Source organism: Plectropomus leopardus, chromosome 13 (assembly GCF_026936395.1).
Source record: "Plectropomus leopardus strain MGB_pleo_1.0 chromosome 13, ASM2693639v1, whole genome shotgun sequence".
Taxonomy (NCBI): Eukaryota; Metazoa; Chordata; class Actinopteri; order Perciformes; family Serranidae; genus Plectropomus; species Plectropomus leopardus.
In genome coordinates, this window is record NC_142188.1 from 11724322 (window position 1) to 12010139 (window position 285818).

The 285818-nt window shown below is 39.1% G+C and overlaps 12 protein-coding genes across 25 annotated transcripts; 9 read left to right on the top strand and 3 right to left on the bottom strand.

The window, feature by feature from the left end:
* Positions 1-3024: 3024 nt before the first annotated feature.
* ccser2a (coiled-coil serine-rich protein 2a) lies at positions 3025-79529 on the bottom strand. 6 transcript variants are annotated; one of them, XM_088086264.1, is made up of 12 exons: positions 78912-79529; positions 58910-60411; positions 58614-58825; positions 40298-40391; positions 35872-35977; positions 35568-35748; positions 32888-32953; positions 32660-32779; positions 26811-26957; positions 17061-17145; positions 15505-15544; positions 10819-11027 (listed from the first exon to the last, which is right to left on the bottom strand). In XM_088086264.1, exons 2-12 carry the CDS (start codon positions 60366-60368, stop codon positions 10967-10969), a joined length of 2571 nt encoding a protein of 856 aa, XP_087942390.1. In that variant the 5' UTR covers positions 60369-60411; positions 78912-79529; the 3' UTR covers positions 10819-10966. The 6 variants fall into 6 exon arrangements, with proteins under 6 accessions (XP_042357548.2, XP_087942389.1, XP_042357547.2 ...); XM_042501614.2 differs by lacking the exons at positions 15505-15544; positions 17061-17145 and adding an exon at positions 64449-64582 and having other exon boundaries at positions 3025-11027; XM_088086263.1 differs by lacking the exons at positions 15505-15544; positions 17061-17145; positions 78912-79529 and adding exons at positions 64449-64582; positions 67543-67686 and having other exon boundaries at positions 3025-11027.
* Positions 79530-81791: 2262 nt separating this feature from the next.
* On the top strand, positions 81792-90228 carry sparcl2 (SPARC-like 2). Its single transcript, XM_088086842.1, has 9 exons — positions 81792-82009; positions 82490-82591; positions 84264-84336; positions 84944-85055; positions 85282-85400; positions 85543-85697; positions 86770-86882; positions 88471-88565; positions 89936-90228. Exons 2-9 carry the CDS (start codon positions 82502-82504, stop codon positions 89989-89991), a joined length of 813 nt encoding a protein of 270 aa, XP_087942968.1. The 5' UTR covers positions 81792-82009; positions 82490-82501; the 3' UTR covers positions 89992-90228.
* Positions 90229-95599: 5371 nt separating this feature from the next.
* ndnfl (neuron-derived neurotrophic factor, like) lies at positions 95600-109768 on the top strand. The gene is made up of 4 exons (XM_042502721.2): positions 95600-96156; positions 98571-98817; positions 101725-101849; positions 107463-109768. The coding sequence occupies exons 2-4, from the start codon at positions 98639-98641 to the stop codon at positions 108902-108904; spliced, it is 1746 nt and encodes a 581-aa protein (XP_042358655.2). The 5' UTR covers positions 95600-96156; positions 98571-98638; the 3' UTR covers positions 108905-109768.
* A 746-nt stretch (positions 109769-110514) lies between these two features.
* On the top strand, positions 110515-112980 carry dnajc9 (DnaJ (Hsp40) homolog, subfamily C, member 9). Its single transcript, XM_042502576.2, has 6 exons — positions 110515-110613; positions 110721-110902; positions 111630-111770; positions 112079-112333; positions 112472-112558; positions 112656-112980. The coding sequence occupies exons 1-6, from the start codon at positions 110559-110561 to the stop codon at positions 112764-112766; spliced, it is 831 nt and encodes a 276-aa protein (XP_042358510.2). The 5' UTR covers positions 110515-110558; the 3' UTR covers positions 112767-112980.
* On the bottom strand, positions 111982-124867 carry fam149b1 (family with sequence similarity 149 member B1). 2 transcript variants are annotated; one of them, XM_042502573.2, is made up of 16 exons: positions 124374-124867; positions 123547-123663; positions 122834-122978; positions 121952-122100; positions 121651-121794; positions 120703-120864; positions 120433-120614; positions 120184-120326; positions 119131-119199; positions 117736-117848; positions 117244-117468; positions 116093-116216; positions 115697-115822; positions 114903-114984; positions 114129-114266; positions 111982-113959 (listed from the first exon to the last, which is right to left on the bottom strand). In XM_042502573.2, exons 1-16 carry the CDS (start codon positions 124418-124420, stop codon positions 113877-113879), a joined length of 2049 nt encoding a protein of 682 aa, XP_042358507.1. In that variant the 5' UTR covers positions 124421-124867; the 3' UTR covers positions 111982-113876. The 2 variants fall into 2 exon arrangements, with proteins under 2 accessions (XP_042358507.1, XP_042358508.1); XM_042502574.2 differs by lacking the exon at positions 119131-119199.
* Positions 124868-125047: 180 nt separating this feature from the next.
* Positions 125048-132883, top strand: ecd (ecdysoneless homolog (Drosophila)). Its single transcript, XM_042502750.2, has 14 exons — positions 125048-125350; positions 125451-125696; positions 125930-126047; positions 126165-126252; positions 127070-127248; positions 127690-127882; positions 128155-128283; positions 128414-128539; positions 128692-128777; positions 128891-128994; positions 129492-129750; positions 130295-130362; positions 130446-130654; positions 131491-132883. Exons 2-14 carry the CDS (start codon positions 125492-125494, stop codon positions 131725-131727), a joined length of 2001 nt encoding a protein of 666 aa, XP_042358684.2. The 5' UTR covers positions 125048-125350; positions 125451-125491; the 3' UTR covers positions 131728-132883.
* Positions 132881-139472, bottom strand: LOC121954982 (uncharacterized). Of its 5 annotated transcripts, none has more exons than XM_088086644.1 (6): positions 139315-139472; positions 138258-138307; positions 137440-137641; positions 135693-135806; positions 134612-134912; positions 132881-134298 (listed from the first exon to the last, which is right to left on the bottom strand). In XM_088086644.1, the coding sequence occupies exons 1-6, from the start codon at positions 139315-139317 to the stop codon at positions 133892-133894; spliced, it is 1077 nt and encodes a 358-aa protein (XP_087942770.1). In that variant the 5' UTR covers positions 139318-139472; the 3' UTR covers positions 132881-133891. The 5 variants fall into 5 exon arrangements, with proteins under 5 accessions (XP_087942770.1, XP_087942772.1, XP_042358685.2 ...); XM_088086646.1 differs by having other exon boundaries at positions 138258-138300; positions 139315-139423; XM_042502751.2 differs by lacking the exon at positions 135693-135806 and having other exon boundaries at positions 139315-139471.
* Positions 139473-139777: 305 nt separating this feature from the next.
* LOC148187673 (serine/threonine/tyrosine-interacting-like protein 1) lies at positions 139778-146064 on the top strand. Of its 2 annotated transcripts, none has more exons than XM_088086642.1 (6): positions 139778-140132; positions 141652-141734; positions 141872-142002; positions 142098-142269; positions 143262-143398; positions 144584-146064. In XM_088086642.1, the coding sequence occupies exons 1-6, from the start codon at positions 140100-140102 to the stop codon at positions 145234-145236; spliced, it is 1209 nt and encodes a 402-aa protein (XP_087942768.1). In that variant the 5' UTR covers positions 139778-140099; the 3' UTR covers positions 145237-146064. The 2 variants fall into 2 exon arrangements, with proteins under 2 accessions (XP_087942768.1, XP_087942769.1); XM_088086643.1 differs by having other exon boundaries at positions 139782-140132; positions 142101-142269; positions 144584-146063.
* Positions 146065-146870: 806 nt separating this feature from the next.
* Positions 146871-164667, top strand: p4ha1b (prolyl 4-hydroxylase, alpha polypeptide I b). Of its 2 annotated transcripts, none has more exons than XM_042502060.2 (15): positions 146871-147132; positions 152556-152638; positions 153066-153162; positions 153305-153456; positions 154601-154738; positions 155128-155367; positions 155857-156074; positions 156176-156352; positions 158108-158178; positions 159895-159994; positions 160156-160209; positions 160307-160372; positions 161450-161518; positions 162639-162735; positions 162951-164667. In XM_042502060.2, the coding sequence occupies exons 1-15, from the start codon at positions 147119-147121 to the stop codon at positions 163019-163021; spliced, it is 1647 nt and encodes a 548-aa protein (XP_042357994.2). In that variant the 5' UTR covers positions 146871-147118; the 3' UTR covers positions 163022-164667. The 2 variants fall into 2 exon arrangements, with proteins under 2 accessions (XP_042357994.2, XP_042357993.2); XM_042502059.2 differs by lacking the exon at positions 158108-158178 and adding an exon at positions 157090-157160 and having other exon boundaries at positions 146872-147132.
* A 106-nt stretch (positions 164668-164773) lies between these two features.
* actn2b (actinin, alpha 2b) lies at positions 164774-190950 on the top strand. The gene is made up of 21 exons (XM_042502057.2): positions 164774-165123; positions 171149-171263; positions 171465-171584; positions 171691-171777; positions 171918-172005; positions 172260-172338; positions 175523-175604; positions 175869-175954; positions 176201-176293; positions 176605-176835; positions 177842-177989; positions 178379-178529; positions 183008-183116; positions 184758-184898; positions 185611-185793; positions 187458-187592; positions 187935-188114; positions 188332-188478; positions 189428-189493; positions 190023-190181; positions 190393-190950. The coding sequence occupies exons 1-21, from the start codon at positions 164992-164994 to the stop codon at positions 190549-190551; spliced, it is 2691 nt and encodes an 896-aa protein (XP_042357991.2). The 5' UTR covers positions 164774-164991; the 3' UTR covers positions 190552-190950.
* LOC121954515 (uncharacterized) lies at positions 180374-181719 on the top strand. The gene is made up of 3 exons (XM_042502061.2): positions 180374-180510; positions 180608-180666; positions 180779-181719. Exons 1-3 carry the CDS (start codon positions 180488-180490, stop codon positions 181582-181584), a joined length of 888 nt encoding a protein of 295 aa, XP_042357995.2. The 5' UTR covers positions 180374-180487; the 3' UTR covers positions 181585-181719.
* Positions 190951-193821: 2871 nt separating the features above from the next.
* ryr2b (ryanodine receptor 2b (cardiac)) lies at positions 193822-281460 on the top strand. Of its 2 annotated transcripts, none has more exons than XM_088086955.1 (104): positions 193822-194026; positions 197072-197191; positions 198130-198234; positions 199465-199539; positions 199676-199754; positions 199899-200011; positions 200454-200575; positions 201332-201430; positions 201520-201594; positions 202069-202225; positions 202361-202525; positions 202637-202758; positions 204443-204626; positions 204704-204839; positions 205594-205689; positions 205849-205967; positions 206963-207096; positions 209847-210088; positions 210897-211089; positions 211285-211504; positions 211749-211853; positions 212044-212147; positions 213343-213426; positions 214028-214187; positions 214424-214571; positions 214865-215073; positions 215988-216162; positions 216951-217159; positions 217323-217509; positions 218389-218521; positions 218857-218971; positions 219264-219424; positions 220458-220617; positions 220840-220926; positions 221214-221440; positions 221713-221926; positions 222565-223191; positions 223294-223494; positions 224320-224431; positions 224569-224709; positions 224992-225268; positions 225574-225688; positions 225920-226052; positions 226407-226510; positions 226763-226898; positions 228121-228307; positions 229345-229453; positions 230989-231109; positions 231378-231547; positions 232376-232596; positions 233227-233317; positions 233754-233894; positions 235291-235454; positions 235803-235881; positions 237075-237164; positions 237418-237555; positions 238526-238603; positions 241068-241143; positions 241251-241374; positions 241593-241708; positions 243311-243387; positions 245257-245378; positions 245597-245646; positions 245812-245872; positions 246554-246801; positions 248107-248188; positions 248841-248971; positions 249533-249853; positions 249962-250199; positions 251693-251780; positions 251887-251973; positions 252135-252296; positions 253523-253585; positions 254607-254735; positions 255497-255609; positions 255932-256028; positions 258045-258175; positions 259192-259243; positions 259387-259440; positions 259687-259786; positions 260055-260134; positions 261292-261368; positions 261501-261574; positions 261856-261936; positions 262163-262251; positions 262347-262475; positions 263820-263924; positions 264500-264581; positions 264681-265969; positions 266078-266148; positions 266734-266878; positions 267039-267125; positions 268072-268284; positions 268528-268658; positions 268875-268917; positions 270380-270516; positions 272194-272254; positions 272627-272773; positions 272971-273105; positions 274194-274350; positions 274663-274727; positions 277170-277270; positions 278189-278240; positions 279237-281460. In XM_088086955.1, exons 1-104 carry the CDS (start codon positions 193979-193981, stop codon positions 279330-279332), a joined length of 14886 nt encoding a protein of 4961 aa, XP_087943081.1. In that variant the 5' UTR covers positions 193822-193978; the 3' UTR covers positions 279333-281460. The 2 variants fall into 2 exon arrangements, with proteins under 2 accessions (XP_087943081.1, XP_087943082.1); XM_088086956.1 differs by having other exon boundaries at positions 224320-224428.
* The last annotated feature ends 4358 nt before the right edge of the window (positions 281461-285818 follow it).

Below are 285818 nucleotides of genomic sequence, written 5' to 3' on the forward strand. Positions count from 1 at the left end.
GCCCCTTAAAGGTAATCTCCACCAAGCCAAAGTTTGAATCTACTATTAAATTTAAAACACGTCTATCAAACCTGCAAAATTTGTTTTATTTAAGTAGGAACATATGTTTAATTAAAGGATGTTTAAGCTAAGGGTGGCAGATAATGCCATGACATTTTTGAGGCAGTGATAAGTACATGAACAGACAGTGCAGTGAATAGACTGAAAGCTTAATGCTGGCAAAGAGTGCAGCAGGAGTAAATAGAAAGCAGGAGCTCAGCGCAGAAATGTAATTATGATATGAAGAAGAGCAAAGCAAGCTGTGACATTAAACCCTTTGATTTCAGCAGATCTTTTTTTCTTGTGCACGACAAAAAGCCCCATTGATAATATATCATATATTAATATTAGTGAGAAATAACCATGCCATTGAGCTGTGTGCAGGACAACAATAATATTTACACATCTAAAGGCAATTTACATAATCATTTCAAGCCAAGTTTACAGTGAGCCTGGAGAAAATCCCCCAAAACAACAACAACAACAACAACAACAATCCAATCAAGGGGTAAAAATGCCTGAAAACAGACTCAGCCCAGAACACTTAGCCCATAATGCTCAAATCGCAAAAGAAGTAAATAAACAACATGAAAGCGTCAAAACAAAATACACACGCCAAACAACAACCAAGGAGGAAATCAGCCAGTGCAAGATAATTCACGTGTCAACATATCAACACAAACACTGCACACAGGGGCCAACAACTCGCAATATGCAGCTTAGCTTAAAACAGCAAGCCTACCTTGAAGAAGTGAAGGGTGATTTCGGACTTGGTCAGCGCCCAAACTGCAGACGTAGCGGTGAGGAAACTCTGCTTCCGGTTTGAAGTCCTGTTTGAGGCCGCAGCTGCTGTGGTTAAAGCTGACCAGCAGATCCAACTTCATCAGAAGAGGCTCCATGTTGGCGGGCGAGCGTATTCACATCCATGCGCGTGAACTGGAGCAGCAGCTGTCTGCAGAGAGGGCACAGTTAGCGGGGGCGCACAGCTGGCAGAGCAGGGCGAGGGCACAATTGGTGGACTAACGTACCGCCATTTTTTGAAAACGGTGCTTCGGACAGTGGAGTGGTTCAGGTGCAGACACGTGACATCACCACGCACACCTGATTTGCCGCTCAGGCACATCTAACGCTGCATTCACGTGGTGTCGAAATAATCGGAATAACAAGCTTCAGAGTGGGAAAATTAACGTGAACGCCCCCTCGAGTCAGAATAAGCATTAAGTATTAATGTCAGATATTATATTAATTTATGTATTAATATTTCAATAGCTGTAAGGATGCAGCAACAAGTCTGGCACAAAATCACTTTGGAATATCCTATAGGCCTCAAACTGTTTGTTTGTTTTGTTGTTTTTGTTGTTATTGCTTGTTTTGTTTTAACTATTATTTTATGTTAGTTTTTAGAACAGGCAAGTTATACACAAAGACATTATGACATGACAGTATAACACAAGGGAAGACTTAAAAAAAACATTTGGGAAAAAAAAAGAATTAACCAAAAGTTCAATATAGTCCCACTTTTCACTAGAGCAAGTCTTCTTCCTTGTCATGTAATGTTGTGCTGCTTTGTGATTGTTTTTCACAATGATTTTTTCCAGAAGAAATTTACTTCAAACTGTATTTTCCAGGAATCTTAGATTGGAATTTGTTCTTGATTGAGCTTTAAATCTAGATGTTTTACATAACAGTATAATTGCATTTATTATCCGGGCCAATTTTCATTCTGAATCCCCAACATTATGTTGAAAGCAGTAAATTTCAGTCTATGGAGACACCTTTTACTTACAAATGTTATTTATTAGATTTAGTCGAGTAAAGCAATATTTTAATTGTTTAAGGGGATGCACTGATTCAACAACAGGTCTGGGACAATATCACTTTGTAATATAAATATAAAGCTGTAATATAATCACTCACAATATAAAGCTTCAAACTAATATCAAAGTGTTATTTACATACTCTGAGCAATGAAATACTGCATATCTTTTTTTGTGGCATCCTTGTTGTTTCCACATTATGACATAAAGCTCATGAATACGCCAAAGTAGGAAGAAGAATTTCTCAACTGGGAGAATGAGAACCTCCAAAGAGTACAGCAATTGTTGTTGTTTTTTTTACCACATCCAATATGTTGTTTTAAATATTTAGAGTATTTACTCACAATATAGTGTGTTTTTAATTTTTTTCTTTCTTTTGATTCATCTTATATATATATATATATATATGTGTGTGTGTGTGTGTGTGCGTGTAATATTTATTTTTCAAAAAAGTTGGTTAAAATATTATGAATATTTGACTAACAGCTGGAACATACAGAATATAAAGTGAAAACTAGATGTGAAGGGTTTTACCACCCTGCTGTTAGAGTGCTCACAATAAAACTGCATAATTGAAGAGCACCAATCGTAAAATTTTATATAGTTTCCATGTCACACCAGAACGTGCACTTTCCTCAATATTATACATAAAATGACTCCACCAAACCTGTATTCTCTGAGTAGCAACCTGCAGCACTTGAACACAGTGAAAATCTTCTAACACATATTTGACAGTTTATGATAAAAGAGCCTGGCTTCCTTTCAAGAGAAAACCTTTTGCACTCCATCTCCCACTTTTCTAAGTTAATGACAGTGTCACACTACTCCTTGCGCTTGGCAGGCTGTTATCGACCCATCGTCTCTGAAGCGTGTAACCTCATTAGTAAGTGGACTATATGCAAGGTGTACAGAGGCTGCATAGTTTGTAATGAATAGAGATGAGTTATGCTACTTAGTTTCATTTATTTGACAAGAAAGGAAATGCCTTTTGCTTTAAGCCCTAAAAGCAGCCTCTCGGGTGCCTGAACATTGCTTAAATTTCTGTAAAAGTGCCCCTGTGACACCACGCTAGGGCTTTGTGTCTGCCTTTGATGTCTGCTGAAATTAATAGGAAAAAAAGGGTGGTAATTATTCCAGAAAAAACAACAAAACATCAGACAAAACCACATTAGTTTCACAATCATACTTTATTTCCATAGAAATACAACCTGTAGACAGCGAAAACAAGGAAAAGAAACTGAGAATGAGGTTTCTCTTTCATCTTGAACTGAGGTCAATGGCTTTATGTTGGCGCGTGTAAGCGTTGGCGAGGGTCTGTGATCCAGATCAATGAACAGAGTTGGCTCCCAAAGCGATTCTTTCCATCATAGGACCATGGATTTCACCTATGGCCTCTCACTGATAGCACAACACCAACTACTGCTCTGATGTTTGACATTTTGCCACTGACCTACAGCTAAGAATTTAGGGTAAACACGTCTGAAGTTATTGGTCTACATGCAAGCAATTTGAATGAAAACGACATATTAAAGTGTGACAAAGTTCCGTTTGACACTGACAGAAGATTAGCTGTAACACCCTCATCAGAACTTTTTGGTTCACCCTTTATTGCTTTCTCACATGGCTTCCTAGAAAAATATGATTACCTTTGCAAACAGAGACACACTGGGAAAGAAGAAAGAATAAAATAAATCAAAAGGTATTGTTAAAGTAAGTAGCTTTTAAATCCAGTTTAATGTTCATTCAGCATTAAAAACTAATGTCATTTAAAGTGCTTCAGATAAGAATTTTCAGAAAGCTTTATTTGCTTTTTGCATTTGCATAAAAGGTTGCTTTAGTGTAGCGTTCCCTCATGTTTTTGCTTCAAACAATATTGCACAGTATACTGGAGACAGTGCTTAACAGCCAAAAGCAGCTGATGCTTAAGATTATGTAGTGATAACTACAGTGACCTTGCATATTATGGGAAGAAAATATGTAACAATATATAACAGCTACACTATGGTATGTGCTTTATCTGTTTACACTTAAAGTGGAAATTCAGCTATGATGAAAATGACAACTGCAACTCTTGAAAGTGATGTAAAAGTACATCAATGGACTCTACGTACTGTGTCTGCAGCTGCTTTGACAACAAATATACTTAACAACAAGTCAAGTATAAGAATAGAGTTACTCTGAAAACAGACAAAGGCATATTTACAAGCTTAGGATTTTTCACTTTAAAACCATCATCAGAAGCAGGTAGTGGCTAAGGAAACGTCAGCTTCTCATGAAGGTTTTAACCCTGCATGAACTATTTTTTTGGCCACTTGGAAGCAGCAGAAAGCAGGGATACACCACAACAGATTATCACCTCATAAAGTTTATATGGGGAATGTCTTAACAAGCAGTCATTTAGCAGATATGTTACATTTGCTAAAAGTCATATTTGTGTCCACCTGTCAAGTATTTATTTTCCTTTTAGCTCTGTTTTGAAATCATCTTTATTTATTTCTTTGCAGTATGACACTGGGCAAGTGGTATAAATTGGTTTATTTATGGGCAGATTATGATGTAATGGGCCCCTAGGCTCAGATGCTTAAGAGGTCCCTTATACTCCTAGGGCAGGTGCAACATTGTGTTGATTCTCCCTACAGAAATGAAGGGCCCAAATTGCAAAGTACTCAGTGAATCTTTAGCAAAGTTCTGTAGATAAACTGAGGGGAAAGAGAAACTCTTAAAATGTACTATGATGATTTCTTGCCTGTGACATCTTCAAAGTGAATATTTAGGCTATTCCCTCAGCTTTTCTTTATTTTAGGACTTTTGGGGCTCTGTTATCAACATGATGTGAAGCCGTTTGACAAGAAATGTAAAGTTAAAAACAGCAAATTCACACAGAGGCTCTGGCTTAGGGCCCCTGAGTCCTTGGGCCCAGTAGGCCTGTTCGATAATACACCCACAAAGTTATCAGAGTTTTTTTTTTTTTGCTTTTCCTTTTCTTTTGCTGAAAGCAACTGCCTGCTGCATCCGGAAATTACATTACTGCGAGTGAACCAGAACAGTAAAGTTGTGGGCTGGAAAACAGGCCCCCAGGAGGTCAGCCAGGTTTTGAAGCCAATTTTTGTAGTGGCCAAACAGTGGATCTGCAACTCCCCGGTCTGGTCACTTCATGTCAGTGGGCCCAAAAAGTCTTTTTCTTATTGACTGACATTGGTAAGGAGACATCTGTAAATCTGTGGATACATTTAGTAAGCATAACAACTGCCTCCAAAATGAGTCGTTCCACTATGAAGATTTAATTAATTTGTTTTGATAACATTAGAAAAGTCTAGAGGAGCTGTATGGATAAGTACTGTTATCCCAATTCAAATTAGTGGAGCACTAAACCGGACGTAGCCAACCTCTGTTGTGCCTATGGGCCCAATGATACAGAAGCAACATCAATCATCTGGATAATTTCATACCGTGGAAATAGAGCTTTTTTGGCTTCATGTGCCACTAAGCAACTTTCAGATAAATGAACAGGGTCCTGCCTTCAACGCTGTATCCATTCTCTTAATACATCCATACTGTAAAACCAAAACCCCAAAACTGTTGCATGTCTAAAAATAGATACGACCTCACATTATGTCAATCACCTTTCACACTGACTCTGAAACTTGAATCTATCATTATAGTTTACAAAACTTTGATTTGATTTTCTGCATTTTTGGTATCTATCAAAAGCCTTTAGAGAGTGGTTTGACCAAGAATGTGGAAAGAAGAAAATGTGGCAGCTGGACACATCAGTGATAGGAGAGGGGAGCACAGTATCATTTTATAACTTAGATGGCTCACTTTTAACAGTTCAGACTGTGATGTTCAGGTGGATGATGATGACATGGAGGTTGATGAGGACCTCACACAGACACACAGACAGAAAGCGAAAGTGAGGCCACCAAGACGAGGACAGCTCAGTCCCTTCGTGCAACTGCAGTGCCAAATACAAGATGCAGGTAGAGAGTGGAAGCAGCCAGGGAGGTAGCTCACCTCCAGTGGGGAGAAGTAAGGGAGCAAATTTGTCTCGTATTGCGAATTTTCACAACAAATAGAGCAATAATACCCATCAGACACAGTGTGCAAGGTTTCTGTGCAAAACAGTTTGGTTTTGGTTTTTTTTATAACAGATTAAAAATATGTGTCAGAGAAAAATGGCGTTAATGTGAAAATGCCCTTACAGTGGGTAATGATTATCTGTGTTTTTCACTATGAGCATTTTCTTTTGTACAGAAATAGTCATTTGATACATATAAAAGTATAGATTATAGCAGCTTTAAATTAAAACCAAAAGCTTGAAACCACAAATATGCCTCTGTTTGCTTGTTTTTTTGGGGGTTTTTTTTGCAGTAACTCTACTACACATTATAAATATAAGTGGATTTCTGAGTTACAAGTCAAATAATGTGTCTCAATTGATGTGCATCTTCATTACATTGCATAAAAACATCTTTACAAATAAATAATGTGTGTTGAAATGCAGTCCTGCACCGTTCAGAGTAATAATATAGAGCGACCTGGCCCCTTTTCCTGTTGCTCAATGCAGCTTAATAATTTGTGAGTCTTATCGCAAAACAAAGTGAATCAAGATCCTGCATTAGAATTGATCTGAGCTACTACAGAGAGCCCAGTTGTGGTTTTGTTATAGCATAGCTAGCAAGACTGATTGGCTTGACTGCTAAACTGAGCAGGGGACATTGATTTGGAGATAGGGAATAGAGCGTGGGGAGAGAAGGATGTCACTGCCCTGCTTTCCCTGGCATGGGTTTGCCTTTGGCCTGTGGGCAGATACATCTCCCTTTCTCTCTCTCACACACACACACTTCCAAGGGAGAAACACTGGCAGCCAGAGGTGTCTGGAGACGCACATATGCACACACACAAACACATACAGCGGGCAACATTGATTTCCTGTTTGGCATTACTAAGCAGTGAGTGCCACAGCTGAGGGGATTGGGCTATTCACCGGACCTCAGCGCACACAAACAACTTTGCTGTGTAGTGTGTGTCCTTCTCTCTTATACACACTTACCCAACATTTTATAGACAAACATTCACAAGCAGAAACCAGAAACAGCTCATCCTGATCATAGTGCTGTCACTATTTCATCTCTATGTCTATTATTCGTTGCTCTATCTCCTCCCGCTCCCTTCTTCTTGTCTCTCACCGTGCATCTTTCTCATCCTCTGTATCTGCCCGTCTCTGTATTCATTAAAAGAATGGGCTTTTCTTGGCTTTGTATCGCGGTGTTGACTGCTTAGCTGGTTTGGCACAATGTTGAACCATCCAACAGGTAAACACGTCTCATCAGCCACATGGATCCACATTTACACACACTTCCAAGGTAATCTAGGGATGGCCATATTTTCTTTTTGGGCTGCAGTGGACAGATGGATCAATGTGTACTTGGAGAGCTCATTTTGTAGGAGCTACCAAAACAACGCAAATGTACTTTTAAGCACTTTGCTACAGAATTTAAAGTGTGTGTATGTAGGTGTACTGAGAGGCGTGATCTGATGTGTGTGTGTGTTCCCTCTGAGCTTCTTGTCTCTTTGAGTTTTGTCAGAGTTCCTGTGCTCTGCCTCTATGTAACTTGTGTGTCCAGATGTGTGTGTGTGTGTGTGTGTGTGTGTGTCTCTCTCTCTCTCTCTCTCTCTCTCTCTCTCCCTCTGTCTCACTCTGTCTATGTAGGGTGCATTATTGGACGCAGTAGACCGGACAGTGCCGGAGGCGTACACCAAGTGGTCACGCGGCGTGACAGAGAAGAGAGCAGAGTTGCTGTCAGAAGGCCTTTTTAACACACTGCTGCTCTCCGTTCGGGGACATTTCGGGAGCGTTTGACTGCAAAAGGGCTCCGCAAAGGAGAGATAAACACAATTCTCAAAAACTCCCTCAGAAACACCACTAAAGCCCTGAAGGCTCCCTACCTGAAAATACTGCACTAATACCTTTGATGTTCCCAAAGAGCTGTGCAGCAGAAGAGCGAGAGGAGGAGACGGGGGGGGGGGACTGCTCAGACACTCAAACATACATACACACACATGCGCGCGCACACACACCAGGCAGCAACTTCACACACCTAATGAGTCCCTGTAAGCTGATGTTTCCATGTGTGGGTCATTGAGGGAGGCAGTTCAAGGAAGACGTTTTTAATTGTCTCAAAGTTTTTTAATTGACTCCCAAATTCCTTTACTTTAATGGCATTTTTCTCAACCTGACTTTAATTTTCTTCCATCAAATAATAATTTCTTCAAATTAGGTTTTTTTTTTCTTTTAAAATGTTCACAACACATTTGTTAGCACTAGAAACAAGTGACACTTACTTTTTTCACTGGCAGATTTCTTTGTGTTGTGTCTGTCTGTTAATTACAAATTACAAGACTGTACGATATTAAAGCAGCAGTGTATAAGATTTTGGAGGATTTAGTGGCATCTGGTGGTGAGAATTGCATATTGCAACAAGCTGAAATTTCTTTTGGTGAGAATTCCCTCTGTGTTAACAGTTCAGGAAGTTTATACATGGAGCCGAAATCTTCTCAGAGGTCTCTTCCTCTCCAAACAAACAGACACAGTGATTAGAACTGATAAAAACATTGTCACATGTCAGAGACAGGCCGCTAGGCTAGCAAATGTGTGCTTACTTGTTTGCTCTGATAACATCAATCTTTATACAGATGTTATAAAAACAAATTTCAAGGACTTGTGCTTTTTAAGCACTATTTTTCTTTTTCAATGACTTTACTTGAAGTAACTCATTAATTTTCAAATATATATATTTTTAAATTAAATATAAATAAATGATGTGATCAATGTCTCTCTTTTCAGTGAAGGGTGATAACGGGTTCAGACTTCATGATATCAGTGCGATTATAGCCTGACACAGCTTTCCAAAAATATCAGTTTGGGTCATAAATGCCAATGAATGCCATGTTGGACAATCAATCATTTTATCCAATATAGTGTGTCATAGCAGACAACAACCGCCGCTGCTTCTAGGACACTTTGGTCAAAATATAAGAGAGCATTAATGCAACATGAATGCAGCAGTTTTATGTTAAAAAATCTGTGTTTTTCGGACACAGCTCATTGCAGAGGGGCTGCTAACTATGGTGGCCAACATTAAAACGGCTCTGTCTAGAGCCAGTGCTTGGTTTGTCCATTCTGGGCTACTATAGAAACGGTAACATAAACTCTAGTTGTATTTTCAGCAGATTATAAACTCAAGAAAACATACTTATCATATTATATTCTATTTCTGCCCATATATCCCCGAACTCTTACAATCTAGACCTTAAAATTAGCTTTGCTGTTTCCTCACTCTCATAATGCATCATACCTCCTGTTACTCTTCACTGTTTCCTCCCTGTAAATGGACAAAATAGTCCTGAAATAACAGACACATGGAAACATGAGTGAGCCTACACTGTACCTGAGCAAAGTTTGTGAGTGCTTTATTACGCTGCTCTTTTCTGCTACATTATGAAAGCTGATTCCTCACTTGCACACTTTCTCCTAATCATATCTCCAACCCCAGCATAGTGTTACTTTTTAGAAGCCAATATTTTCGTCTGAGCTGTATATACACCAGAGGTCAGAGACCCTATTTGCTAATACGTGCAGGTTCATGATGTAAGCAGAGCAAACTGAACTAGAAACATGTATGGACCTCACCTCTGTGTCTCTCGCCTCTCACTTTCATACACAAACACGTATTTTCATTCTGGGAGTGACAGCTGTGGAGCACTTTGACGCATTTGTTTTTTAAGTCTGCCACCCCATTCCACTTTTGCTGTTATTTTATTCTTTTTTTCTTTCTTTACCACTTTTTGTTTTTGCCTCCATCTTCCCCCTGGCCTTCTATTACACTGCAAAGGTCACATTTATGCCACCTCCATGTTTAAAACCAAATGCACCTGGGTGTCAGAGGGCACAGCTGTGTGAGGACAAGTGAACTTAAGACTTTTGAATCTGTTAACAGCCAGCGGGTCTTACAAAACAGAACTAAAGCTAACTTCTCTGAATGTTAACACATACTTTTTTCCCATCAGCAGCATTCATGTGCACGTGCAAGGCCTGTAACCTGGACAATTCTTCTTCCATAGATTCTAATCAATCTGAAAACTGTCATATGGATTGTTACGTAGATAAGATCCTGCTACATACTACATATCAATTAGTCAGTCAGGCTGGAGTTGTAGATGCTAATTTAGAAACAATACAGCAGTCACAATACCAATGTCAGCGACACAGGCAGTCCCTGAATTGTCCATATTGGTTAATGAGCTCAGTGTATGTTCCTTTGACACTCACAAATTAAAAAAATCACACTGTTATTATGGCAGGGTAGAGAAGGGGATGGATATAAATGTCAGAGTCATTCCAGTTTTAAGTTTTGATGGGTGGGAATAAGCTCCTCAGGGAATCTTTGGCTTGGGGAGGCATGAGCGACTCAGAGGGATCAGGAACTTGGTTGACCCTGGGTCTTTGGGGGTCCCCCGGTCGGGCTGCTCCAGGCTTGAGTTGGAGCACCGTGGATCCCTGCAAGGCTCCGGTGCTCTGTGATGCTCAAGCAGTGAAGTGCGACACACACTCGGAGCCTGACCCTGGGGTTCAACATTAAAGCAGGGAAGGCCTCTAGATGGAGGGGGCAGCTGCTTGGCTCGGTTAGCCAGAGGCCCTAAGAAACAGCCCGGCTTCAGAGAGGCAAAGCCACCAGTGCCCCCTGGCTTGAGTGCAGGGAGAGACACACGCTTGTGAAGGCGAGGAGGCTGCAGCATGCGAGGGCTAGTCGAACCAGCACATTTAGGAGTGACAGAACTCTGTGGTGTTGCAGCAGGAGATCTCCGGTCATGCTGTGCTGCAGACTGAGCTGCTGATGTTGGACTGTCTCTGGCAGTTACCTTCTGTGGAGCCCTGGGGCCTGGGCGACGCAGGTGGGTGCCGAGGAGATGATTCAGCTTGTCGGGGTTCGCTGGCCCAGACACATCTGCAATAAGGTCTTCAAGAGCACGATCAGTGTCTATGTGAGTTCCTTCCTCTGATCTGCTTCTTCTGAGTTCACTGTGGCCCTCGGTGGGGGGAGTTTTTGCTAGTCTTTCCTTGTGGAGGTGCTCTTTGAGGCAGGGGTTGAAAGGCTGTAGTATTTGAGGCTGCAGAGAAGAGAAAAGATGTATCAATAAGATGGAGCAGTCCGTGTATAATGAGGTACAACTCTATTTTTTTTTTCGTGTTCCAGAAATGGCTGGATTTAAAAATTCCCCAGTTTTTAGCGTCTTTGATCCCTGTGGGATTCAAGCTTTTGAATATTTTACTGCTGCAACGGAAATTTTTCAAAAAGCAAACTGGAAATTGTGCCTTTCTTTGACTTGTTTATTTACTCTTTAATGTCATAGCCCGTTTCCACTGCCAGTCTCTGAACTATTCCTAGAATGGGAGCAGCAAAGTCACAGAGGAAGCCCTGATTCAGCACTTAAAAACAAGCAGAGGAGAATAACCTTGCCGTGTGAGAGCCTGGGATCTACTGAAGTCTTTGACTCCTTTTGTGATTGCTGCTGCAGAGTGGCTTCAAAACACTCAAACTGAGAGTTACGATGCCAGCTGCCTATGCAGGAACGTGCTGAGCTCTTAACCACATGAAATTTAGACCAACCGTGGTGTTGTCCTCCACCAGCGGACATACAGGGTAAAAACACAAAATCATGAACACCTGTACGATGCAATGCAATTCAATAGCAACCCTACAACAATTACTGTCTTGGTGAAGCTTATTGTGATCAATATTTGTTGTGTTAGAGAGCTGCTAATTATCTAGCACAACGAAAAACAACAAACTACAGCTTCAAAAGAGTCGAGTTAACATCTCTCTAACACAGACACATAATAAAAGTCATTGTGATTCAACAGTTAGCATTCATCTCAAAACTCTTGTATTGAATTGATTTCTGTTGTATAAGTGGTCATGATTTATCTGTCCACTCAATACACATAATGTATTTGTTTTAGATTGAAAAATTCATAAATACTTGTATAGTGCCAACACATTCTCACTCCCTACTCAAATATGACAGCTTGGTCAGTGGCCCTATGCTTAAAACTATAATGCTCTCGGTACCCCTCCAGCATCAGTTCTGGAAGTGCCAGTTTCTGTTTGTAATATGTTACAGCATCTTTCAAAACGAACTCAAAACGAGCTTATCACAGAAAATGCAGGTTTCACCTACAAAAGGTTTTGGCAATGAAACAACTTGGTTAGGTTTGAAAAACAGTCATGGTTTGGGTTCAAATATTGTTTTAAGTACAATACATTAGGTCTATGTTCTGTGACAACTATAACCTGTTTTCTTCCAAAATTAGTGTATGTATGCAGGCTTTTGAAACATGGGAACACCTACTAGAAAAAGGCCTGGACCACTTTCCCATTGCCAGTAGATTAAACTCAAGCTGACGTTTGGTTTCTGATGGAATAAGAACTCTTACCTAACTCGTAAGGACCACTGACCAGGCTGCTGTATTTGACTCTCTGGGAATAAGACTAGGTTGAGGGACTTAAGATTTAACCTTGTTTACAGCAACTACTCTGGACCACACTTTCAGATAAGCAGCAGAATACAAGGCCAGCAGTTTTTATTAGTCCATACAACAACCAGCAGAGTTGCTCAGATCAGATAGAAAGTCGATATTGAAGGATATGTGAATATCTTACAAAGTACATGAGTACATTTCTTGAATAGCTTATGACTTCAACATTTATAAGTCCTTTCTACCAGTTCTTATGTTAGCCTTCTTAGTTTGAGGCTGAATCTGTAAGGCATTGCTGTCAGTTTTTACCTCAAGAAATCAGAGGACTGGCCTTTTTTCAATCTACGTCCTTTGAGCAGAACTTAAAGAATCTAAATCCACCTGGACACATCTAAAGCTGCTGAAAAGCATGAACTCAGTTTTAGCAGAAACATGCCCTCTGCGAGTTGAAAGTAAAGAGATCTCAGAGGATGTGAATATATAGCTGTGCAGGTCAAGCTGCTCTGTCTGCTTCCACTATCAGTCATTTATACTGTGAGTGGGAGTGGATGTCCGAGGCCACAGCTCCATCTCCTGGTCCCCTGCCACAATGCGTCCTCTAGCCTGCCACAAAGCCCTTGTCCACCTCTCAGTGTCAGTGTGTTGCTTCATGTTTTTCAAGCAATGGCATGCTGTTTTTGATGTCAAATTATGAAATTTAAGGAAGGCAATACAAAGGAATGTTCTTGCTTCTTTTTTTTAATAGCTCTGATTGGCCTGTTTTTCAAATCACGACTATATTATTAGCTTTGACATATAGTACAGCACTTATTTTCCGATTTACAAGAGTTCAGAACAACATAAAAGGCCTCTTTCAAAAAAATCACAGGTGTTACAAGAGTAAATCAACTCATACATTGTAGCCTTGCCTTATTTTCAGTTTGAGGTTCACCGTTAAAAATACTAACTGAAATGTTCATTTTTCACAAGACTGCTGTTAATATTTGATATGTTTGATTGTGAGGTTTATATTGAGTGCACGCATTCATTTATTGGCTCATCTGGAAGACGCCTCAGACAGCAATGGCAACATGCAGCCTCTATAGGTCACAGTCAATAATTATTGGCAGCTACAGCTGTCTGCGACAGATCCTAATAATTAGCAGCAATCATTCTGAGCTTTTCGCTGCACTGCCAAAAAGCAAATATCTCAGTTCACTAATGATAGCTATCACATGAATAGACATTTGCTTTCCTACCAAGAAAGATGCCAATTTGAAGCACCTGGAAGATGTCAGGCCCCACCATAACCAATCTGTTCTCCAGCCTCTCTCACCGTGAAAAATGGCTACGGGATTAGAAAAGCAACATGCAAGAATTTGAATAAGGATGTATAAATGAGCCACATTATGTCTGCCAGAAGACAATGTGATTGCAGTGCATAAGCAGATCAGAGTGGCAATATGGTGGCACTCCATTTCAAAGCTAGATTAGACTTTGTAGAATCATTTAATATAGTTGGTTGTGAAAACGGTGATTTGGATCGTGTTTAAGCGGTGTGAGAGCAGAGGATTTGTGATTGCTTTGATTTGTCTTTTGCTTGCTGTGCTTAACTGCTTTGATAGTGGAGTTAGACTGAAGGCGATTGCTCAGGATAGCAGTAACACACATTCACGTCCCATAACACAGGGGGATTCTCAAATGTTATTCCTTTCAATACACCCCAACCAAATCCTTCAAGGTGAACACCTAGAATAATAAAGCTCCCGTTCAATGAATTAAATACAAAGAAACAAATCCACATAGAGAGATTTACCCATGCATGCCCGACAGTTCTTACAGTCTTATTTCCATAGGATGGAAAAAATTAAAGGTATACTACACATGAATTGTCAGTTACTGTTTGTAAACAGTATCACCAGAGAAAGGGAAACCCCAGATTCATTTTGAAACACATTTTCTCATTTTTTTGTGGCTTCCTCTTTAGGGCCGGGAATCTTTCAAAAAAAAAAAACAGTACCATATCAATTATCCTTAAAGTGATACCAATACCAATTGAGTGAGTCATTCGTCACCCTATATGTCAACAGAGTGACATGTAGTGGACTTTCTAATGTTTTGATGGCATCTCGGCATGTTGCACTGCAATCTCTGTTAAATAAACTGTGCCCAACTTCACCACACCACAGACTTTTTGGATGGAAAATTAAGCTGCTGCTGCGGGATTATGCGCTCCACACCATATAGTCCACCCAGCCACACAGACACAGTGACAGGGCTAACTGTTAGCCATTGTTATTTAATGGTTATCAAAGTGTTTAACGGCAGAGTCGATACATTTTAGTGTGGGTATCTTTGTTGGGACCATTTAATGGCTCAGAGTTGAATGTTAGACCCCGCTGCTATGTTAGGTTGTGCTGACTAGGCAGATGTTGAACGTTTTGCTGGGAGGAGAGCAGCTCTTGAGACAGCAGCAACAGAAAGTATACTGAGTATACTGTAGTATACTGAGTTACTGAGTATACTGAGTTGGAGCGCTACAGGATGAGACTGCAGGTGCAAAAAGAATCGACTTAACCGCTTGACTGGAGATGCTTCAATACTATTTGGTACTGGGCTATTTTGGTTGATGCATGATGCTTACAGTCTGACACCTGGTCACTACCTTTTTACAAGTACTGTTCACACCCACTGTGCCAAAGAGAAAAGAAAATACAGGCAGAGTTTAGTGTCTCTGTAGATAAATACACCACCACACCCTTCAAATGGGTCTTAAGCAATGATTGACAGGATTTATTTTAGTATGAGTTTATAGATTGTATCTCAGGGAAATCCTGCACAGTATACCTTTAAAAACACCAAAGAAACAGATAAATGAAATATTAATAAAAGAATAATAAAAATGACCACCATTAAAATGTGTCACAATTAAAAAGACCAGACCAATCTTCCAAGCACAAATACACAAGACCAAAACTCAAAACCATCTGAAAATCCAAAGCAAAGCATGCACACGCAGATGTAGAAGGGCATGCTTCAGTCATGCCTCATGACACCAAACCACAGCCCAGCGTGCAGGAGGTGGTGGGGCAGCATGTATACTGCATGTTAAAACAAATGTTACTGTACCACGCTGTGTCAGTGAAGTACTGCACTAGATGCTCCACTCCTTGTCAAAGGCATTATGTGTGGGGAGACAAAGGTAGAAGAGAGAGAATATGGGAGATTCAATTTTATTTATTGAGTGAGGGAAAGCAGGGATGAGGAGAAAAAAAGAGTTAAAAGGTAGAGAGTGAGGCTGGAGTTAGATGTAGAAGAGACAGAGTTGTTTTGCTTATGAAATATTAAATCCAGAATCAACACTAAGCTCATGCTTGCGAGAAAAGGTCACATATTAGCTCAACAAACAACACATTTCAATGCAAAACATAATTACTTTATCCTTCATTTAGCGCAACCTGTGTAAAGAGTTCAATTTCTTAACTGATTGCAGAGCCAGCAATTTCTATTTTCTATTCTAAAGACATTCATTACTGACAAGAACTCTTTGCTAGTTTGTTCCCAGTCAGAGTTCCCAGTGGGAGGTCAGAGCAGTCAAATCTGTTGTTTATCATCATATATCTAAATAAAACTGACTATATTCTACTAGTATCACTACTTCTTTCCTCCAAATGTTTTTCTTCTACTGTACAGATGTTCTTCTGTGTTTTCCTTAATGAGATCATACAATCTACTGGTGAAAGGAAATGCACTGAATATTTGGCTCATATTCTGTCAAAATAGTACACCTGTGCCACATTTTTTATCACCTTCCCTCTCGCCATAAAGCTGAGCCCCACCGGGGATCAAAGGAGCACAGCGTGTGCTCTTCTCTTTGTTACTGCCTTTTTTTCCTGCTCTTCGCTCTCTCACATATGTGTATTTTCTGAAGTCTATTTACCCATTGTCTTTCCCTGCCTCCCATTCTTTCTACCTCATCAGCACAGCATAAAACAAAAGCTTTGTTGGGGGATTCACTGTTGTGACTGCATTATCATTGTTTCTGCAGGTCTGTATTTTATCAATAAAGTACAGCTGTTTTTGCTGTTTACAGAAAAAAATAGTGCTGATTTCATTTACATATCCAAAGCAAAGATCATGTTATGGCCAAATGTAGTATTTGTTCAAGAACAGGAGATACATACTCTGTTGGAACAATTATATCATTCATTCCTGTTGCTAATTTGTGCAGATACATAATTTTTTTACAAACAGCGCAGGGGATTAAAGTTAGGGTTAGAAAAGCAGGCATCTGCTGGTTTTGGAAAGCAGATAAAGTGGGCTATAGTTTCTGAGTGATCACAGCTAATAAAGGAGAACTGAAGCTATAAATGAGCAGTACAGGGAGAGGGACACCAGAAAATGAATTGCAAAGAACAAGAAGTCAGACTGTGTTTAGCAACAAACAACTGTTTTGCATGTTACTAATCTTATTCCAAATTAATCTTAAACTAGACATACAAAACAAATCCTCCCGTAATTGCACGGTGGAAAAAAAGAAAGTCTATACTACCTGGGAAAAAGATGTGTCAGTGGTTTAGAGAGTTTAAAATGGAGATAAAGTGATTTTTCAGGCTATTTAAAGACCTATGGATAAATTGTGAGAATAGATGGAGAAGAGGCTGCAAAGGATGTTAGTGACTCACTCTGTCTGCGCTGGGGCATGCTGGTACGGGTCAAGCCCTGGTGCTGTGCCTGCCACGGGGACAGCAAGGGGGCGGTCAGCACACCCTACACAGAGAAAAACACAAAGGACAAAAGGCATGACGCACTAGAACACACACACACACACACACACACACACACACACACACACACACACACACACACACACAAACATGCTCACATAGAAAACAAACACTCACAGGCATAAACACAAAGTTAATTAGTATGGATAGCGCAATTTACACAGCACAGAAAACACACACACAGGCAGGCATTCATACTTAACATTAAGTTTAGTGATCTTATCCCACGCTGTCTGACAGTATCATAAATATTCTGCATCAACTTGTTTCAACTATTCACTAAAGCTACATACATATATATGATGTTTACACTGAGTGAATTATTCAACTCAGGATCCATTCTCACTGTGGCAGCGCTATTCCCTCAAACAGAAATATTCAATATGAAGGTCTTTATTTTTTTATTTTGACTTCAAATGAAGTTTTTGGGTCTACAATTACTGCAAACCATACATTTAGATGCATGAATAATGCAAAAAAAATTAAATGAGGACTTTTGTTATTGTTTTTACGTTTATACAAGTGAAGAATTATATAATTTTTTGTCCAATATTTATTATTTGGTAGGAGTTTTGTATTTACCATACATGAGTGGTAAAAACTGTGATTCAATGGAATTTAATATATTTCTAAAAACATTTTTAAACATTTATTAAGAGCCAGTGGTATTAGAACACTGAATAACAACATACATTGTTTAAGATGTATATGGAGCTGTGTTACATCACTTTTTATAGCATAAAAGCATAGTGTTCTCTGCAGTGGACAGATACAGTATACTCTTTGTTGCATCATGCCCAGTAGAGTGAACATATGTACTTTCACTCCCAGAAATTAAAAAAATATTATTAATCTCTTGTACATGTTTTTTTCTAATGTCTTATTCATTATTCTTTTTTTTTTTTTCTATTTTTGCATATCTTGGTTTTTGAGAATACAATATTGAAGAATAGAAACAGTTTTGAGAATAGAAACAGTTTTTTCTTGGGTACTCAAAATGACAAAGATATACAAAGATAATACTCAGTAAGTATTTTATCAAATCTTTGATGGTCTATAACCTGGTCTTTGTGACATCCTACTACAGCTTACCTCCTATACCACCCGCCATTATATTTTGTATATCTGCTAATTCATAATTTAAAAAACCCAGGAGACATTCTTTCACATAATTTGACACAATATTAAACTCATTATCCTATAAAACATTCACTATCTGGAGACCTCTAGTTGTCTTAATATTGTTTCTCTCCAGGCCAGCTGAATACCAGTTTTCCTCCTGCTGTATGATTGTTTTTACATAAATATAGTCAAATCCATTATCAGCCATTCTTAGTGCCAAAAGCCTACAATCCTTCATAGAAGAGCACTCCATCACAGCAGTGCAAAAGACAAGGTGACACTGAAAAGGACACCTTTTTCAACCATCACTCTCAAAGTCGACAGGATCACTAGTTGTGAATTTGATATATGTTAACTGAATATGCTGAAGATATTTTTTTAGTCTCTTCAGCACATCTGTCTTGGGTTGCACAGACAATTTTCCAACACTTACAGTGTAATTAGTTACAGAGGGTGACATAGGTATTTATCCCCTAGGATAACAACAGCATCTAACTAAGGCACAATGTAACAGCTGGAATCACTGTAAGTGTGGCTCGTGCATTTCTACATAAATAGTGCCTTTCAGCCCATTTTCTGTCCATGTCTGCTGTCTATATGTTCATTCACCATTGTCACATTTTGTTTGACCAGCATCTGTACCTCAGTGCACAAAGATGCACCTGAATGAACACAAGCCCTTAAATTGATACCAAGCCGATCTTCAGGTTAAGTAATTCAAAGATCCCTGGCCCCCATCGGGAGAAGAAAAGTGAAGAGGCAGCAGGGCCATCATGTTAAGCAGACAGACAGACTAAAACCTTATCAAATACTACTTTTTCCCTCAGTTGTGGAGAGGGCCACTGCTCAAAAAGCACTCTAATATATAAGAGAGAAGCAGTGAATCTGTCTGAGGGAAGAACAGATAGCGAGAGATAGAAGACGAGAAGGGAAGGTAGCAACTTCCCAGCAGGACCAACCCAAGCTATTTCAGAGCCCTCCTAGTGTGTTTGCTAGAGGGGCTAAGAATGAGTTCCCCTTAGCTGTTCTCGACCATGTCCTTCCCAGAAAACCAACAACTGCTTCAGCGGGAGGTCTTGGCAGAAGCCTCCCGTCGAGGCTTCATTTGCAGAAAAGAAAACCTTTGGCAATGAGAACAAGAGACTATGTTGAAGGGCTCTCGAACGATTCTGACAGTGTCTGGCAGCTTTATTAGACCTCTGTAGCAGCTTAGCCCGTCAATTTTTTACAGTTTTCCATTGCCGTAAAGACTCTTCAGTGAAGGTCTGACAGAGATTTACAAGAGAAGGGAGACAGAAATTGTTAAAATATAAAAGTTTTTCATATTCTGTCAGTTTCATCAAAACTTCTTTCATTGCTCGCCCACCAGTACAGAGTGATATTTCTCTTCTTATCTGTGGCACATGCAACCCCTTCTTGAGGGTTGAACTATGGCCCTTGCACTGAGCAACAGCCGAAACCACCCACACATTACACCCTCCTGGCAAAGCCTCCGAGGTAGCGGAAGAAGCCCCTTTGGGACAACAGTGGAGTTAGCAGTGACAAGATCTGCAGTGCATGTGGAAATCTGAGGAAAACAAATGCAAAAAAAAAAAATTGAAAATATATACTATATATTCAGCTCTTTAAATGGAATACTGCACTCCCCACATGCCTCCAAATTAACCTTTCAAAACGCCAAAGTACCACAATAACTCTAACAAATGAACTGATCAAGGCATCGGCAGATCAACAGCTCCTTTGTTCAGCGAGTTAAAGTTACTGTTTTGAAGAGAGCATAAATTAAGTTTCACTTTCAGTTCAGTTGCCCATTGGAAAACTCTTTCTGTTTGGGTATTACTGAGCCTACAACTGGATAAATGGAACTTGGATTATATTGCATGAATCGTGTGAGAGTTTGTGAACAGATGTTTTGATATAGTTTTGCTGTTGTTAAACCCGGTCACCAGTGACTCCAATTCATTGAGAATTTTTTTAGTTTTTGGATTCCTTCTTTACCGTGGAGACATGTGGGGGAAAAAAAATAAACGTGTATTGTTCCCAAATTTAATGTGACACAGGATGAGTAATTGATAAACAAATGGTAATGGGGAGTGAAGTATTCCAGGTTTTGTATTCCTTAAACAAGCAGTATCCATACTGTATTGTAAGTCCTTAAGCTCACAAACTATATATTTAAAAGAACAACGCCTTGTGATTTGTAACAGTAATGCAAAAAAAAATGGGAGAATAACCATGTGTTTGTGGTTCCCTCTGTTTTAGGAATTAGTTTAGACTCCCTCCTTTCTGACTTAAACATATAGTTACTACTCAGAAAACACCTGGATCATTTGTGTAACTAAATAGGGATTAAAAGTATACTACGCAGGCTGGTTGGTTAATGTGTGTTAACAGTATTGCCAGCAAAAGTAAAAGTAAGCCAAACCCATTTTTTCTCATTTGCTATATTTGCATTTTTCTTCTGCAGTGTCTGTGACTTTTGCAGCTTCCTCATGGATGTGCGCTGCTTACGATCTGGCTTCTGCTCACTGCCTTTTTCTAAAGTCATGACTTCACTTTCATGCTGTGTCCAAGAATGTCCCAAATACAGCAAAACAAGAAGAAAATATAAAACATAGCAGAGGGCAGATTCTCTGTAGACACATACAACACCAAACTCATATAATGAGTCAGAAGGAATGATTGATGTAGATTAACTTCTACATTAGTCTATGTTATTTTGTCAGGAAATTCCTTCATAATATACTTTTAATAATAAGAATCATTTTTCTTTCGGTATGCCATTTTCAAGCTTGTGCATAAAAAAGTATGCCATTAAAAAAAACTTTGAGCCCTGATGACATTTAGCTGACAATATAAAAAGACCTAAAGGGACAGAACAATAATAAATGACACATAAAATAGAGCAGCTGTTTTTTGAAATATCATTCGCCTTGACAGAAATAATGACACAGACGTAGCATTAGTCGAGGCTCCTCTGATAGTGATTTGTTAAGCTACTTTGTCTGTGCAGACTCCCAAAGCAGATGGCAAAACTTGGCAAAGTAGGACAAGAATTTGAAAGTCAAGTAAAAGTTGTTCTTTGTGATCCTACAACCTTTTCATCAAATCACAACAGTAATTCAAAGAAACCATGATGCTAATCCCCTAATCCACTACACAGAGTTCCTCATGGCTTGCTATGACTAATACTTCAGGTTTGGCCACAATGTCTCACTTCACAGACTTTGGCAATTAAATCCTTACCTGCCTGGGATGATTCTGCTGCGTATTGTTTATTAATGAGTATGTGTTTATGATGGCGAGTGTTTGATGCAAGGGGGCAGACACAGGGAATGTGGGCGAAGAGGTAAAATCTGACTCTGAGAGGAGAAAAATTGTTCTTTCAACCTATAGTTTAACACTGATTACTAACCATGTTCAGCCCGCCAGCCTCTCCCTTCTCTGATCTCTCTCTCTCTCTCTTTCTCTCCCTATCATAGCAAACTGATCTGATCTGATTATATCTAAGCTAAGAAGTAGAGAGGTGACGTCGTGGAAAGAATGACAGAGACAAAAACACACAGAAAGAAAAGAAATCACTGAAGCACAATGGAAAGAAAGAAAATAACGCAGTGAGAGAGCAGGGGTGATAAAAGACATGAAGGGAGGTGTGAGAGGATAGGAAGGTGAAGAAGACGATGTTTAAAAGGCACAGAGGGAGTAGGAGGGTAGCTGTAATTATCTCCTCTATCTGCCGCTGATGAAACACTGCCTATTGTGTTGCCATTGTTTCACTGCTGCCGCTCATCTGCGTGTTTGTTTATCTGGGTTATTAACAAGGTCGGCTCCCCGGTCCTCAGTCTGCTGAACTCATTGTGAAGTCACACTGAGTGTCCCCCGCACTTGAGTACAAGGGATACATGTGCCACATCCCACTGACACACAAAGAAAACACACACACACACACACACACACACACACACACACACACACATATGCAGACAATCAGTGTAGTTTTCTATTGTGCTTCATCTGAAATCATACTGCTCATGTTTTATTTTTTGCGAAAGCAGAGACAGCAAAGAAAACATTTCTGCTGCTATGATAGCTCTAGGGAGCTATTCAAAAGGGTTATTTTTCTACAAATGACATTTAAGTAGTTTCTACTGTCACACTGCATGTGTGTCTTGCTGCGACAAGTGCATCCACTGTTTCTCTGTGTCTTGTGCATTGACAGACATACAGTATACTCATGCCATATTGTAAGATTTTGTTTTCTTTTCTTTTTTTCCGAAGCATGCTTTGGACCCAAAATTGGTTTGTAAGAAGATTAAAATGGGAAGCTGCAGGAGCTGGTGCCTAAAGCAGTTGGTTAGGATATGATGCCAAAGCCTCCCTACAGACTGAGAAGAAGTTAGATGAGTTCATCACTAATGGTGAAATTGGTTAAAGGAACAGTGTGTAAGATTTAGAAGGGCTCAGTAGCATCTAATGGTGGTCTGCAGGTTGCAACAAGCTGAAACTTCGCGATGAAGAAGATTAATTACCTACACGGGTCTTTTGCTCTCAAAAACAGAGAGTTTAGGTGATTTAAACTGGTAAAAACATTAAACTAAGTCGTTTCTCATAATAATTCAGTGTAATGCTTATGCTCTTTAGCTCATTGGAGACAGGCTGCTGGCCTAGCACCTGCTAATGAAAGCTCATCTTTTTTCTCTAGTAACTTAAGATCCCGACATGAGGAGGTTTTTACTAGAATCCGAATCATCTGCAGAGGTCTCTCTCTCTCCAAAACAAACAAGCTCACTGATTTAAGATGTTAAAAACACTCAACACTCTTGGCGGGATGGGCCTGCATAAAATGTAAAAAATTGAATGGCCCTATCTAGAGCCAGTATTTGGTTTTTCCATTCTGGGCTACTCTAGAAACATGGCGGTGCAACATGTGGGACTTTGTAGACAAGGACCCGCTCCCCGCTATGTAGATATAAACAGCTCATTCTAAGTTAAGAAAAACATGGTGATTCTTATTTTCAGGTTATTTGACACCTTTATATGTATATATATATATATATATATATATATATATATATATATATGTATGTATATGTGTGTGTGTGTGTGTGTATATATATGTATATGTGTGTGTGTGTGTGTGTATATATATATATATGTATATATATGTATATATACTTTTACATCATATTCCATTTTTGCCAATATATCCCCCTAGATCCTTCACACTGGACCTTTAAACTTGCCTACAAAGTAATAGACCACAATTTTTTGGTTCTTAATGAAATACAATAGGAATGAGGAGAATTTATCAATTACCTGAAGATGCTCCGTGCAGAATTAACTGTGCACCAAAAAGAAAATGTCCTTAAACAGCTATGTCCATGGATCTTTGGCCCCAAGCTTTCTTCTAATCTGAGCACAAAGCACAGCAAGATTTCTCCTAAATCCATGTTCGAGTGCTGAAAAGACAGCCAAGAACGCAACTCTAGACCTCTCACCATAAGGGTGTATGTTTTACCCCGTGGAGCACTGATAAAGCAACAAGATATCAGCATTAAAGTTATATAAAGATTATAGCCACTGGCCTTTGACACCAGAATTATTCTTGGTTGATCCTTCTAGCTGAGCACTCAAAAAATACTATCAGAGGGCAAGAGCTACTCCAGTGCTCTGATACAGCGGCACTTTAAATGTCAGAGGAGCAGAAAATCAACAGGAAAGGGCATTTCAGAGAGCCAAAAAAACGATACCAGATTATGAATTGTGTGCGTGTTGGAAAAGTATTGAAAAGTGAAACAAAGACTCGATGAATGCGCGTGATGGGAAAAAGAATAAAATATTTGTGTAAAAAAAGAAAAATGGCAAGGGTTAGAAAGAGAATAGCCAGAAAGAGACTTGGAATAACACGTCGAAAGATTGTGTGAAAAACATGAGAGGTGAAAGGGAGGCATTGTTTGAGGAACACTGTGAACCCGGGCTCGCTGAAGGTGCTAAACCTGTCAGCGCGAAACCAAGAGCTTTGATACCATCTCAAAGTAAGAATAATAGAGAAAGCAACATCCCTTTCTCTCTGTTATTTGTTTACTCTGTGCTCTCTTTTCTTGTTGCCTTGTCAAAAAAAATGCAACAAAAGAAATCGCAGCTAACCTTTTGGAGCAATTGCATGCTCTGAGAAGTAAAATGCCACTAACATAATGTGTTTGTCCCCACAGTGCTGCAAAACACAGTGGGGGAAATGGTCTCCACTCTGGTAATGACACAGCAATGTAGATTAAAGGGAGAAAAAAGGGAGGGTGGTGACAAAAAAATCTAAAGCCAGGAGTAGACAGAATAGAGAGAAGAGCATAAACTCAATCTGACCATGTTTCAGTGTGTTAATATACACCAGGCTCTTCAGGTCACAGGTAGACGGTCTCCTCATTGAGATGCTTCCCATAGAGCACAGCTAGCCCTGCTTTGATGGTTGCCATAGCAACTGTTAAACCATATGCTATAATGGTAAGCTGGGACCTACTGTAGTTACTGGGCTTGCTTGTTTTTTCCTTTATTTTTTTCCTCTATATTTCATGTGTTCTACACTCAAATAAAATGCACTTTTAAAGAACAACCTTGGTATTTTTCAACCTTTACTATTTTCCAATGTTTTTGTTTCTAAGTGAAAAATAGGTACAACAATTGGTCCAGTATTGAGAGAGAGTGCTGCACTTGGCATCTGTGAAACAGCCTGTAATGTCACCATTTGGTGCATTTGTGCACCATCAGTTTACTTCATTTAAAAGTTTTTGTTTGACACTGACAGGCTCAGGATGTTATTGCCAGTGTCTGTCTTTATGAAGAGGATCCCTACAGAGATTAACCTCTTTTTGTTTGAGTAAGATCATTTAAGTTTTACCAGAAACATCCCTGAAATTGTCAAACTCAACAGACTCCATTTAAATAAACTGTGATTTTCACCTTTTCATCATCTTCACCTTTAAAGTTGACATAAATAGAATAAAACCCAAAAGAAGCATCCTGATTCATCTTTTCACAGGTCCAAATATCAGCAACTCTTGTTTGGCTTAACTAGACCCTTAATTCATTCAGTTAGAAGTGAAAATATGCTGGCTCAATACATGCTTAAACTACCGATTATTTAACCCTTTGAAACATGAACAATCGGCTTGATTTCAAAAGCATGGGAAGAAGGCAACGGCAACAAAAGGCAACAAAAAAAATTTTAAAGGGGGGGGGCAAACGAAAATAAAAGTAAAAAATATACAAGACAAACAAGATTTGCAAGAGGTACCTAAAATTATATTAATTCTGTAACATAATTTAAAATATATAATTATGATAATTATATTTATACTTTTTCCTTCTTTTTTTTCCTGGACATTTTTCCCTAGCTTTTTGAAAAATAAATTTTAAATCTACTAACTTCTTGCAATTTGTGAAATATTTATTACCAAATTGTGCGTTGCCTTTTTACCATGTTTTTGAAATAAATCACTCAGGATTTAAAGGTACAAATACTTGTGAAAGGCATCTGAAAGCAGCACAAAAAAAGTGATTTTGCTCCAGATTTCAAAGGGTTAAATGGAGTCTGGTGGCTTTGCCATTGGTGATTTCAGGGCTATTTCTAGATTAACAAAAAGGTCTATCTCTGTAGAAATCCTTTCCATCATGTTGTCAGAATAACAATCTGAGCCTGTGAGTGGCAAAAACAAGCACTTTTATTGGACCCAAATTAATGGTGCACAATTGCCCCTAGTGGTTACCTTGTCACCTGTTTCACGGCTACTGCACCAACAAAATATTTGACCTCCATTAGGCACTTGCTGGCACAGGGTCCAGGTTGAAAATACTTTATAGTCTGCCTTTTTTTGTGAGTGAGTGTGTGTCACACACACAGACGAGAGCAGGTCAATTAGGGGAGTGTTTACTAGGCACCCTGCCTGTGGCACTCTTGCTATTGAATCGATACTTGGCTGCCACACAGTGTGCAATTGTGCCATGATACTGAACACATTGATATCTATCCATCTTAAACTGCTCTCTCTTGATTCCTCTCATGAATCGGTCTCTCTTTTCCTCCCACCCTCCAACTGTTCATCCTCTCTGAGTCACTTGAACATTAACACCAGCCCCACAACTCCCTGTTCAGTGCGAGATCTGGGTATTAAGGGTGTGAGACAGAGTGACAAGCCCACTGACAACATAATAAATTGTATTCCATAGAGGGGACATGGTGTAGTCATCGAACAATTCAGACAGGGCTGGCTGGAGGGAGTCAGTAGATAAATGAGAAACTGGCTGAGTGAATTAGGAAGAGTGACTCAGCAACATACTGCACACATGCACTTGGTCATCAGTGAATCCCAGTGTGAGTGTGAAACTGAGATGTGCACCACTGCACCAGGCAGGGAAACACATATTAACTTGCCTTTACTTGATCATGAACTCACTTTCAAAAATCCTGCTCTGCAAAACAAATGTGGGCACTTCAGAAATGCTGTAATGGGTGCTGTGAATGTTTGGACTTACAGCATGGCTCGGTGGTCTCCAGTACGTCTGTGTGGCCTTGTCATAGTGATGCTGCATCCGTTTGTCCATCTGTCTGTCGCCCTGTCGTAGTGAAGAGGGAGCCCTCTGGTGGTGGCACTGACACCTGACCGGCCGCCCCTGAGCAGGCTGAGGGGGCAAGATTGAATGAATCAGTAAAAGAAAGCTTACTACACAATAAATAACTAACTATTGTCATAATAATGTTGTCTTTGTCCTAGGCCTCCTTTTCCTGTGTGTCCATTCATGCTGGTAACAAGCTAGTCAGTCTGTAAAGCAGTCAAATCACAGTCCAATTAGAACCAACTCAATGTAAGCATAAATGGCTTGAAATAAAAAAAAGTGTCCTTAGCAGATACCTGCTCATATACCTCAAAGAGTATGAAAACAAGGAGAATTCATTGTTGGATTTAATATCTCACATTTTGCTTTGCCAGATGTCAAAATACACAACCTATGCAATAGTAGGAAAACCACCCACATAGTTATATAATATCTAAAATAATAATACCAATAAACAGAGAAAAAAAGACTACAATTGATTTTTTTGAGACAGTATCAATATCAATGCAATATCTTCTGCATGTCGCTGCTTTTAGATTCAGAAAAAAAACCTGATGGCTTTTTTTTTTTTTTAAATCAATGAATATTTTTATGCCGAGGTAATGAAACATTGTTATGTATCTCATGCTTCTCCACTTCAGCAGATTATTGTGCAGTTTTGATTAGACTTGACGGAAATGATGACCGAATCAGGGAAAATCAAGCTCACACTGTAAATGGACAGAATCCCCTTTCAATGGTATCCTGCAGTAAATTCAGCTCACTGACATTTGCCTTATCCACATCACGTTCAGAGAAAATTACTTTCTTTCTCATCTGTTAGAACCACTTTGACCTCCTGATGGGCGTGATAGACAACTCAATCCAATAATGGAATAAACGTCAGAGCAACTAATGCACACAGAAACATTTTGTAAGAATCTGTTCAAGGAAGAGAATGTGAGACTTAGAAGGATTTAGTGCTTCTTCTTGTTAGGATTCCTTCAAAGTTCATTGTTCAGGAGGTTTTTACAATGAGCCATGTTATTCCCAGAGGACTCTTCCTCTCCAAAACAAACGGACCAGGTGATTAAAATCAGTAAAATCAGTGAATAAAGCAGTTTCACCTTTCAAATCAGTGTTTGTCCGATGCTGCTCACCATGTCAGCGACGGGCTAAAAGTGCTACCATGATAAAAATGTACATATCGGTCAATATTTATAATTATTGTGCTAATTATTGTGTTTGAAAGCTGATTTTAGACCCTCAGTCACAGTTGAAGAAACCAGAGGGTAAATAGTGGTACAAACTATTATTTATTGTCAGATTATGACGATCATTTGTCAAACAGCAGAGCATTTCCCAAGTCAGAGATCAATTCAAAACAACTATAATAAAATAATGTCAATAACTTAAACAATAAATAGACAAAGAAAGGACAGTTCTGGTCAGCAGAATGTCAACCTCTTTGTGCAGACTGTTTAAAACACGAAATGTAAGACAATATCTAGTCTCATATTACGATACTGATATATAATACAAAGACATTGCCCAGCCCTACCAGCACCTGCTAATGTGTGCGCACCTTTTTTTTTTTATCTGACAACTTAAGAGCCAGACATTTAGGAGGTTTTCACAAGGAACCGAATTTTCCGCAGAGGTCTATTCCTCTAGAAAACAAATGGACCAGGAGATTGAAAGCAGTAAAAAGTTTTTTATCTAAAAAACATTGTTTTTTTATGCTCTCGTCACTGGGCGGCTGCTAACTATGGTGGCCAATGTGAAAATGGGAAACCAGGAAAACACGAAAATGTGAATACACCGACCTAAAGCCAGGGTTTGGTTTGTAGGAACATAGCGGTGTCACAGATCTCTATCTGCATATAAATGGCTCATTCTAAGGTAACAAAAAACAATTCTTACTTTCAGGTGATTATACCCCCCAAAAAATATATATCCCTCTAAATCCTACACACTGTACGAAATCTCACATCGTTTTTCTTCTACGTGAATAAATAACAAGAGCAACTTGTAGTGAGGCTGCGGCAAAATCTGACAGAAATCACTATTTTTTTCCAGCTTTGGTGAAAACCTCAATGCAGCTCAAACAAGAGGAGCGAATAATCATGAGCAGCTTGCCTCAGCAGCGGTGGAAGCAGCATCGAAAACTGCATTCTGTCAAGTCAGACTGAGAAATCGGTTTTCTGTCTTTGATAGCTTCAGTTTTCTCTCTCCCATTATTTCATTTTCTCTCCTCTCAGCCCTGCACGCACGCACGCACGCACGCACGCACGCACGCACGCACACACACACACACACACACACACACACACACACTATATATGTACTGCAACAGACTTTCTCCCTGCCACACACAGCTACTCTATTGTTTTCTTATTACTCCATTATGTTCAATTCAGTCAACTGTTCCCCCCTTCTGTCTCTCAGCAGTTTCTCTGTAACACTTCAGCTGCTTCTGTATACCTGACTCTTAACCAACTGTAATATTGTCTCTTAACCAATTTCAAGGACAGACAGCAGGTCCAGTAGCCTTTGACTTTCTAATTCTAGATATCATGTGAACCAGATGACTGGCAATCTCTACAGACTCTCAACCAGTGTTGCTCTAATTGGTAATTTCTCACAAAGAAAAAATTCAGAGCACACTGAAGCGATCCAAGCCTGATGCGTTTGTTTTTTTGGCTTCATCGTTGTTCAGTCCTGTCCTGCAGGGACATCAGAGGCCATGAGAACACAAACCATCTGCAGCATCTCTCTCTAACCTAACTTTGGGTGCCTACATAGTGCTTCCAGAGTAAATATCTCTGTGTCGCTCTTATCTTCTTTCTTCTCTCCCCAACATCCTCACTTTTTCAGCCTCTGCTCTCATTAAAGTCAAAGATGCAAAGATCTGAAAATATGTCCTAGCTCTTCCTCAATCTCCTTGCTTGCTGTTGGTGAGGGTGCAACCATATTGTGCTCGGCTGAAGGAACTGAAGTGGGCGGGTGCTAATTCTAATTGGAGGGATAGTATGCAGCAGGGCTGGTGGCCAGGCCTTGCTTTGACATTTTGATATTTTTCGATACGGCGGGGATTTGAATAATGTCAGACAAGCATACGTGTGTTTGGCTAACAAGCGAGCCTGGTCAAGACACTAATGAATGTTAGAGTGGAGATGGAGCCAGCTAAAAGCAAACAGAACAGAGGTTATTGGTAGGCAGTTGTAACCATGCAAGAACACGCACTAGAGTGCATGTGGGAGTCCAGAAATATACTCAGCAGACTGAACTCTCACCTTTGATAAAGGGTACTACAGTATGTCTTCAGTGATCACTAGAGAGCTGAACAATGAATGCATCATGTGCCGTCCACACTGTGCTTTTATCAACGCCTTTCTGTCTTCAGTATGCTGCAAAGCATGTTATCATATGTTTACAGAAAATTATTTTTCCTTTCCTTGTTCGCTCTATTCCTTCTTTTAACGCTTTGTCTTTATGAAACCTGATAAATCTTGTATTGGTGTAAACAAAAGATAATGGAAACCTGCACCCAGACATGCTTAACCATCTCAGATCTGTGAAGAGAATTGGTGTCACAGAGGTGAACTATCAGAAGAGAAGCAACATGCACATAAAAGAAACATGACAGTAATCAACAAACAAGCGCACTGAAGCTATTATAGCCCTTCCTATACATGCTTAAGGGTATACATGCCTGGATACTGTAATACTCAACTGAATATGAACCTGTATTGATATTCTACATGTTGTTGTGCCATCCACAGTGTAGGAACCTTGATCATTTACTTGCCAGAGATAAGCATCTCTGTGGATGTCATTTGTAGGTACTTTGTGTAGAATGTTTACACGTATACAATATTTGAACATTAAGAGCAGTTGCATAAAGAGGATGCTGCTTTTTTTCCCCTTCGCTTGCGCTCCTTTATAATAGCCTTTTACAACAGCAAATATGCATTCTTTCAAGGCAACATTAAGTCCTTTCATTTGTGTCTATTTTCCATAAGTTTGTACCAGGTAGGAACCTCCAGAACAGACAGAACAACAGAAATAGGTTTCATTTGTCCCTATGTGACATATGAACAGGGGGTGAATATTTATAAAGCTCACACATTTGCAGTTTAGTTAGGCTTAAAGTTATGTATAATTAAGACCATGGTCACTTTGAGTGACAGGTGGATTCAGTCTGTTGACAAGTTGCTATCACCTCAACAACGTTGGTTAGTAGTTATGTTAAACACAGGGTAACCCTAGATTCGAAAAGTATAGGTGAAGCTATAACTATTTCAGTGTGTTTTCACCTAATTCAAGTTAAATGAACATTTTGATCACCTAAAAAATCTTTCAGATCAGTCAGATGTTCAGTTTTTCCAGTACATACAGTTTTTCACTAGCAAAGCCTAAAATTAGAATTATCATTATCACAGCTTACCATGGCCTGTAAATGGACTGCACTCACCACTTGTCACTAGCATTACGGTTAGTTTAACGTTTTAGGCTTCCTAACGAGAGACCACATTCAAAAGCGTGACATCATGGTGACTACGGCCATAGTTTTTATACAGTTTTTGGTTTGCACCATAGATTGTATAAATAATGGATGTGGCTGAAGTGGCGACAGCCATTGGTTTGTGGACTCCATTTTGAAGCCTTGAGTTCGGCATTTCGGCTGTCTCGATGTTGGTTTTTTGGAGCCAGAAGTGACCACATCGAACCGCAAGGGGTGGATCTGACCTAGAAGCCAGTAGATTATCTGCAGACAGCCTGTAAATTATGCAGCCTGCTCTTACATATGCCTAACTTTGGGCCTTAATAAAATACAGACATATGAGTTATAAAAAAGTGAATCCCCTGTACAAGTGTCATGAATGTTGAAATTAGCTACAGAGATCAAAATTGTTTTTTGTACCAGGCTTTAAACATGTTTATTTTTATTCTAAGTTATACTTTTTAAACTGGAGACTACGGGGATTCTTTTTTGGAGCCAGTCTCAAGTGGCAATTTGTTGAATTACACCATTTTTGAACTTCCACATTAACTTCACTCTCTGGCCTTGGAGGTTGACACTTGGTATCTAATATTGTCATTTAGTTTCTCCATTTTTGTTCTTTCTGTCTGCTCTGTAGACTTATATTCAACACTAATTGTATGCTACAAAGAGCAATACTTGCTCTTTTGCTCCTCCTCAAGTTTTTGTTTTTCCTTATCCAAGTCAAAGGTGTAAGAATGAAGGATGCCATCTGTTGTCCTTTAAGGTAACTTTGTGATTTACACAAGCAAGTACTCCTCTCAGTGATGATCTTGTCTGTCTCATTCAAGACTCATTTTTACAACACTAAATACAATTTAAGTATCAAACATTAACAGCAGAAATAACACATACTGTACCTTATGAAAAGAGTAAAAGTCAGACACTGTACTGTTTGCTCCCAACAAATGTAATTTAACAGAGCACATTTACATTTTACATTACACTGTAATAGAGATCTTTGTCAGGTAGTGTCAAATCTATTTGTTTGCAAAAATCAGAACAATGTGCAGATCTTTTCTCAGACTTTGGCCTTCAGTCTGTTTTTTAAACCAGCATCCTCAAAGTTGTTTGGATGTGTGTGTCCTACACTCTGTTTTAATGTCTGTTACAGTCCCAAAGAGAAGACAGGGGATCATATATTCCTAAAATTGAATACACTCCAACTAAATTTTCCACCATATGGTTTACAGTCCCCTTTTCAGACTTTTTACTCGTATCGCTCCTGTTAACAACATCTCACCATTTGTTCGCGCTGATGTTGTTGTAGCTGCTGACACTGCAGTGTGAGCTGAGCAATGGTCTTGTCTCGACTCCTCAGCTCCTCTCTGAGCACCTGCACTTCCTTAATCAGCTCCTCCAACTGAGAACACACACACATACAGTATAAGGTAGAGGTAGCGCACTACCATATATATTCAGCATATCCAATCAATCACTGCTGTAAACCCGCCAAGGTGAAGCTTCTTACCTGTGATGCAGTTGTATTGTTTTCAATCTCTTCAGGAACATCTGCTGGAGAATCGGTATCCTCAAGCTGGAAACAAACAGGCACACAAAAGCACAACCGCAGGCACCCACGCACGCACACACACACACATACATGCGCGCGCACACACACACACACACACACACACACACACACACACACACAAAGTATACAGTGAGCTAGATCAATGAAAATCGCCTTAGGCATGCCTCAAGAGCAATATTCCGCTCCGGTAGAATATCTTTACTCTTTAGCACATATACTCCACTGACCCTGAACACATATACTCTGCTGACCCTGAACCGGTATGTTAGATACCTGAGGCAGAGCTGAGAGTGTTTGTGAAAATTCAATACATTTATTTCATCAGGCGTAAAAAAAAAAAAAAATGTCCAGGGAGGCTGCTTAAATACGTACTGTGCAGCACCTGTGTAAGTTTTTCTCCCAAGTAGACCCAGATCTCATCTTGTATAGAAGGAATATTGGTGTGACACCTCGATTACTGTGTGATTAAGTTTTTACTGATAAATCACAGGTTATATCAGAGCCTAAAAATTACATCTGGCCAAGAGGAACACAAAATGTGTTCAATTTCTAATTACAGTTATCTGAAATGGAAAAAAAGGAAAGATTTCACATTTGAAAAGATGTATTCAGCAAATGTTTGGAAGTTTAACATGATAATATTAATTAAATTGCTGTTTTATGGAAAACTATCAAATTGTTGTTGACAAATATTCAGTCAAGTACTTAAAAAAATATGTCATTTCAACACCTCAGCTCCCCACCTGCTCCCCATTCAGGTCAGGTAAATTACTTCAGTTAGAGCCAGTATGCCTGGCTGTCTGACTGTTTGCACAATAAAGCAAAGATCAATTAGGATTCAGCAAGGCTGGAGGCTCATTTTACATTTGGTGCCTTGAGCTCAACATCATACTAAAAAAAAAGAAAATGCAATTAAAAACGAGTTACTAATGGGCTGACAGAAATATTTTCCCTCTTGAGGCAATACAGCCACAGCATTTGACTAATTGCAGTGAGCACAATGAACACATCTGAAGGAGACATTTGGTATAAATGCAAACGCAAATATCACTTTTTATGAGGGTAAATTGAGTCGAGGCATTCAAGATAATTTCATTTCGCACAGTGTTCAGTGTGAAGTGCTTCTGCCTCTGTGCATTTGGGCGATTTTCAAGATGGGCTTGTGCGGTTGTAAGAGTGTGGCTTTTTGTGTGTTCATCTCATATGCAAGAGCGCGTATATAGCAAACATCTTTTTATTTGTCTCCCCTCCTTCTCTTTCACCCTGTCTTCTTCATTTTAAATGTATTTCGCATAGTGATGGATGGACAGAATAAGATCTATTAAGCAATCAGTTCAACACAAGCACGGATATGTATACATTCATATTAGCCTATGTGTGCAAACATGCAATCACAAATGCACAACACAAATTACATACTGTGCATTTAAAGAAAAAGAGGCCCACAGAGCATCTAATAAAAAACAAAAAGAAACCTGCTGTTACACTGCTACAGAACATTCACACCATTTGCAAGGACCTCCCTGTCTACCTTGATTCATCTGTCTTAACATCTTTCTTTGTTTACATACAGTATCTGTGTGCATAGCAGCAGCACTGTGTGATGACAGGACTTATTTAACTGATGTAATTAAACATTTAAAAATATTTTAATGCTTAAAGTGGAACCATATTAAAAATTAAAACTAACTTAGTCCAGTTTTGTTAGAAAATACTTTTCATGCCACTCACGCAGAACACCTGAGGACAGAGATGCTGTGTACTCCTGGCAAACTTAAAAAGACTATTCAAACTAACCCCTCCAGCAAACTAATATAAAACTACATCTAATGGAAACAACAGCAGCTAAAATGGAACATAAAATCCAGACAGTTTACAGTATGTGGCCTACTTTCAAGACAAAATAAATGCTTGAGATTGGAGACATGGTGTGCATGTGATTTGTGCATGACATATTCCAAGAGTGATGCAACAGCATTAGAACAATGGCAAACACACAAAGTCAGAGTTTTGTGTCACTCATCTCAGTCTCAGACAAATACGACTCTAGGTGTTATTTAAAGACCACGGCTACAGTGATATCCCCAAAGAGCCTGTGCAGTGTCTGACTTTTCTTAGTGAACATCATTACTGTCATTGGATGTAAAACTTCCTGCTTCAAGAAGATGTATAAAGACAGAATAATTAGACTATATGATGTTGTCAGGTAGAATATGTCCCCTTGTTGAAGGTTACTTATTGCATATGGCTCCTGATTCTTCTCCTATTTTTCTTATTTCTTTCTGGGTTTACTGTAAGCTTTGTTTGTTAAATTCCTGTAATTGACAGACTATCCTTTTCTTTTGTTTATATGTGTTTTGAAAAAGGGCAGGTAAAATAAGATTATTTTCTTCTCCCTGCTCCTTTTCAGTCATGAAATGTGTATTAGACTTGTTTTGAGTGTAAATTTGATTGTTGTGCATTAACATGAGTGGAACAAATAAGAATTAATTGAAATGTGTGTGTTGCTGTTCTCTAGTACTGTATGCATGCATGCATATGTGCAAGAGTGTGCATGTTTTGTTACATGCAAGTGTTTGTGTTCATTGATTCATCTTTGTGCAGATGTGGGTCTTACCTGTAGTAACGTCTTGAGCCTGAGCAGCTGTTTCTTGAGCGAGCTGCAGTCCTGAGTCATGTGTTCGAGTGTGAGATTATCCAGCATTGCCATGTAGCCATGCTGCCTGCCCTCAGGGGGGATGGGCCGCGATGTGATCCTTGAAGCCTTGAGACCATCGTAGTGCTGCACAGCATGGGCCCTAAGAAACAGTCACAGAGCGTCAGGTAGTCAGAAAAAGTGAATGATGCTGGCTTTGTGTTTTTTCATTTCTATTTTTATTTCTTTTCTAGCAACATGTTTAAAACTTTCAGGCCTAATTAACCTGTCATTGTAGAAGTGATCAGGTCCGCTCCAGCGATGGTGTCTACGCCGCTGACCCTGCCGACCGGCCCTCTCTGAGCGCTCAAAGTGGGACATCCTATCAGCGTCTGTGTAAGAAAAAATTCAAAGCACAGTTAGCAAGTTAGCAAGTTAGTCAAAGAAGTGTATGTCTGAAACAATAAGAGATAAAACATCATAAGCACTGTGCTATCTGACTAGAAATGTATCAAACCAGTGTTTTGGATGGGCTGTAGATGCAAAGGATAAAAGTTCTCTTACTTGTGGAAGTGAAAACTAGGGTATGTTTGTGGTTGCAGATAAGCAGCATTTTGCAAAGGTTAGAATTTGTTTTTCTCTATTTTCTCTGCCAGTCTCTGTATTTTTGCTGCCACCACACAGCTACACACACACACAAAAAAATGTAAGACTCTGAGTCAATTCTTCATACCTTGTGGTGATAAATACTGCTGCGTATATACTCTATTCTAGAATATCTGCATAAAAATCACGATCTGATCCAACTCATTCTCTATTTCTGCCAACTGTCCCCACCACCAAATGCAAACACGTGCTCACACACAGTGACAGGCCATTTCATTTTCGAGGAGGTAAAAGGACACAGTATTTGATAACACTCAATAGCATACAGCTGTGAAATGAACCGTGACCACAACAAAATTGACAACTAACAGAGCGTGACCCCCAGGAAATCAAAAGGACCTTTGACTTTCTATATTCCAGATAGTCTTTAGGTTGAGGGCAAAGAGAGAAAGAAAAAAGAGAGACAGAGAAATACTGGCAGATTGGAAAACCCAATCCTAGGAAGCAGCCATGGTGGTTAAAATACTTTACCCTGAGTGTCACCACATAGCACAGGAGCAGACAGCCTGTTTCATTCTTCACTGTTACATTCCTGGAAACTTCAGCACTCCTTAAAGCTCGAAAAAAAAAAAAAAAAAAAACTTGAACGAAAAAGTAATGCAACAGGAATATATTCCAACTTGGGGGGATAATCCACAAAGGCAGAGAAACTCAGACGGAGAGCAGAGAGAAATGACTCCTTGTCCAGTCAGCTGGTGAGCAGTTAAAGGGCCAGATAGAGAAAGTCGCCCCAGCTCCCTCCCTGCCTGTCTTTGTTGACAGCCTTGTTTTTCTGGGAACTCCCTAGGAACTGGAGCTAGGGAGAAATGACTGTGGTGGTGTTGGTGAGAGAGCAGCTGAGGTGGCTGGTTCGTGTCCAAGCTCGACAGTCACCAGCTGAAGCAGGCTAGGGAGAAAAGCCAGGGCCTCGATCCTCAAAATATAACATGAGGCCCCTTCTACCCTTGTCCTTTCCCTGTTCTGTTGCAGAGTCAGGGTGTCTTTAGGAGGGAGGAAACACCCTTTCCTATTCCATGTCTCAGGCCTGCCCCGTGTGCTGAGTCTAACTGGACTCTTCAGCTTGTCTTGCTTTCACTCTGACTCTCAGGACACTAGTCCCAGTCATGACATAGTGCGCTATAAATATGGCTGCTTCCTGAAAAGGAGTAGGAAGGGACGACACTCCAATTCACATTCCTCTGGAGTGAACACTCCCCTCCCTCTGTCTTTCTCCGACTCCTTCTCTCAAAAACAAGGAGATGACTGTTTACAAACTTCAGAATGACATCAGGGGTGTACAGCTGCCTCACTAATGTATACAGGGTTCGCGAACATTTTAATGGACACAATTTCAAAACTTTTTCATGACTTTTAAAGGACCCATAATCAGTGCTGGATGAAGTAACAGACAGCCACACTTGAGTAAAAGTACAGATATATTACCAGAATATGACTTGGGTAGAAGTTAAAGTCACCTATGAGAATATTACTTGAGTAAAAGTCTTTAAGTATCTGATATCTAATGTACTTAAGAATCAAAACTGATATTATTATGATATTAATTGTACTTAAGTATTGAAGGTAACAGCACAAGTAAATGCTGGTAGTAAAAAAGCAAGTGTGCAAAACTGTAACGAAGTATTATTACTTTGTTACATTACACCACTACCCATAATAAAATTTTGTAAAACCATGCCATTGACTGCACTCCTACCCACACACAAACACACACACAGGAGAATCTCACTACCCAAAACACATACCCACATATACACATAAACGGTCTTAACCCTTTGAAACCTGGATTGACATCACTTTACTTGTGCTGCACTCAGACTTTACTCAGTACTTGAACTTTGAACTCTAAGCAAAATAGTTTGACTTCTTTCCAAAACATGGGGGAAGAGGCAATGAGAAACTGAGAAAAAAAGTGCTGCAAATTGCATGAAATTAGTAGATTTTGATAATTATTTTAAATAAGCTAGGGACAAATGTATAGAATACTGTATTTATAAAATATTTTATTATATATATAGAAAATTATTCCACAGATTATTATTATTATTATTATTATTATTATTATTATTATTATTATTATTATTATTATTATCATTATTATTAATTTAAAGCACTTTTAAAAGTCATTTCCTTTTCTTTTACTTCACTTTTCTTTTTCTTTTTTTGTGCTAATTTTCTTGTATTTTATACCCATTTCTTGATAATTTTGGGGGTATTTCTCCTAAAAAAGGAAGGCTTGGCCGATATATGTCATGGAAAATATGTGATATACGTCATGGAAAGTAAGAGCCATGCGAGTTTTCCATTTGTATCAAGCAGAAAATGAGTTGTTAAAGATAATTTGCCTTATCTGACATGGCACGTCCTTTGATGAATAAAAAGATATATCATGCAGCCCTATGTTGATGCATATTAGTGCTACGTTTTGTTAACAGCTCATTCAAATAAAATAATTTTGCAGTTCTGTTACATTATGTGGTAGGTCATCTCCGGATGAGTACTATAACAATTAACAGAATTACATACAAAATTCCAGATTTTTCCCAAACTTTCAATAATTTCACTTATTCCATGACTTTTCCAAGCAAGGAAAATTAGATTTTGACTGACTCCAGGTTTTCCATGACTGTGCGAACCCTGTGTTTGCCAAGTTGAAAGTTTATTAGGCACACCTATAGCTAAAATAAATGCAGTCAAATACAAAAGCCCTGCAATAGATCCTACCCCCATGAAGGTTGTAACGTTCAGTTTTTGTTGAATCTGTGTTAGAGCGGCACTGATCTACCTTTATGGTCATTTTCAAGGTTGTAATTTATATCAATGACAGTAAACTAAATAATAGAAAAACCTCTCAGTGTAACAGAATTCAATAGCGACACAATCTACAGCCTCCAATATGACCATAAAGTTGAATCCACACCTCTCTAAAACACTTTCAACAAATGCTGAACATTATGGCTTTAATAAAGGTAGGATTTACTGCAAAGCTGTTGCAGTGTAAAGGGTACCTAATGTACTGTCAACTGTATTTGTGCATGGGTCCTTGTGACTGTGGCTGTCCATGTACTTGTATGTGCACATGGAAGTACACATGCCTTATGTATCATATCAGTTATTTCACGTTATAGTGCTAGTGCATTAAAAGGAAAATTAGCTTCCTAGAATCCATTATGTTTCACGACAGGTGAAGCCAATATCCCTCAACCTTTTGCTCCCTCTCCCATTCTCCTCTCATGTATGTGACACACCATCTGGTTGATCCATAATAATGTTAACACTATTATTATGTAGTAATAATGTGACCTGATTACCTCTGACACCAACAGAGATTTTACTCAGTTCCAAAGAGATTAGCTATTGATCAGGTTTACAAATTGAAAACAGAGATAGATATGATATCAAGATAGGAGTGGGTGATGTTACATGAAATAGTTAGCTATTACACTAATCAAGTCACACCACACTGCTGTTGTCAAGGTAATCAAATAAACTCTGCCCTTGCTAAGCCTGTGTATGTGCACTGTTGAAGTGCTGGTACCATGTGTGCATCTGTTCAACAGAGCCTGACAGTTGCCTAAATGCTGCTCCCAGTAAGCTGCCTACCTGTCACTCAAGGCCAGTTTTGTGGCAGTATTGGAGTCGTAATTAAATAACTCTTCAGCAAGTAAATAATACAAGAATAATAGCACATAATAGACAACAAGGTGTCCATTAAAAAGATTTTTAATGGATGTTGCAGAGGCAACTCTTCACCCAAGGCAAGGCAGGATTCAATTTATTCAAGCCATTATATGCCATAAAAGAATATTGCTGGAAATGGAATGCTCAGACCTTGGTAATGCATTAATTTACAATTATGATCAGAACTGTTTTGCTGGAGGTGTCCACTTATACAAAAATAATGGACAACCTCCAGCCAATGAAAGTGAAGCATTTGCCATGGCCTTAGAATAACCTCACAAATTTAAATCCCGTGTTAGATACACGCAATTTGTATATGTGTGTGTGTGTGTGTGTTTGTGTGTGTGTGTGTATGTGTGTGTGCTGACCATGCAAGCCATCCTCCGGGAGGTCCACATCCAGCATGAGGTCATCATCGTCCAACTCTCCACTTCCTGGAGGGTCAAGGTTGTTCAGGATATCCTGAAAACCACGAAAATCACAGGTACCAATCTCTTCATTGTTAAGGCATTAGATGACATTACAGGCATATTATAGGCACACTGTGAGTGCATTAGAGTCATTATATCATTTTGCCTCCGGGCAGAAAGGTATTTGTTCTGTAAGAATAACTGCTGAGGGGGAAATATCGAGACACCAGGGGCTAAATTTATGTAACTCTATTGATTCAGAGAGAGAAAAAATGCATAATGCACAAAACCACAAACATACAGATGCAGTATTTTCCTGCTATTAATAAAGCCTTGCACGCATATCAATGTCACACATCATTTTGAAATTGTGTGTATGCACATAACCCTAAGTCCCAATCCTCCAATTAGCCAGAAATAAATGTTCAAAAAACTCATGCACTGTTTGTATGTATACCTCCGAAAAGTATTGCACCAGAATTCCAATATACTGTAACCCGGTGTCAGCATGAGCCAGTAGTTTATATATAAACCATGTGATTAGGCATGCTGCAATTGTGATGAATGTGCTCATGTGAGTAAAGAAGGAAGTAGTTTATAGAGCGAAAGTCTAAGGGAAGGGCGTGGTGGATGGGTCAATCACACACAGGACTTTGCCCCAGGAGACCAGTGTTTGTGTCTCATGTAAAACCAGGTGAACTTTGAGTTATTTAAGATATGGTGTCACATTACATTAAATATGTAACTCTGCAGTAAGTACGTAATATGACAATGTACAACTAGGGCTGCCCCTTGAAAGTCGGAAATTATCAGTCAACTGAGATTGCCTCAAGTCGAGCAGTCGTTTTGTTTTTTGCTCGTCAGGCCAGCATGTTGTGCAGTGTACCACTGGGGACAATTTGGTTCCCAGATTTTTTTGCCGAGTGAGTACTCTTGGCTTTCATGCTACTTTTTGTTCTGTGTGATGCTCATCAGTTAAAATCTTTCTAAAAAATCTTTAAGCTTAAAATCTTTAATTTTATCCACATGCCTGAATTGAAAAATGATGTTTTTCTAATACATAAAAAAATTAAAATCTGCCTCTGATATCATAACTGTTCCCTTACTCAACAGCTAAAAATTAACATTTTTATTTCTTTGCTTCTTTTTAGGAGGAAAGAGATCAGACCTTCTGCTTAATAGTGGTACATTTACAACGCATGGCAACTTAATACAACACTCTCTGGCTTTTGTTCGATATTTAGAGTCAGCAAAAGATGTTTGACCCCTTGAAGACCCCTTGTTAGCGCTATTAGCTTGTTTACCGTATTACATTAATGCTGCTGTCACACTGCACATACCAAGGAGCCCAATCAAACTTTAAAACTTGTATGGAAAACAAAACAAATCATTGAATACTCAAATTGATTTGACTGGCATAACTGTCAGTCAGGTACAGCCCTATGCTCGACCATGTTTTAAGTTAAAGGAAAACAGCAATGAAGCTACATTTGTGCATTATTTTTTTATGTTATTTATTTATTCCTTTTTTCATTCACTGTTTTGATTAATTTAGTCATTAATAACAACAATTTATGTAGCACCATCAATTAGTTTTTTTCTGTGATATTGTTTCACATGATTTTCTCTCTCCAACCACTTGCATTATTCCATACATCAAGAGATAACAGATGCAGATAACAGAACAGGCTTCTGGAAAAATATCACTCAATTATGAATGATAATACAGAGCGCTTTGAAAAGCCAAAAAAATGCTTCTCATTACAGCCTTAGAATATATGCAGTTAGTCTGACTGCAGCGCTGCTCTCTACCAAATAATTCAAAGCATACCCAACAGCAAAGGACTGAATCAATAGTTCAAAGCTTTATTTTTCAAGGCAATTTTGTGCTTCATGAAACTAAATTGACAGGGCTTTGACTAAAAGACACAAGCATAAAATTACTCATTATGGGAAATCTCATGTGTTGCACGATAACTGGCTGGTACTCAGTGTTTCAGACTTAATGAAGAGGGAATAATGAAGGAAACAGAATAAACAAAACATACTTATGCAGTCCTCTGAATACTGTCAGCCAGGATGTGGGTGAAATCTTTGTTGTTTGAAATGCCTGTGAACAAATCAACCTGTCTAATCTGTTTTATTCTCCTTCACTTCCTCTGTCCTCAGATTTATGTCTCTCCTCCACCCTGTTGCTTACTTCTCCCTAACCTCAAATCTCCCACCTTCTGAATGTAAGCAATAAATCATGGTACATTTTTAAAAAAAACATCTATTTAACCACAGTGGATTTAGAAGAATGCTTGTTTTTTTAGAAACAGCCTACACTTGCACAGTTCTGGTGAAATGTTAGTGATATCCTGACACCAGAATTGCGACCCTGTGATACAGTACTGAGGTGTAAGTACATTTTTTCCTCTGCTCCAGACATTTTAACTGCTTCTTTTCAGCTGCCTGACAGCTCACCTGTGTGTTTGTTTGTGTGTGTGTGTGTGTGTGTGTGTGTGTGTGTGTGTGTGTGTGTGTGTGTGTGTGTGTGTGTGTGTTAAAAAGACTTGCACCCTCTATACAGTGCACCAGCCACACAACAAAAGCAGCAAAAAAGAAGCAAAAAATCACCAGCTGCGAGTCCTCCATCAGTGTCTCTGCTGTATTTTTCCAGTCACTGTGAGGTGTCTGACAGAACTCTCTGCTCAGTACAAAATCATACACTTAGGCGTGTAAGTGGAAAAACACTATAAAGACTCTACAGGCTAGAGTAGAGAGCTGCAGTGTTAAAATTAAATTATATCAGTTCCGTCTGAGGGATGATACCCAAACGCATCCAGTGCTGACAGCTTCTCAGACTGTTGGTGCATTATTACACATAATTTCATCACACTTGTCTGTAAAATGTGGCAAAACTTTAAATAAGGCACTAAATAAATGTAGTGTGATAAATCACAGAGTTTGAGAACAAATCGTGCCTTTTCAGGGGTTATTTATATGGTTGCAAAGTAATGCATCATCGTCATCACATTACATTTGTCTGTAACAAAGTAATGTAGCTAAATCATCACCGTTCTAAATGCAGTAATCACTTAATAGCTTGTAAGTAAACAATTATGTTGTTGCTGTGTTACAGTCCTGCATTTTCTGAATGATGGGCAGATAGAAAAATAAAATTCTCCTCCAAATATTTCAGTGCACCTGTGGAGAGGCTCGTCAGCCTGGGCTGTCTTGTGCGGACTCCGAGGAGGTAAAGGTTGTCTGACAGACAATTTGAGACTCATGAGGTATAACTGCTGGTTTAGTGATACAGAACATGTCAAAAAAGTTGGACAAGCCAACTATAAAGCCACTCACAGTTCCACCATACAGTTCATATGTCATATAAACATGTTTTCTTTCCTTTTAAGTCTATCATCATCTAATGGTTGTTCGAAGGCCAGTCTTTTTTAATTTTGCCTATTTGATTTATTATTATTATCAGGCAACTTATATTTGTTCCAGGTGTCATTAAGGGTTAACCTGTTTCACATTGTCTTATATGGTGACATCATTTTATTTTGAGGCAGTTGTAGCCTGCTGTAGTGCTATCTTGATTCTCCTGATTGTTTTTGGTTGCTGTTACGTTGCTTTATGTAAGGTGTTAAGTTGCATTGTTTACTTTTTCAGCTAAGTGACAATGCATCGCAGGCAGAGTCGTCACTTTTTTGAGTGACGACCCCAACGCTGATCATAAACGATTGCCAAAAACAGGCAATCTTGTGGGGTAATGCACAAGTTATGGTAGATAGATCTGCATTTGTATAGCATCATTCCAGTCTTCCCACCACTAAAAATGACACATGATGACACATTACATTTCATATTCATCCATTCACACACATCTATACACTGGTAGCCAAGGCGACTATAAAAGGCAGTAATGTGCAACACAGCTAACCACCCACATTCTGGAGTTTGGTATCTCTCCAAGTATACTTCGACATGCCGACTGGAGGAACATAAATTTGAATTGCTGATCATCAAATGACTTTCGGCAGTGTAATATAGTAATGCAATATTGTTTTAAAAAAGTAACAAGTAATGTGCAATTCATTATTTTTGAGTAACTACCCTAACACTGATCATGTTCCCAACTTATTGCAGAATCATCTATATCATTATACCATCATTATTGTGGGAAATGTATTGTGATAGTGTATCGTGAGTTACATTAAAGGTTTGATTGCTTTTTTTTTAACTTACATTCTTTTAACATACTGTGCACATATGTGCCTTGCTTGAGGATCCTTCAACATGTGAGCAGGAGGATCCAAGGACTGCACCACCAACCCACACCATCATCTAAGCTACAGCCAACCTGTACTCTATAAAAGAAGCACCAAATGACCATATTTTTTTCCTTTTTTTCATTCTCATCCTCACAACATTCACAACTTGCTCTGTGTCCTAGCCTTTCATTGACTGTCTTTGTGTCTTAGTGTAGCTTCAGAGGAAATGACATTTCACACAGTCTGAGGTAGTCATTTAGCAGAGCAAACCACACAACAGGAAGGACCTGTACTGAGGTTAATTATTGAAATTGCATAGCAGCAAATGTTAAGTAAGGCTGTGCTCTGTGCTATTTTGCTCTGCTTTTTTGTTCTCTTATTGTGTGACCCTACACTCTAACCTCTTCCATGGAGAGGGAGAGAAAAACAATTCTGCCACACATCAGTCCATCATATTGTTGTGGAGTAAGTCAGTAACTTAAATTCATCCTTTTATGACGAGTGTAAGGACTATTTTGTTTAATAATAAAATCCCAATAACTGCCTGAGTCGTGGACACTCTGATTCATCTGCAAAGTCAATATCTGTTATGAAGCGTTATTTAAATGCATTTGCGGCAACTTGGAGCCAATTAAATTGCAGCTGTTGTGCTTACTCCTGCTGAGAGAATAATGATTTGACTTGTAGGAGTATATGAGTTTGACACATGACATGCTCATGTTCGATTCGTCTAAGACACCCAGGGGTGCTGCATCAATCCAAAGCCTCCAGCATTAACAGCACTCAGAATCATAACAGCGGAGGAAAGGTCTTCCAACTTACCCACTTTCATATCATACACTCTGCTCCCACCGTAACATCAGATGAATTTTCAAACAAACACGGCTGGATCAAACACTGATTAAAACCTTCAAAATCACAAGGAAAGTTTTGAGGCTAAACTTCTCTCTCTTTGACAGTTTGCCCTCAGACAACCTGGGTGTCTGCATGACAGACTTGCAGAGAGAAATAAAAGCTCATTATAGGAACCCTAATTCTTTTCATTGCTTCCTGGAAAGTATCTATTTGGGATATCTGGTAGACATTTGGCTTTCGTGAGCTGAATATGGATTAGCATCATGGCATAGAATCAACCAAAAAGGCAAAGTCAGTAACTCATTTTCAATTCAAACTTCTTCAGAAAAGCTACAAACTTTGGCGTTAGGTAAGGGTGTCAAATCAATAGTACCAGGGAGAAATCTTTAGACTGACTGTACTTGTTCCCCTCAGACGTCTGTCTTTCTTGTCTATTTTGTCTCTCAAGAATTAAGCCATCTTTTCAACCCTTTTTATTAGTTTGCAATGAAATCTCAGTTGAGCTATTCTATCAAAGGGGAGGTCTAGAAAACAGCACAGATATAAAACAGATATTTTTTGCAGGATCATTACTTATTTGAAGGTCAAATACTTTCTAAAATTTCCTAAGAAATACTGAAATACTGCGAGAAAGCTTATGCATTGTCTTCACATAGGAATGGACTCTGTTTGGGGGTGATGTGCTCAGCTGCTGTTGCTGTATGTCTCTTGTGTGACATTAGCACCCCTACTTACCCCTACACTAACAGTGTAATTTGTAATACTCTATATCTTGGGACTCACTGGTGGTTTTGATGGAGGATATGTCCTCTATCCCAGTCATTTTCAGATGCAAATGTAATCCATTTACCCGACTCATTTGCAGCTCTTGAACTAAGACCGTTTTTCAACAAAAAGTCTATTTTCATTGTCTGTCTTAATGAATATAACTATTGTGAGATGTGTGAAATGTAGGATAATCCGGGACAACCACTCTAAAAGCTTTATTGGTCTTATTGGCTTTTACAGGAATAATTAGGTGTCCGCTGTGAGTGTAAGAGAAATTCATGAGTGCTGGGAGTCCAAGCATCCAAATAATGATACCAAACTAGAAAAGAAAATCTTGAAGAAACAAAAAACCAAAAAGATGAATACCAGAAAATCTTTATAAAAAAAGAGAATATCTATTTTTCATATTGAATTCTTTCTCCTTTCAACTTTGGCTAAAATAAGCTTCCTGTCAAGGTGTACTGCAGTAGAGAGAACAGTAAAATAGTATACCACATGCTGTCAAAAATACTGGTACTGGCAAGGTCTCAAAAACTGAAACAAATACTGACCTATTTAGAAAAGCTGGAGGAAAACATGGAGGAAAAAAATACAGCATAACTCATACTCCTTTGGAACAGATTGTGTGTTAAATTTGCCAATTTTCCATTAGTTATTCTGATACCACTACCAACACTGGAGATGCCTATGAAACTGTCTAAAAAGCTGGACCTGGTATCAGCAAGTATGTGAGTCTACGCACCAATCCACAACCTCTAAAACTTGAAAACAGTTTAACATACAAATAAAACGACAGTTTTTCCAAATATCATTTCCTTTCATTGTCAGTCACTGCAAGTTGTGCCTTGCAGCACCTGGCAACTACTGTTTTAGAGTGGTGATGGAAAACTGATTACCAGTAAAGAGCATTATATCAGCTGTAGTAAAATGTCAAATTTCATATTATGTACTTGTACAGGTTTTACAAAGGGTTTAACCTGAGCAACGCCATGTAACAATGATTGCAATCATTTCACATCCATACAGGGTTATAAGGAGACAGCATTTTTTTTTTAATGTAATGGTATCCAATTAGTACTTGGTATCAGCTGAAACGGAAGTTCAAATATCCTAATCAGTATCGGGAAGGACAAAATGGTAAGGGAACTTTTCTATTTAGTACAACATGCTGTAATTTCATGTGTCTTTTAATAAAAGAAAAAAAAACAAGATAGATTAATAAATTATACTTTTTTCTTTCTAAATGTTACAGATAATGACACTCAACATTTGTTTTACAGTAAAAGCTATTCAGGGATGGGAAGATACTAGATTACTGTATACCCCCTGTTCTGCCAGGTAACTTAAAATATAGATCTCATGGAGAAAATGTTTGTGTCTTACTAAAATGTGATAAAGTAAGGGAAATTCAAAATAAGAGCTAGTCTATAATTATAACTGCCTAAAATAATAGTAACGTATCTCTTCAATTGATGTGAATGAAAGTTTTTGTTATAGAATTAAAGTAAAGGGTCATAATTGCCCAAATTGACTTTATTTCACTGAGTGGCCCCAATGTTGCTGCTGGTACTAAAGTTTTAGATTGTATTGTTGTTATGCAAAAAAGTTTGATAACTTCCTCCTTCACATCTGACTAGAAATACCCAGAAAAATATTTATACACATGGCAATATCCTTTCCATTAATGGTTCATTTCTGTTGTGTTATTCTATGCACAGGCAAACATTCAGAGAAAAAAACAGACAATGCCGAGGAGGCAAGCTGAGAGAAATTGTTTTAATGAATGATGGCAGCAGCAGAACTGAGCAAAATAGAGTCGGGTAACCCTCAAATCAGCAGTGTGATTTTCTCCGCTTTATCTTTTTCCTATTTCGTTTAGTGCATAAGATGTGCATATCTTTGAAAAGGGGACAACAGTGTGCCTCCTGTGCCACAGTGTTTATACTTCAGACATAAAACCACACACTGTCAACATTGGAGTCCTGCTGCCTTCAATGCTAAACTAGAAGTCACCTAAGGTGTCTGTGCTGTTTACACACTGCAGTATTTTATAAGATGATAACAGTCTGAAAAGGGTTTGTTTCTTGAGTTTAAGGTGTAGTTACAATTATCAGAAATTTAAGTAGTTCAGTATACAATTAGTAATTTGTTCAGTTTAATTAAAGTCCTGTCCTTTGAGAGAGTGAGTTATTGCAATCTGTATGCTTGATTCAAGATTCAAGAAGGTTTACTGTCATTCCAAAACAGGAAAGTCATGAAAGAGAATGAAACTAGGTACTGAGGTCCCAGTAAGCGACAATAAAATAGTACACTCAAATCTACAACCAGCAGAAACAACAAATAAATACAATGAAATAAAACTATAGTCTCAAAACAGTAGAAATTTAAAGGTGCAAATGCATTATTAAATATAGGTATATATATTCAAGTGTTACTGATATACTATATAGAGTTTTTTTTTTAATTTCCTCATCTATAAATCATGAAATGCATCACAAAATTTTTTTTTAACTGTTTATAGACTAACTGTTTGCCAATAATGTAATCCAAATGATTTCTAAAAAAGCCACTGAAAAACCAAAGCTGTCTAGAAATAGGAGATTGTTGTGCAAAAATCTAAAGAATATTTTCTTTCTTTTTCAATCCCTCTGTATATATTTGGCTGTTAACTAAATTAAACATTCTCTCCAGAAAGATATGGTTACAGGAGTTATACTTTTACACAAGCCTTAGTGACTAAACTGACTAATACAGATACCAAACTACATCCGCCAATTAAATCACCATGCAAATAGAAGTGTGCATCTTCTGTTAACTCACCTAGCTTCACTGAGCTAGATAATGTTACAGCTCAACCGACGAGGATGTAATTAATGTTTACATCTTGTGCTGTGACAAACACGAGCCTCTTCCTACTGCATGGTGATACAGCTGGCGGGTGTAGTTTGGTAGAAAGAACATAGTTCCTACTTGAAACCTCTCACAACAAGGTCTGTGGATTATCTTAAATAACTGGGCCCTGTTTTCTGGAAAAAGTCATTGCTGTTTAGTTTTTCAAATGTTTTTTTTTTTTTTTTTTTTTTGTGCTTTGGACACTACAAGCTGAGTGCCATCTGGTTCAATTATATTCCGGAGAAGGCAGACATATGGCTGACATCTCCGTTTGCCAATTTACACCAAAACTAGATGATAAATAGCACAACCTGTAAGCAGAAAAATACATATTTTTTTTAATTTGGGCTGAACTGCTCCTTTAAGTTGTGGTATAATGCACAATGCTCCATGTATTATGCACTAGAAAGCAAAAACTGAATGAGTATTACTGAGTAATAAATAATTCAATGTGTCACTTTTCCCAGTAATTAATTGTCTGGCGGTAGTGATGCTCGTCTGTTTTGACATAGTTCAAACAGTCTCTAATGACAAACAAGAAAAAGTTAAATCTGCTGTCTTTGTTTCTGTGTTTATTTGCTTCCTTTTAATCATTTAGTAGCAGATTCCAGGATGCTAATCCACAACCTGGATAATTAATTTTTGTAAATCACGTCTAAAATGAAACTTTTGTTTGAAATAATACTGTAAAATATTCAGTGTCATGACTAATCATGTAACTGCAAATAAAATACAGTCAATAAACTGATTATGCTTAATCAGCCAAATCTTGCCAGCGAAAATATTCTGCTTTTATGTTGTCAATCAGCTAACATGTTATTGCCTTTATCTCTCATCGGGGACCAATAAGCAGCCAATTTAAGATTTACAATTTGTGAGGGCCAGTTGAGAGACAAACTGGTTATAAAAGGAAGCTCGGTAATGATCTGTAGGAAAATAATCATCTCGACTGTGGTCGGAAACTAAAGGGACTCATGATGGATAATGATGGAAGCATAGGCTGTAATTTAGGGAATGACTCAGCAGCAGTCATCACAAGCAAAAGCTTGTATCTTGCCTGTGTGAGACAGTCTCTATTGAACACACTGGATGCACCAAAAGAGGTACAGAAAAAACACTGTTTACCTGAAAGGGCCTCTGCAGTCAATTTAAAATCAAGACAAACAAAAGCAGGTAAGCTATAAGCCTCATTAATGCAACAGCATAGCCGGTTCACTGGCAGCATGTTCCATAAATGGCTAAGCACTCTGCAGACAAAAGGCTTAAGCACCTCACTCATTTAACACTAATGAATTGACCTGCCTCAACCTGGCTCCACAAAAGCCTAAAATTAGAGGAAAAATAAATAAACCAGGGATAAGAGGCAGCAGTAACTCTGCAGTTTTGGGGAAGCAAAGGGAGAAACCAAATTATAGAACCAACAGGAGTTTGGTTGGAAAATAGAAAGAGAAAAGTGGGGGTGAGAGAAGGCCAAATGGATATAGCATCCACAGAAGATACAAAAAAATGCATAAGTAAAGAAAATGGCACAAAACCATTCAGTTATCCAACAGCAGAACGGATAAGAAATGACAGAACTGTAAGAGGCAAAAGGGAAACATTCAGGCGTTTTCCAAGCAAGGTTTCATGCTGTGAGGAGGGACACTGTCTGCCAGTAACTGAGCTGTAGTGTAAAGGGAGATTTTTCTTCTAATGAGAGACACTCCAAGACACATGGATAATGAAATCAACAGAACAGTTCTTAAGGAGACAGGACCTCCCAAACCATAAACTTTTACTAAGCTTATTCTTACATTTACTTATCCATTTAAAGAAACAGTGTGAATGATTTAGTGGCCTTCAGCAGCGAGGAATTGTAGATTTCAACCAACTGAAGAATTCCTTCAGTCTTTAATGTTTAGGAGGTTTTTACCAGGAGCAGAATTAGCCGCAGAGGTCTTTACCTCTCCAAAACAGACAGACAAGATGTCCAAAATGGTAAAAATACTAAATAAAGCACTTTAAGACTACAAATCTGTTTCTCCGACACCGTTCCAGTCATTGCAGATGTCCTGCTAGCCCAGCACCTGTTACCGTGCGCTCACTTTTGTTCTCTGATAACTTCAGATGCAGACATTGAGGAGGTTTTAACCAGGGGCAGAACTGTCCCCAGAGGTCTCCTGCTATCCAAAATAAACAGACCCCATGATTTAAACTGATAAAAAAAATTGAAAAGTAGTTTCACGTTTAAAAAAACTGAACGCTGCTTATTGCAGAGGGGCTGCTAACTACAGTAACTGATGAGAAAATATTAACAGCCCTAACTAGAGCCAGTTAGTCATTTGTCCATTCTGGGCTACTGCAATGTAAATAAAAACAGCTGATTCTAAGATGACGAAAACATGACAACTCTTATTTCCAGGTGATTATACACTAAAGAAAACATACTTATTATGTTATATTCCATTTCAGCCAATATATCCCTCTAAATTATACACACTGTTCCTTTAAATTTCTGACTTCATGTAAAAATGAAGCATAGCATTTGACACTACATGTAATGCAATAAAATATAACAACTCTGCATGCAAACTGTTTATGTAGTTGATGATAATGTGGTAGAAATGTGTTGATTCTTGTCATATTGTTGACCTGGTAAATGTTTTATCTTAGGATGACTAGTGTTTGGTAACTCCTTGTGTTGAGAGGTAAATACTGAGAGGAAGGCAAAACATTACCTGTACTTAACAATTAAGCATGGGAATCAAGAAGCTGTTCCAAATTGTCTGATCCATAAGAATTGTTTGCCCCAGAGCTTTTCAGTTCCTTTCATTGACGCCTGCACGTTTTCTGACAGTTGCACACAGCAAAACAATGACATCAAACTTTTGCTCCTATGCTGCTGGAATCTTGCAACAACAAGGAGTCATGGCGAAGAGGAAAAAATAGTCCAAGGAGTGCCTTCCTTTTAAAAATAAAGATGAAAACAAAGCGCTGCTTATAAATCTATAAAGTAATATTGTCACATAAGGTTGGAACACCAACACATGCTGAAACAACTTTCTACACTATATGAGTTTAAATTATAGGAATACCATGTAACTGACACTCTTCGTGCCACTGCTTTCCAAACCGAGCAGCACGTTCGTTACAGAGGGTAAACATCCTGTTAAAATAACATTAGTGCCACACAGGCTGGCTTAGCATATTTTTCTCTGACTAAGTAATCGAAATGAAAACAAATTTTGTAAAAATGTAATTTCATCAACTGTGTTCAGACTCAGAGATAAGTAAACAGTTGCATCGGTGCTGATAACATGTGTTAGCCTACTTTTTTCCCCACATGGAAAATTGATCAGGAATCAACAACTGGATAAACTGAGATCAGACCAAATGGATAATGGCATTGGTGTCAATAAACTGCTAACTCCATCCCTCTGACACAGTTCAAACCCAAATTATACATCATATGCTTACACAGGTCGTATGCATTGTACCGCAGTGTAGCCCACTGCACAGGTGTTGCTATTATTGTGTCCACCCTTATGTAAATAGCAGAAAGCATCTATCTCACTATTTCAGCTTCAGCTCTTCTCCTTATCCTGTGCATTTAAGAAAGCTTGTGAGTTGCCACCCCAAATGAAAGTAATCTGAAATTCTCCAAAATACTTCAACCATTTAAATATAAATTGCGCCCAGATCTCCTGATGCTATTGATGAATTGCGCGGAGGCCCGGGAAACATTAACAGTCACTGAGAGAAGTGGCCCTCCATTTCACAATGCCAATTTTGTAAAGCTGGTACTGTACCGAGCTGCATGGTGCATCATGGGAATGTTATTATCAGCTCAGGTAGCCCACTCCTTGATTTTGCACAGAGGCATAAGAATGCAGATAGAGCCATATATAGCCAGAAAAATACTGGGACACACAAACTAGGAGCACTAGTGAGCACATGCACATGGTAATGTCTAAAGGATGCACAGTGCCTCCAAGTGGACTGAGGACACCACTGCAGTGTGGCAAACTAAGCCTGCTTGGAGCTGAATATCTCATCCATTCTTTCTTACAGAGAAGAAACAAACACACAGTTTTGCTTACATAAATGCTATAAACACTAGCATCTTTTCTAAATAGAAGTTTATTTATCTTTTTTTTTTGCTTAGAGTCACAATTGCAAGCCTTGCCTTTTTTTATACATCATGGGCCTAATTACCCTGCATTTCTTTTTCTCTGGCATCAGATTCAGAACGGGAGGCTTTTCAGACGCTGTAAAGCCTGGCATTTCACTCAGCTGCAAAGAAACTATGATGTACATTGTTTAATGCTTTGTCATCACTAACCACACAGATTAGGATAAATCCAAAGGAATTACAAATCATTTTTTGGATGGAGATAATGCTTTGTCTTTCAGGATTATATTCATGGTTTTCTGTTCATTAAGAGGAAGTATTTACTCTGTGAACAAGGGGGGAATGAATAAGAGAGAGAGCGAGAGACAAACAGATGGAATGAAAATAGGAGGAAAAGGGGTGGGACAGAGAGAGAGCTCAGTGCATCCAATTACAGTAAGTGGGCTCATTTCCTCTAATCAAATAGCTCGGTTAAACATCTCAAAGGCAGATTCCCCATGGAGCTGATCTTCACACATCAACAATCAGTCACTAAGTCTCTCCCATTTTCCTGCTGGTTCTATCCTTTTCCTCTTCACTCCTATTTTCCTCTCTTGCTCCCACTCACACATCAGACCTTCACTTCTCTTACAGCAAGGACTGCCAACATTCCCTTCTTTTTGTTTTCACCTCTCTAAGAGATGCTATTTCTCCTCTCATTAAGGTAATGGGAAGAATTTCTTTCCAAATGTTTCATAGAAAGGTTATACACAAGCTGCATTCATTCATTTCTCCACGGATTTCTAGTGGTGTTGGGTTTCTGTTGCATTGGCCTCAGGCAGAAATGATGGTTGCTACTGAAGTTATAAGCCTCCAGTTAAAATCACAGGGGACACACTTCCTCCAGTTAAACATGAACTAGTAGCCCTGTGGCTGTTTCATCCTGGTAGAGTAGAAAAGGATTGATTTTTTGGCTTTATATCTTTCCAATCACCCACTTTTGGCACAATAATTTCAATTACATGATTGTGTGATGAAATCATGTACAATAATAATAGCCTAATCTTGTGTAGAACTGCAGTCAAATCATGTGGAGAGTATCTTTTACTTTTGAACTGCTTGTTGTCTGATTTGGCACAATCAGTAGAGGATGCTTCTAGGACTGAGGAGGGCACTGCCATCAGGGAGTCCTGTCTGGGTGGGTGTTGCACATCAAGTGACATCAACATGAATGCCAGGATCCAAGGTTTCCCAGCAGAGCACTGCATTGTAATGAGGTGATCAGAGTTATCCAATTCACCTGTCAGTAGTTTTAATGTTTTGGCTGATCAATGTATTTAGGATACATTTTAAAATTATTTTAGTTATTTTTAATTCCCTAAGTGCTTTAGCTTTCTGTTGTTATGTACCAAAGGTTAAGACGAGCAACTTACTTCATTTTCGTTTCTAAGAAAGCTAGAAAATATATATATTTTTATGATCTTGCTTTTATTTTATTTCACCTTTTTCAAACATCGTCATTACTTTTTGATATTTCTTATATTCTTCTTACGTGTCTTTATTTTTATTTATTGCTTGTTTATAGCACTACTTTATTGCGAGTACTATTCTTTTTTATTAACTCTGTTGGATTCTATTGTTGTATTGTTTTTACTAATTGTGTCTCCTATTTTTAAATAATAGTGACATTGATTTATTTGTTTCTCTTGTTCAACACTTTGAGCTTTTTTTCGTTATGAAAAGTGCTACTTAAAAGTTAAGCATAACTATTATTATTATTATTATTATTATCATTATTATTATTATCATTATTATTATTATTATTATTATTATTATTATTATTATTATTATTATTATTATTATTGTTATTATTATTATTATTTTTATTATCTAGAATATTGTGTACACATTTAGTGAAGTACACAGATTTGGGTGGACTGTGCAATGGGGTAATACACAAGCTATGGTCTGAGTTATTGTCTCCCGTCTGCTATTGTGGAAAGTCAGTCACACTTTGCCTTTTCAAAACATCAAACACGTCTACCACATGATGACAGTTCAACTAATCTGCTACACACACACATGCACGTGTACACACACACAAACTTCTTAAGACATGGTGAATGACTCTTAATCAGATACACATGGCTAAAGCACGTGTGCTTGCACTGACAGCACCAAAGAACACATACAGACAGAGCATGCACACACACATACACACACACACACACGGCTGTGTCCTCCTTTTCATGTTGCTTTGGCATGCTCTTTGGATCGATTTTATCATGAGATAAATGTTCAGTGACTTGAAGCTTGTTAAACTCACATGGAAAAAGCCATAAACACACAAAGCATATTATATCATTTCTAATCCAGCTCATTTTAAGCTCTTTACACATTCCTGAGATCAGGTGCTGTGCTTGAGGGATACGGACAGCCAAAGCGAAGGCCAGCGATGCTATTAACACACAGTTGGTGGCCAGGTCAGCATTTCTCTCGGGGAGCAAGAGGCCTTGGCATGAAACCAGCAGCTGGACGAAACCTCCCGACAGTTTTGCTTTCCTTTTCAACCTTGGTTCTGCCCGTTTAATCCCTAATTATAAAAGGAAGGAGGAATCATTTAAAAGTGGAACTGATTACTGAACTAAACTACAGTGTGTGTGTCACGCTGAAAAGGCCTGAAGTTGTAACCAGGAGGCTAGCCTAAAGTGGACAAGTACACTTTATGTGCTTGATAATGGCCTCAAAGTATATTAGCTGAACAAAGTCAATGACCTATTAAGGGAAATTAAACCTGACATAACAAATAAGGCCTGCACTACTTTACATGGCATGTCAAACACTTTGACAGAAGATGTTTAGCCTTTCTAATCACAAACCAAAGAATGACCATTTTTTACAGATAAAAGTACCATAAATGTATATAAAATAGGATAATATTGATATGGGGCATGCAAACATAAGTTTTATCACACCCACAGAAATCATTTAGAGTAAACATATTCAGTCAGTTTACAGTGTGATTAAGTGTAATCTAGGTTTGGCTCCTGAAGCTAACATAAGTACATTATGGTTTTAGAAATGTATATTGCAGGCCTACATTTTGAGTCTTTTGATGCTTAGACTCTCATCTGTAGTATCCATGGAAATGTTACAGGAAGTCAATTTGTATAATGCACATCAGACCACTCTTGCGATGTCACGCCCTTTACATTTATTTCAACCCTCTCCCTTTTTAAAACAACTGTACTCGGAAGTGGATCCACTTACTCACAAAAGCCTATTATTTGCCAACTAGAAATCAGTTTAAGCTGCAACAGCTCAAAGTGTCCTCTGAAGTTTTTAGCCTTAGTAACCGTATCATCGCTAAAGCGTTTTGGCTGCTCTCCACCCTTTTCCCGTTTCTGAAATATGCTACAGAGCAATCTGCCAGTTGACATTAAGTGAAAAGGAGCGAAGAGCATGAGGGGCTTGTTGGCAGATGCTACAACAAGAGTGCTTACTTTCCTATCAGCTTTAATATAAATGACTGAGATGTTATACTTAGAAACATATCAGAGCTGAAACTATTATGTTCACATTACAAGCAAATATGGCCTAAATCCAGTTTTTTTGCTCTCATATGACACAGATGTGATTTTTTTCAGAGCAGTGTGGGCACAGACATACCATTTTTTTCACCAATCAGATTTTCATGGACAAAATTCCAAAACTTTTCCATGGCTTTTCAAGAACCCATAATACGCATGTGATGGTAAACAAACGTCATATATCAACACATATTAAGTTACGTTGACCACTTTAGAAAATAACTTTCCCATTATGTTACATTCCATGAAAGGCTATCCACAAAAGATTACTGTAACAATTTATTTACACATGACAAAATTCCATGGCTTTTCCCAAACTTTAAATGATTTTTTTTTTTTTTTTACTAATTCCATGACTATTCCAGGCCTGAAAAATGTAACAGCGAAATTCCATTACTTTTCTCAGTTTTCCATAACCATGGGAACCCTGAGGGTTTATCGATGTCATACTTCACTGTGCAGGTGCAGATCACTCACCAGTGTCAGAAGGGTCTGTTCAAACTACAGAGTACAGGGACAGTTTTGCCTACATGCTGTGACAGTGTTGTAGTGAGGCGCCTACAGAGATACGGGAATGTAGCCCTGGAAATCCTGAGGTTTGGGAAGAACTGTTCCTCCATGAGACCCTCCACATCACAGCCCTAGCACTCCTGACTCCTCGCACAGCTGCACCCACACCTTTCTCTCCACTGAGCTACCAGGTATAGCCCGTTATTCCAAAAACAAATGCACATTGCCCTAAAAGGCTGTTTCTCTGAGTATACATTACTCACTGCCCCAAAAAGAAGCCAAAGGCTAATTGTTGTTAATATTGACATTATCCAACCTTCCTGCAATGGCAGTTTTCAGGATATAAAGCTTGCACCACTATGTCATTCATTTTTGCTGAAATGCTTATTTTGTAAATGTGTTTTTTGTTGTTCCAATGTGTGTGTGTGTGTGTGTGTGTGTGTGTGTGTGTGTGTGTGTGTGTGACATTATTGGTTGCATGTGAGGAGTTTCGCAGGAGAGATCCGTTCGCACTGATGTCAGATATGGGTCACTTGATGACTGAACAGCCTAGGCAATACGATCGGAGAGGAAATAATGGGAACAGAGCATTAAGCCCTGTAATGTGACTACAGATTTAATCAATTTACTATCAAATAGTCAGTTTAAAGAACAATCAAGCAATATTTATCACTGTAGCTAGTTAATATCAGATATAGTTTGTATTACCTTTTCCCAAAATGTTTTGATTTCTGGGCAGCTCAAAAGACAGTGGAATAATGTGCCTTCTTCTAGGTCACATTTAATACACAGATCAAAATTTTTATTATCAAAGCAATGTAACAGAGAGGGGGTTATATATGTACGCATAATCCAATTTGCATCAACTTAAATTGGGTATTAATAAATATGGGGGCAATTTATTTAGTTTCTTGAACATCACCTACCAAGATATATGGACAAATGAGACCATGAAGTAATGCATTCAAGCAATGCAATATTACTTAACATAACTGCTACCAAAGAATCATATGAGATGTGTGTGTCTTTAATTTTTGTTTTAATCTGTTTAGTTTTCCTGCCTTGGTTGCGTTTTCGTTTATGCAAATTTTGCTTGTATGTGTATTTGTTGTATTACATTTTCCTAAAAAAATACAATAAATATAACTGGGGGGAAAAGAAGTGCAATTGTCATGATTATTTTTTTTCCCCGACAGCTTCAAATACTTTGAACGAAGACCCGATTTTAGGACCAACATTTAGCAAAGGTAATGTTTTTTACATTGTACCCATTTATATTAAAATCATCAAAGTTGGAAACTGAGACTCACCATGCTGTTGAGCTCCGAATCATCATAGCTGTCACATGGATGTGTCCCAGGGCCCCCAAGTGGCTCAAGACCATCCTCATCCCACATGTATGTCCCACCAGAGCTATTGGAGGGTGACATCTCCACAGACGAAGCCTGAAGGACGTCACCTTGCTCTGAAGACAACACCAGTGGTCCCTGGGAGTCCTGCATCGGGCTCTCTTCTTTATGCCCTGAGGAGGATATATACACTGAACAACTGACACAAATGCAACACAAAAACTTTGTTGAATTTCCTTTCAGTTCAGTTATTTTACCTGCCAGATCCATAGTGTCCCAGTCAAGGGTCTCGTTGAGAAAGCTGTGTAGGCGCGTTTGAGTACTGCTGCCAGTTTTTCTGTTGTCAGGCAGGTCCCCATCACTGAACACATCTCCCACACAGTCAAAGTCATCGAGAAACTCCTCACTGGTGTCGCCTCTGTCTAGAGATGAGGCAGAAGATACTGACATGTCCTCCAGAGTCTCTCCTGCTGTCTGGCCAGAGCTCTTTCCAAGCAACCCACTCCCTCCTCCTTTTCCTCCTCCAGAGCTCACATCACTGTCACTGTGTGAGTCCGCTTTGTCAGCCTCAACAGTCTGCTCAGAGTCTGCTGCCATCCCTAACAGCCCTCTGCATTCAGGGGCAGTTGAAGGTCTGATATCCCCCTTGACTCTACCTGGAAAAAGAGGCTTCTGCTGCTTGGCCTGCCCAGATCGAGCAAGTCTGGAAACCAGAGCTCCCCCACTGCTGCCCAGTGATTTGTTAAGCACACAACTGGGGAGCAGAGGCTTCCTCAGAGTGCTGGGAGTAGAGGGTGCTGGAGGGATTGAGAGGGCAGGCAGAGATGAGGCAGCTGAAGGAGTTTTACTGTACTCAAGTCCTTTAAGTCCTCCACTGAGACCTCCTGAACTTCCAAGGCTGCCATTTAGCCCTCCGAGTCCTAAACCCACTCTTCCATTGCTCAGCTGAGGGGGTTTGAGAAAACTACTTCGAGGAGGTCGGAGCTGAGTGTTTGCTAAAGGCTTGGCAAGCTCCACAGCGCGGTTAAAGGAGAAGGAGCGTGTCATAGGCTGGCTGGTGGGCGAGGGAATCTGCTTGAAGTGAGTGAAGCTGTTCGAACGCACCATGTTGTCCACTGTCAAGGTCTTCAGGCTGTCACTGGACTGGGACAGGCTGTCTTGAGAGCTGCTTCTGGGAGAGCTTGAGCCTAACCTTGGTCGCAAAAGGCGGGACTCTGAGCCTGTTCGAGCCGGAATGCTGGAGCCATTATTGCCAATTTTAGGACCACCATTCAGTGGGCTTTGGCCTAGCTTGGTCCCCACTTTGGGGCTCATTTTGACAGATTGCTTGGGGATCGCCTTGGGACTGGAGACAGCCACCATCAAAGCACCTGACCTCCGCATCTTGGGTGTCGCTGGAGCACCATTCTTCGCCTCCTTTGTTAGCAAGGGAAGCTGTGTCTGAGCCTTGTCTTCAACTACATCCCCAGGGCTGGTGGGGGTGGTGGGGCTCAGAGGGGTCGTCCCTTCGTCTCTCTTCCATTTCAGGGAAAAAGGAGAGGTGCGGATTATGCCATTTGGGCGTGTTCCTGGGGGAGTGGTCTTACCGTCCTGGGTAGGGGTGGTTGGCTGTGTAGAACCATTGGACAAGGGGCTAGCGCCACCAGTCGAGGAGCGTCCGCCGAACTTAGGCAGTCTAGATACCATGGCAGACCTGACAGGTGCTTTTTCTTCCATTAGATGCCAAGAAAGGCATGGAGGAACGTGGAATTATACACAACTGGGGAGAGAATACACACAGAAAGACAATACAAGAGATTATTAGATTTAAGTAAATATGATTTCACTTGGGACACTTATAAACAGCCTTGTGTTTTACGTTGAATGGTAAATACAGAACAGTTGTTCGTTTGTTTTTTTTGACAAAAAACTACAACTAAGTCTACTATAACAAGCTCCATAACAGAAAGAAGAAAGTAAATGTAAAGAGGAACACATATAAGCAAATGAAGCCAGACACACAAACACTCACATTTGTGAACAGCCCTTATGTGTAATGGTATAATAAATACCTATAAAGATAAACACTAATAACACTAACGGTAGTCCTGTCCACTGGGCACAGTGGCTGCATGTCTGCCCTTTTAAAAGATCGGTGACTGTGAGGAGCATTAGGGATTAATCTGGCGAGCTTACAGGGTGACTTGAGACTTTGTCACGGCAGGTCTGGCTTGATGTATTCACGAGGTCATGTGAGAGAAACAAAGGCTATATTAATCTCTTTCTTTATAGAACTGATACTCAGCCATAAATTTCAATCACTCTTGGTGAATCTGATGTCTCCTAAAAAACATTACCCTCTGTTATCCATTTTTGGAAAAAATGGATATGATTTAAAATTACTTACACGAAGGTGTTTCTCTGAAAAAAGAAAAAGCTTCTTAAAAAGTTTGTTATGGTCTGTTTAAAACCATGTAATTGTTACATAAAATCTCCTGAAACTTACGGGTGAAAAAAAGGAACAGACAGCACATTCCTAAAGTGAAATTAATAGACTTGTGAACTGTTTTCAAACAGTTTCACACATGACCTGACCTGCAACTGGCACCGGTTTTGGACGATATGGCGCCAACACGCCTGGCCAACAAGAGAATGGGCAAACAGATAGACAACGCCTGGGGGACAAGGGAAAACCAATGCTGGGAAGGTGGCCAGCACACTGTGAGTGGTGAATGGAGGACGTACAGCGTGTAAAGCCAATGGAGGGAGAGCACAGGGCCGTTTCCTGTTACTCATTGTTAAATTCATTCAGTTCCAATCGGCCATGTGACAAGTGTACATGTGTTGGTGGTGCACCTGCGTGTTGCATCCATCTGGCTAGTGCTGGAAGATTATGAATAGGAAAGTTACTGAGATCCAGATGGCTGGTGCAGTTAGCAGAAAGTGATCCATCTGCACGAGGGAGCAAAGCAGTTCCTAAAAACTGTCTGTGGACCGTTGCCCCGACAGAAAATAAATGAATGTTGCATCAAATACTCACAAACACTAATTAAGAAATGCCTGCTGTACTATTGATCCACAGTAGATCAAGCAGTTTCTCCAGTGAGAGTGGATCTTTTGACAAACAGAAGGATATAAAGATATAAAGGCAGATACTGGGGCAATAATCCACTCAACTTCTGAATGGGTGGGGGAGGGGTGTTGTGTTACAATGTGGGTCTCCTATCCTGGAAAAAAAAAAGCGCTGTACCACACTGCCCCACATTCCCATGCACAGACACACGTGTCTACAATCAAAGAGATTCACTCATCACTACGGCCACAGAAGTCTGGCTGTGCCACCATCCTAATCTGCTTAATAAACACACATGGGCACAAACACAAAAAAACTCACAGTTACACACACAAAATCAGGTCAGCATGTGCAGGCAGGGCAACCAAAGCCTCTTTGCCCCGGGGAGGGGGTGGTGACTGTGTGTGTCTATGTGTATTTAATGGGTAGCAATTAGATTAGGGGCTGTCGTCACTGTGAATGGCCCCAGAACCTCTCAAGTTTCATTCATATCCAGCGTGGCAGATCACTACTACAAAGCAGCAAATCCACACGCTGCTGTGGCAAGTGTTTACTCATCTGGGTCATCTCACTCATCACCAGGCCACTGGACGATATCTGTCTGCAGTGCTGGTGTTTTATTTGATGTTTTTTTTTTTACTAATATTTCCATAAAGAAATCTCACATCCACAGCTTCTATTCTTGCCACATTCTAGTTTGTTTTTAGAAATACTGGGCTGCTGCATATATACAGAGGTGCATGCAATGAAAAGTTCTAGTCTAATGTTGAGGTCTCAACTCTGCCCCTTCCTGAGCGTTCTTATTTTTTCTTATTTTGCTGTGTTTGAAGCATTATTAGGCACAGTGTCCTATGAGGTCAGGACTTCACAAAATCATAGCTATGAAAATCCCAGACACAATTCTAAAAAACACAAATATAGTGAGGCAAAACCGAAAACGGACAAAGTGATTTAACCTAGACTACAGACAGTGAAAATCTGAAAGAGCAAGACACACCAACCAATCACAGCAGATTGGGATTTTTCGAGAGGGTGTCTTAAAGAGATAAGCCCTCAAACAGAGTGTTTCAGAGAGAGGCTGATTACAGGTATATTCATGCAGACAATATGAGAAAAATAATGTTTTTTAACATTAGAGTATCCAAACATGTTCAAGTAGAAACCCAAAATACAAGAATGAACCTGAAAATAAGTATAATGTGGGACCTTTAAAGATCCAAGATTTAGAGGGTATATTGGCAAAAATGGAATATTACATGACCTGAAACTAAGAATTGTGGCTCTTTCTTTACCTCAGAAAAAGTCTTTAATATTTGTGTATGGAGTGGCTACTTTTCCACAGAGTCCACCATGTTGTTATACAGTAGCCTAGAACGGACAGACATAACAATGGTTCTAGATAAGGCCATTTGCCCTTTCGCGTTGGCCACTTTGGTTGCTGCTACATGCTTGCCACACAGAAGACGTTTTAAATGGATGCAGCGTTGCAACATTATCAATGGATGCCACTAAATGCTTCTCACAAGACCTTAAACAGCAAATGTCATACCATCTTTCTCACGGCACTTAAGAGCTTCTCTCTATAATGTCTATGTAGCTGTCTATGTTTTGTTGTTGTCCCGTCTCTGTTGATTTTTTTCTGTTTTATGAATGACTTGTCTTGTAATGTGTTTTTGTGTTGCTAAACAAGAGCCTGCTGAAAACCACTTTTAAACAGGTCAGGCCAGTTTTAACTGCAACACTTTTGATGTTACTTTTTATCCTTTTTCTGTATACATTTTTTAAAAATTAAATGAAAAACATCCACACAAGCACTTTGCCCAAATGAACACCTTTTCCCACAAAAATATTACTTGAATCAGTAAATATTTTGACAAAAATTAGAAAGCAAGACAAAGCATCTGATCAAATCTGGTTCTGTTACTCATTATTACAGACACAGTATGGTTGATCCCAAGCCCTGTATTCCTAATACTGCACCACAAATAAACAACAAGATCCTCACTGACTGACACACATTCAGAGGTAGGGCAGTAAACCGTGCAGGCCATCTGTCAAACGCTCATATCTGCAGGCCTGCCCCTCCCCCCAGAGAACAGTACTGTAAATAAATATCCCAGAGCTTCACTAACATCCAGCACAAGGCTTGGACTAGCTCCTTACAATGGCCAGAAATGTGCCTCTTGTGGCTTTGCACTGCATAGGAAACAAAACATAAAACCTTGACAGTGTAAAGGGATGAATAATTTAAAGAACGAAAACTGACGTCCAAGTTATAACCATAATTGCATACAGTGAAAACATAATGTTACAGTGAAAGTAAATTATGTGCACGGCAATAAGAAACCCTCTAACAAGCTTTGTTGATGTTATTTTAACCTGGTTTGACGTCAAGGTCTACAGAGATAGTTTAAATAATTGAGTTCATCTTTGTTTTGTGGTCTAAATTCTTAACTACACTGAGAATTGTTGAAAAGAGTTTTAACTAAAGTCCCAAATCTCAATGCAGAGAGACTGAGGATACAAACAAAAGAAAGGGAAGACAGCAAACGGACAGGGAGTGAAAGGGATTACAAAGAGACAGACAGATACTGTTAAATAGTCAGTATGGGAGAGAAAGTGAGACAAGACTTCAGGCAGACTTTTCCCACAGAGAAATCTTCTGCTAGACCTGCAACTTAGCATCTCAGCAGTAATCGCTGTGTGTGAAATGAGCAGGAAAGTAAGATGACATCTTTTCTTACTCTCTGTCGTACAGGGAATGGGAGCTCTCTGTCTGTCTGCCAGTGAGGCTATTTGGCCTTTCTTCATTTCCGACTCAGAGGACAGCCAGATGGAAAGCACCTGGCAGAGATGCAGGAAGACTGAAAAATCGGATCTGCAAGAATAAGGCCGTTCATTACTCTTCTGGCAAAGCTTTTACTTTTGAACTGCACACACACACTACAGAGATGCATTCTTCAGGAGTAACAGGATGGATGCAGATAGGATGCGACAGGCCGAGGGCTATGATCTATTGGGTCATTGGGGCTACGCATGAATGGAGGTGCTCTAATACGCACAGTAAATCCCCCATCCTACTGTGTATCCCCACAGCCGGTCTGTCCCCATCTCCCAGTGCTCATAGCTCCCTATCACTACAAAGTCTCAACACCATCTCTCAGTAGCAGAATGCCAGGCGACGTCTATCTTTCCTCTCTCACCTTTCCTTCACTCAATTCTGAAAGATTGTCAAGAGGACAATTTTTTGGACTTTATTAAGACTGTGGAAATCCCAGAGGGGATATGGAGTAGGGCATGCTTTATATCAAAACAATACCCCTTTTAATTGTATTTCAAAAAGAAAACAGTAACTAAAAAAACTGTGGGAAACAACATGAGTCCTTTACTGGTAGCAGTGAATACTAGCTGTTGATGACTTGTATAGGCTACTGCATATTATTACTATATAATATAAAACATTACTATACATTACTGCCCAATATTTTATCAAGCATTGCATCTCATTTTATCTTGTTAAAGCATTTTGCTAGAGGAGGTAGAGTGGGCACCCCATGTAGCAAGGCTACACCATTGCTGCAGTGGCCGCAGGTTCAATTCCGGCCCTGGCCCTTTGCTGCATGTCATCCTCCCTCTCTCCCCCCTTTCACACTAATATCTGTCTTATCAAATCAAGTCAAAAAGCCCAAAAATAATCTTAATAAATTATAACCTCCACCAATCATGTTAAGGTTTTTAGTTTGTTTTGTCTATTTGTCAGCAGCTTTATAGAAAAACTATTAGCAATTTAATGAAACTTGGTAGAAGTGTCTAGCATAGGCCAAGGGAGAACCCTTTGAAGCTAAACCAAACCACGCGGTGAATACAATTTTTTTTTTTGTCAAAGTTGGTATATACAGCTGTACCAGGATTGCCTGCACACAGCTCTCACCACAGATGTCATAAGCAAACACGGAGGGGACTAAGCAAAGTTAACATACTAACAACTGCAACAGTGCTGACAGAGCTAACAGTGTTTATTGGTGTTAGCTCACACTCACCAGGGCAGCCTGGATGGGAAGTGTGGGCGTATGCTTCTCTAATGATGTTGTCCTGCCATCATGGGTCATGTTGGAGCAGGGGGCTCAAAATCACTAATGCGCATATGCAAAAATAGTTGTTTGCCTGTATATTAATGCTCTGAATATTGTATATTTCACCTTCAACATTTGGAGATAAGGCACTTGGCCTTGGTGGAGGTCTACAGTCTCTAAGAGCCCTTCAACTTAAGATGTATTCTCATGCAAGATTAAAACAAACTTTGACGTAATTGGTCACTAAGATTTTGTTAAAGTTATTGTGTTATAGCTATTATGTTATGGATAATGTAGTTTAAAGAAACAGATAGGTTTGAAACATTGTTTAGAAGCAGAGGTGGACCACCTCTGTTAACATCATAAAAAGGGAACACACTTACAAAGGAAAACATTAACATCAAGCTAAAATGAGCAGTGCTATTTCACACAGTACATGCCATTTATCAATGTTCCTATTGTTTAGAACGTCATATACAAACTATTTCCTGGGGGAAACCCTTAATGAGAAGATATTTTTCTTAGTTTCCTGCAAAAAAACCCTCATAGTATCAGTACTGTGAGGTACTTTTGAGGTTTCTTCATTTACTATAAGGTGAAGGGGCTGAAAGCAGCAAACAGACTGAACCATGTTTAATTTGTCTCATGAAAAAATTAAAATTAAAAAAAAACTTTATCAAAGACGATGATTACTTTTTCTCTGTGGTGGCTTTGTTGTAGCTAATATTTTCTCTGTGTGGCTTAATTGGTATCTAAAAAGCAAAGTCTTCAAAACCACTTCCCAAACACAACAGCAGTGTTTGTAACTGTAGAGGCAAACAAAAAGTAGCTTCAGCAAGACTTAATAAGCAAAGCTTCTCTTTTGAATAAGAAACAGCAATTCAAGTACATGCACTGTGATTAAGCTACATAAGGAAGAGATCTATGGAAAGGGAGAGACAGTAGGGAGACCATTAAGGGGGAGATGTGGGATGTGAGATGTGGAAGGCAGCTCCAACTGCAACTTCAATCTTTCTTTCTATATCATTCTGTCCATCTCTGTAAGTCTGTCTTTCATAGAGTTGTGACAAACAATTATATGGATCAATAGTTATTAACCCCTTTCCGAGGAGCCCAATATGTCATCCAGCTGGCTCCTCTATGAGATATTTTTTATAGGACCTCCCCAGACACACACGTAACCACTATCTCAGTCCCTGTTGTCTCAGTCAGTGTGGACTCCAAACTAATCCAAAGGTTTCTTTTAACCAATCATGTTACAGATCAGTTTAAAAAAATATCCTACTGAATCTATGTGCCACTTCATTTACATATATTGACAGAGTCCAGTGTCCCAGTAGAGTAATAACTAGGCCAGTCATCTGGACAGAGTGGTACTGAGCCACAGCTCTGTCCCTGAAGAGATTAACAGAGTGCCATTAGAGCAGGCTAATAGAATGAGACAGGGATGAAAGCAACACTGACGCTAGGCTAATGTGTATTGAGTGAAAGCAAAACCGGGCTGAGCTGCACTGATGCCTACAGATGCTAATCCAATGAGACGACATAGTGGGGTTTGGTAATGCTGTATACTAACTGTGGTAGATCACATGGCAAAGATCAACTGAGGAAACAGACAGAAAGTGGAGAAAGTTAAGGTGTGGCAACATGCTATAGTAAGTCCAACAGTATGGACACATAGCTTGGACCAAAACAAACAATGACACATCATATCATGATTTTTTGCTCATAATATACCACTAACAAGTAGATTCGAAAACATTACCTTGATTCAGTGAATTAATGTTGACTAGTCCAATCATTTTCATCCCAGAGTCAAGAGCTACACCCTGCCAAGTCGCTCTGCACTCTGTTTCCTCCATCAACTAAACTGAAAGTAAGACAGCAGCCAAAAGAGAGCAGAGAGCACAGGAACAGGAAGACACTTCAGAGGTTGATCTGTCTGCTGCCTGGCTCTCTCCTTGCATGTGTGTGTAATGTGACGTGTGTGGTGTGTGGCTATGGGCGTGTGGGTGGAGAGAGCAGAGCCTTTATGGGTGTGTTTAATATTTGATAGGGCATCTTTAAGAGCCCCACCCAGTGCACTGCAAGAGGAGAGGAGAGGTTTGGAGAAATGATGTTTTGGAGGAAATGCACTAAAAGATTAAAGAAAAAAACATTACAAAGACTAATTTCCAGCACTAAAGAGATTATCTGTAGCAGGAAACATCGGATCAATTATCCACAATATGGTACAAAGTCTAAAGACTAAAGCCACATAATCCTCCCGACTCAACATTTTTTATCAATAAGCTAAAGAAACAGTTTTCAGTGCACATGCTGCAGTCTTACAATGTCATGAGATCACCAGGAGGGATAAAAAATGGGAATCAGATCCCGCATAGCACCGAGCTTTACACAAAAAGTCACTCCAGTAGAGAGGTGGTTCTCGTAAAGATTCAATGTGAGTTCAATCTCCCCTGCTCATTTCATGGTTGACGGCATACTGGTTCCACTCAGTCAACCGTTTTCTGTTTAGTGCCAGCAGTAAAACCATACAAGCATTGCCAGTTCCTCAGTATCGCCTGTTTATAAGAGTCACATGCCTTTATAAATCTCAGCATGGAGTCTGATCCAACCCACATCAACAACTATTAAATAAAACACAGGGTCTGTGAGGACTACTTCAGCTTTTAAAGTGCTTCATGTTATGCTTTTATTAACAAGCCTCGGTCAAAGTCAGCTGTTAAACATCTACATTTTATAGAGCTTGTTTGCAATCACTTCACATAAATATTATGACACGCAAAATTCATACAAAGGGCCGGAAGTGATAAATCTATATACTGCATGAACTGGATTTTGACAAAAGTGACTACATAAAAGTGTTGGATGAACCTGCAGGCAGCTGGTACTATTAGAAAATTAAAACTCATGTTGTATGGGTTCCATACAAGACCAAGAAAAGTGATTTTTTCCAAAACCTCACAGCTTTTTTCTAATGTGGACACGAGTGGCGTTACAAATTACCTCAACCTCCAAACTTAACATTACTAATATAACCTGGTGAGCAGATGAAAGCGTAAAACAATGTAGTGGACTAAGACTATTTTGTGCATGGTTGGGTCCATGATTGAAAAGACTGCTGTCCTGTTTTTGGCAGGTGAGTAAAGTTGCTTGAGTCTAACTGTCTTTATTTTTCCAATCTGTACATGCCTGAAGACTAACATTCCTAGCTAAAGTTAGCCAACTTTAGCTACTATTTTCTCCCAACTAGGTCAACCGTTCCCCGCAGGGTCAGGTAAAATGCTGTTAAAATCTGGTTTATGGGACATTGTCACAGCTCATTGTAATTGCATCCAACTTGAGGCATCTTTAACACAAAGTTATAACATTTATTTTTTTGACTTAAAGCAGCCCTTGTTTTTTTCCCCACATTTTTTATCGACTGGAACAGCTGTGAACAGCACAAATCATGCATATTTGTGTAGTGTTGGTAATTTCTGCCTCCAGTTGCCTGCCCTCCATCTGGAAAGGGAACTGACGTACAGTATGACGATTTGAGAGCTAATTCTAGACTGAAAACATTTTCTGCCACTTTGAACGGTGGAAAGTAATTTTTTTGCTGTGCAATCTTTATTTAGGATGTACGCACACAACTAAAGTCTAAACCAAAAAAAAGAGTTATTCTAACTAGTCACAACCAAGAAAAAACACTCAAAAAGTCCTCATCATCCTCCCTGACTCATCCATAAGAATAACTGCTGCTGTCTTCTCTGTGAGGTTTGACGCTAGAAGTCTTGGCAGGATTTAAATAAAATCTAATTATCTTCACTGTTATAGCAGCCCAGATGTCCTATCACCATAATCACATTTCTCCTCACACCACTCCTCTCTGCTCTATAATTCACAGCCTGAGATACATGCGAATATCTGTTCCCCTCTCATGTATGACTTTCACTTGAACCCCACAGTGAGAGGACTGCGGTGCTTTTGACAGCTCCATTTAATTCTCACCTCCTGATTGGCCAAAAGGGCTGGAAAGGCTGATAAGTGTCGCCAGGCAACAGCGCAAGTGCCAATCACTGTCAGTGAGGTCATTAGAGTCGTTTATGTAGACGGCAGCTGAAGGCAGGGCGGACAGTCAGCCGCCCGAGGCTTACACTTCTGTTTGAAGCGTAAACTTCACTGAGACCACAGGATATCATATTATTGATTGATCACACAGGTGAAACATCACACACAGCTGCTGCAAACAATGTATTAATTTTAATTGGATGATAAAACTGTTTCACCTGAACTGACTCCATGGCGCCATTGCTGAGAAAACACAATACTGGAATTTAAAACTTCGATACAATACCTTATACTAAAATATTGTTATTGACTACCATTTTTAATTTCCTGTAGAATTTTTATGCACCAATATACCCTTTTTCTGCATCAATTTTTGTTGTAAATGCCTTTAAATTTGTCAAAATAAAAGTCCTACTTTTATGATTTTATAGGGGGAAATGCACATTTAAGGTATATGCAGCCCCCTCCCTACAACTATCAAATGAGACCAGCCTTGGTTTCAACTCAAAACGTCCCATAGCGAAGATCACGATAACCTTAAAGTGCATGTGCATGTTACATAACCGTAAAGCAGCTCCATCCTGTCACTGGGGAAATGGATGTGTGAGATGACTTTATTACATTTTATCTGCAGCACAGAATTCATAGCGCAACATCAGATAAACATTACTTGATAAGCTGAAAATAGATCTATTGAAATGTTTATCTTCAGCATGCAGGAAGCCATGCTGTTGTAAAAGCACATTTTATTATCTGTTATTAAGATAGACAGTTAATTTGTCAGTATCATATCAGACACAATGAAATGAGTTAAAGCATAATATGAAGCAAAATGTCATGTTTAACTAAACTTTCATGTTTTTAATCATAAAAGCACATAATGTATAAGATTAGCCCCTTAAGAGAAAGATTAATCCTTCATAAACTCTGAGAGGGTCAAAGCTTCAGCAACACTTACAGTATATGAACCAAACTTCATTGCAGCATAATCGTGTTTAGGCTTGTGACTTTAAGGAATATTTCACCGATTTTCAGACAGTTTTTAATCAAAACAATGTGGATAGTTTGTAAACTTCCCTCCATCTAACCATTGCCCAGATGTCCTTTCTCCCCCCAAAGCAAAACTCTTCCAAATGATATGTTTTACGTCATTTCGAGGAATTTTGCCGGCTCCTGGCTGTTGCTTGAACTACAGGCTGTATTTCCACATATTCTGCCACCAATGCCGCCAGCAGTGCAGAAAAAGAGTAGCTGATCAAGGGAGTTACCTTAAACTCAGATGAAATCCCATCAAATTGTAAAACTAGGCGGTGCTGATCGAATATAAATTAAAATTATGTTACTGCACTCTCTTTCCCCACATTTTTCCAGAAACATATTTAAATGTTGTGTTTAGCTGTAAGAGTGAAAGGTTATAAACAGGAAGTGGGCACCATACTGCTTCCTACACAGTGAAAGCGGAGGCTACATGAGTGGAGATCAAAAAACGAGATCACTGGCCACCATTGTTTCACATGAACCAGTCCATATTACATCACCCGCCAGTGGGAGCATCTGGTAAGGTGTGATGCATTCTGGTAGTTGCTGGTTTTCCACATCTTGAGCAAATGTGTCCTTTTTTTCTGTTTTCTCTGCTCATGTAGCACCGATTTCAAAAGTATTTGCATCTTTCTACTGCATAGGCAACCAAGTTTTTTGTGAGGACTTTCTTTGTATTGGTGAAATACTTTACTTTAATACTTTAAAAATGTTTTCTCACATGACTCTTGAAGAGAACCACAAACATTTACATAGCAACTAGGACTCAGGATCACATGCAGAGTTTATGTCTAGTTCAGCAACCGCCTGCCTCCCCAGGAGCTGTTCTTTGCTAACAATGATATCACTTTTTTACTGTACCAACGGCTTTTCTAGACACTGACTAAAAGTTCATCTGGAACATCGCCAGCTTATCTACTAACTATGCTACTTATTGGGCATTTATTTTACTGTAACTTATGCCGACTCATTTCTTATCTCCACAAGTTACATTTCAAAACACACTCCTGTTATCAGAGGTGAGAGATGTGGCTTTCCGAGAAAGAACTTAAAGTTAAGGCCCTCAATATGTCAATATATCTCATTATATAGTCTCAGAAATAAGCTTTAAATAGATCATGTTCCTTGTGGATTAATCCTCTGTGAATGGACAATACACTGCTACTTCCTCTATGCCTAACTTCCCTATTTTCCTGTGCCTCCTTCCTTTCCACTCACTTCATCAGTCTGTCTCCTAACAAACGCTTCCCTCAAACACTACAGCACATGTTTGTACAGTAACTAGCAAACAGTCTCACATGGAACCAGGAAGAACAAGGCCTCCTCACATCAAATAAGGCCACAGTTGGTGGTAAACATCCATCAAATGCCTTTGTTTCCATTTTTTACAGAGTTTAGAGCTACTGGGTCAACTGATGAAACTAGAGAGGAATCTGTCCAAAAGAGTGTCAGATACAAAAGCGTAACCTTTCTATTCACCTCGGGAGCCGTCTGGGATAAACTGACATTGGTGTGCTGTGTAAATTGCTTTGAGCACAGAAAGGCACCCCGGCACAATGAAGTCCATTATTTGGTGCTGTTTGATGCTGCAGTTGAGCCTGCCATGCAAACACAGCATTTGAATATTTACTTCATGTCTGTGCAGGGCACTGGGACAGCATTTGTTTTTGCCTTTGAACAGGACATGAGTAATGAGTCATATGTCACTTCAGTCTCTACAACATCTCATCCATCTGATCCAGAGTTTAACTCTATAAGTGTGTCACAAGAAATTCCCTGTTATCCTGCATAACATGAATGTTTAGGAGAGACAATGATATGGTATACTGAGTGACCACAGAGACAATGTGGAAAATGAAACTGGTACAGTAGCACAAGACCAAAGACTCAGACATGCTTTATAAACTAGGCAGTGGTCTGGAAACAAACCATTATGTCTGCGAAAAACACTCATTTTGAACAGCTGAATGCAGCAGATTACACACTGTGATTGAGAGTGACTCAGCAGTGTTGAAAGCAAACTTTCACCCACAAAACTAAGCTCACAGTCTAATGCACATGAGTCGTCTAATGTCTCGTCCCAAGGACAAAAAGACTGTACAATATCACATGACTCAAAGCCTCGAAGGATTACTGCATGAGATGGAAAGGTTTTCAGGAGAGCCACCCTATAGCCTGGTTTAGTGCAAGCTCAGTGTAGTTACCTTACCTGAAACTAATAAGTAACAAAGGAGCTGGATGAAGCGGGGCACACACTTAATTTTTCTGTCACATAAGTTGATATGAGCCACACTGACAGCTGGCATAATGACAAGTACAGACACCTGCTGAGGCACAGACTGAACCTGCCAACCCTCCGCCCTCAGTAAAGGAACAGCATACAGTTCAAACATCAAATAAAGTACTCTCATTTATGACAAAAGCACTTTCCTTCGCCTTATCATAATTTTCTCTCACTCATTTTTATTCAAAGGCCTTGCACATTCACACAGGTGTTTTCACTTACAGCCGATTAGGCCCCTGTTAGAGGGCACATTCAGCCCTGACAAAACATGGGAAAACGTTTTGTCGTTTTGCTAGCAAACTATGCAGGATTTTTTATAAAACAATATATAGACTCACATAAATGTTACAGAAAACCTGTGCTCTGTCTGCATTTTGTTATTTTGCTGAGGTGAGTAAGTCATTAAATTAATATGACTGACTAACAGCTACGTATTTCATATAATATTATGACATCATGTGACTAAAGGGTATGTGAATAAAACGGTCATACATTTCCTTGTCTGTGAACATGATTTCTGCCTCAGCCATATCCAATAGACTTTCTTTGCTTTTCTATGACCTTATCAAAATCTGTCAATCATTATTGTTTTGATTGAAAAAGGGCAGATAATACACACTGTGGGTGTGAAACTTGTACAGAAAATACTGAGTTGAGATTTTTGTCTTGTTTATTTATTATGTTTACATTGTCAGCTAAAAAACAAATATTTCAAACACTCTGTCCAAAGAGTTTGACATGCTGCTGTGCTGACCCGAATTAAGATTTTGACATCTTTTTTTTGTCTGACTTAATAACGAAATAACAAAAATAATAAAGAAAATGTTATTGTGATAACATTTTTAGCAATATCGCACAGCCAGAGTAAATCTAACTCAAAGTCTGTTGCACACTGTTTTAAAGAAACATGTCATTCAAACTGAAACAAAGCAAAACCGTGCATACCGTCATCAGATTAAACGTGCCTCGGGTAGATATTGAGCAAAGATGTAAGTTGGATAATGCCAATCATGCACAGTTTGTACACACCCAGAAAGGCTGGACAAAAATCTAATCAGGCAAATGGACCATACCTGCGTGGGTGTACCATGGTAATGAAGGAGCTTTAGATTCAGCAACTCAGATTATTATTGTTAATGTTATTTGTAACGCCTCTACCTTTCCAGCTATGAAAAGTCAAAAATGTCTGATGTGAAACAGGCATATTCCAATTTGAGTCACATATTTCTGACATTTAAGCAACTGCTCATTGTTTCTTTGCAATACATGTCGTCATCATCAAGCCAATAATGGCACACATCTGCTGCCACCACCATGCATTGTGTTCAAAACGACACCTGTGCAAACACAATGTCTGTGGCAAAAGAACAGGGATAGGCACTCATAACATAGTAAAAAACACTCAACCCATGTTGTATATGGAGCTGTTTTCTGTGCAGACACCATATAACTTTCAATCTACTATTAAAAAAACAGTTAAAAACAGTGCCACATATCATAGCACAAACAAGAAAATTGTAAATGTATCACCCTCAATTGAAAAAACATTTTCTGAAATGTCAAAGCACTTCAACGTTGCTCTTCATCTTCTACACATTAGAGCAGGGCTTGACAGTGTGTGAAATATTCTCTTTTTTCCTTTGCCGAGCCATCTTTCACTGTCTTTTCCCTATTGACCTATTGATGCTGTAATTTCTGCCAACATTTTTCATTACAAACTTCAAAACTTTTACTACTTCAGGGTATATCAATCACCTGGCCAAAAACTCCCACAGAAACATTAAAATCAATCGTAAAGTAAACTGTGAATGAGGTAAAAAAGTACTCCTATATTAGAGGATTTTGATTTTTTTTTATTGAAAGGGCCTTTCCTGAACTCTGAAGGGCGTTTTTGCCCAAAGCACCTATCAATTTCTGACCCTGTGTCAGTGCATCTGAGATCCTGTGTCTACACTCGGCTACACACGGAGCTATTCCAGGCTCTTAACATCTGTGGTCTTACCGAGGGAACTGATAAGCGTGGCTAAGTATAGCTCTAATGATAGGCCACATACAGGGAGAGTACAGGGCAGGGAGGATCAGAGAGGGGTTAAATCGATTCACTAGGCTCTGAGCACAACAACACACATGAAAACATTCACAAAACTATGAGCACAACATCCCGGATTGATTCTGAACTTTAGTCATTAAGTTAGAGCCTGTTCAAACAAAAACTCCATGTTGTTTCAATTTTAAAAATCTCAGAGAAATGACGATGTACAGTAAATGCTAAAGCGGAAAGGATGCAGACAGCTCATGTCTGACGGTTTGAAGGGCTGTTAAAAGGATAGTTTGAATTTTGAAGAGGGGCTGTATAGAGTAAATATCCATAATAAGTATATAAAAAAAAGAGCTGCTGTTACCTAAAAACAGGAGCCGCTGGTCTACCATGGTTTCAGTCAGTTAGTTACTTTATGTTATTGTGTGTCTGGTGAATCCAAATGAACCCTTTTGACCCTTTAAAATCCGGTTTGATATCACTTTTCATGTGCTGTGTTGAGACCCCTTTCACAAGCTATTTAACCGTTTAAAACCTGAGCAAACTGATTTGATTTCTTTCTGAAATATGTAGGAAACAGCAATGACCAACGTGGCAAGAAATGTCCCTCAAATTATAAGAAATTAGTTAAAGGTGATGAAGAAAATGACCTGAAAACAAGTTTTAAAACGGGGAGGAATTGTTAGAAAATTATCAAATAAATTAGGAAGAATATGTCCAGAACTATAACTGAAATCTATATTTAAAATCATTATAATTAAATATTTAAAATTATGTTACAGAAAAACATACATTCTTCCAAAACATTCCAAAACATTCTTTTTTTTTTTGGTCATCTTCCTTTTTGTCAAACTGCCAAAGTCACACAAACAAGCCAGCTGATCGAGGCAGTGATAGACCAACAGCTCCTGTGTTAAGCAGTGTTAAATCACTGTTTTTCTTAATGGAGTCTGGCTCTGAGGAGAGCAATATAACAGCTTAATTTCCTTTTGGAATCATTGTTGGACATTAAAATACTCCAAACATAGCTAAAAAATGTTTTGCTGCTGACCATGTCCACAAAAGTAGATTGCTTAGCCTCCATGTCAGACTCCAGCCTGCTTTTCCAAACTGGGGGTGTGCCGACTAACATCTACTGTATGTAAATATACTGTCTATGGATAAGAACCCAAACAATCTAACTTGACATTCACCTTGATCTATACGAACTCCATCGGTCTGGGATTTCTGACATTGCCTCACAAATGACTCAACACCTCTCTGTCCTGTAAACAGTTGCTTTTAGCATCCTGCAAGCACACTTTAACACCTTATCTTGGCCTCAAGGTCGCCCTTTAGGGGCATTACAGTGTCTTGGAATGACTAGTATGCACAGAGTAATGTGTATCCTCACACACAGCTAGACGCTGACGGTTAGAGCACACATGAAGACAGGCAGATAACAGAGACACACTTTGGGAAAACCCTCATATATTGAACTGCAATTTGGGGGGTCTTTAGCAGGCAGGCACATAGCAGAGACATTCAGCTGTTGTTGGGGGGAATCAGATTGTAAACGCACCCTCAGCCGAGGTGGCACTCGAGGACCTATGCCAACAGGTGCCTGAGGAACACACACATGGATTTGCATGTGTGTGTGTGTGTGTGTGTGTGTGTGTGTGTGTGTGTGTGTGTGTGTGTGTGTGTGTGTGTGTAAACGCAACCCCACCCTAACACTGAGGCACACCAGAGGAGCGTTCATCTCACTTACACTGAGAGCAATCAGTCATGCCTTATCCTAACGTGTGCTGGTGTGTTGATACCATGGCGCTTTGCACTGTCTGGGGCTATAGAGAGCACAGCCTAAAATGGTACACACACATAGTTATGAGACTTGACTGACAGCAACTTCAGTTGTGGTGTAAAAATATGAATATGTGAGGCTGCACTGCATGGTATAAAAACCCTGGTTAAATTTGAACTCCAGTCTTGAGTCGTGCATGAAGGCACATGAGTCATCTTATGTTACCCTTTAATCCTGACATGTGCATGAGGAACACACATCTAAGTGGTGTGTAACTCAACAACACAGTTCCCCTAACACTGCATAATCTAACAAGTTGATTTTACTTTTTTTTTAAATCTAGAAAACTGATTGCCTTGAAAAATGTAGGTAAATATAACTATTAATCTTAATTTTTTCATCCTAATATTTAATTGCTATGTTTACTTACAATTTAGTTACATTTATTAAACTTTGTGATGTTGTTACAACTTGAAAATGACAGATTTTATTAAATAAGTCTTTAGCAACTCAGTACCTCTGTGCTATACATCTTTATTCTGCTGGTTGCATACTAGTCAGTCATATTGGCATTTTCTTAAACACGTTAAAAAATAAAACTTCTCCTAACTTCATAATTGTAAAAATCCTCTTTGTCATGATCGAGTTACAGCGGACTTTGATGGGGTAACATGAAGTTACAGCAGACTAACTTGGTTTACTGAAGGTGCTAACACTTAGAAAGAACAAGGTAATTTCACTTGTCATTTTTAAGTTGCAATGGCTTGACAAAATAATGTAAATACAGCTAAATTTCAAGTAGACAGATTTAGATTTCTTAGATCTAAAGTTAGCATGCATGAAGATTTACAGTTCCTTTTTTCAAGGCAATGGCTTTCCGAGATTATTTCAGTATATTCAAGATTTTACTGCGTTTAGTATTAACATCTGAGAAATACAGAGAGACGATGTGACATGGTGAGACACTTGTCAAGCACTTCGATATTTTTCCAATGTTTATCTACAATGAGACCAATGTGCACAATTATATAATAAGTAACTTTTTATAGGCTTATTACATAAAAGCCTGCTCATACTCATTCATGGTACAGTGACTCTTTCCAGGGCATGTTATGACTGTGGGGGTGATGTTGTGACGTTAGAAAACATGGCCTCTTCTGCCTCAGTGGGCATCACTGAGACATGCTACCCCATCAAAGGCATGGGTTTGTTTTTCTTAATCATTTTAATTAAAATATACATACAAAATTTGTGTAGCTGTCATGCTCTGTACCAAAACATACTCAATTATAAAAAATAAGAATATTTAACCCTTAACCACCTGAATCAAGTATTTGAATGCCTTTCATGAGCATTTAAACCTCTAAAACCTGAGAAAAACAGTTTGATTTCTTTCAAAAAATATGGGAAACAACATAATAAGCGACTTGGCAAAAAAAAATAAAGAAAGAAAGAAAAGTAAAAGGTGATAAGGAATTGATGTGAAAATTAGCAGGGGATGTTTTTTTACATATGAACAGAAAAAAAGGGAAAAATGTCCAGAATATTACATTTATGATGTATTATTAATGACCTATTGGAAAATATGTTTTTTAAAAAAGAAAAAATAACATAATTTATTTTTTAGAACTTTCTTGAGGTCATTTGCTTTTTTTCTTCTTCTATTTTCATTCCATTTTATTTTGTTTTTTATTATTTTCATTTAATTTTCTTGTAACTTTTTTTTTTCACCAATGTCTTGCTCGTTTTGGGGCCATTTCTTGTTAAATTGCTCTTCGCCCTCTTAACGTGTTTTTGACAGAAATTTGTATGGAGTTAACGCAATATAAAGGCAGCCTATATCCCTCACAGGGTAACTTTAATTGTTTTCCAATCATTTTACCATCATAACATAGCTTTTATAGCCTTGAACGTGTACAGTATGATTGCACTCACCAGAATTAAGCAGTTAAAATCATGTTTACAGTCTCGACGATGGGTCAGCAAACAGTCCACTTGTTCCTTGTCTTCATAACATGTTGTAAAGTGAGGAAGAGGCAGCCCAGTCTTTCACTATCCGTTTAAAACTGTCTTTGAGCGTTAAGATAGACTGATGAAGTGACAGTTAACGTTAGCCCCATAACCAACGCTCATTACACAAGTTCAATAAAAAGCTTTACACTTGATGTAATACGAGTCCCGTGCAATCAAGACGAGCTGACTGGAAAATATACACCAAATATGTTGGGAATTTCTCGTATTTCCATGAAGTACTTCCACTTTAAGGTTACAATAGCCCGGAGCTACTGTACTACTGAGCTGTTAGTTTCACTGTCACGATGTCAACACCGACCAACTGATGATACCGAGAGCACTACCGACTGGAAAACACGGTCCGTAAAGCCACGCGAAGATACAATCCACACGTGTAAATGCTTAAAAAAAATCCCCATACGAAAGAGTCTTGCAATTAAAGAAATCACAGTAGAAGACCCAGTGGGAAACCACACGGTGCAGACTGACTTCCCAAAGCAGTTTATCATTCAGACATCGTCCTCTCGCTTCCAGCTGGGCGGAGCGTTTATGATGTCAGCTGGGTCTCAAAGGGTGACACCGCGTGCTAATCTCAAAGTGCTGCTTCGCGGACATCTGCGGGTTATTTTTAAAGCTGTGTCCGCGTGCTTAGTATTATTTTAATGACTTTTACGGAATAAACACGTTTCAAAACGTAGCTTAACTCACCGAAATTTAACTAGCTTGTACACTACAGCCCTCTCTTGATGTGACGTCAGACTATAATAAGAGACACGTGCACAGTTGTGGCGTGCACGCGAAAGTAATAACAGTAAAGCACTAGCAGGATGTGAAATTATTGTTATCACCGAGTGGTGGAAAAAAGTAGGCTACATGTATTCAACCAGTGGTGGAAGAAGTATTTTGATCCTTCACTTAGTAGAACCCCACAGTACAACGAATTTGTACTTAGTTACATTTCAACACTGTACTCAACTACTGTATTAAGGTACATTTTTGAGATACTTGTGCTTCCAGTGTTTCCATTGTTCCGCTGTAGGCTATACTCGAGACATTGTTTTGTTTGTCTGTTGTTGTTTTGTTTTGTTTTGACTTCACTATGCTGCATTTATCTGATAACTTTAGTTACTTTGTAAATTCTGCTGAATAATACAAAATCCAATCAGCAAATAAATGTATTTGTTTATCCCCTGGAGGGTATTTACAAGCTACCCAGAAAAGTAATTCAATGTAGTAACAGAGTATTTCTACATTGTGTTAATGCTATTTTACTGAAGTTGGAGATCAGTTGAAATAATGGTGGCACAAGTACTCAACTTGTGTCACCAGTGTTATTATTTCATGCTTGGTATTAACCCCTGATAGCACTAATAAAAATTTGATGTTAATCATATTGTAGGCCTAGTGGTAGTACCACTTTCTAAATAATTGTTTTTGAATCAAAGAAATCATTAACTAATGCTTTAGATCGTTTAGTAGCAACTGAACAGTGACACATTTGGGTCATCAGGTTATGAAAAACACTTTAGGCTGGTCAAACTGTCTTAACGTTTATCCAAACAGCTAAAGGGGTTTTAACAACATGTACTGCAAACTAAAGCTGTTGTTGTTTACCTGTCTTACAGTATAAAGCTTTATAAAGAAAAATATTTATGCAGGACTCAGTTGCAACTTCTACTTCCCTTCAACTTTAGTTAGATTCATTCATGCTTGTTTGATCATTTGTGTACGATAACCAAGCATCCTTTTGGTATCTGCCTAAAATGTATTAGATTTAGGATTAGCTTTGGGCCTCTACTGACCTTCTGTTTGTGATCATTTCTGTCATGCAAACTTTACAAGACAACTGGTGAAAACAAGACCCGCCTTAAGGATGCTCTAATTTTGGGTGACATTGTGATTTGGTGGTGTTTATTCCCAAACAACTTACTATTTGTTACACTAACTGTGGGGCTTTTAAGGCCCCTGAGGGTCCTGGGCCCTGGGACAGTTGCTCGCATTTTGCCTAAATTACCCTAAATCACAACAAACAAAACACTAACAAACATGCTGCTGCTTCACCAACAGGATACACACACTTTTCTCAAGGCTATGTTTATTTTGATATTTTCCTGTTTTACTTATTCATGTATTTCTCCTCAATTTAATATTCACTGCTTCTTCCGTACTTTGAGAGACGCTTACTCTGGGAAAATGTTTAAAGCATGGTTTCATTAAATATTTTAAGAGGAAACTGAGTCAGAAAAACAACTTATGAAACTAAAAGTGTTCACATTTTTATGGCCTTCCTTAAAGAAGAAACAAACAGACGACTTGTTTGATTCAAAACACATTTTTTGATTTCTACCTATCACACACTGAAACTGTTATTGATCATTATAACCACTAGAGAGCAGTCTTATCCCTATTATTGTATTTGTCAGTTAATGTTCTCAGAGGTATCCTTCCTCCACACACATGCATTTCCTTTTCCTTCAGGTGTGTGTTTGCATATGTCTGAAACATGAGGCGAGCTTGCATGTGAGAACGACAGAGAGAGAAGAAGACAAAGTGTGACCATATGTTCTATCTGGCTTGTAAATCTTCCTGTGGACCGGGGCCAACTTCAATGCAAACCAACCAAAGTCCTCCCAAAAAACATCCCCTCTCTCTCTCTTTGTCAGCAATTCAAGCTTCTCCTGTCCCTTCCCTCATATTCCTCCCAAGCAGCATTCAACTGCAAAATGTCTTAAACAACAGAGTTCAGCTACCTGTGCACTCACTCTGCTGCAGTCAGCAAGAAGCTAAGTGAAGGGAGGAAAGTCAGACAGATAGGGAAAAGCAGAGGAGGGGTTAGATAAGGCAAGAATGTAAAAATAAATGGATCAAATAAAAAGAAAAAAGTAAGAAGAAGGCTGTAAAAAATAAAGGATACACCCTCACAGGAGCCGGTGAGACAGAGACAAAGGTATCTGGAAACAAGGACAAGAAGAACACTAACAAGGGAATAACAACAGAAGAAAGCAGTGATAGAGGCCCAGGTAAGATGTTTTTTTTTTCAAGCATCCGAGAGGAGACAGAATGACTTCTTAGACTGTAATAACGTCCTCAACTGAAAGCTGAATGTCCTCTCTGTGTAATTCAACCCACTTTTTCCTCCTTGATGGAAAATAATTGTTTACTTGAGGCTCAATGAGCTGTATTGTTTCCTGGTACATTATCGGAATGACTGGAAATTGAGTAATAGTCGTGTAAATGACACCACAGGAGAAATAAGCAAATAATCCATCTATTATTATTATTACCTACTATTGAAGCATCATCTGGGTAAATTGATAGTCCTTTAGTGCTATTTATCTCTCGTATTTAACTCAAACGTAACTGATATCAAGAAATGTAAACGTAGAGCTGCTGAAATTAGATCCAGATATTTCTGATATTCCTTTGTCAGTATATGTTCTACAGAAATAGCAACCACAACTCTGTCTGCATGATGAGAGTCTAATATTTTCTTCCTGCAGGAACATTTCTCAATGTCCTTTTGTAGCCTGTTGGATGTTTCAGTCATGAACCTGAGCTTGACCTTGTTTCTTCTCCTGAGTCTTCACACTTGTACATCCATGGTGAGTTTAACTTTGTGTGTGGCTTCTGTCTAAATTTTCTGGATATGCACTAAAAACTACAAACTAGTTTGGTACAAAGCTTAAAGGGACACGTCATCCTAAAATCAGAAAAACATATTTTTTCGTTTTACTTGTAGTGCTATTAATAAAACAACATAGTTTTGATATGAGATGAAGAGTGTTTGAGATATCAGCCGTAGAGATGTCCGACTTCTCTCCAATATAAAGGCATTCAAAGCGCCAAAAAATTACACTTAAAAAACAATGTCTCTTTACAGAAACAGGGCCCTGTTATTCAAGATAATCCGCAGATCTTGTTGTAAGCAGTTTTATGTTGGAACTATTTCCTTTCTATCTACCTACACCTGCCAACCGTATCACCACTTAGAAGGAAGCGTGCATCTGCCGATAGCTCATCTAGCACCACTAAGCCAGCTAATGTGCATGTGCTGTACCCCAATTGTGTGATGACATTTGAGACCGTGACTTCTCTTCTTTCCACCCTCCTTGGCATTCGGTGAACACATATTGGAACAGGCTAATGAGTGCCCAGGTTATCACTGAAGAGGCCCCACCCTCAATTCCAGCAAAGCATGCGCAAAGAATTGTGGGCACTTGGTCCTTGAAGCATCCTTGACATTGGGCCTTGAGCGGGATTCAATGACTCCTTGAACTGCAGCCATTTAAGCATCATTCCTTTACTTTGAAAAACACCAGTTGTTGGTGGGCGCAGTTCAGTAGAACGACAGTAGTTCCAACATGAAACTGCTCACAACAAGGTCTGTGGATTATCTGAGTAAGCGGGTCATGATTTCTGGAACTAGACTGTTGAGTTTTCCAAATGAGGTTATTTTGGAGCTTTGAGCACCACAAGCTGAGTGCCATCTAGTTCAATTATATTTGAGAGAAGGCAGACATCTCTATGGCCAATTTCTCCAACACCCTGTAACTCACACCCAAACAATCTATATGTAGCACAATAGGTAAGAGGAAAAATATGCTTTTTTTCTGTCTCTAATGATAATAATTTTAAAAAGATGATCGTGGATTGTTCCATAAACAGTGCTACAACTGAAACACTTGGTAAAGGATCATTTTGCAAGACATTTAGTGCACATAGTCTTCCTTTACCTGTCTGCTGTACCGGTCATCAGGATTATTTTGTGATGGGTGTTTGAATAGCAACTCATGCGCTATGGAAGCATGGCTCGAGTAATTTAGGTCAGAGTTGCACCTGTTTCCCATCTCATCTGGTAGGACTTTGGGGGCAGATGTGGATTTGGCGCGGACTACAAAGTTTCTGGAAATACAAGTTTGGAATTGGGGCGTTTAAAGAGAGATGGATGTGATATAGAACGCATACCATTTTCATTGTGGTTTCATTTGATGTTTTTTTTTAAAAATCATGTAAAGTAAAAATGACTTCAAGAAGTTGACATTTTTTGATTGTTCTGATTGATAATAGCCTTCCTCGGCTGTGATGCATCACATTGATGAAAACACAAACTATCGCCATGTGGGGACACATCATTCTGGCTCATGATCCAAAGTTTAAGACAATAGGTTTACATTGACAAGTAAGTTTTTACCTGAGTATAGTGCATGCCTATGGAATGACATGGAAAAAAAATGTGTGTGTGTGTGTGTGTGTGTGTGTGTGTGTGTGTTTCAGGGAGGCAGAGCCCAGCGCAGACAGAGACAAGCAGAGGAGAGCCTGAGACCTTACATTGGCAGAGTAGAGCCAGGTAAGACTTTAATATACCGTACATTAAAGGAACGCATTCCAGTTATATAGTAAGCTCTCTCTGAGGCCATTTGCTCTCTTCCCAAAGTCCAAGATACAAAACAAGCATCATGAGCTGCAGCAAATCATTTTTTCCATGTCAAGTGAGTCAAATATGTTTAAAAAATGTACATGCTGGCACACAATAAAGTCACCTTTTAGAAACTGGCAGGGACAATTCAGAGTCAACAAAGTTAGACATATGTTAAAGATAGATATATATAACCACGTATGTAATAAAAAGAATATAATAATGCAATAATAATGAACAAAAAACATTTAGACTTTTAACCCTCAAAAATAACTAAGCCATACTTTAGAAAACATAATTTTTTACATATTTGTAAATTTGTATTGGCATTGCTCTACAATTTAACCCCAACAGTGAAAATGTATCTCCTTCAAATCTCTGTTAAGCTTTCGTATGAGAAAGTTTAAATGATGCCCTCATCCAAAACACTTTTAATCAGCGCTGAGAGCAGAGTGGTTTTTAGAGATGGTCTGTAAAGAAAACACAGACGTGAAACAGAAAAAATATGCAGTAACAGGAATGTTTCTTTATGTTTCAGAAAAACTTTGTGAGCTGCTGAAATGCCACAGTCCAGTGGGATCTTGGTGCCAGGCAGTTCAGGAAAATGGAGTCCTTGTCCCCAAGTGTGTTTGTCCTCAATCCTGTCCACGGTAAAAACAAAAACAAAAAAAAAGATAATTTCCTGTTTTTGAACAAAAGTGTACTCAGATTTATCCTATGTAAAGGTGATTAATCACTGTCTCTGGATTTGTTAACGTTACCCATAAAACTACAAAAAATATGTAGATGTGGAGATGAAATCATAAACAAGAGCGATCCATGTGCGATCCATCCTCACATAAAATTTTGCATTTGGTCACTGGCTCATGCGATCAGGCAGAGGGCACCAGTGTGCAGCGTTCTAGGAAAGACCTATGGGAATGAGTGTTTGCTGCATAAAGAAGCCTGCAGAAAGAGACGCCGCACCGGACTGGCTCACGCAGGCCCCTGTCTGGGTAAACACACACACACACACACACACACACACACACACACACACACACACACACACACACACACACACACACACAGCACTGGATATCACACACTATCTTCACTGTGTGCTGCAGCCTGCCAAATGAGCTCCTTCTTGATCAGTCCCCAAGGCTAAATGCACTGAGGAGGAGTTAGGCCAATTTCCATATCGTCTCCTGGACTGGTTTCTGCTCCTGAGTCGAATGGGGGAGTCCTACGCACCTGCAGCCCCACCTCAGAGCTGCCTCAGCCATGCCCAGAGGACACAACTAGCACAGGTAGCTGAAACTTCACACTTGAAATGAGCCTGAGCAGCAGACTTGCAGACACCAAAAGTCTGCACCCACAGGGGGAGAAGATGATGTAGTGAGCATGATGTATGATCTCAGCTTATGATGACGCAAATGAAATCAATATCCACAACAAAATGTTATGCTAAAAGAACTATCGCCGGAAGACTAGTACACCAAGGGATCACTTTCACTCCCAGCGTAACCTAACACTGAACATAAAGTTGTTTTTGACACCAGACACCATCGTCGGGCTAATATACAAACAGTGCTTCATGCAGCGTCTGGCGAGAAATCGATGCCAACAGCCCACAGTAAATGGCAAGTTCTTGTGTTGCGTGTGGTGTGGTCATCCACAGATTGAGACAGGGGCTCTCAAGAACACCTTATATAAATAGGATTTGGTCAATAATCACTAAATTATTCAATAAGATGGTGAATGGAGGGATAACTTAATACCCTCTCGTTAGTTGACTTTACCTCCTGGCCTCAAATGAATTAAGAGAGCTCATGCATTCTTTTGATGATCTGTAAATATGTTTTTATGGAATTGCACTATTTTTTGGCACCTCTTACATCTTCAACACCGTGCATACCTCCTTCATTAAAGGACTGTATTTAAATACTAACTCTAGCAAGGAAAGAACTTTTTGAGACTGTACATGCTAGCAGCTCTGTAAGGCTATGAGCTGAGAGCTAATGTCAGCAGTAGGTCAGCCCCATGTTCCCTTGGCCTTGTGATCCGTCATTAATGTTTTTTCTATCCCAATGCTAGCTTTGGCATGGCATGGTGGGAATGTCAGCTTTGTAGGAAAGTATTGGACAAATTTAAATATTGGCATGATGATGGTGCTACATAAATATTCAGTGGATTACAAAATTCAACTGTGTAACAACTTTCATGGCAATCCATTGAATGGCTGTTGAAATGTTTCAGTCTGGATCAACTGACATAGGTCAACCTAGAGCTATGTTGTAAGCATTACTTAAATTATATATCTTGAAATGTTGCTCTTTTTCAACAATTATTTTCATCTCTCTTCCTCTTCTTTCTCTTTAGCAAAGATTTACCATGCTGGACAGGAACAAGGATGGCAAGTTGAGCCGCAGGGACCTGAGGAAGCTGCGTTACAAGAGGATGCCACTGGAGCACTGTGCTGCGACGTTCTTTCAGTCAGTCCCACCTTACACGTTAATGTCCAGCACATTCTTATCCCAAGGCGTCGCATAATGCTACTTTGCAGTGGACTTTCGCATATGAATATTACTCTCTAGATATCTCTCTGCGTCTGGTCTTTATGCTCTGGGATGCTGCTACTGTGATGTCAACACAAGCATATGGTGGGACTACACTGCATGTGTTTATGTTTAGGCAACAACAGCGCATGGCAACAAATACAGAGACATCAAAAAACACTAGAATGTGTAGAATAAAAAAACACTGCATTCATGTGGGAAATGAACACAGTATTCCTGCACTAAAGTCCAGGGTTTGTTAGACCCATCCTACCTTCCACTTACTCCTCACACTCCTTATACTTATATTACATTGTTAGCGGGATTGTTTCAACCTGATGCCATCCTAGCGTGTTTCATGACGGGTTCCATCCAGCCACGTTGTTAAGTGATGCGATGAATAATAATACCGCAACCAGTTCTGTCTAGCAGCATTTCATGTGGACGTGAAAGATGGCTTCTGGCGTCAAAATCTCACACCAAAAGCACTGTCAAAGCGGCTGTCTTTTACGAGTTTGGACTGAGAACAGGCTGTAACGTCACAGTTCTGCCTCCAAAACTTTTTTATCATCCTAGCCTTTTTTCTGACAAATCAGAAACACATAACATTGTTGCATTCACACATGATTACTAATGATTCAGTTTTAGAGTTACATATATTTCTCAGGATGCCAGCAGCATGTAGGAAAAAAATATCTAGGATTACATGACCTATTTGATAAGTATGTAAAATCATACTGACCATAAGGTGACTGAGCAGTCAATAACGTGAGGGCAGTGTTGCTCAGCATGTTTATATCACCAACACCTTATGTCTCACAAAGGTTCATAATGTGCACCTTCTGTCTCTTGCAATATGTTACTTTCCAGCTAATTACTGAAACACCAAGGGTTAAAATGTCACACGGCGATGCATTTCGCCCCCGCGCTGTGACCAAGTTGCACCTCCCACCATGCTGTTCTCTCTGCACGCCATCTATCCATTCATCCTCCATGCCAGCACCCGCTTCCTGTGTCCTCCTCCCCTTCGATCTCATGACCACACCATCTCTCCATCATCTTACTCCTCCTCCACGCTCAAGCTCTTCTCTCCCCTTTCTGTGCTTTCATCTTCAAACATCCTCAGCCTCACTCTGTCAATCCTTCCTTCATTTTCACTCATTCTTTCATGCGAACATCTTTCCCCCTTTTCTCCACCATCCATACTCCCACCCAACCCCCCTTTTCTCTGCCAATCTGCAGTGACAGGTTTTTGTGGGAGTACGACTGACTGTGTCAATGTCAAGCCATTCCCAGCAATGATAATGTTTATTACCCACTGTGTCTCCCGCTGCCCATGGATTAACACAAATTGAAGGAGTACCCTTCAGAGATGCAGGGTGAACTGAAAGACAATGGCTGTTGAAGGGCCCCAGTGCAATTGTTTCCATTCATATCTGTCATGTTGTGTGTGCATGAGTGCATGGGTTTAAATGACTGAATGTGTTGTGAAGTTACTATGTGGTATGCTGTGCTGTGTTTGCAGGTCATGTGACAGGAACAGGAACAGGAAGGTGACCCTGCGAGAGTGGACAACCTGTCTGGTGGATCACTCCGAGGCCTGGTTCTACCATTTCATCTGTTAGTTAAAACTTTTGCCCAATGTTCCTGTAATTCCTCATGATGACAGACAGATGTTGATGAAGGTTAATGCTAACTGAAAGCCCCTTTTGACTGTGATTGATTAAAAGTAGTCTACTGTATTTTATGCAGTCGATGAGGAGCAAAGATTCTCACCCAGCTTAATGGGATAATTTATGATACATGTTCTTCCATACATTCTGCCTAAAGTTTCAGTCCAAAATTTGGTGTAAATCATGAACCCTCTTATTTGGAAAATAGTTTACTGGATTATGATTACGGTCAAATCAGCAATTTAGGATTGCATGTTCATGAAAGTGGTGGGCCACCTAGAAGCAGATTTAAAAAAAGAAGGTTAAAATAGATGCAGTGGAGGCCAAGACATCCTGACTTTTATTGACTTTGGGGAAAATTTGTTGGAGTGTAGCAGTGCTCATGATGAGTAAATTGTGCTCAAGCTCGATTGTTTATCCTTGGTGTCATCTCAGATGTTAAGATCAGATCTTTGTATCTTAAATTTTATTGTCTAAATTTGATCAGACGCTAAAAGTTAAGATAAGTAATTCAGATCCGTACAAAAGCATCCCACACTTGCTACTATAATTTTTAGATGCCAATTGGGCTTATTGATTTTGAGCAATTTGAATTAGAAAAAATACTGTATATACACTGTAAGTTCTTGGACAAATTTCTCTACTTTATACTATTATTGACTATATAAACTCAGAAAGATGGTTGTCAATGTAAAACATTTCAGAGCTATATATAATATTGTATTTAAATTTAAAGATATACAATGTAGGATTTTCCTAAAAAAAAAAAAAAAACAATATATAAAAGTACAAAAGTAATCCCTCTCAATCATCACTTGTAACACATTATTAGTGTATAGCTATGTATTTTTCTGCAGAGACTCTCCCCTCTGCCCCTTTCTTATTTTCATTTTATTTTCTGTGCTTGGGACGTGTGTTTGAAGGCGAGTATCTCCACAGCGCTCAGGTGAGGTTGGGGGCAAAACCTTAATCAGCAGGCATTCAAGAGGCACGGTGCTGATAAAAAGCTAATATAGTGAGGCGAAATGCTAAACAAAAGTGAATCTGGAATTGGCTTTCACTTTCAGTTAAGCTGGCGAGCATGTTTACAAACAGTAACCGAAAATCCTGCATAGTATACCTTGAAAAATTCAGTAGTGATTACATTTTATGATTAGGAATCTGTTTTGTATGTCAGATTCAAATCTTTCATATTAATTTTTTGCCCCTTTAATAACATGGACATTGTCTGCCAACAAAAGACCATCACCTTCAACAAACAGAGCCTTTACTAAGCCAATAAAACTGATTGTTGATATTTCTTGGTTTTATCCACAGCAATGAAAATGGGCTCCCGCCAGCTGTGTCCTACACTCAAAGAGAACTACCTTTGACACGAGAAATGGCCATGAACTCCTTTCTGCATGTCGTTTGTACTGTAAAGAATTCGCTGAGGAAAACATCATCAAAGTTACCTGATTTAACAGCTACTGGATGGCACCTCTACACACTGCTCACGCATCTCGCTCACACCAGCATTACAGCTCGTAACACAGTGATTTACAACCTCATCAGTTCTGAAAGTCTGCTGGCTGTCTGTTCATTCATGTGTGTAAATAAATGTCTGGACGGACTGACCGGCGGCCTTGTTAATTACATTAGCTGACATTTGTACATTTGTGTTGTAAAAGAGCAGCCACAACAGCCATTATTAAGTAGCAAATTACATGGCATGCTTTGAATAACCAATTAAAAAAAAAGAGGGCGACAGCAGTGCAGACAGACAGCGTGATGTACACTGAATGACAAACTAGATGGGAAATAAAGATAAAGGGGAAGAGAAGCGCTTAGTATGGGATGACGTGACCGGAGAAGAGACAAAGAGATAATAAAGGGGGTGAAGGGGAGAAGTAGAGGAAAGTGTCATAATGCACTGAAGGAGAGCGAAGGAGGGAGGCAAAGTGACTGAAGGAAGGAGAGAGAAGTATAAAGTGTGTTTGTGAAAGATGGGAGGAGGTAATGCACTGTAAATGGGAGTTGAGAGTAATGGAGTAATGCATAAAAAATGGATCAGAAATGAGGGAAAGACTGAGAACGGAGAGTGAGAGGGGGGAAGGGATGTCTGAGAACGCGGGAGGAACTGAGGAGAAGAGAAATGCAAGAAAAAAGGTTTTGATGCTGCAAAATATTTCCTTTACAGCCGACTGTAAACAGCATCTGCGAGCATGATGCAGAAGAAACACTTGACCTCTGTCAAGGTCAAAAAACTTGCATGATGCAAGCTTGCTGACTTCTTGTACCATCTACATACATGCTGCTCTAATGACTCTTGTTGCATCTTGTTTGTTTGCCTCTGTTTGTGTGTGAATCTGTCGTTTCGCTCGTGTTGGTGCTACAAGATCAATGGGAGGATGTGTGTGTGGCCTGGGGTTGGTTCTTCTTTGGTATGACTGGTTTCTCTGGACTAATTAGCCTTCAAATTTACCATGCCTGAAGGATGAGGAGGGGGGTGAGACAGAAAGACATTGGAAAGAAGATGAAGAAAAGGGGGGTGAGATTTCAGCACTCCATGCGAGATACAGATTCAGCGTGAGGCAAATGAGGACCGCTTGCTCTACATGTCGTGCAAAAAAGAAAGTGCATCATCATGAATATCAAAACAAGATGTTTTCATTCTTTTTTTTAGTTGGTGTTTTTAACAAGGCCATCAGAACAAAACAGATATTTTCAAATCAAGAGACATGTTCACTATCCTCTCTTTTTTTAAACAAAAAGTGCAAAAAAAACTCCTATCAAACGAAACAAAACATGGGGAGATATAACTGATACAAAGACAGCCATTCAGTGTAACTTCAACATGAGACATGACCTGGACAACACAAAAACAATCCAGGAAAGACAAAGGGGAAAAAATGCCCTCACAATACCAATTACATCAGAATCTACCGCTCCATTATAACAGGTGCCAGAATCACACTAGTCAGACATTTCCTCTATAAGGGCTAAAAAGGGGCCCTGTACTTGTTCAAAAATATCTTCTCCTAGTATTCTGTATGTATCACTTCAATCCATTCCTCAAAACAAGGACTAGATAATTTACTCTCAATATTATTCTACATCCTGATAAACAGAAAGGAAATCCAGGTGCTGCAAAAATCTGAAAAGAACAAGGAGGAAATAATCTGTAAAAATGACCCAGATGATGAAATGATAGATAGATACATTGACTGTAAAGTCAATGCCCTTATTCAGACCAGAATACCTTGAAGCATCATGCTGATGGATCCAAAAAACCTTACTCTACATCCTGTAGTTGACCTCCTCTGTTCATTCATAATGACATTATCCAATAACAGACCCAAAATATATAGAGCTGGAGATTTATCCAACTGCAAGTGAAACAATTTATCCAAGAGAGTAATACCATCATCCCACAGGAGCATTTTTTTCACACAGAAAACTAACATATGTGCAAGAGTACCAACTTCTTTGATGATGTTTTCATTCCATCAGAGTTTTACTTAAAAACTTTTGATAAAGTGGAGTGGACCCAGTGGAGGGCTGCAGTTCGTCTTGGCGTACGGAGTGAAAGAAAAACAAGTCTAAACTGGGTGAAAAACATGGAAAACAAGCAAAAATGAAGAGATTAACTGTACTGAAGTGAACTGTATTTGCTAATGATGAGTGACCTGCGGAACAGCGAGCTGTCCGTCTCGTCTCTCCGCGGTGTAGAAATACAAAGTCCACGCCCCCACTACCACCTCCAACAAACACCTCTCTTCAATCGCTCACTGTTTCCCCCGGGACTACTTCCTTTCTCTGAAAAAAATAAATAAGCTGTTGGGGCCACCCCTGGAGGTCCAGCACAGCCTACACACCTCCTCCTCCTCCTCCTCCTCCTTCTTTGTGTGTCTTCATACCCCCCTCCTGTGTGCTAATAGATTCCCTCTCATTACCTCTAGACCACCATCTCCTTCCATCCCCCCATCCAAACACAGAGTTGTGGATTGATCCACCAAATCCCACTTTACCATCCTGTCTCTCTCTCTCTCACACACACACACACACACACACACACACACACACACGGTTCACCTCTGCTCCTACTGTCCTCCCCTGTCACACCCCATTTGGATATTAGAGGAGAGATATCTTTGTGCCACCCACCTCTCTAACCTTGTTCTCTCCCCTCCTCCTCCTCCTCCTCCTCCTCCTCCGTTTGGTGCTGATCAGAGATCTGATCTGTGATGGCTTGCTTGCATCACTCTCCCTCACACATTAACACACACACACACACATACACACTCCCAAGGGACTCTGACAGCACAGGAGCAGATGGGCGGCTGGTGATGACATGTTGTTAAAAATAAGGATTCCTGTTAACCCGTTGTCAGCTAGAACACCCTCCATCCCTCCCTCATGTCCCCCCTTTTCATCTCTCACTGCCAATTTCTCTCTATCACTGTCAGTCCCTCTTCCTCTCTTTCCTTTTACACACTGCCCATGTAGGCAGTGGCCGTGAAAGCACGCAGACCCCCGACCCCCTGAACATGTTATTTAATACATGGTTGTCATAAAGACAGCCTCTTGCATTATGCATGGCTTGTAAGCAGACATCAATTATACATGAAAAGGCCAGTTTTGCAGTTTCTTTTCATGCAATTATGCCAATGAAATTTTTACTCTCACTTTCTGTCGCTCTCTGTGCGGATGGAGTTTGTCCGGTGACTGTATGTGTCGATAAATAATTAAATGGCAACACAAGAAGAGAGGAGCTGTACGGATCAAAAGAAATATTCAGGCCAGTCACGATGGCAGTGAAACAGAGAGAGGATGCGTGTGAGAGCTTGTGAGCGTTGTGTCACCCAAGCCCGTGCATCAACTCCGGGTCTGACAGATGTCCGACAGATGTCCAAAGTCTTAGGAAAACACACTATACCGTGTTTCTTAAATCACAATCACCCCTAAAACACAGCATAAAAGTTGCTAGAACGCAGCTCATACACAAAGTTGTATGTGTGCAGTAATCTCTTTAAGGTTAATCACCACCCAATCTTCAAAAGCAGCCGCCGTATCGTGCTCTGCCAGATTGCCGACTTTCAGAACTTCTTAGGGACTGTAAAGTGGGCCAGCGAATGGAGAGAGAGGAAAACTGGTGGCTTTGAAAGAGAGTCCAGCCGCAGCAAAGGGTCCTCACTTAAAAAAAAAAAAGACCAGTTGTGATACATTTATTAATAGTGCTCATGTGCCACATTTTTTCATTCTTCTTTGAAGTGATGTTGCAGACTGAGACAGAGAGGAAGGGAGAGAGGGGGGGGTCTCTCAGATTTTAGCCTCCGGTCAGACAATATTCCCTCTGGGTGAAGTGGGTCCCATTCAGAGCGACCTCAATAGCCCTACACTGAAGTACCTGGTGAATGAGTGAGAAAAGGCCCCATCGCAGAGTAGGAGCGGGGGAGTTTGCACACAATGTGGCGAGCCGCTTTCTATTTTCCTAATGATATTGATTAAAGAGCTCAGGAGAGAGAGCACCGTACATGAGGCCCGCCATTGTGTGGAGATGAGAGGGCTGGGTGGGGTTGGAGAGCCACTGATATGAATGCCCCCAATCCTCTGAGATCTACACTTGACCTATAGGTGCAGGACATAAAGCTTTCTATAAGGCTTTCCTGTATACAGAATTTATAGGTAGCGTCTGTCCAGTAGATTTCCAGTTTTTTACAATGTGCCCTCAGTGTGGGGTGCAGGTTTTTAATTTCAGCTCCATAGACAGGATTCACTCTGAAAGTAAGGCCCAGGCAGCTAATACAAGACACCGAGCATATGAGCCTAAATGCCGTTAAGCAATTTTCCGTAACTTCAGCTAGACTGAAATCAGGATACAAAGGCTTAGATGAGAAAAATATGCAAGGAGAGAAAAAGTGAGGAGATTAAATGTTAAAGATCCAGTGTGTAGGATTTAGGGGCATCTTTTGGCAGAAATGGTGTACAATATTCATAACTATGTTTTCATTAGTGTCACCTGAAAATAAGAATTGTTTTTTTGTTGCCTTAAAATTAAAAAATAAAAAATTAAATTTTAACTTTTTGCCATCCTTCGTGATGGAATTTACAACCAGATGTTGTGCAGCTCCTCGACACAAGATGAAAATACGGACGATAAGGAAATTATTGAACACATCCTGCCGTCACATTTGACTGTTGGTGTTGATGTTCCTCCGTCTACCCTATACCTGATTCCATGTGAACACAGCACAGAACTTTGCTATTTAACCTAGGGTAATTATACATTTAACGAGGATCTAATTAACTCTGTATGCAAGCACATATACATTAATATAAAATTATAATGTGTTGTAATTATTTATTTCCAAATTATGTATACTTATTCATATGTAGATATAAAATAAACATATATAGACTCACACATATAGGCTCTGAGTACCATTAAGAGTATAGAGATCGTACATAAGGTATATAAAGATCAAATATTAGTCAGTGACACAACCAAGTGATGCTACAAGGGGTATGTGTATCTCCTTTTTCTTTTGTATCTTTAGAAAAAAAAGCAATTTTCTCATTCTATGAATGTAACTAAAAAAAAGGTTAAAACCATGTCAATTAATTTATTCAACATAGTATGGTTTTCAATCTGTTTGCAAACCAGCAAGCTCACTAGATATTTGCATAAAACCAGTCTGATAGTCTGCCCGTCCATTTAAACATTTTCATTTAGAGGCAGTCTAAGCACCTGATGGAACAAGTGATAAGGCCACAAAGACAGTGTAACCTCTAACATGCTGTATAAAGCCCTCTCCTAATAATACAGATGTTATCAGAGCAGACCAGCTGGAGAATGGTTAATGTATTTAACTTTTACATCTCCTCCCCTTTTCCCAACGCCGCTCCTCACAACACAAACTCTCTCTCTCTCTCTCTCTCTCTCTTTCCTCATCACCACCCCTATTCAGCGACCTCACCGCCAACCCCCTCACACTCACCCACTCTCTCCCTCACTCTCAGATTGCACATACAGATACACAAACACACACACAGTCACACATGAGCCCATTTGAATTGCAAGTGAGCCCCGTTCACTACTAGGTAAACAGAGGGAACAAGTGAAAAGAACAGGAGGAGGGGGAAAAGAGTGACAGAGGGAGAACGAGAAGAGAAGACACTGACCGGATGACATTCACACAGTGTTTAGCAGGACGAGCCTCCACGTGTGAAGGACTGAAAGACAGAGAGTGAGGAGAACGCCTGGGGGAGTCTCGCACTACACCAGGGCGCACAGGAGCTGGGACAGCCCCGAAGGGACACCTGAGCTGACACCTCCTGAGGTAGGGAGTGAGCAGCACCTCATGGGAGACGGAGTCAGAGGAACACCCGACAGCAACCTGCTGTCGCTCCTCCTCTCCTCGCGACCGGCTCTCATCCCCTTCTCCTCCTCCTCCTCCTCCTCCTCCTCCTCCTCCTCTCCCATCCTCGCTCCCTCTCTCATTTGATCCCATCCCTCACTCCCTGCGCAGGAGAGGGAGAGCGTGCACTGAGAGAAGGTAAGGGGGATGCATGCATGCATGTTGTTGTCCTTGCAGAGCGTGTGAGAGTGCGTCAGCGTCTCATATTTCAGCTGGATGTGTAAAAGTCAGCAACTTGTTTCTTTGGATCTTTGTGTGTGAGTGAGGTCTCAGGAGGGTTTTTAAAAAAGCTGAGACAGATGCAGGGCACTTTTCATTTGTTGCAGGATCGTTTTCATCTTAACAGCATGTTTGAAGGCTGTGCTCATCTGTTTAACTGTGTATTTTACTGCTCTCTCTCTGACTACCAACAATTTGTTCATCATTTAAAAAGAAACTGGAGTGGGGCAGTGATCAGACATAAAGTATGCATCAAGAAAGGACATGATAGTGTGCAAAAGTGTGTGAGATGCAGGTGCAAAGGGACAGATAGAGAGGAGAAAGGTTAATATATTCAAATGTACACGCAGCGAGGTAGAAAATCAGCCGTAAAATCCTATCAAGTTCCATGGTCATTGCGTTTTTCCCTGCCATCATCTCGTCAACCCCCACCACGAACCACAGGCCGGTTCTCTGCCCACAGTAGTTTGGGGGGACAACGGATCCTGCAGGGACCACCCCATGCCATTTAATCTGTCCCTGCCCACAGATAACAGAAGGCAGATGGTCCTGCCAGAGCACAGGGAGATAGAAGATAGCAAATACAATGTGCAGACACATAGCACACAGCACTCAACCTGTCCCTCTGAAACTGAGCCTGCATCAACTTCTAAATGAGGGGGCCAAAAGCAGGCGGAGAAAAGAAGGGCAGAGGGAGAAAGGAAAAAGAACAAACAGAGCGGGGTTGAAATATCTTTAATTAAAACCCAAATTGCAGTCAGGGATAAACATAATGGAAAAACTCATCTGAAAGGGTAAAAAAAGAGCAGAGAGTGAGCGGGACCTTCAAAGTCACAGGCTCCTGTGTTTAAAGGGGAGTGTGTATTTATTTATAGAGGGCGGTGGTTAAGTTCACTAAGCTCCCTCTCTCTGTGAGACCCAGCCTTTTTGCCTTATGAAAATTCAATTGGCCATAATTTGCTGAGGAGCCGTATGCATATTTTATCAGCGGGTACGTTTTGAAGACACAAGCCCGCCAAGCTTCTTTTTTTTATTCTCCCCCGTCTTCATTTTTATCAAGACTGAATGAGGGGGGAGTGTGAGGTTGTGCAACCGTCTGGTTATATGTGACACATTAGAACCCATTCGACATGGGGGCTAAAGTAAACACCAATCAGCTTCATGTGTCTGGCTAAAAAACCGAAACAAATTCATTGCAACCTTGTTGCATGGCAATAATGTTATTCCCCCCTTCTGATTCCAACCCTCTCTTTTCCAGTTTCTCCTCTTTTCCGTCTCCTTCCCTCTAATTACTCCAGGATCCAACATCCTCCTCTTCTTGCTCTCCATTTCCACAGCCTTCTCTTCCTCTCCCTCCCTCCCATTTCAATCTCTCTTACTGCATGTCTCTCGGTTAAAGCTTTATGGGTCGTTCACTCCCCTCTTTCTTTGCAAGGATAATGAGCAGGCGCCTCAGTGCGACTTTGTAGCTGTGTGACGGTTTGTGAGTTTGGATCTCTGCGCGTCCCAGGGCCCGAAAGACTCAGATGTACCCTCTGTAGCCGCCTCCGTGGTTCCACTGTGATTGTCATCTGATCTATAGGGCACAGCACTGACATAATACACCTTGTTAGAGTAAGGCGGGGAATGTGTTTGTGAAGACTGTGACTTTGAAAAAATGTGTTTTCTCTGGGGAGCATGAGGAACGCTGGGACCTGTAATCATCCACTATCACTAAATCGCAACCGCACACACAGGAGAAAGACGGTGAAACACTTATAGAGTGTGAACGGAATAAAATAAAAGACAGAACGAAAGAGAAAAATCTGATACAAACTCGTTGAATTTATGTATGCTGATTGGATCTGACTGCATCAGAGCACCTCCAGGTGTTGTTTGTGTACCTCTATCCTCATCAGCATGGCGTCACTTTTCTCCCGATAAAATGGTTGCTAACACCCTTGATGAAAGATATTTTGGAGAACAGACTCATTTGAACTCCCCCAGACTAAAAATAGATATATAAAGGCATTGACTTCAGAGTGGTATTAGCAACCCACTTCTCACTTTGAAAAGTAGTGCGATTTTTTACAGTGAGTGTCAAGCTGTGCTATACACACACATCCCAGAGTCATATAGCATGGCAATTTCTATTCCACCGCATGAATAATTCTGTCTGAATAGGATTGGATGTTTCTTCATATCAATGAATCATCAGCCGCTACAGCTCTTTAGTGTCTGTGTGAATGGTACAGTAGGAATTTAACAAGTGTGTTTGAGTGCATGACTGTGTGTGTGCGTGTTGCTGATGGGCTTTGATTGATGTTCTTGACCTTTCCACTACTGGTTCTCAGAGCGCTGGAGATATCCAAGACACGGCGACAAGTCAAAGAGTGAAAGAGACAGACAGCAAGAAGCAGCGATGGTGCTCATGTCCCTGTCCTGGTGTATTGGTGCAACTTTGGCACTGTTTTGTGGATCTCCGTGGCCGCAGGTGCACTCGGCTCTGGCACCTGAGAATGAGGTGCCGCTTCGCCCAACCACATGGTTCCCAGAAGGAAAGATCACCTCTGTAACTCTCCCCAAAGGACGAACTCGCAGGTAGGGAAACAGATGGGATGGGGGGAAAATATGAAAAAAATATGCGTGCAGGTGGTCTGGTTATTGATTGCCATTAGGGCCGCAACTAATTGTGATTGTCAGTGTTGATCAATGTGTTGTTGTTGTTGTTTTTTTCAAGTAATCAATTAATTGTTTACTCCAGTTATTCTACACTTGATAAATATCACTGGACTTCTGCAGTTGCAGGGCCTATGTAAAAAGAGTGTTTAATAGCTAAGATAAATGATTTTAAAATAATATAAATCAGGTGGTCTCATAGTGGTATAAGAAGTACTTAGATGCACAGTTTAAAAATATTTTGTTATCAGTAAAAGTCATTTATTTAGTTTTTTACATATACTATTTTACGTTGTGTAAGTGTAATCCTTATTTCTTGTTTGGTTGCATTCTCCAGTCCTTCTAAAATTTGGTTAATAAGCAGGCTACAGTTTCTCTTGATTTAATCTTCTTTAATTTACACCAAAACAGCAAGACAGCCAACATCCATTCATTCACTCAACTCTAACACGTTAATTCAAGTCTGTTATACTCACGCCTGTCCCTGCAAACAGCAACAGGTAGGATCTAACATTACTCTTACTCTCACTTGAGGCTAAGGGGACACTAAAATAGCAACTTAAATGTACAATATATAAATAAAATAATAGTTCAAGTGCTGTTACTGAGAAACGCATAATTACTGTATGTAATAATGCAAATGAACTCTATGAGTCCAAATTAATAATGCGGAATTACTCCTGCTTAAAATGACCCCAAAATATAATCTAACTGGGGTTACATGAGTAAGTAAAACTTAAAAAGTATTAGCATCAAAATATACTTAAAATTATTGGCTTTGACACGGAAGTCGAAAAGCATAATTTTGTAGAGGAAAGCCGGGAAAAACAAACAATGAAAAAGAGGAGAAAAAAAAACAAAAACAAGACTGAGGCACAAAGTAAAGTGTAAAGTATGTATGAAATGTAAAGCACCAAAAAGTTATGCATGTTGTCAACGCTGGTCATGCAACTCGTTTGCCGCTTGCTAACTTGTTTGTATGTAATAAGTCAACCAGAAGAAAGGTCCAATAACAAGCAGCTAAAATGGGGCATATTGCCACCCACTTTGGCAGAGTCGGACATACTTCCAATAAATCGATTCTCCCCTGGTGCTTATTGGGACAAGGACAGTAGTCCAATAAATGGCCTTAACGAGCTATAACCGTAGGTCAACTTATCTGTGCATGTAAACGTACTGAATGTCTTAGTAAAACTCAATCGCTTTCCATTGCACATCCCTGGTGAAAAACAAGGAGGGGTCACTTAAACACAACTGGTTTTGCTGTTTGTTAGTCTGGAATAGTGGTTTACAATGGCCTGCACCTTGGCAGGTGTCTAACCAAGGTGTCACACCAACCACCATCCCCTCCAAATCCTGATGACACAGTCAGCCAATATACATCACTTTAGACACATTGATATGATATGTATGAAACCTATAAATGTAACATATCTGTAGTTTGCAGAAACGTATAATGGCAACAGTTTCTTCTGACAGCCGGCCTGGAATTTCCCCTCTGGATGATATGTTTGGATCATATTTTGTATTAATCAGAATATGCTGTGTTGGTGTAGAAGTATATGGTAGCAGAAAATGGAAAAGTTGTATTTCAGTACAGCAGTTAATTAAATGTACTTTCCACCACTGGCTGTGATTGACAGCGTATGAAAGGCAGAGATGTTTTAGAAACTCAACACCACATTAAATGATGCAGTAACAGTAAAAAAGTGAAGATTTTAACTTGTTTTGAAGAAGCATGAATAAATCTTGAGTCCTGCTCATCAGATTTGCCCTTGTTTCCACTTCAATAACAAGTCACCAGCCATCCACCAACCACCTTTGTGGAGACAGTGGCTGATTCCAGCACCACTGTAGCGAGAGCGAGAGGAAGTGGAGCCCATTTGGCCTGAACCCTTCACACCAGTGCCAGTGCTCGCTTTCTGAAACTGGGAGCCGAAAATTGCGAAATGCATCTCCCTGTGTGCTGCAGTCTGTCCACCAGTGCAGTCATGCAGAACCACACGGCAAATAATGGAGAGAAAACACTGATTCAGAAATTAATCACTCTATTAAATAAGCCGCAAAGCGCCCTTGAGAATGACAGTGTCGCACATCTGTTTGGAAACAATCGCCATCTGCACAGAATCATGAATAATGATGTTTGTAAGGAGGGAGAGCAAATATTTATTAACAAATAACTGTGCAGTTGCTTAATTTTCATGAAGGGTAACTAGCTGTGAAGAAATGACATGTTACATAACTGTTTGCGTTTAACAGAGACAGACTTCCATTCATGCGTCCTTGTGGAGGTGAACAGTTCAACATGAGTTAACAGTGACTGTTTTAAAATAAGACCAGGCCGACACAGCGTGAATGTTAAATGTCCTTTAACTGGCATTAAATATGCAAATCTGTAATCCAACATGCATTAATACTGTCCACATCCGATCCCAATAAGGGACATAATGGTTTCTATGCAAAGCACGATCCCAGATAGTTTCAGCAAACAGGCAGATATCCATCTGAACCTGTCAATGCAGCCTTATCACCTGAATCCCAGGTCACCTCTCCTGATCTGCTATCAAATGACGGATCAGCATGTAGCCAAATGGAGAGACAGCAACTGGCAACGGCTGCAACGTTGAAATTTTCAAGCTTTCAGAAAAAGAAAATTACAACCAGCCCACCGTATCTGCAGATCATCCAACAGAATGAATGGATGTTGCACAGTATGCACTGGAAGTATCTTCTCATCCCTCACCTCGCAGATAAATCAAAACAGGATGTTATCTTTTTGACTTTCCCTGTGATGAATCATCAAGTTATCTTTTTGGTGTTTCTCCACAGGCTATACTTCACGCTGAAGAAGAAGGCTCCAGCAATGTCGGTGACTGTCAGCCCCTGTGACCTCCCCATCGAGTGGAGCTTGGCAGCCCGCACCCTGAAGGACAAACCGCTCAAGAGCCTGCAGTGTGAGTGAACAGTAAGACCACAACCTGCACCTTAAGACACAAGATCATCACTGCATCAGGCAACAACGATCCACTAGATATTATCATCACTATATAACAGATAGGGAATTTAGTAAAGGGCAAAGACTCTAATCTTACTAAACTTTCGTTTTTAGGAGAGTTAATTTTTTGGAACACCAAAGGTATAATACAGTCATGGATGGATTACTGAACATGCATAGTGGGCACAGGCCCACGGGCCCAAGGTATCCAGGGACGTGCTGGCCCCTACCTACAAAATGTCACTTATGCCCTTTTACAACCAAAATAAGTAACTGAACATTTTTTTTTAAGCATGTGAAAACCAGTTAAAAATAGGCGATAGCATCCTTTCCCACTGCATTACATCAGAGGGACACAAAACCTCATAGAGATGCATAAACAACTATAAAGAGAAACAAAACAACCACAAAGTCTGTGTGTCTTGCTCTTATGTAGAGGAGGTGGTGGGGCCCTTTGCGTATTTGTGCCCAGGAGCCCAATGTCTTGTAATTCGCCCATGAGTACAGCAGTAACGATGATTAAACTATAAAAAAGTTTTTGCATTGCTTGTTTGTCTTTTGGTGTTTGCATCCTGGAGGTCATAGCTGCAGTTTACCACTGCTGTTAGATCACATTTATGGACCGACAGGTTCACTATGACCAATCAAATCAAAGCTGAGGCTCTTGGTTTTCTTCATCACAGTTCTCAGGGAGATAAGACATATATTCTGCATCTTCTTATCAGCACATTGTACCTGCTTGTTTAAGTTCAAAGCAGAGATAATGCTATGTATTTTTCCTAAATGCCACCCATTATCTCTGACAAGGACAGACCGTGAGTGTGATCATATCTGGTTGTCACATTGCCATAAATTTTATATGAGGCTTTGGATTTCAAAATCTCATAAAACACACACATCAACAGAAAAGGGACTGCCAACTCCTGATTCACACATTGAATAAACAATAAAATAAAAATCCTCAGTTCCTTAGTCTGCAATATTTTGTGCTTTGCAAACCAAATAAACTCAGGAGACTAAAACATACTATAGAGCAGGAGCATTCAAAAATAGCTTCAAGCTGAAAGTCAGGGCAATAAAGCTCAAAGTAAATCAAAGTAATGAAATTTCTAACCGAAAGAGTCACAGATTTCTGGGAAATAAAATATGCCTCAGGGTGATCCATGAACACTTTTCCAGGTTAACTAAACAAGCTTCTCTACATGGTAAAATAACATTATGAAGTTATAAAATGAGGCATGAATCATTCAGACCCTGAGCTCATGGGTCCCCATCACCAGCCTGAATTATTCACTTTGATTCTGTAACATTTGGTCTCATTTGAGGAGCGATTTCTCATTTCCAGAAGCGATGAACAGCGAAGATGAGCACTGACAGGTTTTTTTTTGCCATGTTTATTTGCCAATTACGTCAATTAAGTGAAGAGCATGTACTTCAAAATGACAACACTTTAGGTATAAATAAAAACACTGTCAACCGTTATTGAAGTGGTCGTTGACATTGTGTTCGTCACTTATTGGGTGTTTAGGATTTTCTTTATATCCGCCAACTTCTGTGCACTTTGTTTGTTGTTCATTGTTTCATTGAATTGGCAGTGCTTATGTGTCCTGTGTCCCCAAAAATTATTTTCAAAGTGAAATGCAGCGCAAACTCCTACACATCTACATAACTGTGTTCACATACCAGGAAACAGAATAAAGAGAGAATTATGGTCTTTGTTTAATAAATCACAATACTTATTCCAACTGGACTCTAAACTGTTATTTTTTGTTGCTTTTAAAGTTTAACTACTGGATGCAGTATATCTCCTACTCCACTAAAAAGTCTATTCTCAGCACTAGGGGCTGCAAATCTCCACATCACACTTGTCTAAGTTCTATTGTAAACTATGATTGGTTTCCAAACTAGTTTTACTGCATGAAATAAGTGTTGCACTTATTTTCAGGTGAGCGAAGAGAAACTTTCCCCCTTCATCACATGAACATGAAAACAGCCTTTTAGCATCCAATCCCTTAACAGATGTCCATGTGTGTGCAGAATCTTCAGGCAAACAACAATATTTTGGTGCTGGAGGCATTCTGGTTTCCGTTTGTAGTGCAAGTAGTACTGACCAATCATGTGTGAGTCAGCTTTTCTTTTTTTTTTTAATTATAGTGTAGAACATATTGTCACGTGATCTCCTGGTAAAGCCCACAAACAGAAAACAAAAACTAAAAGCAAGTGCAACAGCACAGCATGATAATTCACACAGTATCGTCCCTGACCTCTCCACAATACACAGCACACCATATGATTTTTTTTTGACCCTATTAATAAATCTAAGCTACCCAACATTTCGGTGAATCCTGCCTCTTAATCTTTCAGTTTGGCTAGCATGAACTAATATGAGGCTGTAACACTCAATCCAGTCCTTGTAATAATGTGTGTTTGTATTTATATCTGAGCAGGCTTTGTTTGTCTGCAGGTAAACAATTTGTGCAGAACAAAGGAGTTGACATGCATTGGCCGAAATTCCATAGATAATATATGCATTCATATACAGGAATATGTTTATAGAGATTAGCCAAAATGTTGTCTGAATATATCTAAAATTACTAATTGACAGGGTAGGCCTGGGAACAAAATTCCTTCACCGGCATCTACACAGGATTTACACTACTCAAAGCCTACGGCACAGTAGATACAGTTAAATTCACCTGCATCTCATCAACACGGGTATCACAACACAGGACCAAGGTACAAAAAATTACACAGCATATCAACAAAGACATATATTCACCTGCAAGCCAACAACACAATAAGTAGAAAAAAAAAATCACCTGTGTCTCATCAACACCGGGTTTACAACACAGGACCCAGGTACAGCACAGATATTCACCTGCATCTCAGCAGAATTTATACTACAGGAACTCGCAAAGCTAACAGCACAATAACCAGGGAATAATGTGTAGCAAAATATACAACAAACAGTTTTGACCAAGATATCTGATTGGTCCACAAGTTATATTTGTACAACCACACATTTTTCACATCACTGTGAAGATTACTCTAGCCCCTCATTTACACAATTTAATGGCTGAGGTACTATTTCAGACAGTGAGAAACAACTATTCCTCCCAACCAAGACCATTTCTATACACAAGGAAGTACAGCTCATCAAATGAAAAGTAAATGCCAACTCACTGATGGCGTAAACGATGAACTAACACAAAGATGACATGAACCAGCATAAACCACCATGTTTTGAGCAGACACATTATAACTCTGACAAAAGGTGACATTTGCATGTTTGAACATAAAACAGCAAACTTAACTGCAAATTAAAAACTACTCAGTCGAGATCTAGGCATGACGGGAAACACAGGCAGTAAAACGTTGTTTTTGAAAGGTTAAACGGCATCAAGAAGCAGAATGAAGCAGAATATTTCGTTAGATTACATGTTGTTAATGTAGACAATGAAAATAACTCTTTTTTTGAGTTAATTTTGACTTTTGGCCTTGCTCTTGAGATGATTTTTGGAAATGTTTAGCGTCCTCCAACAGCTGTGCCCTGACACAGAGCTACTATCTTAAAAGTACAGGTCAAGTTTGCGCATGTAGTAGCTAAATCTGTACACGGAGAATATTTTTTTGTCAGCAGACATAGTAGTCGTGATTGAGTAAGCAAAGCATTTCTGTGTTCATATCTCTATATTTATTAAGTTTGGGACACCCCATGATTTCTTGACAGTATAAGCACAAGTTAGCCAGCGGACTATATACAAAGTACGTCCGTTGCTAAGTCGTTACTAAGGTCCGACCGACTTGCTGGAGTATTAAACTGTTCCATTACATATAGGATTCTAACAACACAACAGATTGTTTTCCGGTTATTAGTCAGACTCCGCGTACTTCCATGGAAACTGAGAATATAATAGTGTAATATTACATTTACAGCGCAGATACACTTATAAAGAGAAAAATTTAAGCCACCGCGATGGTACAAAATTGTTAATGTACTGCTGCTAACTGGCCATTTCCGTTAACGGTCAGCTAGCTTAGCACTAGCAGTCTCACCTGTTAAGAAGTTGTCATGTCGCTGGTCCTCCGCCTCTTGTCCCTGACCTGGGACATTAATCCGCTGGTATCAGCCGGGTCCTGCCCATTCTGTCCATTCTCGTCCATGTCCCGTAAGCACTGTCGCGTCATGCATCACCTGCTGGGAGGTCCTCTGCTAACGAAGATTTTCGAGCTAACGTTATTAGTCTGAACTTTTTAAACATCCTGCAGCATCAGCCTCGGGTATTTTTCCCCCTTTTTAATCTCTTCTCTGCTCCTTCTTTTCTTTTCGGTTCCTTTTCTTATCTAAATTGTGTTTTTATTCCAATTACGCCACTCTGTTAACTAACACTCAAGCTAACGGTTTGTTGTTCAGATTTATTTACTTCCTGCTTGACCTCTGACATTAAATGATGGACCGATCCACTTGAAGCTGTGGGGGGAGTTGACAACTTACATAAGTAAACTATTTACATTTCTCACAGACATATACCATAAAATTTTAATCAATAGCCCGGGCTATTAGTTGTGTAAATCACTGAACTCAACAAGCTTATCCTGTACATCACAGCTGCTGTAACATGCAAATTTCCCCACTGTGGGAGGAAAAAGGGATTATCTTATCTTATCTTATCTTATCTTAAGATAATACTATACTTGGGACAGGGTACTATATGGCATGGGCTTTTAATTCCTTTCATATAAAACTTACCTGGCAAAGATGGAAATACAGTTAAATATTTGTTTAACCTTTGGAGACCAGGGCAAATTGGTTAATTGTATTCTAAAACATGGGAACTAGGTAATAAGCAACAAACAGCTGTAGTGTCTTGCAGACTTTGTTCTTTTTTTATCTTAGTGATTGTCATTATTAGTACGTAAATAAATATAAATCATAGAATATAAAAACAATTCATGAGAATCAGTAAAATGTAAACGTTAGTGCTTTTAATACAGAAAACCCCCAGTTTTTATATCTAATTGTATTTGTTTACAGGGCAGACCTGCCACATCAAATATGGCGGAAGTGCTAATGTATCGCAGCAATGTGCCAACACAGTTGATGCAGTGTCTACGTATATATTTCTATGGTGTAACCCCATAATCAATTGGACTGTCCCAGCATTAAGTGGGTTGCTGCCTGCAGATCTTTCTGGGGTTTTTTTTCTTCCTAATGTTTTTTTCAACATTTCTGGTGGTGGCTCTGCGGTCCAAAAGGTGGGCCAGGCCATATGGCATTTGTCAGAATTGCTGGACCAGCCAGTCCAAGCCTGCTAATCGAACTGTAAACAATAAAAAGCACACAGAAGAGAAAGGTTTTGCCCAGATATCCGCAGGCTACACCAGATCTCCTTAAATACAGGCCATTGCCCCCAGAGGCTTATCTTTCACAGACAATAGTCAATAGGTTCTGCGATTGTCTACTGATAAACTCTGCACAGTAGAGGTCAAACATCTAGGTGAAGCTATAATAGGTAAAACACACTGATCAATTGCATGTTTATAACTATGTTTTCATTTTATTTTCTCAAAGGGAGCACCAAAAAGAGTATGCCTGAGGTGTGGTGGCGAGGTCCTGGGACTGAGGAGAAAATGCATAGCTTCACGGGCAATGCAGTTGACACCTACAGGGGTCCTTCCATTCCCCACGCTTCAATCTACATCCTGCGGCTGCGCTCCAAACAGCAGACCACCAGAGCTACAGTGTACCTCTATGAAGGACTGGGGCCCTCAGGCGCCTTTCCTGTGCTCCCAGCTGACCCGCGAGTTCACACATTAGGTGTAGGCATGACCAGTGTCACCCTCAGCTGGGCGCCCAGTGCCTCCATAACCAGCCTCCCACTGACGCAGAAAAGTTATGAATACTGTGTCCTCGTCAACTCTCAGCAAAACCAACCCAGCCTCTGTGCTGCACAGGAGAGCACGAGGAAAAAGAAAGACCAGATACAAGAAAAGAAGGACAGGAGGAGGAGGGTGACAGCGTGGCCGATTTTAAAAGAGTGGTGGTGGCAGCAGTGGGACTCTTATCCTGAACCTCAGAGTCCACCTTCCTCCCTCGCTGATGAGTTTGCTGATCTCCAGTGTGTGTGTCAGGGGACAGAGAGTGTCTGCACCGTCTCTGAGCTCCTGCCTGACACCCAGTATTACTTTGACGTCTTTGTGATTGACAGGCTGAACGGGACCAGCATGGCGTATAAGGGGACATATGCTCGGACGCATGAGGAGGCTCGCCCAGCGATCATCACGCTCAGAGAAGGGGAGCTGAGGTGGGTGACCTTTCGTGACAGAGGCTCCAACTCAGAGCAGTTCTTCAGTTTCCGTCCTCGGGGCTGGCAGCAGAGTGGCCTCCTTACCTTACAGAGCTGTGGTGGAGGTGAAAAGGTCAAGGTCACCGTGTCTAGTAAAGGTCAAGTTTTGACCTCCCAGGCTGTGGGGGGAGATTTAGTGCACATTTGGCTCCAGGGAAGTCCGTCTTATCTCATCCACTTGGAGAGAGAGGGAACAACCGCAGGCCAGAGCTCAGATCCAGCTCTGCCAGGAGGTCTGATGGCTTCAGTCAAAATGCAAACCTCCTCAGCCTACCACCGCAGAGGAGTCCCATCTCTGCCGTCCACATTGCAGATAAAATCCTTCAACCGGTTGCGTGGTTGCAACAGTGTCACCCTGGCATGGATGGGCACAGAGGAAAGAAGCCTGTTCTGTGTGTACCGCAGGAAGCTGGGAGACCGTGAAGCAGAAGCAGGGGGAGCATCGGCTCTAACTGCACCCTGTCTTGGGCCAGAGTCCCGCTCTGACACCGAGAGGGTTCTCTGCAAGTATTTCCAGGAGCTGAATCCTCGGCGGGCCGTTACTACAGCTGTGATCGGGGGCCTGGAGCCAGGGATGGCCTATGTGTTTGATGTCTATCTAATGAGACGCTGGGGGATCCCTATCAAGTACGCCAGCAAGATGGTGAAGACCAGAAAGGAATGCTGAACTGCCGCCCCCTAGGGGAGGTTTTTAGACTGTCCCAAATTAGGGGAAAATGCATCGGCCATGGACATGCTGTGAAGACTGACCATGAGAACGAAGCCATTTGACTGTTGTGGAGAGACTGTTACCATAACAAGGAAATATTCCCCCTGGAGGTGCAATGGTTTTATTCAAACGCCACTTGCACGATCCATGCAAGTGGATGGAAAGCATATGAGACGGATCTGCACACCAGCAAAAGTTCATAACATTTACAATATGACTCTTGTGCTTTTGTTCATTTTGTTTTACATTGTTGATCATGATAATGATGTGCCAGTTGTCCAAGTGCTTATTTATGTGTCTGAGTACAAAGGACAGACGAGGTTTGCGACAACAGAAAGTCAATATGAAAACAACAACAGAGACTGTGCCAAATATGCAACAGAAACAGATGGGGCAATAATTGGATAACATCTGAGACAGGGGGGGTTTGCAGTGTATATCTTCGGTGCTGCATATTGTACAGGCTTATAAACACAGATGGGTGCAATCTACAGATGCTTAGTTCAAAGTCAGTGTGTATCTTTGTGTTCTGCTTTCGCATGAAGCAGTAAAAAATACTTAGTGACTTGCCTCATTGTCTTTGATGTATTCCTGTGCTGCTTCAAACACACCAATAAATTCTAGGGTATCTGTTCGTTTTTGACTGAGTGATGCATGTATGTAAAATGGACTGTCAAATTAGATTTTCTTGCCACCTGATTGTGCTCAGATAGCTTCCACCTTTACAGCTGGTGAGACTTTGTGGATCTCTGTGCCATATAATATCTTGTATTTAATTCTGGTGAAATTAAACATGTTTTCTTTTTTCTGATAAAAAGTAAATGGGTTGAAGATGCCCTGCCATAACAGGTTATTATCTTTATTTAAGACAACTCTGTCCTTTGGCTTTCAAGTAATTATTTTTTGTTATATTTACCAAATAGCAACCCTGAGGCTGCATGGGACAGATTAGATATTATCACAGTACATCATTACACAATTCTGGCAGTATAATTCTGATACTTTAAATGTGTACAGTGTGTCATTAATAAGTGTAAGGTGTAAAATGATGTTCAGTAAAATTCAGTTAACACAATAATAATCTTAATATTATTATTATTATTATTATTATTATTATTATTATTATAATAATATAATAATAATAATAATAATAATAATAATAATAATAATAATAATAATAATAATAATAATAATAAAAATGTGCTTTCAAAACAAAGTTACAAAGTGCTTTGCATGGTTTGGACCAACCCAGATTTAACACAATGTTGATAAATGAAATCAGGCAATTTTAAGATATACAAAAAATAAAAAAAGACTGCAGTGGTGCAAAAAAAAAATAAATAAATAAAATCAAACAACAATCGACATTAATATCTAAAAGAGGAGATCACTAAATAAAATGAAACAATCTAAATCTGTATCTAAATCATGTATTAATTCAACTATAATCCCGGATACACCCCTATATATGTTGTATAGTAATATTTTTAAAGATTTAAAAATACAAAATCTGTCAAAACAAGTCCTCATTACATAGTCTGACGTGTTCGATCATGGGAACCAATAAGAGGGCGTTTGGGTTTGTTACGTGAGCACGTCGCTTTACGTACGGATGTGTGTGACAGGCCAGCGCGCCAAATTGATACTGCCAACAAAGAGGGGTAAAAGTAAGACGCATTTAACTTGTGATTATTCTGTCACACAGCTCAACTGTAAAACGTCGTTGAGTAGCTTGAGAGTAAATACTTTGCCGGATTAACGTGCTCTGTCAAAGCCGTCAGGATGGGTTTGCTCGAGCGCTGTCAGGAGCTCTTCAAGACCTCAAACCTGTACGAGGTGCTGGGCATCAACAAGGAGGCGACCGAGGCGGAGATCCGGAGGAGCTACTACAAAGTGTCGCTGAAAGTCCATCCAGACCGGGCTCCTGAGGACCCGCTGGCCACGGAGAAATTTCAGGTAAACTGTCCTCGTTAGCAGGCCCGCACACAATAAGCATAAGCTAACATTAGCTCTGCTAGCCAGCTAACGGCTAGCTAACTGAAGAAGCTGCAGAGAGTAACGGTTGTTTCTCGTGCAGCCACTAAAGATAACACTTTCACAGCGACTTTGTCGACAATGTCTCCCCCCTTCAGCAGGACAATGCACCATGCCACACCATAAATACTACTCCCGAGGAACATGACAAAGAGCTTAAGGCATCGATCTGGCTTCCTAATTCCCCAGATCCCAATTTGATTGAGAATTTGTGGGACATGCTGGTTTCCCAGAGGTACCCTGGATCCACGTTGGGGCCCTCTTGGATCAGACTTGGCTCTGCCCTCTTGTGGCATGGACGCAGGACCTCTGGGGATGTCCTGTGGTGTGTGGCTCTGGTGCCATTGCCAGTTTTTGGATGGGTGGAGCGTGTCAGGTGGCATCTATGTGAATGTCAGGGTTCCAAGCAGAACATTGCATTTTAATAAAGCGTGCTCGATGACAGCAACTCCTTAGTCTTGTCAGACTGAGACCAGGAGAAGATGTGGCTTTAGTTAAAGCTGACTTGAGTAACTCATGCCCACAGTATATCTGTAGTTCAGTGCTTCTCCACATACAATTTTATAAGTGTGTAATAATAATAATACATACCATACTTTTAAGAATAGGGCTGCAGATGTGTGTAACATGTGTTTCGTTCCCCCTTCAGGTGTTGGGAAAGCTGTATGCGGTGCTGAACGATAAGGAGCAGAAAGCTGTTTATGATGAGCAGGGGGTGGTGGATGAAGAGTCTGACATCCTGAGTCAAGATCGCTGCTGGGAAGACTACTGGAGACTGCTATTCCCCAAGGTAATGGAGGGCAGCAGGTGTTTTCTTTATTGTAAATAATGTGACTTAATAATGAGTCACACACTGCTTTGTCATAGTGTTAAACATGCGATGATGTCACACTTGCAGTGAGTCACTTGTATGATGTTGTGTCGCTGCACCTGCCTTAGTACAACAAATTAAAGACTATATAATAAATGCACCAGGGGATAATGGATAAACGCAAGCACGATAGCTTTAGACTAGTTTATTTGTTGCAGCATCATAAAGTTGCACATTAACATTATTTTATTGCCTGCACCAAACATGTTTTTCTCTTCATCTCCAAGATTACAGTGAAGGACATCCTTGAATTTGAGAGTAAATATAAGGGCTCTGATGAGGAGCGGCAGGATGTGATCCAGCTGTATGTGCAGCACCAGGGAAACATGGACGCCATCATGGAATCGGCCATGTGCTGCTCCCAGGAAGATGAGCCCAGGCTGTGCAGCATCATCCAGGCTGCCATCGAGAGAGGAGAAGTCGAAGCATTTCCAGCATTTACTCAGGAGAGCAACAAGAAGAAGAGGGCTCGGAGGAAGAGGGTGAGACGTGTGGTTGATAAAGAGCAGAACCCTCACAGCACTTTTTTTTTTTTCTAGATTTTCTTTCACATGACTTTTAGATGGCCTATAGATGCCTCCAAAACCTTAAATTTTTTCTTCTATAAATTGACCTTCCAGGCTGACAGAGAGCGACAAGAAGCAGAAGAAATGCAGAAAGAGATGGGGCTCGGTGATGAGGATGACAGTCTTGTGATGATGCTTAAGGTGACAAATACATAGGCATATGTATAAAATTGTTTAAGTGCTGATTGTTTGGGTTTTTTTCTTTTCTCAATAACCGTCCTTTCATTCTTTCTCCCAGCAAAAACAGAAGTCCAGAGAGCAGAATTTCAACAGTTTCCTGTCTGACCTAGAAGCAAAATACTCCAAAAAAAGTGAGAAGTCCCAAAAAGGAAAAAGAGGAAAAAAGTGAAACGCATACAGGCTCTGGTTATGGCAGATAAAATGTATATAAATGGCGGCACATGTTCTTATTTAGATAGAATAACAGCATTGAAGTTCATTCCCTCTGTGTGTCCGTCAGCAGCTTTTTATGTGACGCTTATCAAAATGTAAATGTATCTTTTATTTCTTGTCGTGTGTTTCAAAGTCTTCATAAAGCACAAATAAATACATATTTATATACATTTGTACAGTTTTTTTTAATCCTTTTTGTATAAAAAAGAATAAAAGAAAATGCATCGAAGAAAAGCTTTGATTTTCAAGCTTTGTCACCTTTGAAGCATGGCTGTAATATAATAACAAATGAAAATAAAACTGCAGAAACCCTGATGTTACATGTGAAAGCATGCCCATTAGGCTGTGCTCAGGTAATACCTCAAATACAGTATTTTGTACAGAGAATAATTAATTCCTTAATTATTTACAAACAAACCAGTAGTTTAAATGACTGCTTCTTTCATTCCTACATTATCTTGAGGTGTAATAGCAAAAGCACGAGCTGCAAAGATGTTAAGCCACTACATTCCCTCGTCTGATTTATATGATTTGAACTGAGCTTTGATGGACAGAAAGGCAAAAAAAAAGGTGGCATCTTTGTTCGTATGTGCAATGAGAGTTCCTGTTCATTTTCTTTTTTACACAGGGTGGTTGAAAATTGTGTCCTTATAAAAGATACAGTACCAAACTCTCTGATGTAGTATCAGAGAAGGGGAAAAAGTGCTTTTTTTATCCTCTCAATCCCTGTCTGCGTGGATGTGTTATTCCCTGCATAGTCATTCACCAGCACAACAACACACCACGGAGGATAATATTACTGTACATTCACATATAAATATATACACATTCACATCATACATATGCAATTCGAAGTCCACACATACAGCGAGTTAGTGTGTTTGGCAGCCACATAAGCTGATTTCTGAAATACAAAAATAGGCCTCTTAACAAAAATGTCACCAAAGCAGCATCATATGGAAAAAAATTCTGCTACTTTGTAAAAAAAAAAAAAAGTTTAGTGGGCACAGATGCTGCACTTTGTTGTGGTGAGTAAAGATGAATGGCTGAAGGGTCCAGAGGCAAACTACAAGCCAGGTCTGCTGGCTCTGGATGAGATGCCTCCTCTGGTGTAAGAGCGAGGTGGGACTGACACGGGCACCAGTGGAGCTGTGGGACACAGGAGGAATAAAAACATCAAATTATTGAACATATTAGACTTAAATCACCTTACCAGCAGGTGATCTCCATTGGAGCTAGCCGCTGCAACCTCTTTCATTCATAGTTTATCTGAGAAACGAGTCTGGAAGAGTTTCATCAGCTGCTTTAATCTACTGACCTGGGACAGGGGCTTGTGGGTCTGGCTCCTCTTCATCTTTGATGGGTGAGTGCCCCAAGGGGTGATGGGAAAATGAGTCCAAGAAAGATGAGCTACTGATGCCAAGACTGATGCCGGTCACACCAATTCCAAGAGAGTCTGGTGGAATGAATGAATAAATGAATGCATAAGTGATTAACTGGGGTACTACAGAATCCTGTCTTGCACAGGCACTGGCTGTGTACAGTACAAATGCAGTAAACAATGAAGTAACATAAAACTGGTAGATGAAAATTAGGCATCTCAGTGTACAGTATCATTGATTCCTAGCCAGAGGATAAGCATTTTAAATCAGGAGCTAAAAGTAACAGATGAACGGCTGAATTAGACAATGAAAAATAATGGATGAACATTTGAAACTGAAAGCTAAAGTGCAACATGAACATGAGGGGTGGTGTGGATGAAGCGGCACGTGTTAAAGCTGTAATTGTAATTTTTGTCATATTTAATGAAATTGTCACTATATCCATACAGTAGTACATGAGACAGATACTCACTCTGTCCCCTTCATAGTGCTTCTAATGACATTTGGAAGGATCCACTGTGCCTGTACTACCGTCAGGATGTAGTCACAGTTTTATATCAAATATGTCAACTATAAGCTTTCAACTGTACATTTAATCCCACAGAGCCATCTGAAGGAATCTGTTGGAAGCCACTGTAATATACTACTTCCCTTTTGTGGTAGCATTTTGTATGATTTTTATACTGAACTAGTCAAGTTGAATTTCTGACCTGTGGCCACGGAGGCTCTGCCTGGCCGCCCCTGTCCAATGTTGTCCAATACTGTGAAGGAACGACGGTACGGAGTGTCTGACTAAAAACAAAAAACAGGGATCAGATATACCATCTCTGACACTCAAACCACTATAAATAGCATAACCATTGGTTATAAAAGACTAAATATTCCATTGCAATCTCATTAGTTGGAATATTAAGGCCCTACTGCTTTAGACCAAAAGCCAATGGGTTAAAAAAGAAAATGTCTCTCTGTAGAAAGTCACAAAATCATTGAAATGCCACTTGCAGGGTGTCTACAGGTATTAGACAATTAAATGTAATGCTTTTTAAGACCTTTTCAAGATAATTTTTAACCAAATTTAAAACTGAATTTTGAGCAAATCATCTTTTATTCTTATTCAGGCACTGCAAGCAAGTATAAAAGTAAGTGGTACAAATGTAGTCCCATGCAGAGGTAGGTTTATGTGGGGAATATGGTTATGAGATTGAGCTAGGTTAATCTACATTTCACAGTATCACGTGAAAAGTATTAGGTTCGGTGGTGGGTTTAAAGATTTGTAACATCATAAGTGTGAACTTTTACACAGAAGAGCTTGACTCCAAATTACATTAAATGGATAAATGTAATAAAATACGATGTTGTTGGCAATTAAGACCTCACTTTTTAATAACTTTTAGGGGGTAATATTTTTAAAATGTAATTTAAGACATTATAAGCACCTGCAGACACCCTTTGGCAGTGTGCTGTATGTGTACTCAGGAGTCTGTGACGATAAAGAGCATCTTACCCTGTATGTGTGGGTGGTGTTTGGGCGAGAGAAGACATCCAGTAGGTGGTGACGATCTCTTGGAATTGAACTGCCGGCTTCATCATTTATAGCACTATGGGCGCGGCTGGACGGGCCCTTCTGACGCTGGTCGGATGGATATAAAGGACAAAGACGTAGTCTGTTAAACAGCTGGTTTACTGCATTTACAGCAAAAAACTGACCACTGCATTTACCAGATGCTACAATACAATTGTCTTCAGGCTGTTTACTTTATGTGACACTTTCAGGTTACAGTACTTTTCTTAAAGCTATCATCTACTTAGACCCCTTCATTTTAATAAGCCTTTCTGTTCAGATGCTGTAACAAGTTTTTCATTGTCAATGTAGTAGTGTCTCAGTGGTGTTGCACTCTACCTGTGCAGGTTTGGACTGCTGCCCTGAGTGAGATGACTCTGGGTCTCCGGTGCTGATTGGTGGAAGGAGCGTGTTTCTGCTCAAAGGCAACAGCGGAGACGTCAGGCGGTCGCTGGCTGTGGGTCTGTGAAAGAAGACACACACCTCAATAAAGACAATGAATAAAAATATATTGTTCTATGCTGCATCTATGATGCTAACATATAACTGTTTTTTTTAAAATCCAGTGGGAGTTGTGAAAATTCACAGCTTTAGGTGTAAAGATAATTTAAAGAATTTTAAATTGTTGTGATTGCATAGATACTTTTAAATAAAGAACAGATGTGATTTGGAGATAATGTTTAATCTGTAGTGCTGCCATAAAAAGGTTATCTCTCCCCCAAAAGAATTTAATTATTAAGATGTTACGGTGAAAGCGCTGTGATATTAAAGTAATTGTGTGACATTTTGGAAAATGTGCCAATTCACTTTATTGCTGAAAGTTCGATCAGTAGTCAAGTCAAAGTGTTTATTGTCAAATGAACAGTTAAAAACAGGTTCCCCCAAACCATTACATTCTCCCTTTGCCTTCTACTCTATAATACAAAATTATAAGGAAACAATTAGACATCACACAAGATAAAGAAAAAAAAAGAGAATAATTTCAGATAGATTGATACCACTCTCATATCAGTCTGTTACAATTGTTACAACAAGTTCTACTTCCTTGGTCAGGCGCAGTCACTTGCTAGAATTAGGGCTTCACAGTGATGACAGTACACCTCAAATTACTCCTTTAAAAAGAATAATAACATGAACGTGTCACTGAGTTTAGTTAGAAATTAAGATTCAGTAGTTGCTGGATTTTGCACAAGAACTGACTTTCCACATGACAGGAAAGCTATGTGACACACTTTACACTATTACCGTCACCCGCAGTTCATGACAAGTTCATCTGTGAAGTTGGTTTCACACATGAAACTTCTATCTCCGCCCCCACCCTATTATTCTGCTGCACAGAGCCATAAGGCACAAGTTGAAAGGGAGCCTGTTTTCAAAGTAATCTCACTCTGCCTCTGCACAACTTCAGAGACCGTAGGGGAGAATGAGAGTAAAAAGCAAGATAGGAAGTTGGGTGGGACTGGCGGGTTTCCAATGATGCTAAAACTCACAAACGTGTCCCGCGGATGACCTCATCCATGGATCCTGCTGCACTAGATTGACTCAAGCCAGGAACCAGTGGCAGGAGGGTTCTGGGAGGAGGGTTTCTGCGTCTGGCGGACTGCGCCGGGCGGGACAGTGAGGAAGAGCTCTGTTCCAGGGTTCGGCGAGGGCGAGGTTTGCTGGAGGGGACCACGCTGGAGCCTGGTCTGTGAGTTGCTCGCTCTTCTGGCTCCCTGTGTGGCAAAGAGAGACAGAGCACAATGGTGTATTTCCACCTGCTGCCAACTGACTGTGTGTTCTGCCAAACAAGGTGTTAAGACCAGGGACAAAAACATGGCACGAGGGAGGCTGTCCCTCAATGTGTTTACCTGTAGATGGAAAACTACAAGGCACCTGGGCCCCCTTTCATTCCCATTGGAAGATTAAAATCACATATTACAATTTTTTCCCCTGTTTTTGCACCAATGCTCATTGATTAGAAGAGTAAAACGTGTCCATACTGGTTTCTATCCAGCACACCCAGGTTCCTCTGCTGCAGAGGGATGCTGTGGATCACGATGAGGTCATTCAGGTTGTGCTGGGTCACTGCTGCTCCTACTGGGACCCTTCCAGCCTGGGGAATGGTGTGAGATGACAGCGGAGATAGTAATGAGATAGACGGAGAGTGGGGGAGGGTAAAGGAGAAGGATAAAAGGAAAACAGTGCCAAAAAACAGAGAGAAAAAGAGAAGAAGGGACATAACATGGGAGGATACGTAGATCAGATACAAATAGTGTATTGTCTGAAGGCCAGTGGCCAAGTGGTTAGTTAATCCCATATGTACAAAACAGCATATTGTCAAAGAAACGAGGGATATCCCGATCAGATCGGATCAGAAGGATCGGTATCAGGCCCATCAATGCATTTTTTAATCAATCAGGATTGGTTATTTTGAGCAAGTGCCTCACCTGATCCTTAGTTTACGTCTGCCATCACACAGGTGTCCTAAATGGAGAGCAGGATTTGCGGCAGATATTCACGCTTTATTGTAATGCTGCTGCTCCAGTAAGTAGAAACTGTTATATTTATGTTCAGCTTAAGCGGCTAAACCACTTTGAGTGGAACTGAAATTTCTGTTCATTTTTAGTGAACTAGTTTTACTATAATGCTGTAATAAGCTGAACTGTGACTGCTTTTTATTTGTTGTGACTGGTAATGATAAAGTTAAGCTATCACACTACTTTGAAGTATAATTGTGATTATATTAAGCGTTTATAGTGTTCTGTACATTTATCACTATTCTGCACGGAGAGGATTTGAGAATTTCTCAAGACATATCAAATATTTTAAGCTTGTTTACATTTTTACTTTGTAAAAAATAAAATAAAAAACCTTTAGAAGTTGTTTGAACACAGACATTTTTCTCTTGAGTTATTAAACTGTCAAGCATATACACTGGATTGATTTTAATAACTTTAAAGAACTTGAAGTGTGCATTGTGCAGCTGATTTTCCAGGTAAATACAAGTATTGGATTGGGTATTGGCAGATACTCAGTATCAAATGACTCAGATCGGGATAAGGAGCAAAAAAAAAAACTTGATCGGGACATCCCTAAAAGAAACTGTTATTCATCATGCAGTGATGTCAGGAGGACCCCATTTCTGCTATGCCACCGACCAAAAATAACATTCACAACACTTAAAATGCAGCAAAGGCGATAACAAGCAAAACAAAAAGCATTCCAACATTCTTGTTTTGAAAGAAAAGTTAATCAAAAAGATAAACGGTGGTGACGCATTCATGTTAATCAACAGGCACAAACACATTTATTCTAGAGATAAAGATATTGAGCCGCCATGGACGGTGTGCACATGACACGCCACCATTTTGGCTCTAAATGAGGGAGTTACATACACTGGAAGGCCTTTTCTGCTTTTTGGATTTCCGTCTGGACTTGTGCTTTGAGCCCTTTGACTTAGTGTTCTTTAAGGGGGGAAAAGGCATGACCAAAGGAAGACAGTGGATATAGAATAAAGTAAGGGAAGAGGGTAAAGAACAGTGAGGGAAATAAAGAAAAAGAATGACATAAAGATGGAAAAATAGACAAGAGACAAAAGGTAGCATTGGCAAGGTGAAGGGCAGAGGAAAAGAAAGAAAACAGTGATAAAAGTTAATGAACTGGAAGCACTGAAAGACTGAAAGAACAAAAGGCTAGAGTGAGAAAAGGTGACAACCAAGTGTGAAACAGAGACTCATGACTCTAAAGCCAGTTTGGGGTACTGAGCAAATGTTATATAGTCTCCTCAGTGCCAAAATGATTCAACTTAAGTAAGACACATATTATACCACAACCATTTTTCTCCTCTTGCTATATATTGAAGTCATGAAGTCAAGAAAACTCAAGGTCAAATGTAAACTTCTCCTTAAGTGTTCTGTTGTCTTTGTTGATTTATTTTAAAAATGTGGGAAAAATGAGCAACTTGGCAAGAAATGTCCCACAAACTGCAAAAAATTGATAAAAGGTGACAAGAAGAATGACCTGAGAACAAAGAGAAAGAGAAAGAAAATTAACAGAAAAAATATATACAGTATATAATTATTAATTATGTACGTAAAATTATGTTATAGGAAAAAAAAATCAAGGTCTCAGGTCATCTCCTTACTTTATTTGTTTACTTTTTTACTTTTATACTTTTTTGCTAATTTTCAGGTGATTTTCTTGAAACTTTGACTATTTTCTTGCCAATACTTTGGGTCATTTCTTGTAATGTTACTCATTGCTTTATGTTCTTGAAAGGAATCAGGCCAATTTGCACAGGTTTCAAAGGGGTTAAAAGCCAAAACTTTTTAGAAAGGAGAAATTTTAGATCTCGTAATTTTGAATTGGCCTCCTGAACTACTGAAGATGATCAAAGTGGAATGAGTCTACTCCCCCAGGTTCACCACAGCCCCCCTCAGACCACTGACCTGGTACTGCAGCCCGGCTGTGAGCGGGGGCACCCTGCTCTGGCCGAGTTTGGGCAGCATTGTGGGCAGCATGGAGAGCAGCATGAAGGGGTTCTGGGAGTCTTGCTGCACGGGGCTCAAGTTCCCAGAAATCTTTTCATCATCTGCCAATCACACATGCGATCACTTCCAAATACTGTGCGCAAGAACCAAAAATAATTAATGTCAGTTAGGTCTAGTGCATCCCAAAATAGTTCAATTCAGCCCTACTTGAGGTGCAGCATTCCCAATGACGTTGCACCAGCTCTTTCATCCAGCCAACCAGCTGGCGCCACACATCATCAAACAGCAGGTCGAGGACAGCTTGACGGCGACACCGGTATGGAGAGACGGGGGGCAGACAGTGGTGTCTGCGACCCGACTCCAAACAATCCTGCTCCCACTCGTCCTCCCTGCAGAAGCCAGATATAGTAAATCATTTTAAAAGCTGAGATTTAGATTTAAATTCTATAATAAGAACATTACTGTGTAGCAACTCACAAATCCCTGCTATCGAACGCTAGGTATTCCTCCATCAGACCCTCCACCTCAATCACTCTCGGCTTGTCATGACTGCTGGAGCCACTGGAGGTGCCAGGAGCCTCATCCAACTCTGCTGAGGAGGACTTGATCAGCGCTGCTTTCCTGCCCTGCACGTTCAACCTTTTCCCCAATACAAGGACACACATACTTAAACACCTTAATATATAAATAATAATAATAATAACTTCATTATAAAGCACCTTTAAAAACAGAGTTTTGACAGACAAAGCAAAGCAGAAATGGGATAAACAGGCGGCAATGCAACAACAGAAAACCAAAGAGTCCTATTGAACACAAGCGAAAAGAAACTAGGGTAGAGTTAGGATACAATTAAAACAAGAGAACCAGTTTTTTAAGATAAGGACACATAATGTTAATACAAAATAATACAAAGAAATAGACAAAAAAGAGAAATAATTAAAGCAATCAAACCACAAATAATAGTAAATAAAATAGATAAAAAATAGGTTAAAAACATAAAAGAAATAAAAAGACGACATCACATAAAAACAAGTCTATAAAAACGGGTTTTAAGAAGTTATTTAAAAGAAGTCACTGATTCTGCAAACCTCATGTCAACTTAGTTTTAAAACAGGCAGTCCTAGCAGCTTCTCATCACAGCTAACCAACATGACCCAAAAATCTGATTGGGAAGCCTGAGCATCTAGGTCACAAAACCACAGAGTCAGCCAGGACTCCTCTATAATTCATGCAGTAACACCAGTCATCTGGACAGCCGGCCAACAGCTTCTCCAGACAGAGCTGGGCATGATATTTCTGACAAATTTCTTCAAATAAAACAAAAAAAAAAAACAGTGGTTCCTTACATCAAGAAAATGTAGGTGAACTAATGTGTCCTTCTGATATCAGACAGTCAAACAGTGAGTCAGTACAGTAAAGACTTACTCTGTGCCTCTTTTATCTTTCTCCTGGGATTTCACACTGCTCTCTTTGCCTGCTGATGGGCTGCTGGCAGAGCTGCTTTTCCCTGAAGTAGCATACCACTGGAAGCCCTCATCACTGGGAGACATCAGCTGAGTCCCCAGGATCCTGAGACACACACACACAAAGAATATATTAGTAAAATATTTGGTTTTTTCATACAAGAATTGATTTTTTTTCAAGATAGTCTCAACAATCAGCATTAATCTTTGATCCCACAGCTACTCTGAAGTACAGAGATCAGGAGGTTGGGAGGGTAACATACCGAAGATGTGGGAAACGTGTGGCCCACTGTTGACATTCATCTTGCAGCCCCTGGAGTATCCCTCCCCCGCTGCCTCTCCCCTCGTACAGCTCTTTGTCGATCTCCTCAAACATTTGCTGCACCTGCCGTGACGCTGCCTTGTCGAACTCCTAAGGGACAGAAAAACAAAAAGAGACTGAGACACAGGGAGGAAAGCTAGTCAATCCTCTGTTCTCATATAGCGGCTCTATGAGTGAAAGCTGCTGCTTTTCAGTCTCTTCATCAGTTATTGGCAACACATCCCCATTCTATTTTATTTTTTTTAAATCTCACAGCAAGCTTCAACCTGCATAGTAATTAGCCCCTATGGCTCTTTGGGATGTGTGTATGTATTTGTGGTCAAGCACGATTGTGCATATGCTATGACAAGAGAGAGACAGAGAGTTAGGAATGAGGTAGTTTGCGTACCTGAAGGTTTTTTTTTCTTTTTCAGAAGCAGCTTGAGGACAACAAACTAAATAAATCATTAAGTCCTGGAAAAGTTTTGAAGGACCAGCTGAGGCTAGAAAGCCCTGCATAATAACAAACCAATACCCAGTGGAATCACGCCTTGCATATACAAAGAAGTGGCAGACAAAGGAGGCATCTACCTTTCTATACAGTGACTGTCTTTATAGTTTTCCACCCATTTGCCAAAAGGTAAAAAATGTTATTAAGTAAATTAAAATCAGTAATTACAACACACATGTAAGTACACCTGTGGAGTCTTTTCCATCTTTGCTACAGAATAACAGAGAAGATGGAAAAATGCAAACAATGTGAATGTGTGTGTGTGCATGCTTTATTATGTGTCTTGTGTGACAGACATAACCAGGCATCATCAGATCTCAGGAGTAGACTTACATCGTAGCCCCAGGAGAAAACAGAGCTCCTCTCTGTGGAGATGCCAGTGCCTGTGGAGCTGTGGATACCTGACCAGGACTGGTTGGAGTCTACTGAGATGACGGTGGGACAGTCAGAGTGGCCTGAGGCAGCAGACGCCTCTGAGCTACATAGAAAAGAGAAAGAAGATTTCAGGTGCATGCACAGTTTGAGAAATAATCCTTCCCTGTTTTTCACATAGGGAATATAGTTCACTATCTATATATTCAACACTCCCTGTTTCACATACACACATGAATTTCACAAGTATATTCAAACATCTTAACTTTTTATGTCACAATATAAACATGGTCTCTCTTGTGTGGCTGCATAAAATCTTATCTGTGGTGGTTGCTGACATAATCAACGGCAAGGTTTCAAAGTGGAAAATAAAGGGCGAATGTCAAAGTAATTAAATATTCCAACAGCCTGCCTCATTATTTATTCTTTTAACTGCACTTCTGAAGGAGGCAATGTGATATCAATTAATCTGCTGCTTCTGGGTGTCTGGTTTCACATAGTGAGAGCCCTGAGAATCAGCTGTCCACTCAAGACGGTGTAACCTTACAAAACACGGAGAGCACGAGTATGTTTGTGTACTAACTAGTTGGAAGTAAATTCATCTTGACCTTACTGTGGCGTTGCCTAGGTTTATCACAGGCTGCCTGTTTGTAGAACAAGCAGGACTCAGTTACCTGTTGTGAGCAGAGACAGCTTCTTGGAGGTCATGGAGGTAACGCTGAGGAGTTTGGTTGTCGTCTGCTTCCTCTGGGAGTGGGTGGTGGTCAAGGCTGCTGCGAGACAACCCACGACTACACAAAAGACAGATTGAGAACATTTAGCTTGTCAAAAAGTGTGTAATGAAAAAAGTTAATTTATAATCATATTTTGAAGAGGACAACAATTATGTTTAATGTCACTGATGAGCTGAAGGACCATACTGAGATTGCTTTGCATGCCTTAGCCCTTTCTAATAAAAAATATACTTTTACAATTTCTACAATTTTTCTTTTTTAATTGATAAACCAAACATATACAGAACGTCAGGTAAAAGTTACAGCACAGGTGAGAATAAATAGATAAGTAAATACAAATTAAAATATCTGAAAGATGCAAGTGTAATTGTTGAATTCAAATGGTAAAAATGGTAAATAAATAAAAAAAGAAACCAAACACAGCAAAGAGAGATAAACATGGGTGCAAACATACCAATATAAAGGAACATTTAATCAGACGACGACCTCACTTTTCCAAAGCATGACATCATTAAAACAAGGACACTTTGTTAAAATGTGTCACGTGTTTTCCTGCTTAAATCAGGCGACAGATGTGACAGATGGACTATCACTAACTGGATCAATAAAAATATTATTTTACACTGTCACTCGATAGTCAATTACTCATCTCTCCCCCGGTGTATAATGCAAGCATTCAGCCTCTGACCGCTGGGAAAACCTTGTTTACAGTGCTCAGCTGGTACTGTACCAAATTCAGCGCTGGCCCTTGATTTTTTTGTACTCACATCTCAAGTTTGTGCGATACAGGTCTTCTGTTGTATCGTGAAATCATCCTCCCTTGTCTCCCTTGTCTTTTACAGGCTGAAGCCCTCGTCTCTCATCCTCGCCTCCACGTCCTGGACTCGCTGTGAACAGTTCAGAGGGAGGTCTGACATTTCCTCTTGTCCTCAGATAAACACCCTCGGTGCAGGGAAGCTGGACGTGGCTTTGGCTACAAATGCTAACGCTCTTTCTAACTGTTGCAGCTAATGCTAGGAAGAGGCTAAATATAACCTAGCTAACGTTACATGGACGCACAGATTGAACAAGGCACGAAAATCATTGTAAAATCCTTCAAAAGACATTTCTTGTTGGTCTACCATTGGTACGCTAAATTAGCACATTGCATGGTCCAGAAAATGTCAACTATTTAGTTTACATTTTAAAATATAACGTAGGCTATCGCCTCCTCGGAGGATTTTCTTGCTAATGTTAGCACCACCAACAACAATAATACGGCTGTCATGGATACGCAGCTCCGTAATCCCGTGGTCTCATGGGAAATTGATTTTCGAGTACCACTAAATAGCCGTTAGCTCATTGGTGATTTCACTACAACTCCCAGAATGCAATACGACAACGTGATTGTGTTCCTTATATGTAGCCGTTTGTCGTTTGTGGAGGAACTCAAAATGCCTATTACATATTTAATTAACTATTTGTGATAATTTTATTTCTATTTTCATGTATGTTATCTTAGTTGTAAAATTAATTTATCATAATTTTATCTTTATCGTAGAACAGCTAGAATTAGCTAATATAAAACGTAGGAACGTTTATTTTGTGGTGTTGGGGTAGTCGAGTTTAATTCACAACAGGACCTCAACAGTGACAGATGGCGTGCTAGCTGGCGTACGTAAAAATGAGAAAAGTTTAGCTTTTTCTCACTTAAATGTATCCCGACCTCATCGACATAGTATCTCACCTTTTAAAATAAGACAAGGTAAGTTGGCTGATGCTGTCAAAAGATTGTCCTGCGATAAATTGTTTACGGTTAGCTGTTACCTAGCATTGTATACTAATACTTCACGTTTACTTTACAGTTGACTCCGTAGACTGTCTTATTAAAAAAAAAACTGCTACAATGGACGACCTTCAGAGGACAGTTACTCAAGAGGACGCGGTTCAGTACAAACTCTTCTCGGTTCAGAAAGACGGTTTAACTTCACAGCAGAATGAGGAGCATCTCACACATCTAGTGGAGGAGATTTTGACAAAGTTTGCCCCTCTCCTGATGCAATACATCTGGCAGCATCAGTCATTCAACCTCAAGTATCATTCTGAGAAAGGTACAGTGTTCTCAACACCTCAGAGATGAGTTGATTTAAATATTGATGTAGCAGCAGGTACATACACCAAAGCCATTATTACTTCCTTAAACATACCTGGCACGTGTATTACTCAGCGTTCACTGTGTCTCAGGAATACCACACCAGTGGGCGACGCAAGCAGCAGACAGATGCCTAAGTGGCTACATTAGTACCCTTACGTAAGGCTGACATATGTTTTATTTTATTGACAGGTGGTGTCCCTGCTCACATTGGAGGGAGCACTCAGTTTGGGGACAATGTGGAGGACGAGTGGTTTATTGTTTACCTCCTGCAGCAAATCACAGAGGCTTTCCCAGAGCTTGCAGCAAGGTGAGACAAAATGTTCATATTTTCAAAGTAAAAAACAAATGACTTGAATGCCATACTACAGTGCCTAAACATGGAACAGTTTTCATTTGCTTCTCTTTTTCATGTTGGTGTGTGAAGAGTTGAAGACAATGATGGAGAGTTTCTTCTGATTGAAGCAGCAGATTATCTTCCCAAGTGGCTGAATCCAGACAACAGTGAAAACAGGGTGAGTCGACCAGATGTTGTGGCAGATATCATGATTTTATTTTTTGTGATAGTTTATGATCTTTTGTTGTCTTTAGCACAGCTTTTATTGATATGTATGTTTGAAGGACCCTACCAGTGGGTTTACATGTCGTAGCCCTTAAAATACAAATCAGCATGCTTCTTTTTTACTACAGACCCTTACTTAAAGCACACTGTAAATTTGTGGATTGATATCTCACTTTTAAGTAGCCATTAGTTTCGGTTAATCTATGTAAGGTATAAGAACATCATTTATTTGATGTAAAACATGGTAATCATCACTATGTACCTTTCTGTTATGACTTGTCCTGGGGCCAATTTCAAAACTCTTCCTTTTGGCAGACTTCCAAAAACCAATACAGTTATGCACGGGACTTTACCTCACCAATTTAAAATAACTCATGATGATTTCTTGTGTTGGATTTCTAGTAACATATGATAATTGTCAATGGAAAGCTTCTAAGCAGTCATTAAAAATTAGCCATAATCCAAAATAAACAGAGCATGATTTTAACAAAATATTCATTTAACTGTCAGAGAAATACTTATCATTGTATGTTTTCTCAACTAGTCCTGCTCATAAATGTATAATTATTTTATTTCAAGTCTCTGATAGTTGAGATTTGTACTTAAGCCACTGCTGCTCAATTTAAAACTTTTTTGAAGTATGTTGTTAATATAAGTGTAAAGTAATCTGTAAATTTGTGGACAATGCAACATAACATGCAGAACCCCATATTGTCTGTATTTACTGTTAGTCTAAGACTTTTTTTTTCTCCTCTTCCTCTCTGATGTAGGTCTTCCTCTATAAAGGAGAACTGCACATTCTGCCCTGTCCCTCCAAATCCAGTCCAGTGGGGGTTCCAAAAGATGTGGTACCAACTGTGCCACAAGCTTTAGCGCTGCTCTCCACCCACCCAGAGGCCTGTCAGGCAAGCCCCAAGATCCGTTCAGCCCTGAGGAAGCGATTAGAGGGGTGAGAGGGCATCTTTATGTGTTAAATGTCTACTTTCACATTGACTTGTGTATATTCAATTCAATTTTATTCATAAAGCCCATTATCACAAATTAAAATTTGCCTCAAAGGGCTTTACAGCGTACGACATCCCTCTGTCCTTAGACCCTCACACTGACTAAGGAAAAACTCCCCCCAAAAAGACCTATAATGGGGAAAAATTCTTACCACTGCACCTCTGACTTATTTTTACACTAAAGAAGAAAAAAATAAAATGTCAGAGCCCAAGAGATACTTTGTCACTACAAACTTGATAAAACACTTTCAGAAGCGTAAGAATAACTTCCTGAGAGTCTAAAAAATATTGTATGTAAGTGGATAAAAATATGTCCAACTGGTTTCAGCAGCTACTGAAAATCTATGAAAAATAATAAAGCATATCAATCTCTGCTTTTCACTTAGTTATCCAGAGAAGATTAAAACTGGCCTCCATCATGCCCACTGCTTCATACCCTCTAATGTCGCTATGGTGTTAGCACAACGACCAGACCTCGTTGCCCCTGCAGTGTCCGCGTTCTACTTGCGGGATCCAGTGGATCTGCAGGCGTGTCGGAGCTTCAAGACCTTTCCTCCTGACACAAGAGTCCTCACCTCGGTAAACACATTTAAAGAAATAACGATTGTAGTGGCCAAGGCAACAAGAAGAGGTTGGGCCTCATTTAAGGAAATAATAATATATATAATAATATATAAATATAACTTATTTCAACATTTCGCTTCTATGTTGTGTGGCAAATGTGTTTATTTCATGCACAATGCTCTAATCACTAGGTTTGTTTTTTCATTAGTATGTTTCCGCTTTTGTGAAATTAAAAGTCTTTTATGCAAAAAACTATAACCTTGCGCTGCCATTGTATGTATTACCAGGTCACATTTACCCGTTGCCTGTACGCACAGCTGCAGCAGCAACAGTTCACCCCAGATCGGAGGAGCGGCTTCACCCTGCCTCCTCGCTCTCATCCCCAGTACAAAGCCCATGAACTTGGCATGAAACTGGTGAGCCATCACCTGTGTTTCTTTATTCTGATCCTTCTTTTGAAGTAATAATTGTGTGCATTTAAAGAATTCAACATTGCTTTTTAGTATTGTATTGGATTATATGTTTGTCTCTGTCTGTTTCTCTCAGGCCCATGGTTTTGAGATCCTGTGTTCTAAGTGCAGGTTGCCATCGTCAGAGCCCGATGCCCCCGTCAGTTGTAACCCGCAGTGGAAAGGCTTCATGGATAGTCTGAAAAGAAACGGCTACTTCAGAGTTAGTCTCACTTTTTGAATGTTGAGGTCAAGAAAAAGAGCAGCTACTAACCCACACTGGAATAATGGGCTTTAAATCATACATTGTTAAATATGCAATATCCAAAGCATTTCCCTACTGTGAAAAGTTAATGTTATTGTTGTCAAATGCAGGGAGAACTGGAAGGTTCAGCTCATCATAGAGAACTAACACGATCTGCGGAAAACTTTTTCAAACAGTCTGTCGCCTCAAAATCAAGGTACGGATTGTGGCTGTGCATGCATGTGTTGGTCACTAAGCCTGTGTGAATATGCGTGCCTTTGATATCAGAGTAAATCTGTCTGAATGCATCTATTATGTACGTTGTCTCAGTGCTTTATCCCCGGGTGAGGAAGTTCTCCAGCTGCTGCACAGCTGCAGTGCGTTCAGCCTGGAGGAGCTGAAGAAACAAGAGTCACAGCTCCCCCAAGAGGACAGTGAGTAAAAATGTAGCTTTGAAAATGATGTACTGTGCTCTTAAAAAAGTGTTTGTAAAAAGTCTGTAGATTCATTCTTGAAGAGCATATGAACTTGAATTTTTCTCATTAATGGTAATCAGTCCTCACAGCAGAATAGCGTATCAAAATGTCTGCACATAGAAACTTGGAAAGCATTCCTGCAGCATCATTTATAAGAAATGTTTGCATGTACATTGTTGGTATTTCCTATGCAAAGGAGAGGCTTAATATTTCAAAATGGCAGCATAAACACAGTCTAGACTTTTACTTTTCTTATTTTGCTGGTACTTATTGTAATGTAAGGCTTATACACATTGCTCTAAAGTAGATAATGTCTTTGTCTCTGCCATCTGGGATTTTCAGCTTCCTGCCAAATCCTTTCAGTTTCTATCCTTTTGGTGTGCATCCTCCATTCTTTACCTGTTCTCCCTTTCAACCATTTCCCAAAATCAGTTAGTCTTTGTGTCTATCTCCAGGTGACAGCTGGCTGGATATCACGACTCAGGATTTGGAGCGTATGTTGCAGGAGAGGAGCGGGGGGAGAGCTGATGTTGGCAGCCAAAACGCCAGTTCCACCAAACAGAAACAGGGTGTTGGGGGTGCAGGGGAGAGGAGGAAGGAGATGGAGAATGACAAGGAGGAAGAGGAGGCCGGTTACAGCCTGGTAGCAGTCAGTCAGGGGATGAAGAACTTCCTAAACGCCATGTCGTCACATGAGGGAGCTGAACTGCCCTGGTGAGAGAGACTGACTGACTTTCTGGCCAGCACACATTGATTTTTAGCAATATTTAGCCAAGATCATAAAAGGCAGATTTGGGTTGTTGATTAAAATGAATCCATTCAAGATAAGATAAGCTTATCCTTTATTAGTCCAACAACAGGGAAATATGCATTGTTACAGCAGCAAAGCGACATCAAAGCAAGGTATGTCCAAGATAAATGGAGCAAAAAGAGCAATATAAATAGTAAAAAACAAGACACAAAATTCAATAATAAAAGAATGTAGGATCATTTGTGTATTTATTTTAGATATGATACAGTTTGATGAACAGAAACACCCACACATGTGCTGGAGTACAGTTAATCAAGCCAAGGTATAAATTCTGATTTAAATGTGCACTTTTATGTAACATGCATTATTTTCTCTTCATGATTCCCCTGTCCTACAGATGCTAGTGCATGCACACTCTGGCCTGTTTAGTTAAAGTATTTCAATGTGCAGTGTCCCACCCATAGTCTTTCAGTTCAGGTTTCACATTATTTTTTGTTTTTATTCCAGGAGCAGTTCAACTCAGCCTTTTAGTTTGGAGCCCGATGCCATGGCCAACGCTCTGGACAGACTGCTAGGTAGCAGAAGTTATGAAACGTGGAACTGTAAAATAACTTGTCACATTTATCTCTGAAATTAATCTGTCTTTTAATATTTACAGGAACCAAAGAAGAAGAGCTAGATTCAGATGATCTAGATGATGATGATGATGATGATGATGATGATGATGATGAAGAAGAGAATGAAGAAGGGTCCACAGGCTACACAGAGATGAACGGGACAGAAACGTTGGACAGTCTCAGAAGATACATGGAGGAAATGGATCAGGAGCTGATGAGCACTAATATCGGACAAAGCTTCAATGTGAAGGTAAATCATGCAGTTCCAAACCCCTCTATATTGAATAAATGAATTAATGAATAAATAATTTTAATTCTGTTTCATGTGAAACAGATTATTTCACACGATCGTTTTTTAACCAGCAACCGAAAAGGAATAGGCTGAAGCCCTAAATCAACCACAGAAAAGTCCAGAATAACAGCACCACCAAAGGAACAAAAAAATGTATTAACAGCAAGACCCTATTTTACATTATAATCGTTTTTTATTATGATTTGTGATCATTTGTTGTTTTTTTTTAATCTAAACAGAGAAAATTTTAACTCTTCATTGAGTCAATTCCATAATTTGACTCCCAAAACTGAAATAAAACTATATGTTACATTTGTCCTCACTTTACATGTTTCAAAAATGAACAACCCTCTTTAATTATAATTTCCTTATATTAAAACACAAAATGAATACAGACTGGAAGGCCTCTATTTACAACCCTAAAAAGTATTTCCAATGTTTTTAAGAACACGAGATCTACAAATGTTAAAGTGTAGGATCCTTTAAAAAATATTTGTAGAATAATAATAGCCAGCATCATGTATTATCCCGAAAACTCTTTTTTTTTTTAAGTGTAATTATAGGGTCTAGATTTGTTTTGTATGCATTCCCCCAAATTTCAGCACTTTTTTTTGCTAAACAGCTCCCTGGTTTTATAAAGAATAGCTATAGATTTAGGTCATTTCCGTTTTGATATATTGATGTTCACTCTCAGCTTTAAGATATTATTCATTTTCAAAACATATGTGAAATAATGCACATGTATCTTCCTGAATCTAATTTTTTGACCATTTGGTTAATTTTACTTTTTGCAGAATTACAACAAGGCAGGCGTGGACAATGGCTCCCCTCATCCCGCTGCCACGGACGGTGTCCCAAGACATGAAGCTCAGGCAGAGACAGAGGAGGAGATCCAGCCTCTGGACGTCGACCTCAACCTGGTCACAAACCTGCTGGAGTCCCTCAGCTGCCAGGCCGGGCTGGCTGGACCGGCTTCGAACCTGCTGCAGAGTCTGGGTATTCACCTACCGCCCAACTCTGATCCCTCGTAAAGGACATAAAATGCCTTTATTCATATTACAGTACCTCTGTTGGCAAAGCACTCATGGATGTTGAAGATGTCACGAATTTCATAAAATATTATCAAAAATCTTTTGGAATATGGAAAAAAATGGAAAATGCTGCACTGGGTCAAGACCAGGCTGCGACATTTGAGGCTGAAAAATGAAGTGGGAAGGGCCGAAAACTGCAAATCACTAACTGGTTGCTTGATTCTGGCTCCAAAACAGAGTAACTCCCCATAGACCCCAAAAAATCAAGCAGTCTTCAAGATAAGGCAAGTACTCACATAAGAACAAGAAACGATGACTGTTCGGCTCACTGAATGTGGAAGTCCATGGTTTAGGTTGGCAGTATGAAAACCATCTGAAGCACTCTGAGCATGATAACCTTTTAGTAATACATGTATGATCAGCGTGGTTTGACTTAAAAATCTTCAACATTTTAGGATGCTCGGATGCTTTTCAGACTCCCAATCTACAGCATGAACTTCTACATTCAGAGAGCTAAACAGTCATTGTTTTTTATTGTCGTGTGATCTTTTGGCATGTGTTTAAACCTGCCGTGTTTGTAGTTTACAGTTCATTTTAAATATACACAGAAAAGAAATGAAAGCTCATTCATGTGTAGAACATACATTTCAGATAGCACAAATGAAAAATACGCTAAACACTCTGAAATAACAACGCAATAATGTACAGGGTTTTACATTGTTTTTTTCCATTAGATAGTTTCTGCTTTGGTCCATATTAGTGTTGAAATAGTTGTATAAATATACAAAACTTTTTCTTCAAGGATGACCCCCTCAGTTGATTGAGGCATATACAGTATATGGCAGTGTAAAATGAGGTGCATTTATCTTCAGTTTGGTTGCAGTGTGAACACAGATTTTATCAAGTCTGTGCTGCTGTGAATCTTTATGTCCGGATTTATTCATGTTCCTTCTTTGACAAACCAAGTGGCGGGATGAAGGCAGGATGAAGTGGACACAAAAAGGTCTTAGCAAATTATGATGTACATTTTTTAACAGGTTTACAAAGGATTTTTAATGCATTCTGCTTTGTGTGATGAATACCGTTTGTGATTTTTGACTGCATTACATTTGGATGTTAGAATAAATATTTTTGGAAATAAATAAGTCACATGTCAGTTTCAGTTCAGTTTATTGAATGTATACAGATGTTCTTCAGTTAAGTGCACCAGCATCAGGTAGTTCAGCTTTATTTTCACATTATTTGTTTAAGCATGTGAAATACTTATGTGTGTCCTAAATATAATAGACACACTTTGAGGAAATAAAAGCACATTCTTAAAGCAGCACATAATTACAGCTTCTGATGACTCAAAGAACTTGTCATCACCACCATTTAACTCTTTCCTCATCACGATCCCTTCTCATCTGACTGACCTCAGCAGTCAGATTCATTCAAGGGCAACTTCTGCAGACCTCTGGTTAAAAATTCATTCAGGGATCTGAGCTTAAATATTTCTAACACTGTTATGCAAACAAGAGCGTAAAAGCTCTCAGAATCATTCAAGGACAAACATGGAGGCTTAATTTTGTTCATCTTAAATACAGTTAAATATATGCACATTTACAGAAGGGTCCAGAAGCTATCAAGAACTTATTCAGTGAAAATCTACTGTCTTTTTAACAAATACACACATAAAAACAAGGTCCTTGTTGGTATTTGTTCAGCTCTAAATAAAAATGTGTAGTGTTTGACTCTACAGGCTGCTGATTTGAACTTTCATTGTCACTGGTTGTAAAACTGCCCCTCCCCCGCTAATGTCACGGTCTGTCTGATTGTTTTTGAAAAGTACCTAATGTTTTCTTCCTAACCGGATCAGGCTGATGTTTGTATCATGGTCAGGTGCTGTTTATACTGTGCCCCGTCCTCTACAGTTGCTCAACTGCTTCAGCCTTCTGACATTATCTCATCCTGACAGCCGTTTTACGTTTCTGAAAGGAAATGCACCAGTTTGCTCTGGCTTCAAATGTTTACATACTTGTGAGAAGTGCCTGAAGAAAAAGAGTAATCTAACTTGTTACTCTCCACAGGATAAAATTTGATTTGGATTAAACTGCAATCTGTGTTTGTTGTGTTGATACATTATAAAACAGTCAATTATTTTTCTTAGTCCTTTCAAGCAAAACTACCACAGCTGCAGCAACGGCAGCATCAGCTGCCTCGCTGAGTGCAGCAGTGCGGCAGCGAGCGGTGAGACACACAGAGCCGACATACCCACCAGGAAGTTCAGCACCATCCCCAGCAGGAGAATAGAGAGCAGGTACCCATGGAAGAGCAGGGTTTGCCAGCTGCTGTGACTCAACACCTGCCAAGGACTGTTCGGGTGCAGCAGCCACAGGAGGCCCAGCACCCAGCTCTGGTTCACCAGCTGGGTGTAGTAGATGTCAAAAATGGAGGCTTGGGCATTGAGAGAGTGGCAACGCTCAGCCTCAGACACTTTAGTCAGCCAAGTCAGAGACAGACTGTGGAGGATAAGAGCCAGAGGTGCGTACATGTACTCCAGAGCATGGACACCTGACAGACCCTGTGAGGCTGCAGAGAGAGAGAGACGGGAAGTCCATTAGAGGTCAATTTGTTCTGAGATGAAGAATCAACACAACCTAGGCTGAATGTGTATATAATTGTATTTCTTATTTTGCTGTTAAGCACAGCATTGTTGTAAATGTGTGCATTTTTCATAATGGACATGTGCAATTGATGTAAGATGTTTTTATTGTTTTATTTTACTATATATGTTTTGTTGTTTTTACTGTTTTTATACTGCAGAGACTGAAGTCAAAGGCAAATTTCCAAATAATAATTTATCTATATATCTATCTTTCTCAACTCTAAATAATCTTTGTACCTGTGATGGCAAAAGAGGTCCCACCCAGGATGGAAACCAGAACAGCGATGTAGGGAGGTGGAGGGGACGCCAGCTTCTGCCAGAAACTGAAGGCCACGGTTGCTATGGGCAGCAGAGGCAGCACGAGGGGGAAGAGGCCCGCGTTTGAGCTGCTGGCCTTGGCCCACATGGTCAGCACAGCGTGGATGCTGTTACAGATGGAGGGCACCAGGACCCTCTCACCCAGCGACCTGCAGTAGTGCTGCAGAGGCACCAGACCCAGGACATGGAGGAGATTTACGACTAAGAGAGAGATCAGAACCTGGAAAAGACAATGTCAGTAAAGTTACAACATATAAAGCACACTATAAAGTACTCAAGTAGAAAGCCGAAGCATTTTAGTCATACTTTTATAACCAGCAGACTGCTGGTTGGATGCTTCATGTGGGATGGTATTGTAGTGAGTCTATATTTCCCGGGCTTCCGGTGGCGCTACAGCAAGATGGACATGTAACCATGAGCTCCTCAAAGTCGGTTTTATAAATATAAAATAGCTTTGGAACCATTATAAGAGGAGTGAATGCGCAAAGTAGTCATAAGATAAAAAAGAGAGAGAATAAAATACAAGAAAACGCGGATGTGACCGTGTCAACTGAACAGAAAGACTGAGAAACTATGGCAGGAGAAGCTAACGTGGCGGCTAACCAAAACGCACTGCTGGAGGGTCTGTCTCTACTCTCCAACGAGCTGAAGGACTTTAAACAAGACACGAGACGTGAACTTGGTGAATTAAAAATCGTTGTCAAGAAAACTATGAAAGAGGATCTCATCGAGTTTAAAGACGAAGGTTTGCGTTAGCTGCAAAGTCACCGCGCTAGCATCGCCGAGGTACAGACCCGGATAGCAGACCTGGAGTCGGCCTACCTGGACACCAGAGACACGCTGCTTGCCGTAGCGAAACAAAACATGCAGGACAAACTAGTGTATTTGGAAAGCCGCTCCCGGGGGGGATAATTTACGTATATATGGTGTACCGGAAGATAAGAAGAGGGCTTGGTCACCGAATTTGTAAGTGAGCTGCTTAAAAGTCATCTCACACTACCTGAAGGAGTTCAACTCCAAATCCAGCGGGCTGACACAGCACTGATCCCCGGTGCAGGTGGACTGGCACTCCGGCCTGCGGATCCACGAGAGCGCGGACGAGGCAGCCCTTGATCTGAATAAAGGCGGAATCAAGGTGAGGGTACCCAGGGAAGGAGCACCATGACCGCAGCAGAGGAAGGACTGAATTAACTGTTGCCATGGAAACGCAGTACGCGACAGACACGCAGCCGAGCATGTGAGGGAGAGGCTCACAGTCCAGACAGTGTATGTTTTGCCTGGAAGGTGAGTTTTTTTGGGCACGTCACTAAAGGTGAGTTAATATATTCCTTCACTTCGAAAATGTTATTCTCGTCTCTGACTTGTCAGTGATCCATTACACCCTCAAAGCAGACAACGAGATTATTATATTTCACAGCAAAGGCAGACGCCGTTGTGTTAAAGGAGATGTCTCTTTTGCCTCCACAATGCCGGCATGCTATCTAAAATCACATTCTGGAGCAGCGTGATGCCGCTGTTGATTGGTTCTGTGTAAAAATGCAATGGCAGCATAAAGACGGGACTATATAACAGCCCTATAGCACAATCTCTGTGTAGAACAGATTTGGGTACAGTGGTGCTCCCATGCCCGGCCGGGGGGGGGCCCTGCCACATAACTGCTCATATGTTCTGTAGTTATGTACCGTAACATATATGTCACATGACCAAAAGTAATCACATAAATGGAGGACAAAGATTCAGGATGGGTGCATATGAAGTAAAATATCCACTCAATGCTCAATGCCTGTGGCTCACTGACATTATACAACGTGCAAAAATATAACTTTAACTGATGAACTAATAACAGTGGTAACCTATGGACTAATGTCATTAAGTCCTCACAGCCCCCCAGCAATGTCCACAACTCAGAAGTTGTAAATCACAGGTTTGAGGCTCTATTGATGTTTGTTTTTTCTACATCAGAAATCCATAGAGTCTACCTATTTCAGTGCATTTTCACTATACTCACAATCAACATATCCTAACACTCAAAGTCATTCGTTTTCAGTCTTATGCATCCTTTGGTCACCCATTTGGTTAAACATCTATCATGCACAAGTGTTAATCAACACTGAACCGCTTCTGTCACTCCCCACATGCCCTGTCCTTCAAACGAGCACACACAGACCACAAATACTGACTGAGCTACAGTAGCCAGCAGCCGGCACTTCATGGCACAGGTATGAAGTTAACTGCACCAATGATTAACAATGATCCAGTAAACGAATAATGTTTTTTTCTCAAGAATTGTCAATAAATTACACATTTTAAAAATTATTAGTCGTAGTTAAATATATTTTTCTACATAAATAGACATATGTGAGTCTTTTTAAAACATATATGGTATTTCTGTATCAACATACTGATTAACTGATTGCCTGTGTGTTTTCAGAGATGCTACAAAGCCCCCTGTTGTTCTTAAGCTTCAGATATCTTATCAGGGTGTCCAGGTTCACATATGACATATTTATTTTGTGGATTAACTTTGAATTTGTGAACAGGCCCATGTAACTGCAGTATAAGCAAATATGCTGCTGTCAGGACACACAGTGCTCTGTGTAAACTGAACAGCAGGTGAGCCCTAGTGTGCTGTGTTGTCTTTTTAATATATAATAAAATACGCAGGTGCTGGTGGCGCACAAAGATTGCTTTCATATTTGATTGGTCGTGCTGATTAAAGTGTGAAGCAGCAGACAGCAGGCACCGACCTGGGCAAAGCAGAGAGCCACTGCATAAGGGTAGTGGTACTGAGGGATAAAGATGCCGGCCACAAAGTTTCGGAGTTTATCTGCAAGGCCGTATATCACCACGACTGCCAGGCAGAGGGTGGGGACCAAGGGCTTCAGTGCATGATTAGACAAAAGTTTCTTCATCGCTGAGGCACACCATCCTCTCCTCCACCGCGCTGAACTGCACACAGGAAATTGTTGTATGAATCGTACATTATATATGATGTTTAAATGACAAAGCTGTGAATGAAGTTTGTGGAGAATTGAATTGTTAAAATTTTACTGAGCCAGAAAACCAAAATAAGAGAAGACATCAAACCTGAGCAAATTGGTGTGATTTTTTTCAAAAACTTTTGAGGAAAAAAGAATTGCCAGGAAACTGCAAAAAGTTATGAAAAGGTACAAGAAAATGAACTAAAAAAAGTTTAAAATTTTGTTTAAAGAGAGATAGAGAGTGAATAATTAGAAAATCTTTTATTTTTTATATGGTTTTAAACTTAAAATGATGCATATGAAATAATCTTTTTTTTTTTTTTTTACTTTTTTAAAATTATTATTTTCAGGTCTTTTTTGTAACTTTTTAGTAATTTCCTATTAAGTTGCTCATGGCCCTCTTTACGTGTTTCTTAAATAAATTAAGCCAATTTGCTCAGTATAACTCATGTATACTGTAGCCTATATGTATGCAAATAAAGTGTGGCTAGGTAAATACAGTTGGATTTTATTTGCCTGGTTCTCAGGATGAAAGCGATAACATAAAATATATTTAATCAAAAGACAGTTGTATTGCCTTTTACCTAAGAGCCATGCTGTCATTCTGTGCAGAGGTTGCTGCTGGATCTGTTGTCTAGAGTCAGAGAGGGGAGAAGAGAAATTCACACGACTGTAACATGCAGATCGGTGAGGTGATCAACATGTCCTCGGGAGAACAACAGAAAGATATACCTGGTTTAACTAATAACTTTTACATCATCCTCATGTGTTACTGTTGATATTTTATCATAAGTGTATCATATTCAGGACTTCATTTACAGTACTGTTACCATCAAAAACCTCCTGTATTTAGGTTTTCATATTGTCATTTTACATGTTTAATTCGTTTTGCTGTGTTTTTTAAATTTAATATTTCTTTCTATCTTTTTTTTATTTATTGTTTTTTTATTCTGTTTTACTGATGGGTGTCTGTTTTTGCCAGGTTGAAATAAACCTGAATGATAATTATAAATCAGAAAAAAAATATTTTTCAAAAAGTCATCATTTATTTAAAAATACAACAATAATGTTATGTAAATAGCTGGAAATTTGTAAAATTTAAGTGGTTTGGTTGTTTGATAATAGCATAAAGGTTAAACATTATCTTTTTTTAAATGAAAATCAAGTTGAAGACATTTTCTTATGTTCACAAAAAAATCATTCAAAAGCAAAGAGACAAAAAAAACTGAGATGATAATAATAATAATAATAATAATAATAATAATAACAACAAACTTTATGTAGAAATCGCTTTTCAAAATAAAAATTTAAAAAAATAAAATAAGTAGCCTACCACCAATTAAATATGTAAGGAATGATGGCAACTAACCTTCCACCCAGGCTTTAGCCTAGACACAATTAATGTAGCCTTATGCCTTGTATAACCCACATATAAAATCTCATTATAATGGCCTTACATCAGAAAAGTCATATGAAAAACATATAAGCTTAACTGCTGCGTCACAAATAAAAAACAAGAAAAAACAACTAAGCTTAATCACTGAAAAGATGTGCTTAAATATTCTGAATTGTGCACCTTTTCGGATAGAAGCAAAAAATCTTGAAAAAAAACAGTGCAAGACAAACATAAACTTCACTCACCATCTGAAATTCCTCATAAAGCCATGTTTCATCTTCGGACTCCAGTTATTAAACCGATCATAGTGAAGTCAGTAATTCTGCTTTGTCTGTACAAACGTGACTCTGCTGAGTGAGCCTCTGTGCTCTCCTCCTGCTCTCTGCTGCGGGCATTCACCTCATTTGTTTTGTCACTGTGTCCAGATGGACTTTGGTCCTGGTCTGTTTATTTTCCCATAATTGAAGAAGCAATCTTGGTGGACATTTATTAAAAGTCTGTTTCTCCCGAGAAACACAGAAACAGCAACAGAGAGCATATGTGGAATCCATCAGGATGAGATCTGTTTGCTGAAACATTTTATTACACATAATGAGTGATAGTGAGAGGTAGCAGCCTTGAGAGAGCAATCTGACCTATGCATCTAAAATTCATAGTACGTGTAAGTTAATGGGGATTTTCTGCTGATAGAAGTGAAACCCACGTTGTTTTTCCAGTTCTGACACCTGTTTGTGACATTCCTGACATGTTTCCAATGCAGCTTTATGTTTCCCAGCCTGCCTCTGTCTGGCTTCATGGCTGCACAGACCACCATGGCATTTTGGAGTCCATGAGCCGCATGGCTGCATGAATGAGGGGCTGCTTAAGCAAACAGACTGATGAGGCTGAGAGGTTGTGCACTCCGGAGCAGCGTGGGGGACCCTGATTGATCCACAATACTATAGCAACGAGCCTGTAAGATCCAAGATGGCTCTCAGTTCGCTTTGGGTCTCATTTAGGGCTGGATAAGCATCGAGGCACCTCACCTACGATGAAATGGATGAAAAGTGACAAACGTGTTCATGTAAGCACTCTGACATATGTACGATGTATGTGGACACGAGTGAACATACTGTGTGTGCCATACTGTATGATGAAGGCTATCCACTGATATGTGCACACGTGGATTTCAGGGGTGTGGAGGGTGAACACAGGATGTCACCCTAAGCAGAGGGCTTTTATTTTTACAAACTTTTACATAAATTGATACAGAAAAGGCACAAATTGGTGCATAAAACTTCACCAGAATGCAGGATTTTAAGTGTACATGCTCAAAATTTTCCTTCCACAATATGGGTCATTCTATGAAAACGTGCCATTTTGCATCCCTCGACCAAAACCGCTTTGTAAATCTGATTAAACAATAAATAAAAACCAAACATTTTATAAATTAGTTTTCATTATATGTCTTAAAACATAAAAAGAAGTTAATTGTTTTTTATTTCATTTTTTTTAAAGTATTTTAAACAGTTTTTTTGTGCAAAGCATCTTGCAGAAATTGCGAAAATGACCTGTCTTTCAGAAAGAATTTTCAACTTTTTCAAGCTATTGAGACCAAAAAAAAGCAGTTTATATATGTATATATATGAGTTTTAATATTCTTCACAGACCTTTCCCAAGTGTAGTTTGGGTTTAAGCTCACTCAGGAGTACAGCAGGGGGCAGTCATACTCTGTTTTGCATTTGTTTGACACATAACTCTCTCACAAAGCTTTGGACATACACGTTTATAGGAAAACCAAGTAACAGATACAGAAAACAGGCCCTCTCATAGACTTTGAAAATCTTCACTAAGACAAAATGTTGCATTCAAAGCAATCACATGATATCAATATTAGCAATGTAATCAAACAACAAGAGATTTAAAAAATAATAACTGTATACTGTATTTGTATCTGTTGTGTTTATTGTGTTAGGCCCCTAGAGGCCAGAGAATGATGTTGTACGCTTTCACCAGTACACACCTGTGGTGACTGCAACTACAATCACTCTCTTTGTCTCAGCGTGTCACTACACCCTGAAGAAGGCAACAGCCGATATGCACTGGTGTACTTTTAATGTTTCTAGCCCGATGAATTACAGGCCTTTTGTGCTTTTCAAACCATCCTGAGTACCTGGACCTGGGTCTTTTATATCACAGTTTTTTGGTTATAAGTTCCTCCTTTTTTAAAAAAGCAACATATGTTGGCAAACAAAGAATATGATTGTCAATTCAGTGTTTTTGTGTGGCAAACTCCACAGGGTCTGTGTACTTTTATGTATCCTCCCTTATTCCTTCATTCTTTCTGTTGTCTAAATACAGTAATCTTTGTGTGCCTTTACGAGCACCTTAAAACCTTGTCCGTGCCAAATTTCCATCTACACCGCAACAACTGGAGGTTAATTTGAGTGAAGTAGGATTTATCTCCAGGTCTCCCCTCCTTCACCTGTCACAACCAGTTACTGCACGTGGCCCTCTAGAGTACTTGACCGTTTCCAAGACCACCAGCTAAATTTAAGTCACGGCTGAAGTTTTTAACATTATCTCTTGGTTTCTTGGTGTAGCATGTTCTCCTGATGAAGGGCTCATGGAAACAGCTGATTCATCTGCCAAATGAATTCAACAAAATGGGCACAGTACTGTCCAGGTAAAGAGATCTGCTTCTTGTTTTTAAAAAATATCTGAAACAGTAAAAATTGGTTTTGTGTTTAATCTCTAATGTTGCTGTGTAACTTTCCCGAGATTGCACTTCTCTGTGAGCATGTGTCTCTGTGTTGGTGTCAGAGTGAATAACAGTTATAGAGCGGCCTCTCGACAGCCTGTCAACACATCCCAAACAGTCAGCAGCATCTGTGACAGAGAGGTCAATAGCATTGGCAGTGGCCATTCCTCTGTCATACCTACTCAGAACAAAGGTAAAGGGAGTATTTTTACTTCTCTCAGTCTTAAATGCACACACGACTACTACACACAGACACACTGAACTCTTTGCATTTCTTCCGCCTGCAAGCAGTGTGTGAACCAGAGGAGGTGCTCGTTCCTGCTCAGCCAGTAACAGCTTGTGTAGAGAGAGGCTATATCACCCCACAGCAAGTGTACAACCTGCTGAGCGCAGAGGAAGGCCAGCCCGCTCTGTATGATCCGTATTATATTCTCATCCTGGACTGTCGCAGCGCAGAGAGGTGGGTGCTGCACGGATACACCAGTGCTCTGTCATACATCATATGTATATTGGCTATTATGTTTGACCCAATAAAGGCAACTTACAGTAAAATTCAATCCATCAACAGCACAATCTGGCCACGAAAGCTCTAAATCAACATATTTAGCTCAAGAAAAACCTCACATAAATACCATTTTTTGCAAGATTTGGTACAAGATTGCATAACCTTGTACAGGTGTTGCTTTTTTGGTTGAAGAAACATGGACAGATGCTGGAAAGTTTGTTTTCTATTTAGCCATAAGAGGACCTAAAACAATGTTGCATCTAGTTACCTGAGGTATAGTTTTAGGGATAATTCACTTATTTAAAGAATAACCAGAGGCATTATATTTGGGGTTGTTCAGCAATCCGTCTAATTCTTGCGAATGTGATATCTCAAGTACGCCTACAGTGTCTGGCTGTTTTAAGAAATAATTTAGCTTTTTTTTTTTTTTTTTTAAATGAATTAAACTGTATGGTCTTTACCTGTTCTTTCCATCTTCAGGAGGAGAGATGTTTGCTGTTAATGTCCTCCATCTTTGTATGCAGTCTATGAATAAGAGCCACATGCAGACTAGGGAAGTTATTGAGAGATGAACACATTAATACTTTTAGTCTTTCCATGGAAGTTATGGAGAACAAAAAGAATATTGCCAGCCTCATTCTTTAAGAAATCTACTTTGCAATAGAAGAACAGCTGTTGCAGTTGGGATACATATGCATGTGCATAAAATAATGGAATGTGTTTGTAAGGGACGTGGACAGGGCACAAAGGAGGTCTGCACACTTTGGGGGCTCTGTGAAATAGTTTCTTTTTCTCTAACATTTTGATCTACGAGATCTTCCTCAGGCCTTGTACATGGAAGTGTTGCCTTGAAAGGAAAAAAGAAATAACAAATTTATTGGAACCCTGCAGTGATGTCTTTTTTGTCTTGCACCTGAGTACTTGCATGTGCATACACCCCCTCTTAGGTACAAGGAAAGCCACGTTGTGACGGCGCGGGCCGCTGTGACGGTGATCCACCCTGTGCTGGGCTGTCTGATCAGCTGTATAGAACTGCAGAAGTATTCTGTAATACTGCTGTATGCAGAGGAGGGATGCAGTCCAGGTCAGTAAACCACATTCACACATTACTAACAGCTTTTAACCTCCTACTGAACTGTCTCGATGAAATGTAGGAATTTTGGTAAATTCTTCATCTAGAACCATCATCAGGTCAAAATTTTTATTAGTCCAATATTTTGTTTAATGATCTACCTGTAAAACAAACAATGCTCCCGTCGGCCTAAACTTTTAGGCTGGATTAATTTTTAAACCAGATTAAATCATGGTCTAAATTAAAATTCTGTTGCACCGTACCTTGATACTATCTTAAAATTACGAAAGACCAAATTTAAGCCTCTTTTTGAATTTCACTTTAGTTTTTACTCTAAACCTAGATTAAATTGAATTCTGTTGCACCATAAATTTAAGCTCAATTTTAAACTGTGAACCAGGGTTCACTTTAAATCCTACAGTTGAGAAGGCTTAACTTTTACAATGGCTGCCTTTTTGAGATGAATTAAACAAAACAATGAAGTTCCTTGAAGAGAGTTGAGAGACAGACTCAACCCACATAACTTTTATGATGATGATGAATTTTTAATTCTGCTGTTGGCCAACACGTTTTTCTCAAAGGAGGAAAAATTAGAGCCTCTCTGCCAAGCCATTATGAGTACCATTAAGTTAGCAGCACCTCTTAATAGGTGCAGATTACAGTGTGTTTATGTGTAAGTATTTGTTTAGCTATAATTTTAATTTCCATTTTAATGCATATCCCTATTGATTTAAGTCAGTTTAAATCTGTTTCATAAATTAATTTGGCCAAACCAAGACTCATTTTTACTGGTGCAGCAGAGCTCTACCTAATTGCACTGGAATGCCATATGTGAATGCGAATAGTTCAGCAAATCTCAAGCTCTGTTTTTTTTCCCAATTATTGTTATCATTTCTCACTTTATCCCACTTTTAATCACCAACTTTTGTAAATATTACATCTTATTATTCAGTTCAGTCTTGTTATGTTCTTGGCTGTTGCTGAGGCCCATCGTAAATCTCAGAGTTTCGCTCAGGTTAAATCTGGATCATTTTAAACTTAGTTTTACTAAACTTGATAAAAGCTAATCTTAGATTAAATTAATCCTTGTTGGTGCTACCCCGCCTTGTTGACATCTGCCTGGTTATCACTATGATTTCTTCTCTCTGTCTGTGTTTTGATGCTGTGATTGTTTCTGCGTCTCTGTGGCTGCTTTAGTGGGCAGTGTGAAGGCCAGGACAGACTCCCCAGACCTCCAGCGCTGTTTCTTCCAGATTAGTGCTTTGGGAATGGACCCTGTCATCCTGCTGGGGGGATTTTCAGCCTTTCAAACCCTTTATCCTTTCCTCTGCACAACACGTATGGTCCTGCTGGAACCTGAGCGGCACACTCTCACCATCTACCCCTCAGAGATCCTGGAAGATGCTCTTTACCAGGGCTCCTACTCCCAGGCCTCTGACTACCGCATCATCAAGGATCTACACATCACACATGTGGTCAATGCCACCACCAACTGCCCTGATGCTTTCCCCAACACGCTGTGCTACCTGAGGCTGAGTCTGAGCGATGACACCCAGCAGGACCTGGTGGAGGCACTGCCGACGGCATCCAGGTTCATCAACTCGGCCCTGATGAGCGAGCCTGCCGGCCGTGTTCTTGTCCACTGTAGCACGGGCAGGAGTCGCAGCTCAGCCCTAACGCTGGCCTTCCTCATGGAGCATCGACGCTGGTCACTTCTTCACGCCCTGCGTTGGTTGAAGGAGAGGAGGCCATGCACTGCACCCAACATGAACTTCCTGCGTCAGCTCCTGACCTATGAGGAGCTGCTGTTTGGGAGCAGACTCACTTCCCTGAGCGACATCCGCCGATGACTGTTTGGAGTAGGAATAAAAATAAGGATACACTGGATGTTTTTTGGGTTTTTTTGTACAGTTCACATTGAAAAAAAAAGTTCAAAGTATGCTTAGACTGAACAAATGGAGAAGTATTTTTCTTCTGCAATAGATACCCAAAAGCACTTTTTACACAGAGATCACACTACATTGCCACTGCTAAGTCCTTTTTGAATGCAGCCTTTATGTTTTTACAAAGAACCAAACAACGGCGGCATCATGCCGTCTAAATGTGTTATTTTAGACAGCACTGAATCAAAAGAGACGTGATGGGTGTGACATGTAACAAACAGCGTCTGCCTCATGTGTGACATATGAAATGCGTAAGCAATGCTTTCTAAACAATAACAATCATTTACCATCTCTGTTGTAACGTGGCTCATCTTGTCCTCTGCTCGGAGGGTAAGGAACTCCCTAATCTCAATGTTTTCCCAGATTGCGGACATTTTTGGCTGTTCTTCTTTGAGTTAGCTGTTAACTGCTGTCAGCTACTTTTTAAATCTCCTGTGGTGTCTATGATCCCGTCCTGCTGGCTGTCTTGTTTATTCAGACCTATTTTGAGCACTGGTACCCAAGCAGCATAACAGCACAATATTCCTGCCTTGAACATGCAGTGTAAAAAGGGCTAAAGACTGGAAACTGATGTTTACCCCACAAGTTTGAATTTTTTTTTGCTTCATCATCAAGCCATAACCACATGGTGTTTGTTGTGCTATTTGCCAATAATGACAACAATGATACAGATGTTTTTCTTCATGACTTATCTCTGTCTCAGTATCATATAATCCTTGTTATTTTGCTTTATGACACTTGATAGATTAATAAAGTGTATTTTACATTACAAAGGGTTTTCAGTTCTATTTCACAAGGTGATAATATCCTGATACTCAGAGCATGCAGCCTGTTAAGCAGTTTTCATGTGAAAAATAATTTTTAAAAAAACTGAATGGAGGCTTGCAAATCGCCGGTGTTTCTCAAAGACATTCAGTAGTGTTTGTTAACATCTGAATATGCCACGAAGATTTACCTCCTTTGCCATCTTTCTCTGTCTCTGGTCTCTCGCTCTCTCTGTCTCTCTCTCACACACACACACACACACACACACACACACACACACACACACACACACACACACACACACACACACACACACACACACACACACACATACTTAGCTCCACCCTGTTGAACTCAGTAGCTTGCAGCTTAAATTCCCTCCCTCCAGTCACACTCTTTGGTATGGGAGGGAGGAATTTTCTGGAATGTGGCAGAAAGAGGAAGAGGATTCTGCAGGTGAAAAGTGTGTTTGACCCAGTTAAAAATGGCAAAACTATTCAAAACACCAGTTTAAATGTAGCTATTGAACCAAATGTACACATGCCTTACCAAAGCTTTATATCAGTGAAAATATATGGTTAAAATTTGATTTTTGTAGTAATTGGTGGATATTGACACATGAGTAAATGAATGAATAAAGCACATCTGACTTTTGCAATTTCAACACGTGGCAAAAGGGTGACGTTACTTGGTGCACACACTTACTTTTTTCACATTAAAACCCCCAAAACTCATGACAGTCTCACCGCGGGTCAGACAGCTAGACACCTCCCCTAGCAGTTCACAAACGCCAGCCCCTAAAGTCTCTAGTAACGGCAGACTTTATGCATGTGAGAATCTGCACGTAGCATTCAGACTTTTAGGACTCCAGCGCTTCCCACCAGATGGCCAACAGCGCGTCGAAATATCACTTATAGGACGAGCTGCTGCGCTGCGTGTTCATCATCTCACCGCGGAGTTAACTGCACCGGTGGAGCTGAGATTTAGGAGGACAGGACACCCGGCGGGGACACATATCTGCAGGATGCGGTTGTTTAGGTAAATATTGACTCCTGAATCAGATAACGTAGCTAAAGCCACTCACTTTGTAGCCTTTCGGGTAGTTATCGTGTCATCCTACTGTTATAAACCGTCTTTTCACCGTGTTTACCGTTTTCAGTTGCGACCGTTAAAACGCCGTTCTGTATGCTAGCGGTTATTCCACTAAAGTTCGGTTAGCTTGCTAAGCTAGTTGAAAACTAGCTAACCTGAGTGAAACTTTGAGATTTGCTATTGGTCTCGGCGGCAGCCAAGAACATAACAAGACTGAGCTGAATAATAAGGATAAATATTTACAAAGGTCGGTGAGTAAAAGTGGGGGAAAGCGAGAAATAATAGTAATATTTTTTTTAAAAAAAAACAGCTTGAATTTTGCTGATGAAACTCTTAGCATCAGTGTTATGGTATTCTAGTGCAATGCAGCGTTGGATGCTGCTGCCTCCGCTCTGCTGTACATTACAAACACACAATAACAGCATTATATAGCACACATTTTATTTGTTAAGACATTCTTTACGATAAAAGTCAAACAATGTGCCATGCTACGCACTTCGGTGAGCCCTCAGTATTTGGGGATAAAAGCTGGAAACTTATAGTTTTGTCGGTTAGCTAACAAGCAATATTAGCTTGGGAGTAAACGAATAGCGCTAGCTCACTTCCAGAAATTAAAAGTGCCCCTGTTGTGCTGTTAGTGACTTTCAAAATTTATGAGGGGCTTTTCTATCTGAAATCAGTCAGGCTCCATTGGGCAGTTTTCAGTCCCTCTCATGAGTTTCACCGGCGGGGAGGGGCGAAGACGTGGCAGTCCTCTCCCATCCACATTCTGTTATCTGACCCCACAGCTTCACTCCCTGTATAACTTGGAGAAAATAGCTGAGATTAAGTCAATTTCTCACTGATTAAGTTGCTAAAATACAAAGGACACTTAGAAGAGTAGACTTATATTTGTTCAGAAATACAGTAACTACAGAAAGTCTCACGCAATGAATTGAATATTTGAAAATTCACCATAATACCAGGGTTCCCGTGGATCCGTAAAAAGTCTTTAAAGGCATTGAATTTATTCAGATAAAAATAAGGCCTTAAGTGTTATCAAAATATCTTAGATCAGTCTTAAAAATGTTAAGACATAGGAAGGAGGATTTTGTGAATTGTGTTTTTTTCTGACATTTCATTGTAAAATCTTAAAGTAAATGGTACCTTTAAAAAAACGAACAAAGTAAAACGACAACAAAAAAATTAATGCCTCTCACATTATGTCATTAAATTAACCCCAAAGTCATGCTTTATGTTCCAATAAATGTCAGGGCAAAATCGCCCCTTGTTGATATGGGTTCATTTATTTATTTTTATCATCAGTATGGTTTTTTATAAAATTGTTCTCATATTTTATTATGGTTGGTTTTTGAAAAAAAGCCTTAAAAAGTCTTAAAACCCACTTGCCTTAAGCTGTAGGAACATTGTAATACGCTGTAATATCTAAAAGGGTCTTAAATGTGTGGATTCTACCCACTTTGTTAGCCCTGTAGGGATTTACACCAGGGTATCTGCAGGTCTTTAAAACATTGTAAAATGTCTAAAATACAATTCTAGATAGGTTGGATCTTAAAGGTCATTAAATAGTCTTAAATCTGAATATGTGAGGTCTAAATGGCCAAAACATTTGATCTAATTGAATGTATCCATCTTTTAATTTTGTTTTGTCAAAATAAGTCCACGCTTCTGATGTTTGAAATTTTTAAACCTACCACTGAACCTAATACTTTACTCTATACTTACACTTATCTGCTGTCAAAATTTAGATTAACCTAACTATTAAAAAACTCTAATAATAACCGGATTCCTACATTAAACCTTCCTCTGCACTGTAATTTTATACTTTCCTGCAATCTGAGAATAATTTGTCTAAAAATGTGTCTTTAATTTGATTAAAATTTAAGCTCAAAATGTCTAAAACCACATTAAATTTAACTGTCTGATAACTGTAGATATCCTGTTACACTGTAATATAATAGGCTCATTTTTTATAGGCAATAGCATACAGTACAGCAATGTAAAATATTGCAAAGTCATGATGACAAACACACATTAATGATTTTATTAATAGTTTTTGTTGGAGGTTAATTCTCCTTTGAGGATACTGTGGATACATTTTATTACAAGCAACAATTGGGTAATTTTATACAATTTCTTTTGGATTTATGTTATATCCAAAATGAAAGAGCAAAGCTTCCTTACAGGGAGAAAATAATTGGAAAAGAGGTAGTAATACCAATTTATGCACCAATGGTAGCCCTAAAAGCTATTAATATAATACACTATTTTGCTTTACGAAAGAGGTTAAGCTTTTCTTTCAGGCGAAAGGACTTCACAGAAGTGCTTGTGTTGCTTTAGCTACTTTAAAGGTAACAGGTTGAGTTCTGGTCTCAGTGGTTTGTTGAAAAGTAATTTTAGGCAAAGCAAGAAACCGTAGAAGTGACAGAAAATTAGTAAAAACTTCTGGGATGCAATGGACATGCCAACTCATTATTTACCAGTGTTTTCTGTTTTCTTGAAATGAGAGAATCTTCTTTCCACACAATTAACACAAGGCTGTGAGGTAATAAAAAAAAAGTCTCCTAATGAACGTGTCTGAACAGAATGCAGCCCAATTTGCACATAGTTTGAAAAGTCAAAAAACAATGTAAACGTTTGCAAAACAGTTTTCTAAAACTGGTTTTATCAAAATGCATCACAAGTGTCCAACAAGTTAAATGCTAAATGGCCATCAGGAATGTTTTGGAGTCTTCACGTCATGTAAAAACATGTATGCAGACTAACACTCACACTTGTATGGCATGACACAGGGATCCAAATTATAACTGTAAAACTTAAAGCCTTAATCTTGACATTGCAGTTCTACAGTGTTATAAGAAAAGAGACACAGTAGCTGTCGACTTGCGATTACAATAATTATATTCTGTTGAGTTTTTATCCTGGAAGTCGCAGAGGCACATTATGGTATCTCTGCCTAAATGGCATCACAGATTCTGGAAATAGGATAATGAGTTAGGAAAATGGTAATTTGCATCTTGCCTTGGAGTTGCTAATTTAATATGCTTTAATTTAATATAATTTAATTCTGCTTTAATACATAGAGTACTGACAGATTTATTTTCCCTCTCTGCTGCTTGCAGCTGACCTAAATTGAAATTTCATGTGAAGTTATTTTTTTTATTTTCACTGAAGGCTTGTCTTTGTGGCAAAGTTTGAACCTGCCCAAACCTGTTGTCTGCTATAAGCGAAAGGCTTAAGAAATCTGCAGAGATTCTGGTTTTAATGCATGACCTTTTTGCCACTTAGTGCATGTGTGTGTATGTATATGTTTGCACAGCAAGCATGAAGGTGAGTGTTTGCATAGGTTCTTTTGTGTGCAAGTGTGGGTGTGGGTATTTAATGGGTATTTTTATTTGCACTGGGTAGTTATAGTGGCATTACCACTATTGTACCTGACAACTTTTGTGCTTATACATTATTTGAAAAAAAACTAACAATAATTCATGTCATATTCAGCTATTATAGAATCAAAAAATATTGTAGAAATTCAAAGGTCATAGTTAACGTATCTGTGTTGTATAGTAAAACCAGGTTTTCCAGTTAACATCCCACCAAGAAAGAATAACTACCAAAGTCTGTACACAGCGCTGTCTTAATTTTGGATTTTTTTGGAATCATTTCTTTCCACTACTTTCCTCCAAGTCTACTTCCTGTGTTGGAAGCATTTTATCACAATGTGCTGCATGGAAGCTGGGTCAGCTTTGGGACTATTTTCAATGCCATTTGTAAATTAGTTTGTTAACAGGATATCTCAGATATGTGCCAACATACATAATTTACGATTTGAGAAAAGTTAGGTCACTGGCCAAAGAACAAGTTGTGTGGATCCAGGAATTTTTGAAAGCAAAATTCTCACAAATGGATGTAACCCATGGTGTCTATTGTAATGCAGTTTTTGATGTAGATCTAAATCCAAATGCAAATATAAATCAAATGTTAAAAATGTTCTTTTATTAGTACAGTAGTGAAGATGTCATTATACCAGCAGTAGTGGTAGCACCTGCCTGCACATTTTGTCCTGCAGTCTGTCTCTTCTCTCTTCTAATTTCTGTCTGAATGGGTAGAAAGATCGCAGTGCCACTCCTCACAGACCTGACGCCATGTAGTAGTTATGGTAGTGCCAACTCCAAAACCAAACCGGACACAGTGACAGTAACCACAGACTTATATTTGGCTTTGTGTGGTGGTTGGGAGGCTGCACTTCTAAAGCAATGAAAGAGTCTCTTAGTTCAAGGGTTTGATAACTTATTTTGCTTAACCCTTTGTTGCATACGAATAAATATTTTTTGTCTGCGTTTCCTAAATGGATAGTTTCCACAAAAAACAAATAACATCTTCCAACTTACCCCTAATAATATTTAACAATGCAAATAGGTTTTCTCTGGTTTTGAGATAACTGCTGCTGAGACTTCTCCTCATTCAGCAGCAACACCTGTCTGAAAATATGTCTGAGTTACTTTGCACAATCCACAGACCGTGCTGCCATTAGTTTTTATTTTGAATTAATTTCTGTTAAAGAAAAAAAATGTACACAGTCACTTAAATGGTGCAGGTTTTGCACCATTTATGTCCAGACAATCAGGTTTTGCATAAAGATGGAACAAAACTGGAAAGAGTAAAGGAATGCAACAGTATGATAAATCTTGGAGGTTTAGGACGATGGGGGAATTCTGGATGAGTTTTAAGGTCAGGAATGTTTGACGGGGCTCACTGGAAATAAGCTAAAGCAATCAAGACAGTAAATGACTAAAACTCAAAACATCTGATCAATTTTAGAGATGTTTTGGATTGTGACACAAACCTGCAATATTAAGTAATATGGGCCTGACATGACAGCCACTTGTCAGAAGTGATGGATGGCTGTATTTTCTTGTCGAGTTCTAATTTTTGTGTTCTCAGTGTACATATTTATTGTTGAGTTTGTGTTTTGTACTGTCTGTCTCTTGTGTATTTGTTGTTCAGTTTTATGTCTTTTAAAGGCCCATCTATGGATAGGCATTGCAAAATAGCTTAGTCTATAAATGCTGTGGTGTGTGTGTGGCATAGTTTTATACTAACTTGTCCCTCTACAAATAAACATTAAATAAAGTAAATGGAGACATCTTTTGGAGGACAGTGTTTAGCTCACTTCTGGTAGCAGTGAGTTTGATATAGTTACCTGACATCTAGCTGGCATTGTGACATTTGAGATAAATATTCAGCAGAGTGTCATTTGTCATGTACAGTATAACACAGTCAATTCTGTCATTTTGACATTATTTTTTAACATGCATGCTTCAGTTGTTGAGTGAATCTATTGAACAATAATTCTCTCACTCTTTCTTCAGGATGGAGCTGCCATGTTGGTGTTTGTTTTTGCTGAGCTCTCTGCAGTCGCTCTCAGCCCACAATGACTTCTTCACCTCAATAGGTAAAACCTTCAAGCCATGTATGATACTCATGTTAGAAATATTTCTCTCTCTGGTGACTTGTGCTCCAACATATGTAAGCAAAAGATTTCACATGTGGGATCCTGAAATGATCTGCTAAGATTAGTGATTCCCCTTTGTTCTTTATTATTGCAAAACTTGAATGTGCAGGTTCCTGCTCACCCTCAAAAAGTTGTGGACAGATGTGTAGGAGGAAATTGCCCATAGATGAAGAAAAGAGAATTCCCGCACACGATCCTATCACTTACAACAAACTTTATAATAAAGTAAACACTTTTGCAGTTGTCAGACCTTCATCATGTTGAGACTCAGTTTATTGCAAGTAATAGGACAGTGTGTGGAAATTTTCTTTTCTTTATTTATCATTAGCAGTATTACTGATGAAGTATTTCTGATTTGTATCCTCAGGCCAGATGACAGATTTGTTATACACAGAAAAAGACCTTGTCACCTCTCTAAAGGACTACATCAAAGCAGAGGAGAACAAGCTTGAGCAGGTCAAACGGTGAGTTTGTGTACAAGAGCACTCAAAAAATGGTGACTTTATGGACACACAATTCTAAATATTTCTTGTTAATAGTTTATTATTGCATGTGGATTCAATTGTAAGCAATGGATCTAACTCTGTATGACCATCATCATGACAGGTGGGCTGATAAGTTGGATTCCTTGTCCAACACAGCCATACAGGACCCAGAGGGCTTCCTGGGACACCCTGTCAACGCCTTCAAACTGATGAAGAGGCTGAACACAGAGTGGGGGAATCTGGAAAGTCTTGTACTCAGTGACACCACTGATGGTAGGACTAAAGCAGATCTGGTTCAATTCGTGACTTAAGAGAATGCTTCACCCACAAAATAACAATTCGTATGTCAAGTATTCACCGCGTTTCCTTGACTTCATAAAGAAAACATAGTTTTTCTTGCATGACTCCATGCTCCAAAAAAGGCAAACATTGTTTTTAAACTAAACAAAGTCTGCTTTTAACAACAGCAAAAAATTACCAAGACAGCCCTTTATAAACTTTTGCTTGACTCGTGCAGTAAAATACAAGTCTCATTTATCCAGTAGTATGTTGAGTACAAACACATGCATTTTTACTAAAGCATTACTTTCTAAAACACCTCCAAACAGTCTAGTGCACGGCGGAGTAGCGTGCCTGGGCATGCACACGCTTGAACTTGGCTCAAGTGGAGCTCATGCATTCACATGCTCACGGCCACTGCTCATAGGCGGAAATGTTTTAAATCATAATGTTTTAGTGAAATTGCAGTGTAAGACAGAGTATATAACTGATACACAAAACTTCATTTTGTGGGAGAAGTTTTCCCTTAAGTGTCAGAAGTTTGGAATATTGCAGAAAAGTATTAGAGTATGTTTAACATATATTTCAGAAGTGAGCTTAAGAAGATATTAACAAACAAAAAAACAAGCAAGTACTTTGAAAATGCTCTATATTATTAATTTATTTACTTAAAAAAAGATTTTCCAATAATATTTGAAATCCGTCTGAGCCAGGGTTTGCTATAAATTTTCCTTGGATTGGCTGATCTCAGCAGTGCAGCAGTGTCTTTTAGAGTGCAGGGATGTTTAATTTGACTTTTAAAAGACACTTGTGTAAATGTAGGGAAATCTGTATATGTTTTCTTGTTTAGAGATGTACATTGTTGCTCATTTATAATTGATGTGTTTTAGTAGAAATTGGGTACCTTGCTCAGTCACCTTAACATGAGTTACTGAGATAGAAAAGAACATTACTCACTCATTTTTGCCACATGTCTGGCATGATACAACTGCAAATCTCTCACTCAAAATCAGAATCACTCTGAGCAGTCTCACTGGCTATCAGAAAAGAGTTTTTATTCTCCATTTGGCTGTTATGTATCTCATACATAATCATCCCACTATGTCTCTCTCTGTTGTCTCCTGTCCATCTCTCTCAGGATTTATTTCCAACCTGACCATCCAGAGACAGTACTTCCCCACAGATGAGGACCAGACCGGGGCAGCTAAAGCTCTCCTCCGGTTACAAGACACTTACAGACTGGATGCAAACACCATCTCTACAGGAGACTTACCTGGTAAGGGCTTTAAATCTATGCACGAATCTCTAGTTTATCTTTTTATTAAGCGTTTAAATAAAGAGGCATAAACAGACATATCACAACTTCTTATTGTTTTTATTTTTATTTTATGTTATTATTTTAGGATACCCATTAACATCAGGCAAGGGACTGCCAATAAAAAATAGCTCTCCAGCTAACTCGGTTGCATTTCCATTTATTTAAATGTGGACTGATGTACGCTGTCCCTTCTTAAATAAGTAAATTACAAATTATTAAGTGCTATTAAAATCACAGTAAACAGAGGACCATACGAGGATGGAAGGTTTTCTTGGTTCTGGTCACTTGCATTATAAAGGAGATGGTTTAGTTTTCTTCAGTGCCAATGCTCTCCCTCTGCAAACTAGGAGTGAAACACAAGAGTCATATGACAGTGGAGGACTGCTACGAGCTGGGGAAAATCGCCTACTCTGATGTGGATTACTACCACACAGAGCTGTGGATGGCTCAGGCCCTGAAGCAGCTTGAAGAGGGAGAGGAGTCTGTTATAGATAAGGTGACAGTGATCGACTACCTCAGCTATGCCATCTACCAGCAGGGGGAGATTGAGCGAGCCCTGGAGTACACCAAGAAGCTGCTTGAAATTGGTGAGTTCCTCCACACTGTAGTGTATTTACAATTTTCAAAAGTATCCGGAGAAGCAAGTCCCTGCTTAAGGTATATTTTGTCACATAAACATAAGGTAGATTAGGAGTTGATGCACTTTTTTTGATGCATCAGTTTTTGTCTTGTATAGACACCGGACGGAAATAGCCTTCATTTTACCAAACAGACTAAGACAATAGTAAGAAAGTTAAGCACATTAGGATCAGTCTAAATTTCAAGAATCAAGAATTATCTTGTTATGTCACATTTTCCTTGAAATGAGCCTCTGAATTAATTTATCGTGTTTGCAAATCTTGCTTCTGAGAATTGAATAAGGTCATACTGAATAAATAGCATATAATTATGTTGTGTTGGAAGCTTAGTTATTTTGATTGCAGAATGTGTGATATTTTTAGGTGACATGGCTGCAGCCATCACTATTTGTAATCACCACTGTTATGTCTGTCGGTCTCTCATTTTCCCATTTTTAGACCCAGAGCATCAGCGCGCCAAGGGCAACCTGAAGTACTTTGAGTTCCAGTTGGAGAAGCAGAAGAAGGCTGCGGAGAATGAAGCTCCAAATGAGAAAGAGCGAGTAAAAAGAGAAACAAGTAAAAAGAAGGACAAATCCAAAAAGAATGCAACTTTTTCACTGATCCCAGAGAGGAAGAAGTATGAGATGCTTTGTCGTGGGGAGGGCATTAGAATGGTAAGGAGGACAAAAAGACACACAAAAACACAATTTCTAACTTAAAAGATGCACATCAGTTTCATCTCCTTTGTTGCCTGCTTTCCTATTCTCTCAATCAGACCCCCCGCAGACAGAGCCGGCTGTTCTGTCGTTACTTCGACAACAATCGCAACCCCATGTACGTGCTGGCGCCTGTGAAACAACAAGATGAGTGGGACAGCCCCTACATTGTACGCTACCTTGACATCATCTCTGACAAAGAAATGGAGAGGATCAAGCAACTTGCAAAGCCACGAGTAAGAGATTTTCAGTAGTTTAAGCGATCCCATGATGCCATATGATGCATATTTGAAGCTATAATGGTTGCTTTACAGTTACAGGGTTTATAGAAGGTCTTAAGGTGCTTGAAATTTTGAGGGGTAAAAAATCTGTCACAGGAATACCTTGAAAGTAGCCCCCTTTTTAACAAAGTACTAGAAAAATTCTTGAAGTTAAAATTAACCCCATAACATAGACTTGTATCTGCACTAACCAAAGCATCTTAGGCGCAGCGGCAGTTGTCGTCTGATATGACACACTAAATGAGATTAAATGATTGCTTGACGCATTGTCACGATTCAGGCCAAGATCGTAGGAAAGCTTGGCTGTAATTGGGCTGACAAGGTGTAGTCTGAACCCCGCATAATCCTTCACTGAAAAGAGTCATTGATCACATCATTTATTTATATTTAATTGAAAATTATTATTGAAAATTAGTTACTTCAAGTATATTCTTTGAAAATGAAAAATACTGATTGAAAAGTCCTTGAATTTCATTTTATAATGTCTGTATGAACCCTGTAGTTAATTGTGCTGTAGAAGGAATACTCATTAGGATTTTTCAGTGTCTGTTTTGTGATTTAGTGTGTTGAGAGGTGGGAGGTCAAAGCTGTGAGGCTGGTTGATGTGATTCTGCTAGTTAGGCAAGCACACAGGCACACACATACAAAGATGTGTGTCTGTGTGTGGGTAAATCATGTCCATGGCTTCACAGCTACGCAGGGCCACCATCTCCAACCCCATCACAGGAGTGCTGGAGACAGCGTCATACCGGATCAGCAAGAGGTAAGGCATAGCCAGGATCCGCCAAGAGCTGGGGGTGTAGGAGAGAGCTGAGAGGGAGAAAGTGAGATTTTCTCCTCCATTTTTCCCTTAATACCTCATCCCATTCCTCCTCTGCGCTCTCGCCCGCATCACTTCATTTCTCCATCCTTCCAAAGTTTCAAGGGTCTTGAGCTGAAGCACAGGATCCAGCTTTAAACAACATAAAGAATCATTCAGGGTTCCCATGGTCATGCTGATCACAGCCAGAAACTGTAAAAGCAGAGATTATTGTTGGATATTATAATTTCTGACAGTCTTTGAACACATAATTTGGGACGCTGAAAGTATGTTTGAATAGAGTTTGAATCTTATACGTTTGAAAAAAGGCTGGGTGAGTGGGGCAAGGGAAAAAAAGTTTTGAAATTGAATTCATAAAAATGTGTGGGAACCCAGAACATTCGTTGACCATTATTGGTCAATAGCTTTATTGACCAATAATAGTCAACGAATGTTCTGAATGAATAATGAAAGAAAAAATGAAAAATGCATTCTTATAGCCAATGACTATTTGGAAAAATAACATGGTTTTCTGAGGATCTGTTGTGGATATATTTCTGCACAGTTTGCCACAGAAAGGGGAAAAATGTTTTGCTTTTTCTGCTAGTAAATATTAACATAGATGCTTTTTTTGAGTCAGGAGAATTATCAGAGGCACTCACTGATAAATCTTTTGACGTGGAAAATTTGGTTCTTAGTATTGCCTTGTGGAACACTCTCTTTGCTCCTCTTAAGAATAACATTGACAACTAGTGACCGAATCTGCTTTTCTTTTCTCTCCCTCTTCCCTCCACTTACTTTCCTCTCGTCCACTTGTCCGGATCACATTCCATCACCTTTTTTTTTCTCCTTCCTTCATTCATCTGCTTTTCCTCGGCCGCCGTGTCCTTGTGCTGTGGAAACTACTGTAGTTAAGGCGAGCCACGGTGCATGACCCCCTAACTGGGAAACTTACCACGGCCCAGTACAGAGTCTCCAAGAGGTAAGGGGTCACAGGTTACCAGGAGGGCCACGATGCGTCCTCCAGCATCCTTCTCTTTGTCTTTATCTCTTGGCCTGGCTGAAACACTAATTTAGCCCTGCACCCAGTTAACACCATGGTAACAATAAAAATGCTTAGCTACACCTGGAAACTAGGCTAAAAAAGTCCTCTGTTGTTGTTTTTTGGTGTAGCTGAAATTTTTGTTGTTCTTTCAGTTTACCCGGTCATTAAAAGATTTTCATGGAACTGCACAGTTGTGACAGATTGTTTTTTTCCCCCAGCCATCTTTTTCAGGTTATATGAGATCCTGAGCACTGAACCTCTATTCCCCATTGCGCTTTACAGGAATGAATCTGTAGCACGTTCTCGTATGAACTCACTGCAGCTGCTGCGGTTTTACTATGCTTCCTCAACTAACATATCAGCAAGAAACTTCTGGATAAGGTCTGAGTCTGGATACACATAAACACACAGATAGATGTTTGCTGCTTATGTGTGAAGAGATTATTCTCCTTCTATTGCTGATGTTAAGAAAGTGTCACCCTGTAGTTGAAATGTCTGCTCCACTTCACTGGATATGTTGCTGCCTGTTGTAGGTTACATTTAAACATCTCACCCTTAAAAATAGCAGGCTTAGGTGACCACCATAACCCCCAAGTTTCTGTGGTTTTACTGTTCCTGGTAATTAATGTTTGGGTATGTGTGCACGCGCACATGGGCACAAGGGTGTGGTGTTTCTTTGATGTTTTTCTATGTGTACGTGTTAGCCAGCATGCATTTCCAGAGTCAGTGAACTTCTAGTGATAGAGGGAACAGACGGATGAACTCAGAAAAGTTTCACCGCTCACTGAACTGGATGCTTCAGGAAAAATGTGTTGGCTTGCATCATCCCTTCAAGAATATAACTTACTATAAACACAAATTTAATAAAAAAAAAAGATGACTCATTTCATTTGTTTCTTCATCTTCTGCAGATTTTTTTTAGAGACATAGCCATGAGACAGTGGGGGTGGGAGTAATCCCATAGGCTTTGTGATGTCTTAAAAAGTCCCCTAAATTTGAGTGTGTTGAGAGCAGATGCTGGAATTCTGTTACGTCGCATATATGTTGGTAACTTTTGAATTTTATCACAATATTTTTTATGTGGATACTGTGGCTTTTTAATACAGTAACTAAAAAAAGGCCTGTTTGAATTTTATGATGTGGTCTGTGGAGCTGCCATTGTGTCATGTTTTAATATTCCACAAGAAAGAGTTCATTGCAACACGCGGTCAAGGGCTTATTTTATCGGTGACCTTCTGTTAGACTGGGGTGTGAGAGTAAACATGAAAGGCAGGTTGTTTCAGGAAATCCATAAACATATTTTCCTGTAGTCCTCAACCAGACTCTTATGCGAAATACACATTCTCAAATGCACACATTTGCAACCAGAGCAACCCTGAACCCTGAGCTGATTGGAGATTCTGAATCTCGGGCCAGTATTCTATTTTTTTCGTCATACCTTCACTTCTCTTTTCTATCACCCGATTGCAATGCCAGACTTCAATTTCTTTTTTATGCTTTTCATGGCAACTTATCAGCATGACAGTCTCTCAGTCGCCTGTTTCAGAAGAAGTGTTTACTGCCATCTAGTGGACATTTATGTGCTTCACTGGCATACTGTATAGCACATCTGTCTTCTTTCTCAATTGATCTGCTTTCCCTCCTGTATTCCAGTGCTTGGCTCACTGGCTATGAGGATCCAATGATTGACACGATCAACCAGAGAATTGAAGATCTCACAGGACTGGAAATGGACACTGCAGAAGAGTTGCAGGTAAACCATTAAAAAAACATTCTCCTTCTTTTTAAATATCTTTTATATAAGGTAAAACCTTACTGAATCAACGTAGTTGTTATATACATGTCATATAAACTGCTATTGTCATGTCTGTGTAGAGCTGTGAGGCTGATATCACATTTTGTTGATCTCTGCAGGTTGCAAATTATGGCGTTGGAGGTCAGTACGAACCTCATTTTGACTTCGGGAGGGTAAGACCCTTTTTGATTCACAAAGTTAATATCTATTAAAGTACAGTAGTGGTAATATGGCAGGGCATTAAACCTGACACTGATTCTCTCTTCACAGAAAGATGAGCCAGATGCCTTTAAAGAGCTGGGTACTGGCAATCGCATAGCAACATGGCTCTTCTATGTGAGTAAACTCTTCCCAAATACACCAATAAACCAATGTTGTTAACTTTAAATTCAACTTACACTGTGGCCAAACTATCTTAAACTCTGTGTCGAAAATGCTGCAGGGTCCATCTTCACAAATGCAGAACATCATTTTAAACTCTAGTCAAGATCCTAATGTCAAGACACTGAGTATATAATGAACTATGCGTATAGAATGACATAATGAAGTAATGGTGCAGCCATAAAAGCATTGTGCCATAGATTTAAATATTCCACTCATCAAAGAAATCTTCAATGAAGCGTTTCAAAAGTGTTAAACAAGCGTTCAAAATTTTATATAAAATATTGTGAAAGATTGGATTTATGGATCACAATTACAGGATTATTCCAGTCGAAAAAAGTTGTTTTTTTTCCCCCAAAAATAAGGTTTTATTGACCTTTGCTACACTACTGTAAGTGCCTGTTCTAGTACAATCAGCGGACAATAACAAACTCACTATTCACATGGATTTACATTTTAACAGTGTGGGACACAAATTGCAATCTCGTTAGGTTAACTTCAAAAAGTTTGGGGTAGTGTTAATAAAAAGAAGCCTTAACCAGGCAGGCCAACTAACTCTCACCCCACATGGTGCAGAGCGAAGTTTAGTCCCTGGCTTTAAAAAGCGAGTTATAAACTGAGCAGTTGCATAGTCAATGAAATGAGTTAGTTTTTCATCTTTTTACCCATGGTGACAGCTTGGTATTATAAGTTAAGGATTTTGTTATCTTTGATTACGGACTTTTCCAGCAAGTTTTTGCTGTCACAAAAGTTAACATCAGTGTAATTCATGACTTGCTATGCTGGTGCAATAATGAGAATGTAACATTTGCTGGCAGGAGGAAAGATGGGACAGAGATACAACCAGTGATATTTTCTGTAAATAGTGCCTCAGAATACAATTTCAGTATTTTTGTGAAGCAGTTGAACAATTAAATGTATTCTAACCATGCAGAAAGCGTTAAATATGAGTTTCTGAAAATGTACTTGTAGCGCTGTAGAATTCTTTGTTTTCACAGATGAAGACTGATCTCTTTTGCCTCTCTGTTGTAGATGAGTGATGTAGCAGCAGGTGGAGCTACAGTATTCCCAGATGTTGGTGCAGCAGTTTGGCCCCAAAAGGTAACCGCTTGTGTTCTATCATTTCTCACATGACATTATTTCTGACTCAGTAGCTCTGTCTGAATTCATCATATTATATAGCCAACATTACGCTTTAACAAATCCTCAGGCATTTTTCTTCATTTTGAAGTATAGAACAAGCTAAAAATATTAGTTACTGAAAAAATAAAAATCAAGCAAAATGCTGTGAATGTTGTGTTTTCCACCCAGTGAAACAGGACCAGTTAGTCGGCACATTCACGCGATATCTCTTGCTCAACCAAAGGTCCCAATCAGACAGAACACGTTAGCAACGTGGGGTGGCTTTTTGTAATAGCATTTTCTGCTGCTTTGAAATTGCTGCATGCCTCGTGTTTCCGCTCCACAGCCCTGAGTTTTTGCAGGAGCAGGAACTCAGCAGAATAATGCCCAGTGCCATTGCTCTTTTTTCCCATTGTCCTATCAGTCAAATATAAGTTTTGGTTGTGACCAAAAGGCACTATGTGAGGCCACTGAGAAGGATTGGGACCATTAATGCAACAAATTAATATCTTTTTTTAAATTCAAAGTTAATAGAGTATGGGCACACCTCACAAAGATACATAAATCACATATGAATGTGAGTTTCAATAACATGTTTTATTAAATTCAAGCATGTTGTAATAAGTATTTCTAGGGCTTAAAATCGACACAGATTTTGCATTATATGCAGATTTTAGGGCACAGATCTGTGAGTTTACTTCACAACAAAACAGCAGTTAAGCTAAAGACAGGAGAGTAGTTGATTGCTTAGAAATAATCATAAAAAAAGATGCAGCAAGCTGCGGAAAACTCTCTGTCTGATTGGAGCCTAAAAAGGGCAACATTAACATGCAAAACATGGTCAGTTACTATAAGCAAATGTCTGTTTTTTTTATCCCGTCATCAAAATAACGTTTCAAAATTCCCCATCCGCCTCTGAGCATTTTTAACTGTCACTTTAACAATCACACAAACATGTATTTACATTTCACTTTCTAATTATAATTCCACCCGTCAGTAATTTTTAAGAATTAATTTAGGAGATTGAAGGTGACTTTCTGTTATTCCTTAAGTGTTTGCAACACTACTAACTACTGCTTCCCGTTAATGTGTATCACAGGGCAGTGCAGTGTTCTGGTACAATCTGTTTCCCAGTGGGGAGGGAGACTACAGCACCCGACATGCAGCTTGTCCAGTGCTGGTTGGCAACAAGTGGGGTGAGTTCCTCTTTGTCTGGTTCCTTATAAAACCATTTATAAAGACATGAGTAAATATCTTGTAGGAGATCATAGTATTTGCTGAAGAGAAAGTTAACTTGAAAAGCAATTTACTTGAGTTTATAAGCGAGAAGGGTAAACATTTGAGCTGTATTTTTAAGTAAAGGGCTTGTTTAAGGTTATGATGATTATCTTTTTATTGTTTCCATTTTAAGTATCAAACAAATGGATCCATGAACGAGGCCAGGAGTGGCGGCGACCTTGTGGCCTAAATGAAACTGAATAATGGAAAAAGAAAACTTCTTTGCCTCCCTGGCCCTCTCGCTCCTTCCTTGTGAAACGACCCAGGACCAAAGAACACTGCTGAAGATCACCAATGATACATACAGATACAGTGGCTCATTCCCTCACTACAAACACTCATTTTTTTTCCCCCCAGCTGTTTGGGTTTGAGATTGTTCGGGTTAATGTCGAGCCCCTGGACAGTATAAGCATTGCTGTGACAGAGAACACGTTCTTCAGGTTGTCGAATGGTTTGGAGAAACACTTGTGCCCTTTTTCACTCCCGTGTGGTTGTCTTTGCACTCTGTATGAACTCTAGCTCTGTGGTGAGGTTATTCTTCAGTGGTGACTGGAGAGACCAGCGTCCTCCTTGTCAGTTTGAACCTTAAAGTTTCAGTTCACATTTTTTAAGAAGCTTGTCTCATTTGTTGAATTTCTTTAATTTGTGTTGTTTTAGAGAAAATGAATGGATTTTTATAAACATTTTTTAACAATGGGAATTCACAAAGGCTGTACACTTTTCCTTTCCATGCACCACCTTTAAAACAATTTAATATTTTTCTTTGTCTATTATTCAGAGGGACTAAATTGGCATGCAGTAGATTCACAGAATTTCTCTCTTCTCTTTTTTACAGTCTCTGCTTCCAATAACTTCGATTTAAATACCAAAGTAGATGCTCGGTGGAAGGAATGAAAAGACTCTCACGGCACATAAGAAAATGGTCAAACTCCAAACAACAGACCACAATCCAGGGTAGGGTTTTAGTTGAAAGGAACACTTTATTCCCTGTAAGTTGTGCAACTGATCAGACATGTTTCAAGTTGCATGGCTACATCTATGCAGTACAATTTGACATATCACATAACTTGTTGGTCTGCCTGAAAGCCAAGTGTAGTTAACCCTTTGAAACTGTAGCAAATTGCCTCAATGTCTTTCAAAAACATGGCAAATAGCAACTTAACAAGAAATGCACTAAAAATTAGCACAATAAATGCCAGAATAAAATAAAAACTCATATAAATACACAATCTAATTTTAAATATATAATCTTAATAAATATAGTTTTAGAATATAGGTCATTTTCTCATCAGGTTTTAGTTTTTTTTGCAATTTGCCCTTTGATCCATGTTTTTCAAAGAAATCGTGTTTCAAAGATTTAAATACTTGCACAAGGCACCTGAACTCTGTACAAGAAAACTGATGTTGATCCAGGTTTCTAAGGGCTAAATTTGAATGATCACACCATTAGATAATGTGTTGTTTACAAATGCATGGACACACACAACACCAGTTATGTGCACCCCAGCGTTTCATAGAATTTAATATTTGTTCATCCTCTATGTCCCAGTGTTGTGTGAGGACCCAAAGCAACAAAGGAACAATGTTACATGAACATTAGGTTAAGAAAGTGGGCTGTGTAAACAACTTTGTGCCATGACAGGTTAAAATACCCAGTTTTTTTTTATGGAGTGAATGATTCTGGCAGGTTTTTAACAATGTCCAGTGCTTTTTCCAGTGAGAGATTTTATAGGTTTTCAAGGAAAGAAACATTTTATTTATATGTCCCAAACCAATTTTGTGTTGTTTGTGTCTTAAATCAAATTCTGTTTTTTCTATAATAAAGACAGTTTTATTGATCTCAAATTAAACTGTCCTGCGGCAGTCTGTGTGGGTGGGTGGGTATGATGGGGTTTTTTTAGGGGAAGGTATGAAGGCAGATCACGTGACTGTCCAGTACTAATGATACCGTCGCTTGTTCATCTGTGGCAACCAGGGCCAGACGTCTGTCAGGTCGGGAGGACAAGGGCAAGCGTGTGAGAGAGAGAGAGAGAGAGACAAGAGGCAGCAGCAGCTCAGAGAGAAGAAAGTCAGGGAGCTATCCCGTCCTCAGCAGTACAGTCAGTCCAGCTGTCCGTCCTCAAGGACAACACGCAGTTGAGTTTCGGGGGAACAGAAAGTTTGACCGCGTAAAGATGATGATGATGACCCAGGTGGAAACCACGGTGCACTATGATAACGGCTACGAGGATGAGTACATGATCCAGGAGGATGAGTGGGACAGGGACATGTTACTGGACCCGGCCTGGGAGCAACAGCAGAGGAAAGTAAGTCAGAAAAAAACCCGATTGTTTCAAGTGAATAAGTGAATTCTAGCTTTATTTATGCTACGCACAGTGTGATGAATACAATGGAGAAAATTATGTCATTATGTTACTCACATCGACCACAATGCAAGTTCTTTTTTAAAGTTCAAATAGTTTATTTGATATTTTCACATAACGCTAATTTGCTTGTACAGTCGCGGTCAAAATATTTTCAGGCAGCTCTGTTGGGTTAACGTCAAGCACAAGTAAAGAGGCAAACATCCGGTTTCAGAATAAAGCGCCTGATAACGAATCTAATATTTTCAGGAGCTAAAGGGGAACACACTTTATATAACAATAAGTCATTTCCATTGCATACGAAAGTTTAATCAGTGTCTAAATAACACGTTTATGAGGCTTAATCCCGATTATGATTATATTAGGGTTATGGCATTTTCATGAGCATAAAGATATATAGTTATTTTTATACCCCTGGTATACATTCTGGTTTCTTTCAGAGTGCTCCAGCTAGCATATTTGGGTTATGGTGTTATGACAAATATGATGTTTACATGCTCAAACATAAATAAAAATAAATGGGATACTCCAAAAACCCAATCATAAATGGGTTATTCATGTCCATGTAAACGTGTCATCTAGATCATCTTTTGCAATTTATTGTCGATGGAGCAGCTTCTGACTTTACATCCTATGACATCACAAATTTAAGGCTATACTATAGTTTGGGGATTTTTGAGAGTTGTAAATGTTTATGAATACTTCTGAATTGTCTCAGACCATAGGAATAACTCATATTAATTTTGAAAATGGGTGTAGTTCCTCTTAAAGTGCAGGCCCGAATCATCAAGTTATAGACAACTGGGCACAAATGTGCGATGGGCCACCAGCATAGACTTTTAATAATTACTAGATAGCAGACCTCAAGTTAGTGTCTAATCATTCCAGAGAAGTTACTCACCTGGTACATTTGCCAAAAAAGTTGACTTCCAAAGTATGAAGCCCACTAAATATGCACAGCAGTGTTTCTCCTCCTGGCCGCACCTGCATGCTCCGTTTTGATATCACATTGTGATGATGTCACAGATTTTATATTGCTTGTCTCAGTTTGAGGAAAGTTTTACAAACATGAAGCCAGAATTCTTAAATGACAGAATTCTTAAAGATTCTTAATGACAGTGTTTACAGTTCAAGGTGCTTTGTCAACACTACAGGGTTTCCACGGCCATGTGGAAAACCTGGAAAAGTCATAGAATTTCACAGATATATTTTCCAGGCCTGGAAAAGTCATGGCAACAGTAAAAAAAAAAATCTTTTAAAGTTCTGGAAAAGTCATGGCATTTTGTTTGTGTAAAGAAATTGTTACAATAATCTCACATGGATGTGTACCAAAGTGCATAATGGCATTTTTTTTTCGCCAATAGCTGGTGATGTAACTTAAATTCATTCAGAGTCACCATTACATACGTTTCCTCATTTTCTGCACTAGCCAAAATTACTTCTGAATCGATTTTAACTCTATGTTTTGTTTTGTTTTAAAATGCAAGCAAGAAAAAATGATCATGGGTCCTTGAACAGTCATGGAAAAGTTTTGAAATGTTGTCCATGAATATCTGTTGGAACCTTGGTTTTATGCTGGTGGGGAAATAGCTTTTTGGGTTACAGGGGTTTCTTTGGTATAATACCAAGAGTGGCCACTGGAAAAAAAATGTCTTCAAGGCTGAGCAGCTTTCCAGAGGGGCTGGCAATTTCATGTTTAGTTTTATTTTAAAAGGACAGCATCATTGCATTTCCGGTTACATGCCAAGACTTGACCCAGCCGGGGGTCCAGGGAGGGCGGCTTGACGGACGGATGCGGTGGGTACCAGCTAACAATAGCTCTGCCTTCCAGCGGCTCTGCAGACTGCTGCCTCTCCACTGATACGCGCGGAATGCGAGCTGTCAACAGATGCTTCTAACACATGATGACGCTCTTGGGATTAGAATGGACGCTGCATCTAAATTTAACCTGGGGACCAAAAGGCATTATAGTAGGGCTAATCCAGTGTCCTTGGTGCGGAATTCTTTTGTTTATAGAAACCACGGAGGAATATTGTACAAGCAGCACCAGCTCAACTCAATATAGCCTCGACCTCCCGCACTGTCAGTTGGTTTTAGGGCTTTAAAAGTTGGCCTGGGCCTTAAACTGCAGCCCTTTGCACAACTGGAGGCCATCATGCCCCTAGCCTCCTTTGGCCCTCACAGGGATGACAAAACTGTGTATTTTTGGTAACACAAGGCAGCAACAGATAGCCAGGCTTTATATGCACAGCTATGTTCCCAGTGTTTATCTTTTTACTTATTATAATTTGGAGATGACAAGTTGCTCATTGGAGTGGTTTGGTTCTTGGAGCAGCTGTTTAAAGTGATCAGAATTAATAAAGTGCCAGTGATGGTTGCATATAGTAACACTGGTGTAGTGTTTCTTTTTGGCTCAGAGGGAGATGATAAAGTCGCTCTGTGCCTGACCTGCTTGACACTCACATTGTTGCCGAAAAACTTTTGTTTGCTTCATTAGGGGCCACTTTTAGTCTCTTTTTCAAACTAATTTCTCCTATGTTGCCTGAAATCATTTAGCTCATGCCAGTGGCCTTATTTTAAATCCTATCAGCAGCTGTGGTAGCGCTCTTTTAGTGGACATTAATGCGACCTTTTTGACTCGCACAGGTACGCCTCCAGTGCTCAAATGCTACAAAGGCTCTTTTTTTTCAATTTGTAGAACATTCAGTTTTCATTCATTTTCCATTCTCCTGGACAAAGCCTCTGACTCAGTGAGGCCCTGAAGGCGACAGCCAGTTCAGTGACTGTGGGTTGGTCCTTGCTGTATGTGATTCATAAATATTTTTAGCTTTAATCGTCACTGGTCAGTAGTGCTGGAGAGAGGGAGGTGGGGGACTTGGAAAGTGGGCAACAGGGGTCTACGACAGTATGGCTGGGTCAAATTTGGAGAACCAGCAGCCCACGTTTTTTAACAAGGAGGGCAGGAGTTCAATGTCACAAACACCATGGGGACTCACTCAGTGGGGAAAGCAATGGCCTTTACTCTCAAGCCTGTAATATTCTGTTCTTGCAAAGGCACTCAGAGGGGAAGACTGAGTGGCTGGCTGAGCAGTCATACAGTATACAGCTCTATCTTTTGCCTCTATATTCTAACAAATCATTGCACTATTTACTAAAATGGCCAAGTAAAGTGCCCAAAAACTGAATAATGAAGTTAAATGTGAAAATACAAAAGTAAAACCAGCGTAGGGGTGCACAAGGATGGTTGTAAAAAAAAAAAAGACATTTCTGTCTGTATCTTGAAGCTCTTTTCAGATACTGCATTCAAAATGTGATACAAACATAGGCTCTATAAAATAATGGATGTAGCTACCCTGGCATCAAACATGAGGTGACCATATCTGGGCAAGGGGGGGGAATCTAACTGAGAAGCTGAGGACACTATCTGGAGAAAGTTTGTTAAAACTTCTCTAAATTATGCATAATTTTAGGCCCCTCCCCCCATTTTAACATGGGGGTCTATGTATATTGAGTCACTTCTGGAGTCAGCCTCAAGGGGCCATTCGAATGAACTGCAGTTTTTGGCACTTTGTGTTGGCTTCATTTTTTTTTAGCCCTGGAGGTTGCTGCTTGGTTTTAGAGTAGTTAGATTTGTCTGCTACAAAGTGCTAAAGCTGTTATCTCTGTAACACAAACAGAAAATGAATAGTTTAGTTCTGAACAGAAGGAGTGAAGTGTTACAGTTCACCCTACAGTCCAGGTTAGTTGTATCCAAGCAGCAACCTCTGAGGCTGAAAAATGAAGCCAATGTGTAAGTGCCACAGACTGCAGTCAAGACTAGCATCCATATAGCTCAATTGAAGTACCTATAAACATAAAAAAGTAATTTCTAGTACACAATTTAAATGTAATTCTTATTGTGGCCGGAGTAACCACAATCATTTGCCTTTAAGGTGTGTCCATTAAATTGTTTTAAAATAGAGTATTTGTGCTCTCATGATTTATCCACACATTCCTGTCTTCATACCTCAGCATAGTAATGAGTGTGAACAGTTACATGTACTGTGATAAAGCTATCTCCTTGCAGCTGGAAGCAATCACTTCATAAGTGGCAAAATGGTGACAGAAAGTGACGTGAGAGGGGGGAAAACTCTCCTTGTATCCACGTGACATTTTCACTCATGTTGACACGGCAAGATGTTTTGACGTTTTTTCGTCTCTTATCGTGAGGCACAGCAGAGCGGTCTAAATTTAACGCCTTATATCGGTCGGAATGTGCTCTGTGGTCGGCTCCCAGCTTTCATCCGTACAGTGTTGAGCGCCCGTGAACCCTGTGGCTCGCTATTGACAGACTTCATAAAAATAGGAGGAGAAGGACAATGATCCTGTCTTAACTTGATTTACACAGTATTTCAGTGCCCTGCTCATTGTATGTTTGTTCTGATGGTTGTTAGCTGTGGAACTACAGGAGGAAAAAGGTGAAATTGGACACTAATGGGTCTTTGAAGGTTAATCTGCAAATATAGTAGTGGTCAAAAAGGTTAACATAGATATAGTCTTGTGTGAAGTGAAGACTTTTTAAGCTGTTAGCTGCTTCAGTTTTTTTCAGGTCTACTGCAGAGAGGAATTAAAAAAAAGTAATAACGGTCACTTATTAAATCGGTCCACACGTTCAAGATGGCATTGTAGTACAACTTCCCCACAGAGGAAAGCAGGAAACTCACAGAAATCATCAAGCATGCAACCAAAATCACCAACCCCACTTAAACCCAGCTCTTAGATCTTTACAGTCATGCAGTAAAAAGACAGGCAGACTTTATCACCAGGGCCGTAATCACCTATTTAACATGGTGGGGGGGGCTGTATTAAATCAGCACGGTCTGTGACCCAACACTTCAGGGGGTTTGGAGGGAATTCCTGCAGGAGACATTTTTAGAAACTTAAAGTTATACTGCCAATTTTGTATGACTTAGGGCTGCATGAAATGTGCACACACTATGATTTTTTTAATGACTTTTTTATAGAGTATTATACTCATTTTTGACATTTTTATAACATAGGCTAATATACTTTAAATTACATCGTTATGACATAATATACTCTGAGTTTTTAAGACATTTTTATGACATAACACAGTGTTTGACATTGATTGTACCTACCCACAGCAGTCGATCACCAGCTTCTGCTGGAGTGCAGCAACACCACTTTGACAAACCACATACAAAACTGCAGTACATCATAATAATACAACCAATTGTAAAAATAAAGGCAGTTTATTCAATTTATTTTTGATTATGATTACATTTTTAATGGATATTTTGCAAAGTGGTAAATGGTTTCTTTTTAATTTTGTTTTTTAAATTTTTATCTAGATATTTTTTATTGATACATTTTTTTTTTACCATATTTGAATATTTGGGAGGGTATCCCTCACTTTATATTTATTAAAATTATGGCCTAGTTCATCAGGACCCTTTATATTCCTCTCACCACCACTTTGAGTAACTCCCATCAGGCTGAACACCTTCAGCCAAAGAGAGAACCAACAAAGTCTGTTTTTTTACACTGTAATATCCATTTTAAACAAGACCACATTTATGGCTACTTTTTAAAGCAGTTTTGCATACCTATTCTTATTTATTTATGGAATTGTTTGTGTTTTACTGTAATTTTATGTGAATGTTTATTTTCCGTCATAATGCGGTAGACAATAAAACTTCTTAAAGCTTAAATCATGTTTGTAGCAAAATCCATATAATTTGATGGTATTTTAATTTAAGTTAAATGTAATGTGTTAAAGCTTTAACTGAACTCAAAATATATGACTGTGCCATTTGCATTCTCGTCAATGTTCTGCATTCATTTATTTATTTATTTATTCTGTGGTGCATCAGAGCCTCACAGAAAGTGAAGAAATTACTACAGTTTCCATCCACAGATGTTTTATCAAATCTCGTTTTAATTGCCTTTGGTTTCCCTTTGCTGTTAGACCTTCACAGCCTGGTGTAACTCCCACTTGAGGAAAGCTGGCACTCAAATTGAAAATATTGAGGAGGACTTCAGGAATGGACTAAAACTCATGCTGCTTCTGGAAGTTATCTCAGGTGAGATCACTAAAGGAAGATGTTACTTTTATAACAATGTTTTCTTGATTTATTCTTTGTGATGCAACATCATTTGCACACTTTTAGTCACTGCATTTCATCAATGTAATATTAATCTTGTGGTTTATTTTGTTTTTAACGTGATATAATTGTTCCAGTTAGAGCACAATTAGTTTTAGTTTCATAATGTTCTCTTTGCAGGAGAGCGGTTACCCAAGCCAGACAGAGGGAAGATGAGGTTTCATAAGATTGCAAATGTCAACAAAGCGCTGGACTTCATCACAAGCAAAGGAGTGAAACTGGTCTCCATTGGAGCTGAAGGTATGCAAAACCTTTCTGTATATATGAGCATACTACAGGGCACCAGGTGATTTTATTATTCACTCTAGCAGTGCAAACTGATTGCAACAGGGTGTTTACCTTACAGAGATTGTGGACGGTAATGTAAAGATGACTCTTGGAATGATCTGGACTATCATCCTCCGCTTCGCCATTCAGGACATTTCTGTGGAAGGTAAGAAAAGAACATTTTAGAGTCTAAAGCTAGTTAATTTTCTATAGACATCGTTTTCACAGAATGTGGAAATGGAAAATTATACTGTGTTACAACTGACTGCTATGTAACCAATGCCTACAAATTCACTTTCTTCTCAGAAACATCTGCCAAAGAGGGTCTTCTCCTGTGGTGTCAGAGAAAGACTGCCCCCTACAGGAATGTCAACGTCCAAAACTTCCATGTCAGGTAAGTGTTTAACACATCAAATACTGTTTATTAAGTGTTACAGTGATATTTTGTATAGCGAATAAGTTAACCTGATAGCTCTTGTCAGCACAAATTATTCTGGAGGCTTTAAACAATACACGATATCTACGCTTGAGTATGGCATCAGCAAACTGCTGCCCCTAGTGCTGTTGCACCTTTAAATGTTAATGCTGGAGCTGGACTCCAGCATCTGAACTGACATGTCGGATCTCTCTGCTCTTCGGCTTGTGAAGCTGGAAGGATGGCCTGGCCTTCTGCGCCCTGATTCATAGACACAGACCCGACCTCCTCGACTACTCTAAGCTCAACAAGGTGTCGTGTGGTTTCACTTGTAACCAGGATGCTGTGTTTCAGCCCTGAACACTAACATGACTGATTTCCACAAAATTAACACATCTTTCACAGTGTGAACTGATTAAAACAAATACACACTGAAATCAGAATAATGGCACTTCTTATGACGTGTTGAATGAGGGATGCTATATCAAGGACGAGAGGTGTATCTTTCGAGCCGTTTTCTCTGCTAACACGTTACTCACAGACCATATGTGGTTGCTTTTTGTGATTGAGTTGTCTGGGAACAGGGAAGTGTTTGTGCCAGAGACAATTACAAAATAAAGCAATTTGAGCTTGAAATAGTTTGTTGACACTGTTGGTACTATTTATGGCACTTTTGGGTGCTTTTTGTGACATTTCACAGCACAAGGTCCATGTTGTTTACAGTGTAAATTATTTGAGATGAAGTGAGCTGTCTAGGGGAAGTCCACTGGGCTGTCTTAGGCAGTGGCACTGTGCAGGAATGTTTGCTGTAGATAAACAGTGTTATTTGGCTAATGGATATGATGCAGTGGATGTTTCTTCCTCACCGCTGAATGTTTTTATCCTTAGTGCATTCATTTAGTCGCACCTCATGCTTCATTATTCTCAACTAAAGCAGTTTAATTAGCGTGAATAGACTGAAATATGTTGCCTCTCTTGTATCACAAACCCCTGGAGTGATAAATATGCAAACAAAGGTATATCTACTTTTAAATTATGTCAAATGAGAACAGAGTTTGACTTCTCTCATCCAGCACATCAGTATGTGCATACCACTTGAGCTTGGATGTTTTTCGGGCAAGCAAATTCACAGCTGAGTTAAATGTTCTTGGTTTAAAGGATGCCTGGGATTCTCAGAGTATAAACAGACGAGGGCCTCAGTGAGCCGTGCTGCTTATTTCCAGAGCTGAAGAGCCCAGCTGACAGCCCTCCCATGATCGTTGAGTAACAAGTACTGCACCCTTTCCCTGCTGGAAGACGTTAAGGCTGTCTGACTGTTAAGAGAATATTTAAGACTTCTCTCTCACTGCAAAGTCTGTTTTGATATAAAACTGCAAGTTGGGGGGGGGGGCTGGGGACGGGACACACAAGATGTTGACCATGAGGTTATTGTGATTTTATTATTTTATACTGCAAATGAATTGTTCATGAACTTAAAAACCAGATCATGTATTCATGAGAAATTGAATTGTTGAGCTCAAATAGGAACATTTGCTTTACAGATTCGGCCCAACGCTGTGTATATGTATAGTAGGGGAAACACCACGGCTGATTAGGAAGAGTGACATTTCCATTTGTTTTGGTAACAGCACACAACTCACTGGCCCTGGCTCGCCGTTGACCCTGAATAGCCACAGAAACATGAGCCTAGTCCCTGCAGAGCTCAGGCTTAGATTTACCTCTGCTATTGTCCATGATGTCACGTCGTGTTCCCCAGTTAGAGGCTGCCGGTCCTCATGAAAGGCAGGAAGATGTCTGTTAGATGTGCACTGTGATATTTAGCAGTTAAATCTTAAGTAATGATGGTGTCAATTTTCATTATTATTAGGAGAGGGCACTCAGGGCAAATGCGAGTGATGAGGCACCGTATCTATTTCTCTTTACTGCTTTTTCTCAGTATTTAGATCTCTTTGGTGCACATATTCACACACTCGTTCACACCTGGACTTTTTAGTTCTTCTCATACTGCCAGGACGAGTTGCATTTTGCGCCAGGCAGCTGTTGAGTCTGGCTCCAGGTGAGCGGCTTTGTTAAGCAGAGACAGCTCTGGTCAGGGGCGCACATACAGGCCTTGGGGTATCCTTCTATCCATTCATCCACCACCCCTCCATCTCGTCATCAGTTTACCATCCATTTATGTGTCCTGTGCTGGATCTGTAAGCAGCTGGCCCTGTCATGTAGAGTACCAGCCCCCAACCCCCCTACCTTTATGGAGTGGCGGTACAGAGATAGGGACAGAGATAGGGACAATAGCAGCAGCATGATAGCATGATCCCTTTACCCCATTGCACTCTCACTGACTGTCCCATTAGAGGGGAAGGGTTCACCGTCAGCTGTTGATTTCATGCAGAACTCCCATTCTTGTAAAATACCTGTTTTCTCCTATTAAGGATTTTTTAAAAATTAAATCAGTCATTTTAAGAAATATATAATGTATAATGTTGTCAAGTCAGATTTATTTATAGAGCACATTTAAAAACAACAAATGTTGAATTAAAAAAAACAAGAGAAATGATCAAATAAAAACAGTCATAAAAACAGAATTAGTACAGAAAAGTACATTTTTAAAAGCACACAGTTTCTTCACAAATTCATAACAAAAAGATGGCATGGCACAAGCAACAAATTTAAAATACAGGGAATAATATAAATATAAAAAATGATTTTGGGGTGAAATGTTGTCTTGAGTATTTGCTGGTGGACTAATTAACTTATTTATAGTATTTTAATGATTTAGAGATAAAATTGAACATGGGATATATATATATACATATATATATATATATATATATATATATATGGTAAGGTTACTTTACAGAGACATACATATTCAGTACAATATTCATTGGAACATATAAATATTAATATACATAGTATTTATTAAATGAAAAAGTTGAAAATATATTTTCCTCTTTATTTTGTCTCACTTTAAAAATAAAGTCATATTATACTATTACTTCTCCTACAGTCCAGTTCCTTTCTTAGTAAATAATCCTTTTAGTAATTAGTAAATATAACAATCATCTGCTGGTTACTGATTCATAAATATGAAGATTTGCATCACTTTTGTTTCAGACTAAAAGATCAATTACAAAAATAATTAGTAAAATCAATTATTTTATGTTAGCTGTAGTTGTTGTCAAACAATTTGTGTCATAAATTTGAGAAAAAAATAATCGTATTGCCATTGAGACTGTTGTCATGGTATTGATCAAACTGCAATCATGGACACATGGACACAAGTTTATGTGAAAACTAGAAACCATACAAGTCAGGTCTATGCTTTTGTGCAGCAGCTCTCAAGTATGAATTTAAAACCAGTGCTATTAATTTAATGTGCATGTCCAGTAGGTGATCAGGGAGTATGATGTGTCCACCATAGCATGGAGGTCAGCGCGGTGGCATTTTAAGTCCAGCATTGCTGCTCAGTGATGCAGAATTGTGCTTCTTTATTTAGGATGATCCTCTGGGGAACCTGAACCTGGCTTTTGACATAGCTGAGAAACACCTGGACATTCCCAAAATGCTGGATGCAGAAGGTAATGTTTTCTGGAATAGAAGCGTCCAATATGTATTTTCTGAAAAGAAAAAATGTACTTTCTCATACACTGGTCTTTGAAATATGTGCTTGCAACATGAACTTCACCGTGTGTGTATAAGGACATTTTATCTGTGGAAGGTCTTTTTTTGTTTGTTTCAGTCTTAACATCACACTTGGAGTGTTTTTTTCTCTTTCCATTTTTCCACAATCATTTTCTGCTTTTTAATTTTTTTTCACTCTTCTCTTCCTCTTCCTGCAATAGATATCATCAACACCCCCAAGCCCGATGAAAGAGCTATCATGACCTATGTGTCCTGTTTTTACCATGCTTTTGCTGGAGCTGAGCAGGTATCCTGGTAGAACTTATCACCTTACTAATTTCTATTTTGAGACGAGTTAGCTATCACTATCCACAAGCATTTTAAGAACAGGTGCACAAATCCATTGTCAGTTTGATTCTGACATGTCATTTTGATCATCAAATTTATTGCGAGCATCGTGCTATTCGAGAATTTGAAAGGATCAATGGGGAGCATGGGCCGCTGTGTTACTTCACTGATGTAATTACATTATTGCTGTGCCCTGTGCTCTCAGGCAGAGACGGCTGCCAACAGGATCTGTAAGGTGCTTGGCGTAAACCAGGAGAATGAAAAACTGATGGAGGAGTATGAGAGACTGGCCAGTGAGGTAATGCATGAAATTTAATTAAAAGACACTCTCTTGTATGATGATGACACACTGTGCAATGAAATATTTGAGTTTTCAAAGCGAAATTAAACTTTGGAGCCTTTGTGGCTATACAGCACATGTTACACTAAAGTTTGCTCTCTGCCTATTACGTGAAACTAGTTCATCTTTCATTCTTTCACTGCTGTGATAAGCTAAGACCTATCTGCTGAAAAAATGTATATTTATCACAGCTTTCCTGACACACTTATATCTTAACATGGAGTTCTCCTGCCTCTACACTTACATTACCATATCCTTTTGTTTCCCAGCTGCTGGAGTGGATCCGCCGCACCACTCCCTGGCTCGAGAACCGGACCCCAGAGAAGACCATGGCGGAGATGCAGCGGAAGCTAGAGGACTTCAGGGACTACCGACGCCAGCACAAACCCCCTAAGGTGCAGGAGAAGTGCCAACTGGAAATTAACTTCAACACCCTGCAGACCAAGCTGCGCATCAGCAATCGTCCCGCCTTCATGCCCTCTGAGGGGAAGATGGTATCCGTAAGTGACAACTCCAAATTCTTCCACTGCTTCTAATATAAGAGCCAAGACGTGTTCGGGGTTGTGTGCACCACTGTTCACTTTAGAGGTTAGCGTTACACAAGATGAAGGATAAAGTTCTGACAGTCTACCTAGAGGGTTATTTTTGTTCTTTTTTTTGTAGCTTCAAATAATATTTATGTACATTTTTTATTTGCCCAGGTGGAATCATTTGAAAACATCTTAAAACAAGCACTGTGTAAGATTAAAGGGGAATTAGTTGCATCTAGAGGCAAAGATTACAAATTGCAACCAGCTGAAACTGTTCCCTGTTAGGATTCCTTCAGTGTTCATTTTTCAGGAGGTTCTCAGCAGGAGCTGAATTATCTGCAAAGGTCTCCTCTACCCCAAAACGAACGGATGTGGTGTTATAAACCGGTAAAAACACATAATAAAGCAGTTTCACGTAAAAAATCAGTGTTTTTCCAATGCTACTTGTCGCAGAGGGGCTGCTAACTACAGTGGCTGAAGGCCTGTTAATATATTCCCCTAAATCCTACACAATGGCACCCTAAGAAAGTTTAAACCTTTGAAACCTGGAGCGGCATCAATTTTCTTGTGTTGCATTCAGAGGCCTTCACTATCATTTTAACCTTTAAGCCCTGGGCAAATTGTTTTTCTTGAAAAAACGTGGGGAAAAATGTAATTAGCAACTTGGTAAGAAATGTTCCACAAATAGCAAGAAATAAGCAAATTGTTAAAATTAAAATTTAAAAAAGGGGAAAAAAGGAGAAAGGTAGGGAAAACTGTTATTCGAATTATCACAATTACATATTTATTTATTTATTTATTTTTAATGATTTTTAGGTAATTTTCTTTTACTTTTTACTAATTTCTTGCTCATTTTTTGGGCCATTTCTTTTTTTCCTGGCTTATTGCCTTCCTCCCATGTTTTTAAAAGAAATCAAGCCAATTTGCTCAAGTTTCAAAGGGTTAAACTGTGACGTTGTATTTTCTCTGTGTGCAGGACATAGCCAGTGCATGGCAGGGACTGGAGCAGGCAGAGAAAGGCTACGAGGAGTGGCTCCTTACAGAGATCCGTAGGCTGGAGAGGCTGGACCACCTGGCTGAAAAGTTTCGCCAAAAGGCCACCAATCATGAGAACTGGGCCAGCGGTCAGTTGTAGTTGTACATGTGGCATTTTAACTGCTTGCATTGTCTCTCTATCTCTTAGTGCTATCTATAAAGGTCTCTGTGTTAATCTGTTTACTTTTTAGATCCCTATTTATCTCCAGACATCTGTACTCTGCTCTACTAGCTGATTTTCAGTGTTTTCTCTAAGCTCAGGGTTTATTTAGACTTGTTCCTAATAAGACCTGATTGGAGGTTTTAGAATCTGTCCAATGCAATCAGCCTGTAGTGAACTGTAGCAGGTCGTTTTCTCCATCTGCAATGACCAAATAAGGCCTGTGTTCAGAGCTAACATACTTATCATCTCATTGTTCCCCTCTCTTACCTCTTCTCTCTCCATTTCTCTTTCTCTTTGCACATGTGTGATATTCAGGTAAAGAGCTGATCCTCTCCCAGAAGGACTATGAAAAAGCCACCCTGACAGAAGTCAGAGCATTGCTCCGAAAACACGAGGCCTTTGAGAGTGACTTGGCAGCCCACCAGGACAGAGTGGAGCAGATTGCCGCCATTGCACAGGAACTAAAGTACGCACTCCCTATAGCAGACATTTGCAGTCATGTGTCGCGAAATCCCAGGAGTATGTTTTCTATGTTACCAAACACAACACTACAGAGGGGGGTTGTATTTGTCAAATATTGCTTTAATAGCATTTTGGCTTACACGGGTGATTGTCTGGATAGATTATGGATGACAAGCAACAAAGAACAAGTGCACAATACAGAGCATGCTGTCGTTCAGTAGTCCCATAAACATCTGGGGTGCATTCAGCACCGACAAAACATCACACATTCCACATTCCAACTCCATATGCACGCCTTTTTATTCAGATGACGGTTCTTAAAGATCAACAATCACTGATTGTTTGTCAACTAGGGAAACTGCCATGGCTTCCTGCTGACAGATTACACTTCATTTAAATGGCTTTCTCAGCCCACATCATCATGTGTTAAGAAGTGCTCTGGTGCACTGAAATGGAGCGCACCCAGTCAGACACATGCACTTATCTGTCATATAGGCCAAGCCTTTGTCAGGCACCATTAGGATGAACAAAAAACAATCAAGAGGCCTTTAGCAAGTCAAAAAATTTAAACATAACAGTGACAGAAGCTACAGTCAATCAGATTTTTTTTAAATTTAAATTGTTAGTCCTTTCAACATATTGACTTTAAACACTTGACAGATGATACAGATATCAGAGTATTCACAGTCAAGAGGAAAAAAAACACCCAACTTAAAAGACAGCCACAAGGACCCACCCTACCACCCCAATAACTCTTACACATGTATGCATACGCTGTATACATATGCATTCACAGTAAAGCATATGCATACATGCTGTCCTGTGGTATCCTGTACCCTCTCTAACATGTTGTAGATGTTGCATGTGAGAAAAAAAAAAAAAACAAAAGAAATTTTTTTGGCTAGTTTTGCTTGGGACATCATTTACTCTGGGTATGTTTTTTATCAAAGGCAGCGACCTCTGTCACGTGTTTGAGACACTCTTTAAACTGTGGCCTATGTAGGCTCTTCCAGTGGTGTAGAATAAGCACTGGCAGCTACAATAAAACCTGTTACTGTCAGTCCAAACTCTGCTTCAGTAAGGCCTGGTGGCACAAGACATTTGTCTCCTAACAGACATAGTTAGACATTTTCAGTACCACCTGACAAAAGGATAATGCCATGGTGCAATCTCAGAGCATGGAGAAATGTGCCCCCATCCTTGTTACATTTTCAACATTTGTTGTTCTAGGTTAAGCTCAGTTAAACAATTTCAGGGATTCAGCCAATCAAATTACTTTAAAACAACATAACAACAGCCAATATGTCTTATGTTATATATATACATTTCAGTTTTACATGCTTTTTTTTGTTTGACATATTAAAAATGTTAAAATACAGAAATATGAAGTATATTTTAACAAAAAGTAAAACATTGGCTCTACATGAACATCAAAGACAACTTTATCCACCACACACACCAAACACTACAAAACGTACCCCAAAGCCTGTTTAACACAGTTTTGAAACATGTCGTTCAAATCTAAAACTCTAGCAAAATATTGCAGATTGAATGTGCCCCTTTTGTCTCTGTGCACATTTGAACCAGTAGAGGAGGTAAAAAAGAGTCAAGCAGTGCGAAAAAAAAAGCAAACCCAGAACAATGTAGAATAATATAAACTCATTGCCCCTTAAATGTGATTTGCATGTGACATGATTTAAAATCTTTTTGGAAATTAAGTATTTATGAAAACAACTTAAACCTACATCTCTTTAGTGAGAAACATGTCGCTCTATTTCAGTAGAAGCAGGGTGAAGGGTGTGGTTCACCCCTTCACAGGTATGCTGACATTTCCAATCAGCAGTCAATGATGAACACCTGTCCATCGTTACCTTCTCAGTCTGGAATCGGCCAGAGTACTTTCTGTTTCATATTTAATCAGTGCTCTGAGAGAGGAAGATATCATTTCAGCGGACAAGCAGAATGGCTACTTGGGTTTCTGTGAGGTATGTAATGGTTAATCTGCTGTTTTTGCTTGTTCATTTTCTATTTACAGCTTGTTTATTTTATTGAAGTTTTTGATTATGCTGTTTTCTTTTACAGTAAGTTGCTCATTGTTGCACTGTTGAGCTGGAATGTTCTTTGCTTTCCTGCGAACAAAGGTAAGACTATCACTTCACTGGTACAAGTGTACTCAAATGCTTACAAGTAAAAATGAATTTTAAATCTTATCACATGTTCTTGGTTTACTGAATTCTACATTTTCTTCTTTAGGCCGCAGCCAACATGGTCTTCATGAGGGCAGTGTCCCTAACATGGGGGCGCCTCCTGGCCTCCATTATGGCACAGGTGCATCCAAAGGTGCTCCTGCTCAGCCTTCCAGAGTGAATCACCCTGCTGTCTCATTCCTTTATGACCCCGAGGAGGAGGGAGTGTATGCTAGCCCTGGAAACTATCCAGAGAGCTCCAGCCCTACTCCTGACATGTCCAGTGAGGTTCCTATGGAAGAGTCTACGACAGACTACATTGCGTCCAGAACATCTCAGCCCCTACCAGTCATTGGCCTTCCCGCTCCACCTTACTTTGAAGCAGGCGAACTTGACCACTATGAAGCAAACATGGAGCATGGTAATTCAGAAGCAGAAACTGAGGAGCTGAGCTTTCCTCCACCTCCTCCACCGCCAGTTCCTCCATATCCAGATTTTGGATACCAGGCTGGTGAGTTGAATCATTATGCATCCATCTATGAGCATGGAAATGAGGAGCGGGAGACAGAAGAACAAGGTTTCCTCCCTCCGCCTCCACCACCTCCCTATGCTGCTAAGCCAGAGGAGGAGCCAGCTGCTTTGGCGCCGGAAGAAGCCATCGAGCAGCCTGTGGCACAGCTGATGCCGCTCAAACCAAACCTTCGCTACCTCTTCTTGACTGGTCAGTTTCCTCCTGGCACCTACACACACTACCAGTCCAACTACGAGACAGGCCGTGATCACTGGGATGAAGCCCATTATGAGAAATACCACTACCCTGATGTTCAAAGTCCAGCCATCCCTCAGACTCAGCAGGACTATTCCAAAATCTAACCAGGACTGTCGTTCTCTCAAACAACTTGAAGCAGATCATAGTAAAGGGAACTCCAGCAGTCTCTGAATTTTACTCTAACATGTATCTGTCTATGCTCAAGTTGCTTTTGAAATTAAAAATAAAATGCAAATTGATTCTGTCTTTTCTATGGGTTGGGTTGATTTGACTTAAGGTGGTTTATTCTAAGGAAACATGGGTATTGTTGGTTGCTGATGAGGTTAACAGCTTAAATGCTACATTTTCAGCTACAGCAAGAAATCACAATGTGCTCTGTTCAAAATAGTTGGGACTTTTCAGCGTCCACAAGTTAAGCTGCTCCACTTAAAATCAGATGAGGCCATGTGCTTATGTATGGGAATTAGTTTTTCCAATTTTTGCCTGAAGTTTGGCTTTGCAAAGTGGTGGAAATCTGGAAATTTCTGGAATCTCACACAAATGGCTTCACTTAACCAGTGCACAGGCTGGCAAAAGTTCAAAGGTCCTGGAATGACCTTCATACCAAGCTCAAACTTTAGGCCTTTAACTCTAAATCATCAAATTTGAAGTGGTCAAAACCAGCAATACTATTAAACAGTGCTGTATGACCAGGTAAATTGATTTGCAGTCTCCATCAAGGTCCTCATGTGTCTTAAGCCAAAATTTAATGGCCTTAAACTGTCAAGTGCAAATGTTGCTGGCGCTTTGAGCTCTTATTTTCCTTCTCTGTGCATCGTGGTGGTAGATTAATTATGCCAGAAACCCTCACCCTACTTCAACAATTTTGACCTTCAGAGTAAAAGTGCTCTCTGCTCACTGGAGCTGCTTCAATGGCTAAAACTCTACACAAAATATTACTGTGTGATTTTTTTTTTTTTTTTTTTTTTTTAATGTCCTGATTGGGTCTGATGCTATGTGACCATGTCATGACTATGCCTCACAAGAGAAGCTTTAATTTCTTTAGTACTAATCTCTCCAAATCTACCTTCTTGTCTGGCCTTTGTTCTGCATTATAGTCTGACTTCTATTATATTGCCTCTGGGGTTTCTTGCCTTTGCTTTATCAAAGCACTTTGAACTCTTTTTCTAAAGCTGCTATATATACTTTTCTATATAGCTTACCTTGTCATATTTAAAAAGTTTTCAGGCCTGTTTTGAATTGATCTACTTTTTAAATATTACACTTAATACAACTTCCCTGTGGAGATGCATTTGTAAATGTAATTTGTCAAAGTCTGGGTTAACAGTTCACATTTCATTTTACGCCTTTCAACTTTCTGAGTTCCTAAATGACCAGACTGTCAAACCTGCCACTATAGTTGCAGTCTTTGTGCTGATCTTAGTTTCCAGTACTTTTTTTGTTAATAAGGCCTAAATGCCTGGGAACTATAATACAGTAAAGCTCTTTTCCACAACTGAAACAGCTGCTCATGCTTTGTTTTTCCAGTGAGCTGGACTACCATGACGTGGCAGCTGTGAACCTGCGCTGCCAGAGCATCTGCGACTTGTGGGACAAGCTGGGAACCCTGACTCAGAAAAGAAGAGAGGCGCTGGAGGTGAGAGCAACATTCATGTCTGGTATCAATGATTTAATATGTGAGACTATGACTGAAAGCAGATAAAAAGGTATTTATATCCGCCTAACCCATTTTCACATAAGCTTGAGTGTTTGTTCAAGACAGTTTTTGAGTTCCTAAAGATTTAGGATTATATTCAATGCATACCTTAGAATAAGTAAGTGACACCAGAAGTACCCTTTACTGAAGTAACAGTACTAATACCAAACTGTGAAAAAAAAACTACAAGTAAAAACTCTGCATTCTAAACCTTAAGTGAAAGTATGGAAGTGTTATCAAAATTAATTGAAAATACTAAGTAATGTATTTATTGTAGTGTAAAATATTCCCTGACAGTGTTATAGAATTCTGTTTTTGGATTAATCATAAGGGTGCATAAATGTTGTTGCATTTTACTACTGTCAATGTTTAAGGTTGTGATCATTTTAACAACTTTTATATACTGCTGGATAGTTTAATCTACAGTAATGCGTCATATTCTATAAGATCATCACTGATTGTAATGTGGCTGTCCTGTGAGAACCATGCATCTCAAAAAAGTTTACTTTTTATGGAGTCAGAAAAAACAGCCATGTTTTCAGGTGTGACAATACATTTTCCAGCTGATCCGAGAGGGTTTTTAAATTGTTAATATAGCGTGAGATAGTCTCTTATCATGTAAAGGAACACTTCATCCTTCAGTTAAACACAAATATTCAAAATGAGCACATCTGGGGATACGTGGGTTTTCACAAAACAGGAAGGAGAAACCAAATTGTAATCTAAAAAAGTAACTAAGGCTGCCAGACGAATGAAGTGGAGTTAAATGTACAATATATAAGTCTTATTTGTGGTGTGGAGTCAAAGTATAAAGTAACAGAAAATTTAAATGCTCAAAGTACAAGTGCCCTCAATTTGTACTTAAGTACAGTACTTGAGGAAATGTTCTTAGTTACTTTCCACCACTGTAAGTTGGTTATTCTCCACAAGAGTGCGCTAATGTTCCACTCAGACCCTGATGGACACATAATGAAGATGCATCCAAAACCAGCTTAATCAAAATGTCAGTGTAAGCATATTTAGGTGTCCGTCAATGACATCTCAACAGACATGACTGATTGATGAGGAGAGATAATTGGATCCCCTTTAAAATCCCTGACCCAGATAGGATGGTAAAATGGGAGGGTCCAGGGGATAAAGGAGAAATAGATGTAAGAGTCCTATCCAGGAAGTGACTGGCTGAGAGCCCACCAGCCACTTCCTCTGATCCACGCTGGCCGTTCCAGACCTGCAAATGTGTGAGGGCGTTGGAAAAAGGCCAAGGATTAAGTCTGAATGACAGGGACAGGGGTCTGTTTTCTGTCCATCTCCCACTCCCCGCCATTCGCTGGCTGCTGAGGGGAAGGAGCGACCAAGCCAGAGTTGGAGGTTAACAAGGCCGTGCCAGTGTTATGCACCCTCGGATTAGTCATCAAAACAGGTGAAGGGTTGTTTGTTTGGGATTTGTATGTGAGACATGAAGATGATGACTCCTCTTTAGTTCAAGGCAGAGCCTAAAGCTTAGCTATAGGTCGGATGTTTTGGGGTTTCAGGATTTAGAAATATACAAAACAGGCATATAATATCTTTTAATCCTCTCAGCGAGCAGAGAAGTTGCTGGAGACTATTGATCAGTTGTTCCTGGAGTTTGCCAAGAGGTCGGCTCCTTTCAACAACTGGATGGAGGGAGCCATGGAGGACCTGCAGGACATGTTTATAGTGCATACTATTGAAGAGGTCCAGGTAGGCTCACTCACAGCACTGTGCTGCCATTTGTCAATATCTAGTTTCATTTCACAGCATTGCTGCTGTTTAACCCTTTGAAACCTGGGAAAATTGGCTTGACTTCATTCAAAAACACGGAAAGAAGGCAATGAGCAACTGAACAAGAAATTACCCAAAATTAGCAAGTCAGTCATAAAAGAAATTGCAAGAAAATTACAAAAAATTAGCAGAAAAAAAGGGAAACAAAAGTAGCATAAAAAATTAGCAAATGACCTGAAAAATGTGCTAAAATATAATAAAAATAATAAATATACACATTTCTGTCCTGTAATCTAAATAAATATAGTTTTTCTTTATTTTTCCCTAGTCATTTGATAATTTTCTGTTTTTTGGGTCATTTTTCTTGTCACCTTTTGAATTTTTTCTTATTTGCAATTGAACACCTCATAATAATAAAATCTCATAAAAAATAAAAACTTTCGTATGGCATCTAAATGCTGTACAAGAAGACAGATTTCCATCCAGGTTTTAAAGGTTTAAGAAGTCCAGTTAGGCTGAACCTGCTCAAATTTTTCCCATGATTCATGTTTTGATGCCTCATGGTATATAGTGAATAATGTTGGTAGACCTGTCACACCCAAAAGAAACATACATAATACCCATAATGTTATCACTTTTGACAAAATTTTAATTTTAATAAAATTTCAGGACTTCCCTTTTCCCTTTCCAGAGTCTAATCGCAGCTCATGAGCAGTTCAAAGCGACTCTACCCGAGGCAGATGCAGAGAGACAGGCCATCTTGGGAATCCACAATGAGGTGCAGAAAATTTCCCAGAGCTATGGGATCAAGGCCAACATTATCAACCCGTACAGCACCCTCACAACTGAGGAGCTTCTCAACAAGTGGGAAAAGGTACGCTTCAAAACGCACTTACAGAATCATACATCGAGGGATAAAGACTTTATTCAGACAGTGGCTGTCTGGCCGTATAAAAGCATTACTTATGACAGGAGCAAGTCCAACATCTACATTCCACTGTTAAAGTGAAGAAGTCCTCCCTTAGTGTTTTATCACTGAGTTGATGGACTTAACACCCAGTAGGAATCTAAAACATGATACTGTATGGATATAATTAACATACAGTGGGGTAAATTATTATTCAACACATCAAAAATGTTTTCATTCGGGGTTCCCACTAGCTCAGTCGGTAGAGCGGGCACCCCATGTACAGAGGCTATGCCCCCCCACCTTTCACATTTAAGCTGTCCTATGAAATAAAGACAAGAAATGTTTTCATTTTACATATTTGCAGTGCAGCTAATCACATGAAATTGAGACCAGACATTGGTATTAACTCAATAATACTACTCAGATAAGGACATTGTAACATTTCAATCTATTAAAGTTTATCGGCAATAAAATGGAATTTTTGAACACACTTATTGAAATTCAATTCATAATTGGAAAATCCTTTGTTTGCAATGCCAGCTTCAACACACTTCTGTATGGAACTAATATCCTAGTGTTCAAATGGGATTTTGGACAATTCTTCCACACAGATAGTCTTAAAATCTTGAAGATGAGAAAGAAATTTCACTTTGAAAACTTAAACAGTTGGTGTCCTCAGTTCCCAAACGTTTACTGAGTTTATCAAAAGAAAAGGTGATGTTACACTGAGGTAAACATGCCCCTAAACAATGAAGTTTATCAGTTTGAACATTAAATATCTGGTCGCTGTACCATATTTAATTGAATATTAAAAAAAGGGTTGCATATCAATCCCATATTTTGTACAGCGTCCTAGCTTTTTTTGAATTTAGGTATTTATACAACAAAATTGCTGCATAGACACAAAATAGAATTTAAAAAAAAACAAACCTCAAATCAAGAGTGATCCACCAGTTTTAATAAAAGGTAGTCTATACAAAATGAAGTATATTAATCTCAAAATATAGCAAACATTCATGAGAAAAATAAAAGTTCTGCATGCGTGATTCTCCATTTATTCTTTAATATATGCTGTTTTGCCTTTATTATGTAAGTTATCCTTTCAAGGCTTGATGACATCTGTCTTATTCACTGAGTAAAGCTCAGTCTGTGAGTCTTTTTCTATAACTCTGCAATGCATTGTTTGGAGTAAAGCAAGCTGAGGTCTGTTCATTTTACTATAATTATGTTTCTCTGGATAAAAGATAAGATTTGTTTTGAAATAATCTTCTTGATTATGACTCTTTCCTTCTCCAGAACATTTTATGCTTTCGACATTGCCAAATACAGTGAAGTAATGCTCCTTTAGTCCTCCCGTACATTTTGTGCATATGTCTGGCATGTTTTTGTTATTGATTTAATTCCACCGGTGTCACATACTGTATGTCAGCATTAATCATTTATACTGTATTAGTTTAAGGTGTGTATTTATAGACTCGGTATGAGCATCAGCACAAACTGCTCTCCAATCTTTATCAGAAATTTCAGATTACAAAAGCATAATAGTGTTTTATTTTAATTGCTCTTTAGAGGGGGAGCCAGCTTCTTACATCATATCTGAGGCCTTTTTGCATGTGTGTGTTTTCTAGGTGAAGAAGCTGGTTCCTCAGAGAGACGGTGCCCTCCAGGAGGAGATGGCACGTCAGCATGCCCATGAAAGGCTGAGACGACAGTTTGCTGCCCAGGCTAATCTCATTGGACCCTGGATCCAGGCCAGAATGGAGGTTAGACATACAGGCTTCATAAGCAGTTTGACAGTTATCTCCATCTAATCAAATCACGACCTGAAATGGAAGATGATTACATTCACATGCATTCTACGTAAAGGGGGTACAATGATGATGGCTGCCCTGATAATGATGATAATTGAAAAATGCGCAGTATTATTATTTTCATACACAAAATATTTCTTCATCAAATGCTGTGTGTCCTGACAGAATTTACTCTTAGCTACAGGTAAATGACTCCCTGCAGTACTAGTGAACAAACTATCTGATCTTCAAAACAGCACTGTGTCATCTAAATTGGTCCCAAAAATTAAGGTGACCTCTTTGCTATTCCAACAGGAAATTGGGCGCTGCTCCCTGGAAATAGGAGGCGCCCTGGAGGACCAGATGACCCAGCTGAAGCAGTGCGAGCACGTCATTGTTGCTTACAAGCCCAACATCGACAAGCTGGAGGGTGACCACCAGCTCATCCAAGAGTCCCTGGTGTTTGATAACAAACACACCAACTACACTATGGAGGTACAGGCAGTGGCAAACAGTGTGACACCACTATTTAGTGACACGAAAAAAAAATTTGAAGCAAGGCTGGTTAGCATTCCTGGCAGCCTGCTGTAAAACTGGTTAATCCACTTTTTTTAGACGGTCAGTTAATCAGACATTCACACATCCAGTTTTCATGTAACTGCTCAAGGTGTATTTTCTCTGTACTATCATGTCTGCTCTGTCACATCAACAGCATATCCGTGTCGGATGGGAGCTGCTCCTCACGACCATCGCCCGAACCATCAACGAGATTGAGACCCAGATCCTGACCCGCGATGCTAAAGGCATCAGCCAGCAGCAGATGAACGAGTTCAGATCCTCTTTCAATCACTTTGACAGGGTACAGCTCGCCACCATCTCTCATTTTGTGTGATTTCAGTGAAGCAATCAGAGCAATTCAGAAGCAGAGCAGGAGGGAGGGGTAGTCCTGTGTATAGAGACTGTTTTGTAGTTGAGCGTACCATGACCAAAATGTCCTCCCTAGAGAGGGCTTTGTGTGCAAGATGCTCAGTCTTAACCTACCCAGGAGCAGTGTTCAGCAGCTGACATTGCATTTTGCCTGAAGTAATTCCTGGTTGAGAGTTGATGAAAATCTCCTTACAGATAACCACGCTATGAACAGTAGCTGCTCTTCTGCTCTGAAATGTTAGGACATATTTAACTGTATTTATGGCTCATAAGAATCCCATGGCTAACATAGTTTTGATGAAAGTGCAGCAATGAATGGCTTATTCAAGTGTCATTTATTCAAGCTACATCTGCACTGTAGGAGCTCCACAGACTGGCTTTGTCTCACAGTGCCAGAGTAACAGCATGGATAATACACCTTCCAAATACAACCTAAAAAAACATTGCTGTGTACTGATGTCCCAGACATTTGGTGTCTGTGTATACAACTTACATATGCACAGTTTTGGTGTGAGCGTTCAAATATGTGTCTGTGCAATATTGCGATGACTTCCTTTTAAGCTTTTTAAACTCTCAGACATCAATCATGAAATATTCAGCATCTTCAATATCTCACTGCAAAAGAAAAAGATTTGGTGCTTTCCTATTTAACTTACTTTATTTTTTATTTTTTTAAATTTATTTTATGGTGCAGAACATCTGATTTGGATAAAAGTTTGCATATGTGTTTAGGATTTAGTCATTGTTAAATGCTATATTGACAAGCACTGAATATGATGCACTTGGTTTGTGTATGTCATGCTTCAGTCTGCTCTGTAATCTCTAAATCTACTCTCCTTATTTCCTGTTTGGTGAACCTGAAATTTGGCCTCTGACTGTAGAAGAAGAACGGAGCTATGGAAACCGATGACTTCAGAGCCTGCCTCATCTCTATGGGTTATGACTTGGTATGATGTTTCAAATTTGGTTGCGTGGGTGTCAGAGCTGCAATAATTAGTTGATTAATTGATTGTAAGAAAATGAATCACCAACTATGTTGATGTTCTGTCAATCATTAGACATTTTTCAAGCTAAGATGTCAAACATTTCCTGGTTCTAGTTTTTTTTTAAATGTGAGAGTTTGCTGCTTTTCTTTGTCATTTCTGAAAGTAAAAATAGTTTTTCAGGTTTTCAAAACAGTTGGCTGGACTAAAGAAGCTATTTAAATGCATCTGTCTGGGCTTTGGAAAATTGTGATGAGTGTTTTTTACTTTTTTGACATTTTATATAATCAGATTTCTTGGACCTTGTTGATGAGGTCCACCACAGCCGGAAAGAAACTGTTTTTTTTTGGCATGAGGTTTTTAAATTATTAATTGTGATAATAATTAGCAGATTAACTTATAACGAAAAATAATAATTAGTTGCATCCTAGTTGATGGGCTACACACACAAACTGTACAAACTCTCCTTATTCTCCTCCCGTGCTTTTCTCAGGGGGAGGTGGAGTTTGCCCGTATAATGATGCTGGTGGACCCCAACGGTACTGGAAATGTCTCTTTCCAGTCTTTCATTGACTTTATGACCAGAGAGACCGCTGACACGGACACTGCCGAGCAGGTTGTGGCATCCTTCCGGATCCTGGCAGCTGATAAGGTATCTGTTTGTGTTAGTGTGGCTCAGTGGCATGCGGGCAGATATTCTTAGCCAACACTAATCTATTCTATTCCAGTCATTATTTCCAAGTATTTGCCGTGCCATGTTGATTTATGATCTGCAATTTTGTTCATGAGCTCAAAATGGAAAAGAGGGGGTATCAGCATGAATGTTTCTGGAAACATGTTTGAAACACGTTTTCTCTCCACAGCCGTACATACTAGTGGAGGAGCTGAGGAGAGAGCTTCCCCCCGAACAAGCGGAGTATTGCATCATGAGGATGCCGCCTTACAAGGGCCAGGGAGCACCACCAGGGGCGCTGGACTACACCGCCTTCTCCACTGCGCTCTACGGAGAGAGCGACCTTTAACCAACTAGAAACACCCTTCATTTACTGACCTTATCCCTAACCAACCCCTCCCTGTCTTCCATCTCTTCATGAAATTAAGGAATCTATAAGACAGTTGGATCAAATTTGTTGATTTGTATGTGTTTGTTGGTTAGCTCTCTGACATTAGATTGTCTACAATCATGCTGAGCATCGTCATGTGTCTTGCTACTCTTATTCTGATAAAAACTGACCCCTAAACATCTAGAAATTGCCATGTTCTTGTACATTTTATCTTGTGTGCAATGGTGTTTTGTGCAGAGAGTAGGGTTCTGCGATGACGATAAATGTACTCACACTTGGTGATACGCCAACAGGATCATGGTGTTTTCGTAGTTTATCAGTTGAAGAAATTAGGCATAAAAGTCTTGTTTTATCTCACAGTGTCATGTAGTGTTTTCATGTTTCTTCACAGTGCCTTCGTTTTGGGAATACAATCTTCTGATAAGGCATTTCGAGTTGCTTTAAACCGAATTGCAGTTTGCAAAAGCAATTTTAGACCTGCCATTCAGCAATAAACAGTGTAGAAAATGGGTTCCCAAAAAGTCTAAAAATATACAGAACCAACAGAGGAAAATAAGTGGGAGACCACATGAATGCAAAAGTAAATGTTTACAATTGCTCACTGGTTTAAAGGCAGAGAACACAGAAGATTAAAGGTGCAGTATTCATGAGTTTTGTGTTTCAAGATGAAACGTTCTCTCAGGCGGCAGCAAACACATTAATGCTTACATGTGCCCTGAAATAATACCAATAAGATCGGAAAAAAAAATACACAAATAAGAAAATAAAGATCAAATGAAGCACAACAAGAACTGCTCTCTACCAGCTAGGAAAAAAAACCAGAATACAAATACAGTTGTCCATGGATCTAAAGCTTTTGTTTTGTGTTGGAGGTTCCATTTTTATTCTGTTTCTTTTTGTTCTATGCGATCGGCTCCATATTATACATGTGGAGACTGTGTTTTGCCTCTGTGTAGTGTGATTGGAGGCTATTGTACGGCACACACAACACCTTTGTGTTGTGATTATGTTTGTGAAATGTGTTAGATGTCTCAATAACACATTTAATTCATTTTATAAATTATAGCACCATTTCATAGACATTTTTCTTTTTTGTCTTGGCTTCCAAAGTTTTTTTTCTGACATTCTTCTGTCTTTAACTTTCTCCAGAGACATGTAAGCATTTTCGCTTGTTGCTGCTTGAAATTTTGGCTCAAAGAGCAACTAAATATTTAGCCATCTTTGTGTTATATGCCCTTAATTTCCTTTGTTGACAAATTTAAGAAATATTGTTTGCAGAAATATTTGGCAATTCCTGATTTGTCCAAGTTAGTTAAGCTGTTTGGTTAGCTTTCCATATACTCATGTTCTATACTGTTTGAGAATTAAATAAATTGTATTTAAAGAATTTCAATACTTTCATACACAAATGGAGTATATAGATATACATTAGTAGCAATTATTTAACCAAAATGTGCTGGTTATGCGTATTCTCATTACATTCGTTGCTAACTCTGTGCATATTACTGTCTTTTAAAACAATCTATGCAATGCTCATGATGAAAAGAATGATAAAACATTTTGTGTCCTTGATTTCACAACCATTGGCAATTTGTGTGTGCTAAAATACTTTGGACATCATCAAAGTGATGAAACTTCCTGTGAAGAGGATTATTGGCCGCTTTACATAAACTGTGCCTGTGGCACTGGAGCACACTAATAATTTAAATTAATTTAGATGCAAGCAACACCCTTTAAAAAAAGTACACTTTCACTGTAACAAATGAACATAACCTTAGACACAAGTCTTTATAGGTCCAAGAGATTTTCTCATTTTTGCTGAAAGCTTTGATTTGTTGCAACTAAAGATACTCAGGCAGGGCTGACAGTTTGAAAACATTTGCTGGCTTTGTCATCAGTTAATCCAGTGAGTCAAACTTTCTATTTGAGGGTAATGGATTAATTGAACTGTTTGTGACTAATTAAAAACAAATATTTCAATGAAATAAATCATTGCTTACACTAGGCGTATGTCTTTTAGCTGCGATGTGTCACCACATTGGAAAATATTTCAAGTTGCTAACCACATGTAAATAATAGCTTCAACCCTAAAATTCCCAAGACTGAAACCTGCTGTTGCACATTAATTGAGAGGCCCTTTAATACAGGGCGAACACTACTTAAAAAGCATTTAAAATGTGTTCTCTGTCAGCAATCAGATAGTCTGGTAGATTTATTTGGCTCAGAAGTGGTTGAGGTTTTAGTTGCAGAAAAATTATATCAGCAGTGATATCTTCAGGGATTGCAATTTCACAATCCCTTCCTTATTTCTGTGTGATTTATTCATGTTACTACAACATAATACGTCGTGTCTACATGATAACCCATTTTCGTCGCTCTTTTTCAAATTCGGATGTGCAGTCCTCTGCATTTGATTGGCTCCTTCTCGTAGGTTTTCCTCGAAGGAAAGGTTGTGATTGGAGCGGCGTTTCGTGTGCGTCCTCCAATCAATGGGTGTCTGGCCGCTGTACCTTTTATTCTAGTCAGAGACATCTGGCCTCATTCTAACTGTTCTTAAGAAGAAATTTACTCTTAAAACCCACTTAATAAGTTTTTATGAAGATTCTGACTTTTCGCTGTTTTCTTATTCAAGATTTGTTCTGAGAATCAGAATCAGAATCAGAAATACTCTCATGCCAATATAGTGAATTATAGCAAGTAAATAAAGTGCCAGCGCAAAGTATGCAAAAACATAAATGTAAAAATAGAAATACAGTAATATTAACCATTAACATATTATGTAAATATTTAAATATATTTTACAAAAGTGTGTTTAATATAGGCAACTGAGTATCTAAGTGTGTAAAAATATAAATATACAGAAATACAGTAATAGACAATTAGCACTTATATGTGAATATTTAAAATACAATATGGATAATGTGCTGAGTGTGGTAAGTGTGTAAAATATTAAAAAAGTGTGTACAATATAAAACTGTGTCCTATGCTACGATAAAATGTTCAAAATATAAAAATGTAAATGTGCGTGCAAGAAAAGGTGCTACACACTTGGTTGGTATTTAATGAAAGTTTGCTTTCAAAATGATGCGTTAACTCTTTATATATGGATAAACAAAAATATGACTCAAATCTCATGTGTAATCTAAATAAATTTAGATAAAATGACTAGACATGAAGCTCTCCGGCATAAAAAGGGAATCCTGTTTTAAAAAAAAAGGGTCACGAGACCGTTGGGCTCCTGACGGCAGACTCCGCCCTCACGTCACCGGCTACCCACCTTAGCTCGTGCTGAATCCCTGGTTTAACTTCACCCAGTTCTCCCAATTCAGCCTTAAAGTAAAAGTCTACCTCAAGGCTGTCTAATGTGGCTGGTTTGCTTCAAGTAATGGCTGACACCGGCGAGGGCGACGACGAATTCCAGTTTCTACGAACAGTGAGTCCGCCATTTTTCAGACTGACGGTAGTTTAATTGTAACTTTTTCGTCATGCTAAATAACGATGTCTCGGCTAGCTAAGCTAGGAGTCAACAAGTAGTAACCTAATTTATCTCTTTGGAGAGTAGAAGGTGCTTTATTGTTTATTTTTTTCCTAAAACTCGTTAATTCAGATTTTAAAAATGTTGATTTGTGTATCAAGTCCTAAGGAGTGTTTTGTCTCAGGATAAAAACAAACAAAATGCTGGTAAAAGTGTCCATGTTTGTTGCATCCACAGACTGAAGTTTAACTGTGGCTACATTGTTGACACTTTAAAACCTGATTTATCAGTAGTTTTCTTGTGCAGCGTTCAGATGCCTTTCACAAGCTGTTTAACCCTCAAAAACATGGGGGGAAAACGGATGAGCAACTTGGCAAGAAATTAACCAAAAATTAGCTAGAAATTAGTAAAAAGTATAAGAAAAATACCTGAAAGTTAGTAAGAACAAATAAACAAGCATAAACAAATTAAAAAGAAAAAAGAGAAAGGGAAAACAAACATGGTGCAGTTAAAAATATGTAGTTATGATAACTACGAATATAGTTTTTTATTTTTCCCTTAAGCATTTTCTCTAGCTTTTTTAAAAATAATTTTAGAAACCTACTAATTTATTGCAATTTGTGGGATATTACTTGCTGGCAGCACAAGAAAAGTGATGTTGCACCAAGTTTTAAAGGGTTAATAAAATCAAGTGTGACCTTATGGTGCAATTAAGAGTTGTTCATTTTATTATTTTAATTTTGTAAAAAGTAATGGTTTATTTATAAGTTGTATGAAATGTACAAACTAAAGCAATAATATAGTATTTATGCTTTACTTTTACTGCACAGCTCCCAGCAGCATTTTTGCTATTTTCATCACCTTGCTTAGTTCAGTCACTGACAATAAAAGACCACAAATGGCTTTTTTTTCTTTTTCACTGCAAGATGCTATCATTGTTCCCGAGTTGTAAGTTGTCCTCTCACAGCTTGTTATCTTTACCCTCTGATAAGGGCATGTCACAGGGCGAGTGTCTGTTTTGTATATGAGACAAACGCATTCTCACACAGGCAGTGATGTGGATGGTTACTAAAGCCAGCATCCAGATTTGGATAAAGTAATTTATGCATGATTGATCCACAGTATGAACTGTTGATATCTGTGTCATACGTTATTACATTAAATGCAGGGTTTCCCTTGGAAATGATGTAACCCAGGTTGGAAGCCATCCAGATCTTGACAAATCTTCTAGCATGATAAGTTAGTTAGCAGATAACTGCAAAAACTAGTCACACTGGTTAATTTAATCATATTTGTGAAATAGTACCTTGGGCTTTTTGTCCCTTTATGTTAAGTCACTTCTGCCATATGTACAGGACATAGATGGCACTAAAATACAGTTTTTCTTAGACGCCTAGTGTAAACATTCAGTACTCACAAAAAAATAGAAAAAAATCTAAAAATTAAGTATGTACTAAATAAAATTAATACAATTACAGTCAAAGGGAGGAACACATGACAACACACAAGCACCAACCTCACTATAGTGCAGCAAGTTAAAGTCTAAACTTGAAATGAGTGATTATTTCCATTATGCATTAAATGATTATTGTTCAAATGATGATAATAACAGGTCCAGATGTAATAAGTACTACAATACAGCTTATGGATGTGTGAGTAATGTGAAAAGAGGGATTTGCCCAAAAGGGGTTTCAGAGGTCAAACACGATAAAAGCTAAACAATGTTTATGTCATAAAAATGTTTTTATTTTTTATGACGTTAATTGGTTTTTGTTTGATGCATGGTGTTCTTTTAAAACATCTGGAAATTGGGGATACATGGACCAGCCTAAGTTTTACATCCAAAACTAGACTTTTCACATTTAGTTGCAGCTGACTGAACATGCATTTCCAGTTGTCATCCAAGACTTTTGACATTGGATTAATTCTTGTGGCGCAGTGAATTTTACTTACTCAACGTATCTTGAAGAAGAGCTGAGTCCTTTAGCCATGTGAATGCCCCACAGTGCCTCAGCATTGGGCAGTGTGTTTGACTGATTGCAGAGTGCTGCTGATATGAAGAGTGGAAAGAAGGGTGAATCGGGGGTCAGACAGTGTATATCAGCCGAATATGGAGGTATGCATTCTGGGTATGGAGAGGTGTTGGTAGTCCTTGCTGGACTTTGGAGACAAGTCGTCTGTGGTCCCTCTCTGGTGTTCCTTAAATAGATCTGAAAAGCCAAATTGCTTTGACGTGGTCCATTTGGCATTTAAATGAAGATAAGATACATTTTAGGTGAAAGAGGTCCACTGTATGTGCATTTACAGTAGGGCTTTGCTGATATAGGCACTATGCTTACATTTACTTTTTGGGGCACTTATAAAACCTCAAATGACAACTCATCTTTACACTGTATATTTTCATGTAATTTGATCTGGAGTTTTGTCCTTTATTTCTTAGATATTTGCAGTGTTGGATGAAGTACCTGAAAGCCATACTTAAAGTAAAAGCACAGTACCCCGCCCCCCCCCAAACAAACAAACAAACAAACAAACAAACAAACAAACAGACAAGGCAAAAAAGACTTGGTAAAAATGCTTAAAATGTGTAATTCTTTAACATAATTTTAAGTGTGTAATTATGATAATCATAATTATGATAATAATAATAATTATGATTTTAATCTGTCTATCATTTTTCTTTTTTTTCCCAGACATTATTCTCTAGCTTTCAAAAAATAATTTTCTAAATCTACTCATTTTAATTAATTAATTACATTACATAACTGGATATTTGTGGGATGGTTGGTGTGATTGTTAATGGCCAGATTCAGGCTAACACTAAAAGCATCTGTAATGGATCTGCTTTTGCCTTTACAAAAAAATTAGTTGAATCTTAATTTGCACTCATTCTGTGTTCTTTTTTCTGTGTGGGGATCTGTAACTCCTTCACACATCAGAGTTTGCGCTTACTGCTCCCATCTGTGTGTGTGTGTGTGTGTGTGTTTTTTTTTTTCCTCTCAGGGAGATGAGGTGGTGTTGCAGAGTACCTTCACCTCCCAGGAGGAACATGTGAAACTCTGTCTAGCAGCAGAGGGATTTGGCAGCAGGCTCTGCAGGCTTGAGCCGACCTCTAATTGCAAGGTAAAGAGTTCCACCTCAATGATTTCACAGTATTTCCTCATTGCCAGAGCAGACTATTTGTCCATTATCGTCACATCTCATCCCTCTTTAAACTTGTGATAAAAAAGTTTAATATTTGAGCTGTACAGAAATACTGTGTCTCCTGTATTTTTAACACAGATATTTATAGAAATAAAATCATTTAAACTATATCAGACAATTACAAAACACAACAGCTTGTAAGATAAGTTGACCACTCTTCTACATTTTCTACATTAGGGTTCTGGTATGAGATTTTCATGGTATGATAACCGTCTCAGAAGATATCTTGGTATCACAATATTGTATAATTATTATTGTTATTGTTATTATTATTATTATTATTATTATTAATTAAGACTTGAAACTTTTTTTTTTTAAATGGAAGCATGTGTGTAAATGTAAGTTAACTAAAATAAAGGTGAGGTTTTCCATCTAACTGCATTTTTCCCAATATTGTAGACAAGAAAATGCATGCCGGATTTTAATTGTCAACTTTCTTATCATTTTGATTTCCTTTCACCTTAAAAGCTGTATATCGCTGCAGCCCTATTCCACATTCAGTTTTAATAAGTGTTTGCTTATTGTGTCTGCAAAGTGTTTTTCTAAAGTATTCAAAAGTTTCATTTTTATAGACTCCTACAACAACAAAAAACTTACCACATTTAATATTTCACAACATTTCATTCAAGTTTAATGCCTCTTACTTACTAATTCAGCATCTTTTTTTATAATTTATGTATTTGTCTTTTATTTGATGTGCCAGAGTTTTCTCCTTCTGTCTTAAATTTGGACCACACAATTCCCAATTTGCTGTGGTCCATGTTACTTTGCACCGTTGGCCTGTGGAGCGAGTAGATAGATGTGGAGCTTACCTCAATGACCCATGCTTTACTGTCTTTTAATTTTTTTTTTACCAGAATGTACCACCAGACCTGTCTGTGTGTGGCTTCGTCGTGGCCCAGTGTCTCTCTGTTCGAGCCCTGCAGGAGATGCTAGCCCACAGTGAGCACCTGGCTGCGGACGTGAGTGTCTTTTCTTTTCTTTCTTTTCCAACACATCACAACACTCCTGAAACAGATATTATTTGCCATTTCTCAGTATCCTTATGACATTCTTACAAAAATGTTGGTATAAATGGGATTTAATTACCATGAGTAACTCATAGGAATTTGAAGATACTTGAACCACAATAAGTTGCCAAGTTAAACTGACCTCACATCAGCCTTACTTGTAATTGAAAGTGTTATTATACTTAATAAAGTTATTAGCTTTTCTGTAAATAACTTTGTGTCATATTTGCTGAAACTGTCACTATATGAGACAGACTCCTACTATCTCTAATGGAAGTAGCTTGAATCAAACCATGTGGTAAGCAACAACCAATCAGAGCTGGGGAGTCTCTAACTGCAGCTGTCAATCACGTCAATCCTGTACTACGGTCAAGCTGTCAAACTACGCAGCACTGATCAAATATAATTCAAAACTTCTCTTACTGCATTGCCTGTCTCTCACCTCAAATGTTTTCATAGCATATTTTAGTGCATTTTTAGGTGTAAAATGATAAAGTCCGTCTGGCTGGTGGGTCATGCTTGGTACTCATGTTTAAATATATTCAGTATTGTAGCCGTGTCTCAAAATGTCTGATTTTACAGCTAAATAGTACACTAAAATTTGTTCAGCAGTCACAGAATACTGATTCATAATTGATCAGCGCTGCCTTGTTTGACAGTTTGACGTCATTTGCGAGGAGTGACTGACATCACTCACATCTGCATTAGAGACTCCATGGCTCAACGCAGTAGAGTCAGCAGAAGACTGATTTTTATTTCCCCACAGATTAATTGTCTCATTTAGGGCTGTGTGAATAAAATGTATAATAAAACTTACCAAATGCAGCTTTAACTGTACCATTGTGAAAGCTGTTGACCATAATATAGACCATGATTTTATGATAGACTTCATTTGAGAGGTATTTGGACTGTTTTTATTCCAACTCCCTAAACAAGGTCAATACAATCTTACAGCACCGACAAGTAAAGCTGGACCAAAATGAATCACACATCCCATGGTTGTTTGTTTGTTTTTATTTGCTCTAGTCTGCTTGATTAGTTGCCATTGTTAAAAGAGATAGTTATACCTTTTCAGGTAGACTTTGTATCTATTCATTTCATTTTTGCAGTTTATTCATTTTTCACACTGTTGTTACTGTGTTTTCCTCATTATATGACTTCAGTGATGTGTGTGATATACAGGTGGGAGCTGGAGGAAACCATCGCACCCTTCTATATGGCCAGGCCGTGTTGTTCCTGCACTCATATAGTGGCATGGTGAGTCACTGTGATAAAATGCAGATATAAATCAGATGGAGTTGGTCTTACTATACCAAAAGTTTTATTAGTTTTTTTTAAAAAAAAAAATGTTTACATCTTCACTGAAATATATCAATGCTTGTTTCACTCCCAGTATCTCAGCTGCTTGTCTTCGTCTCAGTCTTCAAGTGACAAGCTGGCTTTTGATGTTGGTCTACAAGAGGAAAAAGCTGGTATTTGCTGTTTGCTGCTGTTGGACCCTTTTATAATCAAATGAAAATAGCTTTTATTCTTCTTTGAGACATTTACATTTTTACCACACTGTATATATCATGTGAAGCAGCAAAAACTTTGTATTCTCCTTGTGTGTGGCTCAGGTGAGGCATGTTGGTGGACTGTCCACCCAGCATCCAGACAGAGGTCAGAGGGTGAGAAAGTTCGGGTTGGAGATGACCTCATATTGGTCAATGTTTCCTCAGAGAGATATCTGGTGAGAAAGAAAATATTTTCTTTTATGATTAGAAAATAGAAAGCAGTTATCGTCATTATGCAGTGTATAATAAAATAAAAACTGTTACGCCTATAGGTGCATGACAAACAATCTGCTGTAAATATTCCAGACAGCATCCAATGTCAAACAACCTTATCTGTCGAAAGTAAAAGTGAACCACTAATTAAACATTTGAAGTTGGTAAATTGGATGTGTTTTTTTTCCCTCTGTATTTCTTCTGTAGATTCCCTCTGAGCTTTGCAGAATCAGAAAACACTATTTAAATGTCATTGGTTTCATTTTCTTTGACTTCACTCAGTAGTTGGCAATCCATGTTCTCTCTGCCTCCTGTTTAGCATAATTGTTCCTGATAACAGCTTTTGTAGTTGAAAAATCAAAAGTTGTATTCATTGTTGATGAGCCCAGTTTTGTTTCTTCCCAGCACCTGTCCTTGGGCGCTGTATTTGACAACAAAAGCTGGAGTGACAGCCTGATTGTTAATGCAGCCTTCCAGCAGACACTCTGGCGTGTTGCTCCCATTTGCTCTGGAGGTGGAGTTGCTCAAGGAAAGTCTCTTTTCTTTTTGCTTTCTAAGAATATTGAAAAAAACAAACTCAATCTCTAAAAATCATATAAGCCAACTGCGTATTGTGTCCAAGAAACATGATTGGTCACCGAGGTATTCCAGCCACATGGGATGTCCCCTATTGTTGGAAATGACTCATAATCAAGTTGCAAATGCACATTTTTAAACATGTCACAGCTGTTCCTATAATAACAGTAAATCATACATACATACATACTCTATTTTTCTGTTCAGTAATTTAATAAATTCCTTTTCCTAAAATTGTCATGATGGGAATCCAAATAGTGGAATCTGTCATGCAGATTGAGAAACACAAAATTGCACAGAAAACTGTCCAGAAATGCCAGATATTTTCCACTTCTGTTGGAAAACTAAATAGATACCTTTATGATAATATAATATGTTCATTGTCTTCCATGTATTCCACTCTAAAAAAGGTTTGTTTTTTCAACATTTGACCTAGATAATCCAACTTTTGATTTCCAAAAGTCATATGTTCTGATACAATAAACATTTGGGCAAAATAAAGCCGTCCTTGAAGTTTAGCTATTAGAAAATTGGCCTTAAACTCAATTCCAAGTCTTAAAAAGTCTTAAATTAACCTCGCCTTAAGCTGCAGGAACCCTGCTTGGAGCAGTTACCCTGGTTTAAATACCAGTTATAGTCTGTTTCAAAAATCCATTAAAGTGTCTCCTTCAGTATAAAATATGTCTGGTGTTGGTTGTGCTAATTGTAGGTTACCTGAATGGCGGCGACACATTGCGGCTCCTCCACAGCCATAGTGACGCATGTCTGACTGTTCCGTCCACTGAGCAGGGAGAGGAACTGCAAAGGTCAGTTGAAAAAATACCAGTTTTCTGTCATGTTAGCAAGACAAAATGTCCTTTACTCCCTGTGGTCATGTTTATTTTTTTTAATCTAGGATGATGCATTATGAGATTGGCTCAGTCTCCAGTCATGCTCGCTCTCTCTGGAGGCTGGAAATTCTGCGTGTTGTGTAAGTGTACACAGGGTGTGATGAGCTGCTCACTTTCAGTTCAAAGAAGTATTTACTCTTATTTAAAAGAATAGTATTTTATGCTCTGGAGTTTAAAACTCATTATTGGAAAAAGAAACCCCACAACATATTTTGGAAATATTTTTATAGTCTTAGTCTCTGAAAAAAGAAAAAAAATACACACATACACATAGTTGTGGATTGTTGGTAACTCCATGTAGGGAGTTGGTATTATTTGATGCTGTTCATTGCTAGAGCAGGGCCCAGAATTTCTGTTTGCTGTCCTGCTGTTTTTGTGCACAAAAGCAGAAACCATATCTGATATCACTGGCCCAAAATTGAATTAGGGTTGTGTATCCCTTGTTCGCTCCCCTTCCATTGAAACAAAAAAGAGGGAAAAATAAATGGTGTGGACTGTCAGTTTCCTTTGAAGCGAAAACAAAATAAAATCAAAATTCTCATGATATTCCCCAGGTGGAGTGGTAGGCATACATGCTGGGGGCAGCCTTTCCGACTTTGCCATGTGACTACTGGAAGGTACCTGGGTCTTACAGAAGAGAAAGGCCTGCATCTGGTTGACCGAGACAAAGCTGACATCAACACAACCTCCTTCTGCTTTCGATCATCAAAGGTCAGAAGTCACACAATTAACTTTTTTAAGGCTGCTATGATCAATTCATAATCAGAAAGGCTCTTTAGAGTTAAAACTTGTAGGTCATTAGTGTAGTTGATCAATTTGTGATCAGATGAACACATTGGCCTACAGGAGAAGCTCGACACTGGCACAAAGGCTGATGTCGATGGCATGGGCTTCCCAGAGATCAAATATGGAGACTCCATTTGTTATGTTCAGCATGTCGACTCTGGGCTCTGGCTCACCTACCAAGCTATCGATGCCCAGTCTACACGCATGGGAGGGACTCAGCGGAAGGTAAACCTCCAGGTTCAAAATTATCATTATAAGAGAATTTTTATTGATTAAACACAAGGGTAAGGCTCATTTTATAAACTGAGGAAATGATTGCAAATGATATTTTTCCAGGCCATTTTGCACAGTGAGGGTCATATGGACGATGGGCTGACACTGTCTCGCTCTCAGAGGGAAGAATCTCACACTGCCAGACTCATCCGGAGTGCTACTCTCCTCTTCACCTGCTTTATCAGGTACTAGATGCCACGTCTAGACCATCAGTCAGTGGAGCAATGTTCCACAATGAGTGTAGTATCCATGAATGACTGAGTGAAGATTGTTGTTTCCAAGCGTGGTAGCCCAGGGTTCCCGCAGATCCTTAAAAAGTCTTAAAATGCATTTAATTCATTATTCTAAATATAAGGCCTGAATTGATGTTAAAATGATTTAAACTGATCCGTCAAAAGTTTAAAAAATGAATTACCATCACGCAGATAAGAATAGAGCAACACATATACCACATCCAATCAAAGACAAATTAATATATTTTTTTCAATGCAAACCAAATGCATACTTTTATAATAATATACAGTATGTTTCCCAGGTGCTCCACTTTAGAAGGTTTTATTTTTTGGCATTTTAAGAAGTTGATCCAGCTTTTTAATTTGACTAAAAATGTTGAATTTATGTACCATAAACATTTGGACTAAGTTGTTCCTAACCCTATGTAATTGATGTGATGTGATGTGTTTTTCTTAAATGTCTGTTATTGTAAAATTGGACTTAAATTTCATCAGAATGGCATTAAAAATAATTTGTCTTAAGATGTAGGAACCCTGGGTAGACCAATAAGTGGTCTGGTATTACCTTTTTGCAGATGTATCAGTATCAGGTTTGATATGAAACAAGAAATTGCAGTACAGAAATGCCAAACTGGGTTTAAAGTAATTAAGATACACCATCTACATAGTTTGACTACCAAAGAGCACTGATGGTCACATTTCTTCAGAAAACAAATCTAATTGATGCATATTAGAATTGTTTATGTTATGTTTTTTAATCACAGTTGGCTGATTTAATGAACTCTATTTATTTGCGAAAGGACAGTGTCTATTAAATCACATTCAGATAAATGTAAACTGAGTTAGGTGGAGAGCTGGTTTGCATTGGTAGTCCCTTTGCCTAATGTCGATAGGCATCCTAGACTAATGAAACAAATACAATGTCAGGATTACAATATGTACAATGGTTAAAAACATACTACATAGAGGTAAAACAAACCCCCAATACTGTTAAACATGTTCAAGTTAAGGATAAACAACACAATTAAATAAAATCCAAACAGCAGGTGTTGCAGGTATAGTATGAGTATAGTATTATCAGATTTTTGAAACCTCATATTTCAAGTAGACCTTAAAACTTCATAATCTGTCAGGCTTAAATCCTTGACGTATGTGAGTGGAACTTGATTTAGGTACCACAAAACATTCAAATTCTGTGACCATATAAGTTGTGATACACACAGGCACAGACACACACACACACGCACCAGTTACATCACCACAGACTTTGGCTATCTTGGAATATTTAAATAAAATTTCTTGTGGTACACAGTATCCTAGCAATACCCGAAGAAAATCTCAAATTACCATGGGAATACTACCATACTTTTAAAAAGCTGCAACTGCATAATTAAGCAGAGAAAACTCAGGAAGATGCAATAACTTGCGGCTCAGATACTCAGACTGTCTGTTTTCTTTTTTTAAAAACAAAAATAAATACCCTTAGACCCTGAATGATGATAACATATCAGTATCTTAGAAAATTCTTGTGGCCAGTCATATTCATCAACTTCAAACCCGAGCTTCTTTTAATGATAGATTTAAAAGTCTGGTAGTTTGTGTTAGGCCAGTCACTAACAATCTATCTATATTTCAGGAAACTGGATGGTTTTAGTCAACAAGGAAACCTCACGACTGTCAGCCTGCCAATGGAGACAGTGACATGTAGTCTGCAGGATCTAATAAACTATTTCCAGCCTCTGCCAGATGGGCTAGGCCATGAGGCAAAACAGAACAACATGACAGCGCTAAAGAATCGACAAAACATGTTTCAAGAAGAGGTAAGTCTGTGTGAGTTAATACATTGGCCCTATATGTGATATGTTTGTTTCATAAGAATACCTCCTCTTCTTCACAGGGTGTGATAGATTTGGTCCTAGATTGTATTGACCGTTTACACCAGTGTAGCAGTGGCTCTCATTTTGCTGAGGTGGCTCAGAGTGACACAGGAGAAGAGTGGGAGACCATCCTCAACCGTTTCTATGAGCTGTTGGGTAAGAATGAACACTATGGGTCGACCAATATTGTTTTTTTCAGGGCCAATAATTATAATAATAACTTTATTTGTGTAGCCCTTATCTAAACAAAGTTACAGAGTGCTTCACAAGTGCATAAGAACAAAACACAGTTACAATAAATAAAACAATATTAAGAGCTAAGACAAAAACATGCGCTGGAGCAAAATAGAGCAAAAGGACATAAAACACAAAATATTAGTAGTTAATATTTGGAACCATTGTGCATTTACAATAAAAATGAAAATCTTTCTGGCAGTATTTAGAATTTGAAATATAACAAACTCCAACACAAAACTTTGTATAAATGCCTTTAGCAAATGTTTAATCAAAGATGAAACCAATATCATATGCAGCAAGTTCCCACCTTTCTTTATTAAGTCAAGTAAAAATGTAAATAAAAAATGAACAAATAAAAGTAGCTCCCTGAGGTTTTAAAAAAGTCAAAGTTCCTCCAATGCTGACACTTTCTTTACACTTTTTAATTAGTTAATTTTATCTGCAATCATTAAAAAACAAATAATAATTGGCCGGGCCAGTAACCTCTGTACCCCTCATTAACACATATCCTCATAGTAAAGATGACTCAATACCACTACACACAAATACATATTTTACTCTTTAATATTTGCTATGCTTTTTATTACTTTTTAATTGAAATGATCCACAAATTGCCAAAATTATTGTCTTGAGTATCCTCTTCTGATAAAGTCCTTCTCTTTTCCTCCTTCAGCTGCTCTGATCCGTGGAAACCGTGTGAACTGTGCACATTTCTCAGGGTCTTTCGACTGGCTGATTAGCAGGCTAGACCGCTTGGAGGCCTCTTGTGGTTGGTTGGATTTTGGAATTTCATTCAGACTTCAGTTTTTGATTTGCTAAACATTAAAAAAAATTAACTGTCGATCTTATACTTTTTGGTACAGCAGTAGTTAGACATTAAATACAGGGTATTTTCCCTGTGGTAATGATTCATTGCATACATGTACAGGAGTCTTGGAGGTTCTGCACTGTGTCCTTGTGGAAAGTCCTGAAGCACTCAACGTCATCAAAGAAGGACACATTCGATCTATCATCTCTTTCCTAGACAAGCATGGATGCAACCACAAGGTAATGCTTTTTGTGTGTGTTTGAAATACAAATCTTGAGAAGTAATATGTATGCTTTATTTGTAATTGAAAAAAAGCTTATTGTCATTATTGTCATATTATTTCTGCATTTGTTAGCTGAAATGCAATAGCTTGTTTAAATTTAGATTTTTGGGGAAAATCACCCCAATTGCCAGAAAAAACATGTTGGCATTGTATGTTTCCGTAAACTTCGGATTTGTTACATTTGTACATTTTATATTTATTACATCAACATTTCTGTACGCCAAATTTCTCATCAGGAGGAGGATGGCAAGAAACAGCAAGACAGCAGCACACTAATGTTTGAGACCAACAAAAGCATTTTTTTCCTAATTAGTTTGGGACGTTTCCAGCCACATTTGTAGCAACAAAGTGGTTATCTTTCAACAGAATTGGGGACATTTTTAGCCGTGTTTGAGTGACGAAAGTGGTTGCTTTTTAACAAGATTTCTGGACATTTCCAGCTGTATTTGTAGCAACAAAAGTAGGTATTCTTTAATAAGAGTTCTGGACGTTTCCATCTGTGTCTGTAGCGACCAAATCAGATATTAAGCCAAAACATGATGTTCTTTTAACCCTAAGCAGGGGATTTTTGTGCCTAAGCCTATACCCACACTGTTGTCACAGCATGAAATTGAAACATGTTGATTGACATATCCGCTACAAATGAAACATAAAAATGTAACATAATTATGGTTTGCAGAAACATACAATGTCAACATCTATTCTGGCAGTACGGTTAGGAAAAACAGATCGGTTGTTATCATTGAAACATTCTGAGAGCACATTTGCACTGTTTTGTATGCATTTGCGACATTTGTTTGGAAATGAAATTAACTCAGTATTTCACCAATATAAAAACACAGAAACAAGTATTGCAGCTGTAACAGCAGGTTTCGATCTAATGTGGGATCATTTCCACGTGTGTATTTATTGAGCCGTTGCTGGATGAAATGCTGACGGGTTGTGTTCCAGGTGCTGGAGGTGCTGTGCTCTGTGTGTGTGTGTCATGGTGTTGCTGTGCGGTCCAATCAGAACCTCATCTGTGACAATCTGCTGCCAGACAGAGACTTGCTGCTCCAAACACGTCTGGCTAATCAGGTCACCAGGTACAATTTAGGATGTTTTCTCTAAATACGGCTACTTTGGTTTGTCTCTGAGTCATTCCTCTGCATTTGAATTTGTTTCTAACTTTGTTTGTTTGTCATTTACTATACAAAAACAACAGAAATACAGAAGTTGCACAAAATATATCAAAATTAAAATTATAACCAGTTGTTATTTCTGTTTATATAAAAGAACAAATTTTAAAATGATGTGTTTTATGAAGTTCCTGTTCTCATATTCTGTTCTTATTTTTGTTTACTCTCAGAGAATCACTGAATGACTGTTTTCTTTCCCTTGGCTCTTTTCATATTTGATCATGCATTTCTTAGCTGAGCACCATTCATTCGTGTCTAAATCTATTTCTTATTTTGTCCACATCCTTGATAAAAGAAATACTTCAGATTTCTCCACAGTGCAGCACCCATCTTTCCTCTGGTGCACTTGAGATATTTGAAAAGAATTATTTGCCTCCTTAAGTGTTGTCTCTTCACTCTCTGAACAATATTTTTTCTTTAAATAGATCAGACCAGTAATGTATATATCTGAGGACAGACGTCTTCGTCTGAGCCTCTTCCGGTGAGATTTTGGAAAAGTTGTTTGCTGCCTAAGGTTGTATGGCTCATGGATTTAATCTTTGGACATTTTTTTTTAATCCAGTTTCATCATATTTCATCTCTGAATATTGCAGTGTACTGGCCAGTCTGAGCTTGTAGGCAGTTTCCATTTCCCTTTTAGCTTGTTTTTTTCTTCATCTGCCCTTTCTTTCTCAGGAGCTGCCTTCTTTTATCATGCCTTTCTCTATCAGTAGCCTATTTTGTTCCTCAGGCCTTATAGCTTATTTTGTTTCATATCCTCTGCACCTGCTCAGTCCATTCCCCGGCTTTCTCTCCCTCCTCAAGCCATTTCTCATTCCATCACTTTTACTTCTTATTCAACTAAATGCCTTGTTTGCACATCTGCTTTCACTCTTATTTCCTTTTTCTCATCAATATTTCTTTACTCTTTTCCATCGCCTCCTCCTTGCCCATCATGTTTTGTCAATTCTTCCAGATCCTCTTTTTCCCGTTTTTTTTTTCTTTATCTTCTCTTGTGATCCATTTTATCCAATCTCTTTTAACATCTTATCCAGGTCACACATTTTTCCCTGCGCCCCTTTTCCATTCTCTCAATTCCCTCCATTTCTCCTTGTGTCTTTACTGTCATGAGAACTCAGTCAAGGGCAAGGTTAGCGTCACCATATGAACTGGCATTTAATCTCAAGACACCGGCCAGGCTTAATTCCAGCAACATATTGGTGATTTTCTCCCCCACATACCTCTCCAGCTTACTGTGAGTCATACTCTGCTTCTAAATGATCTCTGGTAATTTAGTTTCAGCATCGATATTGAAGAGAACTTCTGCAAGAGCTCGGCTCTGTATTTGTTCATTTATATATATTTATAACGGTGCAATGTGCTTTGCCAGTGAGAGTTGAGTTATGCTCTGTGTGCACTGCAGAGAGTACCAAATGCTCTGCAAAAGGAAAATGCAGTGTGCGGTCCTATACAGGGCAGTGAGTTAAAAAGCAAACAAGCATCTAGAAGAGACTGTCTCTCTACACATTCATTAATTATTCAGTTTGGTAATTCTGTATGATTCAACAAAAATAGTCATTGTTGTTTAACTCACTCCGGTCGTGTTTTCTAACCTGAATTTTTCACAGGTATTTTTATATATCTCCAGGATTTTATGCGCTTCATAATTCCTCTCTTTTTGCATGTAGTAGTCGTAATCATATAGAGTGATGTAGGAATGAGTCCTAAAACCCAGAAATCAATAATTTTAACACTTCAGGATCCCTTGTCTTAATGCCATTTGGTTTTTTTTTTAATGGTGTTTTGGCTAGATATCTGAAAAACATGCATGGTTAAGACAAGCTAAAGAGATTAAAATTATTTATTTTTTCTACAACCTAAAATATGTCCGTAATTACCCCGCTTGTGACTTTGGAAGCTCTTGCATGTATTAAATTAAAAAAAAAACCATAAAAGTGGTTGATTTGTGGAGATTATCTCGGTGAACAATATATGTAAGCATCATAAACCAGGGTTCCTGTGGATCCTTACAAAGTCTTAAAAGGCATTTAATTCAGTAATCTGAAATAAGGCCTTAATTTATATTGAAATGTCTTAAATCAGTCTTTCAAAAGTCTTAAAATGCAAAGAAGGACTTCTTTTCTGACCAATTGCAAAACTGCAAAATCATTTCAATTATTATTATTTTTTAATATATATAATTTACCAAATTAATAATAACCAACCAAAATATCAGGGTAACAGTAAGTGATTTTTCTTCAGTTTTGATTATTGTAAAATTGTTCTTAAATTTAATTCCAAATGGCAGGAAAAAAAAGTCTTAAGTCTTAAATCTTGCATGCATTAAACTAAAGGAACCCTGTAAACTTCTGTTTGCCACAGAGCTTGTTTTGTTGCAATAATCCAAAATCCAACAGGAAAATCGGATTGTTTTTGTCAAGGAAACCAGGGCGGTGTTAACCCAAGGTTGGCCTACAAAAAAGCGTCAACCTTGCAGCACTCTATAGAATTTTGTAACTTTTCTTGAAATTTCAAAGACTTTTTCATGTCTTTAAAATTAATGCTATACTAAAAAACATAATCAAATCAAATATAACAAATCTTACCAATAAAAGGCACCACTCTCTCCTGTCTTTTTTTGCTCTCTTCGATACTCTCTGCACACCACTCCATCACAGCATGAGACCAAACATCTTTTTGGCTTTGGGGGAAGATTCAGCCCAGCATCGGAGGTGGTACTACGAGCTTGTTGTGGATCATGTCGACTCCTTTCTAACATCTGAGCCCACACACCTGCGTGTCGGCTGGGCTCGCACTGAGGGCTATCAGCCCAGGCCGACAGGAGGTGAAGGCTGGGGGGGCAACGGAGTGGGAGACGACCTCTGCTCGTACGGCTTTGATGGGCTTCACCTGTGGTCAGGTGAGGATGAAATCAAATGAGATACTGTACAAGATTCAGTCTACTGTATAAGTTCTACTTGGGAAACTCACTCACATACTGCAACATACACACGCACTTACCAAAAAAGGATAAAACTTAGGGTGCGATATCACTTCAGCAGAAATGCTTAAAAGAAACATCAAAAAGTGATAAAAGACCCCTCAGAGTTTTGTATTTTGTAATCCTTTAACAAACTAAGGTAAAGAAATTGTATAATAGAAAAAATGTTATGTTGATCCACATATTATAGGGTACTATTTAGACAAACACCAGCATCTAGAGATTTTGCAAAATGGTACAAATTCATCTGAGTGCATTTAATTAAGTGCCATTAAGGACGTGCATGGGAGATTTAGCAGGCCTAAATAAAAGGAGCAACTAAGAAATTCAATAAAAAAGATGCTTTTTAATTTGCCTGCTTAGAAGAAGTGAAATCTCAGCAGCTACTGAAATAACAGACTGCCATTGTTTACATATTACTGGCTGTTGCTCTAAGCCTGCAGAGAGAAAGAAAGCGTGTAATGATAATAAATCAGCGGCAGCACTGATGCTTGCAGTGCTGTTCAACAATGCTGTTGATTTTGACAAAGATGTGCTTATGCCGCATTTGGATCAATTCAGAAAACGAGAAAACTTGCACTTTATTTGCTTGAGTTTCATTCTTGTAAAGCATGATAAATCGTTCAGTCTTCGTTGCAGCACTTGAATGCTGTCTGATTGGGGTTGAGGGAAAAGAAAGAAATCTGAACACAGATGACTTCAAAAGGCTTTGTCTCCTGAATTTCAGGCTGTGTGGGCCGCAGGGTGAGCTCTCCCTTCCGTCACCTGCTGAAAGATGATGATGTGGTCAGCTGCTGTCTAGACCTCAGCGCTCCCTGCATCTCCTTCAGGGTCAATGGTCTACCTGTGCAGGGCATGTTGGAGAACTTCAGCTGTGATGGACTTCTTTATCCGGTGGTCAGCTTCTCTGCTGGAGTCCAGTCAGTGGTGGAGATTTTTTCACATACTGTATTCTATAACACTTGTTATTTGTTGTCGGTAGATTGTAGTTTTGTATAGTACAGAGTAATATTTGTTGAAAGTTTTTATGTATTTTATCTTACTTCATGCCTCTGTCTCTCTGTGAGGACCTCAGTGCATACAGTAAATTTTTTTGTCCTGTTTCTGGAAATCAGGGTTCGTTTTCTGTTCGGGGGACGGCATGGAGAGTTTCGCTTCTTGCCCCCGCCAGGTTTTGCTCCGTGCTCTGAGGCTCTGCTCCCGAGAGTCAAGCTGAAGTTAGAGCCATGTCAGAAATACATCTTGGATAATGGAGAGGGGAGACAAGAGCTCATTGGACCATTAGTACCTTCCACTCCAGTGACTTTTACTCCCACACCAGTAGACATCAGCAAGGTGAAAAAAATCAGCACAGTCAAACAGATTTTATTGAAAATTTCAATTTATATATTATTTTTAAAAAATCTTTATTTTATTTAACAAAATTGTATTTGCTTACTTATAGTTCAAGTAGTGATTTAAAATAATGTCAAATTGGACATAAATATATTCATATCTACTTAATTGTTAGTGTTTAAATATATACCATATTGGTATAGTTTAATTAACTGTACTGTTATATTTCATATAACCCTTATAGATGGTATTGCCCCCACAACTTGAGGATATTCGGGAAAAAATGGCTGAGAATATCCATGAGCTCTGGGCAGTGGACAAGATTGATCTTGGATGGACACATGGATCCGTAAGAAAAGAGAAACAACATAAATAATTGAAATACATTGCATGAACAAAATAATGAATAATGTGTATTACCTTGTCACATAGTATGTGGGACAATGGCACCATCTGAGGCTTGACTTTAGACTTGACTGTTCCAGCTCTCTTCAGTTTTTCTAGAGTGGCTTAAATAAATATCTGCTTTGGTCAAACAGGTGAGGGATGAGGCTAAGAAACATGATCCCTGTCTGGTGGAGTTCTCTAAGCTGCCAGAACAGGAGAGGAACCAGAACCTTCAGATGGCTCAGGACACCCTCAGGTGAGCTCTGCTACCTGCACTATACTATTATATTATATCAATTCTAAATATTCAAAATGTTTTCTACTCATTTCATGCAGTATTGATTCACTGACACCAGCTTTGTTTGTTGCTCTTCACTTATTTCATTCTGCTGTTCTTTGCTAATAACCAAGACAAGAAAAGCCATGGCAGTCATTTTATAGCCTTTTCACTTTTTTCTGTTAAAAAAATAGAATATTGTGCCCTCAATGTCAATTTTTCCCTGTGGCATTGATAATGGTATTGAATATCAATAATTATCAAGGTGTTCTATTAAACTTAGAAACTACAGTATTGGGACAACACTACATATGGACACAAAACATTGATTGGTATTGTGAGAAAATTAGGAGAACTTGGGATGATATTGAAAAATAAATTTCAAGAAGCTGCAATTCTGTAGTATTTTTGTCACCAAGAATTTGTCTTTTTCAAAGTGTTTGGAAAATACAATACCCAACAGCACGACAAATTATTTTTTCATCTTTAGTATATAAGAAGCTCCAATTGCAAAACTGAGAAAATAAGGAAGCACCCACACTTCAAAAATGGAAAACTTTTATGAAATGTTACTTTGTATTGAAAGGACAATGACTGAAGACTGCAACAAAGAGAAGCAATTGGACAAGATCTGGAGCTCAATCTATGAGGCGCTAAAGATTTGAGTCTCAAATGCTCACCCAGCACCCAAAAACGCTAAGGAACACGTGTGGCGAATTCATCCTGTCTTGTTCATCGTGTGTCTGTGTTTGGGTGCGTCTGTGTGTGTATGCCTTTGGGTATACGTATGTACGTGTCTGTGGGTGGGGAACAGGCAGGGGTATGTGTTTGTGTCTTGTTTGTGTGTCAGTGTTTTTGTGTGTGCATAATAAGTATATATAAATTTGTGTGGGTGGGGATACAATATCTTGTGTGATGACAACTGTACAAGACTGCAGTGTATTTGTGGATAGTACCTTAGACATGATGAGGTCACAAAGTTTGATTTCTTGAAGAAACAATGATTATGTAACATACTGAAGCTGAAATCCACTGTATTCAAACCATGTTCACTCAATGAAATAAATCATTGTTCAAAAACAAACAAACAAAAAGCCCCACAAAACACTGAAACTTTTGGCATTTTTAGTTTTTTAAACTTTTGTTCATGAGTGTTGAATGTTTTTGTTTGAAGGACTCTCCTTGCCCTTGGTTTCCACATTGGTTTGACTGATGACCACGCTGAGGAGAGAGTCATATACATGAGACTAGCAACAAAGTATGTACATGTTTAATATTATGTTGAATTGCATTTTGTTTGCAGCACAGACTATATCAAAGATTTAGACTTAGCTGTGTGAAGCCAATGCAGAAGTGCCGTAAACTTGCATTCTATCTACTGGCCAGCAGGAGCCAGGAGTCAAAATATGTCAAACTCTGAGAAAATTACCCTACTTCTCCCTGCATTTTTTACCTAGATAAACATTTTTTCGAGTGAGTTTATGGTCTTAATCACCAGTTTCAAGTCTTCAATATAACAGCATGACCGTTGTTTTGCAAATTGTGGTCTGTATGATGTCACGTTAGCCACGACCTCTTCATTAATGCAGTCTGTTGTTTGGAGCCCTGCACACGTGAATTTATTTTGGGGGTTTTAGTTTGTCACAATGGGGCACTGTTGTTTGTAGCCCTACATTTGCGTCATGTTTAATTTTTCATAAAGAGTTTGTCCAGGGAAGCTCTATTTCTCCTGATCTTATTCATGAATACTTTAAAAGCACAACTACATCATAACCACTTATTTTACATCATTTAAAAAAAAAAAAAAAAGTTATTTTCCAATCTGGACATACTCACGTCCATTTTTCCATCTTTCTCAGGTATGAGCAGCCCAGTGGCTACAGACCGGCTCCAGTAGAGTTAAGCAAGGTTTTCCTGAGCTCAGCCCACGAAGAGGTGGTTAACTTGCTGGCAGAGAATGATCACAATGTATGGGCCAGAGAGCGAATCAAGCAGGGATGGACCTATGGAGCCCAACAGGTATATGCTCTGTGCTGCATTACTGCATTGTACAGACACTTCTAAGGAAAAATTGCATTTGCATTTTTAAGATAATAATATCAAGAATATAGTATATGAAAAAATATTCTTTACTTTTTTCTCAGTTACAACATTGAAAAGCATGCAGTAGAAACATGCCCAGGCAATACAAACACTGATACTGTTCCCTGACAAATGTTGTTTCCCACTTTTGCTCTTTGCATCTGTATTTTTAGGATGTGAAAGCAAAGCGGAGCCCGTACCTCGTGCCCTACAGCCTTCTTGATGAAAGGAGAAGGAGAGTGGGCAGAGAGAGTGTCAGAGAGGCTGTCTGCACCCTGCTGGCCTACGGTTACACCCTCGAGTCTCTCAACCAGGAACGCAGTATGTCTGAAAATACTGTTGTCAATCTGATCATTTGTACCTCCGTTCATTTCAGTTTTGTTTATTGTAATCTGCATAAGATAATGCACGTTAGTTAAACTAAGATAAGGCTCAGTTTGCTATCAGCTAGACCACAAGAGAGTATTAGTTGCACCGTTTTACTGAATATTCACAACACTGCAGAATTTGTCAGCGTTTTACTGCAAAGATACACTATTTAATGGGAACTAAATGCAAATCAGGTAGTATTTTAGCAGATAACCATGTTTTTTTTCTGTTTCTTGGATTTACAGCCACATTATCAAATCCATGTCTCTTCTCTGCGGAGAAATGCAGAGTGTTCCGGCCAGATAAATCATACTCTGTGACCAAGGGGAAGTGGTATTTTGAATTTGAGATAGTGACAGCTGGGAAAATGAGAGTGGGCTGGGCCCGACTGGGCTGTACCCCAGAGAAAGAGCTCGGCTCAGATGATCAGGCATACGTGTTCGATGGATCTGAGGTGAGAAATTTGACAGTTCTTGGCCACATGTCCAATGTTGTTGACAAAACAGCTATAATCCCTAATCACAGTGTGACTTTATGAAAGTAGAAATGGACACATTTTTTTTTTGCTTTAACTTTATGAGATAAATGTTGACTGCACAGTGTAGTGGCTATAAGAAAAGACACAATCGGCATTAAGATTGATTCGCTTTAAGCCTCACTTTCATGATGACAAAATGAAAGCTCAGGTTACAGCACAAGGAAAGTACGTCAACTGAGCTTTAGTTTCCCCAGTTACCAAAGAGTATTGTTAGTTATTTTGTTGAGTTTCTTTTCAGCAAATGTTATGAGTGAATTAAAGTTTTCTCTCACATTAATACTGTGTATATTTCAAGGATTTTTATTGTGAAATGTGAGAACAAAAAGAGTGAAGTGTTATCAGTTTGGGAAGCAATACAGGGTTTGGCGTATTCGTTCAGGCGAGGAGCCTTCGTGTTATAATTTTTATAGAAGCATACAGAATTTCATATGATTGGGTCTATTAAAAAGTCAGATCTTGTTTACAAACTGACGTGTTTTGGCTGTGTGATCATTAAAGATTCCAGAAGATGTTTTGGAGAGCAGACAGACATGACTGTGGCCTTATTATCTGCAAAATATCCATCTAATGAGAGGAATTGAAAGTAAGGACTAGAAAGTCAAACTAAATAGCTTACTTCAACATTTAAGTTGCACATCCAGGCACCATTATCTAAATTAAACTCGGTGCTTGACCAAAAGCACAGTGATAATTAAGATGAGTAACCATGATTTAACCATGGGTGCTGCTGGACTATTTCTGTATCATATTGGTTCTTTAATATTTCTTCTTGTGTGAGGCTTTACGTGTTTGTTTGTTTTTCTAACTCCTTGTCTTTCTTTTGCTTTCAGGCTCAGTGGTACCATCAGGGCGTTGAGCCCCTGGGACGTCCGTGGCAAAGAGGCGATGTGGTGGGTTGCTTGGTGGACATGGCTGAACGCACCATGATGGTCACGCTCAATGGAGAGCTGCTGTTTAATGACAGAGGATCAGAGCTGGCTGCCAAGGACTTTGATATCAGAGACGGTGTGGGAGAATCTGTGACTGGATTTTATTTGATTGAATTTATTTCGAATATGTAAAAAAGGAAATAGAGAGGTTATTGTACAAAAGCAGAAAGCTATAAAAAAGCAATATTTACAATGAAAAACATGAAGCAAAAGAAATGTACAAACACATGAAGACTTGGTTTACATATTCGAGAAGGAGTGAGAAGAAGTACAAACTTATTTAATCCCACCCCTTCTGTGTAAGTAATTGAATTTTAATTAACTAGCGTCCTTATTAATTTCAACTTACACTCTAATTAATTTAACATATGCATACACCCACATCCCCTAAATCAAGAATTTTCAATTTTACATTATTATTTATGGGGAAAAAGAGTAAGATAAACTAGGAAAAAATGAATATTAAGTTACCAAATAAATAAACAGTAAACCCCGTAAATACCTGGTGATTGTCAAACCCCCTCTTCATATCAGTACCTCATGAAAATCATGTTTTTAGACATTATTTTAAACCAGTTTATGTTTGGACATTGACACAGACTGATAAACAAAAACTTTTCCTGGTGGTTCAAACACTGTAATTTTCAAATACAATTTTCCCCTTAAGTTTTAACCCCCCTTTCTATCTTTGAATTTATACAGCGTATTTCACTTATTTGCTGTTTATTAATCTGAAAGAATGTTTCTTAATGTGGCACTAGTATAAACTTTAGGTTTACGTTTTATGTTCGCGTTTATGCAAGGCTTAAATATATCTCTCACACTGAAGTACTTCTTGTTGTTTCTCCACACATTTTTTTCCAGGCTTGTTGCCTGTGGTCAGTGTTGGGGTGAACCAGATGGGGAGGCTAAACTTGGGCCGCAATGCAGCCTCTCTGCAGTACTTTACTGTGTGTGGCCTGCAGGAAGGCTATGAGCCGTTTGCTGTCAACATGGCCAGAGACCCAACCCTTTGGATGAGTTGGAGACAGCCTCAGTTTACCTCAATAATGCCCAATGATCACAACTTACAGGTTAGTTTACAAGTCTATAGGCTTTCTTTTACCTTGTAGCTTGGGTAGTATGTCCTCTGAAGCGTGCAGTATGGTGCAGTGGCTTAGTGGGACTCTGGGTCGCTTATAGCTGTGGTTAATTGACAGCACTGATCTTGAAAATCTTGTTCAAATCTTATTCAAGGTCACCAGAGTCAATGGCTCAAAGGATTCCTTATCCAGCCTGAGGGTTTCTCAGCGGTTGTTTGCACACCACAGTGGAGGCAGTGAGATGGGCTTTTACCGGCTCAGCATGTCCATCGAATGTGCTGCTGTCCTCACTAGCCCTGCGGGGGGCGTGCTTCCAGTGGCCTCCAGCTCTCTCTCTCCAGGTTCAGATCATTTTACATCATATCATATAATATACGGTGTGTTAGAGTCAGCCACAGGGAGCTCAAATGACTTTAGGAAGGACCACAAGACCACACTCTAAAAATACACAACTACAAGTGAAATTCCTGCATTCAAAACTGTACTTAAGCAAAAGTTGATATGAAATATCAGCAAAATATACTTAAAAATATCAAAAGTAAAAGTAGTTTTGCAGTGAAATATTCCCTGTTAATATGTCGTTTTAATATTACTGCTGCATTAATGTGTGTGCTGCAATTTTCTACTGTCAATGTGTAAAGTGCTATTTTTAACTCCATTATATACTCTTGGGTAGTTAAATCTACAGCAATGCATCACATTTTACAAGATCATTGTATGTTTGTAGCATTGCTGTCCTGTAAGAACTACATATCTCTAAAAAGTCAACTTTTCATGGTGTCAAAAAAAAACGCCTTCTATTCAGCTTTCACAGTGCATTTTCCAGCTGATCCAAGAGGGTTTTTTAATAGTGTATTTAGCTTAAGAAGTAGGAGGATTTTCTCAACGCATAAAGGAACACTTAATCCTTCAGTTCACCACAAACATTCAAATTCACCACATCTGGAGGTATGCGTTTTTCACTGCACAGAAAGGGGATGAAAATCTGTAATTTTAAGAGCAACTAAAGCTGTCAAACTAATGTAGTGCAGTAACAAGTACAATATTTGCCTCTGAAATATAGTGGAGATCAAGTATATCAAGTTTGTACTTAAGTACTTTACTTGAATAAATGTACCTAGTTACATTCCATCACTGTATTGTACAATTATGACCTTCATGTGTTGTTCCTCTTAAGCTCCCCAGGGCCCTGCTGTAATTAATTCCCGTTGTCCTTTTAGGAAGGAAAGAGCAGGAGGAGGTGGACTCTGACTTTGAAGTGCTGATGAAGTCAGCCCACAGCTTTGCTGGCTCCAGAGATGAGCTCAACCATAAAGATCATAGTCACGACAAAACATCCAGATTGAAACAACGGTAGGTGCTAGAGCAACTAAAACTGGGATGATATGTCACAAAATGCATATAATTTGGAATATGGAAAAGGAAACACAAAAACTTCAATAGCTGGGTCATTAGTGTTACTTTAGTTGGAATAATAATGCACCAGTCACTTAGAAATGTCATGTATTGTATGCTTGTCCATCTGTGTCTGCTATGCGATTAAAATGACAAAATTATGGTTATGACTGAAGTTTTCCTCAGTAAAAATGACAGTAAACGGGAGATGATTTTAAAAAGGAACAAATCACAGTCAGTCTACAAAGCTCATTGTGGTGTGTATGAACGGTTGTGTGTTTCTGTTCTACAAGATTCATGCTGAAGAGGACTAAACCAGACCTTGTCAGCAGCAACTCATCTGCACGGCTTCTAGAAGATGTCGTGGTAGACAAAGATGACCATGATCACCTTATCAAGAGCTCCAGAGTAAGACTTTCATTTTCTCATTATCTCATCATTGTCAGATACAACATACAAAAAAATCAATGTCAATAAGAAACACAAATATTTTGTACCATTATTTCTAAGTGATTCATTAATACCCAAATATAATAACTGAAAAGACAAGATGTATTTGGACACTCTGCTGCCTCACAGTGCACTAAAATGAAACAAATTGCACTGCAGGGTTCATGCACTTGTGTTTTGCAGCTCTTAAGCTTCTGGCTGGTCGATGTAATGTACCAAACAATGACACTGACTGCCCTCTCTGTTTCAGTATTACTACTCAGTGAGAGTTCTTCCAGGCCAGGAGCCGTTTAATGTGTGGGCAGGCTGGGTGACCTCTGACTTCCATCAGCACGACATGAATTTTGACACAGACAGTGTCCTCACTGTGACCGTCACCCTCGGAGATGAGAGTGGGAAAGTACAGGAGAGGTTAGTATATTCCTAAACTGTTAAGGGGATAGTTAAGGATTTTGGAAGTGGGGCTGTTTGAGATTTGTATCGCTGCTGTCTGGCACAAACCTTCTATCTCCAAAATTGCCATTTTTCAGGAATTGGAAAAAACATTGTGTTTTTAACAGGATCCAATGAAGATAGGAGGTTTAGTCACAAGCATTTTTAAATACATTTTGTTGGTTGAGAAATGGTAAAACCTACTGATAGATGCAGCAGGGGACTTATAGAATTCATTTATGAAAAAAATGAAAATAGTGAAATATGGATATACGAGGTTTGCACCTAACAACAACGTTATGTATAGTCAGTGTATTACATACAATATCTGGCAGTTTGCACGTTCCTGCTTTGCAGAAACAGCCCCAGCTGGCAATATCAGTCTCAAGTGGATGCTGTATTGGGAGTGTTTTCAATGTGAAGTTTAATTTAAATAGGATCACATAACAGCCGCTAACAGCACTTAATGACCCAAACTGCTGACCGGTGGCAGATGAGAAATGTAATGCCAAAGGAAAAGGCTGTGTGGCGGTGAGGTAAAGCGGTAAAAATACTCTAAATATAGCATCCACTTAGACTGATATTAAGTTTTTAGGTAGGCCTTTTTTAAAGTGGCTAAAAATATGTTTTGATATCAACCCCTTTGGGATGCGTGCCCCGTCAGCTACTGTTTGTAATGTACTGACAATACATAAGTATTCCATACAGCTCCTCTTCAGAAATCCCAAACTGTCCCTTTAATTTGTCAGTATGCATAACTTTTTCAAGAATCTAAATACAAACTACAATCAGAGTTGTTGTGTCCTGATTATCCTTTTCTTACCACAATCACAGACTCAGTTATGAAAGTGTATTTACAGCGAATTAATTGATTCTGAACTTCAATGCTCAATGCTGTATTCAATTTAGTAGAAAAGGATTAATTATATCCAGTCTATTGCTTTCTTTTGAGTTTTCATGACATATTACTAGCACACCACTGGTAAAAATGCATCCTTCTCCTTTTGCTCAGTGTGAAGCGGTGTAATTGTTACATGGTGTGCGCTGGAGAGGCAACAGGCTTGTCTCAGAGCCGGAGGAGTGCAGGGTTGGAAATTGGCTGTTTAATTGACACCGCCACCGGGCTGCTCACCTTCACCTCCAGCGGAGTGGAGATGGCCACCTTCTACCAAGTAGGCTGCACAGGAATTTATACGATTTGTTCATACTAATCTGTATTTTTCCTCTTGTTAAATGAAAACCATGTATGCTTGTCTAAATTTAATACACATTAAACCTCATAGAGTTTTGTTACGCTTGGAATCATTGGCTTATTGAAGTAATTCTATCGAGTAATGTTTAACTTGGAGTCTTGCGTTATTAAACTGATGTAGTATTGTTTCACTGCTATTTAGGTGGAAGCCAGCACAAAGCTGTTTCCTGCTGTTTTTGTTAAACCCACCACAAGCAACATGTTTCAGTTTGAACTGGGACGCATCAAGGTAAAGGAACACATTTTTAATCCTGTCAAAGACATTAGAAATATGTTGTTTTTTTACCCTTTTCTGCTTGTCAGTGTAATATGAAAAAGCAACATACTTCAGAAAAACTGACCAAACTGTTGTTGACAGATTAGATCAGTAATTAATTAAGTTGCAGCTTGTTAGTGAACATTTCAGTGTCGAAGACTTTCAGCTCTTTGAAGTAAATGTTTTAGCCTGTTTTATTTGTTTAAGGTATTTGGTGGTCTGCTACATATTTCCTTGTGTTTGTTTTCCTCTCAATCCAGAATGTGATGCCGTTGTCGGCAGGTTTGCTTCGCAGCCAGAGAAGGAATGTCACCCCACAGTGTCCTCCAAGGTTTCAGGTCCAGCACCTCAACCCGGTCTCGTGGACCAGAGTGCCTGACCGTGCATTAAATGTGATGGTGGATCGGCCTGATGAGCACCACGGCTGGAGAGTCCAGTGCTGTGAGCCCCTGCAAGTCATGACCCTTCAGATCCCTGACGAAAACAGGTGAAAGAGCTGAAATAAATTTGTTTTTTTTATGATTAGGCTTGCTGATTTAATGCTCAGAAGGCGATGTATGTGTTGTTTATCATGTCTATCATTTCGCATGCCTTTTGTTCTGCTGTGATCTGCAAGCACCAGGCAGCACACGCTTGTTTATTGTATAACATCATCAAAAATGCAACAGAATGACATTGTGCCAAGTTATCAGCCGGAGCTTTAATTTGATCTTGAGCAAGACTGAAATTGTCTTTTAATTTTTCATGACATACGTCTAGGTCTGTTGACATTTTGGAGCTGTCGGAACGTGATGACCTCTTGACCTTTCACCACCACACTCTCCTCCTCTACTGCTCTTTATGCGCCCTTGGAAACACCAAAGTTTGCCAGGCTCTCTGCAGTCATGTGGACCAATCCCAGGTCCTTCATGCCATTCAGAATCCCCATCTCCCCGGCCTCCTCCGCTCTGCATTTTACCAGCTGCTTATTCAGGTGATTAAGTGTCTGAGTTCATGTTTTTCTTAAGGTAACATTCATCAACAACTGGATGAAGAAACTTTGGTCTTTGTTTGGTAAATAATTGAGTGTTCTTCTTTTTTAGAACTTTATTTTTGTTGGTATTTTCAGGTTGAAGAGAAAAACAAAGGGGGGTTAGAGGTTGGTAAGAGTCACTCAGTGGTACAGAAGAGGGTTTTTCAACTATCCAGACAGAAGGCTACATTCCTTAGTGTATGTAGTCCATTTTTGCAACTTGCAGTCTTAAAGAAAAGGCGATTTTCTCTATGCAATGAATGAATGCAATTGTACTTTGAAGGGGCGTTTGACTGTAGCCACTTCTATTTGTGATGGCTGTCTTGCTCGCAGCCAAAAGTACTTAAAAAAGGTTATTTGTCCTGGGTCATGAGATTTTAAGAGGTTCTCCCCAAATATAATTTGGCATAAGAAAAATCTGCTTTCACTCTAAAAATGTTCCCTATTTCTTTGGCAATATGGATAGAGTAACGGGCAGTTCCAAAAAATATGAAAGTGATTTACCACTGGGTTTATCACATAGCCTCCAGCATTTATTCTGCCCCTGAGAAGCTTGTTGTATGAATTTCAATAAATAATTGAGTGTTGTTGTGCTTTAGGTTCACCTCAGCAGCCACGCCACAGCTTGTCACATGATGAACCGGGAATATGTTGTGCCAATGACAGACCAGACCAGAGAAATCACCCTTTATCCCAGCCCTGCTAATGCTGCTAATGGGGGGAACGCTCAACCTCCAGTAGGCATTTTCAGCACTAGGCTCAGCACGTCCCTCAAACCACGGATCCATTTCTCATCTCCTTGTTTTGTCAGAAGTGAAGGGATGGAAGGAGATGGTGCAGGTGAAATATCCTGCACAGACAGCCCAGAAATCCCTCTGGACATAATAAAAGACCTGACTGTGGAGATGTTGACTGCTGGAGTTTGGGCTGTAGGTCAGGGTGTGAGAGATCCTGTAGGAGGCAGCATCGAGCTTCTGCTGGTTCCCCTAATTAGACTCTTCTATACTCTACTGGTTATGGGGGTATTTGGGGATGAACACCTGGAAAAAGTTCTGAGGCTGATAGAGCCGGGAGTCTTTTCCATTGATGCTGAAATCCTCGAGGAGGAAGAAGAGGAAGAAACTAGTGATGATGAAGAACAACGGAAAGAGGATAGCAAAAAAGAAGATGACACCTCGAAAGAAGGACTTTTACAAATGAAGCTTCCAGAAGCTGTCAAAGTTGAGGTGAACAAACCAGCACAATCCTTTGAAATTTGTCATTTTTCTCCTGTTATATTTTGTTATATCTCTTTAAGCTGTATTAAATTAATACATTTCTTTCTCCAGCTCTGCCATCTGCTGTCCTACCTGTGTGACTGCCAGGTGCGCCACAGAGTAGAAGCTGTGGTCGCCTTCTCTGACAGCTTTGTGAGTCAGCTGCAGGAGAACCAACGCTTTCGCTACAACCAGGTCATGCAAGCACTCAACATGTCTGCTGCCCTCACTGCCCGCAAGACCAAGGAGTTTCGCTCACCTCCACAGGAGCAGGTTGAATTTGATAAAATACAATTCTGAATTTTAGCAGAGAATATTACAGTTCAAAATACTGTGTTGCAGTTTCTGCTATATTCCAGGAGCTGCACACTCTAAAAGATTAAAACATTAAAAAGAAAAAAATGCTGCGTTATCATGGTTCACATTAAAACTGTGGCGTTTTTTAGGATAAGGCGTATACCAGGGCTGCCACAGTCATGGGAAACATGGAAAGGTCATGGAAATTACATTTTCCAGGCCTGGAAAAGTCATGAAATTAGTCAAAATCATATAAAGTTTTGGAAAAGTCATGGGATTTTGTTGTGTGTAATGAAACAGTTGCAGTAATCTTCCGTGGATAACCTTCCACACAATGTAACATAATGGCAAATTAGATTTTCTGTACCTGTTGAATTAACTAAGTTTTAATATGCACCACTAGGTGGGTTTCCATTAACCCTCAAATTGCGCAAATTGAAATTGTGAATATAAAATACGCCCAATGGTAACACAAGCAATCAACATGTCGAGAATATTGCTTTTGTTTTTCGCAAATCTGTCATGGAAACCCACCTGCTGTGTGACGTTTTTTTACCATCATGTATGTTTTGTCATTGTCTCCCTGGTTTCGTCTCTCCCTTCCTGTATACTAGCGAGCAGAAATGATGTTTAAAGATTGAAACTGAAATGTTTGAAAAGTGCCAGGCCAGTGGGGCAAGAAAAAAGATATCTTTATTATGGCTCCTTGAGCCAAGTCATGGAAAAGTTTGAAAAATGTTGTCCATGAAAATGTGTGGGAACCCTGGTATACGGTTTGTGTCATCTGTGACTTGTCTTTAGATCAACATGCTACTGAGCTTTGCAGAGAATGAGCAGCAGGAGAACTGTCCGTGCCCAGTGGAAATCCAGCGGCTCCTGCAGGACTTCCATCAACTCCTCAACACACACTGTGGTTTGAACACTGTTTATATTTGACTAAATAATTCACTCATTCTTTCATTGTGCCAGGACACAATGAAAAAGCACAGAGAAGGCACTTAGCATGATTGCAGCTGAGTAAATCTAATCTTACTGGCTGTTACTGTGCAGGCATTGAATTGGACAGTGACACAGAGGATGAAGAGGATGTGGAGATGTCTGTAAAAGACAGACTTTTCAGTTTAGTAGCAAGAGTTATTGGAGTGAAGAAGACACCCGTACAAGTGGAAGAAAGAAGAACTAAGAGTGCCAGTAAGTGCCTGTTGTGAAAGCCGTTTCTGTATCTCACTTTTGGCCTATTAATCTATGTGCAAAATTTGAGTTGTATTTAGAGAGGAGTTGGGTGAAAGTGGATATGTGAATGAGAATATCAAGTATCAACCTCCCATCAAAGATGTTGAATTCATCCAGAAACATATCTACTGTAGCAGGTCCAAAAAATCTTTGTGTTTGATAAATACTTTAAAGAGTCCCAAATGTTATAATGTTACATATTCTACCCCAACTTTTCTACTTTTATTACTACTTCTTCAGAATCCCTCAAAACGCTGATCTCTGAGACCATGGTGCACTGGGCTCAAGAGACTGAGATGGAGGACCCTGAACTAGTTCGGGCTGTGTTCTCACTGCTGCACCGCCAGTATCAGGGCCTTGGGGGCCAAATGGCAGGTCCCCTGTGCAGAGCCTATACGATCAGCCAGGCATCAGTTGAAGACACCATGGTCCTCCTGTCCTCCTTGAGCCAAATTCGCTCTCTCCTCAGTGTCCGCATGGGGAAAGAAGAGGAGAGACTGATGATCAGAAGATTAGGGTAAGAAGGTCTGTCTCACACTGTCTGTGCTAGAAGACAGTCTCTGTATCATCATTGCAGCCGGGGGAATGACTGTAACGTGGAATAGCAGTAATCAAAACGGTTTGAAGCTTACGAGGATCACTTCTACACAAGTTTACCTCATTTTTTAAAACTTTGGCCTTGCTTATATGAATATCTGTGATTGTAATATTATATATAAAATATGGCATAGCATTATAGATCCCTTCTAATATCCTTTGTGGTATGAAAAATATCTGCAACATTATTGTCATTTTTCTTTGTATGCAATGTTTTATGTACAGGGACATCATGAATAATAAAGTTTTCTACCAGCACCCCAACCTAATGAGGGCATTGGGGATGCATGAGACTGTGATGGAGGTGATGGTCAATGTTCTTGGCGAAGGGGAATCAAAGGTGAGAGTAATTTATAGTGATTATTTGGAGAAATTGTGTGTAACAGAGATGCAGGTCTTTTCATCAGTTGGAACAGTATTGATATTCCATAGGTCATAATTTAAAGATAAATGTGTCATGGCTGATAAGCATCATCAATAGGGTAATACTCCCCTGCAGTACAGTCGGCTGTACCATCTACCCTCACATTGTGTTTTTTTTAATATCAATGCATTGATTTTCTTTTGTCAGGAGATTACCTTTCCCAAGATGGTGGCCAGCTGCTGTCGGTTCTTGTGTTACTTTTGCCGCATCAGCCGTCATAATCAGGGAGCCCTGTTTGATCATCTGAGCTACCTGCTAGAAAACAGCCGTGTGGGACTAGGTAGATCTCTCACTTCTCTGTCTCAGTAGCAACAGAAACCCCCATATAATGTGTTTTAATGCAATAACTCTTAATTTTACTACAGAACTCGATTTATCAAACCTGTTTTTTGAGAGAGATGTTGATTTAGTTTAGTTTTAGGATTTTTTATTTTATTTTGCAATTTAAAATGCACTAAATTCCAAAAAATAACACAGTATACAGTGCAGGGAGAGGCAAAAAACTGAGTGGACTTAAGAAAATAACCTTGTGAAGGTGTTAGGGTCTTGTCCCCATGAGTAAAAAGCCCCAATGTTCTGACATATATACTTGGTTGAGTTGGTGTTCACATAGTTTTATGCCTTTGTCCCTTAGCTTCACCGTCCATGCGTGGGGCCACTCCTCTGGATGTGGCAGCAGCCTCTGTCATGGATAATAACGAACTTGCCTTGGCGCTGAGGGAGCCTGACCTAGAGAAGGTGAGTTTAATGCTCTGTACCTTCCTCTGCAGCACTGCTGTTAATTGATAATTGCTGTGTTCTGTAGTGAACATGCTCTGCTTTTCGATATTATTTTGCAGTGTCCCTTCACATTTTACTCTCCTCTGATATGCATATTTGGGTGCTTAGGTGGCTCTGTCATGATCTGTGAAATCTTAGTTTTTTTGTTGTACCCCCAACAGTTGCACAGCAGCTGCAAAAACCCAATATCTGATCTAATCTACTATCCAGGTGGTTCAATACCTTGCTGGCTGTGGTCTGCAGAGCTGTCCAATGCTAGTGGCTAAAGGTTATCCTGATATCGGATGGAACCCAGTGGAGGGCGAACGTTACCTGGATTTTCTACGTTTTGCCGTCTTCTGCAATGGTAACCACGTAGTCCTAACCATAGTTTTCCCATGCAGAGCGACATCCTGTGATAGTTCAATCCTTTGACACCTGGACTGAGAGCACTTTTCTTGTGCTGCGTTCAGACAAAAAAAGGCAGTGAGCAACTTGACAAGAAGTGTTATGCAAATTGCAAGAAATTAGTAGATTTTGAAAATGATTTTCAAAGAAGCTAGGGAAAAATGTCCTAAAAAAGACTATAGTTAGAATTATCATAATTTTGTATCTAAAATGATGGTACAGAATTATTCATTTTGAGCACAGCCCATATTCTGAGCCTTTAGACAAGCCCTCAGGACATTAATGAAGTCACAACTGTACTATATAAATGCAAAAACACTACAGAGTCATTTTCGTTATTCACATGCTGCATTGACAGTGCAGAAACATCAAGGGTGCAGATGACAAAGACACAGAAACACTGACCAGTCAGAGCAGGCTTGAATTTTGTAGCATGTTCTAGTAGAAACCCCGAATATAAGTATAGACCTGATGATGAACATAATATCGGACCTTTAAATGACATTTCTATTGATAAATCATTCAGAATTTAACTGATTATATTGACTTTATTGTCCCTGAAATGTTGTATGCTTGATTTATTTTATATAACAATTTTAAATGAAGTGAAATTTACTTTTTTTGTGGTCTTAATTTTTTTTAATTAATTTCACTAACCCTATTGTCTATGTCTTTATGGATTCAGTTATGCTTTTGACTTATTCAGAGCATTTATTACTTGTGGGATGTTTGCGACACTGCTAGAATACCTAAAGCCAAATACAAAGTTCAAAAGGCACAAGAGGCTGCATCATGTCATGCTCCCAATTAAGTAAACTATTTGCAATAGAGGTAATTAACTCTCTGCTTCTTCTACTATTGATTTGTCTTACTCTGAAGTGGCGCCCAGACGGCATCCTTTCAAATCGTCCTTGAGGGTGTTGACAGTTCAGCCAAATGGGATTGGATTTACATACCAACTGCCTTTTAGTGATTTCACCTCAGCCTCTTAACTGCTGTCTTTAAGCTGTACATTTCGTATATTGATTCTATTGATCATCTTGGTTTTATGAGTTTAGTGATTTCCTTTCCTAAAAAGTCAATCAGAATCTCTGAGAGATTTGAAATGTAAAACAAACAACAAAATCCATAATTTCATCCAGTCCACCTGATAGTCTCTCCTGTGCGTTTTTCGACCAAAGGTGAGAGCGTAGAGGAGAACGCCTATGTGGTGTTGAGGTTGCTGATTCGTCGGCCTGAGTGTTTTGGCCCTGCCCTGCGAGGTGATGGGGGAAATGGCCTCCTGGCAGCCATGGAGGAAGCAATCAGGATCTCAGAGGACCCTTCAATGGACGGACCTTGTCCTACCTACCAGTCCAACAGAACACTGTCAGTATCAGACGTTGAGTATTGCTAAGTTTTTTTCATATGTGTGCACAGATACATAATTTGATATGTTGGGATAGGTAAAACCAATCTGATGAATTGTAAATGCTACAAAGGCCAATGCATGAAAAGCAGTCTAATGAGTGCATGTTTGAATACAGTCTATAATTATTTCATTTTACTCATATATTCTTTCAGCTTCAGCAGTCTCAGCACCTATTGCTAACGGTGAACAGCTAAAAGTTTGTGAGGGGACCTCACGCATGTGAACTTTGGCTCCACATTTTGGCATTATCCACACAGTGTATTCTGCGTGCGGCTGTGTGCACAAACCCATGACCCTTGTATCAGCAGGAACACACAAACATTTATGGCCCTAGTTTTAGTGCATCACTTTTTATTCTATATTTCGTTGTGTAGGAATACTCAAAATATGTTTTTAAGATTTTCTGTTTTCCCTCATTTCTGCTGTATCACCTTTTCAAAAAAAATTGCAAGCTCGTTGCGCTCATTGCAAATTGAAAGTTTACTGGCAAATTGAATCAGAGTTCAAACAAAGTAAAACATATTAGGTATAAGGGTACTAGGTATAAGCCTGGTCAGAACTCTGTTTGTCATGCCCTATAATAATAGGTCTCAGGAGTAATTTTCTCTGAGGCTTTTTTTGTTTTGTTGTGTTTTTTTGTGAGTGTTTCTTGGCTGAATACAGCATCTGTGTTCAGCCAACCTTTCTTCAGTAAATAGAGGTTAAATAAGCTAAGTGCAATGAGGTAACAATTTAATGTCACTGATTATTTTTAAAGATGCGCTAAGCAAGATATATGTGGGGTGGTATCAGTGCACTGCTCTGTCTACATCTGTTGGATTGTAATTGTCCGAATTAAAAATAAATATTAAGGTCATTACAAATTAGAGGCAAAGATCTTATCTAAGTAATGGGCTGCTTTATTTGCGGACAATCAATCATTTGATTCTGTTGAAATGATGATTAATGATTTATTTTAGTTCCCAACAAGCTTTTGACATTACGATTGTTACAGAGATGTTGTCCAGGACAATGACGATGATCTGATTCACATGGGACACGCCATCATGACCTTCTACTCAGCCCTCATCGACTTGCTGGGGCGCTGTGCTCCCGAGATGCATGTAAGTGTTTTCCTAGTTTCAGAAGCAGCTTCTGCATCAATACCTGCTGATGTCTCAAAATGTAAAACCCAATGGAAAAAGTATACAAAGTGCTTTTTAAATAATTAGTCAGAATGAGCCAAACAAACCGGAAAAGTCAGCTTACTGCTTTTACTTAGTCCACATACTGTATGTTTAGACATAAAACAAACTGTGATCTTTTGTTCGACCACTGACTCTGCAACATTTAGACTTTTGTTGTATTATGCTGTTTTGATATACACAAACTGATGAATTCACAAAGAATGAATTCCCAAAAGATATTGCTCAAATGATGTTACCGTGAATACATGCCAATAAAGTGGAATTCATTTTGCCTTTGATTCACGTAATCTGATCTATGTGACAAGATTCCAAAATTGCCTGATTTGTGCATTTTGTATGCAGAGCAGTATGGATATTTGACACTGCACAAAAAAGTAATCATGTATAAAAATCAGTGTTGCTGCTAATCATTTTGATATCCTAGGCTGTGATATTCAAAAGAAATAATGATTTAATTTGTCCATGTTTTCTTTTTTTCATATAAAAACATAGTGGCATATTGACAAAAACCTGGCATTTAAAGGGTTAAATTTCTGAAAATTAATGAATTTTTGACATTTATGATTAGGACTGAAAAGTTTACTTAATGAAAGTATAAAATAATCTTAATTTATAATATTTTTTAAAGCTTGATTTTGCAAAGGGCATTTTGTGTGCAGAGTGATACAAAGTGTGTAATATCAAAGCAGGCCTTAAAGGTTAAGTGTACATATTGTCATATACGTTGCCCTCCCGTTTTAACTGGTGGTCTGTGATGTCCATTAACACTCTAACCTTGGTGCTTCCTGGGTATTGACAGAGTAATCGAGTTAAGCCTGTCAGAACCTGTGTGAGATTCTCACCAGTCAAACCTCACAGCTTGGGAAGTAAACGTGCACCTGACTGTCAGTATAAGCATTTGAGGAAAATTGTCTTTTGAAAGGATGCATTTTACAAAACAAGACAAGGACATTTTTGTGTCTTATCTTTCAAACACAAAGGGAGCTCAAAATGCTTTGTAGAAGTCTTAAAAATGCATAAAAACTAAAAAGAAGAAATGCAAAAAAGATAACAGAAAATAAAAGCGGAAACAGTAAAGCAAACACTTCAAAAGACAAATTAACAACTAAAACACTCTGAAAAGATAAATCAGCAATAGTTAATACAAAACATTGTCTCAGAAAACTAATCAACAAAACAGTCTCCACATAGTTTCTATAGGTTTGATGCAAACATATTTGCAGCAAAGCAGGCTGCAGCTCAACATTCGGACAAACTTTTATAGAACCAGCACACCGTCCTTACACCAACAATACATTTTAACACAGTATGTGCATAATTCTATGTATTTTAGTTGTTACTGTGTGTTTATGACCAGTGTACTCTGCGTGTACTCTGCGTGAATGCTTTGTTAGCTTAAAATGACTGACCAGTAACGTTGTTTGTTTTGTTTTTTCTGAATTGTTGTTCAGTTGATTCAAGGAGGCAAAGGAGAAGCTATCCGCATTAGAGCCATTCTCAGGTCGCTCATTCCCATTCAGGATCTCGAGGGAGTCATCAGCATCTCCTTTCAAGTTCCTTCAGTGTCTAAAGGTCAAATGAGCCAATCTTCCTACAATGAACTCAGCATGTATTAAGCCATCACATAGAAACCTGCTTTGCCGACTTTAGTTGCTTATTCAAGTGCTTTTTTAGAAGATGTTTATTCTTGCAGTTAGTGTTCCTTTGACTCTCCTGTTATGTCACCATCCTGTAAATGATGGGGACAGTAGTTGACGAGAAAGCGGCATATATGGTAGAGATAAAAGTACAATGCACATGGTCCTAACATCTGGTATTTACTGTCGATTTCTTTGTCCAGATGGCCTGGTGGTTGAGCCTGATCTATCTACTGTGTTCTGCCCAGACCACAAGGCAGCTATGGTTCTGTTCTTGGACCGGGTTTATGGCATCCAGGACCAGAATTTTCTTCTCCACCTGCTAGAAGTTGGCTTTCTGCCTGACCTTCAGGCAGCTGTCTCTCTTGACACAGTGAGCAGAGAAAAATATATTTTGCTGCCCTGTTCACCTGCTTGACAGATTCAGTGTAACATTGTGGAAATGACCTCTGACTTTGTATTAATCCTCGCTGCACTCTGTCACCTATGAAAAATATCCACTTTTCTCTCCCCCCAGCCTAACATTGACTGTACCACAGTTTAACATTACTGACTGTTAAAAAATCCCGTTAACGTGACTTCAGTGTTCAACTGCACTGACTTACATAAAAATTATTTTTTTCAGTAATTCATCAAGCCATCATCTCATGAATAAGTGTAATAATAAGTGGACCACCAATTAAGTAAATCTCAAATAAATAAATACATAAACAGATTAATATGCCTCTGAAATATATGAAAATGGCTATGAAATAAAGTCTGAAATTAATAAATGAGGCTATGAATACATATATATGTAAGCTTCATAAGTAGTTTTTCATTTTAAAAATGACAATTTTCAAAGGACTACTTTAAAATTATTTCAGGGCGCTTTTATTTATTTATTTCACGATAAAAAAAAAAATCAAAAATTCTGTCGAAGGTTTGAGTGACCAAAACGTTACCTTATGTAAAAAAATAAAATATTCCAGCAATAATGGAGACAGTGTGTGGGAGCTCTTCATTTTGTCTTCAAGATTGCACTTCCTCCAATGCACCTGTCATACTTAGGTGTGCAGAGATTTTTTTCAAAAGGTTTTGTTTCATGGCCAAATGTATTTATTTAAGACTTAAATTACATTCCATACATTTCTTCTTACTGCCTCTTCACTTCACCAGGACTGTTGACTCTTCTAAGTGTAACCTTTCTTATTTCTTGCAGGCTGACTTAGGATCCACTGATATGGCCCTGGCCCTCAACAGATACTTGTGTGTATCAGTGCTGCCCCTTCTCACCAAATGTGCAGCTCTCTTCTGTGCCTTAGAGGATCACGCTCTCCTGGTGGATTCTCTCATCCAGGCAGTCTACAGCCTCTCCAGGGCTCTTAGCTTGACCAAGGCTCAGAAAGACACCATTGAAGACTGTCTGCTGGCTGTGTGCAGGTAGTGCTTTCAGTTGGTGAAGCAACCTGCAGAGTTATGATTCTATCTCTGCTTGGTTATTATTTCAACGAGTTGTTGCTGCCTGCAGATAGGATATTGATTTTTCAGCAAGTCACTAATAGATTATACATGCTGTGATACAGTGTTATTGAGACACATCTTCCGTGGTCTGCCATTTTTAATTCAAGCATTATTGCACAATTAGCTTCCTGTATCTTCTGGTTTTTTTTGCTGTTTGGCCAAATCATATGTTGACAAGAGAAATGAGAAATGACAACAAAATATTGTTAACTGATGCAGACACATCAGGGCACTCTTATTACCACTTATTATACTTAATGAATCACTATAAAGCCTGTTTTTGCCCAATTTAGATGGAATTTACCAAAGTTCATCAAAAATGTTGACAAATTAACATCTTGCCCGTGGCATCTTCTCAATTATATGTGACATTCTGTTGAGACATGATAATCAGTCATAACATCATTCATCTGGTGTGTGTGTGTGTGTGTGTCTGTGTGTGTGTCTGTGTGTGTGTCTGTGTGTGTGTCTGTGTGTGTGTCTGTGTGTGTGCGTGTGTATGTGAGTGTTTGTTTTGGTGACTAATTCCATACTCATTTGTGTCCTCAGTAAACTCCAGCCATCTATGATGCAGCCTCTTCTTCGACGTCTTGTCTTCGATGTTCCTCATCTCACAGACTACAGCAAGATGCCACTAAAGGTGAATAAACACTTAGCAGTTACTACAATATATGTGAAAATATATTAGTACGCCAAGGTAAAGGTATAATATATGGGATTTTCCTTAAAAGAGTAATACCTCTATCACCTTTGACCAACTAGAAGTATATGGCAGTGTTTTTATCTGCAGAGACTCTGCCCTATGCCTGTTTTTTCTACTTTTCTTCTCACTTAGCTGTTTTCAGAATGTTTAGGTTAGATTGAGACATATTGGAAAAAAAAGCAACCAGGTGCCAAATGTAAGTAACAAGAGGAAGCTTTGAAAATTGTTAATTTGAAGTGGTTTGTTGAGAACTAGCAATGTCAGCAGTCTACAAACATTAACTGACAATTCCTGCATAGTATACCTTGAAAATGATACATTTAATTGACTTCATTTTTAAAATTATACATTTGTCAATCATTTAATCGAACAGCTCTTGACCAGTCACTACGAGCAGAGGTGGAAGTACTACTTGCTGGCTGGACCACTGGGTAACCAGGGTTGTGCATCTGAAGAGGAGCTCCACTTGTCAAGAAAGTTGTTCTGGGGCGTGTTCAAGGCCTTGGCAAAGACGGTAAAACACATTGTATATCTGTGTCAATCCTAAAATCACATAGAAATTATTTTCAATTCGAAAAATATTTTTGTGGAGCACCAAAAAAAACTGCAGAAAGTGAATAAATGTACCTTTGTTTTTTGAGTATGATCCTGGAATTGGTTCAGCACCTTCTTTTCTTTCGCCATCCTCAAGGTTTATTTCAGGACAAACAGCAAGATCTGTATTTGATTTTCTCTTTTAGTGTACTTCTAGAACCTGAGTGGAGGAAGATGCAGCACACTTGAGATTAAGAGTAAATTTTTCATATCCTGGTATGAAACCTCCTTGAACAGAGTTGCTAGAAATGTAAGAGACATAAGCAATAACTGACTCTTTCCTCAGTTGACTGCATGCATGAGCCAGCATATTTCTGACAGATACTTACCTGACTGAAACATGAAAACATCAAAGAGCTAAGTTCATAAGATCATTCCAATCCCTCTTGTGACCCACATCAAACGGCTTCAGAAAACGAGTCAGCACTGCACAGAGGAATCTCTTCAGAGAAATATTACAGTGTTTGTAGTTTAATGTAGGCATAGTATTTCAAGTGCCCTATTTATTGTACTATGCTTATTGTAGAGCGGCTACAACTGAAAAATAAGGTGAAGGCTTATTAGAGTAATGTTATATATGTGTACTAAATTTCATACAACTTTCTTTTATAACTTTTTCCATCATTAATGTCATTCCTTCTCTCAGCAGCCAAACTTCTAAAACATTATTTAAAGCCTGGTTTTGGCTGAAGAAATCGGATTTTCTGACCACACAATTTGGTTTCTGGCAGTTTTTTTCAGAGGCATTATTTATGCAGGGGTAGGTCTTCGTATCCAAAATATTTAAATCCAGTGTGTTATTAAATTTGACTTAAATTAATGCTCTGTTAGTAAAATTCAGACACAGGCTCAAATTAAACAAGAGCACACATTGTCGCCATTGGAAAAACCAGGCTTAACCAATATCATCCAATTCTAGAGTTGCAGTGCCAGCCATGCAAGTGGATGTCAGCTCCCGGATATGCCAGATTTGGTTAAAAACACTTAGTTTCATATGTGCGTATGAACATAATGACCGCACATTTGAAAATGAAAAAAGGAACATATTTTGTTCAAATTGACTAACAATGTCATGTTATACATAGTGACAATGTATCATCGCTTTTTAGGGCAATCATATTTTATCATTTCTTTATTCTACAGATACTGGCACAGGAGGGCAGACTGTTTGAAATTTTTAATGACAAACTTTGTTCTCCATTTCTCCAGGAAATTGTGTCTCATTTTTATTTCATCATGTCTCATGCTGTCTGTTTTTCTTCTGTCCTTCTTCCTACACTGTCTCCAAAACCACCCTTCCACCTCCACCTCTGCAGCCCTATGAGCCTCAGTTATTCAGACTGTGTGTCCAGTGCCTGGCTGCCGTGGCCAAGGCCTTACCTCCCGACCACATGGACTCAAGCTGTGTGTCCCATACAGATAGAAAAGCCTCGATGGACACAGACGGACACTTTGACCCCCAGCCTGTTAATACCTCCAGGTAAGAATCTGATCAGGGATATTTATTATTCATGGATAATGAATAGCACAATTTGTGTATGGATGACTTGTTCTGTTCCAGGTAAAGGACTGGATTAACATTAGGACAAAGTGTCAAAGAGGTGTGGATATGAAAATGTATTTTCATGCTCTTGATTAATCTTTCCAGCAATAAAGCGCTGTTGTATCTTAATGTATTATTGTAGGTAAGAGCTACATGATGTATTAATTCAATTCAATTAAATTCAATTTTCTTTATTGGCATGAATGTTTGTAAAACAATATTACCAAAGCCTCAGATACAATGAAATTATTATATAATGATGTATTATTTCTTTCCCTGCACTAGCATATCAGTGCCAGAGAGACTGGAGTTTGTTGTGAACAAGTATGCAGAGCATACTCATGAGAAGTGGTCCTTGGACAAGGTAAACATCGCAATAATAATTTCTCAAATCAGAATGGCCTGTTCAAGATTTAGTTCTTTTTTTTTGAAGTGGGGTTGTATGAGTTCTTATCCATAGTCAGTGTATTACCTAAAGGGGTTGGCACATACACAGTTTGAAGAGGCAAGCCGGAGTACTGCCATGGAAGCCAATCATTGTACTGCTGTGGACTGGGGCAGCAGGAAAAAAAAATAGCCACCTACAAAAATCATTATCAGTACTGTACCTTGCTGACAGACAGCCCAGTCTGACGGGAAACTGAAGCTGTTATATTATTATTATGTTTACTTCAAAGCCATCAGAGTCCTTTGATAAAAACAGTAATTTTACTCAGCAGAACACAGGAGCTGCTGGTGTACCACACCCTTGATCGGTTTGTTTGTCTATATTATTGTGTTGCTTTGGTGGGGTTTTTTTAAGATTTCTTTCGGGGCTTGTTGCCCTTATAAGATAGCACAGGATAAGCTTGAAAGAGGAAGAGAGAGAGAGAGAAAGATAGATAGATAGAGAGAGAGAGAGAGGATGACATGCAGCAAAGGGCTGGAGGTTGGAGTCAAACCAGCAGTTGCAACAGTAAGAACACAGCCTGGTACACCAGGTGAGCTATTGGGTGCCCAGCTTTGGTGTTTTTAACTGCATTGTAAAATTACTGTTTTTGTCAAAGGGGTCTGGTGGCTTTGAAGAGAGCATAGGTCGATAAAATGACTTCAGCTCCACATTAGAAATTGCTGTCGGACAGCAAGGTAAAGTGGTAAAAATATTCTAAATATATCGTCCACTTAAACTGATATTGATTTCTTTAGATAGCTAAAATATGTTTTGTTGCTTCCCCCTTCCACAGCAGTACATTGCTTAGCTTCTGTGTCAGTATTCCTGCCTGCTTGTCAAACTTGGGGTGTGCCGACGGTCATCTACCATAAATAATACACTGGCTTCGGATAAGCACCTCATTCAACCCCACTTCAAAAGATCAGAACTATCCTTCTTAAGTTGACAAAGTGGAGCTGATGTATGGTATCCCGGTCAGGACTGAACCACTTAAGAAGACATTTACAGGATCATTTGTCTGCTCGACAGTGTCAAAACATCTGTGATGTGTGGTTGAGATTATATATTGATGTCTGCATATTTTCTAATGTGTGATTTTCACCGAATCTGTGTGTTATCTCTGTCAGTTTGCCAACGGCTGGGTTCATGGGGAGCAGCTATGTGAGAACACCAAGGTTCACCCTCTCCTCAAGCCATACAGAGCTCTGGCTGAGAAGGTAGAGTGAGAAGTCAAAAAAGATTGAAAAAGAAAGCAGTGAACTGAGAAATCCCAGAGGCACTTGCAACAAAATGTGGTGTACGTAATATAAAAGATTAAAATGCCTTGATCCAAGGTCCTTGCCGTGTGGAGTGGACAACAGACTTCTTAAGTTTTTGAAATATCAAAATAGTTCGGGCGTGTTTTGCTCTTCTGCTGTCCTTCGATAACCTGCGTACTTATATGTGGGTTTATGTTTCTGAGTTTTCCAGGAGAAGGAGGCATACCGCTGGGCAATTAAAGAAACAATAAAGAGTATGCTGGCCTTTGGATGGACCATAGAGAGAACCAAAGAAGGAGATGCATTTGGCAGGCAAACGTGTACCCGCAGAGTATCTCAGTCCGGACAGGTATATGTACTCCATAGACCACATTCAGCTTGCTGCTAGGCAACAAATGTAATCTCATTCACAACTAAAGTTCACCCTACTGGATTTTACATGTTTTTTTTTTGTTTTGGGTTTGAATGAGCAATCATCGGCTAAAACATGCGGTTAGCTTATAGGCAAATAGCAAACATTTGGCTAACTTAGCTTAACTTAGCTTTCAAATAGCCTGCTTGGGATGGGGAAAGTGGTTAGCTGGCTAGCTAGCTATAGCATATAGCATGCTCACTGCAGATTTCCACTTTTGTTCCTTTTTTTTAAGATAGCAATCTTGCAAATAGTAAACCTGTCAGATCCCTGCTTTTGCAAAATCTGATTCAGTGACTAAAAACTCTGACTTCTGACACATTGTGTTAAGATGTAAGAGTGTCAGACTTCAGTCTTTTAAAGGTATTTTCAAAGTATTCTACTGTGTGGTAGACATTAATCACTTAAGATGCAGCATAGATTCTTATGAATGCATGAAAATGCATTACATTTTACTTAACACCAACAATGAAGCATGATGACGCGTAAATTATTCTAAATGCATCAATATACACCTCACTTTACTTAACACAAACAATGACAAATTATGATACCGTATGGCCTGTCATTGCACACTTCCTTTCTACAGTTGATCATTGATATGTGTCTGTAGGTGAGTATAAGTATTTATAATGCATTGTTAGCCCCAACAGCCCACCTCTAGTTCATAACTAGTCAAGAGCATCCATAAGACCCTTGACACTTATAAATCATTGAGTCACATCTATAATGTTTTATTACTGTTGATATAGTGCATCAGTAAGCATTATGTGTGTTTATGAGTGTAGTCATAAAGCATTATGAATGTATTGTAATCCACTATTAATGCTCACATAATGCATTATAGATGTGGTCTTCATGGAAAGTGTTACTTGTTTGTTTTTTAATTTTTTTTTTTCTGTCTTAGCTGTCTTTTGAAGGAGCATCAACCTTCAGCCCCAAACCTTTGGACATGAGCAGCATCACGTTATCATGGGACCAGTGTGTAAGTAATTCATATTAACTGCTGTATACACCATTAAGAAAGTTAGAACTTTAATTCAACCATTAAGGAGCTGTGTGTAAGATTTAGGGAGATCTTTTGGCGTCTAGTATTGAGAATTGCAGATTTTAACAAGCTGAAACTTCTTCTTCTTAAACAAACAGAAGAGGTGATTTAAACCAGTCAAAACACAGAATAAAGCTGTTTCATGTTACACATCAGTTTTTCTCATGCTGTTTTGCATGTCTACACCAGGTTGCTCGCCTAGCTCTTCTGCTCACCTTATTTTGGATCAAAACCTCCAGGAGGTTTTCACCAGCAGCCGACTTATTCGCATAGATGTCTCCTCCTCTCCAAAAGAATTAGACCTGGTGATTTATACTGGTAAAAACACTGAAAAAACATTTTCATGTTTTAAAAATTGTCTTGTTCCGACGCTGCTTGCTGGCCTTATCTAGATCCAGTGTTTTGTTTGTCGATTCAGGGCTACTGCAGAAACATGGCTGAGCAACATGACAAGCTCCATGGCCGAGGACTGACTTTCTATGTAGATATAAACCGTTCAGGTGTAAGGTAACAAAATCATAACAATTCTAATTTTCTTCTGCTGATAAAGTCTCAGAAATCTTACACACTGGGCCTTTAATCCTGGCACACTATCTACAGAAGTGCATTAACTTTTTTTTTCTTTGAGAGCAGCGGCTTTCTCTGTGGTGTCCTGCCATGGACACCCTGGTTGTTCAATGCTTTGCGAATGATTGACTCATGAACAGAGATGGTAAGATGCCAGTTCTGTCAAGCCCTTAGCTGTTACACAAGGTTCTTCTTAGCCTTATTGAGAAATCTGGATTGTGCCTTTAGAGTCATCTTGCCTGGGTGCCCTCTTCTAGGGAGACTAGCCATATTAAGGAATTGTCTCCATTTATAGACAGTTTGTCTTATTGTGGACTGATTGATGTCTGAATTCTTTAAGATGACTGTCTAACCCTTTCCAGCTTTATGTGAATCAACTTCTCTTCATTGTCAGTCTTTTGAGATCTCTTTTTTGTAAGGCATGGTTCACATCAGCAGATGCCTCTTGTTAATGGCAAACTCAGAATATTTGAATGTTTTTTATAAGTCAAAGTAGCTCCACACCAAGCCTCCAAAGTCGTTTAATTGATTAGACTTTGCTAACTATGGACTCCAATTAGCTTCTGCTGAAGTCATTAGTCTAGGGCAGGGGTTTCTCAAACTTAATATTCAAAGGTCAGAATCTGATTTCTATTCAAGGCCAAAGGTCTGGAACGATTTGTGATAAGCAAATGACTTTTATTAAAGTTGCTTATAACTGCATTTCTGATATCTCCTGTCTCTCCTTTCCCTCAAACAGAGCTTCAACTGTCTAATTTAAACACTCCATAACTACCTCTGTATCAGAAAAGGACTTTTGTTTTTGCCCAGCACCCACGCGACTCAGAGAGAGGCTCCAGTAGCTCTCTCATGCTGTGATAGATCTCACAAACAAGTTTTTTGTTGACTTATAAAAAGATTTTAACTGTCAAAGGTTTTGTTGTCCTCACCTCTGTATTCTGGGGCTATTGCTGTTTAAAACGTGCTTTGCGTCACAGTGGCTTTTAACATTGCCACTCGCCACATCTCCAACTGTCTGTGCAAATCAAACTCATGGGCTACATGCTAGATTGGGGCAAAATGAACTCGGGTTTTCTCGGTCGGCTTTTCTTTTCTTTGCACATTTGGATAGTGACATCCTCACTGCATTGGCGACGTAATGTACAATGACAGAGGAGCCAGAGTCTTACTTTCCCACAGGACAGAACATGACTGCCTGTTAGCTGTTAACTTGCTAATTTTGAATGGATGACTTAAACGTCATGCGCTCGCCAACTGTTAATATTACCATGGCGGTGAAGTCAGACATTCATTTTTGTAACTTAAGTTGAGATCAGACCATGTTTTAAGACAAATTTATACATAAAAGCAGCTAATTCCAAAGGGTTCACTCAGTTTTTCTTTCCACTGTACATTTCAGTAATCTAAATAATACCTTGCATTTAAACATGGTTATAACTGTGAGTCATCAGATGTCATGTCTGTTTACAGTCAAGTGACAAACTCATACCATCTTAGGGACACAAATTTTATTGCCTGAAAAGTGAAGTCACCTCAAAAAGATAAATCATCTGCCATGGGTAACATGTTTGGAGTTCTGTATAATCATATTTGGGGTACAGGACTCATTTTCCTTAATGCACTTCCTTGACAAAAGCAGTTTCCTTGTTGGAGAAAAGGATCTGGACTCTCCTTCTGGTCCATTAGGATCCTGTCTGCTGCTTTAATAGCGAGTGAGGGGAGCTGATGTATTTGGCTATTATTTAAACCTGCCCAGCGCTGCTTCTTTGGCCTCTCTCTTGGCAAAATATATAGATAACGGATTTTACTCCTTTCTCTTTTATTTTTTCTGTAGAGTATGGCGGAGCAGTTGGCAGAAAACTACCATAACGCCTGGGCTAAGAGAAAGAAATTAGAACTTGAGAGTAAAGGTATCATAGCATGTCAGCAACTATTCTACAATATTTCTTCAAGACCGCTCAAGGGGCACAGAACAGTTAATGAAATTGCAATGTATTTGGCCCGTTTCTGGTTTCAGGAGGGGGTGGTCATCCGATGCTTGTACCATATGACACCCTGACTGCCAAGGAGAAGACCAAATTCAGAGAAAGAGCCCAAGATGTCCTCAAATTCCTTCAGCTCAACGGCTACACTGTGTGGAGGTGAGTGCAGAGTGAGCGTATGATTGCAAAAGGGCAATGTGATACAGTATGTATGAGGTGGGTAGCAAATGAGGTGCTCCATTTTCATTTCACAGTGGCGTGCAGGCAATTCTGGAAATAAAATTCATAGTTCAGATTATACAGTAATTAAGGTTAGAGCTCAATGTCTTTTCCAGCAGTCGTGTATCATTATCCTTGTTTGATTACACTCTTTACAGAGATAGAAAGACAGTGGAATTGGACTTTCCAGCCATAGCCAACTGCTTTGGCTCCACTCTCCTTCAGCGGCTGCTGTCTCACACTGAAGATGCCCAAGAGCACATGTTGGAGCTGGGTAACATGATGAATATGAAATAAAACACATAAGAGTTTTGACATTTTGCATTTCAAAGGTATGAGTTCACTGTGTAGCTGACAGTGTGAGGTTTTGAACATATTACCGTGCCTTAAAGAAGTATTCACAGATATAAAGAAGGCTCTGACATAAAACTAGGCCGTCAGTAGACAGATGCAAATACTTTTGAAATTGGTGCTACGTGAGCAGAGGAAAAAAAGAAAAAGGGGCTTCTGCTCAAGAGGGAGAAAACCTGCAACTAGCGAAATACTATGTGCCTGACGTAATGTGGAATAGTCCGTATGAAACAATGGAGGACAGCTCGATCTCGTGTTACAGTTTAACAGTAAACTAAAACATGTTTCTGAAAACATTTGAGGCAAAATGTGCAACTCTGATAGAATTTAGTTTAGATTTGATCAGTGCTGCTTAGTTTTACAGTTTGATTTTGCGACATCCGCTTTCACTGTGCAAGAAGCAGAAGACTCCCACTTCCTGCTCACTAACACTCGCCATCACGGGGAAACAGGGCTTAAAATAAATTTCTGAAAACATTTCGGTAAAAAAAAGCAATGCAGTAACGAAATCTTTGTTTATATTTGATCAGCACTGCCTAGTTTTATCATTTGATTGGATTTCAGTCTGAGTTTGAGAAACAGAGAGGGGCAGGTTGCCTTTTGAGTATGTGGTCATTGCAGTGGGGTTGGTGGTGGTTGGCAAGCAATATGACAGTGTGGAAATACAGTCTAGTTCGAGCAATGAGAGCCAGCAAAACATCTCCAAATGACATAATTTATGCCATTAGGAAGAGTTTTACAGTGAGGGAAGGAGACATATCTGAACATTGGTTAGATGGAGGAAAGTTTACCACAGTTCATCTACATGTACTGTCCACATTGCCTTGAGAAAAGCTTGTTGAAATATCCCTTTAAATCTTCACAATTTATTAACCCCCATCATCTGGATCGACATCAATTTTCTTGTGCTGCGTCCAGTTGCCTTTCACAAGCATTTAACTCTTTGAAATGTGAAAATTGATTGGATTTATTTTAAAACAAGGAAATAAACATAATGAGCAACTTGGCACCAAATGTCCTGTAAGAAAGACCAAAAAATGACCAGAAAATTAGTTAGGGGTGATTATTTGATATTATCCAAAAAAAAAATTTATATGTTGTATGTTTCTTATTTTAACTTTCTTGTAACTGTCAATTCATTTCTTACAAATGTTGTTTGGCTTATTTTGAGATAAGCTTCTCTCTAACTTTTTACGACATTTTCGGGCCATGTCTTGATTAGTTTCTCATCTCTTCTTCCCTTGTTTTTTAGACAGAACACCAGCCAATTTGCTTGGTTTTCAAAGGGTTAACAATGAGCAACAGTCTCTTAAGTCTGCATTCAGAGAGTGTGAGTCAGGGTAGTTTTTATTTAAACCATTACACAATAGCTCACAGCAGGCCCGGGCTTTGTGAACTTGTCTGTCTTACATGAAAATTATGTAGAAACACTTGGATTATTTATATTTATGTATTTTGTCTATAGTATTGTGGTATTTTAAGTCGTTGTCTTTGATTTAGTATTTCATTGTGTTTTTCTTTCCAGAGGTAATGCAAGCCAGAGGACAGATGTCTAAAGGAGAGAGAGCTCCACACCAGCAGCCAATTAATTTTTTTTCTAAGGTTTGCCTCAGATCAATTACATATCTAAAAACAGTCAAAATATTCTGTCTGATATGGTATCTCTAACATTGATTTAGACTCCTTCCAATTAATTTTTTCCAATGCTGCTTTTTCTTTCCTCTACTTGCCCTTTTTCTTATTTCGTTCACGTCATCTAATTAGTTTTGTTAGGTGGTTGCCATGGGCGACCCTTCTGAGTAAAACCCTGTGGCTGTGTAATTTATTTAACCATTTTGGAAATCCATGTGGGTGTGTCGATTGCTGTCAGGACATTGATTAAAGCTTCCCACACAGTTCTGCCTCTAAGGAGGCAGCGAATGAAAAGGGTTTATTTTTTATTGATGGGACCCAATGAGTCATACACAGTCAGCCAATACCATGAACAATCCTGTCTCAGATCTCTACATCCAACACCTCCCGCTCAAACGCACACTCACACAACCACGTGTCAAGTGTCTGTCTGTCTGGCTGGCTGTCCATCCTCTCTGTCTGAATTTTCAGAGCGTAAGAAGAGCAAAATGTTAAACTCTTTCCTCTACAGGTCTGTCGTTACATCTCATGGTAAACACAATGTCACTGAGGATCCTTAAAAACTATTTCGCCAGGTTCAGACTACACAACATATTTGTCCGTTCTGATAGTTGTTAAGTCAGATTAGGTGATTATGGAGTAATAAATTCTTGCCGTGACTTGACTGATAGGCACGACAGATTACATGTTAGTCCACGATCTATAATTGCATTATATCATTGAAGTATTCTTATCCTATTTTTATGATTATTATGATTATTTTTTATGATTGGTGTTATTATTTTAATAATACTAATAATTGTTATTATTGTTATTATATAAGTCTCTGTGAGTGTTCATGTCCAAGCCGAACTGTTTTTGCAGTAACGTAAAAAGTGGCACCAGATGAGAGGAGCTACATTTGAAGTGCTGTGTGAAAATCAAGCAAGTCACTGACTTCTCCATAAGAAGCTCCCTCTGATTTTCACAGTGAAATATAAAGCTGGTACCCTTAGGTTATCACACATGACACTCACTGTTATTCTTGATTAAAGCCAGCATGGTGAAACAGATAGGTCAGGCTGTAATCGGGCCGATACCGTATAGTGGCATTGAATTTATTAATCTAAAAATAAGGGCTTAATTTGTACGAAAATGTCTGAGCTCAGTCTGATATGATATATATAATGAAACTAATATGGCAAAATAATTGGTAACATCCATTATTCTAAACTAAGTTACCAAATGCCTCTTGCAATAACATCATGCACATTGGGAACCAACAACACTCGCTTAGCTGTCACTGTTCCCTGAAGTACATAGGAAAAAGAAAATCAAAGAAAACTGGCTATTTAACCAGTGAACATGGCTGAAACCAGTATAAAGCAATGCATGTGAGGCCCAGTATATTTTATGCAAAAAAGTTTTTCAAACGCAACTTTTCAAACAAAGCTAAAAAAACCAAAAACCAACTTGCCTTAAATTGTGTGTTAATGGGCAGGCACCGTGCAGACCCGGGACAATTTCTGAAATTCTAGTCATGATCACAAGACATTTGAATCGCCTGAATTGAAGGAAAATGTGTTGAACTAACCAGTGATAAACAAGACCTCCAGAGTTACTTATTTGATGTAATGGTGCGGCTATAAAACGTGTCTTTGAATTAGATATATTTCTCAGAGAGTGTGATGTAGCTCCATATGAAATACAGAGACAGGGACAGAATGTATGTGATGTAAAACTGTCAAAATGTTTTTTTCTTTTTAATAACTCAAATTCGTCAGAGTAAGTTTAAGGGGAATGTGTGTAATACATTGATGTTGATACATAGAGTGACCTAGCTATTACTCCTTTCAACAGGTTATTCTTCCTCTATTGGAACAATATGTAAAGAGCCACCGTCTGTATTTCCTGTCCAGTTCTCTCTGTTCAAATGGTAACAGAGGCCACGCATCAAAAAAAGAAAAGGAGATGATTGCAAGGTATGTGTCATTCCCACAAACACATGCAGTGCATTGATTACACCAGCAGTAATTTAAAATTCTGCTCTTGCACAACATGTTGTTTTGGGACATTTCTTCAGACATCTTTTGCATGATAATTAAGATTTTATTTAAGGTTTTATTTAACAGAAGAAGCGGCATTCTTCTGATTTTCATCTGGTTTTCATCTTTCTTCTGTCTTTTCATCTCACATCCAGCCTCTTTTGTAAACTTGCAGCTCTAGTAAGACACAGGATCTCACTCTTTGGTAAGGATGGACATCAGTTTGTCCCACTGCTTCTCTTGTTAGCTGATTCCTCGTTTTTCTATCTAAGATATAATTGACCCAGATTAATCTTATTTCTTGTTTGTGTATGCATGTTCTGTGGTTGCATATCTTTTTGTCTGTGTTTGCTGACGTGATTTTCTCCAGAAAACGAAGCCTCATCAGTTACAAGCTGCCTCCATGTTCTGGCTCAGGCCCTTGATGCCAGGTAGCTAGATGGCACTACTGTCACACTCTGCCTGAATCGATCTCTTTGCTCTGCCTGTGGTCACATTAATGCCACACCGCCAAGTCTGAGGTTGAGATGACTGGTTTATTGAGCCACTGATACACTGATGCTATCTAATTGTGGTTGATATCACTTTTACTCCCTGAGGACAATGCCTCTGAAGCATGACGCCAGAAGTAGAATCACAGCTCGGCAGAGATTGATGTAATTTGGACTTGTCTGCAGGAGGAATTAGCGACTGATTTAGTTAATTTGACTGGTTTTATTATAGCCTGCCAAAAGAGACACTGCATGACTCCTTTTAAACATTTCAGTTTTCTACACTCTCCATTCATAACTGTGCCCTTATCATCGTCTGCTTGTCATTATTATAAAAAGATTTTGAGATATTAACTCCTCATTTTAAGAAAGTTTTTCAGTGCCAAGCCATTATTTTGAGAAAGTTTCTCATTAATTGTATACACCAAGCCTATGTATTTGAATCTTAAAATAAATAAATTTTGAGTCTCTCATTAAAAAAAAAAAAGCTCTCGTTAAACACTAAGTCATTATTTAGAGAAAGGTTTATATTATTTTTCATTACTAAATCAGTATTTTCAGAAAATATTTAAAAAAAAATCATATTAAAAATAAAAATTAAATCTCACTCTTTGGTCTTAGGGCATTGATGAAGTCCGCCCCGGAGTCTATCCAAGCATCTCTGCATTCATTCTTTGAGGCAGCTGCGGCTGACCTGGAGATGACAGTGGAAAACCTTTCTGTGACCTTGGTCTGTTTGCCTCAGAGTAGGAGTCAGCAGGCTAGAGGAGTGGCTAAGGTTCTCAGCTTCACAACTTCCGTTCTCCTGCCCACCCTCACCTCCCTCTTCCAACATCTTGGCAACCAAAACTATGGAGTGGACCTCCTAGGTAAGGGCGACCTTGATGTTAACTACCGTTAAGAAAGAATGTCTCAAAGTCTTGTATGACACATTTTATGATTTTAAAAAAATCACTATTCTGATAAATTGACCTGTTCTGTACAAATCCCCTTCTCCTTCTTCATCACCTTCATCTTCCTTGTCATTGTCTTCTTCTTTGTTTTCTTTTCCTTCTCATTCAATGTTCTTTTCTTTGGAGTTGATTTCTGGTTTGAACACACCCCCAGGGGCGGCATTGTGGTGTGGTGGTTAGCAGTGGTTAGCACTGTCGCCTCACCTCGCCCCAACCCTCGACTTTCGGCAGGGGGTCCTTGTGTGCGGAGTTTGCATGTTCTCCCTCTGTAAGCGTTGGTTTTCTCTGGGTTCTCTGGCTTCCTCCCACATTTTAAAGACATGCAGTTCAGGTTAATTGGTGCCTCTAAATTGTCTGTAGGTGTGAATGTGAGCGTGAATGGTTCTGTCTCTATGTGTCAACCCCATGAAAGTCTGGTGACCTGTCCAGGGTGTACCCCACCTATCGCCCTAACAGCTGGGATAGGATCCAGCCCCCACGTGACCCTTAAGAGGTCAAGCGGTTACGGACAATGAATTGATTAATGAACATACTCCTATACTACCACTTGCCATCGTGTACCATAAAATAGCTAGCAAAACAGAAAAAAAGCAGTCGTTAGTGTGTGTGATGAGCAGAGTCGAGGGTGAGTAGGTATGCTCGAGCTGCAGGCGAGCAGCTGAGGGTTGGGTTGAGATAGAGGCGGTCTAATTGGCGTAATCATAGATACACACAAACTTCGTTTCAGGCATAAAGGGATTTTACCATCGATAAAAAAACATAAATATGCCATTTTAACGAAAAGAGATCAGTTTTATTATGAATAGTAAATGCCGGGAGAGGAACTTTAGCACACCTTCCTGTACCTTCACAATAGTACATATACAGCCACCACCATATGTGTTTGGTAGTCTCATTCATTCCCCTCCATATGCTATGGAGCTCGATCAACATCTGGTTTCCACACCCCTGAAATCACACAGGGACACCCTCCCCTCAACTTCCTACCTTAATCATCTTTGAAACCAGTGCTCATTAAGTGTCTTAGCCATGGCCACAGAGCAGCAGCAGCATATTGTCTCCCTCACTCATATCCTGACCTTCCAGGAATCATTCATTACCTGAATCCAGCTCATCTATCTCTCTGTGATTGTAGGGCATCAGCTTTCCTTACTCAGTGTCCCTTTCTGCTTCTGAATGAGACCTAACAAGGATCTCATCTTCATCACCTTGTCTTTCCAGTGGGGAGTATCCAGGTGTCCTGTTACAGGATCATCAACAGTCTCTACTCTCTTGGGACCAGTAGCAGCATCTACATGGAGGGGTACTGCCTTTTTATGCTCATGAAAATAATTTCTTCTTTTAATCATGTTCTTTCTTCATTAACTGTGTATACTTTTATGTAAATGGTGCTCCTTACTCAGCTGTTATGCAGCAGTTTTTATGTATATTTCCTATACTGGAAGAACTGATGACCCTACTTTTAATTTGATGAATGACATTGACACCCCTGGTATTAAGGCTAATACCTTAATACTATACTTAAATACTTAATAAAAAAGTATTCCAGAGACAATACAATACACAATACATTTAGGCTTAAAAAATTCTGAAAGTAGTGTCCATTTGTCAAGATAATGTTGCTGAATAAATTGTTTAAGTGTCATAAACTTTTGTTCACCACAGAGCTTATTTCCGGCCATGATACAAAATCCAGTGGAAAATCCCATAGGCTTTTTTAAGAAGGAACCAGGGCAATGTTAGCTTCTGGGTTAGCCTACAGAAAAACATCTTTCCTGGAACACTCTTGATGAATGCTAAGGCTGAAGTAACATAGGGGAAAATGTTTTATCCTTAGATAGAAATGAAAGGAGCTGGCAAGTAAACTTACCTAAGCAATCCTACCAGTTAGAGTTTGACAAGATTTGGACCTCAGTTAGCCTCATGCTCCATCCTAATACGACATTCCCATACAGGCAGAGGCAAGCAGCAGGTGCTTGTCTGGCAGCCTTGACTGGGACTTTTCCTGTTTGCTTCCTGGAGCCATCCCTAAACCACAACAACCCTTACTCCATCTACAACATCATGAGTGCCTCTGAGAGAGAAGGTAATAAACAAACACGCTGGATACACTGTGATATTTATTAGTGTTGTCTGTTTAATCTTGGGCCTCTTGAATAGCTCTCACTCCCACATTTTATCCATAGTCAGAGTATAACTTACAGTAGATTTCTGTTCGTGTTATTGTGTGACTTTCCGTTTGAAACGGTTAGTTTGCATTCACCAAAGTCCTACAATAACACAAACTAACTAACTCATCGAAGGAGTGGTTGATCAGCAGCTCACGTGTTCAGTGAGCTATGGCTTTGAAGAGAGTATAGATGGTAAACTGTAGATGTTAACAGCTTCCACACTGAAATGGAGTTCTGACGGAAAGGTAAAGTAGTTAAAATACTGTCAATATGGCGTACACTTAAATTTACATTGCTTAGCTTCCGTGTCGACCCCTACAAACTGGGGATGTGCCGGGAGACACCTACCGTATGTCATATGCTGACTTTGAGTGTGGATATGTACCCTATACAACCCCACTTCAAAAAAAAATCTGAACTATTCCTTTAACCCCAGCCTTTTTTTCAGCTTTATTTTCCATGTCTGTTTCTGTTAGACCTTGGGCTGCCAGATCAGGTTGAGGACATGTGTCCCCTCCTGCCATCTTTGGATCAGGTTCTGGGGGAAGTGGAGGAGTTGGCAGGCGCTGGTGCTGGAGCTCGTCAGGCCCACTACATCCATGTCACAGAGGTCACTTTGCCTATGCTGTGCAGCTACATGTCCCATTGGTGGCACTGGGGCCCTGAGGGCCAGCCAGACAGCCCCATCTGCACCGCTGTCATCCCTCAACATGCTAGTGACCTTCTTGGCCACATCCTCCGTATCATCCACAACCATGTGGGAGCTAGCCAGGGGGACTGGATGAAACAGCTGGCAGGTATTGTGCTCATGTACAATAGTGTGATTGTTGTGTGGACCTTTTTTAGTCTACATCAGTTACACCTTTCATTTTTTTTGCACTATTAACACTTGTCACATCTTTCAGTTTTTTCTCAGCCAATTATATGCAAAGCCCGTACTGAGCTATTAAAGAGCCACTTCCTGCCGCTTATGGAGAAGTTGAGGAAGAAGGCAGAGTGTGTGCTGCTAGAGGAGGAGCAGATGAAAGCAGAGGGGTGCGATACCTCCGAGGCAGAGTTGCAGATACAGGAGAAGTTCACTGTACTGGTGCGAGACCTATACGCCTTCTATCCCCTCCTCATCCCATTTGTGGATTCTTATCGGTAAGGCATGCGTCCAAGGAGCTTAGATGTGGGGAGGTAAACTTATTTTCTTAGGCCAAAAGCTCCAGAAGTAATTTAATTTTTTTGTAGTAAATGAAAAGTGAAATAAACCTTTTTACACTGTATTTGATATTGACATTACTCCACTAGTAATTATTATCTCTGAAGCTATTCTTCTGAAGCTATTCAGAAACCTATTGAACACAAAATTGGACATTAATGTTTGTAAAAACCACTCTTGCTAAATTAAACAAATAAAAAATACAAATAAAACCATAGAAAGAGAATGAGAGTAAAATGAACACCCCCCTTTTGAATCAACATTGCAGGATTGTTGAAGCTGAGCAAACTTTTATGTGTACTGTTGCCATTGCAACTGTTGTAGCACACTTAATAGTTGTTGTAGCAGACTTTTGTATAACACTGGGTTCATACTGGACATGCAAGCAAAGTGTGCTGATTTTCTGTTGAGTGTTCTGCAATTGAGCGATGGGGCTGTTTACGCAGGACATGTCGTGGCCACAAACTCTGCTGCTGGCTTGCGATCCACACTGATAGTTTTGGTGTCTGGTCAATTTGTTCTGTGAGCTGCGAGTGAGTGGTAAACAGATATAAAACCGAGGGTATGATTATTATCTTGTTATTAATATTATTTTTTCTCTTTTCTGTGCCTTTGTTGTTGTTTTACGCTGTTTTTGTTTTTTATGAAACTCAGTAGAAAATAGTGTTAAAACTCGTCCAAATATTCTAGATAAAAAGGGGTAGGTATAATGAGTTTCACCTTCAACCTACATCTTTTCAGTCTCTCTATTTTTTTTTTTGTTTGTTTTTTTGTTTTGTTAGTCCTTTTGACTTAATCAATTGGTGTACATTTGTCTTGGAAAATTGTGTACAAGGACCGAAATAAACCAGCATTACCATTCTGAACAATGTAAAGGCTATATTAGATATGTAAATTATATGATTATGATAACTCATAAAACAGGCATCCCAAGAAAGACTAGCAGAAGCACACACAAACACAGACACACAAGCAAACAGAGACAGAGCTCTACATGTGAACAGAAAAGAGCAGAGGAGGAGAATCTCTTGCTGATTAGTGCGTAGAAATGGGCCTCTGGTGTGAACGGCCAGGTGACTACTTTTAGGCAGTCAATGACAATTAACATTTGAGGTGCTTCTGTGTCCAGTGTGATCATTAGGCCTTAACAAGTAAGTGTGACACACTTAACAGACCTGTTCAGGTATGTGTGTTGTCATCATAACAACAAACAACACGCATTTTTCTTTTGAACTAGTCAAATGACAACAGTACACAGTTCAATGTCTTTTCTGTTCATTCTACTTTTATGAATAAATCATAGATACAAAGAGTTTGAGATGGATGTTATTGAGGGGTTATTAAAGTTATTGTTTCAGGCATATGTTAAGATTTACAGGAATAAATTCTGCGATGAATATTCTGTGATGTGTTTTGATTGGTCTTGTCTCAGAGCCAGCTGGCTGAAAGAGTCAAACCCTGATGCTGAGCAGCTGTTCAGCATGGTGGCAGAGGTCTTTATATTCTGGGCCAAATCTCATGTGAGGATGACACTCAGTGTTTTTTTATTTTATTTAATCCTCATATCTATGTTAATCAGGTAGATATTGTATTCTAAAAATTATTTTTCTTCAACCTTGTTTGCAGAATTTCAAATGGGAGGAACAGAACCATGTAGTCCAAAATGAAATCAACAACTTGGCTTTCTTGGTCAACAATGACAAAATGTCAAAGGTCAGCCATATTACTAACTTGATGTTTTGTAATTAGGCTTACACTGATGTGCATCTCTTTAAATTACCGCCACTTGTAGTTGTTTGGCAATCACAAAAAAGTTTGCAACTTTCAGTTAAGTCTCAAAGTTAAGCTATCTTTACTGCTTTTGAATATTGCAGTTCGACCATGAGCAGAGGAGAATGAAGAGGAAGGGGGATCGTTATTCCACACATACCTCTCTCATTGTGGCATCCACGAAGCGACTGCTCCCTGTGGGACTCAGGGTTTGTTTTCCAAGCAACCACAGCCTTATCATGTTGGCCAAGAGCTGCTTCATTCAGGTCAGTTGGAAGTATACCAGCATTAATTTAGTCCTCATTATGACAAAACCTTGTAGTGTTTGAGTCACCATGTTTTTTTATGTTAATCAGCAGTGTGAAGATAGTGAAGATGAGTGTTTTAAATGTTTGTTGGATTTAAGGGGATATATTGGCATATATGGGACATAGTAGTCTTTAATATGTCTTCATTATATTATAATGACTTAAAACTGTAGTTAAACAAATATTTTTATGTTTTCGTCACATCAAAATGAACCATTTTATATATCAACATAGGGATTCTGTCATCTTCCACAGAGTCTGATGTGTTTTTTTCTTTTTTACAGTTTACCACTACAGACAACAGACAAACTTTGACTTTAGTTGCAGCCATTTGAGTTATCGTGTCAGCCACTGTTGTTCTCCAGCACCATGCATAGGCAGCCTGTTTCTCCAGATTCACATGTGGCTCTTTAGCCTCCCTTCAGTGGCTCGCTGTGGCTTTAACAGAAAAAGTCACATGCACATGAGTGTTAGAACAGTTATTTTTATTTTAATAGCTCTTATTTTAGTTTCTTTCTTACATTCTTCAATTGTAAAAATGTGCAGCCTATGCACTGGATAAGTATAATGTTTGAACATTTTGTCAGCTAAAATGCAGCATACGTCTACAGCCCAGCGCCTGTTCCTCTTAATTATAATTAGATAGTGATGGCTAATCTTGAGTTTCCCAAGTCAGGCAAGCAAAAAGTAAAACTCTCAGAGGGACAGATTTGTTGTTTCAGTCACCAATGTTGAAAGCCAAAAATACAAAATAATCATAAATTGCCTACTGCAGCATAGTCACCTTGTGGTAAAACAAATGATGGATTCTAAGTTAATGATGATAATAATAATAATAAACTTTATTTTTATAGCACCTTTCATACAAGAAATGCAGCCCAACATGCTGTACAAGAAGTGCTTCACATCAAAACACAGAAAAGACAAAAAGACATAATAAAACCGACATGTAAAAATAAGATAAATCAATTGATAATATCAATTGAGACCTGTTATTAATGTTGATAGGCCAGTTTAGACTTTAAAGACTATTTTACCTTAATTAAAAGGCTGTTTTGTGGCTCCAAACAGATGGCCCTTTTGATAGCTATGTAACACTAAATCCTACACACTAGATCTTTGAAATCATGTATCTATCTATTATATTTATGTATTTATTGTTGGTCTTTGTTTGCTTTTCACAGAAGAAGACAGAAGATGAGATTCGAGAGCATGTTTACAACCGTCTTACACATCGTCAGAGTCACGTAAATGCTGCCATTTTTAATTTTGTGTTCTAATGTTCTCATGTATACAGTATTGGGCTATTTTCATTCATGAGGATTACAATTTTTTTTATTTATTTTGGGCATGAACATCTTAGACAAGATTCTTGCATTACAAAATTAAAGAAATCCTAATACATAGTTAACTGATATGGTTTGTGGAATTCATATATCTATCAGCCTATCTTTAGTAAGAGCAGGAGTTAAGTGCAAATGGTAAGATAGGCATTGATTTGAGCTATCCTTGGATTCCAAATGAAGTGTATATCTTTTCAGACATTCTGCATATTCATTGCCATGCCTGAGTACATGTGACATTTAATTTGAGGAAGGCGTCAAGTGTGTGGTAAATTAAACTGAAGAATGCTCTCATAGTCCTCAAAATCATAAACTGTTTTTTTTTTTTTTTAATAATCTCATTCAGTTACTCATTGTTCACCAGGGACATCGATGTGACATACTCACAATGCTGTTCAGAATATGCATGCAATATCTGTTTATTTATGAGCCAGTGATAAATGTTTATTCATAAGTCGGTAATGAAAAATAGCATACATTCTGCTTTGTCATTAGCATAAACAAACTTTTAAGCCAACATTTGATCATTTTGCACAGCCTATGCTCCATCCTTTGTTGGTTTTATGAAAATTACTAATTATTTCCAGTGAAATAGGCAACTTTGTTGTTTTGGATCATATGATAATTCAAGCAAGGAAATTAAAGGCAATAAGGAAGGCAAGATTCAGGACAGCAACTTAATTTCTTTTAATAATGGTTATCAGTCCACGCATTTCAAATCCAGCACATTCATTCATTCTTTCTGCCCTGTTAAAAGTTCATGCTCCTGATTTTCTTTTCTCATTGCCATACTTTTTTTTTCCTTGAATTGAGGACCTCTCCAGCAGACCCCTCAAAAAAATATCTTGTATTGAATGGTTAAAAATACAAAGGAAGAAAGAGGATAAAAGAAATCAGTGTGACTCTGTTTCTTTTCTCTTTACAGGTGTCAAACTGTTTTAGACAAGAGACCCTTTGTTCTGAACACCCGAGTCAGCTAGAGGCCATCACTGACGTCCAAAGGACTGCGAACAGGATACTGGAAATAGCTAGAATCCTTTATTACCTGGACCAGGTGAGCTTTTAAGGCAATCTAAAGTTTGCCGTCTGTTTTAGCCTTTATTTAATATCTACCTCCAATGTCGCTTTTTTTGATAAACAAGCTCTGTTTTGATGCTGTTTTATGCACTCTGGCACCTTATGTATACTAGGAGTACAAAAACTATTCCCAGTGTGAATCGCATTTTTAATTGTGAATCAGAAAATGGTTGGGAGGTCACCTGGCACCCTATCAATGGCCAAATTTGGCCCACGGGTCTTACTTGAGTATCAGTGATCTCTAGTAAATGCACCAGTGTATTTGCAGCATTGTGACATGCAGCGGTGTCTGTTGTGACTGTACAGCCAATATTTAAATACAATGAATGCAACAATATATTTTTATTTCGGGGTGCTCATTTTGCCATTTACAACCTGTCCTTGTCATCATAAGACTTTGAGTAGAGGAATGTTGAGTAAAGTCTCTTTTTTTTGTGCCTGACAGCGCAAGTACTTGGTAATTTCTTAGAGCTGTGGTTATTAAAAGTTAGGATTTTTTACAAGGCCTGGCAGATAAGGGGATTAACGTGTGTGCTCTTTTTTTAAACTCTAATTTATTTTGAATGTAACAAAATAAATGCCTTCAGTGCTGATGTATGATAAATGCATGATAAACGCATGAAGGTGAATCTCTGCAACAGCTACCATTGAGACCCCTCAGGTCATTGGAGGTTCATGTGCAATACCTTGTTACATTATCTTTGTAACATCTTTATTCATCTTGGCTTTGGCATTCAGGTGGAACACCCGCAGAGAAATAAAAAGCCTGCGTGGCACAGGGTCTTATCCAAACAGAGGAAACGAGCGGTGGTGGCCTGCCTGAGGATGGCTCCCCTCTACAATTTACCCAGGTACAAACATTTTTAACATATGAAAACCCTGAAGCTGTGTGGGGTTTGTACGTAATGTATGAATAGTAATTTTATGTCCGTGTCTCGGTAATTACAGCTCTGGTGACTCACTTACTCTTCACTCCTCACTGTGTCTTTAGTGGACACAACAATCATCACCTAGAGTAGGTGTAAGAGGCCTCGATTAATAGTGGGTCTAATCTGAGATATTCTATAGTTTGATAGTGTCATTCCATGCAGCCAGTTTTCAACCTCTTATTTGCATTTTCAATGCAAATGCAAATTTCTTGTTGTCTCCTCACCCTGTCCTCTTCCTCCCCAGGCACAGGGCTGTCAACCTGTTCCTCCAAGGCTACAATAAATCCTGGATATCAGCTGAGGACAACAGCTTTGAGGAGAAGCTTGTGGAGGATTTGGCTGTGAGTGGTAAAGCCATGTTGACATAAGTAGTTTGAAATAAATCTGTAGCATACAAGAGTGACAACAGGCCTCAATTTTAAATTACGTCCTCCATCTATATTTTTTTAATTATCATGAATATGAATGTCCCTCAAATATGGCCCATAATTGCTTACGAATAATTTGTTTATTTGGGTAATTTATTTAATTTGTTTATTGCACCCTTGACTATGTTCAACATGCAACACAGATACTATGCTGTACATTAGATTACCTAGACCAAGGCACCCAGGCAGTTCAGATAATGACCTGCAAGGGCATTTTTTTACCCTCTGTTGAGCTTTTCAGGCAGCACATCCTCTAGGCTGCATACTAATTCCACCTACTTTGCTGCACCAGATTCAGTATAGTTTGCTTCTTTTTGCAGTACACTGTACATTAAATTAAAATTCTTTACCATTTTGTAGGAATAGAAAATTATGCCCTCCAATAGTTGTCAGTCAAACTGTATCTATAAGCCACTGCTCTCTTCCAGTTTGGAAACTAAAGAATGAAAAATCTTAATGTATTTTCCAAAGATGAAATACTTTTTCGATTATTAGAGTCGTCTCAGCACCATTGCAATTTAGTCAATATCACTCCCAAGAAAATTGAATGTGCATATTTGAGTATACCTCATTATCTACGGCAGGCATAAGCCTGGAAGAGGGGATCATGTGTGTGTGCGTGCACTTGCACATGCGGGTGTGTAAATGTGTGCTTGCAGCTAATCTCGCAAAGTACTGGACCCATCGGCGTAATATATTTTGCGCAAATTTACAACTGTATGCTCAAGAATGTCTTGTGGATTCACAATTTTGGAAAAACCTTTTTTTATTGACCGTTTCAAACCCTCATTGACCTGTGACTCCTCTTAACGGATGCATAGGTGCTGCAAATCACATGGCCTTTCCGACAATGGGTTAGGTTAAAAGGTTCGGTTGCAGGTCACATTTTGGCCTTTGTCATGGCTCAATAACTGACATCCATATAATAGTTTGGATTTCTATACATATACATACTGTACATTTACAGTTCTGCTGTATAGAATTTGGACAGGATATCGGTATGATGGAGCTGTTACAACTGAGAGGAAGTGTTGCCTGTGTTGCCTGTGCCTTTTACTGCACGAATTGCACTGCGCTGGTTTAATGAGCCATTCACAGTACTGGCTATGCCGGGAACACATTGGCTGTGCCAGCAGTGCGTTAGCGTCGTGGAACATGTTTTTTTTTTTCGGTGCCTGTGTTAACAAGTCAGAGCAGTCACACTGCCTCCATGAGCAATGCTTGTCAGGCGCGTCTCAGCTGCTTGTCAGCTGCGGCACATCTAGAGAAACGGTGGCTCGCTGATTTTTTCCGTGTGCTGTTGTCAACAGAAATAGTGAGAGTGGCATTTTGATAATTATATTGACTCTATATGTAAGAAGTAAGGAAACACAAAGAGCTTTACTCAAACTTTCCTGCTCCCATTTATAACATTTCTTTCAACAGAATCCCATCAGTTATTGACACAAGGCATTTTATTTTGAAGTGTTTGCACGATCCTGTTGTTGACAATGCAGGAGCTTGCACAACTTCAGAAATAAGTGGAATTTGCGCTTATAAATGTCGAAATACAGTACTCATAGCAGCAGGCAGCCCTGCAGAAGCATCACAGCCACAACACTGCACCACCAGTGTGAACACCACAAGCAACAAACACGCTGCAGTTCAGTGAGGTTGCTGTCACACACAGCTCATGCAGCCAGTGTGTTTCTGGCATTAGACTCTTGAGACAAGCAAGTGCTCCTGGCATGATCAACCAAGTAGCCCTCTGGCTACGTTAAAACATCAAGGCATTTTGATTATTTGTTTATTCAGCAAAAGTTCCAAATAAAGATTGTTTGCAACAGAGCTAACCTGCAGGGAGTAAATTAAAGTCAATCAGCAAAGGCTGTTAATGGACATTATTTAAAAGACAAACTAGTGGCTTTGCTCTCTGTCTCTGGACTGCAGAGGAGAGAAGTGATGGAGCTGTGTGGAGGTGACAGAGAGGAAGAAAAGGATGTGGAAGATGGTGCCAAACCAATCGATCCCCTCCTACAACTCATTACACTCTTCAGTCGAAGCGCCCTGACGGAGAGGAGGTGTGTGTATGTGTGTGTGTCTGTGTGTTCCCTCTGAAAGATCACATGCAGTAAAAACCTTGTTCTACTTATATTATTGTGCTAACCCATCACCAAGAATGTCAATTTGGGTTTGTCAGAAGCATGATTTCTACTCTGTCCAACATCTGTTTTCTGAAAGTGTAAAATCTGCAATATGTTTGAATTCTTTGTCATTCTGCAGAAATGTTTGTGCTGTAGTTTTCTTTGTAGTCATTCATGGTTTGGTCTACCAATACTGTTGTTGTATTGCTGTGATATTCTCATGATATTCAGAGACTCACTTGCCTTCTGAGAGAATAATATTAAATTAACAATTTCTCCCCATGTGAGCGTAAAGACATTAGCACTGGAAGGGCACTCTCATTTGTGAAGTCACCACAGAGATGTGATCAAATCAGCCAGGTATACTGGTGCGGTCAATACAAGTGCACAATGCCACTGGGTAGCCTTAATGAAGTGGTCACACTCTAGATATGCACACTGCTTCAGAAACATCAAGGTGATACTGCATTTAAATCCATCAAAGGGATCGTGTTTAAGCCATAGACTGTACAAGTGAACTTTCCTATGGTTTTCCACGGGTCCTTGAAATCTTTGAAAGTTTGTAAATTTGAGGGGAAAAATCAGACCTTGAAAATAACAAAAGGAAAAAGACAAAGCTCATTATAAATACTCGAGTTTATGTATTTTGTGCAGAAATAGGTACATTTTATTTATTTGTCATTTTTTTACATAACGTTGGTAGGCTACATTCTCCTCTATGCATTTGTGTCTCCTGCAGTTGCGTCATTGTTTCATGTGTCACCTGGCACTAGAAAGTGTGATGGTCATGTACATGAGAGATTTAAGTGAATTCCAATTCTGTGAATATCTGTGGATATATCCAGCTACAGATTGGCCTGCACCTTTTCATTGACAGCCTATTTTTAGAATGTTGCATCTGTCCATACCTTGATATACACTAATACTATCTTACCTACCTTCCCTTTTTACAGTAAGCTTGGACATGACGGTCTCTATAAGTCCTATGCTGCTATTATGGCGAGGGTATGGAACTAGTATCTAAATGTTTGTGTGCGTGTCACATGAAATATATATCAAAAAGTGAAGGAGAGTTAGTTTGTACATTTGTGCCTCTTCCATATTGATTTTGTTTTCCACCACCCTGTGTCATATGTTTGCTCTCCTAGAGCTGCCACAGAGAGGACGATGATGATGAAGAACAGGAAGTTGAAAGCTTTGAAGTGAGAAAATGGATTTTTACTTTTTAAGAAGTTAAAGTGTTTCTTGCCAATAGTATTAAGTCGTAATTGGCTTGCCTTTTTTTTGTTTGTTTTTTTTCATTGGAGTAATAATAATATATATTTTTTGAAGATAAATCTATATTTATCTTAAATATATTATAACATATTTATTTATATATTGTAATTATCATAATTCTAAAACAAAGTAGAGGGATACCTTTCTAAATTGACCTTTCTGTGGGTCAGGAGAAGGAAATGGAGAAACAGAAGTTGCTGTACCAGCAAGCCAGGCTGCATCGTCGTGGAGCCTCTGAGATGGTCCTACAAACAATCAGCGCCACCAAAGGTAGGAAATGTGTTTACAAAATATTTTTTTATTCTAATTCCAATAAATAAATTGTATTGAGGTTAGTGTGGTCCTTAGTTGTTATCAAAATACTTTGCTGAATACTGAACCAAAGAGGAGCTGCCTCCTGGATTTAGTATGATGTCATGATGAAGTAAAGCATTTCTACGTGCCTTCTTAAAATGTGCATCATGAGCTTTAGCAGTCTGTTATTTTTTGAGTTGTATCTGTACGTCTTCTGATTGTGGTAAGTTTCACATCCCATCAGGCTCCCTGGGCTCCATGATTGCCCCTACATTGAAGCTGGGTATTGCTGTTCTCAACGGAGGGAATGCCACTGTTCAACAGGTACAATACTGCATTTGCCTCTTCCCCTCAAATCATACAAACTGATTTGTTTTTCTTGGGATCCTCAAAATATGTTTATTTACAGTTTACAAATCTCTTTACATTGGCTATTCTTCCTCTTAGGCAGATATTTTAGCATCATGACACAAAATACTAGAATTAGCACACACAAATACAAAGAATGTGTAACTTTGATTAGGTGACTAAGCAATAGCAGCAGTTATATTGGATTGCTAGATTTATTGCACTCTGGTGAAAAAGAAAGTAAATATAAGTGCAATAATTATGTATTTAAAAAACAATATATCAACAAATATCTAATCAGCAACTTGCCAAGTAAAGCTGTAAAATGTGATACACAAAAAACAGTTGTGGGCTGTTAGAGATACCTGTTTTTAAATAAAAATTACAGAATGTGTCTTGCATAAACATTATGCTGTGTTCTAGCATTGCTGAAACCAGTACAAGGCAATGAATATGAGGCTCAGTGTATTTTATGCCAAAAAGATTTTTAAACTCAGTACTATGGGAATCAAGAAAGTAGAAAAACAAAATACTGTTGAAATGAACAACTGTTAATATAAAGAATATGTAAATAAGATCAGTGACATTAAGAAATAAGCAACAGCTATATTTAACAGCTAGATTTATTTCACTCTAGTGAAAGATTATCAAATATAAGCACAAGAATTCTGCATATTAAATAAAGTATATAAATATGTTACCAATCTATAACCTGAAAATTAAAGCTGTAAAATATGGTATACAGCAAACAGTTGTGGAATGTGAGAGATGTGAACTACTGTTGTAGCAGCTGCATAACAAACAAGATGATATTTTTAATAAATGGAGATGGGTGTTTTCATGTCATGGTGACACATTAGGTGGTAACTCATCACTTACATAGAGGGTATGCACTCTTTCTACATTAGTATTTTTGTTCGCATTCAGAAAAGACCTTTTCTTGAACAGTTTCTTCTAGCTTTTCGCTATTCAGAACATATCACTTTCAAATTCTTCTTATGATGCCTTTACACATAGGCACTGCAGCAAAACTCTCAGTAATAAAAAAAAAAAATTCTAAGCTAATCATTTCTGCTTCAGACAAGATCCTCCTCCATTAATCAGCTCGTGTCTTTGATGCTTTTGTCTGATAGAAAATGCTGGATTACCTGAGAGAGAAGCGAGATGTTGGCTTCTTTCAGAGCGTGGCTGGACTCATGCGCTCCTGTAGGTGAGTGAATGTAGGAACAATCTCTGACAAGTCTTCTCAAATGTCACAAAGGCTTTCAGACAAAATGATAAGAGTGCAAAAGCTTTTTTTAAGCCTTTTGTGTGTGTGTGTGTGTGGTTTTCTGCTATCCAGTGTTCTGGATCTGAATGCATTTGAGAGGCAGAACAAAGCAGAAGGATTAGGCATGGCCATGGACGAGAGCTCAGGTACTGTATTCATGTGGAAATAAAAAAAGATTCAGTTACTGTGGAGCCATGTCTTAGCACAAGAGCCAGCTGTGAGATCTTTGGACTTAAACATACACGAAATTCACACTCCCAAATCCTATTTCTTTCTCTGCCTTTCTCAGTTTCTCATATTTTCAACAGCTGTCTCCCTCCACGGGGTCTATTTCTGAATTCTCTGTACATTCTTACTCTGTTGTACCTTTCCTACTCCATTCCTTGCACTTCATCCTTTTATTTCTGTTGCCCAATCATTTTCCCAGGAGAGAAGGTGATGCCTGAGAAAGACGTTACCTGTGACCTATTCCGTTTTCTACAGCTGCTCTGTGAAGGACACAACTCAGGTTATTTGCCCTATGTTGTATCCACTAACAGAATGTCACAAAGTATAAAAAGATGATATAGGGCTTTTTTGTGAAAAAAGGACCACATACTGTAACGCATTGTGGTAATAAAAAGCTAAGCACTGATTCATAATTACAATGCAACACATTAGCTCTAGTTGTGTAAATACATTGTCTACACATGATGAAATGGATTGTGATGCTCTTATTTCCTTCATGTGTTAAGATTTCCAGAATTACTTGAGAACACAAACAGGCAACAACACCACTGTCAACATCATTATAACCACTGTGGACTATTTACTGAGAGTACAGGTAAACCTTTAATCTTTTATCAATATTTTTTCTTACAAAGAATAGCTTATTTAAGCTAATGAACCACAAATATGTTTTTCTGTGCCACACTGTAGGAGTCGATCAGTGACTTCTACTGGTACTACTCAGGCAAGGATGTGATCGATGAACACGGACAACAAAACTTCTTCAAGGCTATTGAAGTGGCCAAACAAGTCTTTAACACCCTCACTGAGTACATACAGGTCAGTCAGTTTCAACTGCGTGTTAAAATGTTTTAATGCACGTCACAATACCAGAAATCCACAAGTCTCAATACCCAGTTTAAATAAAAGAAAAAAAACCCAAACAACAACAATTAATCCCATGTACTTAAACATACTTATTGAAAACATTTACACTGAATTAAATTTAAGTTTCATTATTAATGCCTGCTGATCAGCTTTAAATGCAAAGTCCCAGTCTGTGTGCTCTCATGAGATTTTGTAGGCAAGAAAACATATGATATAGAGCATGCAAAATATCAACATATTTCTCCTCAAATGTTGTCATTCAGCACTTGTGCATGTAAGATGTGATGGTTGGTCTTTGTGGTAGGCTACTTGTCCCGTCCCTCCTCCACTCTAATTGGATGGTGAAGAAGGTGACGTGACAGCAACGGTCGCAGCATTTATGAGAAAAAATGCCAAATGTGCAGTGCTCAGTGTAGAATAGACGCCTCCTCATGCTGCTGGAGTTTGTAACACAGTGCTCCCATCGCCAAGAATTTAAATATTACGCTGGACCTTTCTTTTCGACGAGTTGAGGCAGAGCTTTCACTGCAGCTGTTGTTGTTTTTCTGTGTTGGTAGGTTTGCTTCTGCTTCCTTTGCCATTCAATGGCAGCCATGAAGGCATTAATGCTGCCCTGCCAGGTCAGAAAGTAAAACAAGCACCGTCATATTTTTAAAATCTTGGCGTTCCTTTGGTACGGACATATCGGTTCTTGTGATATCCCCAATGGATTTCATGTCTAATTCTGTGAGCTCTGTGATGGGAATTGCCTGCAAACACGGAGAACTCATGGAATAAATACACAAAATATTTGATAGACAGTATATTGTGGAAGACTACCTGAGTGCAGAGACAAAGTTGTCCCTCTTTCTCCCACCAGAGCGAGAGAGGCTGCGATCAGTTATAGTTTAATAAATTCACAGAGGTCTTACAGGATTGGTTCTTAACTATTTATAAAACGACACTAACCTTTTTTCCCAAAACAGCATATGACAAGCTTTAACAAAAAAAGGATATGCCACACATCTTTCACATCTTTCATGTGACAGAGTTTCAACATATGCTTACATTATGTAATATGGGCCACCATAGCACCACATATGGCATCTTCCAAGACGCCCCGATTGGCGCTGATTTATGACTCCTAAAAAAGACTGAGATCAGTAGACCTCAACACACAGAAACAAGGAATATGGCAATAAATGGCAGCTGTTCTTGTTTCCTGCTAACGTACTTCTGCTGAAAACATATTGTTGGTCTTAAAGTTGAAATGTTTCTTAGAATGATGCTGCTCACAATATCGGTTTGTTCATCCAGGGCCCGTGTACTGGGAACCAGCAGAGTCTAGCTCACAGTCGTCTGTGGGACGCAGTAGTAGGTTTCCTCCATGTCTTTGCCCACATGCAGATGAAGCTCTCCCAGGTATTGCACAATAATAGGGACTTTTATTGTGATTTTAATTATATTTTATGCAACGTTCTTTATTTCTCAGGGCACTTTGATAAAAATATTTCTCTTTTTTTAAGGTTTAAGGATGTTACTGTTAACATATTGCACTTGATTTATCTATCTGTTTATTTATTCATTTACTTACCTTTTGCTAATCCGGTGTTTTATTATTAGAATGTTATTGTTCAATAATCACCTTGACCTGAGTACTTTATTTAGTTCTTCTCATGTATTGCATGGCTAGAATAACAACAAAAATCCTTGAATCCTTGATTCACTGAAACTTGATGAGCTCATTTCCCTCTAAAATTCTGTCAAATCATTAGATTTACGCTGCTCTAGTAAATAGTGTATTGTGGGGTTTCTACCCAAGCAGTAGTAATTTCAGTCCTAATGTTAATACGAAATATATACTGTCAGTCTGTTGCAGCACGCATTGTAAACTGCCTCTGCTAATGTGTCTTGTAAATATGTAATATGGAAGATATGAAATTACTTTTATGCTATTTGCTAAAAATGTCACTCTAAATATATTTTCTTATATACAGGATTCAAGGCAAATTGAGCTTCTAAAGGAGCTCATGGATTTACAAAAGGACATGGTTGTTTTCTTGCTTTCCATGTTAGAAGGCAAGATTTCCAAGTTTTTTCTCAATTTATGATCACAAATAGGTTTAAAGTTATCATTAATTCTGGATTTAATTCTCTGCATGTCTCTCTACCCTGTAGGTACTGTCGTTAATGGGACTATTGGAAAGCAGATGGTGGATATGTTGGTGGAATCGTCAGGTAACGTGGAGATGATCCTCAAGTTTTTTGACATGTTCCTCAAGCTTAAAGACCTCACCTCCTCTGATGCCTTCAGAGAGTACGACCCTGATCGTAAGGGCTGCATCTCCAGAAAGGACTTCCAGAAAGCCATGGAGAACTGCAAGCGTTTCTCACAAACTGAGATTCACTTCCTCCTCTCCTGCATAAAGACCGACGACAGTGATATTTTGGATTATGAGGCCTTTGTGGATCGCTTCCACGAGCCAGCCAAAGACATAGGCTTCAGTATCGCTGTTCTCCTCACCAATTTGTCCGAACACATGCCCAACGATTTGAGACTTATGACATTCTTGGAACTGGCAGAGTGCATCTTGACTTATTTCCAGCCTTATCTAGGACGTATTGAGATCCTCGGCAGCGGGAAGCGCATAGAACGCGTTTACTTCGAAATTAGTGAATCCAGCCGCACACAGTGGGAGAAGCCTCAGGTCAAAGAGTCCAAGAGGCAGTTTATTTTTGATGTGGTCAACGAGGGTGGAGAGAAGGAGAAAATGGAGATGTTTGTCAACTTCTGTGAGGATACCATCTTTGAGATGCAGCTGGCAGCACAGATATCTGGCTCTGACACCGGGGAGAGGTATGCCGACAAAGGCGAAGAGGAAAAGAGTAAAGAAGAAGTTCTGGACAACAAAGGAATGTTCTTCATGTGTCAGTGGTTGTTATTGTTGATATCTCTGATTTCTGTCAAAAACCTGAAGACAATGATGAAGATGACTCTGAAGGATATCCTCATGGCTGCTTTGTTCTTCCTGAGATTCATTTTTATGGCTCAGGTCCGCTGTATTTGTTTTGCTATTCGCAGCATCTTGTATGTACTGTACATAGCCTTTGTTAATGGCGGGCTCATAGAGGGAGCCAAAAGAATGAGGATGTCAGACTTGCTCGGTGGGATGCTAGAGCCAACTCTTGATGAGGTCATGGAGGTGCCAAGTGGTGTGGATCGGCTGAGGAGGTACTCAGCCAGTTTCTCTTCCCAGAGAGAATTGAGGGAGATGGGGCATGTGGCAGCTGTGACCTCCCTAAGGGAGGTGGATGTACTGTCAGACATATTTGGTCTTAAACTGAAAAAGGATGGAGGTCAATACAAACTTATAACACGAGATCTCACTGCCAGTCTGACCGACCTGTTCAACAAAACCTCCAAAACAATTGCCACCGCTGATTTTTCTGAGAAGCATCAGAGGACGGTATGGGTTATTTTGTTGTATTTCTCCCAAGTTTCCCTCAGTATCATTTTCTTTGATACTTAACTGATTCTCATTAATTTTTAATTTCCTCATGAATTTTACTGACAGCAACTTAAGGCTCAGACTGCCACAGAGGAAAAAACAGAAGATGAGACAACACCTGAATCAGAGAACATAAAGTGAGTGTTTTGCTTCCCCCATTCATCCTCAAAGAGGCAACTCTCTCATAACAGCCTAAGTTTTAGAAGCTGAAGTAGTTAAAGGTGGAGTCAGTGCCTCTGGAGAAAGATTGTTGATATTTAAACTCTAAGCCCAAACAGATACTTAGAGATTTACCACTGCCTCTCTCTTTACACCTCCATAACCTGTCTCCTGTCTTCTTCACTGTTGTGCGGCTTGATCCGAGCCACTTTTTTTGTTTTCCAAATACAGAGCCAGGACAATCGGCAACTAACTCTAAAACAATATAGATTAATAAATAGCACTACAGGTCAGGGATAAGAAATTTATTTTTTATTTTAGGACAAATTGCTCCTTTAAAGTAGAAAAAGTAATAAAAAAGTAATTAATTACATTACATTACAATGCACTTGGTTGTTGTGACAGTGCATGGTGGATCTAAAACCAATAAAAACCATGTCAAGCACTGTCATGTTGACGTCACACTTCATCAAAAGACATCTTGAAGTTATTAAAATTAAAAGTTTGATTTCATCATTGAAGACCTTTGACCGTTTCTCTGTTTGTGATTGGACTGTTTGCAGAGGGAGGGAATCTGAGGAGAAAACTGGGAAGGAGAAAGCAGAGGAAGAACAGAAAACCAAGAGATGCTCTAATAAGTCAGAGGAACCTGAGAGCCAACACTCTGCCCTCTGGGAGATGATACGTACTCGAAACAAGAGCCTGCTGGTAATACACTCACTACAAATACACTCACACATGCTTGTGCACTTATGCATATACAAACAACACAGATAAAGAAGAACACTTACAGGTACTTCTATTTGCAAACACTGGCTTAAAAATTTACAGAAAATTAGTGAATTTTCTTCTCTTTTTTTCCTTCTAGAACTACTTTGCAAGGAATTTTTATAATATGCGCTTACTGGCTCTGTTTGTCGCCTTTGCAATCAACTTCATCCTCCTCTTCTACAAGGTGAGAGTTTGCTTGTGAGAGAAATTCAGATGCATTACATTTTGCAGTGGTATTAAAACTTGAATATAATCGAGTGCATTTACTCAAGGGCCGTACTTAAGGACAATTTTAGGTACTTCAATATTATCATTTTATGCTTCTTTGTACTTCAACTACACTACATTTTAGATGGAAGTATTACGCTTCATTCTTCAATACATTTATTGGACAACTTGTTACTCTAGAGAGTATTTTACAAACAAAACATTGGATCGTCACATATAATGTTAGAAATCCAGACCAGTCTAATGCATGCAATGCTACGTACACAACAAGACATCAGTAATGATAATATTATAATGCATGCTTGGGCCATTTTTCTGCAAAACAGAAACTGTAGTGTTTGATATTTGTAGTACATTTTTCTACTAATACTCTTTTACTTTTACCAAAATAACATTTTAAAAGCAGATATTTATCTGTAAGAGTGTTTTCAACATATCTTGTAAACCGGTGACTGTGTGAAAGAGAAGCTGATTTATGTTTTTTTTAGTTTGTTACGGTCAAACTGCATTGCATTTAGGAATGCAACTTACAATTATTTTCACTGCCAATTTTTTTCTTGATTAATTTGGTCTATAAGATGTCAGAAAATGGTGTAAAAAATGTTGATGAGTGTTTCCCAGTGTCTAAGATGACATCCTCAAATGTCGTTTTGTCCACAAACCAAAGATATTCAGTTTCAGTTCACATTTATGAAGCTTGAATTAGGATTTTGACTTTTTTTTCCTCAATGAAAATACTCAAACCGAAGAATCAGTTATCAAATGAATTGGCAATTAATTTATTAGTTGATAGCTTATCAGTTAATCATTGCGGCTTTAGCATTTATCATGTGCTTCTCATATTTTGTTAAAAAGGATGCTTGTATCTCTTTGGTAAGATTGGTCTCTTCATGTTTTCCCAGGTAGCATCTTTGCCTGCATCACAAGAAGAAGATGAAGTGGTAACATCTGCTACTAGTAAGGAAGTGGACTCAGCTGCTGCTGACGACAATGAGGGCAGAGATTATTTTGTTCTGGAGGAGAGCAGTGGATACATGGAGCCAGCGCTTCGTTTCCTGGCTGTAGCTCACACAATCATCTCCTTCTGTTGTATTATCGGATACTACTGCCTCAAGGTATACCAGCTCGAGCATGTACAGATTTATAATGAGCTCATTTCACTCAATCAAATCAGTTTCTTTTCATCATAAAAGACCTAGAGTATATTACAAAACCACAAAAGAATTGACAATTAAGTGCATTGCTAACAAAGATAGGCTTCATACAACTAATCTAAATTGCAGAGATTTGAAGTTTTGCAAGCTGAACACCAGACATGTAAAGAGTCCAGTGACCACCGTAGAGCCTTTGATTGACAGGTACCACTGGTAATCTTCAAACGTGAAAAGGAAGTGGCACGAAGGCTGGAGTTTGACGGGCTGTATGTGACAGAGCAACCCCCTGAGGAGGACATCAAAGGGCAATGGGACCGACTGGTCATTAACACACCGTATGTTCATAGCCACATAATCAGCTGGCTGATGTCATATTAACATCAAACATGTTTTATTCTTTGAGTTTGAGAAACATGCTGTGGGCACCTATTAATGATCATGCTACAAGCTGTACAAAAGGTTTCACTTACAGCAATATTTCAGTTGTCAGTGTGTTTTAAATTTCTTTTTTTTTCTTTCCAAGTATTTTTCAATACGATTTCTATTTTCAGATCCTTTCCGAGCAACTACTGGGATAAATTTGTGAAGAGGAAGGTAGGACTGCAGCTTTGATTTTGCTCAGTAAAAATATTATATGTTCTATTCATAATGTGCTTATGGATGTATGTAATTGTGTGCATATTTCACTCAGTGACACTTCATTAAGAAACTAACTGAGATTTAATGAGCCATTTAATGGCAGGTGTAATTATTCCCCTGTCAGTTACAAAACCGTTTTGTCTCCAGAGATAGTGCAGCACTTTTAGTTTCCTCATTCGGATAGTCTCCCGTGTTATGAAAGGAAATTATTCTTTGCCTAAAGTTTAAAAAATGTCTTTTTGGTCATATTGTTCTTTTATGGGGACATAAAGTTGACTTTTCAACTAAATTTGAGAAAACATAAAGACAAGTTGGTCTGCTGAATTTAACTAGAATACTGTAATGTTTACTGAAGCATTAAATCCAGAGAGCCAGTCATAGAAATTATAAAGTCCTCAAATGCCTGCAAAGACACATATTCTATCATCAAATGGATCTATTTCCAATAATAAAACTTGTCATTTTGTGTGGGTTGTGACATTCAAAAAAATGTACACTTATTTACAGATGTCTCTTTGATAATGCAAAAACAGTATTTTTGGGCCCCATGGCACCAAGTGACAAATCTTGGATTTTTAATTTCACATGTTGTGAAATTGGCCTCAAAGTCTGGTGCTTTTCCCAGGGGTTTGGGCATTAGTGGCATTGCATCTTAAGGCACTTCTGCATGGGCACTGTTGCACTGCACTGGCCACTTTGTCCATATAAATTAGGTCTAGCAGTGCCACACAGTATTTAATAATATGTATTGCATCATTTTACGAGCCTGTAGTAAAATACTCTATATGGTATAATGCCTTTAAGTCTTCAGTTAATCCGCCTTTGAGTTTGAAGGTTGTTGATGTTGCGTACTATATGTTGAGTGTTTTTGATTGTAATAACAAAATGGCTTTGTAATACAACTAGACTTTGGTTGGCTCTTCTGTTAAGATAATAAATCAAGTGACAGTTTCTTGAGCCATGGTAACATAACAATAATGGAAAACTCTGCATCTGTGATGTGAGTAAATGAAGTAAATATTTACTAACCAAGCTTCACTTACGGTCATGTTAGTAGGATGGTAAAGAGTGAAATATAAGCGTACATCGGTACTAATCATGTATATAGTGTAAGATTGCACCCAAAATAACACAGACAAGAGTAACCATCATCGTCATCCAACACCCCTCTGTGGGGTGCACAACCACTATGCCCCTAAAAATCATATATCTGCAACACAGGAATCAGAAAATCCTTTTTGTTCAGGAGTGATCATAAGCAGCACCATCATCTTGTCAGCAGGACTAAGCTGCCATCTCATTATGTGCAGAAAAATTCAGCCTCTTACCTCTTGCTACCTCCTGTCATTCTTTATTCAGATGAAAAGGCTCCTAAGAGACTATTGTTTTATGTAAACCTGTCTTCTTGGCCCATCAGGTGATGGATAAGTATGGCGACTTTTACGGCTGTGAGAAGATTAGTGAACTCCTCGGTCTGGACCAGGCTGCATTAGACTTCAGCTCTGAGAGAAAAGAAAGAAAAAGGCTCAAGAGAGACGCTGCCTGGAGTGCTCTGTGAGTAGAAAAAAAAGTCCTTGCCATCTTGCATTCTGAAAGGGTTTCGTGGGAAACTTCAGCGATCTAGTCTGTTACTTTTTTTGCATCGTGTGCAGTTCAGGATCAAAAAGATATGGTGGATTGTTGAATAGGATAGGATTTAAGGTTGTTTTTTTCTTGTTTATGTTTGTCATACACTGAGGCATGATGCATCAAAGGACATGGTTTTCATTTCAGTGTAGCATAGACATCATTGTTATAAATAATAAATAACTCTGGCCTTTGACAGGTAAAACAGTATGCTGCTGAGCTGATGTCTACACACAAAGCAGCCTGCAATAATGATAGCACTGTGGCATCCTTCTTTAGAGGATAGCTTCAAGTGTGTTTGCATACAGACACATTGATACAACTCTTTCACTAATGCAGTGGTTCCCAACTAATGGGTTATAGTCCAATAGTGGGTTGCTGGTCCACTCTGAATGGGCTGCAAGTGAATTTTAAACATGTCAAGTTTGTTAAAAACACTATATTTTGAAGTATAGTGAATTTCTGGCAAAGAGTTTCTATTTTGAAGTGTTGCTTCAGTTTGTTCTTGCAATATGTTTTATTTCTTTGTATTCTAAGGAGGGCTGTCAGTGTTAACATGTTGCTGGTGATGCAATTAAGGGCCGTACACAGCGTGTTTCATTTATTTAATGCGTTAAACGTCGGCCCACATTTCTGTCTTTAACAGGCTTTACTAAGCAGAGTTTTAAAGCTAGGGTGATGATACTGGTATGAAACCAGAAGACCTAAAAAGGATCCAGTGGTTCTGACAATGACATGCAAGCGTCTCAGGTAGGGAGCTGAATAACGCTCCAAACTGCACTGAAACTGTCGTTTCACTGGGGTCCCTTGACCTCTGACCTCAAGATTTTTGAATGGAAATGGGTTCCATGGGTAACCGGCAGCTTCTCTTTACAGACATGCCAACTTCATGTTAGTCCCATGCAGTTTTTTTGCTGTCATTTGATTCCTAAAATAGTTGAACTGAAAACATGTGATTAAACATGCTATAATTAATTAATTAACTATTGAAATTCTGCAATTTTAAAAATTAATTGTTTGACAGCCGTAGTTCCAAGCCAATGTTTTGTTGACATTTTCTTTTTATAAAATTGAATATGTGTGTATTTATAATGACCCTTGAACTTATGACTAACTAATGAACTAATGGAAAAATCAGGACTCAGTGACTGGACCAGTTGGGAAACAACGCTCTAATGCATTTTGCTGTAGAGGTGCACTTCAAAATGACCCCTTTGATGAACATTAAAACAACAGGCTTGTGTACTACACCCAGCTCTTGTTTTGGCCTTGTTTGTAACATCTTAAAATAACATTTTAGACAATTGGGTTGCTGCTGTCATTATAAATAGCTTAAACTATTATAAATAGCCATTTTACTGTTGCTGTGTATGTGTTTTTGAGTATGTGTGCATTACCTAATAGGGGTGGCCAGACAAAAAAAGGTCCTGGAACATTATGTTGTTCTTGAGGAAGAACAGGACATTCTGAAATGAAGCCACATAACAGACAGGCTCTTTTAGAAGAGACACTGTAGCAACAAAGGTCTGATTTTAGCCGTGGACATTTTGGCCTTCTTTTCCCGGTTCTCCCCGTGTATCTGCCTGATGATGCTATTTATTCCAGATTCAACTCTATTGACATGAAGTACCAGATCTGGAAACTAGGAGTTGTGTTCACTGACAATGTAAGTTCTGTTGTGTCTAATATTTAATGGCTTGTGCTTTTTACAGTTTTATTTGTGTCCTATTGCCCCTACAAAGCCAAGATAAAGGTGTCACTTCCTGCAATTTATATTAACAGATAATTTGAAATGACCGAGCAGTGTGTGCAAAACATGTCTGATATTTTATGACCTATATCCCATTTGTTTAATCTCTTGTTCTACGGTGCTAAGATTTTTGTTTGATACATTTGCACATGCTGCAGAAGTGACGCTGGTAATATCCTGTGATTCTTCCTTATCTAAAATACACATTTGTCTCACTCTCATCTTTACTGATGATCTATATTGCCTGTTTTTATGTGTATGTGTATGTCTTCTTTTGTGTGTGCACAGTCCTTCTTATACTTGGCCTGGTACATGGCCGTGTCAGTTCTGGGTCATTACAACAATTTCTTCTTCGCTGCCCACCTTTTGGACATCGCCATGGGTTTCAAGACGCTACGTACCATCCTTTCCTCTGTCACACATAATGGGAAACAGGTGTGTTTGCATGTGTGTCAGCCTGTCTGTAATTTGCCACCCATCTGTCTTGATGTGTGCTCATATGTGCAGTGTGCATGCGCCCGGTGTTTGCTTTCACGCTGTAGGGTTATATTGGGGGTTTTCGGAGATGAAGAAGCGTATTAAAGCCCATCTGCCTCTGTCTGTCCCTCTGTAATTATGTGTGTGTCTGTCAGTTGGTCCTCACCGTGGGCCTGTTGGCAGTTGTGGTGTATCTCTACACCGTTGTGGCCTTCAACTTCTTCAGGAAGTTTTACAACAAGAGCGACGACATGGACGTCCGTGACATGAAGTGCAATGACATGCTTACTGTGAGTTAAATGTACACAAGCACACATAGGAGCCTGTCTCTGCACATATATCGATCTGTCTTATGTCTCTGCGTTTATCTGCTACACACAAACACAGCGCACACTTCATTTTCTGCGGCCTCAGATTGAGAGGGGTTGAGGAGGATTCTGACAGTGATCCCAATTGTAAAAGTAAGAACAGCCTCTTGTCTTAGTTTTCCATAAAATGATGGACACATGGATAGAAAACAGTCCCGCAAGCCTCAGCATAGCTTTTTGTTTGGCTATTCACAATATTAACACCCCACCGCCTGCTCTATTCTAATGTGGACTCCACTGTCACTCACATGTGCAGGCGGATTGGCAGCGATAGCATTTGAATAAAACCGTACTATTATAGGAGGCGGGGATAATACATTGAATCCTCAGTCACACACACTGTGTTATTGTTTATGCTCGTCTTTTAGCAGCAGTTATTTGCAACCCCTTTCCCATTATTTAAACAACAACATTTTTTAGACAAACGTAATGCAAAAAAAGGCAAATAAATGAATCCAAAGACAAGCAGAAGACATCTCTGTATTGGCTCTGTCTGGATTTATATGGAAAAAGCCACTTTCAAAGTTTGAATATTCCTTGAAAGTTGAGCAGTCAATTTTTATGCTGTTTTTGCTCAACTAACTTGTGAAAAATATCCTCTGCACTTTAAAGCACAGTACAGTCCTTGCTAGACAGGTAGAATGTTAATTCTTCTTGCCTCATACTCGTACATAAACTCCTCGTGGGGAAATATTGTCTGAGGTAGAATATTCATTAAAATAAAACTTCTTCTGTTCTGTGAAACTATAAAAATGCAGCCCGTTTGAATCTTTTAAATGCCTTCCCAAAAGCAACTAGCATGAAGACGGGCATGAAAATGAATTGAATAAATTTTGTTTTGAAGCTTGAATTTCCAATTTACACTGTTGTTTTTGGAGTTTGGAGAAACAATACTCCAGTCCGTCTTAGATACTTTACATTTACTCCCCTTACCTCATACCCTCATCAGAGGGGGACAGAGAAAGTGGCAGTGCATACTTTACAATAATATGAAATGTATTTTTTGTCAGTGCTACATGTTCCACATGTATGTGGGAGTTCGTGCCGGCGGGGGCATTGGTGACGAGATCGAGGACCCAGCTGGAGATGAGTTTGAGGTGGAACGCATTGTCTTCGACATCACATTTTTCTTCTTCGTCATCGTTATCCTCCTGGCCATCATCCAGGGTGAGTCACACTCACTGAAACTGTTTCACAAATATAGTTCAGAATGAACATGTATGCCACATGTTCTTCGCTGAGCCACACAAATACATTTTATTCCCCTTGTTTAACCAGAACACACTTGATGAATTTTTCATGGGGCATTGGAGGAAGAACAAGTATCTGTTTATTCCACTGAGTCCTGAAGTTTCACTGACACCTGTCAGTCACAGACAAGCACACACACACACACACACACACACACACACACACACACACACCTGTGCACAGACAGATACACTGACGCACACAATTGTGTCCTTTTTTTCCTCTCAGGCTTGATAATTGATGCCTTTGGGGAGCTTCGTGATCAGCAGGAGCAGGTGAAAGAGGATATGGAGGTGAGATTTGACACTTTTTCTCACAAACACTCTCTCTTTTGTGCACACAGTTCATCACAGACAAATACACTATTGATATGAAGTCATTAAAATACATTTTGTGTCATATCAAGGTTGTACAGTGTGCAGTGCGGTGCAGATTTAGATACAAAAAGGGTAAATACTTTATGTCAAGGTAAGCCAAGTAAGCTTGAGGTCGGATATAATTTATGTGCGTGCGTGCGTGCGTGCGTGCGTGCGTGCGTGCGTGTGTCAGAGGAGATAACTGTGTACAATATCGAGTAGATTAGGTGGACTCATTTGTAATGGGAGCTTGTGTCACATGAAACGATCGAATCACTTGCTTCGGTGAGAAGCTACCATTATCTCTTCCTCCTGAATAATAATTAAAGAGATGTAAATCTGAGGAAAACCAACATCTCTGGTATTTAAGTATAATTGGCACACATTGCATTGTACATTTTGGATAAAATAAGCATCACTAGCTGTATTTTCAGTTGACTGTTTCAATCGTTATTTGCTCAGAACTTTAAATCTCTGAAGTTTGTTTGACTCTTGTCATACTCTTGCATACTGACACATCTGTAGTGTTGTTAGAGAATGAAAGTTCATTTGGGGCTTAGTGAGTGAAGGCGAGATGCAGTAGAATACAAATTAAGGTGCATTTCTTCTTAATTACGAGTCTGCAAATTGCATCGCTCAGAGTTGCTGAATGTGTGATGCTTTTATTTATTTTTTTGTTTTTTTGGAGCCTGAGGAGTTTCATGACCACATAGCCTCAGTGCATGCTGTACATCCCTCAGAGCTATGCCTTTAAAGGCTGCAGCAGATGTGGACCAAAGCAGACTCTGTGGAAAGGACAAGAAAGGTTACAAGAGACTTTATTAGCATGCTGACAACCGTATGTAGTCAGAGCAGGCAAACAAGTCCAAAGGTGCAGGAGAGGCAGGCGATCAAAGGCAGGACCACTGAGACATACAGGCAGCATAGGGTCAGATTAATAGTGCTGAGCTACCCTCTAAATATAAAGGGCGCACATGCGATGCTGCTGAATGCGTAGTTGTCATGGTCACTCCCACTGGACTGGCAAACACACAATAGTATCTGTATCTGTACATTTGCATAGAAAATACACATCACGTTAAAAAGAGAGCTGCTGTGCAGTTGACTGCAAAACAGACTGAAAAAGGATTCAAGCAAAATGTTTTGATAGAAACAAGCAGGGGCTGTTATCATGAGCAATATTATATTAGTAAGTAGTGTAGTGAATTATTTTTTTCATCATTATGTCATGCAAACAGTAATGCCCAGCCTGGGCTTAAAAGACACCAGAAAATCAAACAAGAGTCCAGCGTACCTCATTTTTAGACAACACAATAAAAAAAAAAAGGAAAGGAAAAAAACAGAGCAAAGCGACAAATTCATCCTTTTTGTAGTCAGACACATTTACTGTGTGGCAGTGGAAAATCAAAATAAGCACGGATAACACAATCTATCTCACCTTCTTTTCCAGGCTTTATTGACAAAACTGGCAAACCTAAACACATAAGAATTAAATAGCCATTCTAGCTTTTGGTCATCTGAACATTGGGACATGTCAGGAGTAAGTTCAGCCATTTAAAGTAACATTAACTCCTTTAAGTCATCATAGTTTGTACCATATAAAAGAAATTGGCACCTCACTTTTCATGTCACCCAAATTACACAACTCACACATTTTGTTTTCTTCCTGGTTGTTGAAATGCCCAACCTCAATGGCTAAAGGAAGAATAGGAGCTTTCAGCTGTGCATAGAATAGTATTGCCATTGTTTTCCTATGATGTGTGCATTCATCTAGTCTTTACATAGTTGATTTCACACTGTGTGTCTAAAAAAAATAAAACAAGTTTTATAGCTGCTTTTCAGAGATATTTCACATCTGGGAGAGGCAGCAGTATAAATTTGTTGCACTGTTTTATTTAGACACAAATTGCTCTGCTGCAGTCGGCAGTAATAAATCAGTTTTAGCTGCTACTCCCATCGTCCCATAATTTGCAGCGCTAAATAGGAGTCCCTGAAAAAAACATATTGCATTAACCAAAAAACCCTTTATTTCTGTCATTTTACCAGCACAAAGTCTTTATACAGCTACATATTAAATATGGGCAAAAGTAATTGGACTGTTTTGTATCCCCAAAAATGATGCAAATCCTCAGCAAATATGCCCCGCTGTGTCTTATGAAAGCCTGGAAGCGGGTAGTCTTGGGAGTATTTAGTTGCTCTTATTTACAGACTTTTTCCTTTTGTGGGCATCCTTTGAGTACTTTTCTACAGAGAAACATCTTAAGCACTAAAATGGTCTCTGGGTCTGAGGTTATTTTTTCTAATATACTCCAGAGAATGTCATGTTTGTCGGAGCGTGTTTCATGAATCATTACATGTCTCACATCTTTCCTCCCGCAGACCAAATGTTTTATATGTGGAATAGGAAGTGAATACTTTGATACGGTCCCTCATGGCTTTGAGACTCACACGCTACAGGAGCACAACTTGGCCAACTATCTGTGAGTTGATTCAGTGCTCACCACTTTCATGTCTGGACCTAATTATTTTGCAAATACTAAAACTCACAATTTGTGTTGCTGCTAAAAGGCGTTTGTGATGTTACCTTTCACAGATGCAGTGAAGCATAAATATTCTGCATGCTCCACCATCACTAAATCTCTACAAGAAACCAAAAAAATGACATTTCTATCGGTGTTATTTTTGGTTGATAATTCATCTACTTTGCTGTTTAACTGCTGTTCTGTTTGGCTTTAGACTTGTTCTAGGTTTAAAACAATAACAGCAGTGTTATCCTCGACGGACCCCTCAGCATCTGCATTTATAATTTAGATTCAAACCACTGTCTTGTTTCATATTTATCAGTAGTTTACTAATAGGTGCATCAGTTAACATTTTTCATGACACTATGCTTGGTGGAAATGCAACAGTGCCACATAAAAAAACAAACACTTCAGATGGCTGCTATGTGGTTGGGTAAAAATGGTTATTTGGAAGGTGTTGCACTGTGCACTCTGCACTGTTGCCACATTAGAAATAGCAAATATGCAAATACAAGTATGCAAATATGGATTGCTCAATTTGTTTGCATCCCAAGACACTGTTCATGTCTCTGTTTGTATGCTGGTCCTTCATGTGATATTATAAGCTTAACTGAAAAGATCTACAGACTGAAATCATTATTCATTGCTTTGTTCTTCTCAGCAACCATCAAACATTTGCAAGAATTAAAGTAAATAACCTGATTGCCGAAATAGAGCTGTAATCGCTTGTTGTATTTCCGCTTGAAAGACCTAACAACTGTTTGCTTAATCACTACAATCCCTGGACTTGTGCACAGACTCTAAATTAAATGCTACAACTTTCTGTGTTGGAGGTATGTGAGTTGCTACATGAATTCCTCTTCTGTGTCCTTGCAGATTTTTTCTGATGTATCTTATTAACAAGGATGAAACTGAGCACACGGGGCAGGTATTATAGTTATCTCTTCTGTTTTATTGCATGATCCACTCAAAGTAAGAACAAGATGTGGACCTCTAAATCTAGGAGGCAATTCTTCTGTAATTGTCAAATGCCACATTCCTTAATTTATCCACAATTGTTTCTCCTTGTCTGACCTATTTATTCTATCTTATGCCATTGCAATGACAAAGCTGTAGTGTAACCTTTTCAAGAAAGACAGAATCTGTATTCATTCTGTCTCTCAAAAGCCCTATCAGTCCTGGCATGCATGTTTTATGATAATGTACATGCCAAGCATACCCCGCATGATTCAGATTTTTCTTTTTACTTATAAACCATTGAAAAATTACAGCTATAAATCTGAAGTGGGGGGTTTCAAGTTGCAAGAATTTTAATTCACTTGTCTTATCTTTTCACTGTAACATGTTTTAAATGACTTGTGGCCTAGAGCAGCAAAGAGAAGTGCTCTACTGTAAATCAGCAGGAAACTGCGTTTTAAGTGTTTTTTTCTTCCGCTATTGTGCCTCACACTTAGTGAACCTTAATTTATGAAAGGGGTGTGCATCCGAATAGATGAGGGAATGCTAAATTCTAAACGGTTATAAATCCATTCCTATTTGGAATAATTTGGGTTTATCTTTGTGGCACAGACTTCATTTTGGATGCGATGCTGCTGAATTGATAAAAGGAAGAAAATATTACATTGTTTATCAGCCTGAAACATTTTGGGTGCTATTTCCAAATGGAGTTGGGCTCTAGGACTTATCCCTAGATATATACGGTGTGTATTCTTTCAGTGTGGTGTTATTCTCAGGTGCGTATTAAAAAGGGAGCTGCTAGGTGGAATGTGGAAAAGGTTTCCCCGTCGGGCAGACAAATGTAGGAAAAACTTACAATAATAATATTATTTGTGGACACTGTTTTAGAGTGCTGTTTTACTAAAGAACGGATATGTTTGGGGTAGCTAATGACTTGGAGATATATTACTACTCTTGTCTTTGCCAGGAATCCTATGTGTGGAAAATGTACCAGGAGCGTTGCTGGGAATTCTTCCCTGTGGGAGACTGTTTCCGTAAGCAATATGAGGATCAACTGGGATGAGAGGAAATCTGAGAGATCTAAGGCCTTCGTAAATAATGGCATCGCTCTGAAGCCATCTTGATTGATGCCCTTGGACTCACTAAATTACCTTGAATTTTGTGTGCACTATTGATTTTGGACTGATTTTCCCACAAAGTACACATAGTTCATATTTATGCACATCCGATTTCTAAATTATATAGGTTAAATTATTTGGAAACTATGCACATCCGATTTCTAAATTATATAGATTAAATTATTTGGAAACTAAAGAATAAAGACCACTTGTTTATGTTCAGATGCAAAAATAATGTGCTGTTTGTTTTGGGAGTCTCATTTCTGTAGTTCCTTGAGGCCACAACAATACTACCACTACTGTACTACTTCTACATCATTATCTCAAGCAGTCAAAGCTTACAGTGCAAATTCAGTTTGATGGCACTGAATTTGCACGTGTCTGTAAAGCTTATGTTTTCTGAATGAAGTGATTTGTCTTTCTAATCACAGCCTACCATCCCTTTCCCCCTGTGTGACATGCAGATAAACACTCTCCCTCTGGCATTTGTTCTGTTTACCCTCCTCTTCCCTGTTTCTTCATGCTCTCTCTTCTTGTCTGTTGTGCTCATCTCTCCAGGATCCTTCTCCTCCTCCTGTCCTTGCTTTTGTTCTTTTTTTTCCTTCCACTCTCTTCTCCTTCCACAGCTTCACCTCTTTTCCCTCATCATTATCAACCACTGTGTAGCACGCCAGCAGGTTTCCCTGGTGCTCAGGTCAAAATATTGCCATGGAAGCGGATCACCAAGCTTAACGACGCGATTGGCTGCTGTCTCCAGCGGACAGTAAAGTCTTTGGGGAATCTGTGGGTATAACTCATTGGCTAAAGGAAAATGGCGAGTTTTGTTAAACTGTTAAAAACTTGAACAGAGTGTGCGTGTGTGCGCTGTGAGCTGAACAGCGGGATGACGGTCGTGGGAGGGACACCTACCGATATTGTCCTCATTATGTAAAGGTCGAATGCTGGGCTTACACAAGTCTTCTTCTAATATGTATTCATGTTGCTTTTAAGTCATGACTTGCAAGCATGGCTATAACTCACCGGAGGATCCAAAAAAAAGGTTTTCACTCTTGCTTTTATCCTGAGAAATTGAAAAGTTTTAGATTATATTTTTTAAAATAAACAGCTATTTTGCTAACTTCTTTCCCCACTGAAAGAGCTAGACAGATATAAATTGTTATCACTATGTCTGATCAACGTTTTCATGAAATTGTTGATCTACAGTGTGTGAGACATCCCTGATGTTTCAGGTGATTTAAATGAATACTCCAGTATTTTTCAACATGGACCCTATTTTTTCATGTTTTTGTGTGTAAGTGAGTAATGGGAGCAGCATTAGTTTTTGAGATTTGGTGTAGTATTTAGTGAGGGTGCTGCAGCCGGCAGTGTAAGCATTACGGCAAAAGTGCAGCATCAGTGTCTTGACCCATTTGTGGGTCGTGCTGGTACCCACCTCACAACCCGGAAGACTCACAGGATCCACCACCAAAGTCCAGCACACACACACAAGGGAGATTGGGGGTAGCTCTGGGTGACTGGCATGTTCCTCGACTGCTCGCTGAGATTGGGATTTGGAGACCAGGTTGAAGCCTTAAACTCTCTGTCCAATTCCTTGGGTGATTCCTGAGCGTTTCTTTTTGATGTGATGTGGTGCATTGTTTTGTTGGGGGAGCTAGCAGAACAATGTTTAGGTGGTGTGTGTCAAGTGGCATCCACATGGATGCCAGGACCCACAGTTTCCCAGCAGAATATTGCGTTGTAATGAGATGATCAATGTTACTCACTTTACCTGTCAGTGGTTTTAATGTTTTGGCTAATTGGTGTATGTTTATGTTTCTGTGGTTCAGAAGCTATTTGAGTTTCTATACAGTATATACAGGGTGAATTAGGTTATTTATATGTGAGGTTAAATTACCAGTAGACATTCAGATTGTTTTGACCATGTTGTCAATTTTTTTTAATGAGTATTGTGTCTATAAATGAAGGAGAAACAGAATCTCACTTGTACAAATACATCTAATGACAAAAGCATTTTTCTTAAGGAACTCAATTTCATTTCACTATTCTCCATAAATAAAAGCACCTTAAATAGTATCCCTGTTCAAGATTAATAAATATCATAGCTGCCAGCTCCGGAGCTAACAGAGATTAAAAAACTAGCTGGTCAGTTTCCATAAAAGCCTGAATCCAGAGGTTTAGCAATTGGGAAAAACCGCTCATCAAAAGTCTATCTCCTTTGGAATTTTATCCCATTCTACTGTGTATCAAAATCAATCATACCGTCATAATACCAAATCCACAGACATCCAACCCCTTTCTGTTGTTTCTCACAAAACAGATCTACAAGAGACCTGCGGTACAAAAAGAATTAGCCTTCACCAGTTGATTTACCAGAACAACGTGTATTTGAAGCAGTCCACCCAGCTCACCCAAAACAGCCCAAATTAAATATACTGACTGTTCAGTGGGTAATTGCCGCATCCGCTTGATCAAAAGATATTGTGGATAAGATGGATGTGCATTTGTAGCTGCCAAGCTTTCTGCTTTAGTCCTCATGAGCTTTCCATCCTGTGGTGGAGCAGCACTGAGGCCAGATGGTCTGCGTGTAGTTTAGTTTGTGGAGCATAACTCAGTCGGGGAATTTACACTGTCTGCTCAAAGTATGAACAGTATGGTAGCACTGCGTGACACAGATCACGTCCCCAATGTCTAAAAAAAAAAATAATGTTAGTGAACTTCGGGGTTCCCAAGGAGTGAAGCAGATGTGCAGATGTGTGTCTCTGTCTCTGGCTGGACATCGACTTCTTCTGTGATGACTGCTGACATGCAGCCACCTTATCACTGTGACTATTCATTAAGTTAACTGCTGCTTCGCTCAGTCACAACCTTCCTACGCCGACTCCCAGCCAGACATACTGATATTGAACACTTGCACATACTTGTCTGAGATTTATTTGACATGCACGAGGAAAGTAATTTCCTTTCCACATTGGTAGGTGGTGAAAGTGCAGACCTAAGAAATAAAATCCAGTCTTACACAACAGTAATGGCTTGGAGTATTTCAGTTACAATGTTTGTAGCCTGTTGAAGGTCTAGCACACCAAAATAACTGATAAATATAGTGGCAGTAAGCAAGACGGTGCAGGAGTTTTTAAATTTTTATCAGGTTTTTATATGAAAACAACAGAATTTGACAAACATTAAACCAGCAGAGGAGATGTGCACTGTTTTAACAACGTGTTGATTTTCCCAAGGTCGCTACCACTACTGTCTTTGGAGTTTTTATCTTTAGTCAACAATAGAGTCAACCTGGGAAGCGCACCTGTGTTTCCAGGGTCCTATGTTCCCCAGCTCAATATCCTCTTAAAGCTGTTTTCACACTGCCAGGCAGTAACTGACAGATGCCTACCTTCAACAGCGTTTACCAAGGGAAAACATTTTTTCAAAGTGGCTGTTGCCACTATGGTCTGCAGCTGTAATGCCAGGTCGGTACACTAGTGAACACTGGCAGAGGTCTAAGCTACTTTTTAGTTGCATGCTGTAGCAAGACAATGGAAACCACTGAAATTACCAAAGATTTCTACATACTTGGGCAGTCATCTGAAGTTTGGTGGAAATGTCATTTCCTAGTTTTTATTCCAGTTGCCCTGATAAATCAGCTAGTGATGTAATTCCTGCTTCTGATTCTGTGATGCCTGCTATATTACTGGCCACAGCCAGGTGACTCCAGCCAGAAGTTCAACACGGTGAACTATTCACAGCAGAGCAAAATCTGTGCCTATGCCTGCAGGTGTCAACCACTTCATACCCTGACCGCCTTGTTCCCCTCCCTTCCCCTCATTGAAATGACTGGAGGTTGCAAGTGACCTTACAGTGATCAGAAAGCCCTAATGTGACAAAGTGGCATCCTTCAGGGCTGAAAAATTAAGCCAACGCTGCAGTGCCAAAGACTTGGGCTTAAAGTTGCTCATAATTAGGGCACAGCTGCTTTGACGGGCTGCCTGTGAGGCATCACACAAGTCTATGAGTCAGGTTCACCCCTCACTCCACCACAGCGCTCTCATCTACATGATCACCACGGGTCACTTCTTGGGGACTGCCAAAATGCCAAATTGAGGCATCAAAATAGGCGTCCACAAACCAGTGGGTGACATCACGGTGGCTACATCCATTATTTTTTTAAGGTCTGTAAATATGACACATATAATCAGGAGACTTAAAGGATTTCATCTTCTTAGCAATGTTTATGCCTTTGGTCAAGCGATCAGTTTGTGTTTCAACATGTTGAAGTCACCCACCTACAGCTTATAGTCTACTGATGGTTTTATACTCCTTGAAATCTAAATCGTCAAATCTGCAGGCAGTACAGTTTTTTTTTTTGGTGGAGATTGATATCTTCACAGTGGCTAATGAGATTTTTTCACCATTCAGTGGATTTAAAGCGCTCATCCCAGTTCATTGCTCTGCAGTTTTATCTGCCAAAGATTGCACTTAACAATCACTGACAGTGCTGGTTTATATTAAAAGACACATGCTCTCAAAACTGAACACACAGGTAGTTCAGGCCCTTTGGAACTCAGGCAAAACAGGGGTGGCCGTCAACCTTTTCAGTAGCTTTTCAGCCTTTTAACCAGACAAAATATGCAGAGCTTTACAGCCACGATAATCTTTTCACATGGAATGTCAGAAACTCATTTGGCTTTTTGCAAAACCTGATATAATCCATACATTACTACAGAATTCTGTCACTGACAGAAATAATCTCAACTCACCTGACCTTGTGACACACAGGCTGAATATATAGTGACTAATGGACCCAGCTACATTTATCCTAGTCTTCAATGGCAATTCAATGAGCTATGGATCTATCATGCAAAGCCTTCAGGTTTGCATTATTTAAAGAAATGCCCGTAATGTACGGCGTGTGTAGCCAACAATAAGGAATGTGGGAATTATGCATGGGCAGATGGCTTTAGGTGAGCACACAACAGCTGCATAGAAGCTATTGTAAAAATGATTACGGATATGGGGGCATGTGGCTGGATCACACTGAATATTGTCTCAGACACTTGCATTTGTTTGGGTGATAATGCCCCTGCACCCAAATTTATCATGGAAATGTAATCTGACTTGTAAATCAATAAAAGATGACAAGAGAAGAGAAATTCGGGGGAGAGAGTGCAGCTGTGAATTTACTCATACCTGAGGCCAAGTATCCTGAATTAAATATGAGCAGCCACTCTTTGTTACTGCTTCTGATTTCAGTTTGGGAGCTCTTGTCCTTCTCAGACTGTTGCTGTTTTGCACATAGATCCTGTTTTACGAGTACGTAATCGTCATTTATTGATTTTTTTAAATACTTGGCAGTGCTGGACAGCCTGTTCTCCCTTGCTTGTTTTTACTTTCTCATAAAAATGTTATTATGGTGCCCTGGCACTAAAGCCGCTGCTTGTGTTTCAGCATAAAAGAACATATTTGGTGATGCAAACAAATGATCTGTTTCATCCTTTCCTCTTTGAGTTCTCTGTGTGTATTTATGGCCACCTTTTGATATTAAACATAAGTAATGGTCTATTTTTCATCCTTGCTGTCATCCCCAGACTCTCCAAAGTCATCTCCTTTGCTTAGTCTGTTTCTGTCTTAGTTTCACTGACCTGTCAGGAAATCACTTGAAGCCTGTCTGCTTCTGTGTAGCATATGAGAGCTTCTTAGGTAAAGACACGGGTAGAGTCTTGGTTTTGCATTCATGGTAAGCCAAGGTCTTTAGTTTTAAGTCAGAAAAAGGTGCTTTAGAGATAGGGACTCTGGCTCGTATTTACAAGAAGACATTTCTTTCAGATATTGGCTCAGAAAATATCTTTTTCTTGTTGACATTATTTCTATTTGAAATAAGCAGTCCGTGCTAACCTTGATTTATTGTTCCCAGTATCTGTCATTCACATCATGTGGAGTGTGTCAGAAGTACTTCCCCTTTAGTTGATTCAACTCTTACAGCCATTTAAAGTCATCAGTAGCCTTTAAATTGAAGTGCTGAACTAGAATGCAGCAGCATGACGCATGTTGATCCACTGTGGTCATACTGATTGAATCACGTGGCAACCCGGTTCTAACTAAACTCTAACCGTACAGACTTGTCTTTTTGATATCAGACTTGGCCACTACTCTGGCAGTTTATGCAAACCATCGGATGTATCCATTCAGTTAGTATGAGGGTGTCTGAGAACAGTTACTTTTGTAAATAAATAAAAATCACAACTCAGGACAGTCATGCAAAATTGGCTATTTCGTGGGATTGCCAGTGTGGTAATCATCTTAAAAGCCCCATTCACACAGTGTCTGCAGTTCTTTGAAAACTCTAAAAGTGAACTTTAGAAATATTAGGCCTTCAAAGGCAATAAATAGTCCTAAATTTGAATCTCTGAGGTCTTAATTGTCACAAACATTTGATCTAA

Coding starts and splice junctions, on each gene's coding strand:
- ccser2a (XM_042501613.2), bottom strand. CDS start 60,368: ATGGAAGAAAAAGCACCTGTCAGGTCTGCCATGGTATCTAGACTGCCT. Junction 40,392..58,613: donor ATTCGGAGCTCAACAGCATG/GTGAGTCTCAGT, acceptor CGTGGTTTTCAG/GATATCCTGAACAACCTTGA. Junction 35,978..40,297: donor CCCGGAGGATGGCTTGCATG/GTCAGCACACAC, acceptor TTTCTTACACAG/ACGCTGATAGGATGTCCCAC.
- sparcl2 (XM_088086842.1), top strand. CDS start 82,502: ATGTCCTTTTGTAGCCTGTTGGATGTTTCAGTCATGAACCTGAGCTTG. Junction 85,401..85,542: donor TCACGCAGGCCCCTGTCTGG/GTAAACACACAC, acceptor CTTCTTGATCAG/TCCCCAAGGCTAAATGCACT. Junction 86,883..88,470: donor TGTGCTGCGACGTTCTTTCA/GTCAGTCCCACC, acceptor CTGTGTTTGCAG/GTCATGTGACAGGAACAGGA.
- ndnfl (XM_042502721.2), top strand. CDS start 98,639: ATGGTGCTCATGTCCCTGTCCTGGTGTATTGGTGCAACTTTGGCACTG. Junction 98,818..101,724: donor CCCAAAGGACGAACTCGCAG/GTAGGGAAACAG, acceptor GTTTCTCCACAG/GCTATACTTCACGCTGAAGA. Junction 101,850..107,462: donor ACCGCTCAAGAGCCTGCAGT/GTGAGTGAACAG, acceptor ATTTTCTCAAAG/GGAGCACCAAAAAGAGTATG.
- dnajc9 (XM_042502576.2), top strand. CDS start 110,559: ATGTGTGTGACAGGCCAGCGCGCCAAATTGATACTGCCAACAAAGAGG. Junction 112,334..112,471: donor AGAGGGCTCGGAGGAAGAGG/GTGAGACGTGTG, acceptor TTGACCTTCCAG/GCTGACAGAGAGCGACAAGA. Junction 112,559..112,655: donor GTCTTGTGATGATGCTTAAG/GTGACAAATACA, acceptor TCTTTCTCCCAG/CAAAAACAGAAGTCCAGAGA.
- fam149b1 (XM_042502573.2), bottom strand. CDS start 124,420: ATGATTTCACGATACAACAGAAGACCTGTATCGCACAAACTTGAGAT. Junction 121,795..121,951: donor ACACGTTTCCCACATCTTCG/GTATGTTACCCT, acceptor TGTGTGTCTCAG/GATCCTGGGGACTCAGCTGA. Junction 114,267..114,902: donor CAGAGCCTCCGTGGCCACAG/GTCAGAAATTCA, acceptor TCATTCCACCAG/ACTCTCTTGGAATTGGTGTG.
- ecd (XM_042502750.2), top strand. CDS start 125,492: ATGGACGACCTTCAGAGGACAGTTACTCAAGAGGACGCGGTTCAGTAC. Junction 128,540..128,691: donor AAAGAAACGGCTACTTCAGA/GTTAGTCTCACT, acceptor TGTCAAATGCAG/GGAGAACTGGAAGGTTCAGC. Junction 128,778..128,890: donor TCTGTCGCCTCAAAATCAAG/GTACGGATTGTG, acceptor ACGTTGTCTCAG/TGCTTTATCCCCGGGTGAGG.
- LOC121954982 (XM_088086644.1), bottom strand. Junction 135,807..137,439: donor TGGCTCTCTGCTTTGCCCAG/GTCGGTGCCTGC, acceptor GCCTTTATTCAG/ATCAAGGGCTGCCTCGTCCG. Junction 134,299..134,611: donor GACCTCTTTTGCCATCACAG/GTACAAAGATTA, acceptor CTCTCTCTGCAG/CCTCACAGGGTCTGTCAGGT.
- LOC148187673 (XM_088086642.1), top strand. CDS start 140,100: ATGAAATGGATGAAAAGTGACAAACGTGTTCAT. Junction 140,133..141,651: donor AAAGTGACAAACGTGTTCAT/GTAAGCACTCTG, acceptor TTCTTGGTGTAG/CATGTTCTCCTGATGAAGGG. Junction 143,399..144,583: donor AGAGGAGGGATGCAGTCCAG/GTCAGTAAACCA, acceptor TGGCTGCTTTAG/TGGGCAGTGTGAAGGCCAGG.
- p4ha1b (XM_042502060.2), top strand. Junction 152,639..153,065: donor TGACTTCTTCACCTCAATAG/GTAAAACCTTCA, acceptor TTGTATCCTCAG/GCCAGATGACAGATTTGTTA. Junction 153,163..153,304: donor AAGCTTGAGCAGGTCAAACG/GTGAGTTTGTGT, acceptor TCATCATGACAG/GTGGGCTGATAAGTTGGATT.
- actn2b (XM_042502057.2), top strand. CDS start 164,992: ATGATGATGATGACCCAGGTGGAAACCACGGTGCACTATGATAACGGC. Junction 175,605..175,868: donor CAAAATGCTGGATGCAGAAG/GTAATGTTTTCT, acceptor TTCCTGCAATAG/ATATCATCAACACCCCCAAG. Junction 184,899..185,610: donor ATACTATTGAAGAGGTCCAG/GTAGGCTCACTC, acceptor TTCCCTTTCCAG/AGTCTAATCGCAGCTCATGA.
- LOC121954515 (XM_042502061.2), top strand. CDS start 180,488: ATGGCTACTTGGGTTTCTGTGAG. Junction 180,511..180,607: donor GCTACTTGGGTTTCTGTGAG/GTATGTAATGGT, acceptor TTTCTTTTACAG/TAAGTTGCTCATTGTTGCAC. Junction 180,667..180,778: donor TTGCTTTCCTGCGAACAAAG/GTAAGACTATCA, acceptor TTTCTTCTTTAG/GCCGCAGCCAACATGGTCTT.
- ryr2b (XM_088086955.1), top strand. CDS start 193,979: ATGGCTGACACCGGCGAGGGCGACGACGAATTCCAGTTTCTACGAACA. Junction 265,970..266,077: donor CTGAGAAGCATCAGAGGACG/GTATGGGTTATT, acceptor TTTTACTGACAG/CAACTTAAGGCTCAGACTGC. Junction 268,285..268,527: donor TCGGATACTACTGCCTCAAG/GTATACCAGCTC, acceptor TTTGATTGACAG/GTACCACTGGTAATCTTCAA.